Raw genomic sequence first — 254077 nt, forward strand, 5'->3', positions numbered from 1 at the left:
ATTATGAATAGCGGTAAAAAACCCAAAAGAATTTCCAATAAATTCGGACCAATTCCTTTTCTTGTTTTCCAAAGTTATCGTAAAGAAATCCCAGAGAGCTTCCCTGTAGGAGTTTTTTAGTGGAATTCTTGGAGAAATTTAAGAATGTCAGGAAATTCTTTGTCGGATGCACAGTGTTTTATTTCGTTATTTTCACGATCGAAATACAAAAACTCGAAAAGTGTTGATTTTGGATATTGGTCACAGAACTTTCAAGATATTTAGGAGCGCATCTTTCGATAAAAACAATTTGATGATTAATCCCCCTAAAAGTAAGTTGAGAAAATTATTTTTCCACCAGAATGAAATAGACACGTAGTGTCTTCCGCAAAGTTGTAGCAAATATTAATACGAGCAACTTTGCTGAACACCCCGAGTTTCTATCTCTTAAACTTAAGACGTTTTATGTGAAAACCCCTTAAAAATCTTATTTTTCATTATAACTCTTTCCAATGATTTTTCTCCTTTTCCGTCTCTTCTACAAATTTGTTAAACAAGCAAAATTACATGTTTTGCTAAACATTGTAACATTCCATCTCACATACAACAAAAGTTATCTTAAAATTATACATATTTTAAAATTATACATCTTTTAAACATATTGTTAAAGACATTTGGCATAAAAAAAATCGATCTCGACAAAGTCCCAAACATTTTTGAAGCTTGAGCTTGAGCTTGAGCTTGATTGACTGCTCGTAGTTGCTACTCCATTATGACCAGATCAGCTGTTCTTGCACAAAGAAACAAAAGATGTTTGCTTGGGACTAGCACACATCTTCAATGTGCAAGTACTGGTGATCTCATTTGTTAGGTCATACTGGCGCCTGCCACGTCGGAATGCAAGTCAATGTAGGGAAGGGGGAGGAAATGATGATGCAATCACTCGCCCACTGCAAGCCGAATATACCTCTGCACTTGCCACGAGTTCATGCGGAATTTGTTGGAATTTCTGGGTTAGGTTGGAGAGGCAGAGGTCCGTCTTGGTTAACGAGCTGCCAATGTGATAGATAGGAGAAGGTAACTGATGGAATTTCTAATTAGATGTAGGAAACGAGCTCTATAAGTTCATTTCCAATTCTAGCAGATTACTGTTAGAATACTCAAATTGAAGGTATAGGAATAGTAATGGAAACGGTATGGAAGTCCATTTCCAGTTCTAGCGATTGCTAGAGCATGAGAAATAAAGAGAAAGATACAAAGTAGGAGAATGGAACGGACCTGGGATTGAATTCACGACCTCCTGTGTATGAGGCAGAAGCAGTAGTCATATGACTACCAAGCCCGTTTCGAAACAAGAGAGACCACGCACTGAACTGATTAATTTTATTACCGGCCGCGCAATGCAGAACACAATATTTCGTCCGACCACGCGAACGATCTGCTGTCCGAAACATGAGAGACCACGCACTGAACTCCAAAGTCCCAAGCATTTTTGAAGTCCCAAAAAGTCAATTATCTTCATTTTTTTCAATGACACCCCGATCTTGACGTCTCATGCATTTCTAAGACATTTGTCATCAAACATAAAAATTCGATTTTGAAATTTTCCTGTAAATGCGTGAAGGGGCCCTCCATAGCCGTGCGGTAAGACGCGCGGCTACAAAGCAAGACCATGCTGAGGGTGGCTGGGTTCGATTCCCGGTGCCGGTCTAGGCAACTTTCGGATTGGAAATTGTCTCGACTTCCCTGGGCATAAAAGTATCATCGTGTTAGCCTCATGATATACGAATGCAAAAATGGTAACTTGGCTTAGAAACCTCGCAGTTAATAACTGTGGAAGTGCTCAATGAACACTAAGCTGCGAGGCGGCTCTGTCCCAGTGTGGGGATGTAATGCCAATAAGAAGAAGAAGAAGCGTGTAGATTAGATTTATTGTATCTGAGGACAAGAAAACTGAATTATAAGAGTCCTTTTGGATCAATTTTGTTTTCCGACCTCCAGTGAGGAGGTGAGGACGCTGGCCCATTCTTACCCCAAACCCATTGTTACCCCAGACACCGGTATCCCTTAATCCAATTTTCCCATGATATTTATTTTCGGAGTCAGGTGAGTAAATTTTAAAAAATGAAAAAAAAAACACAAAATGGAATTTGAAAAAAAAAATCACACGATCCACCACAAATCCACACAAATCCACCAAGCAGTGGAACTTCATACTAAACTGCCATCCATCACAAATATTCATACCACCAAAAAATTTTCAAAATTCTACAGATTATAAAACATATCTACTGACATAATATTTCTCATTCACTAGTGCACCAATCGCTTGAATACAAATCTTATCATTATTATCATACATTATTTCCGACTAACGGTCGAATTACAAATCGTTCTACATTTGACAGATTTTGAGATATCTAAGCTGACTGATTTTTATATAAAATATTGTCGCCCAGCAAATGAATGCAAGACTAATCTCGCTTCTGTCATGTTTTCACGGATTTGACCATCCGTACAACTTTAGAAAATACATCAGCTTTTTAAATGGTATAAGTCTCGATGCCATTATGTCGTAGCATACATCCCTAATCTCATCTTAAGCTACAAGCACTAGATCTCCCAAATAACTTTGTTGAAGACTGTATGCGTCTATGTCTAAAGATTGAAGCAATATAACAATATTTAACGCACAAATGTGCAAAATACAAAGCGCGTGTGCTCGCGCTTCAAATGTTCCGAAAGGCTAACGCAGAACCTCTAGGTTTATATCCATAAGAGAATTCTGTGTACCGCTCCCTACAACTTCCAATCATACCCAATCATCATCACTCGCGATGCGTTTGGGTGATCCATCGCTCGTGATGCAATCAACAAGGAATCCGATGAACACTTTATACGCAAACCAAGAATCCGTGCGGATACGAATAACTGGTGAGTGCCATTTGCTTCCAATTAGCAGATACTGGTAACTCAGTGATTGGCAGAAGCACGGATGAAAAGGGAAGTCCAAAATTTATGGTTTGATTCATTGCGTATTGTGTTCTCACGTGTGACGAATACATACGAACGAATGCTGTAGTATTCATAACTGAGCGGCATCTCAAGCGAAGGATGATGCTATGTAGGAATCAGTAACCCTGGTTAGGGCTAAGTGCCTGAAAAGTGGGCTAGACTTTTCCACTCGTTGTTGCCTAAAAAAAGTATTTTGACCATAACTTCTGAGCCCATAGTCCGATCCGGCCAATTGTCAATAGGAAACAATGGGACAGGATTCTGCGTCAAATGCAACTTGTTGCGAGCAAATCGGTTAGGGCTAAGTGGCTGAAAAGTGGGCTAGACTTTTCCACTCGTTGTTGCCTAGAAATAAGTATTTTGACCATTACTTCTGAGCCCATAGTCCGATCCGGCCAATTGTCAATAGGAAACAATGGGACAGGATTCTGCGTCAAATGCAACTTGTTGCGAGCAAATCGGTTAAGGCTAAGCTCCTGAAAAGTTGGCTAGACTTTTCCACTCGTTGTTGCCTAAAGAAAAAGTATTTTGACCATAACTTCTGAGCCCATAGTCCGATCCGGCCAATTGTCAATCGGAAACAATGGGACAGGATTCTGCGTCAAATGCAACTTGTTACGAGCAAATCGGTTAGGGCTAAGTGGCTGAAAAGTGGGCTAGACTTTTCCACTCGTTGTTGCCTAGAAATAAGTATTTTGACCATTACTTCTGAGCCCATAGTCCGATCCGGCCAATTGTCAATAGGAAACAATGGGACAGGATTCTGCGTCGAATGCAACTTGTTGCGAGCAAATCGGTTAGGGCTAAGTGCCTGAAAAGTTGGCTAGACTTTTCCACTCGTTGTTGCCTAAAGAAAAAGTATTTTGACCATAACTTCTGAGCCCATAGTCCGATCCGGCCAATTGTCAATAGGAAACAATGGGACAGGATTCTGCGTCAAATGCAACTTATTGCGAGCAAATCGGTTAGGGCTAAGTGCCTGAAAAGTTGGCTAGACTTTTCCACTCGTTGTTGCCTAAAAAAAAGTATTTTGACCATAACTTCTGAGCCCATAGTCCGATCCGGCCAATTGTCAATAGGAAACAATGGGACAGGATTCTGCGTCGAATGCAACTTGTTGCGAGCAAATCGGTTAGGGCTAAGTGCCTGAAAAGTTGGCTAGACTTTTCCACTCGTTGTTGCCTAAAGAAAAGTATTTTGACCATAACTTCTGAGCCCATAGTCCGATCCGGCCAATTGTCAATAGGAAACAATGGGACAGGATTCTGCGTCGAATGCAACTTGTTGCGAGCAAATCGGTTAGGGCTAAGTGCCTGAAAAGTGGGCTAGATTTTTTGCGCACATACACACACATACACACACACACATACACACACACAGACATCACCTCGATTCGTCGAGCTGAGTCGATCGGTATATAACACTATGGGTCTCCGAGCCTCCTATAAAAAGTTTGTTTTTGGAGCGAACATATAGCCTTTACGTATACTTTCTATACGAGAAAGGCAAAACGATCAAGTTGACTCTGAGTTTTAATTGTTATCAAAATGTCACTGTTCCCTCAAAAACTAAATTGTTACTGGGAACTGTTCCTCTGATTTTGTTACCGTTCCGGGAGAAAAGCTTTTGACACTGGGTTTTCAATAAATAGTCGAAAAAATGGAGTCGTTCAGTATCAAAGATAATAATTTCTAACCGTCTCCCTGTTTGATAAGATAAATAATTTCGAGAAATTAAACGTGCCGTGGAATGTTCGCTTAAAGTGGTCAAAACCTGTCAAGACGAATAGCCAAGTGTGAGAATGTCTCAGCGTCCGTTGACTCCAAGTCTATATGCATGGTTTCGTGTCATTTTTGGAAGATTCCAGTAGGTACAAGCGTCAGCATCCAAGTGAGGACGTCAGCCGGCTTTCTTTCAATAATTTGGTGACCCGATGAGAATTGACTCGCGATTGAAGTGGTCGCATAAAGAACCCTTTTTACTTTTCTAGGATAAAAGTTCCGATAATCATGGGTGTTCTTATAGTTGCGGTACTACGGTTTGCAGGGAATTAACAAATTAAACGCTGTAACCCACATCACCGATCAATTAGTCGACCTGGCATAACACGATGGAAACATGAATAACATTGGCAATTTATTTATACTGGTGAAGTATCTTTAAAATACCTTATTTTTTTCTTTCCCTTGCACCAAAAGTTGCGATAGTGTTCCAATCGTTGCGATTCCCGGGGGGGTTCGTAACTATAGGAACACGAATACCAAAATACCGCTACTATTGGAACACTGTACCAATAATTGGAGGATTGATTTCAGGAACAATGAAGGATTTTGATGAAATTACGGCACGCTTTGAATAGAATAGAGATAATGAGCCTTCGGATGCACTCTCAAGGTAAAAGAAATGAAGTATGGATTAGGTGTAATAGAGAAGTTAGTATTGGATCGTGATTAGTTTCTCCACTATTGGGTCTTCTACCCTAATTGTTGTATGAATAAAAAGATATTTAAGCTTGCTTTTTTGTGTTTGTACCATGCAAAATATCTTGATAATGGCCTTGAGCGGCTTCTGCTGGCAAGGCTACGATTTGTGTTTGGTCTGCTTAATGTTCATCTGACGCAAGTGAGAAATAAACGTGATGTATTTGATACATGAGCTGTTCAAATTCCAAAAAGATTACACATTACATACGTTGTTACGGGAAATTATGTGCGTTAGTACCAAATGTTCCCATATGAATTATATTAGATAATAAACCCTTTCGATGAATACGGCTGGAATTATGATCGGATTTTCCTTGTCAGTTGGGAAGACGGACCTTTGTTTCTGGCCGCTCCCTTTGCAGATTTGTTTTTTCTGCGTTCCGTTTCTCGATATTCAATCGAACGGGGTTCAAATTAAAAAATGTTCAGATTACAAACGGCCATTTTACCGGGGGTCCATGACTTTTCAAATCTATTTCAGCCCACCCTTTAAAATTATTAGAGCGCAGTCACTCGCACTCACTGGTGGACGCCTGCTGAGTGCAAGCGACTGTTTGCAACCCCAAGTTCGAAGCTTTTTCCCATTCAACATATAAAGCGTCTCACTCCGTATCTTTGCCACCCGAGCAGACCGACCGACAAAGACCACGACCAGCCAGTCAGTCATGCAAGCGACCATGTGTTTCGCAATTTCTCCTGGTGCTCCACATGGCCAGAGCAAGTAAATAATCCTACAATTTATGGCCATCCGTCGATGTAATGCTGCTCCGCTCAGAGCAGGGCTGTAAGTGTTCTCTCGCGTGTGCTCCCCCTCGCAAGTGAACACGAAAGCTCGTAACACTAAATGGATGAACTCTCAATTGTAGTGGCTACGTTCCTCGCGTTGGATTTCACCTAGAGACAGTAATAAAATGAAGAATCATAAGCATATTAGGAAATAGATTTTGTTTTTTACTGAATTCAATTGTGATCGTAAACTTTTCCAACGTAATTATTAGCTTCAGAAATATCTACAAAATATTTGCCTAGTTCATCAGTTTACTCCTAATAAGCTTATCTTTGCATGGTTTGGGAAAAATCTCAATTGAAATGGGTTTTTGGTATTTACACGTTCTGTAATTTTCATCATAATCGAACTAAACTGTACATTGATTTAAGTTCAGACATCAGATATAAATGGTAAAAGTTGAAAGAGGTTTTGTTTTACTTGTGTCCAGCAATCCGCGAAACTGCACTATCCAAAAATTACTATTCCCACGTGTGATTCATTGTCGATGAATAGACTTTCTCCTGCTCTCGTTCAATTTCGCCATACGCACCAGTTCACTTCTCACGCTCGCAAAATGTTCTCTCCCAACGTAGGTTCATTTTTATGTTTTCCTTCTTCTCGCTTCAACCAACAACCCGCCTAGCCACCCATCGACTGCTGACTCTCTGTCCCGTCTCCACCGCCACATTATTGGGGCAGTCCCGTCGTCCGCCGCCGCCACCACCCCCATTACCATCGTCATCACCACCGTTCCGCTAAGCCCCCCATTTCCACCCAACGACCGTTGCGTTGCCAAACGATCCATCGTGGGGCGACCGGGTTTTCTTTTGGTTTCTCTGCTTCGCACACGCTGACTCCGATTGGGGACGGACGGCCGACGACGACGACGACGAAGCGTGTTGTTGCCATCATCAGCCAGCACAGAGCCCCCCGGAGAGGTAGAGTAGAGGTAAACGCTCGCCACCAGACGATGGTGGGTTTCAGTTTAGTTTTTGTTTCGGTTCGCGCATCATGTGGAAAAGCCGCGGTCCGCGCCCCGAACTGCTAGCATAGAGAAAGGAAAGAGCAGCACCGTAGACCGAAACCCGACGAAAAGCATCGACGAGTTTTCGCGCGCGCGAGGGCGAGATTATCCTGAAAGGTATCCTGCGGTACGGCAGGAAGATCCGCGCCGCGCGGTGAGCTTTTCGGCTGTGGGAGAGTGATTTGGTGAGATTCTGTGCGAGAACAGGATATTCGGCGACCGGGAGTTGTCCACACGCATCGGAAAGGATATTGAACGAGACCAACTGCGCCGTTGAAAGGATACGGACCGGTGTTGACTCTGAGTGTAGAATTGGTGCACTTAGGGCAATGAAGAGGTGGTGGCCTATCCCCGAATAGAACAGGACATACATCCTATATGAATCAGAGTGGCAAGTTTTTCATTTATCCAGATTACCTCATCGCAGAAGAGAATTTATTGCAAGCGAAGGACAAAGCATTCAAGGATTACAGTGATTTCAGTTGTTGGAAGAAACGAAGCAAAACCCTAAACTGTGATATAGTGAAACTCAAGTAAATTCGGCTAAAAGTTCCCGAATACAGTGGGATAGTCATTCCCGAACAATCGATTTTTCTCGGCTGGAGCAAACACAAATCAAAAATTTGAAGAAACAACCGGAAACCTCATAGTACAAAAGCAGATGAATTAATTTAAATAGGTGTAACAGAAAAGCAAAAATTAACGGAATATTGTATAGAGCAAGAATTATTCTTTATGTGATTGGAAAAGTGAAATATACACTCTAAATAAATTCAGGAAAAGGAAGAAGTCCTTCTCGACGGGATGAGCAATTGTGAAAGAGTGAGAATTACCCAGTGACACAAAAATATCCAAAGAAATTTCTAAAATCAAGACAAAATAATTGACCGTGTTTGTGATCTCTTAACTATTGACATCGAAAAAGGATTCCGAAGCCATAAAAACATAAATCAGCGTGTGACGAAAAAAAAATTGCCCCCTACCGTCAGTGGAAAACTTGGTGAAATTTATCAACGAAACGTGTGTTCGTATGCGTGCGTGACCCAACAGCCAGTGGCGCTAGCTGCCGAGATCTCCGTTGGCGTTGCAATTCCCTCCAAGCTCCCCCCCAAGCCGGCTGTTGGAACCAATTTTCATAATCCTCCCCCAAAGCGAGAGAAAACCCCGCGCGCAAAGTATAACACTGCCGAGACAGGAGCGCCTTCGCAGGGAGAAACGCAGCTCCTTGTGCCGCGCGCGACGCCTTACGCCAACCGCATGACACGTGGACCCCGCGCACTTGGACACCCCAACTCGAAAAACGGACGAACCGAAAGAAAGTGTCAGTGAGATTGTGTGTGCATAGCCGGAATCCTGCCAACAGTGGAGGATTGCAGTTTCTAAAAAGGTGCGTTCATTGTTTTTTTGTGCATGCAACTGATGAACTATTGATAAATTTTTATCGTTATTTAAATATTCAACAAATACAACCCTGGTATCGATTTAAGCAACTCCCAGGAGTGACACATTCTTCCTCAAAGTGCTTTTCTACCGACGCAAAAGCTTCCAGGGCTGGGGTCTGTTTTGGTTTCCGTCTCCTTTGTCCTTGTCGGATGACGCTGTGCATGTATGGGTGATCCCGTGAAACACATTAAGGTCTTCTTGTAGCTCGGGCTACCGCGTAGTCTTGCTCCACATTTCGTTGACGACATTGCCGGAACGAACGACAAACGTCACTGAGCGGGGTATCTTCACGCCCGACTTAGCTGGAACTGTGAGAGATTTTGCCGCTGCCACTGCCACTGCCTGGGCTGGCGAGAGGAAACCGTGCCGAAGTGAAAGTGAAGCTGAGACAGGAACTGTCGACCTAGTTCTGAATCTAATTCAAAGTTATGGGCTTGAATGTTCGCCGGCAGCAGCTGCCCGTGCAGGAAGGGATGACAATATTGTAACTTGGTATTGGGTTATATGGTTTTTTATATGAATTGATTTCTGTGTGTGCTCGTTGACAAATGCATGCTCAAACAAAAACAATATATCAAATATTATACAAATAAATTTAAGAAACGGTTTCATAACCACATTATTAAAGAATAGTCTGATGAATTAAGAATAATATAACCTAAGTAAATATTTTTATTTTTTGTTGTTTGTAAAATATTTGCTTTGTTCTATTCTATTTGCAAGAGAGAATATTCTTATGAGAAATTTGTATTTGGTTACATAACTAATTATGACTTATGCTTTTCCCAATAAAATAAATATGTTATATGTATTAATAATTTTATTCTATATGTCTTTATTTATTTATTTTGTTGATTATATGGTTGATATTGAAAAAAATGAACATTTTGTAAATGGGTTTACGTGAAATAAAATAATGTCATGTATTGGGTATTTTAGAAAAAACTATATTTATGGCGTAAGGTTATTTCACTGAAGCCTCCATGTAATGTCTGATACCGGAAAGTGGTGGTAAGGATTTTGTTTAAATTTGGGATGAATTTGCTCGTTTTTAATCAGAACACGTGGTAGAAAAGAAAGATCATCATGACTTTATTTGACCCAGCAATGTTTCCGATTCCATTAAACCAGAACTTGTACGAATTCATGTTTAATAGGATCATTTGTGTCCAAATTGGTAACAAAATCTTTGCTTTGTCATTGATTGATTCGCAAAAAATATCCTTGAGGTGTTCATAACATATTTTTCATAATAGGCCATTGCGTTATTGATGAAAACATTGTTTCTTCTCAAAAATAGACAGCCCAAATTTTGCTAAGGGGTCGTTCAAAAATGATGTCACAGATTTTAGGAGGGGAGGGGGTCTAAGATTTTGTGACAGTACATATACTAGGTATACGAAAAAGGGTGGGAGGGGGGGGGGGGATCTAGAAATCCCAAAAAGTAGTGGACGTCATATTTGAATCGCCCCTAATTCACATTCGTTTTCTTCTTCTATTTACGATGAAACTGGAAAAATTTCAAAATCAAATCCAATCTCTTCGATGAAATAATTTTTCGTATATTTTGTATGGGAAATTCAAATTTTCATCATTTATATATATAACACGAAGTTGTCATTATCAATCGATAATGGAAAGATCGATATGTGCTTATTTTTGTCTGTGTACTTAACTAATAGAAAACATGTTATTACAAAACCGTAAAAAAAATGAAAATCATTCTGAAGAACTATGCATTCTAGATAAATTATGTACGCAAAAAAATGTATCAGAAAAATGATCTTTTGGCGAGACAAAGATCGCCAGGTCAGCTAGTTTTATCATATGTTTATTAAATTGTTTGACTAAGTGGCGCTCGAAAAAAAATCGAAACGGTGAATATAACGCCGGTCGATAATAATATTAAAACGACATAATCCTTTCGTAGAAAGCATGCATTAGCCGTGTATAAAGCAATGATAATTGTTATCCCTTCATTGCTTGATGGTTTGCTCAGAAAAAATCAATGATTTATGTGTTACTTTCTTCACAAATAACGCATTTATCGGGAACAAGTCAACATGGAAGTGATTGCTTACGAATTACTTACGAAAGAAGGCGTTGTTCGGGTGAGGGTGATGGTCGATGTGATTCTTTCTTTAAAGGTAGGCGTTTGTTTGAATTAGGGTAACTCTGGGTGAGATGCCGCGTCGGTATAGAAGCCGCACTTTAGAGATATGATAGAACAGACTTGATATACATATAGGCGCAAATGTATGTGAGAGTGTAGGAACAACAAAAACGTAATTACTAACTGCTCATTCATATCACCCAAAAAGTTTTTTTTGTTTTTATGAAAGAGATTTTTAACCCTTGGCTTGTTTATCTCTTGAAAAAAGTTATATGACGTTACCACACTATTATTTTTGGAGCGAATGCCGTAAAATTTCTAACGCTATTTTCAATAAAGTTTTTTCGTTTCTTACGGTTCCGCATGTTTATTTCAATATTTGGATTCTCTTTAAAGCTTGTAAGGTTGAGGCAGGTATTTTCGTTTGCGTTTTTATTCCCGTCATAGTCTCGAACTTGTATTTGCTTTTCTAGTAAAAACACCTATGTTTTCTGTTCATAAACCACTGAAAAAGACATTTTTTTTGCAATAACTCATCCGTACCAAAGCGTAACCACAGGAGAAACGTTCTGCCATAGTGCACTATAGTGGATTTCTAGCAGATGGACGTTGCTTTTATTGGTTTTAGCTCTTATGATGGGAATTAGACCATAGACGGAAATATCTGCCGTGTCCCTAGGTTATGTTTGTAAGCAGTGAACGTTTTGAGTAAAAATTACAATTATGTACAATCTGTTAGAAATCAATGTGATACGCCACACCTGCATATTATCAGCATTAAAATGAACTATTATTATTAGATAGATGGGAAAATCGAGTAAAATACGAATACCAATACAGTGGTCGTTCGCTAATTGGGGGACGACCTCACCCCAACTAGCGAATGCCGTTAATATCGATCCCGCCAAACACGGAAACAAAACGTCAACGCGTTTTTAACATCACATTCTGACGTTTAGCTGCTTTTCAATTGGGTTTCGCCCCAATTAGCGAACCCCCAACCATGCTTTTTGGACTAGAAAAAACTCAATTAGCGAACGTTCACTGTATATTGAAAAAGATTGGGAATAGAATCCTGCCCAAAAAAATCAACACGTCCTAGGATATTTATTCCTTCATTATTAACTTGCTCCGAAACATTGATATTTGCACAAAGAACAATTTCGACTTAATATACGTCGTTTTTATTGTTATTATGCGTGCTTACTACTGAAAATAATACAATAATAAGAAACAAATCTATTTGCACTCCAATCCTCCGTATTCGATTGTTATTGATGGTACATCTCATGAATTCAAAGAACATATACCCTAAATACGAAGGAAAAGTAGGCATGGATGAACATTACCATGAAGAACATGTGGCTTAGCGTTAGGCATCTTAGAATGTCAGACAAGCTCAAAAAACGTCGTGGATGTAAAACACGCAATATTTGCGATTTTTGGCGATTTGTGTAATTGATTGTGGGGGAAAAACTATGAAGTAAAAATGGTTTATATGTATTGCTAAATGGCCTTTTCAGCTAAAAAAGTAGCTTATTCAGCTTAAATAGTTTGTTGGGTGGACAATGTATTGTAACACAGTAGAAATAAGAAATTGTTCACGTGAAGAATTTGTTTGTTTTAGGATTGAAATCCAAATATAAATGATTGCTCTTCTGGAAAAATATCGTTAATCGCAAAAAAATAATAATCCCATTCCTACAACATTTTCCACTTGTCCTGAGGTGTGGCATCTCACCCGGATTTGATTTTTTTTTTTTTTTGCAATGTGGATAATACAGCCCATTTTTGTTTGTTTTGCAGATGACTTCTACACTAAGTAGTAGGATCCCTAAACTATCAAAAACAATTATGTATAAGAGTTTAAATTTAACGGAGATATTGAAGAAATATCGATTTTTAAAACGGGGTGGCATCTCAACCGGATTTACCCCACACAGTATAAACATGTTACAGCATTGTATGATGTAACAAAAAGGCTGCGCTGGATTCGACTCTTTATTCCATCACTTTTTTGAAATTACATGTCGTTGTAACTAGGGAGCTTGTATTCAATATTTCATGAAAGAAAAAGTTGGATGTAAAATTAGAGGCTTCTTTTTTTCTGATACTAACACGATGATAATTTTATGCCCAGGGAAGTCGAGACAATTTCCAATCCGAAAATTTTTTAGACCGGCACCGGGAATCGAACCCAGCCACCCTCAGCATGGTCTTGCTTTGCAGCCGCGCATCTTACAGCACGGCTAAGGAGGGCCCCGAAATTAGAGGCTGTTGAATACAAAAATAAGAGTTTAAATATTTCCATGGCGTGTAATTTTCAGAATTTTTAACTGTGTATGGTAATTGTGGATGTCAAAAGAAGAGTTTTCCCGGATAATGACAATGATGGGTGTAAGCTCGTCTTTTAAATCAGGCGTTTGACCGGAATAAGGCTAAACTAGATGTGATGATTAAAGGTCTGTAATTGCCCGGAATAAGACAATAGGCCCTCCTTAGCCTAGCGATAAGACGCGCGGCTACAAAGCATGACCATGCTGAGAGTGGCATGGTTTGATTCCTGGTGCCAGTCTAGGCAATTTTCGGTTTGGAAGTCGTCTCGATTTCTTTGGGCATAACCTCGTGTTAACCTCGTGATATACGAATGCAAAAATTGTACCTTCGGCTTCGAAACCCCACAGTTAATGACTGTGGAAGTGCTGAATGAACAGCTGCGAGGCGGTAATGTACCAGTGTGGGATGTAATACCAATAAGAAGAAGAAGAAGAAGAAGAAATAAGACAACGATGAATTTGATCAAAGACAAAGCTAGGAGTTTGACCGGTGGATTTAATCTAGGACTTCCATTCCGGGAAATCAAATCTCCCGGGATGTATACATTAGTTTCCCGAATTTCCCGGAAAATTGAAATACTGAAATATTTTGTTATCATTTTCTTATTTTTTAAATTTTATGATAATTGATTTTGGGGTATCAATTATATTTTTTGACTAACATTTACTTATCGCTCCCATATTATTGAAAATGAAGCTGAAGATTCTAAATCTTTGTTCTGCGCAATCATAATGCGTGCCGAGGAGAGGCGAAACAAAGAATAAGTTTTGTATTGTCTGTTTAGTTAGTCGAACTGTAGGTAATAAGGGCAGCGACGGCTTTGGTAGGTTAGTCTTATTATAGTCATAGATTTCAAAGAACTTCAATCCTATTCAATGCAAATCCCGAACAGACTAACATTCCGACCACTCGTTTTTATTTTGAGACGTGTTGAAATATGAGAAAATAATCGCAGTTTTCACTATTTATACTAGGCGTGGGTACTCTCTAGGTACATTAACTACTACAGTGCTTACTTCTACTCGCATTGTTACGTTTAATGTTTGATAGACTCAGTTTGGAGATCGGAGCCAATTTGAAACATATAGTTCACATGACATTGCACGTTTCACGGAAACATGTTTGACAAAGAAACTTTAACAAATCGACCCCTTGACAAAGGCCCTAAATGGACCGAAACGTCGAGAAAAGATTAAAAACAAGATTAATCCACCTAGCGTTGGTGGTACCTTTCTCGCATTTAGTTAAGACACCAACCTAATATGGGGTTTATATGGTCCGATGTACCACTTTCTTCATAACTTTGAAACGCAATGACCGATCGTTATAAAATTCAATAGTGATCAACAAGACTTTGTCCCCTGTCGAATGAAACTTGTTGCGAGAAAATCGGTTAAGGATTACCATACGAAAAGTTGTCTAATGTTTTTTATAGCTTTTGTGCACACACATACACACACACATACACACATACATACACACGGACAGACAGACATGTGCTCAGCTCGTCGATCCGAGTCGATTGGTATATAATACTATGGGTCTAAGAGGCTTCTATAAAAAGTTCGTTTTCGGAGTGAAATGATAGCCTTTCGGTACAACTTAGTTGTACGAGAAAGGCAAAACATACTTTTCATTTCCCTTCAAGACTGCGAAGCCAAAAATTTTCGAAACATGCTAGAGTCTAAAAGTAAACAGACTGTAGGTCTTCAGTAAAAGGGCATTACAACCGTCTCACTGAACTTGTCCAATTTGATGCGTTTTGGTCCTATTCAGTATTTTTTAAAGGCGAGAAACCACTGCGTCCACTAATGGATCTTTTGTGGTGAACCCCTATTTAATATGTCGCATCAAATCAGCTGGAAAATCAATAATTCTCGGGTACTTATTCAAAAGGACGTATGTGATTTTATAAACAAAAATTCAAACGTCATTTTGTCTAATCTGATGGCACTCCCACGCAAACCATCACCACAGACAGGTAGGGGGAGCCTCCGGCTACCTGTTGGTGGTGTTGGTTTGCGTGGAAGTGCCATCAGATTGGACAAATCGACGTTTGAAACTTTGTTTACAAAATCACATACGTCCTTTTGAATAAGTACCCGAGAATTAATGATAACCAAATAGGCTTTCTGACGCGTGCTCCCCCAGTCAGGTGAGAAAGCATTGATGTAATCAACTACCCTTTTGGGATTTGCTGTCCAAATATCTTCAGGTTGCATGTATGCACCATTTAAGATTTTGAACCTTTGTTTTTTGTAATGCAGCACAACTGCAAAGCAGATGCTCCGATGTTTCATGTTCCATGCCACAGAAACGACAGATATCGCTTTGGACCAGATCCATATTTTTCAAATGATGTATACTCGGACAGTGCCCAGTGTGGAGCCCCAAATGGCCGGAGCGAATCGTTATGACAGCAGCTCTCCGTGGGTGCGTGTGCACGCCACGGAGGTCTGACCAGAAGAGGCCGAGTCATGGCTTGCTGCGCACTGATCGCCACGCTGAGGTGTTGATGTATAATAACACGCTGATAGTAACTGACTCAAACCCCACATTTCCCTTCTTCTCTCATTAAAAAAGACAAAAAAAATCCTCTAGCATAGAACGCAATGATTTTTTTGAAAGTTATTTACGCAAGACGAAGATGAACATATTGCTTTTGAGAAACCGATAATTTCCTTTGAAAACTGAACTCAAAAATAAACTTATCTGTTCACCGTGGTTTTCAATCGCAGAACAACGAAATGCAAGTCATTAGGTTGTATCATTTAAATGTTATACTAAACTAGTCGACCCGGCAGACGTTGTCCTGCAAAAGTGCAAAGTAGGCGAAAATGCGCGCTCTGAACTGCCCATGCGAAATATCCATACAAATCTCTATTTTGGTTTTTCACGATTTACTCAACTTTAATCGTAATTTTTGCATAAGGAAATATCATATAAACCCGTCGGAAGCGATAACGAACATATCTGCTGAAGGAATGAAAAAAATCCATCCAGCCGTTTTCGAGTTATGCGGATACGAACACAGACCATTTCATTTTTATTATATAGATTGGTACCTACCTAGTGTTATGGTATTGATCTCACAAGAAACATTTTATATTGTAGCAATAATCTAAATATCTTATACCGTCCATTAAATCCAACTATCAGCTTCATATATAGTAATACCAGCAAGCTGACCTTCAACATATCGATGTTGAACTTGCTAACAACCGCTTAGAACATGTGTTCCCAAACTGTGGGCCGCGACTTCCAGGGAGGTCTTGGGCTGATCAATGATGGGTTGCGAAAGATGAATCTTGATTCATACTTTTGTCCCTATTATGTCCAACAAATCTATCAAAGCCATTAGCTTTGGATCTATGTAATGAGTGGAGAACAATAAATTTTGAGATTTTGTCAAATACAATGAAATCCAAACAATTCAAATCCAATTCCAATAAAAATCCAAGTCACATTCAATCCAATTCCAATCAACATCCAATCCTAATCCAATCTAAATCCAATCCAAATCCATTCCACATTCAATCCAAATCCGATCCAAATCCTATCTAAATCCGTTCCAAATCCAATCAAATGCAATTCTAATCTAAATCTAAATCAAATCCAATCCAAATCCTGTCCAAATCCAATCCAAATCCAACCAAAATCTATTCCAAATCCGTTTCAAATCTATTCCAAATCCAATCCATATCCAATTCAAATCCAACCAAAATCTAATCCAAATCCTATCTAAATCCGTTCGAATTCCAAATCATTTCCAATCCATTCAAAGTAATATAAATACAATTCATAATGATTTGTTCAATCTAACGCGAACTCATTTTTATCCAAATTCTGAAAGCCGATTTGGGAAGGTCGCAAGCAATATGCGATTCTGCTAGGTGAGTCGCATGCACAAGAAGTTTGGGAATATGATATTTATCTAAAATTTCGCAGAGATATCGTACTTAAATGATATAGCATAAGTTTATACCTAAATTTTAGAGTTATGTTAACCAGTACTATTAGCCAATAACTCCAAACTTATGACTTTGTGAATGCTGGCAACGTTTTTGAGCTTCATGAATGTTGGATATCTCATCCAATAGGTAATTCCGCTACGACTACTAAGTCAGTAAATTCCTAAATAAACTTCAAGATAATATATTAAGTCTTCCAAACAACTTTGTAGCATACGTTAGATCTCCATATCACTCAGATTTTGTTAGAACTAGCTTAACTGGTAGTCTCATGTACACAAAAGTTGCCAAGTTATATATTTCAAACTAAATTTATTTTAACCAAAATCAATGCTTCCATGACTCACCTTGGGATTTTCTAGATTGTCAACCCTTTTCTCGGCAGTCTCTGAGACACGGTCTTCCAGACACGCTTTGTGATTTTCCAAACCACAATCCATTTTCCAGCGGTATTCAAGACGCGATTTGTGATTTTCCAAACCACAATCCATTTTCCAGCGGTCTACCAGACGCGCTTTGTGATTTTCCAAACCACAATCCATTTTCCAGCGGTCTTTCAGACGCGCTTTATGATTTTCCAAATCACAATCCATTTTGCAGCGGTCTTGAACCACCTTCTTTATGATCATTCAAACCACAATCCATTTGGCAGCGTTCTACCAGACGCGCTTTGTAGCAATACAAAACCCATTGCCTTGTGTTTTTTAATCATCAAATATTTTAGCACATTAACAATTGAATACAACTCATCATTTGAAATCAACGTCAGGATCCAACAAATAACCTGGCAGGATTGCCAAAATGTGGAGCCGAAGCGAATCGTTATGACAGCAGCTCTCCGTTGGTGCGTGTGCTAAGACCTCCTTTAATACACCAGTTACTAGTATACTTCAGGGCTTGTTGCATTCTTTCGGTGACGATAGCGTCAAATTTACCTCTCACTATAATGACTTCTTCTCATTCGCGAAGCCAACTAGGGTATCTGTTCCTATATCAATAACAATAAGGCAATGGGCATATAAATCTGCTAGTAGCAATCGAGCAGTGCATCAAACCAACAGTTCAGAGGTAGGAAAATGAAAATAAAAGTGTTTTATAAATTTTATCTTTTGATAATTTGATTCTTGTGCATTAAAGCATTACTCAAACAAAATCTTGAATAATATTCCAAACATTCGAGAATGTGTTCCATCCATTATTGTGTACATACGATGTGTGAAAGTGTAAATCAATTGATTTTTCATTTGGTTTATCGACGGTTGGGATTAATATACGGGCTGTTATTAACATGGGAACAGATACCCTACCTCGAAACCTTTTCTCTCTAAGCTTCTTAGAAGATTGTCTACAACCAGGGACCACAAAAGTGGCGAAAGGACACCACCCCCCTGGGGGCATTCTTTTGTTACCCTCACTGTCATAGACGAGCTTCCTATCTCTGAGGTGATTTCCCTTTCTTGAAGCATCGTGTGAATGCAGTTTATCGCGCTTATGTCAAAGTTCCTATCTTCCATTGCACGAGCCATTGATTGGACAGCTCAAGTTAAAAGAATAGATTATTTTATCATTTACGTTTTGTGAAAACGACTCCAAGTTTACATCTAAACAGGTAACACTGAATCATCAATTTGACGCCACAATACATGATTCAAGGCCGCATATCTCCAAGTCGTTTTTCACCTGGTCTGCCCACCTCGCTCGTTGCGCCGTCGTTGCTCCATGCCGTCGCGTACCTGACGAATCGGAAGTGAACACCATCTTTGCAGTGTTGCTGTCCGGCATTCTTGCAACATGCCCTGCCCATCGTACCCTTCCGGCTTTAGCTACCTTCTGGATACTGGGTTCTGAGACCCCTCCTCCTCTTGATTGGGAGTGGTAACTAGCACACAAATGAAACTAAAATTCATGCATAACTCAAGAACTAATTAAGCGAATCAAACCAAATTTCACTCGAGAAAAAAAGAGAGAAATTTTGACGTTTGCTCTGCGATTTCATTTTCCCCTTCAGAATATTTCATCAGCTCTCTGAAGAAAAGGTTTTGAATGATCAAATGAAATCAAATTTTAAACTAAACGTCAAAACTTAATTGTGAATACAAAGAAATCTGTACTGTAATTTAAAAATAATAATAAATATAATAAAAATTACACATGAACCAATAGAATGATACAGAAAATAGAATAAAATAAAAATGTTCCACGAAAGATTTATTTGATTGACTATTTATACAACAAAGCTCTTCGATTCAAGTGTTATTAATAAGCCGTTTTTCCTTTATTGTGGATTGTTCTTTTGTTTTACAGGTTTATCTAAGAGATTAACTAATAAATTTGACGAAGCCCTGAAATACTTTTTTTTTAAGAATATGATCAAGTTCCACAATGGCTCGGGGCTTGATTTGAGATGAATGTTTCAGTAAATGATATACATGGATATGAAGCTCAGACGATTTTCGAGTCACTTCACTCATCACTTCACAAATCCCATTCATCGTTTACGAGTTTGAAGAAATGCACCACGGCTGCATTTTTCATGCTAAATCGCATAGTTTCACCCACAAGTTAGTTTTAAACGCATTTTGAAGCGAAATGATTTCTGTGACAAAAATCATTTCACTTCAAAATGCGTTTAAAATAAATTGGGGGTAATTTATACGATGAACGTCGATTCACTGTTTTTAACAAAGGATAATACAAAGGATGATTCAATTCAGCCATGGGTTTAAGAAGGTTTGGGCCATTTGGCATAAAGTCATTTGGCACAAACCAATTTGTCATAAAGACCACTCTGCATAACGAACATTTAGCATAATTTGGAACTGTGAAAAAGAAATGGCTATTCGATGTATTTTTTACATAACTGAAGTAGATCGAGGATTAATTCTGGTAAATTTAGACTGATGGAAGACATTGTTCGGAAGGACGAATCGACAGAATTACTTTCGAGGTAAAGATCACATTCATCATTGACGGAATCACGTCCACCATTGCCTTATTCCGAGCAAACACCTACTTTTAAAGAAGTAATCACTTAATCCGGACAAGAGCCTAATTTAAAAGAAGGGATCACACCCGTCATTGGCTCAATCCAGACAAAGGCTTACTTTTAAAGAAGGGATCACATGCACCATTGCCTGATTCCGTGCAAACGCCCAATTTTAAAAAAGGAATCACTTCCACCATTGCCTTTCTACGAAATGATTATGCCTTGTCGAATGTCCGTTATCCCAAATGACAATCACTTTTGACACTGTTCAGAATTATGCCAAATGTCCGTTATGTCATATAGCCTTTATGGCGTTATGCCAAATTACCCGTTTCCAGTTTAGGTACTTCATTGGGTGCGTTTGAACTCACGGTTGATTTGAATCGTCCAATATATATTTATAGAGATTTTGAGTTTTTCTTAACATTAGCGAACAGGTCTGAATTTTTTTCATAAAGGGATTTCTGTTGACCAAAATGAGGAAGAAAACCACCACTCCAAAATGTAACCAAATGTTTTTGAAATGTTATTTGCTTCACACAGTTGCAGTACGCGTTTCCATTCAAAATGTCTGTTTCTTGTTCATGTGAAATGCATTAAAAGCATTAGAACGCCAGTTTTAGAGGGTGGACGTAATTACTGGGACATGCCCCAAATAAAACATTTCAGGGCGTTGGCATAATTACATAAGCCCAAAACGCCTGCGCAAAACGAAATCAGTTCACGAAATAGTTCACCTGCAAGGGCTTTATCCCCGTTTTCCTTCATTCGAGTCGCAGTGCGCTGACCGTTCAACCAGCCCACTCCGAAACACAGCGATCCGTGTGCTGTGGTCAGCAGAAGAGTTTCACTACTCCGGCCAAGACCGAAACAAATAAAAAAAAAGCTGTGAAAACAGCGAAACAAAACAAAACCTCGTTGTGATACTTATACGCTATTATACAAACCCTCGTCCCCACAATACACCAGTTGAGGCCCAGCGCATTGCAATCGCGTTGTGTGCACGGAAGGGAATCTGCTGTTTCGGTGGAAAATTGGTCGAAAATGAACCCACAGGTAGAGACGATGGCGGCGGATGGTACAAAAGGCCCCACTCAAACTAATTGAAGTCTATTTGAAAAGTACGATCAGGGAATATGTTCAACTAATTGATTCAGAATTTACTACAACAATTAAAGAGATCACTTTATCCATGCAGATCGATACTAAAAACAAAGAATAGAATAAAAACATTTGTTGAACATTTTTTTATGATTGGTTCTGAAGTGATTTTATGATGTGATCTATTCTCCCCTACCGCTGACCACATCGCGTCCACCAATTCACGCCCCATACCGCTCGAGGCTGCTGCCTTTCCAGCGGTCCAGTCAACAGCAACCAGCGACCGAATAAAACAAATAAATAATTAATGAGTGCATCCAAATTGGGCCAACTTTTGTTGAAATCGAAATTTGAACACCGGTTTACCACAGTGTGGTGCCCCCTTGACCAAGTGGGCGGCAATTGTCCAAAAAGCAGAAAATTTTGTAACTGAATGGCGGCGGCGGCGGTGGGTTACAAACTTGGAAGGAAAACACGACAAAAGTAACAGGCGGAGATTCCTATTACCTTCAAATGGCGTAGCGTGCGGAGCCCTTACGGCTCCGGTTAACCATGTTGGTTGAGATGATCGCTGGCTGCGTTGACGAAGGAGAATTTTCAAAACTGAACCAAACGTAAAAAAAATAGTGGGATGACTCGCCACCGAGTAGTTAATAGATTTGGATTTGGACACCGCCTTGGGTCGCCGAACTGAATGGCGTGGACGTCGTCGTCGCGATAGTTTGTTATGCGATAGTGATGGTATTTCTTGTGGCTGAGATTTCCAAACGTTTAATGAATAAAATATGAAGAAAAATACCTGGCTTCGATGGGAGGTTAGATCCAACCTTGGGCGTTGCGCTTTCTGATTTTTGACTCTTGACAGACAGATTAATCCCTTTTTGAATCACCTAACTGTATCGAAGAAGATCTAGTTACGTGTATTTTTTAACTGTCATAAAACAGAATTGTTTACCATCAAAAGCAGTGTCGTAAAAAACAATGTTATGGTAGATGGCAGAGTTCAAACAAGAAGATTTATCGAAGACATTTTTTGAATAATTTATCTTAAATCAGAAAAAAAATTGTTCAAAAGGTCTATTTCGTTTGAAACTAAAACCGACTGAATAATGACCATATGTATATCTTATGAAATAAATCAACTACATTCACCCCATTTAAATGATAACAGAAGGGGTCAAACAATCTCTTATAGATGACAATTATCTGTCATAATTCGAAGATCCTAAAGTTGCCAATTCCTATATATTTTCCGTCGACTAAAATCAGATTTTTTTTAAAATAAATAATATTTATTCGTAATGCTTGCAAACTAATTTTTATTCGCCAGACGTTGGACGAATTAGATTGGTAGCTCAGGCATGCTTGCAAAAAATATAAATGTTCGCCCTTGGAAACAAGCAGAGTAATGAAGTTAATGAACACTGTTAGCTCGCATCTCTTTCTTTTAGCTTATTCGGGTAGGTAAATGTAACCATTTGAAGAGAGATGCAGCCTTCCACGAAGTGATAGAAACGGCTCGCCAACACATGAAAAATCCTAATTACTCGCTTCGCGATCCCTTCGCAGGATCCATTAGTGGCACGCACCGCTCCTCGCCGCCGCCGTCGCCGGTTCCGGTTCAGTCGGCACTGACCGGCAGACGCACACAGCCGCCGGTGCGGAGAAATGATGACAATTTTCCTCCTAAACAGCAAATTGACCGATCCTACCTGTTACCATTGTGGGCATGCAGAAAGCCCCCTCAAAACCGTGCTCAAATGGCCCATTTTAAGGTTTCACTGCAGCCTGGGGTTCGTCGCTTGCTGTCGAGGCACCCTTTTCCTTTCCCTTCGTGTTTGCGTGGTGTTAGACACAAGGAACACCACTCCGTGGTATGGTTAAGGAAATTTGCCAAAGGAAATCTTCTTCACACGATCTTCCGCGGTACAAATTGATGACCATCTTCCCCATCCCAGGCCCCCGGGGGGACAAGGCTGCACGGGAGACGCGACGCGCGACTTTCTTCTTTCTCGCCGGTTTCACTTCGGCTCAGATATTTTTTTTTTGCTTTACGCAAACCTCCGCTCGCTCAATGTTATTGCTCCGGGATAGGGGGAATGAGCCTCCACAGGTAGAAAATGAGAAAGTTTCACTTCATCATCGCCGCCAGTCTAGTAATATCGACTAACACCACGATAAGAGCAGCGCGCGCTGTGGCTTCGCTAATGCATACGGCCATGGGAGGGAGCAGCAGTGCCATCGGTGGCGGCGCTCTTTGGGGGATTCGGATCGCACTGACAGCCTGGTTCCGAGGCCTCTGCGATGATGGTCAGTAGCTGCCCATATTTTCATTTTTTTTTTCTGCTGCTGCTGCTGCTGCTGCTCAGACTGGAACGAAAAATGGGCTTTTGTTTCACTTTGTGATGAAATTGGAAGCAGTATAGTGGCAGCAGATTTGTAATGTTTATTTTATTTTCTCTCCGCACTACATAACGCTAGTTGGCGTGGTACGAGCGATGGGGCTAATGAATAAGCAGGTGAGCAAATGGGGGATTTTAAAGTTTGATGAAGTGTCCAAATGAAATGGCAATGGGATACAGAGGCCTTTCAATGGGATATTAAACAACAATCAATGAACTTGTTTTACAAACGAACGAGATTGATTTCTACCCTTAAATTTTAGAATAATGGTTTTAAAATATGTATGGTTACATATTGGGTTGCTGATGTAATTATCTGTTTTTTTCTTACTTCATTATCGAGATTTTAAGCTCAAGGTTGAATCGACTCGTGAATAATCAGCTGATATGAATACGATCTGTATGTACATTAGGTAAATATAATAATTCAATTACAATGATTAAGTGAGTGTTCAATTAATTTGAAAAAAAAAAAATACACAAATGAAGGAAAACGGTGAAGCACGTATTCATAACTAGAAACTACAATATTGTTTAATCTTAGAAGTGTATTACTGTCATGTACCGAATTTCGATTTAAACATTGAGAAAATTATATTTTTCATAAAGCCTGAATTGAGAACTTTTGTTCCGTAGTTGGAGCAAAAGTTCGCCGCGTCAGGATAAAAACTCGCTCTGTATTTTGATTGTGATTTTGATTTTGATAAACTGTGAATTGTTTCTTACTGATCCCTACAAGAAATTCTCGTCGAGATGATAATTCCGAATTTGTCATCTAGGCTTTCAGACACTCAAGCTGGAACTTCGTCTGCTGTTCAATTTAGTTTTATCAGCATTTCCTCAGTTATTAATTGGAAGCCTCGCTATGCCCGTCATTGCAAGAGTATGTATCTTGTGTGAAAAGCACAATGCAACTTTGCCCAGATAGTCGAGAATGTTTTCCACCCGAAAACATCCTAGACCGGACCGAGAATTAAACTCGCCATCTCCGGATTGGAAATCCTACGTCTTTTCTCGCAAGGCTAACAGGAGACCCACTAAACAACAACGTACTTTAAAAACAAACTTTGTAGTTCGTTTGAAATTTGCCCAAAACATTACGAAACTCCACTCGTCTCTATAAGTCGAAGGGTAGAAACAAATTTTTACACGCTTTAGCAATTTAACCAACTATTACCAACAACGAGAATATCTAGAGTATCAAGTATCAAAATCGAAAGATATTTACTGTGTCAAATCTGCGCAATATTTGCACTTACCGTCATCGGGGCTCTCACAAACAACAGTCTGGAGGTCGGATGAAAAAAACATCCAAAAAGAGTTCTTTTAGTTTGCATACCCTCAGATGCATTTAATCTAAACCTGTGCGCCGATTGAAAATTTATCGGTGGTGGCGTGATAGATTATATTTAGCCAGCGGCGGCAGCGTGGCGACGTCACACCGTTAGGAATCGACGGCGGTGACGTGAGTCGACGTGAGCTTACTTCAATCAGAAGAAATTTTCCGAGACTCTTCCGCAAATTCCTCCGTAAATTCCACCAAAAAGTTATCTGAAAGCTGCTGCAGGAATTGCTCGGAAAGTTTCTCCAGGAATTCCTCCGGAGGTTCTTCCAAGAATTTCTCCGGAAATTCATCAAGAAACTCCTTCAGGAGTTCCTCCGGAAATTTCTACAGGAGTTCCTCCGGAAGTTCCTCCAAGAGTTCCTTCGGAAGTTCTTCCACAAGTTCATCCAGGAAATCCGTCGGAAGTTCCTATACGAATTCAGCCAGAAGTTCTTCTAGAAATTCCGCCGGAAGTTGCTCCAGAAGCTCCTCCAGGAATTCCTCCGGAAGTTCCTCCAGAAATTCCTCCAGAAGCTCCTCCAGGAATTCCTCCGGAAGTTTCTCTAGGAATTCCGCCGGAAGTTCCTTCAGGAATTCCTCCGAGAGTTCCTCCAGGAATTACTCCGAATGTTCCTCCAGGAACTCCTCCGGAAGTTCCTCCAGGAGCTCCTCTCCAGGAATACATACCTTCGAAAGTTCCAGCAAGAAATCTCCCGAAAGTTCCGGCAGAAATTCTTCCGAGAGTTTCTGTTGAAATTCTCATGAAAGGTCGCAGGAATTCTCCCGAGAGTTCCTCCAGGAATTCCTTCGAAAGTTCCTCAAGCATTTCCTCTAAAGTTCCTCAAGCATTTCCTCCGGAAGCTTATCCAAGAATTCCTCCGAAAGTTCCTCCAGAAATGCATCCGGAAAATCCTCCAAGAATGCTATAGGAAGTTCCTCCGAAAGTCCCTCCAGTAATTCACCCAGAAGTTCCTCCACAAATTCTTTCGGAATTTCCTCCAGAAATGACTCCGGAAGCTCCTCCAGTAATCCCTCCAAGAATATTTCCGAGAGTTCCTCCAGAAATTACTCCTGGAGTTTCTCCTGGAATTCGTTTGGAAGTTCCTTCAGGAATTCGTGTAGGAGCTTCTCCAGGAGTTCTTTCAGGAATTTCTTCGGATGTGTCTCTAGGATTTCTTCCGGTAGTTCCTTTAAAAAAATCATGAATTCCTCCGGAAGTGTCTATATGAATGCTTCAGGATGTATGCTCAGGGAATCCACGAGGTGTCCTGTAACTTCTTAAATAATTGCTCATAGAATTTCTCCTGGATATCTCCTGGAATTCCTCTATAAAACTCTTCATAAATTACTTCACAAACTCTATAGAAATTACCATGAGGACTCTTCAGATAATGCTTCTGAATTCCGAAATTCACATGGAATTCTTCCAGAAAATTGTTCAGGAATTCTTGATGAACTTCTTGTGGAATTGAAATTGCGAAATCTAGATCTAGAAATTCCTTCCCCAACATTCCTCCGAGGGTTTTCCCGAAAAAGTCTATTGCAAATTAATTATTCTGGAAATTAGTTTTCTGGAAATTTGTTTAGAAATTCCTCCGAAAAGTTGTCCAAGAACTGCTTCACATATTCCTTCAAGAATCTCCCCGGCCCACGGAAACTGCTTCAAATTTTCTGCAAGAATTCGCCATGAAAACCTTACAGGATGTTCCCGGGAAATCGTAAGGGAAATACTCCGAAAATTCTCTTGCTTTTTCTTCTGAGACTTCTTTAGCAATTCTTTAGCAGGAATTCTCTTAAAAATACCTACGAGAAAATCCGTAAAAATTCCAAGAGCTCTTCCAGAAATATCGCCATATGTTCTCCTGGAAATTTCTCTGAAGAATTCTTCAATAAACTGCTCCAGGAAATTCCTCTTTCATGAAAAATTAACGACGTTTTTTTTTTTGGAAATATCCGAAGGAGTTCATAAAAGATTTTGATGATCAATGCATGATGTATTTCTCGAAGGAATTCGCAAATGAATTCCTGGTTTGAAACTCATAAGAACTTCTTATGAAAATTCTTGAACAAATTTCGTGTGGATTTCCCGATGGACTTACAGATGAACTTTAGAAGGAATTTCTAAAATAGTTGTTGTAGAAATTCTAGAAGTAGACGCATTAGAGCAAAGAATTTTAGAATAATGAATTTAGACGAAATTCTGAAATATTTTCAGACCGAAACATTCGGCTGAAAGCACCAAACGGCCGAACTGGTAATTTGCCCGAAAAAGCCGTTTGCTCTAGCAAGCCGTCTGCCCGAAACGATCGTCTGGCCACAGAAGACATTAGACGAAAATGCCTTTTGGCCGAAAGTATGATTTGGCATACGGCCAAATGTCAACTACTGAATGGATAATATGGTCAAAAATGTCTCATTTCCCGAATCAAATTTAATTTTACTTAAAACTGACAGTTCGAAAATTTAAAAATCACCCAGCCATAAGAATGGCTGCGTGCTACCCAGCAATTCCAATAAGACATCGATCAAGAATGATTCTGTCTTCTGATTCTGTCAAAAGTAATCCTGCTCATCCAGCAGGGTTAATCGATAATTATTGAACTGTCACTTTTAAGTTTAATTTGAGTTTTATCATCCAATTGAGACAGACCCTAAGTCGATACTGGCCTTAACAACACTTTTCGCAGAAAATTCCGTTTGGCCGAAAAGGTTGTTTTGCAGAAAGGACATTTTCGGTCCAAATGGCTCTTTCTGTCAAATGATCATTCCTATCAAACGGCATTTTCGGTCAAATGAAGTATCCGGTCCAACGATTTTTTCTGTCAAACTACGAGTTCGGTCGTGTGTCCCTTTCAGCTGTATGAGGCCAAACTACATTAACAGACAAACCATTTTCAACGTGATAGTAGTTTCGTGTATAAGCTCAATTCGGCTTAATGGGATTTGGTTAGATCATTTTTGGCTTAAATCGATTTATAAAATAGAGAGGTGACGAGATTTCGTTCCATGATCTTTTGACAATAAAGCCATTTCGCCATAAATGTCATTTGGATGAACGGGTGGACATTTTGACCATATTATTCGTTCACTAATTGACATTTGGCCATATGATACGTTGGGCCAAACAACATTTATGGCCCGTTCTGTCAAATAACCACTTCGGCGAAACGGCATTTCGGATGATGACCTATTTGGTCAAATTTTCTGTGCAAATTTTCGAAAAATATTCAACAGTAACTCAACAGGAACTTTCCGTGGATATTCCGTACATTTTTCTGTAGAAATTTGGAACAATTTCTCATGTAAAGTCCGAAGAATCTCCTGCTGAAATTCAAAAAAAAAATTCTTTTGAATTTCCAAAGAAATTTCCAAAAAAACCTCGGAACCTCGAAGTAGTTCCCGTGGAAAATTTGAAAATAATTTCCAAATGAGTATTTTGAAAAAACTTTAAGTATTTTTTGAAGCAGTTCATTAGATTTTTCAGGAGAAATTCAAAACATTCTTCCATTAATATCCCAAAAAAAAACAAACGGAAAATCTTGAAGAAACGTAACAAAAAAGTCGCCACGCCAATTCACGCCGCCTCAGACCATAATTCCGATCAACATCGTCGCTGCCGAAAATCGGACCAGCGCACACCTATATGAGGAATAACATGTGAGAAGTATTAAGTTAGACGTCTCACATATCATTTCCTACTTCTTTCAGTGAGAAAACTGACTTCACAGTGACATATGAAAAGTAATGAAAAAGTGAGAAATGAAAAATGAAAAGTAAGCATTATGAAATGAGACCTGAAAAGTGAGAAGTGATGCGTCTCACTTCTCACTATCACTTCATTCTTCTGACAGTGAGCAATGAGATATAAAAAGTGATAACATTAAACGTCTCACTTCTTATTTCTTATTTCTCAATTCTCATTTCTCACTTCTCAATTCTCACTTCCCATTTATCACTTCTCATAATAATTTCTCACTCTGAAAAGTGTGGAATGATTCATGAGAAATGAAAACTAGGATGAGAAATTAGATGAACCGTTCTTACTGTGAGAAGTAAGAGATGAGAAAGCAATGAGGAATGAGACAACTCACTTTCCACTTATCACTTACCACTTCTCACTATGAGTAGAAAGCAGTTAAATGTGAGAGGTCTTGCTTCTTATTTCTGACGTGATACTCCTCACTTCACATTATCACTTCTTGCTGTGAGAGGTGAAAAATGAGATTGAGAAGAAAGTGTGAAAAGATTCATGAGAAATGAAAAGTAGACTGAGAAATAAGATGAGTCATTCTCACTGCGAGAAGTAAGAGATGAGAAAGTAATTGAGACATCTCACTTTTCACTTCTCACTGTGAGAAGTTTTATGTAAGAAGTCCCGTTTCTCATTTCGGACGTGATACTCCTCACTTCTCATTATAACTTATATTGCTGTGAGAGATGAGAAATGAGAGTGAGAAGTATGAAGTGATTAGTAAGTAGTTAACAGTGAGAAATTAGATTTATAGAATGAAACGAAATAATAGAGAAAAGTAGAGAGATAAGAGAGATGGGAGATGTGAGAAATTCGTGGTAAGAAGTTGGATGAGAGATTTGAGAAGAAGTGAGAAGCAAAATGTGAAAAATGAAAAACGAACCATTTCAGGCCATGTGACCTAATATGACATCATATCACAACAATTTTAAAGCCAAAAGGCGACTATACCGCGGAGGACCGAAATCCGTCCACCTAATGAGATATCAATAAATTTAAGGGTGATTACCGTTATTATTTTTTAATAATTAATCTCATCCTGCTGTTATACCTGACAGAAAGCTTTTCGAAACGAAAGTGTCGCTTCTCAAAGTGCATATTTAACTATTTTCAATATTTAAGTCAATAGGTCTGCTTTATTTTGAATATTTAGTTAGAAAATATCGGATATTGATTCAGAAGGTGTTAGTTTTGTTCATTATTTATACATTGTTTTAAGTGGAATACTTGAAAAATGGGGGCACTTGTGCACCAGTAACGACTACGAAGGTTTTTTTTTTCATATGATTCATATTTTCTAGAGACATTAACATATGCTCATGTGCTTAGGTGTACAATGCCCCACGGTATTACACTGTCGGAAATCGACATTTACCGTTTCTTGCAAAATAATTTATGTTTCGTACCATTAAAATTAGTGAGGTTCTAATGTTATTATATTACAAAATTTGCACACATAATGTGAACAAGAGACCTAGCTATGTCTCAATACATGCTCTTGATATTTATTATATCTATAGCTTCTGTTGAAAACAAAATTGATCTCTTTGGAACTTCTTGGTTTTTTTTGCTTTGCAGAGATGATTGGAAATTGATTTTAATTCCTTTAATGTTATTAAGCAGAAAGATAAATACATGTTTATCATATAAGTTTTGATAATATTTAGAGTTTTGAATTAAAAGTTCAAATTGTATCGATTCAATCACTAATAAAAACAAATTGTGACATCCCTGCGTTACGCATATAAAGTGAAATAAGAGACATATCCAAAGTTCATTTTGTGTTTTTTCGCTTTCATAAAGGTATGTAAAAAGAACACGCTATGATTTATATATTTATTCTAAGTCAACTTACTTCATTTGTGAAGATTACAAAAAAATACACCAAATGTCTCGTCTGCCAAGTAACCCCAGTTTTGAATTTTTTAGTTATTCCAATTTTCCTTAGCCCCAAGCTTAGCCCCTTATTGTAAATATCGAAGTTTTCTCCATACCAAAAAATAGTATGTATTATTGTTTTTCTCGTACAACGAAACTGTAAGGGAAGGCTTTAGGATACCTGATACCTACCTGGATACCTGGTTGGCTACAGCGTCGTACACCTTTATTTATTTATCATCAGACTAGGCCGGAGTGGCCTGTGCTGCACATAAAAGACTTCTCCATTCAGCTCGGTTCAAGGCCGCACTTCGCCAACCACGCAGTCTGCGGAGAGTCCGCAAGTCGTCCTCCACCTGATCGATCCACCTTGCCCGCTGTGCACCTCGCCTTCTTGTTCCCGTCGGATCGTTGTCGAGAACCATTTTCACAGGATTACTGTCCGACATTCTGGCTACGTGCCCGGCCCACCGCAGTCTTCCGATTTTCGCGGTGTGAACGATGGATGGTTCTCCCAACAGCTGATGCAATTCGTGGTTCATTCGCCTCCTCCACGTACCGTCCGCCATCTGCACCCCACCATAGATGGTACGCAACACTTTCCTTTCTAAAACTCCCAGTGCGCGTTGGTCCTCCACGAGCATCGTCCAGGTCTCGTGTCCGTAGAGAACTACCGGTCTTATAAGCGTTTTGTAGATAGTCAGTTTGGTACGGCGGCGAACTCTATTCGATCGGAGCGTCTTGCGGAGTCCAAAGTACGTACGATTTCCAGCCACTATGCGTATCCGAATTTCTCTGCTGGTATCGTTATCGGCGGTCACCAGTGAGCCCAAGTACACGAATTCTTCAATCACCTCGATCTCGTCACCACCGATAGAAACTCGTGGTGGGTGGCTCACATTGACCTCTCTTGAGCCTCTTCCTATCATGTACTTCGTCTTCGACGTGTTGATGACTAGTCCAATCCGTTTAGATTCGCTTTTCAGTCTGATGTAGGCTTACTCCATCCTCTCAAAGTTACGTGCCATGATGTCAATGTCGTCGGCGAAACCAAATAACTGGACGGACTTCGTGAAAATCGTACCACTCGTGTCAATCCCTGCCCTTCGTATTACTCCCTCCAAAGCGATGTTGAATAGCAGACACGAAAGACCATCACCTTGCCGTAACCCTCTACGGGTTTCGAAGGGACTCGAGAATGCCCCTGAAACTCGAACTACGCACATCACCTGATCCATCGTCGCCTTGATCAACCGTATCAGTTTATCCGGAAATCCGTTTTCGTGCATTAGCTGCCATAGCTGGTCCCGATCGATTGTATCATATGCGGCTTTGAAGTCGATAAATAGATGATGTGTGGGCACGTTGTATTCGCGGCATTTCTGCAATACCTGACGTATGGCGAACACCTGGTCTGTGGTAGAGCGTTCACCCATAAATCCCGCCTGGTACTGCCCCACGAACTCTCTTGCAATTGGTGTTAGTCGACGGCATAAAATTTGGGAGAGTACCTTGTAGGCGGCGTTCAGCAATGTGATTGCGCGGTAGTTGCTACAATCCAGCTTATCGCCCTTTTGTAGATGGGACACACGACACCTTCCATCCACTCCTGCGGCAGAACCTCATCCTCCCAAACCTTGGTAATCACCCAGTGCAGCGCTTTAGCCAGTGCTTCACCACCGTGTTTAAACAGCTCTCCTGGTAGTTTGTCAGCTCCAGGGGCTTTGTTGTTTTTCAGCCGGCCGATCTCCTCCTGGATTTCCTGGAGATTCGGAGCCGGAAGTCGCATGTCCTGCGCGCGTGCTCCTAGGTTCATTACCATACCGCCACCGTTGTCTGCCATATCGCCATTCATGTGCTCTTCGTAGTGCTGCCGCCACCTTTGGATCACCTCACGCTCGTTCGTAAGAAGGTCCCGTTTATGTCCTTACACATATCGGGCTGTGGCACGTGGCCCTTACGTGAACGGTTCAACTTCTCATAGAACTTTCGTGCGTTATTAGCGCGGTACAGTTCCTCCGTCTCTTCACGGTCTCGATCTTCCTGCTGGCGCTTTTTCCTCCGGAAAATCGAGTTTTGTCTGTTCCGCGCCCGTTTGTATCGTGCCTCGTTCAGCGTCGTACACCTATGCCTGGCGTATTGTAGAGCTCCATAATCGTTGGTCTTGGGCGATGTTCCTCCAGTTTCCCCGAACGTTCAGGGTTCCCAGGTCCGATTTCACCGCGTGCAGCCAGCGTGTTAGTGGCCTTCCACGAAGTCGCCTGCCCCTATCTGGTTCTCTGCTGAATAATGTTTTCGCTATTCTTTCTTCCGACATTCGCACTAAGTGATCAGCCCATTGAAGTCGTCCGTATTTCAAGGACGGAAATCTTCGCTTTACTATCAGTTGCATCGACGCTCAGTATGCAGCTTCGTCATTGATTCGTGTTTGTTTTGATCAGACGCTCGGCAATGCAGGCACGAACATCTCGCAGCATGCTGTCAAATTTCCATACCTTTTTCACCGCCCGATCCTCAATAGCCGATTGATAATCGAGCGTAAAAAATGAATATCTACCGGGGCTGAAATGAATATTTTGAATTGCGGTTGATTTGCACCGATAAATGATGATTATTTTACTTTATATACTAAACAGATTGATATATTTTGGGAATCTGACTTCAATATGTTGAATCCATACACCGCAGTATGAAATGATAATCATATTATGAGATTTCAAATTGAATATCAATGTGCCCAGCTGAAGATTCATTTTGACACCGCACAAAACAACGCTGACACCGAGAGTCGACGCTTGCTGCTGTTCGTGCACATGCCATCCTATTCATTCGCATATTCAAATTCGGAAAGGACTAGCAACTTGATTGTGTTATGGATGTCAGCTATTTGAGTGTAGTTAAAATGACTTTTTCTGTCCCTGCCGTATTTTATACGGAAAGGCTTTAGGATTATTCCAAAAAGAACTTTCGATATTGTTATATACCGATCGACTCAGCTCGGCGAACTGAGGCGATGTCTGCATGTGTGTAATGCAATGTTTGTATGTGTATAAAATTTAGAGACACACTTTTTGGAACATAGCATTTACTTGCAACAATTCGCCTTCGACGGGGAATGCGGTTCCATTGTTTGCTATTTAAAATTGGACCGATTGAACATTGCATTTCAGAATTATTAGAAAATCATTGTTTTTTCCCAACGAAAAAAAAAATCAAACCGAAAAAAAAAATTCTCCAAAAGTAGTACCAATGCGTATTAATTAATGCTAAACCAGACCCCTAAAGTGGTTTTTTGACTTTCCAATGTGATTTTTTTAATACATTTCATGATGCAAGAGAAAGGCATCATCGCCGTTTCTCAAATTTGATATAAATTGTTTTCTCATACAATCCATCGCGAAGTTAGTCACTAGGGTTTGGGACATCGGGATTTCACTTAACCAGCCATTCACAGAAACAAGAAGTACTTTGAACCACTCTTTATTTGCGACCGTGCTCTTTTATTCACAAAGACTAACCATATGTGCAATACACAAACGATTTTTCCCTCTCGCTCGATACATATCGGCGCGAAACCTTATTTTCTTGTACTCGTCGGATCGCTATCAAACGATAGCGATGATAATTATTTTCGCTCAGTTGTTGCCCGACATTCTAGCTACGTGCCCGGACCACAGCAGTCGTCCGAATTTAGCGGTGTGGGGTTCCCCAACAGCTGATGCAATTCGTGGTTCGTTCGCGTATTTCACATACCATAATCCATCAGCAGCACACCATAGATGGTTCAAATAATTTATCTTTCCCATACTCCAAGTGCGCATTGGTGTCCTTAGAGGACTAACGATCATACGTGAGTTTTGTGGATGGATGGTACGACGGCGAACTCTATACGATCGAAGTGTCTTGCTTTTCAAATGTTTCCTGCCATGGTATGGTTTCTACTAGTGGTGAGCCCAGGTTCACGAACTCATTGACCATCTCTACTTCGTCACCACCAATTCAAGCTCGTGGTGTGTGTGGTTAACAATGTCTTTTCTTGAGCCCCTACATTCTGAAAACAAATATTACAATTCGATATAATGTCCTCATGACATATACAAGTATACCTAAAACGTAGGATTCTAGGAAACATAATCTGTATATGTTTCAAACGGGGCCGGATGGCCGAATACCGTTCGGCCGAATGCCATTTGGCCGAATGCCACTAGGCCGAAAGTTGTTTGGGCCATTTGGACCGAACAGACCATTAGGCAGAACAGACCATCAGGCCAAAAGCCATTTGGCCGAAAGGGTCGTTTGGCCGGAAGGGTCATTTGGCCGAAAGGGTCATTTGGCCGGAAGGGTCGTTTGACCGAAACGGTCGTTTGGCCGAAAGGGTTATTTGGCCGATAGTTTCGTTTGGCCAAAAGGGTTGTTTGACCGAAAGGGTCGTTTCTCCGAAAGGGTCATTTGGTCGAAAGGATCATTTGGCCGAAAGGGTTGTTTGACCGAAAGGGTCATTTGGCCGAAAGGGTCTTTTGGCCGAATAGCTCCTTTGGCCGAATAGGTCAATTGAAAAGTGAGAAATTAGGAGTGAGAAGAGAGACGTCTCAATTCTCATTTCTTATTTCTCACCTCTCACTGTAAAAAGTGAGAAACGTGAAGTTAGTAGTGAAATTCTCATTTCTCACTTCTCGCTGTAAAAAGTGAGAAGCACGAAATGAGTAGTGGGACTCTCATTACCCACTTCGCACTACTCACTTTTCACAGCCAGAAATGAGCAATGAGGAATGAAAATTGAGACGTCTCTCTTCTCACTCCATATTTCTCACTTTTCAAATGATGTATTCGGCCAAATGTCTTATTCGCCCAAATGTCCTATTCGGCCAAATGACCCTTGCGGCCAAATGACCTTTTCGGCCATATGACACTTTCGGCTAAATAACCCTTCCGACCAAACGGCCCTTTCAGCCAAACGATCCTTTTGGCCAAATGACCCTTTCGGACAAATAGTTCGGTAAGACATGATTTAAATTTAGACAAATTCACAAAACATTCATAGCAATTTGAAATTGACCTGAGGTTTGCTCAAAAATTAGAGTCATCGGCTCTCATCTATATGCATCAACGTGCTTCACTGTTCAAATGTCATTGAAATCAAATCTTGCCCCGAATGTGTAGCAGAGCCCGCGAGCACGGGATGTACCTTTTCCTTCCTCTTCGGTTTTTCTCTTCGCATGTTTCCGACTGTTCGGAATAGGTAATTCACAGCAAAAAAAAAGTGAGCGCTTATGCCGCACAGCCCTTTAAAACCGTAAGTAAACCATCTGGATCAGCAATTGTGATGTGTGGTGGAGATGTAACTCGACGAAACAATGTCAGTAGGTATGTACCACGGTGCCTCCCCGCCAGGCACAACAATCACGAAGTTTCTATTTTGTTTTCTGCTGCTGCTGCTTTTCCATCACTTTTCCTGATGGATTGCGATCGCGAGAGCGTAAAAGGGGGTAATGCAGTCGACCACGGACGGGGCGCGGCACGGCGGTCGGTGGGAAGTGACTAGATCCGGGAGTGCGCGTATGGCGAATGAAGTGCTTTGATTGGCGAGGGGCCAAATCAACTTCCTAATCAGGCCGGACTCACGCACTGATGATGGTCGGCACTGATTTTGGACGTAGGAAAATGGGCGATATTAGGCGATAATTACGATGGCGTTGTTGATGATGATGAAGGAGAGGATGATGATGGTGATTTGCATGTCTGCACAGTTCTTTACAAAACGGTTCGCCAAATGAGCGAAGGTAGCATTATAATGCAACTAATTATCGATAGATAGGGCCGTAAGATTCGGGTGAACAATTGAGCTTGAGAGGAACCAGATTACGAACATTATGGCTACTTGAATAATATCTGCAATCGGGGGTTTGAGGTCAAACCCATCGTAATTTCAAACTGATCAGATTTATTTCAGCCATTGGGTCATATGTTCGACGAATAGCCATTCATATCGTCTACAAGGCGTACACCTGACTGGATTCAGTGAATGTTAATAAGCTTTTCTTTTGGCATGGCTTCTTCTAGTGAATTATTGAGCAGAAAGTACTGAAAAGAACATTGATTTGTTTATGATTTTTGCAGAATGTGTATAATTTATCTTATTTTCGGTGTTTAATAGTTTTATCATTTTTGTTCAAGCTACCCTTCGAATATATATAGTCTTAACATCCTAAGATTGGTCAGTTATCGTATGCCAAATGATGATACTTTCCATGTTTCATGCCCGAAAGTTTGGTCTCGTCATCAAACATAATCCGCTTGATACACCCCCATCCACATAAATAAAAGAAAACAATCCCACACCGATTATTCATCAAACGTCTCACATCCATCCAGAATCGCTCTCGCGCCAGAGTCCCACGCCAATTTGCTGCGCTCATTCACGCTTGTTCCGATCGCGTGAATCCCACTGCGCAGAGCATTCCACACTTTCTCCCATCCCGTCCCGTAGTAAATCAGAACTGACTGCGGGGTCGCGATCAGGCGGACCCGCGAAGAGCAGAGCGGAGGGATGTATGAAAAGCGAAAAAATTGGAGCACAAAGTGACCGATTTTTCTGATGCCTCTCTTTTGTTCCCTTTATTTCGCTGCAAACTCGGCCCGTCTGATGGGATTTCACTTCCCCAGCCAAACTAGACTACCGACGAACGAGACCCAGATCTTCTTTCAGCAGCAGCGCCGCACCATGTTTCCTCGTTTGGCGAGCTTCGAGCTCGTATCATCTTCATTTGATTTCTTCCTCTAAGCGGAGACTCCGCGCGGGTTCACTTTTTGACATGAGGTGGTGATGATAATGGAGCAAAAGGGGAAGGCATAATGGGATTTATCCTACATGAGAGCAGTGGGGATCCAGTTGGTTGGTTAGTTAGATACTTATTTATTGACTTACTTATCTATTTTCCTTTTTGCCTATTTACCTTCTTACTTACTTACTAAATTATTTACTTACTTACTAAATAAATTACTTATTTACTTACTTACTTACTTACTTACTTACTTACTTACTTACTTACTTACTTACTTACTTACTTACTTACTTACTTACTTACTTACTTACTTACTTACTTACTTACTTGCTTACTTACTTACTTACTTACTTACTTACATACTTACTTACTTGCTTAACACTACTGACTGACTTACTTACTCTTACTTTTAGTTTGAAAACCGTACAAAACACAGACAATCACGCTCACACAGTTATCTCAATTTAGATTAGAAACTGCCATATTCAACAGCGTACACATGAATATTGTTGTTGTTTTGATTCTACCTTACGATTTAAATTGATAAATACTCCAAAATAATTATTTTGTCCGTCAAATACAGTTCACAACTGAACGACATCCATTCAGCATATCTGTTCCTCGGTGAAGCGAATTGCATATTCAACCAGCTGAGCCATCCAAAGTTCCTGAACAAACCCATACGCGGCAAATGTTAACGACCGATCGACTGAAGCTGACAAACCAAACACGTCATCACAAGCCTGCGACAATAACAATGAGCGGACTTGCGACGGGGACGTAGCATCGGAAGGTGTCGTCGATACGGTATGGGAATCGGGGATCGCGGGGATCGCACAAGAGATGAGTGGGGCACTACAGAAAGTGAGCGCAAAAAAAAGAAGTTTTTTTTATTACTGACCTACATTCAGCACGCTGCTGTGCTATACTACTTTCCGTACCTACTAGACAGGTGAGAAAACTGAGAGAACGGCGAGTTATTCAACTCGGTTGGAATACAGCGATGATAATACTGATTTTGTTGATGCCTTCCAGGACGGATAAGACTAGATTGATTTAGAAATACAAACCGAAAATAAAAGACAATGAATTACAAATTCATTTAATTTGTATTGATTGTAATTATTTCATTAAGCTTTTTTTAAAGGAACAGTAAACTGTGAAACTGGAATGTCCCATTAGAGATGTAATTCCAATGGGAAGAGATCAAGAGATCAAAAGTATTTGCACATGTCATCTTTTAGGAATGCAAATAATTATCACCTTTACACCGGGATGTTTGCAAATATCAACTGTATTTGCCCCCGTGTGTGCTCACTTTCCAGAAAGCGAAACCACTCTCACTGTTCTTCTTAGCACCTTTTATTCTTACCGATTTATCCACTTCTCATCCACTATAAAACTAGATTGCACCATCAAAAAGTGAAGTGGTGGTGCGCCAGCAGCGTTCTCCCGTTCGCAGACTAGGTCACTGTGCACACGTACGTACCTAGGTATATGCGCCTAACAGGTTGAGTGATTCAAACCCATTTGGTGTGAGCATTGGCTGCTTTTTACGAGAGAAGACTACCAATCGTTGCGTTGAGGTGGTAGGGAATATGTCCCAATACTAATAACATGTTCCCATATTTATAATAATTGCTTAAGGAGCGGTTTCAACTCGATTTGTGTCGTTTTTAATACTGTCATGCGTGCTCGCTGGTCACTTCTCACTGCACACAGCTTCTGATTTATAGGGTTAAGGCAAATATTTTTGCCTGCGTTCTAATTCCCGCCATTGGCTCGAAAACCAACTGAAGAGACATATTTTTGCTATAACTCATCCGTATCAAAACGTAGGCTTAGGATACGTAGGATATCTTTTAGAAATATATACCCAACCGGTGATTGTTAGATTCTCTAACAATTCTGTATAAGAACCTACCGAAACCTGTATAAGAACTGGGCATATGTGAAAATGCTAGATTCTTACACAAATATTATATGTCTCATAACAATTTTGCAAGCTTTTCTCACAATATTTGTTTGTGAGCTTATTTGTATATATTTTCTGTATAAAAATCTAACAATTTCGCATTTGTCCAGTTCTTGTACAGGTTTTGATAGGTTCTTATACAGAATTGTTAGAAAATCTAACAGTCGCTGGTTGGGTGTAACTTCGAAATGTCAATCCTTGCACTGCGATATGAAATGATATTCACATTTTTAGATTTCAAATTTAGTATCAATGCGCCAAGCTGCAGTTCAATTTTTACACCACATGCAACAATGCTGATAACCAGAATCGACTCTGTTCATACACTGCAGTCCTCTTCATTCCCGCAGTCAAATTGGCAAAGGACTGGTAACTTGATTGTTTATTTATTTATTTATTTCGTCAACCGATGTAGACTAGTACAAATACATATACATGTTTTTTTCTTTCGTAATGCTATAGTAGATTATGAAATACAATAAAAAACATTTAAAAAAATTTTTTTTTTGCTAATGTTATTTGTAATTATGAATTTAAATTGTTGAATTTCTTATGTTTGTTTTTTGAAAATATTGTTTAATGTTATGACGAGACATTGTTAAGTCAGTGTTGATTATAAACAGCCATCATTCGGTTAAGAGGTCCAAATTTGGCATAATTTGTTCGGCGGTGGTTAATGAAAAATAATATCCTATGTCGAAGTAGCCGAGAAGGTATGTAAATATTTAATTTCGACAAAATTCCAGTTGAATCAACACGTTGAGATACTATATCATTAACAAATGAAACCGTTGCAAACTCTCGACGCTGTTTCAATGTTTGTATGTCTATAAGCATGCAACGTGATTCATAAGATGGAAGAGGAAATGACGTCCAACCTAATTTACGAAGAGCATATAGTAGAAATTGTTTTTGTACTGATTCTATTCTTTCTTCATGGGTTGTTAAGTAAGGCGACCATACAATACTACAATATTCCAGTATGGATCGTACATATGAAATACAGGGGTTAGACAAAAAGGTTAAGATAGGTAAAATTATGTCGATATTCAAATCAGCATAACTTTGCGTAGAATAATCCGATTTTGATAAAACCAGGACCATCAGAAGCGGACACTCTTCTAGTATACTGTCCTTCTGCAAAACCTGAGATTGGTTCTTGGCCACCGGAGATGTTCCGGGTTTTCTGAGGGTATGTTCAAGATGCATTTTTCCAACTGCCTGTCATTTTATGTGACATTTACTTTCATCATGTTTTATGCTTTCTCCAAAAAATAGAACTAATATGCCGACCAAAGGTGGCTGAAAATCAAGAATCTATCTAAGCTTCGCAGAGATATGGCCATTTCGCATTTTTCAAATGATAACCGATCGGAATAATGCAAATATGAGTATCTGACTTCATGGCTTCGTGAGACGATGATTACAGAAACAATTCCAGAATGATAGTGTCCACTGCATCCCTTACATCAGGTTCCATGGGCCTTCCAGGAGGGGCCGGTTTTGGCACCATCTGGAACCATGCATATATGGGTGTCAAAATTCATGTTTTCCCAAGACGATGAATGTAGGATCTTTATTAAAGATACATTTTGAGGACTGTAAGATTCTCTGGCCAATTTGTAACAGGTTCTGGGTGTTCTGCGAAAGTTATATTTGTTCAGGGTGTATGGCCAATCCCGTACCGTTTTCACGAAAATGGCCATATCTCCACGTATACCTAACGGATTTTCGATCTGCAGCCAGCATTTGTCAGCATATTAGTTCTAGTTTCTAGGAAAAGCATAAAACATGATGGCAGTAAACGTCATATAAAATGACAAGCAAGAGAAAAAATAGATTTTTAACATACTCTCGAAAAATCCGGAACATCTCCGGTGGCCAAGGGCCAATCAGAGGTTTTGTATAAGGACAGTTCACTAGAAGAGTTTCCGCGTCCGATGGTCCCAGTTTTATCATGCCTATCTCAACCTTTTTGTCTAACCCCTGTATATAGTTTTTTGATTGTGTAGGGATCCTGAAAGTTGAAACAAAAGCCTAGCATATTATTAGCTTTGTGAATGATTGTGTTATAGTGATCAACAAGAGTTAGTTTTGAATCTAAAATCACTCCTAAATCCCTACTCTACAGTTTTGTTTCCCAGTACAATTTGTGTATTTGGTGTTGTTCTTTTTCTGCTGAATGATATTATGTTGCATTTCTTTACATTTAGTTGCATTAGGCTTTTTCGGCACCATGTATAAAACATCTGTATTTCATTCTGGAATACGATTTTTTTTATTTCCATAAATAACTTTATGTCATCGGCATAAATTAAAAGCTTTATATTTTTGAGAATGAGGAAAATGTCATTTACATACAATATAAATAAAAGAGGGCCAAGATGGGAGCCTTGTGGAACTCCTGAAGTGACTCGAATGGGATTGGATTTCTATTAAATTTAATTATTTCTTGCCGGTCTGTGAGGTAAGACTCAAGCCATCTATGGAGTCCTGGTTCAATTCTAATTTTTTGCAATTTGAAGAGTAACAATGGAATGTCAATGCGATCAAACGCCTTGCTAAAGTCAGTGTACAGAGCTTCAACGCAGTTACCATTATCCATCGCATGAAGAGTATAATCAATAAATTCTATTAAATTTGTAGCGGTTGAGCGACCTTTAAAAAATCCTTGCTGTTTATTTATAATTCTGTTTTTAAGTTGTGAAAATAATTTTTCATTAATAATATATCAAAAAAGTTTGGGAATGCAAGAGATAATGGCTATTCCACGGTAATTACGAATATCCGATTCTTATTCCCGATTTGAAGATGGGTACAAGGTGAGAGCTTTTCCATACCCTGGGAAAACTTCCGGATTCCAGTGACAATCTGAAGAGCCAAAATAAAGGTGCCGTTAGCTCTTTAGCCAGACTCTTCAAAAATACCGGTGGAATACCGTCAGGGCCAGAGCCTTTAGATGCATCTATGTTTTTAAAGCGTTTAGAATATCGTTTACCATGATCTGATTAACACCAATATCCCTAGCAAATTCTGGGACAGGCGCAAAAAAAATCAAGGTCGCGATCTTGTTCCGAAAAGGTGGTGTATATTTCTTGGAAGAAATCTCCAAAAAGATTACAGATGTCTTCTGAGTACTTACCGACGCGTTCATCTAGATACATGGATGACGGAAAATTGTCTGATTTTAATTTTGATTTTACGTAATTGAAGAAGTTCTTTGGGCACGACTTTATTTCGTTTTCTGTTTTCGTATTATACTCTTCAAATGCTACATCAATTGCTAGTTTTAATTGACCGCAGATGTCTAAATATTTTTCCAAATTTTCATTCGAATTGTCTAGTTTGTAAATTTTACGTAATTTTTGTTTGCGATTCCTTAATTTTTTTTATCTTTCTGTTATAGGGGGAAAGACGGCTTTGGCAGGTTTTGTTCTATTATTGGCAGGGGGGTTTTTTATGACTGACTAGGCTCAAATTTGGCCTAAGCATTCTTTGCATATCAAAGAATATTGTGGCCAAATTTCAAAAAATTTGGTTGACAAAAACCCCCCTGCCAATAATAGAACAAAACCTGCCAAAGCCGTATTTCCCCCTACCAAATTGGATATTTCGAATTTCCGTTCCGCCTTTTTTTCCTTATTGGAACCTCTTCGGTAATAATATTAAAAATGATGTTTTAAAAGACATCAGCGGAAGATTCAATATTCCCTTCATTCTCTAAAATTTGCTTCCAGTTTAATCTACTTAGCTTATGTCTTATGTTGTCATAGTTTGCTTTATGGTAATAATATGATTGTGTGTTGAATGTCACCTGATAGAGTGTAGTTGAATTGACATTTTCTTTTCCTGTCCAGTAGAGCTTTCGCTGGAATGCCTTTTTCCAATTCTTGGCACAAAGTCACTATGAAATCATGCTTGAACTACCGTTTTGACTCAAACCCCGAGCATGACCCGTATTCATAGCCTTCTTCGATTCGCTTATATTAAAATAGGGGAAGATTCCCCATAATGTCATAAGGAAGTCGTAACAAACTGCAATTTTTCACATTTGGGCGAAATAACGATGTAAGGATCTGCCAAGCACACGCGACTGTCACTAGGCGACTATCGCCGCGATTCTATCGCTAGGTCGCAGCACTCAAGGTTCCATTGACGTTTTCATATCAACGCGGTAGATGATCGAAGTCACCCGCGACACCAGCAGCAGTAGCGTCGCGTGTGTTTTCCCCCTTCAACATTAGCAAAACGCCCCAGCGACACTAATTTGTGATGTATCACGCGCCTCCACATGTGCCACGCATGTCTGCAACCAATATGCTTCTCCTAAACAAACATTTTGATTTAATGATAATAGCGATCGAGAGTTTGTGGGTATGTGTTTATCAATCATTTTATATATAATTTATAATTACAGAATTAAATTTTGGATGAAAAACCAAGGGAATGATATTATATTTAAAGATGCAGGGAGCGTGCCTCCCAAGCCCGAATTGCGTCAGCTTAAAAAGGTAAACAAACGGCAATGAAACTGAAAAAGCATCAATTTTAAGCAAAATACTACTCTGCTTTCTAAGAAAATGAAAGCAGACGAGATGTTAAATATTCAAATTTAACTACGATATAAGAGAAGCAAAAAGTAGAAGGTTGTATTTGAGACACGACCACCAATTGGATTCATTTTTAAAATTCTGAACATGTTTACTAACGCTAATCTAAAGTTGATGTTACCGCGATCGAATTCATTTTTGCGCTTGAACTCCTGTCATCAGGCATACTATGCGGCTTTTGTGTATCAATTATTATTAAGGTCACTCTTGACGGAATCCAAGATTAAAAGTGCTCGCGTTTTCGGGGGCACACCACTCGATACGGAAGCAACGCACAACTGCCATTTTTATTATTTCACGCATGCTGCGACGCAGCAAAGCTAAATCAACAAAAATGACAGTTGTGCGCCGCTTCTGAATCGAGTGGTGTGCCCCCGAAAACGCGAGCACTTTTAATCTTGGATTCCGTCAGGAGTGACCTTAAAGAATGAAAATGGGTGTTTTTTCACTAGACGCCATGATTTTTTTGTGATTGTGTTTTGTAATTTGGAGATAATTTATTTAATTTTCTCTTGTATATACACTGGTAGGCATAATAAAGTGCCTAATCGTCGTTTTTCATACAAAATGGTCAACTTTGAAGCTCTAGATCTCGGTTGCCCGTGAACCGATTTTGCTAAAAAAAATTACCAGAGCCCAGTTGTAACTTGAACTTTACTATACCTAAGGAAAGTCGACCTTATTGATTCACAGGGTAAAAAATTATTGCGGTAATACAAAAATGAATGTTTTGATAAAAACATATTTTTTAAATGTCTGAAGACTGACGCCAATGTCAACCACTCGATGATTTGAGATGCCATTCATGCAAATTTATTTTTGTAGCGTCTTCCTCCGACGAGTGCTGCTGCTGTTCTTGACTCACATTGGGATATTTTGCCAATCTAGCAGATATAAAATCGATTTTCAAAAAATGGCCGAATCGTATTTAAAAATGGCCGAATCGTAAAAAAAAATAGCTGAATAGTGTGTAGTTAGTTTTATTGTAATGATATTTTGAGTGCTAAGGTCTTTGAAACTTTGCGTTTTTAATGAAGATTTTTAGTTTTGCGATATGCTTTTTCATACCATGAAATCAATTATTTCGGGGTTCATTCTGTATAATTTTAATTCACATTATTACCATTGATGATGATTATGGTGTTAACATACCACAAAAGTTCAACTCAATGGACGCAGTGGTTCTACGCCCCAAAAAAAAAAATGGTGTTAACATAGTCACTCGCATATATGTAATTGATGAACAAAAGCGATTGTTCTGCTATATATAAAGCAATCAATTAAAGTTATTTATGAGCAATAAAAATTAAAAATTCACGATTTTATCTGTCTGGCATTTTTTTATTCGGCGATATTCGGTAGTATTTCAATACACAGCCATTAGATATTCATCCCTATTTTGTAATCCTGAAACAAAATCTTACGCAAATTTGCGCCATATTGTAGATCCAGTTGAAAACCGATCTGAGCTCTCGCAACAGTCGCATTTTCTCCCATTTCCGGATGTCGCAACTGCATCTCGAGTAGTGCGCGTCTTGTCGCGAGAGCTCAGTTCGGTTTTCAACTGGATCTACAATCCTGAGCAGCATACATGTTCCACAAAAGTTTCTGTTACCCATATGCAACCAAATTTATTCACATTTGAGTTGCTGCAACCAAATCGGCCTGATTGTGCTGCTAGGGAAGGTGAGGTGCTCAGAGGGCAAGGTGGATCGATCAGGTGGGAGATGACTTCAGACCCTCCGTAGACTGCGTGATTGGCGACGTATGGCCATGGACCGAGCCGAATGGAGAAGATTATTATATACCGCACAGGCCACTTCGGCCTTAGTCTGAATAAATAAATAAATAATGCTAAGGGCCGTCCAGGAAGCTTATGATTTGTAAACGGACCGAAAACAAAAATAGGATAAATGTGAAACAAAATAACCAAACGAATGACTGAGGCGTTACTCTAAATTCGGATGAACTGAAAGCAGAAGTAAACAAAAGCGTTCCTTTGAGCCACGTCATGGAGAACATCAAAACCTGTTCTAGAAGAAACAATTGAGAAGAAAGTAAAATCGAACTGTTACGTTTTAGCGACGACTGCCCAACCCACTCATTAATTTAAGGTTGTAAACATTCACTTTCTCACTTTTTTTCTTATCTACTCACTCACTGATTCTCTTACACACTCACTTATACAAGCTCTAACTCTTTCGCTTTTTCACTCAATCATATACCCAATCACTAACTTACACAAATATTCGCTCTTTATGTCCCTAACTAACTCCCATACCCATTAACATACTTACTTTATTTGCTTACTCATTAACACAATCATTCATTGTCCTACCCACTCACCGGCCTGCATACTCACTAAATCACTTACTTGCTTACTTACTCGTTTATTCACATCGTCACACGTTTACTTGCTCGCATACTGTTCAACTCGTTCATTTTCTCTATTATGCTTACTCTAATAATCATTCATTTGCTCGCTCACTAACTCAGTAGTCAACTCGTACGTTTACTATCTCACTCAATCACTCTCCTGCCCTCTTGCTATGCTCACTCAGTCACTTATGCAGTTACTTACTTACTCACTCGTTCGCGCGCTTTCCCTAAAATTTGATTTCTCATTTTTTATTGACTCGTCCGTTTGCTAGTTTATCATTACACTCTCTTGCTAAATAATACTCACCCTTCTAACTCACTTACTCAATAACAAACTCAATTATTCACTCACTTACTCACTATCGTACTTACTTGTTCACTCACTCACGCAATCACTAACTCATTTATTCACTCACTTAGTCACTCACACATTCACCCACTCACTCACTCAATTACTCACTCAAACACTCACACACTCAATCTTTATCTCATTCCATTACTTCTTTATTTATTGATTATTTCCATTCACTTGTTTATTCATACTTTCACAATCATCCATTCGCTCGTTTCTTTCAGGGTTCTTATATCAGGGTTCACTCACTTCGTCAGTAGATGGGAGAGACTAGCGCGGGGGTGAAAAATTCATTTTCAGTGCAAAACATAAACAAACTCGGTGGCTGCCCCATATAAAAATCCAAGATGGCTGAATCATGAAATTGGCATACTGCTACACCTGTCTGTATTCACCTTGGTTTCTTTACCCACTTACTCATTCACTCGTTTGTTCACTCATTCATTGACTCACTTGCTCACTCACTCAGCTGTTCACTTACTCATTTGCTCACTCACCCACTCACTCTCGCATGTGGGTAAACATACAGGCTATCATTTTAGTACTATTCTGCACACAGGCATATCTACACCAACATTTGGATAAAGCGTGGCAGCCAAAATTTATTCCTTCCGGATTCTCATCTACACACATAGCTATAAACATTATACATAGACAATAATCTGAAAAAAGGCTGTTACGCCATTTCCAAATGTTGGGCTAGATATAGTATAAAGGTAAAGTTATCTTTAAATCTATTTTTATATCACAATAACAAAAAAAAAAAAAACAAAGTAATACGGGTCGTTACAACGAATAAAGTAATTTTTTCCATGATTTTAATGTCTGTGCTTGCGATGCACGAACGGGATAGATTAGTTTACCGATTTTTAGCAGTTCTTGGTAAAGTTCAATTTTTCAATAAATTGGCGCCTTTAATCCAATAATGTTTTGAATAGTTGAATAGAATAGCAAAATTTTAAAGAGTTCGTCAATCATTGGATACCAAAATCATATTTCCTGACAACTTTTGACGGTCTCAAATTTGAATCTGCAGAATGAACTCCGTATCTTCCCGAAGGCCGCAATCCTACGTCAACAGCCAAACCGCCAATTGTTATTTGTTAGAGGAAAATTAGCTAATTAGAATATTTTAAAACATCGTCGAACGGAATCGACTGGTATAGGGAGAGATCCCCTAGCGCCGGACACCTTTTAATACCGGACACTTTTCAAAACGACGCTTGCAGAAGTCCCTCCACTATCTTATGTGGTACAAATAAAAGCCATTGAAAAGTCTTTTACCTGCATGGAATATCAGATTCTCAGGTTATAAACTTTGTACAAAATTTGAAATTGAACAATAATGCCAAAAATTTTCATGTGTCGCCTTACTTTAGAAGGATTGAATCAACAATATTGAAATCAATCGAATCATTTTTTTTTTAGGAGGCTTCAAATCTAGGCGTAAATAATGCATCATGATTATGTGGAGATGGTCTATACTGGCCATATTTTAAATAACGATCATTTATTTTTTTACCGGGTTCTCAGCAAAATATTGAACTTTTACCGAGATTCGCACAGCCGTGCCCCAGCAAACATGATTTTTGCTGAGATTTCTGTCAAAATTGCCGAAAATCAGCAAATATTTTGCCGAAAATCTTGTTAGCTGACGTCATTTTTACTGAAATATCAGTTTTTTATTTTACTGGCGCACGGCTGTGTGGATTTTTGCCGAGATGCAGAAACAAAAACTAAGTGTATGGGAATTCGGATTCAGATGTAAAAAAAATTAGGTAGAGAGTCAAATAAGCTCTACTAACACATTTCAAAATCTACAACTTAAAGAAAATAAATAAGGCTTTCAGAATGACGTTTGGTCGAATGACATTTAGTCGAATGACGTTTGGTCGAAAGTGGATTTTTGAATAAATTATCTTGGTACATTTAGTAGAATAACGTTTCGTCGAATGGATATTTGAAAGAAAGAAACTTTATTAAATAACTATTAAAAAATTCTTTCATTCTAAATTTTTATTTCGATTAAATGGCCATTTGACCAAATGTTCATTCGACGTAGTTGTCCTTTCGACCAAACGTGATTCGACCAAATGTCCTATGTCTCTAGTGAGCTTAACATTCATTTTCGAATAAATGTCCTTTCGACCAAATGTCATTCGACTAAACATCATTTGACGAGATGTCTTAGGACGAAATGGTATAGATTCAATAAAACATATTTCTATTTTAAATGATGCCTTCACTCTTCAACTGGTTATATTTGAACACGATGCAATAGTGTCCGGTACTAGGGGACACTTTTTTGAACCATGAATTTATTTCACCCAAAATGTATCATCAAAATACATTATCAATGAACGTGTACAAGTATTAAAATGTACTTAGTATGAATCATTAATGATCAAATTTTGGGTATGTGGCAGAGGCGCCAACTTCATGAAATTATTGGGGGGGGGGGGGGGGATGGAGGTATGAAATTATTTAATTCAGGAAATGAAAACATTACTGTAGTGCAGTGATCCTCAAAGTGCGGCCCGCGAGCCACATGCGGACCTCGAAGACTTTTCCTGCAGCCCGTGCAGGATTTTAGAATGTACACTACATGTGGCCCATTGATAAGAATTAGATAACACACAACCTTTTCATCATGCTCAATTTTTTGTTATACTAATCTATCTAGTTCACATCATTACGATGTTTAAGCACCATCATGATTAATTAAATTCATCACTTCATAGATGTTACGTAGGCCAACAGCAAACAACTTCGCTGGTATTGCCCCGGGCTACAAAAATAGCAAGTTCGTCCATTTTTTGTAGATTCAAACAAATAAAGTGTTGAACTTCTGGTTTAACTAATGTTGTTATATAAGTACTGCTTTGAAATCAGGAAACTTTAAATAAAAGTTAGGGTTAGGCCAAATAGAAAAAAAAATTAACTCCAAAAGTAAGATGAATATCAACATACTTTACGCTACCTTCGTGCCAGGCTTCTTTTGACTTCGAGAGCTACTTTGGATTTTTGATTTTCTAAAAAAATTAAACGGAAAAAATTCCATATTTTAAACAGAAAGTTACCATGTAAATATCAACACGACACCCGAATGGGAAATTTTGCATATTTCAAGTCCTTGATCCGATAGAATGAGGTTAAGGAATAGTTACTTTTAGTAGTTAACAACAATCCTTCAACAAAAATTCAGAATCTTAGAATCGGAAAATAGATTAAAATATGTTCTGCAAATTATGCTAAAACCATGTTGTGATAAAAGCTACGGTGATAAAACCTGTAGAATGAAATATTTTTACAAGTAAGTTTTATAAAGAAGATTCATCGTAACAAATTTTATTGAAATGTGAAATAAATATTAACCCTTTCAATTAATCAATAGTTAATTGAATGTTTTCAATAGTTTAGTTAGTAGTACCCAAAATTGATTATATTTGCAGTCTAATGGAACCATGAAGATGTGCCAAATATTGCTTTTTGTTGTTGGAACAATTCGACGAAGGATAGAAGGTGCAAAATTTTATGGTGCTCTACAGATACCATGGGCGGGAGAGGGTTAAAAATCATTCAGATTAAGCTGAACATTTTTTCATGAAATGAAAAACAAATCATGCAAATGTACTGCGGCCCGCTTCAATAGTTCAAAATTGCTATGCGGCTCTAGATAGTAAGCATGCTGGAGACCACTGCTGTAGTGGATAAGATTGGATTTAGGAGTTATGAATAAAAATATTATTGTAAAATACCATTATCAGTGATTCCTTCTAATCTACATTAGAACATATGTCAAATGTAGATTATAATGAATTGCTGATAATGGTATTTGTCAATAATAATTTTATCAAAACTCCTAAATCCAATTTTATCCTCTACATTCTTCCCCTCCTCTACTCCTAATACTCGTCCGGGTCACGACAATTGCAACACTTGGAACATCTATTCAAATGATTTAAAAAAAAAACCTTAAGCCCTGTTCACATATAAAACTTTTTTTCCCTGGCTATTTTTTAAAATAAATTGATTAAGCACCTCGTCCACATTCAATTTATTCGCCATGGTCTTGCACTTCCATTAGAGATATGTAATTTAGTCGCTGTTGTTCCATACTGGATCTCATATAGGTGTTCAACCTTTGGAGCCCGATTGCTCAGCAGTAGCAGGGATATAGGCATGGTGATAAATACCTTCACAAACTTGATAAATTTTGGCAGAAGATCTATCAAATGTGGTTGTTCCTGCAGATAGTCCATGATAGTCTGATTAGAGCAGCACACATGTTGTACAAAAGTTACTCTGACTCCCAAACAACCAAATTTCACATTTGAGTTGCTGAAACCAAATTGGTCTGGATTGTGCTGCTAGGGGAGACGCTTCCAGTGGATTTGGTACCTTCTATCAACAACTGCAGAAATATATATCGTTGCGCCATCAATTGCTCCGCGTCGCCTTAGGCATCATTGTCAGACGAAGTTGTGAAAAATTCAAGTAAACCAGAATAGCTCACCAAGACAGACGACATACATTACAGTTCATCTTATTGGGCAAAACGGTCCTTAGTGGTACCATTTGATTCAAGAGCCTGAAACAGAATCCCAGACAAAATTGATCCCTGAGAGCCCATTTCGGAAAATCCCTGACAAAATTGATCATATCCTCAACCATGGTTGATGGATCCCTTCAGGCAGGAATAGTCTTGATGGTGTCGCGTGCAACCAAATAAAATAATTGAGCAAAGGATTTTTATGGTCATGCTAATCCATTGTAAATAAAATAGTCTGGTAGCTATTTGAATTGAACTTTGCAATAATATGAGAATTTATGGATAATCTACGAAAATTAATTTTTAAAGGCAAAATATATTGGGGGGCGAACGGTACTTTGCCTCTTTAGATAATTATTGAGGGGGCAAAAAGTGTCTCGCCGCTCCCCCCCCCCTTCAAGTTGGCGCCTGTGGTATGTGGTATACAAGTGAACATAATCCGAATAATAGAAGAGTTTTTCGTTAAATGGCTTATGTGTCCGGCACTGGGGGATTTCCCCTCATAGCACTTTGGGCCTTTAAGTACACGGAGAAGACAACGGACAAACAAATATAATTCATTAATAAAACTTAACTGTGAGTCGGTAATGTTCCATCAGGATGATACAACAGCAAGAAGAAGAATAAAACATTACCAACCTCCGGTGACCTAAATCATCTGACATTAACTTGTGCCCTCGCGCTGCCATGACTACTACTCCAATACTACGACACGGCCCCCGCTCGGTGTCCAACGAAAGTCTCTACTCATTCACTTTCAACCGACTAACTATACGCTAGGAGAAGAATGAATTATGTCATCAAAAGAAAAAGTAGAATCATGAAAAAAAAATCACAGCGAGGTATAGGATACAGCTCTCAAAATATTTTTTAAAATTTCAAAATGATATTTATTTACAAATAGTTTATGGCATGAGGTTAGAAATTCGATTATCTACATTATACATATATTAATTTGAATGTTAATGACAATAAAGTTTTTTCTTAAAATCATTCTGGAGATGGCACTACTTTTAATGTTTATTGAATTTCTAGTCCCGCCTAATAAATCATTTTCCAACAAATCTCTGTTTGTAATTTTAAAAATTATTTTAAATTCCATTGGCCATACCTTGCCGTGTTAAATTTCAGTGATTCTACTTTTCCTCTGATGACAGCGTTCATCCACTTCTCCTCGCGTATTCTTCGACGTTTCTCTTCCAATTCTACAACATTGCGATTTGTCTTTCGCCGTTCGTCGCTGTCTCCTCCAATGTCCGCAAACCGCCAACCGTTGCGTTGTTGCATCCACCACCGCCTTCCTTCTATACGAATTTCATGTGTGTCAAGCCAAGTCAATCGCATTTTGCAAGTAGCAGTCTCAGCAGAAACAGCGCAGCAGCGGTATACTAACCTACCCTACCTTATGCGCTAATGTGTGTGTCGTCGTTTTACGGATTGACATGCGGCTCACACAGTTTTCGCGGCATAGCCCTGCACTGTACGAGCATGGTCTTACCTACCCAGCTACTATACTGGGCTGAGTAGATCGAGAGCGAAATTTTATTCAAATGAGGTCGACGAACCTTCAACGCAGCACTTGCTGCGACGCGGGATTTCCTCACCGTTTTCGGTCTAGGCACATGTCAGCACTGTTTAGGACTGCGGTATGAGTGAACGCTCAGTACTCACTCGCGGTGCATCCATTAAGTCAAAGTCTATGGAACAGTAGTCTAGAAGGCTTTTTGACGAACAAGACTAAGATGGACTAACGATTGATAAAAAAAACACTACTAATGTATTATGAGCGAATATTATGGACGTTATATTTGCTAGCCTTTGCATGGGAAAACTGGTCCTTTTTTATCCTTTTGTAACAAATTCGTCTGATATTGAAAGAAAGAATTGAATCATCGAGTTTGATGGATCTGCGTGCTAACTGCTGAAAAAATCACTAACATAAGAAACAAAACAAATTTATATTCTTTCTTTCTTTAGTTATTTGATAGGATGAATATGGGAACTATGAGATAGAGTAACAGTAACTATAATGGCGAGGCAGCTATTGTTATTTGATGGGGCAAACGAATAATGTTCCAATGTTAAATTTTGATACCATTAAATAAAGCCAAGTTTTTTGTGCAAAGCGTCTTGGTAATGCTAATATAATAACGATCATCAAATTGTGTATTACCAAAAGAAAAAACTAGCAGGCTGCATATTGAACCACCCTCCCCTATAGATTCGCGAAAGTATGCAACATCGACCCTCGCTTACTAAACGCTTGGTAGTAGTGCATTAAGTCCCAACCAAGTGAAACTGGGACTAGAGTCTGAAATTTTAACGATCCTCGGAAGTTGTCGACTGTCGGTCGGGCAGCCGCTCGGTTCGGTCGGGCAGCATTGGCACTCGGATGAATTAATTGGCTTCTGTCGGCCGCGCTTTGCTTTGACCCAGTTTGGAAGGGTGTCCGATGCAACCGCATTATTGCTAATTATTGACTTCTTGCGCGTCGGGCCAAAAATTACCACATCGTTCCCAGTACAGCACAGTACGGTGCGCGGTACGAGACGGGTACGCGGTCCGGAGCGGCAGATTGGTGAACACGATCAATTCAAATTTATGCAATTTCGCACCAATATGAGTGCGCCGCCCGCCTCTGCCCGATAAAATCGTATCAATCGGCATGGCGGCGGCGGCGGTACAGCAGCCAGGGCGGCAGAAGCAATATGCGCTGCGCGCGTCTGATGAAGTAATGTACGTTCACTCAAACCGTTTACTGCATTTGCTATCACTTGCATAATATAGCAAATTGCACATGGCGGTACCCTATATTGCGAACAGGTGCGCTAAGTAGAGTTCTTGCTCGCACCATGTCTCTCGCTCTCTGGTTCGGACTCACGCGAGCACAATTTGTTAGCAAAACGATAACAAAGTTCTACACACTACTGTCTGTTCGAATTAATGCCATATTGGTAAATGCAATTGCGCGAGGGAATTTTGGTGTGTGTTTAACTCCCCTAGAATCCGAATGTAGATCAATCAATTACTCAACTCGCATGAAACACGATGCTTTTTTTAATTTACTCCTATACCTATGTTATAAATTTTTGCATAAACAATTCTGCAAGGTTTTAATAAAGAAAATATAAGCTTTTAATACAAATATTTATATATAAAAATATAAAAACCAATCTATGTATGTATGTATGTTCGCTAACTACTTCTGAACCACTTGGCCGATTTCAACCAAATTTGGTACACACATTCTCTATCCTCAGAGGAAGTTAACAAAGGGGTGGGATGGTCATGTAGAAAAGGGGAGGGTGGGGTGGGAGAGGGTTTTGTTCAGAAAACGAACAATTCTGTGTAACTTTCAACTCCCAGGACCGATTTCAACCAAATTTGGTACAGACATTCTCTATCCTCAGAGGAAGTTAACAAAGGGGTGGGATGGTCATGTAGAAAAGGGGAGGGTGGTGGGAGGGTTTTGTTCAGAAAACGAACAATTCTGTGTAACTTTCAACTCCCAGGACCGATTTCAACCAAATTTTGTACACATATTCACTACGAGGAGGTAATCATATGGGAGGGATTTGGGAAAGGGGAGGGTCTGGAGGGAGGGTTTTGTTTAGAAAACGGGCAATTCAAAGTAAATCATGAACCCCTGTACCGATTTCAACCAAATTTGGTACACACATTCTACATCATAAGGAAAAAGATAACAAAGGGGATGGGATGGTCATTGGAAAAAGGGAGGGTATAGGGAGGTGTTGTCTTTGGAAAACGAGCAACTCAGTGTAACTCCCAACCCCAGGACCGATTTCAATCAAATTTTGTACACATATTCACTATGAGGAGCCGATCGTACAGGGAGGAAATTTGGATAAGGGGTAGGGGTCTGAAGGGAGGTATTGTTCAGAAAACGGGCAATTTAGTGTAACTTCTGAACCCCTGTACCGATTTCAACCAAATTTGGTACACACATTTTCTATCCCTAGGAGAAGATAACAAAGGGGGTGAAATGGCCGTTGAGAAAAGAGGAAGGGTAAAGGAAAGCGGTTGTCTTTAGAAAACGGGCAATTCAGTGTAACTCCTGACCCCAGGACCAATTCTAAGCAGATTAAATGATTAAATCATTCAACTCTATGATTAAAGATTATGATTAATGAATTATAATTTTTGAAAATGATGACTGATAATGATTAATGATTAAATTCATTTTGACAATAATTAACGATTATGAATAATAGATGAAAAAACCGTTGGATTATGATTAACGATTACCGATCGTGATTAAATGTTGACACACTATGTGTATGGTTAATGATTAACGATCGATATGATTAATGATTGATGATTATGAATGATCAAATTGCATAGTGATCCATAATCGAGTAACCTTTATTCCAAATTTTAAAAGGTATGATAATTATATGATAATGATTCAAGATTAATAAATAAAAGCAAGGTATGCAATGATCCAATGTTCCAGCATAACTTCTGTACCTTGCCCGATTTAAACCAAATTTGGAACAAAAATTCTTTTTCTTAAGAAGGCGAAGATGACAGGGATCGATTAACTCAACACTTCATCGAAATAATGGTTTTGCCCGAGAAAAACAAAGATTAAAATGTTTCCTTCTGGACGGTAAATGTGATCATTTCTTTAAAATAGACGTTTTTCCGGAATAAGGCATCGGTGTATGTTTTTCCTTCTTTAGAAATAGACGTTTGCCCGGAATAAAGCGATTTTGGGTTTGATCCCATTTTCAAAATCAGTCAATGTTTTCAAATGTAATCTACCTTCTTTTAATCAAATGATGAAATATCAATAAGAAAACACAATTATCCTTTTGACCTATTCCAATTCCGATGGTGAAAAAAACTGCGAATTAAACTGGCAACTCCGAGCAAGGCCGGGTACATAAAGCTAGTTTATATATAAAAATGAGTTAGTATTTCCTATAAGGCAATATAACTCACGAGCGGAAAAAAACGATTAAGAAGACTTCTAACTAATCGATTCATCTTAATATCAGCTGTGTTTGTATACACCCAGGTTTTTTTTTACGAGGGGCATACGTACCTCGTAAAAAACGTGTAAAAACCGCGTGAATTCCAAAATCCGTGTAAAAACCATCGAAAATTCTCCTTTTCAATGGAAAAGAATTAGAAGAACTTATAGATAATTGAAAAGTTTCTCATTGTATTTGATTGACAAAAACTTAGAAACTGAGCATTGCCGGAATGCGCTTGATGAATGAAAGCCGGAAATTGATGTTTGGCGCCATTTTGAAATTGAAAATAGCTGACTTCCAATTTACTCAAATGACTAAAAACCCATGCAATATGGGCATCGCCCCAATGAGCTCGAAAAGTGGAATCCGGGAATCAGTGTTTGGCGCCATTGGAAAATTGAACAATGCAGCATTTATTCTTATTTCCTAGAAATCGATGAATCGTAATCATTGGATGGAGACCTACTCCTGATTTCTAGCTAAAGAGGCAAAATACTTCGCACAAAAATAAAAATAATGACAATAACTTTTGGTTTCTGGAAAATTTTCTTTTTATTTTTATTTTTATCAGAAGCCTGAATATCTGATTTTTTTGGGAAGGGAGAATTTTCGGAGGAACTGCTGAAGGATCTTCCGAAGGAATTCTTTAAGGATGTCTGCAGAAGCATCCGTAGAAATTCCTGGAAGTACTTCCGCAAAAACCTCCTGTGGAGCTTCCGGAAAAAATCCTCGAGGAATTTCCGAATGAATTCTTGGAGAAAATTTCTTAAGAAACTACGGAGAATTTCCTGGAGGAACCTCCACAGGAATTCCTGGAAGAACTTCCGGAGGAATTCCTTTGAGGAATTTCCGGAGTAATTCCTTTAAGGAAGTTCCGAAGGAATTCCTTTAAGGAAGTTCCAGAGGAATTCCTTTGAGGAAATCCGGAAGAATTGCTTTGTAGAACTACTGGATGAATTCGTTTGTAGACATTTCGGACGAATTACTTTGAGGAACTTCCGGAGGAATTGCTTTGAGAATTTTCCAGTTGAATTCTTTTAAGGAACTTCCGGAGGAATTCCTTTCAGGAACATTCGAAGGAATTTGTTACAGGAACTTCCGGAAGAATTCCTACGAGGAACTTCTGGACGAATTTCTTTGAGGAACACCCGGAAGAAATTCTGGAAGAACTCCCGGAAGAATTTGTGAAGAAACTTTCTTAGGAATTTGTGGAAGAACTTCCGGAGAAATTTCTGGACGAACTCATTGAGTAATTCCTGAAAGAACTTCCAGAGGATTTCCTGAAGTAACTTCCGGAGGATTTCCTGGAAGAACTTCCGAAGGAATTCCTGGTTGAGCTTCCAGAGGAATTTCTTGAGGAACTTCCGGAGGAATTCCTGTAGGAACTTCCAGAGGAATTCCTTTGAGGAATTTCCGGAGGAGTTCCTGGAGGAACTTTCGGAGGAATTGCTGAAGGAACTTCTGGAGGAGCTCCTGGAGGAACTTCAGAGGAACTGCTGGAGGAATACGGAATACGGAAAATTCCTGGAGGAACTAGAAAAAATCCTGGAGGATCTTTCGGAAGAATTCCTGGAAGAACGTCCAGTGGAATTCCTAGAGAAACTTCCAGAGGGGTTTCTGGAGGAACTGCCGCAGGAATTCCTGGAGGAACCTCCAGAGGAATTGCTGGAGGAACTGCCGAAGGAATTCCTGGAGGAACTCCCGGAGAAATTCCTAGAGAAACTTCCGCAGGAATTCCTTTGAGGAACTTCCGGAGAAAATCCTTTGAGGAACTTTCGAAAGAATTGCTTCGAGGAACTTCCGGAGGAATTACTTTGAGGAGTAAGTTAGTTTTTTAGCTGAAGAAGACTATTTTTGGTATGATATTGTATGTTAGGTTCGTTCGAAGAACTTCCGGAAAAAATCCTTCGAGGAACTTAGGGAGGAATTCCTTCGAGGCACTTCTGGAGGAATTTCTTTGATGAACTCCCGGAGAAATTCTTGGAATGGTTTCCGGCCGATGGTACAGTAATATCCCGATTTCATCACTCCTACACCCTTGGTTAATTTCGAGGTGATTTTTTTTCGGGCAGAACCACTTTGTTAACTTCATTGCATTTTTATAGTATACCCGTGTCAATTATTCAGTGCATGTCTTTCTGCTCCATTTCTATTGAGAAAAAATGAAGTATGTAGTCGTTTTTTATTCAGATATTTCTCAAACTTAATGTGAGGCCTCTTTATATTGGCTATTTATACCCTTCGAGAAAGGGCTTATACCAACTCTCAGATGAACACCCCTCAATCCGTTTCGGCTTCAACAATAAGCGGGATAATACTGATTTTGACCATGCATCGATACTGAAGTTCAAACATATTTTTACTTCTTCATACGATTTTCGAATTCGCTTTTGTACAGAGATCTGATTTCATTGCGTTAGGCATTTCGGAATCTCACATTTACACAGAGCTCTGATCAGTCAGAGGGTTCAGCAGATCTACCAAATTCGTATCCGCTTCTTTCCAAATTAATCAGCGCTCTGGAGCTTAGAGATTCATGTCGTCGGCTTCGAAACCAGCCTAAGATTGAGTTACGTTTTTATAATTTACTCCATTGGCTCCATCCAAAAGGTGCAAAAGATGGGTCATCTAAAAGCAAATTATAGTCGTTTTTCTTCAATCAACAATGTTATTAACATCATCGAGAATTTTCCCGCAATACAGTAAATGTTGACCCTCTACATCGAGATAAGGAGAGATCGAGGAATGGAAGGTAAACTGAAATGGGAACTAGATCGAAAAAATAATGAAGACAGAATACTTAACAAAATATGATCAGAAAATCGATAGGGAGGTTTTCGAGATGTAGAAAACAAAAATGTAGGGATAGATCTACCTACATCATATCAAGAAATAGAACATCGAGATGTAGAGAGTCGACTGTATATAAAAAGGTACGTGTCGTAGAAGTTCTCTTCCTGTAAAAAATGGTTTGCTGCAGAATATGTTCGTTTTGAATTCCGAAAAGAACTAGTATTGGTGGCTGATTCTACTTCAGTGGCGATGTTTTTTTGGCGGTAGACTTAGTAATTCAAGCCCTCTAGCCTGGTCAAGGTGCTGTGGAACTCCTCCGTCGTGAGTTTTGCACTCTATATAGAGCCAATGGCATGCCACAGAAATTGCCGCCAACTTATTCGATGCTCTTAAAGAACGTATTCAAGAGAAATGATCAAAATACGCCGATTTATTTGCTTTTTTTTAATTATCTTGGCGTAAAGCAATTCATCAGAAACGATTGTAGCATTTTCGTTACTTTGATTAGGCAAGCGGACGAAATCTTGAAGCGTCTAATCATTGCTAATGCAATCATGCAATCATGGATGATGAGACTTCAGCAGAGCAAAACACTTGCGTTGCCAGTGGCAAACTACGTTGACGCCAGGGTCCTTGCAAGTAAATAATTCTCCTATTATGAATCTGAAAGGATTAAGGCATGTACTTGACCCTGATTTTTTATACTCTTGGATCCATTCATCCAACTAAATATATTAAACCAGAGAAGGCATTCTCTGCAGCTGGTTACATTGCCAACAAAATCCATTGCCTACAAAAACAAGCAATGGTTTTTACATTTGAAGTTTGCCAATAAATATTGTTTCTCACCCAAAAGTCCAAATCAAAAGTTTTTTCAGTATTTCTGACACTTTCACAAATACCGGTTTTTACCGGTATAGACTCCACGAAATATCGAATACCGGTATTTGTCGAAAATGGCCAATATCGACCACCCTAGTGATAGATCTTACTCCGTAATGCAACACGAATATTTGTCTACCCAGCATTACAGGTTTCGTTAACTGCCTGGCTATTTTTTCCCCTCGGCGCGGTCGCTTGACACCTTGGGATTCGGGATTAAGGACGTCATATTGTCAGCTTCAGTGTTGTACCTAGCCTGGCAATGTGACCGGATTTACACTGTTACGCGCTACTAATGAGTATCCATATCCCAGCGTAAAGGGTAGTTATGTTACTATTAGACTAAATCAGCGATCCCCAACATTTTTGGCGTTTTTCATAATAAATTGCATCTCAAGCAATGTTTTTCTTTACAAGCTAGCGAAAGCTAGGAAATAATTGATTTGGAACTCAACCACTTGGCGGCGCTAGTTTATATGAAACTACCAGTTCGGGTCGATATCTCGCGATCTATGGGATTTATAGAGTCGCCGTTTTCTACAAAGTTGTTCGGGGGCTTGAAACCAATATGTTGAGAAACCGTTTGCTTTAGAATTCATCCGCAAGGTGGCGCTAGTGTATATGCGAGATCAGTTTGATTCGATTTCTTTGGATCTGTGAAATTTAGAAAGTTGCCGTCTTCTGCAAAGTTGTTCGGGGGCTTGAAACCAATATGTTGAGAAAACCATTTGGTTTAGAATTCATCCGCAAGGCGGCGCTAGTGTATAGGCGAAATCAGTTTGATACGATATCTTTGGATCTGTGGCATTTAGAAAGTTGTTCGGGGGTTTGAAACCAATATGTTGAGAAACCGTTTGCTTTAGAATTCATCCGCAAGGCAGCGCTAGTGTATAGGCGAAATCAGTTTGATACGATATCTTTGGATCTGTGGCATTTAGAAAGTTGCCGTCTTCTACAAAGTTGTTCGGGGGTTTGAAACCAATATGTTGAGAAACCATTTGGTTTAGAATTCACCCGCAAGGCGGCGCTAGTGTATATACGAGATCGGTTTGGTTCGATATATTGTGATCTATGTTATTTAGAAAGTTGCCGTCATTTACAAAGTTGTTCGGGGATCACTCGCAAGGCAGCGCTTATGTGTATAAGAGATCAGTTTGGCCCGATATCTCGAGATCTGTGGCATTTAGAAAAATGCCGTCTTCAACAAAGTTGTTCGAGATTGGAAACCAATATGTTGAGAAACTGCTTAACACGTACGTCCCCAACCCCCATTTTACGACAAAACTCAAAATTCAAAACCATGCAGCTCAGCCAATTTCTAACGGATTTTCAAGCAATCTTCTGGAATCGATCACAAAATTCCTATAGTTTTAGGAACCGAGGTCAATTTTTGTGCAATGGCCATGGTTCCGGAGATATTCCGGGGAGTACTGGGGTTACCTCCCTCCCGGAAAAAATGGTCACTGGCAGAACGGCTTCGAAATCCATCGTGCGACATGTCAAACTTCATGATTTTGCAAAACAAGTACACTGGAGTACATTTCAACGACTTTCGATCGAATTGGCCACCCACCGGGTGCTTCCAGGGCCTGGTTCCCTTGGGGAAGTGGCCACTATCCGTTCAATCTTGGAACCCATCTTGCGACATATCAAACTTCATGATTTTGCAAAACAAGTACACTGGAGTACACTTCGGCGACTTTCGATCAAATTGGCCACCCTCCGGGTGCTTCCAGGGCCTGGTTCCCTTGAGGAAGTGGCCAATTTTCGTTGAATCTTGGAATCCATCTTGCGACATGTCAAACTTCATGATTTTGCAAAACAAGTACAATGGAGTAAATTTCGGCGATTTTCGATCGAATTGGCCACCCTCCGGGTACTTCTTGGGCCTGGTTCCCTTGAGGAAGTGGCCAATATCCGTTCAATCTTGGAACCCATCTTGCGGCATGTCAAACTTCATGATTTTGCAAAACAAGCACACTGGAGTACATTTCGGCGATTTTCGATCGAATTGGCCACCCTCCGGGTACTTCCAGGGCCTGGTTCCCTTGCGGAAGTGGCCAATATCCGTTCAATCTTGGAACTGATCTTGCGACATGTCAAACTTCATGATTTTGCAAAACAAGTACACTGGAGTACATTTCGGCGATTTTCGATCGAATTAGCTACCCTCCGGGTGCTTCCAGGGCCTAGTTCCCTTGGGGAAGTGGCCAATGTCAAACTTCATGATTTTGCAAAACAAGTACAATGGAGTAAATTTCGGCGATTTTCGATCGAATTGGCCACCCTCCGGGTACTTCCAGGGCCTGGTTCCCTTGGGGAAGTGGCCAATATTCGTCCAATCTTGGAACCCATCATGCGACATGTCAAACTTCGTGATTTTGCAAAGCAAGTACACTGGAGTACATTTCGGCGATTTTCGTTTGAATTGGCCACTGTTTGGGTACTTCCAGGGCCTGGTTCTTTTGGGGAAGTGGCCAATATTTGTCCAAACTTGGAACCCATCTTGCGACATGTCAAACTTCATGATTTTGCAAAACAAGTAAACTGGAATCCATTTCGGTAGTTTTCGATCGGATTGGCCACCTTCCGGGTACTTCCATGCGCTGATTGATATTTTACCGGCGGTGGCGTGATAGATCATTTGCAGCCAGTGGCGGCATCACGCCTTAGGTGATTGGCGGCGGCGTGGTTCGGCGTGAACCAGTTTCAAGCGCCAAAATTTCTTCAGAAGTATCTCCAGCAATTCTTCCAGAGTCAAGAAATCCGGCGGCGGCGTGGTTCGGCGTGAACCAGTTTCAAGCGCCAAAATTTCTTCAGAAGTATCTCCAGCAATTCTTCCAAAGTCAAGAAATCCTTTGAACATTCCTCCAGATATTTCTCCATAAGTGCCTCTGGGAAATTCTTCCAGATATTCCTCCCGGATTTCGTCTGGAAGTTCCTTTAGGAAGCTTTTCCAAGAATTCCTCCAGGAATTCCTACGGAAGTTCCTCCAGGAATTCCTACGGAAGTTCCTCCAGGAATTCCTACGGAAGTTCCTCCAGGAATTCCTACGGAAGTTCCTCCAGGAATTCCTACGGAAGTTCCTCCAGGAATTCCTACGGAAGTTCCTCCAGGAATTCCTACGGAAGATCCTCCAGGAATTCCTACGGAAGATCCTCCAGGAATTCCTACGGAAGCTCCTCCAGGAATTCCTACGGAAGTTCCTCCAGGAATTCCTACGGAAGTTCCTCCAGGAATTCCTACGGAGGTTCCTCCAGGAATTCCTACGGAGGTTCCTCCAGGAATTCCTACAGAAGTTCCTCCAGGAATTCCTACGGAAGTTCCTCCAGGAATTCCTACGGAAGTTCCTCCAGGAATTCCTACGGAAGTTCCTCCAGGAATTCCTACGGAAGTTCCTCCAGGAATTCCTACGGAAGTTCCTCCAGGAATTCCTACGGAAGTTCCTCCAGGAATTCCTACGAAGTTCCTCCAGGAATTCCTACGGAAGTTCCTCCAGGAATTCCTACGAAAGTTCCTCCAGGAATTCCTACGGAAGTTCCTCCAGGAATTCCTACGGAAGTTCCTCCAGGAATTCCTACGGAAGTTCCTCCAGGAATTCCTACGGAAGTTCCTCCAGGAATTCCTACGGAAGTTCCTCCAGGAATTCCTACGGAAGTTCCTCCAGGAATTCCTACGGAAGTTCCTCCAGGAATTCCTACGGAAGTTCCTCCAGGAATTCCTACGGAAGATCCTTCAGGAATTCCCACGGAAGTTCCTCCAGGAATTCCTACGGAAGATCCTCCAGGACTTCCTCCGGAAGTTCCTCCAGGACTTCCTCCGGAAATTTCTCCAGGAATTCCCCCGGAAGTTCCTCCAGGAATTCCTCCGGAAGTTCTTCCAGGAATTCCTCCGGAAATTCCTCCAGGAATTCTTTCCTAAGTTCCTCCGGAAGTTCCTCCAGGAATTCCTCCGGAAGTTCCTCCAGGAATTCATCCGGAAGTTTGTCCATGAGTTCCTCCGGAAGTTCCTCCAGGAATTACTCCGGAAGTTTCACCAGGAATTCCTCCGGAATTTCTTCCAGGAATTCCTCCGGAATTTCTTCCAGGAATTCCTCCGGAATTTCTTCCAGGAATTCCTCCGGAATTTCTTCCAGGAATTCCTTCGTAATTTCTTCCAGGAATTCCTCCGGAATTTCCTCCAGGAGTTTCTACGGAAGTTCCTCCAGGAATTCCTCCGGAATTTTCTCCAAGAATTCCTCCGGGATTTCCTCCTGGAATTCCTCCGGAATTTCCTCCAGGAATTCCTCCGGAATTTCCTCCAGAAATTCCTCCGGAATTTCCTCCAGGAATTCCTCCGGAAGTTCTTTCAGGAATTCCTCCGGAGTTTTCTCCAGGAATTCCTCCGGAATTTCCTCCAGGAATTCCTCCGGAAGTTCTTTCAGAAATTCCTCCAGAAGTTCTCCAAGGAACTCCTTCGGAAGTTCCTCCAGAAATTCCTCCCGAAGTTCCTCCAGGAGTTCCTCCGGAAGTTCCTCCAAGAAGTTCCAGTTATTCCTCCGGAAGTTCCTCCAGTAATTCCTCTAGAAGTTCCTCCAGTAAGTCCTCTAGAAGTTCCTACATTTATTCTTACGGAAGTTCCCCCAGTACTTCCTCCGGAAGTTTTTCTAGTAATTCCTCTGGAAGTTCCTTCAGTAACTCCTCCGGAAATTCGTACCGAAATTCTTCCGGAAGATCGTTCAGGAATTCCTGCCGAAGTTCCTCCGGGAATTCGTCCGGACGTTCCTTCAGGATTTATCCAATATGCTCCACCAGGAATTCCCCCGGAAATTCCTCCAGGAATTCAACCGGAAAATACTCCAGAAATTTCCGGAGCAATTCCTGGAGGAACTTCTGGAAGAATTCATGGAGAAACCTTCGGAGGAATTCCTGGAGAAACTACCAGAGGAATTCTCGGAGGAACCCCCGGAGGAACTCCTGGAGGAACTTCCAGATAAATTCCTAAAAGAGCTTCCGGAGGAATTCCTGAAGGAACTTCCAGACAAAATCCAAGAGGAGTTTCTGGAGTAACTTCCCAGAGGCACTTACGGAGGAATGTCCAAAGGAATTTCGTGACGATCTTTTTAAAAAAAACTAGTGGAGGAACTTCTGGAAGAATTCCTTGATGAATTTCTGAAGAAATTTTGGCGCTTGAACTGGTTTACGCCGATCCACTCCACCGCTGATCACTAACGGCGTGACGCCGCCGCCGCTGCCTGAAAATGATCTATCACGCCACCGCCGGTAAAATATCAATCAGCGCACAGGTCTACCTGGAAGTACCGGGAAGGTGGCCAATTCGATCGAAAATCACCGAAATGGACTTCAGTATACTTGTTTTGCAAAATCATGAAGATTGACATGTCGCAAGATGGGTTCCAAGATTGAACGGATATTGGCCACTTCCCCAAGGGAACCAGGCCCTGGAAGCACCCGGAGGGTGGCCAATTCGATCGAATGTCGCCGAAATGTACTCCAGTGTACTTGTTTTGCAAAATCATGAAGTTTGACATGTCGCAAGATGGGTTCCAAGATTGGACGAATATTGACCACTTTCCCAAGAATACAAGACCCTGGCAGTACCCGGAGGGTGGCCAATTCGATCGAAAATCGCCGAAATGTACTTCAGCATACTTGTTTTGCAAAATCAAGAAGTTTGACATACCGCAAGATGGGTTCCAAGATTGAACGGATATTGGCCACTTCCCCAAGGGAACCAGGCCCTGGAAGTACCCGGAGGGTGGCCAATTCGATCGAAAGTCGCCGAAATGTACTCCAGTGTTCTTGTTTTGCAAAATCATGAAGTTTGATATGTCGCAAGATGGGTTCCAATATTGGACGGATATTGGCCACTTCCCCAAGGGAACCAGGCCCTGGAAGCACCCGGAGGGTGGCCAAATCGATCGAAAGTCGCCGAAATGTACTCCAGTGTGCTTGTTTTGCAAAATCATGAAGTTTGACATGTCGCAAGATGGGTTCCAAGATTGGACGGATATTGGCCACTTCCCCAAGGGAACCAGGCCCTGGAAGCACCCGGAGGGTGGCCAAATCGATCTAAAGTCGCCGAAATGTACTCCAGTGTGCTTGTTTTGCAAAATCAAGAAGTTTGATATGTCGCAAGATGGGTTCCAAGATTGAACGGATATTGGCCACTTCCCCAAGGGAACCAGGCCCTGGAAGCACCCGGTGGGTGGCCAATTCGATCGAAAGTCGTTGAAATGTACTCCAGTGTACTTGTTTTGCAAAATCATGAAGTTTGACATGTCGCACGATGGATTTCGAAGCCGTTCTGCCAGTGACCATTTTTTCCGGGAGGGAGGTAACCCCAGTACTTCCCGGAATATCTCTGGAACCATGGCCATAGCAAAAAAATTGACCTCGGTTCCTAAAACTATAGGAATTTTGTGATCGATTCCAGAAGATTGCTTGAAAATCCGTTAGAAATTGGCTGAGCAGCGTGGTTTTGAATTTTGAGTTTTGTCGTAAAATGGGGGTTGGGGACGTACGTGTTAATTTAGAACTCATCCGCAAAGTGGCGCTGGTGTATATGAGAAACCAGTTTCATCGATATTTCGGAATCTTTAGGATTTAGAAAGTTGTCATCCTGTACTAAGTTGTTCGAGGATTGGTAACCAATATGTTTAGAAAATGTTTAGTTTAGATTTCATCCGCAATGTGACGCTAGTGCATATGTGATCACCAGTTAAGTTATATATCCCAGGATCTGTGACAGTAAGGAAGGAACTTATCTTCTTCACAGCTGTTCGGGGATTGGAAACCAATATACTGAAACACTGTTTAGTTTGGAATATATCTCAGGATCTGTAGGATTTTGTAGTTATATGGCTGCCGCTTCCGCGTCATACACAAGATGTCGTGAACCCACTAACTGATGCAATTCGAAATTCACAAAATGCATCCAATTAGAATTCCGCCAATAACTTTCCTGACACTTTGGCAACTTGTTAATCAAGGCGAACCTCTGCCCCTCGAACCTAACTCAAAAATTTCAATAAATTTCCGCGAGAGCTCGTGGCAAGCCCAGAGGTATATACGGGTATAACAAATGAGATCACAAGGTATCAAGGTATTATATTGTACATTGAATATAAGTGCTAGTCCTCAATAGGCATCTGATGCTTCTCTGTTCATAAACAGCTAATCTGGACATAATAGAGTATCAACTACGGGCCGTCATTCAAGCTCAAGCTCACGGGTGGAAAAGCGTTTTAGTTTTAATTTCATCCTCTGGGCGGCGCTAGAGTATATGTAACTTCTAGTTTCGTTAGATATCTCCGGATCTACGAGAACGTCGTCTACTTGTCAGGGCATTGGAAATTAATATGTTGAAAAACTATTTAGTTTGAATGGAATGCATCTATTTGGTGGTGTTTGATTGATTGAGTAGGTATGATACCACATGATACTACAATGAATTACTTTTAGGAATTTAAGTGGCCTTGAAAAATCTATCAATCTTGTTGAATAACTTTACTTGGTGGTGGCCGCCTGCGGTCATAGACAGTAAAGAACTGTGAATTAACTCCAAGATCCCCGTCAGATGCTGTTTAGAAAAAAATGCGCTGCTCTGGGACGAACTTTACAAAAAAAAAAAAAATTCCTTGGAGGTGAACTAGCCTTGAGCTAAAAACCTCTTTAATAAAGATAATAATAATAATAACTTTACAAAATTACCATTACCAACGTTCCGGGTTTTACGGAAGACCGTCTGGTGGCCACCTATCGTCTGGTGCCCACCTACGGCCATAGGTGAGTGAAAACTGCGACATAACTCCCAGATCATTGTCAGAAACGATATAGAAAAAATCGCGCTACTTTAGGATGAAATGTTAAGACAATAAATAAATTATTCATTATAGTTCACTTTTCACCATGCACCTGAGCCTTTTATTCAGTTATATTTACCCGAGCCTTCTATCAAATCGCTTTTGATATCTTCGCAATTGATAAAGAACTAGTTTTGTGAGGAATACATGATTGTTTGGTGCAAATTGGTCAACGGACTAAAAAGATATCTCACTTTTACTCAATGTGTTGTACTTTTACAACGGTGCGAATCCCGGAAGGTTAACGTATGCACTTGGGCACCAAAAGCCTTTATAAAGCCATATTTTTTATCCAGTTTGCCCGATCCGTTTCATTTGCGTCATTGGTAGTAGTGTCTTTCCCGGTTCTTCCTTGCACCCAACATTTTTTTTCCAAATGAAATATAAACAATGTTTTTTTACGTGGTTGGAATTTGTTAATTGAAAGGTTCCTTGATTTAATTAGTTTTGTGTAAAACAAATGCGAAATTAAGCAAAGTGGTCCAAAATACGTTCCCTGTCGATGATAAAATTTTAGTTCGTGATAAATGAAAACAAAAAATAGAGGCAGTTTATAAGCAAATGTTAAAAAAATTCAATTAACTAACGATCTGCATTTCTTCAGAGAAATTAAAATGCAAAAAAAAATGGTAAAACTTGTTAATTGAAAAATTATATTTAATGTTACGTAGCTGTATGAAAAAAATCTTAAATGAGCGCACACGACTACTTTGAATGTTTTGTAAAATAATTAATCTGCACCAGGAAAGATTTTGTGTCGGCAAAATCGAAACGAGTCAAAGTATGTAAACGGAAAAAAATACAATACTAAAGCTTGTTAGTTTCAAGAAAAGGATATAAACGGTAAATGACTTTTATTACATGAAAATCAGAAATAGAGTAAAAAATGTGATAAAAATAAAATTTACTAATCATTGATTCTAGTCCTCGAACCGAAAAGCGAACGAAATTCAGAATTGAACATTTAAAAATGACCGCTTAGCCACACATTTAAGCTCGTAGGAAACTTCATGATTTCCAACTCCAATACAAAGTTTTACACTACAGCAAATCTTTCTTTTCCTTAAGCTATCAGTACACTGTTTTTTCATAATGACAAATATTTGTCAAGTCATCCATGTCGATTTCTAATCGGTTTGGTAGATGTCCGGATCAACTTGACAAATATTTGTCATTATGACAAACAGTGGACTGAGGGCTTTAGTTTCTTCCGAACTTGATTAAGTTTCCACTTCCTGGACAGCTGGATCCAAGAATCGCTGCAGTTTCAATTATTTACGCCGAAACCTCTGCAGCCCCAACTCGCATTGCGTCAGATCTCCTGGAGGCGGGGTCCCGAATTATTCGTAATATATTTGTTCGTGTCATTGCATTGTGCAACCCAAGCATTATGATTGGAAATATGTAGTTGAAATCTAATATATAGCCTGCTGCCAATGAAACTTTTAAATTTTTGCACAAATGAATACTGAGAACAGTGAAAAAATGGCAGGGCAAACAATTTCACAGCGTCCATATTATCAGTATTAAAAATTAAGCCAGACAACATGACCTCCCCAACGAACGATTTCCAGGAATCTTTCTTCCGTTACGGGAAAGGGTCGGGATAGGGTTTAAATAGATAAAACAAACCTAGATCGTGTTGCGATCAGATGTGAAAAAAAATAATCCTCGCTATTTTTAATGGTGATGTATCCTAAAATATTTCATTTATTATTTCACTGTTAAAGATTTATTTCATGGGTAGTAACATTCTTTTCTATTTTTCTCTTCTCTCCACAGGTATGCGTTGTTCTCGGAAGTGAGGTTTGTAATGATTCAGTCGGCAATACTCACCAGTAAAACAAAACCGACCCCAGTACAACCCGGCATAACTCCGGGACCAAGTGGCAATCTAAATTTTGGGTCACTTGTCATAATTCAGAAACCTATCCAGTTCTTCTGAGGAAAAATATGCAAATCGGTTCAAAAACGCATGGATATGCCATTTTTAAGTTGATTTTTACCCCTCCTGCGAGACGTATACCTTATAAATGTTAAAGCTGGCTAGGAGGGCCTAACGCCAACCCCTAAATTTCTGTTGGCTTCCCTCCTTCCATGTCAGCATACGACTGTAGTTTCCACCTGCGGGGGGATTAGTGGGTTCTTGGTAAATGGCGTCATTGATCTTGCTTTAGAACGTATTCCGAATTTAGATTCATTATAGATGCATCTACAAATAACTTCATTAGAAGTCATTTATCATTTCTTCGATCATCTCTCCATAATGATATACCTACTTATTTTCATTATATTGTCTATTTCTTTAAATCTTGAAAAATTCATTGCACGAGTTTTCAGTTGTGATAAAAGATTAAACCTCAGCAAATTTTACCATCTATTTCTGATTTTGCATAATCACAATATTTCAATAGAAAACTGTTCTGTGACTTTGACGGATGGGCTGTCAAACTGTACAAATGGCTTCAGTATGCCTTATGCCAGATCGCTGCATTCGTTGGACAAAACCTCTGGTACGGGAAGAGGCCCCAAAACGCCCCCCCGATGCAAAACGCCTTTTGTGGTTTCCCTCATATTTACCGTCATTAAGATGTCCGTAACAAAACTAGATCTAAAATTATGTAGGATAGGCGAAGAAAGTTTCAAAATAATGCATGGGAAGGTCGGAAAAACCGAAAATTTCCACATTTTGAAGAAACATCTAACATTTTGGCGAGGCAAAACGCCCTAGTGGCAATAACCTACAAAGTACTTGCGTCTCCACGGACTATCCACACTAGAATGCTGATTCGCCGACGCGTGGTACTTTGTTCCCTAGGAGCTGCCAGCTAAAAGGCGTTTTGCCTCATGAGTTTTCCGGCAACAGAATATCACCACTTTTTTGAAATGTGAATATTATCAATTTGATTAAGATTTTTGACAATTTTTGAATGGCATCAACTAGCTATCTTGTTCAACTGTTGCATAATATAAAAATATCCATGAATAGCGTTACATATAAGACAATAAAGCATTGTTTGCTTAGCCAGGGCATATTGCCCCCCCTCCCCGGTGGTAGGTCATTTGGCATAAAGTCGTTTGGCATAACGCCGTTTGGCATAATGCCGTTTGGCATAAAGGTCGTTTGGCATAATGTCGTTTGGCATAACGGCCGTTTGGCATAATGGCCGTTTGGCATAATGGTCATTTGGCATAATAGTTGTGTAATCATCAATTTCGAAACTTAAGTATAATATGTTCAATTATTTATAATGATTGTCACTTTAACTCGAATTAAAGTTCAGATTCTATCAAATCACTGCTTGAAGGTACTTTTATTAGACTTTTTATTATCTGCCTCTTACACTTAAAATCTTTTTACCTCTGGATCAGCAGCAAGATCGTCGTTGACTAAAACAAACTACAATATTCATCTCTTTAAAGCATACTTTGTCGTTCATAAGTCTAAAAAGCATATGTTTTTTTTTTTTCAAGTACACCCGATTCTTTTTTTACACGGAGGATGCGTTCCGTGTAAAAAAAATTTCAGTTCAAAATTTGAAAATCTGTGTAAAAAAAGTTTTATGATTTCTCGACGAATCATGCAAAATGGAGCAACTTTGCAAAAATTTTGTATGGGTAATGTAAAAAAAAATCCGTGTAAAAACAGAATCGGGTGTAATGCATTTTTTTTAGGCATTAGACAAGGGAGAATATGTATGGTTCCTATACTCAAGGTATGCAATATTCAGTTCTAGGAAAGGGAAGATATAGCTCCATCTTTCAAAGGATGCATTTTCTTGACGAAGGCAAAGGGAGATTTTATTCATTTGTGCAATTAAGGCATTTGCTCGGTTTAAGGCAAAGAGGGATATGATCCCTTCTTTCAAAGGATGCATCTTTCCGACAGTTACATCAGAGAAGATATGGTTCCATTTTTCAAAGGATGCATTTGCCCGGCAGATGGCGAAATACGATATGCTTCCTTCTTTCAATTCAAGCATTTACTCGGTTAGAGGCAAGGGAAGATTATATTCTTTCATTCAGAGGATGCATTTGCTTGGCAAAAGGTAAAAGACGACATAGTTCCTTTATTCAAAGCGTTTGCTCGGTTTAAGCAAAGGAATATATGATCCCTTCATTCAGAAAATGCAGAAGTTCAGAGAGGAAACTGTGGCTCCACCCCTGTACCCCGAATGTCATTACCCCGGATGGGACAGCACCCCGAGATCCATTACTCCGAAAGTCCATTAGCCCGAATACATTTCGAATATGTAGTTTTCTACTATTACTATTTTTAACACCCACAGAAACCGCTGAATCGTAAAATGACATTCTTTGAAAAGAATTTGGTTAGAATAAAAGTATATACTACTTAAAGTTACTTAGATAAACGCAATAAAGCTTATGATTAATAAACATTTTTTACTTAAATTATCATTCTACGCCATTATTATCTGGAAAAGTTCTATTCTACGAAATGGTGTAAGTGACGAGATAACACCTACTTTCTAGTAAAATAATAACTTCTTTAAATGAACGGTAACGGTTTATGGCAAACACAGGAGGTAATGCCATCTTAAAATTAAGGCATTTGCCCAGTATAAGGCAAACATAGGAGATAATGCCTTCTTTAGATGAATGCAATTGTTCAATATAAGGCAGACAGAGGAGGTAATGCCTTTTTCAAATGAACGCATTTGCCCGGTTTAAGGCGAACGGAGATGATAATGCCTTCTTTTAATGAACGCATTTGCCCAATATAAGGCAAACAGAGGAAAATGGTTTAAGGCGAACACAAGTGATAATGCTTTCTGTAGATGAACGCATTTGCCCGATATAAGGTGAACAGAGTTGATAATGTCTTCTTTTAATGAATATGGCGAACATAGAAGATAACACCTTCTTCAAACAAATACGTTTGCCCGGTTTAAGGAAAACAGAGTTGATAATGCCTTCTTTAGATGAACACATTTGCCGGATATAAGACGAACAGAGTTGGTAATACTTTCTTTTAATAAACGCATTTGTTGGTTAAATGTGTACAAAGCCATGTTTAGATGAATGCATTTGCCCGATATAAGGAGCACAGAGATATCACCTCCTTTAAATGATTGCATTTGCAAGGTATTATGAATTTATTCCTGCCATGCCATGAGAGGAACAAGCGTATTCGAAGAACAGAAGAGATTTTCTCATTCTAGGGTCTTGTCGTCATGCCATTCTTGTCACAGTAAGGTTTATCCCCGGCAAATTTCAAAAGCAACTTTTTCTACCCCATTACTCTGTTTAAAAACATGTTCGCGAGCCGTCTCAAGCCCAGTCGACGTGGGCTGAAATTTTCTGGAAACTCTAACCTCAGCTCAAACAATCTTCAAAGGTAGCAAATGATATGTAAGTGGAGTTTTTGGACCAAGAACTAATCGTTCTATACTGTTTTTAAACAGATGAAACGAATCGCGAGTCCCACATGGTGAACCTGTTGAGTCGCCCTGCTATTGAATAAGTCGTAAAACAAGTAATAATCATGCACATGAATTATAAATAAATGTCTATTGATTATTATTTTTTCACTGAAATAAACTATAAACTTGAAATCAGTTGATCCCCTTTTCTGACCGGGGATCAAGTCTACCCACCTTCCCCTAATGTCATAGAGTCGATGGTTCCTTCTTTCAATTCAGGAATTTGCTTGGTTTAAGACACGGGAAGATATTTCCCTTATTTAAAAAGGTGCATTTGCCCGGCAGACGGCAAGAAACGATATGATTTCTTCCTTCAATTCAGGTATTTGCTCGGCTTAAAGAAAAGGAAATAATTATCCCTTCTTTTAAAGGAGGCATTTGCCCAGCAGAAGCCAAAGAGAATATGACTCCTTCCTTCAATTCAAGAATTTGATACGCTAGGTTCAATGCAAGGGGAAATATGGTCCTTTCTTAGAAACCGTTTGCTCATAAAAGGGAGAAATGGGCAAGATTTCTTGCTTGCCTTTACATGACACTTAAAACAAGCCACCAATGTCAATTTAATTTAATATTGATCTCCCGTTTTGACAGGAAGTTTCTTTATTCTTAACTTGTCACGCCGTACAATTCCGTTCCCAATTATCATGTATTACCCATATGAAGGAAACCACGTAACTGAATGGCTCAACAAATCTTACTTATCCATTACACAGCTCAAATAGAATTATGCCAAATGACCTTATGCCAAACGACCATTATGCCAAACGGCCGTTATGCCAAACGGCCGTTATGCCAAATGACTTTATGCCAAACGACATTATGCCAAACGGCATTATGCCAAATGACTTTATGCCAAACGGGGTACAATCGCAGAACATTTCGCGCATTCTAGAATGTCACTATGGGGCACACAGAAAAATTTCCCTGGAATGTACGCAAACAGTATCTTCAACACATAAAATTAATAACATATATGTTTACAGTTTTTTGTGATATTTTTTCCTCCTGTCTGGCACAATTTAGTTTATTTCGTGATCAGATTTTAATAATCAGGGATATGGCTTTCAATAATGGCGGTAATTACAGTAATCAGATTACATGGAAACGTTCAAAATCACTTCTACTTGACCTATTTCATGTATCTACTTTATTTTATGACGCCAGAATTTTATTGCACTTGACTACTGAAGAAATTTGGTCATCATAGCAAAAAATAAGTAAAAAAAACTCGGGGAGGGGTCTAGCGGGGCGTCACCTATGTCAGAAGAAAGCTCTTCTAACTATCGATTGGCACCGATTCTAAACAAATGGTTATATCTCACTTGATTCTGGTCCGATTTCAAATTTCAACATATAGTTCCAATCAGAAAGAGCCCTACTATAGTTGTGGTTACAAATATTATTCTGTTTTTAATCACTACTTATCAGAATCCCTGCCGCAAATTTACGATTCTGAACGTACCTTCGAAAAACCCGGAGGATCTCCAGTATCCGATAACCATGGTCGGAATAAAATTGAGAGAATAAATTTCTTGACTATAGATCTCGAAAGATGCTAAAAATTGATTTTCCAATTCTTCGATATTTTACATCACTCTTTCGGAAATTGGTTACCCTAGTGACGGAACAAAAAATACGAGTCCATTAATTTTCGGAAAGGTACGACTCAACCAAATATTGAAGAATTCTGAGATATCGAAATTTTTGTAATATGTTGATTTTCATTGCATATTAATATCAAATTTGGAACAATCGCAGACAAAAAGCTACACATGTCTCCTCTCGATATCAAAGATATAAGTATGAACTATGTTCAGACAAAATTTCAGCTGCCGCCATCTGCCCATTCGTAAGTCATTCGTATTTTTCCTGAACAGTGTTTTTTGACTTAATTTCAAGATATCCTCTAGTGAAACTTTCAAAAAACCTTGGTAACACCGCTTGATCAACTTTATTATCATTCTCTTTTGAGGGATAACCAGAGGTTATACACGACAAAAAAAACGAGAAGAAAACCATGTCATCGCTGTTTTCAAGGAAACAAAGTACAGCTTCATGTACAAAGGTTATAGAGCAGAGGTGTCTTTGGAGCATAAGTCCAAAATGTTAAAACAAACAACTTTGTAGGAGCAAGTTTTGCTCTATGTCGTTTCTTCCAAAATATAACACTTATCTAGTCGACTTAAAGTTCTAATCAAAAGGAAAATTTGAATTACCCACGATAGTGTAGAGAAGACACCAAAACTCTAGAACGTATACAGAGAGCACTAGAGGTTTTGTCCAACGAATACAGCAATCTGCTCCAGTGTGCGTCGTTAGTAAAACAATACACATCAAATCAAAGAAGATCCATTTCCATCCCACCACATTGCTCAAATCGCTCACGGGCGATGATGACTAAACGTGTGGTAAGTATCTCTAATCCTACGCCCGATTCACTACGCACAGTCTGCCCGAGTGTTCGACGAGCGTGAAGATCGAAAGTAGGTTTCATCACTTATTTTCATCCCTTGTTGCTCGATCCGTCCCGACCCAGCTGCCTGCAGCCTCATCAATAGGGGTGATGGCACCGTGGCACCACGATCCTCTCCCTTCATCAAACGTTGTGCTGTCCCACTGCACACCGGCTGACTGGGTGCACTAAATGTGCACCACTAATGCTACTTGGCAAACGATCCTCTGAATGGCGTCGACGACCACGACGACGTGCCCCTGTTTGCCACTGATATGATTACAGTGACGGTCCGATATTGTTTCCCGTTAAGTTATTGAAATGTGAGAAGGATATTCAGTTTATTTTAAGGCATTTTCCATTCTAGCTAAAACAGGATACGCAACTTCTCTCTGAACAATTAGATGGGCTCATGCAAAATTTGACAAAACAAAATAGGCTTACGAGCTCGAAAGAAACATAGAAATAGATTAATTAGACAATCTTTCAAAGTAACGAGTCCTAAATTGATAATTTAGGTGATTGGTTATTAGAACTTATCCCAAAATGAAAAATTAGTTGCACTATAGATCTACGACCAACACTGTATCAACGCTAGTATCATGCTACTCCCTTTGCTGCTTAACTTTGGTTGGCACCACTTTTCCCGCTCTATTTCTCCAACACATGTCGGTATTTAGTGCGCAATCTGGCACAACAGCAGCGAACGCGCGCGCGAGCTCGGTCCGCAATGGCAAATGGCAAGCACTAGTCCGGTGCGGTATTTGTGGCTGGTGGTTGCCAGCGCGGACGAGGTAGTTGCACTGTGCGCGGGGGCAATACTCTCGGAATGACAAATTGTTGACGATCGGAGCGCGGTTGGTCGGCCGACGACGACAGCAGCAACAGCAGCGGAGGGCCGGCGCATTGAGTCGGGCTATCCACCGCGCACGGCACAATGCTGACGAGGTGACGATTTTAATTGGATCGTGGGATAGAAAGTGTGACTGACTGTTCGGTGCCGGTTCAAGCCACAGGATTGGGGATAGTGAGTGATGCCCGGTTTAGTTATGCCAAGGGAGCAGTGCTGGAGCGGGGAGCAACCGTGGAGACTTCGCTTTCACTTGAGTGCGCGCGTGCTCCGGGTTTCAAAGCGATCGCGATCGCTCTCTGGGGAACTCGCACGAGTAAAACGATGATGGTTCATGGAATTGGGTGATCGTGCATGCGATTAGCTAATGTGCGCAGCGCAAGTCCGGGAGGTGTTATTAGTGGGAATGGGATCCAGCGGAATGGAATTAGGTGCGCGATTTTATGACTACTCGTATTTATACTTTATAGGGGATGCGAAAGTGCGTTTCTTTGTTTTGCTTTATTTATGAGGGAACGTTAGTTTTGGCAAAACCAAATTTGAGTTATTTATTTAGAATATCTTTGGCCAAATAATACTTTTTTTTTTTTCAAAAATATGGAAGAGTTGTTACAAATTTTAAAGAAATTCCTGAAAAACGGGCACGAAATGAATTTACGGGGAGAAATTGCTTTTTAGAAAAAAATAAACAGTATGGATAATCATTTTCCACTCACCTCGATCGCCGTGGAAAAATTGTTCGGAACGTGCACAAATTACGTAACGCTTTAGGGGAGGGGTCAGACCAAGTGTTTCAAAAAAACCTAAGTAACTTTTTTTTCATGAATTACTACTCAAATTGAGTACTACAATCAAAAGCTTCCATATTGGTCTGTTGATTGCGATAAAAAGATGTTACTAGTTGAGCGAGAAATGTATTCTTTCATACAAGATTGTTACGAGGGGGAGGGATGGGGTCTAAAATTGCTAAAATTTACGTTACGTAATTTGTGAACAACCCCTTGCTCATTTTCTTTTACATCCTAGCAATTTCGTGTCACTACCAATGCACACGGTAGAAGCTAATGTGGAACAAATAAACATACATGATGATAGCGTGGTGGTGTGGCTAGAGTGAGCGCATCCCTACGGATAATTTATTAATATTTTGGGTTCGAATCCCGACGTGACCATTCAAATTTTATAATGGTTCTGCGATAATTCTCGTGAAAAGGGAGCGAAAGGTAAAAATGATGAAACGAAAAAGGAATTTCGTCTAATAGCCACGATTTTCATTTATCTCCTAAGGCTAGCTCCTGAGAAAAAATGATGAGTAAGAGATGCTCCTCACCATATGCAACGAAAAAAGATTCTGGTTTGGTCCGAGAAAGCTTGGTTTAAACTAATCGAAACGCAAAGTCGAAACCCTGTAAATAACTCCATTCTATTCTACTAACGATTAATCAACATATTAGAAATGTGGGTCGACGGCGTTTATTGTAATATTGTTCGGCAGTGTGAATCAACATGGCGATAGTTTTGTTACGTATTTTTCTTTGAGGAATTATTAAATTTTTTCACAGTTTATTCAAAATGTCTACAGCGAAATCTAGGAAACTTCTTATTCGGTTCTTCTAAATTTCAAGTACAAGTCTTTCAGTGGTGATTCAATTTCTGGGAAAACCAGCAGTACTTCATGATCGATCAGAGCTCAATTGCAGACAGGGAATCATTTTTTCTTGGATGCCCATACGAAACAAGCGACAAAAGAGCTTTGTTTTTGTCGGAGATAATAATGACAAAGATCCGAAATTTTTTTACCGCTACAAAAATACGACAATTTTGTTATTAACTTTTCATCCCGTTATTTTGCATTATCTCTACAGCTAATTTTGGTTTTATGCTATCATAGTTTTTGCTTTTATAGAGATAATCGAGAATCTGAACATTATAACAAAATTAGCATCGTATTCTCGAAAATATCAGAGCATGCAAGGCAAATGATTCTTGTCATATTGTATTTGGGTTCTGATTAAGGCTTGTAGCGAGGTGCGTTTGTTAGCATAGCATAGCATAGCATATGTGATTGTACAAATCGTGGGCTATACAATGCTCAATTGAGCAATCTACTGTATATTGTCGCAAATTGGTGCTTGGGATTGCTACCTTTTCATACACAGTAGCAGTTGTATACCTGGCCACGTCCTTACAATCACGGAAGGAAGGGAAGGAATGTTAGTTCAACATCTACTAGTGAAGATGCAGGGAACCAATACTACCTTCAAGGATGTCTCCGGAAGGAAAAATAGTGTTAATGGGTAAGATGAATAATAGGGAGCTCTATTCAATAATATAGAGCGTTTGTCAATAACAGTATATGCTGAAAAAATATTAAAATATATTCATCAATTTACTTACGAACCGTCCAAAGGAGGACAAAGTAACCTGGATTTTACAAATGTTTCGCATTATATACAAAACAAACGTTCAACCGCACACTTATTCACCGAACATTAAAATCAGAACCAAAAACTCGGATTTTACGAATGTTCTAAATCCTACCTGAAACACGTCCGATCACGCACCAATTGTTTACTCACTCGGCCGCGCGAACTATCTGCTTACTGAGCAGAAACACGACAAAGCATGCACTAACGGCCGCGCAATGCAGAACACAATAGGGGGATTCAGTTAACGGCGTAGGTTGCTGTGTATCTGTTTATGGAAATGTTTCATAGGCGATTTGAAATATGTCCCTAGTGATTGAGTGTGAAACATTTCTATAATCAGATACGCAGCAACCTACGCCGTTAAGTGTATACCCCTAATATTTCGGCAAATCGCGCGATCGTTCTGCCGTCCGAAACAAGAGCCAACACGCAATCTGTAGCGAGGTGCGTTTGTTAGTAGAGTTTGTTACTTGTTGTTGACGACAAAGGGTATATTGTAATGCTTTGCTCGAATATTTATTCCTTGATTACAGCTAATACGTCTCTAGGAGGACAAGGAAACTTAGAATTCAGGAAAACCTGATCCTTGAGCAGCAGAAGCAGGAACGTGTTCAGCAAGAGATGACACTGGCAGTGAAAGCTGCTCTCGACAAAAAAATATCTGGACGAGAAATACGTTTTGGTTATCTCTCAGACGAAGACGATGAGCAAGTCAAGTAAATAAAGCTGTCGAAGTCGGAGATATTTGACCGAATGTTGTTTGGCCGAATAGGTCATTTGACGTATGGCCGAATGAACGGATGAACGTTAATGTGGAAAGTTATATAAATTTTTATTGACAAAAAAACACGTAGGCTACCATCATCAGCTGTAATAAGCAATCTCCATCCAACAATGCACAATGGTCCCAGAGTCGAATCTAGCAAGACAAAAATATTTGCGCCAAAACTATTAGTTTTAGATATAAAGTGTCTTTGGGAAAAAAAAATTCATATTTTTTGACGATTTTTTCCATGTAGTGAAATTAGGGTGGTACCTATACTTCAGAAGTTCATAATATCAACTTTTTAATTTTTTGGTAAAGACTTGTGCAATGTTCCAATGTTCAAAAGTCCTAAAAGTGCTCGGAACAAAGTTTATGCGAGAAATGAATGTATAAACAAAACGGCTCGTCCCGAAGGGCACAATGGTGGCCAAAACTCTCTTCCCAAGCTTGCGGTCGAGTAGATGAACTAACTTTACCACCATCTGTATTGCGGGCTTGAATCGTAGTCAATGTTCACCATCCAGGGCTGTCAATAGTCATATGACGAAAACGAAAAAAATATAGTCTTCGTCGTAGCACGACGCAATACCTATTCGGTTTCTTCGCGCCGCATGCCCACCACGAAGACAGTCGCGCAGCCAAAAGTTATGACAATTCCTGTCGTCACTTCTTCACATAATTTACTGCACGTCATTATAGACAGAATGGTTCAAACATAATGGCGTCTCAAATAAACAAATAGTAGGAATATTGGTAACATAAATGTATCAATAACATTTATTACGCCTCCATACGTTACTTCAAATTCATTATTACGAAGTTCACAGAAAAAAATTATGAGAAGTAATCAGCGCGTAAATAATAAATACGTGGAAAATTACACTATTCTGGGCTTACATGGTTCTTTTCCAACAAGTTTGCCCTAAATGTATGCAATTTACATAGCATTATGACACTTATTCGTATAAAAAGTGGCATAATGCAATACAAAATGCATACATTCAGGGGATAATATCGTTTAAATTTACGCTCTTTTTGGCATTCCCTTTATGTGCATTACTTTCGTGTAAATTTCAACAACTTTTTCTATCTGTGTTTTAATAAAAATCTTCGCATGGCAGCTGCCGCTTGAAGAATAATGTTATGAAGTCTTCGTTCTTCGATGTCGTCATGACGATTTGGTTGCACGATGAAAGCTCGTTGACAATGCGTCGAGTAGCAATGAAGACAATACAACTCGTCGCTACTGTGGCATTTCGTACTGCGACGATGACTATTGTCGGCCCTGTCACCACCACATTAAAAGTGCTACGATATTCCGCATAACCCCCAGTTGTTTTGTACAGTAAAAAAGCCCGGGTATCTACTTTCACATTCATTGATGAAGGTGCTTCGACAACATCGAATAAGAAGTCGCAGATCAGTTGAACCTTAGCGGTGAGCTACATCAACTATGCTTCAGCATAGTTGGGAGTTGGGAGCATCGATGACTCATGCGGTGACTTGATGAAAAGTCATTTCACAGCAGAGAACCTAGCAGTGTCCGAAAAGATAGCGATGCATTTTCGGTTACCATGAATGACGTAGTGACTGGTACGGTGATGACTTACAGCTCTGTTCCAAACTTCTGATGGGCTTAGAAAAACATATGAATATCGGAGGAAAGGATACGTCTGTCAAGCCACGCTCCGTGACTCCGTGAGTTAGATGACCCCAGGCGGTCGAGATAAAGAAGAAGATAAAGCCTCGGAAGCGTGGAGCATACAAGTATCAGCTGGACTCATACTATGCAACTGGCGGTGGAACTCGGAAAAAGACTTTGCAGGTTCTAGGAAAGGATGCAGCAGATTCGCCAAAGGATTACTGCGTCGACAATGAGAGCCCACGGTTGCTACTCCGTTAGCTCCGGACCAGCTGTAATTAAACAGAGAACCAATAGATGAAGTTTGGGACTAACATCATCTTCAATGTGTACGAACTGGTAACCCAAAAGTAAGCAATACCAGCGCCGGCCGTGTACGCATGCAGATCAATTGAGGAATAGGTAGGAAATTGTTGACTTGATGCTCGCTTTGATAGAAGCCGACGAGTCATCTGCACTTCCACGAGAAATCACTGGGATGTTGGATATATGTGGTAGGAAGTGTGGCAGGGTTCGTTTTGGTAAACGGTCTGCCATGTATAGCGTGTAGTTTGATTTAAAACAAAAGCAATCGAAAATGCTAAATATTTTAATTATCGGATGCGAACTAAATTTTCACTTTCTGATTTACTTACTCACCTGCTCAAAGCAGAAACAAATTTCGGTGACCGGTCGAACGTTTTGCTTTCCGCACAAATCAAAACTTAATTTCGACGACCGGCCGATCGCTCTGCTTACTGGAAAATCTGAAACACGATAAATCATGCACTGAACTGATTAAAACTTTATAACTGGCCGCGCAATGCAGAACACAATATTTCGGCCGATCGAGCGATCGTCCCACTGTCTGAAACAAGAGAAATCGCGCACTGAACTGATTAACTTTATTACCGGCCGCGCAATCTGCGTTTCTATATTCTAAATTGATTAAAAAAAACGAAAATTTATAATTTGTACATCTAAAAAATGTAGGGTTATTTCTCCTGTACTTCATCTCATAGCTTCTATGTGCATCCCATGCAATGAAAGTTAGTTTCGATTTGTATCTCATTTTTGTGATTTTTTCAACAATGAACACGCATGTTAACAAAAAGAAGCGACTAAATTGGTGCTTTATTTCATTATGTCGCGATGAGATGAATATATGTTCGGTAAGATTGAAAACGGAAAAGGCCCCCTTTATGCTGTGTCACTGAAATATCTTTCTGTTACTGCTAAATTTCAGACAGTTCGGTTATTGAAATAAAAAACTGTCGAATTTTGTAAAATAATCTCAATATATGCTATAGGTAGTGTATGGCTTTCTCAGTCTAATTTAGTCAAAACGATTAGTTTTGTTTTGCCCGACGTAGACAGTTGCACCCTTGAAAAAGGCCGAAACGTCGGGCAAAACAAAACTAATCGTTTTGACTAAATTAGACTGGGAAAGCCATACAATATAGCCTCAAATCTTCCAGTCGCAACTCTTTTGTATAAATCTTAGTATGTGTGCTTAATTCAAAAGACTTATTTGCTCAAATTTTCTACGCATATCAAAAAAATACTGAAAGAAGGAATGCGTCTTACAGACCTTTGAACTGCCAACGGGGCGGCTCAAAGGCAAAGTTCCAGTTGACATAACCATAATCCATCAACCGAACCATCCCAAGCTTGAAACTGGTTACGGTTAGGTACGACCGACCGACCGACCATGCCACAAAAAATAGGGTCATCACATTGTGGAAATAAACTGCTGAAACACCACAACAACCAAGGTACGAACAAGGTACGTTACGAAGCAGCCAGCGTCAACTGGATGGAGCTGCCCCAGACAGAGACCCGTATCTATACCGATGGAACCCACAAAAGAGATGGAAAGACCCCCTTCGGTTCGGCTGCTGCTGGTGAGGCAACGCTAATATGGGGTGTATTACGATACACCTTGGTTGGTAAGGCGACCTGCAAAGCTCGGCCAGTACCGAAAGTACCAACAACAGCAGCAACCGTATCTTCTTCGTCCGGAGAACTGGTTACCTGGCTACAACTGACTTTCAGATGAATGAAGCGAAAGTGAGTTTTTTTTCTGCTCTCCTCTTTGTGTCTTGCAAGCAATAAAACCTCCCAAACCAAGACAACCACATGTGGGGCTCGCTCACCTGGGAGCCTATGACGACGCGACGCTGACTTATAGCGAATGAACGAACGAACAATGCATGAATAGAGTGATGGAAAATCGAAAGAATGGATCGCCAAATTATAGCAACAACCACACGACGACGGCCGGCTGCTTAGCGCCTAGCGGTACTACAACGAGAGTGAAATTAGAATGAATGTGTGTTAGGAGCAGCAGCGTTCGTAAGGGGTCTATTGGGGCTGCTGCTGGTGTATCGGATGGGGATTAGTGCGGTGCACCACGCAGCAGGTTGTAACGGTGAGCAGAGCTGTGTGAGGAAAAGTGAAACTGAATCATGTGTGATTTGTGAGAGGTCAGCGCAATGAGTCATAATTAGGGAAAACATATGCCCTCTGGAAGAGAAGTTGTTATGTGCTGATTAAATGTCAGCATGGGTTATTCAATAGGCAGAGTGCTTTTTGTTAGTAGTCTTCAACTTAATTTGCATCGAAACTGTGCGAAACTGCTGAACACTAGCCTGATAAAATTTTAAAGACAAATAATTATGAATGGCGTACAGATCAGCTATGGGAAATGTCATTTCGAAATCTTGGTTCTAATTTTCTAAACACTTTTTTTCTATACAAATGATTTAAAATTGTGTTTTTCATATAAACATATTGCCTTCAAAAGATCCTATAACTTTTTATAATAGGCCATTGCTTTAAATCTGAAATTGGTGGCGTAAGAGCCGAATTAGTGTCAAATGACAATAATGTCATGACATTCCGTGACTCCGTTTTTAAATTTTGCTCTCATGCCTCACACTTTGGACATCTGATTCCACAGTGATTCCTGCCCATGATTTCCATGTTTGTCATTCTCGTATACTAAGTACATATACGTAGAAGCTATCCCTTCAAATCCGAACTTTTGATAAAAGGCTCGAAAACCAATAGTACTATACATATATCAATCAACGGCGAATTGAGGTGATGTCTGTATGTGTGTATGTATGTATGTATGTATGTGACGTGTATGTGTGTATACAAAATTGGTAACATTTTTTAGTGCCTTACATAGGGGAGACTGGGGAGACTTGATCCCCTTTTCTGATTTCCGATGTATCACAGCCAAAAATAAATAAATATACGCGATTTTCACTCAGACTCTCTAAGAAATATAGTATTTCACTTTATTGATGTATGACAGTCCTTGAATTATTATTGTTATTGATACACAATCGATTTTTTAAAGCGCTGTCAAAAATCGTCTTTTGAAATATTCGGGGGAAATTGATCCCTCTTCAAGACCTTGCTATGATAATGCCCTCAGAGATTTTAAATATTTTTCCTTCAAAATAAGCAGAATTTTCGAATTGCTATGCATATACGTTAGAGTGGCTCAAAAAACACTTTTTCAAATTTTTGGATGGGCCGCCCTCTTATTCGGTTCTATTTGATGCCCTGATGCTCTGGACAAAATTTCAGCCAAATCGGTCAACGTTTGAGCGGTGCTAAACTCGTTGGAAGTTTATATGGAAAAATGTATGCAGAAACATCCAAAAACAGTGATTTGCAGTTGGACGACACAATTTACGATCAAGAACAATGATACTCATTCAGTTCTTGTGAAATTAAATACAGAATGTTATGCTGAAAACCGCGAGAAGGTTAGAGTTTATTAAGCACAGATATTAGCATTTTACTGGAGTGTTGTAGGGGTGAATGGAGGGAGTAATACGAATGGCAGGGATTGACACGAGTGGTACGATTTTCACGAAGTCCGTCCAGTTATTTGGTTTCGCCGACGACATTGATATCATGGCACGTAACTTTGAGAGGATGGAGGAAACATACATCAGACTGAAAAGCGAAGCTAAACGGATTGGACATCAACATTAGTCATCAAAACGTCGAAGACGAAGTACATGATAGGAAGAAGTTCAAGAGAGGTCAATGTAAGCCATCCACCACGAGTTTCTATCGGTGGTGACGAAATCGAGGTGGTTGAAGAATTCGTGTACTTGGGCTCACTGGTGACCGCCGATAACGATACCAGCAGAGAAATTCGGAGGCGCATAGTGGTTGGAAATCGTACGTACTTTGGACTCCGTAAGACGCTCCGATCGAATAGAATTCGCCGCCGTACCAAACTGACTATCTACAAAACGCTTATAAGACCGGTAGTTCTCTACGGACACGAGACCTGGACGATGCTAGTGGAGGACCAGCGCGCACTGGGAGTTTTTGAAAGGAAAGTGTTGCGTACCATTTATGGTGGGGTGCAGATGGCGGACGGTACGTGGAGGAGGCGAATGAACCACGAGTTGCATCAGCTGTTGGGAGAACCATCCATAGTTCACATCACGAAAATCGGAAGACTGCGGTGGGCCGGGCACGTAGCCAGAATGTCGGACAGTAATCCGGTGAAAATGGTTCTCGACAACGATCCGATGGGAACAAGAAGGCGAGGTGCACAGCGGGCAAGGTGGATCGATCAGGTGAAGGACGATTTGCGGACCCTCCGCAGACTACGTGGTTGGCGAAGTGCAGCCATGGATCGAGCTGAATGGATAAGACTTTTATGTGCAGCACAGGCCACTCCGGCCTTAGTTTGATAATAAATAAAGGGGTGAATTTATTTCTTTTCAAAGGTAAAAGAAATGAAATTTGCTCAAACCCCACTTCAGATAAATGCTAATAACTTAGCCGGGCAAACTCTAATCTTCTCGCGGTTCTCTGCATAACATTATGTATTAAATTCTTCAAGATCTGAATGAGTATCAAAATTCTTCATCGTAAGTTGTGCCGTTCAACTGCAATTCACTGTTTATGGATGTTTCTGCATACATTTTTGCATATAAACTTCCAACGAGTTTAGCACCGCCCAAACATTGACCGATTTGGCTGAAATTTTGTCCAGAGCATCAGGGCATCAAAAAGAACCGAATAAGAGGGCGGCCCATAAAAAAAATTGAAAAAAAAAATTCCCATGCTAATTTGAGCCACCCTATTATACGTGAACGATTTTTGTTACTGCATTCAACAGCACATGCAATTTTAAAATTTGGAGAGACTTGATCCCCTTTCTATGATATCTACGCAATAAATATTTTTTCCTGCCAACCCTTCATCAAATCTGTCAAATCTACAAAAAATTAGAAGCCTGAGAACAGATTTTTATTTTTTGAATTTTTCGTATGGGTGACTAATGGGGGATCAAGTGTCCCCATATTGAGGCAATAACTTCAAACCCAAATATCCTAAAACTTTGATGGAATGTTGGCAATTTCAGCAATAGTATTTAAAAAGGCATGTTTTTAATATTTTTATCAATAATTAATTTGTTAATGTATTATTTGTTAACTATCATATCTGATACCAACAGCCACTAAAGCACTGAAACCAACTGAACCACTGCAAGCCACTGAACCACTGCAGCCAGCTTCCTTGAGAGAATGCATTGCGCATCCCTTAATGAGTACCTTTGGAAGCGGCAAAATAACTCCAGAATTAAAAGTCAAGTTTATGTTATCTCTCGGGGGTCGTTTGGCCGAAAACCATTCGACCGAAGGCCGAAAATTTGGACAAACATTCCATAAGGAAGGAATTCTTCTAGTCGATAGTTATTTTCCCGAGAATGTTATCATTGCTGAACGGGTCATATGGCCGAAAATGTCGTTTGGCCAAATTAACTTGAAGTGAAAAGTTCAAAGTGATCAATAATTATAGAGAAGTGAGAAGAAAGGAATGAGAAATAATAAATAAAAAGCAAGAGATGAGAAATAAGAAATAAGAAGTGAGATGTCTCTCTGCTTACTTCACGTTTTCACTTTTCACATTTCAAAATTTAAAGTAATAATTGTGAAGTGAGACTTGATAAATGAGATGTGAAAAGTAACAAAGCAAAAGAGAGAAGTGAGAAGCAAGAAATGAGAATTGAGACGTCTCTTTTCCAAACTTTTTACTCCTGATTTCTTACTTCTCATTATTCACAGTCAAGAGAGAAGTGAAACGCTTATTACTTTTTAATTCTCATTTCTTACTTCTTCCGACGCAATTATCTTTAAACACTTCACACTTTTCACATTACTATTTTTCGGCCAAACATCATTATTATTTTTACAGTCTTATGACATTTCCGGCCGAACGGCTCTTTCGGACAAACAACCATTTCAGCAAAACGGCCAAATAACCTTTTCGGCTAATAACCGTTTTAGCCAAACGTCCTATTTGGTCAAGATGACTTTCGGCCGAATAGCTATCGGCCACACGACTCTTCCTCGTTGCAATCGAATTATTTGTTTTAACCAGGGTTTTCAGAAATCGCTCTCAAAAGGCGAACAAAGATAAAAGAAAGGTAAAAACTGTTCCGACTCATAACAAAGCCATGATAACAAATTTATGAAACTTGTATACAAGTGCGAAAAACAGAATCGGTTAGGCAGCCCCCACATAAAAGTGATGATTCTCACTTTGTTCTCGCTCATTTTGTATTGGGGACCGCACAGCTGTGTAGAACAAGCTGAAATGCATCATCAGAACCAGTGCTCCCCTTTTAAAGCACCAGTGCTTTGGAGCCTTTTAAAAGAAATTTATCATGAGGTATAACCTCCCGAATCATTTCTTTATCATGACAGATTTGTGTCTCTTTATTAACATTGAGCAAACTGTTCGGAGGTCAACTGAATCAAGAAGTCAAATAGTTGCTCCCAGCTGGATGGACTTTGAGTGTCAAACCGTGGAATCAACATGACCGGCCGCATCGCCGCTGAAGCCACTCGACTGGCTTTCACAATATAGAAGATACCATTCTCAAAAATGTCCGTAATAAAGGAGAAATGATGAAACCATGAAACCAAACGCGAGTATATATTTATTTGTTACGTGAGTGAGAAGAACTTCAACACATAATTCTTTTCAGGACTTAAACTATTTATCCAAGAAGAGATATTGGCGTCTTCATCGATCGGCGGAAAGTGATAATTTCTGGCAAGATTATTTGTTTTTTTTTCTGCTACTCATTGGAATTAAAATCAGTTTTTTTCTTCCTAGCCACCCTTTTGTACAAAACTCGATGGAAGGGATGATGCAATAAATTTGTTTGAATGGATGGAATCACTCACAGCAATCAAGCTACCACGCCAAACGCCAATGCCACCAAAACAGATCATTTTTGCAATCAACCATGAGAAGAACCAAATTACTTTTCCCAATGCGTCTTTCCAATAACTAACTGTATCCAAATGCTTTTCGGAATCTAGGGTTGAAATTGTCCGACAGCCACTCGATGATTTTTCGCTACCCACCACCCACTGGTGCTACCCGTGCCGTTGTGCTGATGTGTCCGCTCTGCTGCATAGAATATTGTTCAACCGCTTTTTGCGGAATCCCAATCAAAATGGCTCGCGCGCGCCTGAAAGCTGCCTTCTTGTATTCAATAAATTAGGCCCGTTAGCCCCGCCCTTTGCGATCTGATATGGGTGTAAATATAATGTGCACTCATAACGATTAATGAATGATAATTATTAGATATAAGAAAGCTGCTTTCCGGCGCGCGCGAGCCATTTTGATCGGAATTCCGCAGAAAACGGACCGTTTGGAGAATGACAAATTCTAAAAATCCTATGAAATTTTCTCGCAAGATTCTGAATTTGGTTATGAGCTGTTGATTATCTAAGATGTGTAATGTTGCGAAGAATAATAACAGAAACTTGACTCAAGACGAAGTTTCTTCATATTACGAAACATTATCTCTTGTTGTGGTTCGATGGTTGTTTTAGATAGTTTCCACTGAAATGGCGTCTTCATTGATTTTATACAAAAGCCACTATTTTATACAAATGAAGGTCGCTCCAACTATCCGAAATAAACTTTCTTTAAAGTGCAAAACTCAATCGCAAATAACGAATTTGATAGCGCGTCGGAGGGAGATGATGCAGTAAATTTGACTGGATCACTAACAGCAACCAAGCTACCACGCTAATCCCGATGCCACCAATATAATTGTAACATATGCAAAACTACCCTAGATTTTAGCAAAAGAGAGCGCAATGAAAGAGAGTCTCTCATTTGGGCATACGACGTTTTCAAACATCATGCTAGGATTGTTCTGACGGGCATACACTCCAACGATTACCTACCCAGCTCGGTGGCCTAGTGTAACATGCATTGAACAATAAATCGACTCAAAAATTTAAATTAAACATAAAGCCTGTCCACGTTAAATTTCGGACACCCATCATCCAATGCGATTTTTTTAAATTTTCACAAACCATTGACAAGATCAATTTACATGACAGCTGAATCTCTCCGCTTTGCGTGATGCTTTCAGCATGTTTTCATGTTTGTCCAAATTGATAAAATGGCTACAAATCAATTGGACATTGTCTAAGTGTCCGAAATTTAACGTGGACAGGCTTTATTAAAGTAAATTTTAACATTTTGTTGGGCTTTAAAAGTTGGACGATATTAAAAGTAGGACTAAAATACATCAGGTAAGGTAAGAAGGGCTGCCATTTACGTTGAAGTCCCTCGTCAGTGGACTTAGGCCGGGTGACCAGTTATGGTAACTGAAATACGATGATCCAATGACGGTGCTGCTGTTCTCCAGAGATAAGGCAATAGCCAGTCGAACCCGAACTTAGAGTATAACATCCCTCCATCTCACTAAGAAAAGGGAAACCTTTCAGACCAAAGAATTTTTATGACCTCTTCAGAGCAAAGAGTTCCTGCAGACCTGAACAAATAATCAGTAAATATTTTATGCTAATCGCTCTATCAAAAAAACACATACCACGTAAGAACTATGAAAGCTGTAGTTTTCGAGTTCTACAAAGCAGGACATAGTCGTTTGATGGCAAACGGAACGGAGCGATGTTAAACGATGTTGGCAAAGGAGCTCCCTCAACCGGTTTTGTTTTAGATACTCAAGCTGGTTTCTAAATCCGATGCGTCATGAATACTGGATGGTATTCCGTAGATCTACCGCAGAAAGTAGAATTAAGGGCACCAGAGCGATTACACACTGAACGGAATTTTGGACTTCGTCAACATCTCACACTAAACGGAAGGGGCTCCCTTCAAAATTGTGTGAGAATCTGTTGTAGTGGGTAGATCGTTTCTGGAGTCAGAGTTGCCTTAATCTTACAGAGTTGGTGTGTTATTGTGTTGTAGGTAGCCCACTGCCTCTCCCAGTCCTGGTTGACGTGGAAGGGGCAAGTGCAAAGTCAGCCTTGATAACCGACCCCGAAGTTGACACGTAAAAATGGCCTGAACCTATGGATGCTTTGCACACTCAATTTTTATTTCTGCAGCTCGGCAAAATCCGCACAGCTATGTGCCCAGCAAAATAAAAAATATAATATTCCATCAAAATGAAGTTTGTTATCTGGGTTTTAGCAAATTATTTGCTGATTTTTAGCAAACTTTGACAGATATCTTAGCTAAAAGCATGTTTGCTGGGGCTCGGTTGTACGTAAAAGTTGATCAAATTGCTGAGATCTCAGTAAAAAAAATTAAGAATTTAGACACTGGAGAAGTCCATAATAACAAGGATCGCTTTGATTAAAAAATAAACTATATTGAATGTAATCACAACCGTCATGTAAATTTAAATTTATGTTCATTTAAATTACAATGCAATCAGCTTTATTTTTACATGATCGTATAATTTTCAATTTATTTAGAATTACAGCGCGTATCTGTGCAAGTGAGTTGATGTGGGAATGAAGAAGCAGCAGTTTCCGCCGAAAAAACGCAGCGCTGTCTGCGGGATGGTCATAGATAGTGGTGAGAGAATATTGTATACGAAAGCTAGTATGTTTCCAGGGAAGCCCTAGTCCGCCAGCTGCTTGAGCACTGACGGAGTCCATGTTTGGTTAAAAGCCTTCGCTATATCCAGGGAAAACCAGGTCGACGTGTTTTTCTTCGTCGAAGGTATTTTGAAGATTCCCGAAAAATTGCTTACGTCGTTTGCTGGTATGTGTGGCTCGTAGTTCCAAAACGGTTGAACCAGGATTAGACCTACAGGAAACAATTGGTCGCTTACTTCTTGACTCTCAAAGAAACGAAAGGCATCGAAACCAACAACCATAAGAGGAATGATTCGGCAGTCATGTGAGTGATTACGAAATCTGTAACTTGATGCAAGGGATTGATTAGAAACAAATTATGTAACCTGGGAAGGTATGAACATCAGATCATAGGCAAAAATCATCGTCATAGTTATTAAGATGACCCACGAATTTAGACTGAAATTTATGAACTGAGGAAACCTCTAAATTATCTTCGTAACAATGTCTGACTAACTGAAACGAAATAAACAGTTCCAGTGGCTATGATGTGAAATACGTTAAATTTGAATTCATGGTAGGGCAACACAGTCTATTTGATTTAGTCGCGTAAATTAGAAAGCTATTTTATCCCAATGTGTCCTTCGGGCTGAATACGCTTCATCATTCATAAGCAGCAGTGGAAATATTTTTCCTGGTCAAATATAGTTTTTGTTAAACAGGCTATCGTTGCCGATGACGTTCCTTCCCAAAGTTTCATTCCTCTCCAAACATAAATGCTTCCACTCGAACAAAGCCGCACCGTAGAAAGCTATCCGCACCAAAATTCAAAAATTAATTCCACACCTAAAGGACAACCTATTCCCACGGTTGTTTGTGGTGGCACGCGATCCCGGTATGGCCCGTTCCTCTGACGGTTGATAGAAGCCAAAATACAGAGGCGCAAATGAGTTCACTGGAACTATATGTGTATCTGCCTACTAGCTGTTGGGATATGACAAGGTTAGTTTGGCTCACTCGGTATGCATACGTCATTCCAAATAATCCACGGCCACTCAGCTCCCGTATTCCCTCGACGTTCTCCACCTACCAGGTATTGTAGGAAATAAAAAAAACAGGGCGCTGTAACCTTATTTCCAATTTCTACCACCTTGAGTGAATTGGACACAAGACCCCAAAACTAAAGCGTAATTCAACGCTTGAACTGCACCAATCATCCCACCGAGAACGGATGGCGATGGTTCACATGTACCTGCACTCCAACCTTACTTCTGCTGCATGCCACAGTTCATCAGTTGTGCAATTTTCAGAATGTTCGGAATTGGAATCCAATATTTCTCATCCTGATGTATAAAATATGCATTGCAGAAATTTCCCGAACAACCTGCCTTCCTCCCGGGTTTGTTAGGCTGATGGGGCTGGCGTTTGGATAAAAAGGGCTAGCTCGTGTCTTTTGCAATAGCAGTTGCTGCCACGCCACTTACCCAACCCCGTTCATAACCGGTCGTCTATCCCTCGAGCTACCGGCGAAACGATCAACTGCAGAATTGGGTTCTTGCTGCTGCTGCTGCCACCCACTTTTCCCACGTGCACACGAGCTCCGTTCTCGCTGTTCGGCACTCTCTGTGTAGGTACATAGAGATTCTCGCGTCTCTAGAGGCACCCCACATCATTACATAGAACATCACCGAGCCAGAACACCATCGCCGTACCGAGCTCCAGTGTGCGGTGGAAAGCCTGAAGTACATAAACAAGTTGGTAGAGCGAAGAAGGAGCGAAGCGTGGCGCGGTGGGAAAAGCCTAGCCTGCCGGTCTTTGCGAGCCGGTGCCAGCCCATTTACCAGGCTGGGAGCTGGAGCGCAAAAGGACGACCGAACGTCCTTGAGAATGTGAGACACCTCCCCGCCAGCCCGACTGTCGTTCCCCTCTTCCATCGCTTTTCGGCGGCCATGACTCAGCAACCAGCCGACATACACGTTGCGGCTTTTTTTTTGCCAGTTGGGGAAACTGGGATAGGCACTCTCTTCTGAAGGAACCGGGGGTGTCTTACAGCGTTAGAATGTTTCGAAAAGGGCAATCGGTTTCTTTCTGTCAGAAGTCCCAGAAGGGATCGGATGGATGGATTCGGAACGGGGCCGGAGAACCGGCGTTAATTTGGGGAAATTGATGATAAGGGTGGATGATGGCTCGTGGGCCCCGGTGTGGAGACTTTTCCGAGAATTCGAGAGCCTATAATGTTCGTCCCGTGCAGTTGTTGCGTTGTTACTAGGTGGAGTTTAAATTTGGCTTTGATCTTGTTTGTTTTGGAAGAATGTTTAATTTTCGTGCTGAATATATTTTTACCATACTTATTTCATGGAATTATTGTTTTCTGTTTACAGGTACACATCTTAACTGAATACCCCAATTATAAGGTAAGTAGTGAAGTGCTGTCTGGTCGGACCTGGTAGTCTGGCGTGACACTGTAAAGTAGTCGGCGATATCAAATCTTTGGATATTACGGGGTCGAGGTCTATCAACGGATTTACGCACTCGTAGACAAAATCTACGATAATGTATGCTTCCAATAGAAATTTATGACTTCGAGAAGATGACGGAAGCTTACATCAGACTAATGAGAGAAATCAAGCGTATATAATTGGATATCAACGCTCAGATGAAACACAATGAGCAAAGGCTAAGAATAAGATAATTTATGGATTCATCACGATGTTTTTTAAACACACACAAATGTCTAATAAAAACATTTTTATATACTGAATCACATAATTCGGTTTATTTATCGAATACCAGAATTTGTGTCAATAAAGTGTGTACCGTTTTAAATCTGCACACCCAAAATTTATTCTCAAAATTCGAGTTTTTATTCGGATATTATAAAATTTGTAAGGAGTTAAAAGAAACAAATAAAGTTTGTTTTGGGATCATACATTCAATCAATTCCGCCTTTGAATCCGAATGTGCGCCTTCATAATGGCCCAGTATTTTTCTATTGGGCGCAGTTCCGGAGTGTTTGGGGGGTTCAGGTCTTCCGGAACGAAATCAACATAATTCGCCTTATACCACTCTAGCACGTCCTTCGTGTAGTGGCATGATGCCGAATTCAGCCAAGAGATGTCATGAGCATTCAGGAGAGATAGAAAACGCTTTTGGAGACACTCTTCGAAAAGACCTGTCCATTTCACAAGTATAAATCGCTCGCCCATTAATTAAGTTTTTTTAGTGAACTTCGACATCTTCTGTGTCCCGGAGATTCTCGAGATCCGTTGAAATCTAGTTGAAGTTCACCTTCACTTTGCTAACTACTGGTCGTACAACTTCTCGTTGCACGTTACTCTTCACGGTGTGAGGACTTCTGAACCTTAAACGAACCTAGCCAATTTCGAGTTTTGGTAGTCTACACAAAAGTTTTGCTCGCCAGCAACTTTTTAGCCACATCTCGAACTGACGCGGTCGGTTTCCGTTAATAGGTCCCAAACACACGTTTGTGATCCTTCTCGTTGACCTGTCAGCTTTTTTCCGTGTCTTCGCTTCCGAGCAACAGTCAGACGTTCTTTGAACCGTTTTATGATCATTTTCTGAAAATTCAGATATGAATATGTACATATGTACATTATGTGCACTCAAAATAATTGTCACTTTGATTCTACTATAAAAAGTCATGTAGACTTTAAAAATCGAAACTTTTATCGGCATTACTGGAATCAAATAAACTTTACTCAAATCACAAGTACATCTTAATAAGAAATGTAGTGGAATTCATTAGAAAACATTGAAAATAATATCTATATACTCTTCTAGTGAATTCTACTCAAAATGAATGTATGAAAAATATATGAGTGGGGTTCTCAGAGCGAAATGTATGTTTATCAACTATCGCTAATGAAACATTTTGCAAAAGCATTATGAGAACGATTTGTGAAGCAAAATGTTTGAGTATGAAATAGTTTTGTACTCCTATTTTTGCCCTCGTCCGCTTCTAGTGGACGGGATACACATCACTAATAGGGATACTATAGAAAAAAATTATCAAAGTTTCACTTAAAATTTAAGTACATGGCCAAACAAAAATTCACTTAAATTTTATTTTATTTTCTAGTGAATTGAGAATAATGAGTGCCATCACTAATAAATCATTTAACTTTTACACACGAAACTACATGGAAAATATCTGCATATGTTTTCAAGTAGCTTCTAAGTGAAAATTATTTTGAGTGTGGAAGATTTTGATTTGAAAAATGTATTGGAGGTAAGGGTATGCGATAACACACTTTTTCCTAACCAAACGAAACGAAATTTAAAATGTCTATGAATTGATTTTACATTATGTACGCAAGTCTGATTTTATTGTTACAAGGATGTTATCGATCATTTAGTAATTTGTGTTCGATCATTTAGTAGTTTATCAATAACTCATTACAAAAGCTTAATTTTCAAATGTGTTGTATGGTGGACTTCTAGTGCGAAGGTTTTTCTACAACTTTGCCTAATGGTTCGTAGTTTGAATTCCACTAGTAACGTAGATATGTCTATAATTTCAGTAACTTAGACTAAATGATAACAAAATTTCAATCTTTTAGTTTAGGTTACTGCAACTAGCGCTATAACTCCGTTATTAGTTGAATTCTTATAGCAAAGCATTAGGCAGAGTTGTAGCAAAACCTTCGCACTAGAAGTCCACCATACAACACATTTGGAAATTCATCTTTTGTAATGAGTTATTGATAAACTACTAAATGATCGAACGCAAATTACTGAATGATCGATAACATCCTTGAGTAACTCCATTTTATTGTAACCTCCATGTAACACTGTCTTCTGGACTGCTTCGCCTTTCTAAACATGAAACAGATGAACAACGTAATGAACCATTGCAACCGAATGTTGGACCAAGTCTTCGTGAATTCGAATTGCTCGGTCGTTTCTGCACTAGATCCTCTCCTGGAACTAGATCCGTTTCACCCAGCCCTCGTGATGTCGCTCACTTGCAACCACCTTGTCCAACTCGAAGAGGTCGAAAGTTATAATGAATTTGACTTCCGTAGGACTAATTTTGAATCGCTGAATAACTCTATCACACTAATGGATTGGCCTTCATTATCGGCTGCACCTGACGTCGACAGCGCAGTGAATTTCTTCACTGGTACACTAAATCAGTTGTTTTACTCTCATGTTCCTAATCCTCTGCCTCGAAGGAAGCCACCATGAATTCCAAAAGAATAGAAGTCGGTTTACCTAAACTGTTTTCTTGAATTTTGAAGTAACAGATACATGCGACGGAATCTGTAAACTATTCGGTAAACATTTTTCGCGAGTTTTCGAAAACGAATCGGTGTCTGCTGATCAAATCGCTGAAGCTTTGCTTGATGTCCCTCGTGATGTTTTTAACTTTAGCAGATGCATTTTTTCTCAAGATGATGTTCTTAATGCTCTCAACAAATTGAAATCTTCGACGGCTCCTGGTCCTGACGATATACCATCAATAGTGTTGAAAAAATGCGCGATGGCACTTTGTACTCCACTCACCATCATATGTAACAGGTCAATCGTTGAATCGAAATTTCCGACAAAATGGAAGGAGTCCTATATGTTTCCTGCATTCAAAAAAGGAGACGTAACGTGACGAACTACAGAGGTATTACTTCACTCTGTGCTGGATCTAAGTTGCTTGAAATTCTCGTTAGAGAAGTCCTGTTCTGTGCATCGAAGTCATACATCTCTCCGGATCAGCATGGCTTTTTTCCTGGTCGTTCGATTGATACCAACCTTGTGCAGTTTACGTCTCACTGTCTGATAAATATCGAAGAGGGTAATCAAGTGGACACAGTTTACACTGATCTGAAAGCTGCATTTGATCGAGTTGATCATGTTATCCTGTTATCTAAATTCGATCGCCTGGGAGCTCCATCAAGCTTAACACGTTGGCTTGACTCGTATCTGACTGAACGTCGGTTATCTGTTAAAATTGGCGCAACACAATCGGAGTACTTTACTAACCGCTCAGGGGTACCTCAAGGTAGTAACCTTGGACCGTTACTATTTTCAATATTTATCAACGATGTATGCTGCTTACTTCCTGCTGGATTTCGCATTGCTTATGCAGATGATCTAAACACGTTTATTGTCGTTCGTAAAATGGAAGATTGTATTGAGCTGCAGCACATGATTGATCTGTTTCAGAATTGGTGTCTAAGAAACCGCATGACTATAAGCGCTCAAAAATGTTCAGTTATATCGTTCAACCGGAAAAAATTACCTATTGTATGGGATTACGAAATATGCGGAACACAAATTGAAGTCGTCAAAGTACAGTCGTCAAAGACCTTGGAGTACTTCTGGATAGTAATCTGTCATCCGTGATCACTACTCGAGCATTGTTGCTAAAGCAAACAGGAATCTGGGATTTATTATGCGATCAACTCGTGAATTTTCTGAACCTTTTTGCTTACGATCGCTTTACTATTCGCTCGTTCGTTCCACGCTCGAAACTGCAAGTGTGGTTTGGTGTCCATATGCTGACATCTGGATAGGGCGAATTGAAGCCATTCAAGCAAAGTTCACAAAATATGCTTTAAGATTACTACCATGGAATGACATTGCAAATATGCCCTCGTATAAAACGCGTTGCAGTCTCCTTGCTATGGAATAATTACGAGATCGACGAGCGTCCAGTAGAGCACTTTTTGTTGGGTAACTATTGTTAGCTGTGGTTGATGCTCCGTATATACTGGAAAAACTGAGCTTTAACGCTCCATCAGTTACTCTACCGAGAGATCCATTGCGAACTGATTTTCGGAGAACATACTATGGACTCAACGAACCCATCACTGTGATAATTAGAGAATTCAACAAAATGTACTGGCTTTTTGACTACAACATCTCTGCATCTGTTTTCAAGAACCGACTTAAACAGCTGCATCTTCAACCTGACTCAATCCACGTCTGAAACAGCAACAGTAAGGTGAGTTTCTGTCCATCACTTTTCAATTGTCAGAGTTTTGCTACTTGGTCTTTTTTTCTCTCTCGGTGGACTGGAAACACGCGACGAGTGACGACAATTATCGTACCTTACGGACTGGATACCTGAATACTTGACCACACTTTAATTTTAAGAAACAAAATTTTGACTATGTTTATGATTGTTTTGATTTTATGTTTGTTGCATCTATGTAAGTAAGCGAGACTTTTTTTGTATTCTATATGTTATATGTTATTGGAAAAGATATGTGGTTTTTATGTCCTCTTGAGTACTTACGTCATCAGTGACATGTTCAAAAGGACTTTTCCACATCTACGCCCTTATTAAGATCACTATCAGATGAGGTTTGAACAACAAATAAACAAATAAACAAATAAACATCTTTCATCTGCACCTCACCGTAGATGATACACAGCACATTTCGTTTAATTACGTACGCCAAGTTTATGTTGATCCTCCTGAGCGTTCTTCGGGTATCATTTCCATAGAGGACTTCCAGTCTAATGAGCGTTTTGTGGAACTCTATTCGAAGGAAATGCTTTGCGAAGACCGGTTCTCTGCTACAATACATCTCCGAATTTCTCAACTGGTACTAAGGTTTGCTTTAAAAAAATGGTCTTTTTTCGGATGCTGATAAAAAAACTAAGACAGATAGGGGAAAGACGGCTTTGGCAGATTTTGTTCTATTACTGTCAGGGGGTTTTTTGTCGACCAAATTTTATGAAATTTAGCCACAATATTCTTTGATATGCAAAGAATGTTTAGGCCAAATTTGAGCATAGTCAGTCATAAAAAAAACCCCTGCCAATAATAGAACAAAACCTGCCAAAGCCGTCATTCCCCCTATTTGCTTTTGAAAAATTTCCAATGTTCATGTTTGCCAGGTACTTTTTTACTGCTTAGTCGACCGACCTCCCGGCCAAACGTACGCAGCGATGTCGTCACTTTCTCTCGGTCTTCCTCTTCAGCATCCTTTGGAGCTTCTTGTAGCTCAGAATCGTCGACCGTCCTGAACCGGGCATTCTTCCGAGGCTCTGCTTGTTGTCTAATAGTGAAATGGTGTAGATGCCGGAACGGGCGTATCCGACGTCCACAAAGTGCCGCAGGATATCCGTTTTTGACGCGGTGGGGTGCCTTTCTCTAAACGCGCACACTTCTTAACAGAGTTGCTTTACTGTTTTTGTCATCACGGTTAGAGTTCGACTGATAGAGCTGTCAAATTTTGTCTGCTGACTCATGGGTTACTATGATTGAAACTGCATGGGTTAGTCACGTCAGTGCGGGGAAGGTAAACCCATGAAAAGTCGGCAATTTTGTCCCTTTTTTTCATCTCTACCGGTTACATAACCTCGAAAATGACACTTCCTCAAAAATAACATTTTACCGAAAATGATATTTCCTATATTACCTATATTGATATTATATTAGGGGAACAGTTCGCCACTTCATCTCATAGCTCCTATTTCCATCCCATCAAAAACAAAGCAATGGGAAGGAATTGTGTTTGTTTATTATTTTTGTGATTTTTTTCAGCATTGACACGCATGTTGACAAAAAGAAGCGACGAATTTGGTGCGATTGATGGATATATGTTTAGCGATGAGATGGATATATGTACAGTGAGATGGAGATCGAAACAGTTCCCCTATATGATGTTATGTTCAGGGAAGTGTTTTTCTAGCGGCAATTTATTTTCGAGAATAAATTGTCGTACAATCATTCTTTGGTCCATTGTACTATCGGCTATTATGCCTATCTTGCACTCAAAATAATTTTCACTTAAGAGTTACATGAAAACATATGCGGATATTTTCCATCTAGTTTCGTTTGTAGAAGTTAAATGATTTGTTAGTGATGGTACTCTTCTTCTTCTTCTTATTGGCATTACATTTCCACACTGGGACAGAGCCGCCTCGCAGCTTAGTGTTCATTAAGCACTTCCACAGTTATTAACTGCGAGGTTTCTAAGCCAAGTTACCATTTTTGCATTCGTATATCATGAGGCTAACACGATGATACTTTTATGCCCAGGGAAGTCGAGACAATTTCCAATCCGAAAATTGCCTAGACCGGCACCGGGAATTGAACCCAGCCACCCTCAGCATGGTCTTGCTTTGTAGCCGCGCGTCTTACCGCACGGCTAAGGAGGTTGATGGTACTCACTGTTCTCAATTCACTACAATATGTAATTAAATTTAAATGAATTGAAATTTCAACAAACACATAGATTTTAAGTGAATTGGAATAATAGTTTGGGCAATACCCGTGTGAGTGATAATAATTCCCGTTCACTAGAGGCGGACGGGACCAAAAATAGAGTTATGAAATCATTATTTCATACTCAAGACTTATTTTTGTAAATTGCTCTCATGATGTTTCTGCACAATTTTTCATTAGCGATTGTTGCAAAACATAGACTATGGTCTGAGTACCCCACTCAAATATTTTTCATACATTCGTGACAAGTAGTATTCACTAGAAAAGAATATAGATATAGTTTTCTACGTTTTCATTTAAATATCACTACATTTCTTTTTGGTAGGCATATGACATGTGAGGTATTATTCCATACACGAGCAGCTTGTTTCAAACCATAGAGACTTTTGCGAAGGTATGCATACTGCGTTCTTAAAATTTGAAATTGCTTTTGGAGTTGCTTCATTTAGACAGTTTCTTGAAGTTTCCCGTTCAAGTAAGCAATCCTTACGTCTGCGTGTTTTAACAATAATTTCCTCTGAACAGCAACCGTAGCAAGAATCTCGAAGGTTACCGGCTTCACCACAGCACAGTGGTTCCCCCATAGGTCATAAATACAAAAACATGACTTTATCGAAATTCAACAAGTTATCCCTAAACTGCTACTTCATGGTATACTATTTACGATGCAATCGTCATTTTTTTAGAATTTGAGCTAATATGATCTGTATAAGGCTTCGAATTTAAGATATTCCATTTAAATAAACTATACGTGAAAATGTTGGCATACCTCATGAAACTTATGTTTTACCTTTGAATTCCCTCTTGAAATATCCTCTGAGTAAATATTTACACTCGAATCTGTTATTATTCATGCTATTTCAGTTGGGACCGTCCGCAACCAAGCAAATGGTCAACGAAAACCTCTACTGTGTTTGATGAACGGATTCACAATTTTCTTCTGAATTTCATTATTATCATTCACCAATAAAATATGTTTCCCCTTCAGATCCCCTCCAGAAATATTTCCTGAATAAATATTTACACTATTCTCTATCATCTAAAGGCTATTGCAGCTGCGACCATCTGCGACCAAGCAAATGGTGAACAAATAACTATTTCTATTTCGACGGAAAAACTATTTTCTTCTAAATTTTGTTATCTTCATCCTCCAAGAAAGTATGTTTCCCCTTGAAATCCCCTCCAGAAACATCCTGTGAGTAAATATTTACACTCTAATCTGTCGTCTAAAGGCTATTTCAGCTGCGACCATCTGCGACCAAGCAAATGGTAAACAAATATCTTTTCTATGTTTCTTCGACGGAAAAACAATTTTCTTCTAAATTTTGTTATCTTCATTCTCCAAGAAAGTATGTTTCCCCTTCAAATCCCCTTCAGAAACATCCTCTAAGTAAATATTTACACTCTAATCTGTCATCTAAAGGCTATTTTAGCTGCGACCGTTTGCGACCAAGCAAATGGTAAACAAATAACTTTACTACGTTTCTTCGACGGAAACACAATTTTCTTCTAAATTTTGTTATCTTCATCCTTTACGAAAATATGTTTCCCCTTGAAATCTCCTCCAGAAACATCCTGTGAGTAAATATTTACACTCTAATCTGTCGTCTAAAGGCTATTTAAGCTGCGACCATCTGCGACCAAGCAAATGGTAAACAAATAGCTTTACTATTTTTCTTTGACGAAAACACAATTTTCTACTCAATTTTGTTATCTTCTTCATCCACTAAGAAAGTAATTTTCCCCTTCAAATCCCCTCCAGAAACATCCTCTGAGTAAATATTTACACTCATATCTTTCATCTAAAGGCTATTTCAGCTGCAACCGTCCACGAGAAAGCTAAGGGTAAACAAATAACAAAATTATGTTTGTTTAACAGATATCATATTTTCTGCTCAATTTAATCGTGTACCGCTTCAATTTCTTTTTGAATATCCTTTAAGTGTATTCATATTTCTGGCTGCTGCCTAAATGACATTTCAGTTACCACAGTCTGCGACTGAGCTTGGAAATAAATAATCGATGGTAAAAAATTACCAAAATTGATGAACACGAGTATTATGTTTTCTTTATCATGGTCAACTTTATTAGACTGAAAAGCATGTTTTTCCCCGATTTCCATTCTCAGACATCTCTGAGAAGATATTTAAATTTTTAGCTGTCATTCAAGAGCTATCTGTGTGCAGATTATTAAATAGTATATCGTGGTATAATAGTATTATATTTAACTTTAAATTAATATATTAAACCTTTTTGCCTTCTCATATACTAAGTATACGTAAAGGCTATACGTTTGTTCCAAAAACGAACTGTTATAGGATGCCCGGAGACCCATAGTATTAGATACCAAATGATATATGTCTGTGCGTGTGTATGTGTGCGTATGTATGTACGCAAAAAAACTCACTTATTTTTTAGGCACTTATACTTCTAGACCAACATTTGGAAAGGGCGTAACAGCCAATATTTATTCCTTCTGATTCTTCGTCTACATATTTAGCTATATATGTGGACAAAGAATCAGAAGGAATAAATTTTGGCTGTTACGCCTTTTTCAAATGTTGATCTAGACTTAATCGATTTGCTCGGAATAAGTTGCGTTCGACGTGGAATCATATCCTTTTGTTTTCTAATAAGAATTGGCCAGGTCGCACAATGGGTCTAAAAGTTATGGCAAAAATACTATTTTTTCATATGCACTAGAAAGGCATTTACACCGCTATGTGGATTAATCAGGTTTATTTTCGTTTACTACTTTTACAATAACAAGCATCTTCCCACCCACGCATCTTCCTCAAGAATGTAAATTGAACGTTGTTTGTTGGATTTTTGCATATAATACTGAAATCGGCTCCGTAAAGTATGATAATGACTGAGCCTACCAAATAATTAAAAAATAGGCTGTTTAATCTGAAAAATACTGAAAGTACACCATTTTACCGTATAACTTCCGTAATTTATATTTATGACCGCCCTCCTATGGAAATGGAACCACTGTGCACAGGTACAAATACCTCGTCGTAATAAGTTCCAAAATTTCTGTGTAAAACCCTGCTTTATAAAGCACAACATTGCTTTGCTCGTCCTCCTTTCTCCTGAAACTCCACTTATATTCAATTGATTTTCGACCAGTAGGAAGTTCTACTAAATCCCACGTCCGGCTCTGCTGTAGAGAGTCTACTTCAACATTCCATTCCCAAGCTTTTGATAGAAGGATCGGAGACCCATAGTGTTATATACCGATCGACGCAGCTTGACCAGCTGAGGTGATGTCTGTATGTGTGTTGTGTACAAGTTTTGAAGACACATTGAGCAGCTTAGCATTACCCGATCCATTCGCAACAAGTCGCATTAGACGGGGAATGCGGTCCCATTGTTTGCTACAGGAAATTGGCCCGATCCAACAATGAATTTCAAAATTAAAAATCGAAAAAAAAACTTCAAAATCAAAAATTAAAATATTAAGAATGGTGGCAATTTAATTAATGCAAAATGATAGAAAAACGCTATCTATTCCCCTAAAAAAATTTGGGGCTCTCCTTAGCCGTGAGGTAAGACGCGCGGCTAGCCGGCCACAAAGCAAGACCATGCTGAGGTTGGCTGGGTTCGATTCCCGGTGCCGGTCTAGGCAGTTTTCGGATTGGAAATTGTCTCGACTTCCCTGGGCATAAAAGTATCATAATGTTAGCCTCATGATATACGAATGCACAAATGGTAACCTGGCTTAGAAACCTCGCAGTTAATAACTGTGGAAGTGCTTAATGAACACTAAGCTGCGAGGCGGCTCTGTCCCAGTGTGGGGATATAATGCCAATAAGAAGAAGATTCCCCTAAATTGCTTTTTTAACCTTTCTAATGTGATTTTTTCAATACATTTTATGATGCACGAAAAAGGCATCACCACCGCTAGGTGGATTAATCTGGGATTTTGTTTGAATAGTTTTGTAGGAGTTCTTGTGCTGTACGTAGATAATACGAATAGTCCCCGCTTATTTGAATATTGACATAAAGCTGATTCCGAAGGCGAAAAGCGACATGAATATAAATTACGAGGATGGGCCGTTTGGCTGAATGCCATTTGGTCGAAGGTTACTAAACCGAAAGCTGTTTGGCCAAAAGGGTCATATCATAGATATAATTATCAAGATGTTGGAGTCAGAGTAAATTAGTACTCATTTTATGGTTCCAGTGTTCTAAACTTTGCGGTACCAGGCGGTACCCAGTAAAACTGAGCAACCTTTTGGTTGAATTTGAATTTGTGCTAATTCTTAACTGTCGTCATGGGGACTTTTGTAGTTGTTAATTGTTTATTATTTTGCGGTGTAATACGGGAAATTTTGATGATTTAAAACATTTTTCTAAAACTTTATAATCCATTTTTCTTGTTTTTAGGGTATATTTCGGCACTATATTCCAGATTGGATAAGCTTGCTAGCTTCTTTCAGGAAAGGAGATAAGAGTCATGTCACGAAATGAAAAGGGAACCCCAGTCTTGGAAGCGCTTCAGCATGAATATCCTAAGGAATTTTGGAAAGCATTTTCAGGGGACTAGTTTTCTAGAGAAGGTTTTGGGGGGTTTCCTTGGAGAATTCCGGAGAAATTGTAGGATAAATGGGATTTTTTTTGAAGAAGCACTTCTCGCCGGTTAATGACCTTGAGTTCGCTGCTTCATTCGTTACATTTAGTGATGGTAGATGTTGCCAGCGGACAGCACCAAGTTTGAAGACCTTTGAACTTGCTGCTCGGTTTACTTCTTAAGTGATGATCAATGATGCCGGCAAATAACAATTTTGAAGGGTGTTTTAGACAATTTGCCGGATTCGCGGCTCGGTCGGACGAAGATAGGATTTCTGATAGAATTCGATGCAAGAGATGCGTTCTTTGCACTGAAATAGTCTATAGTCTATGTTCATTCTGGCCACAGGGGGCACGAAACGCATACCACCGCGGTGCACCGGCGGGTTTTAAACATGCAATTGCTGAATTGGGCTGGTTCTGGAATCGGACTCGTCTCTTCCCCATTTCACCCCTCTCCACCCAAAACGAACCTGAATCCAGCAACTAATCACCCTTCCTCATCAATGACCGTCTCTCTGCCTTTACTAATAATAATTACTTTTTCTTTTGCATGGAACACGTGGTTTTAAGATTTATTCAAGATGTGTAGTTATTCTTTATTCATAAATGTTTACACATATCATTGTTTTACAAATATGTCTCACTATTGCCGTACCATTACTAAAGAAAACCATGATTTGGCCCTTATGCACCGTAGGAAGTATAGATGTAATGTATACTGCCGTTCTACGCACGGTTGTACCAAATTCAAAAAAACGACAATTGTGAAAATGGCATTTGAAATTGAACACAAATTTTCATTGCTGGCGTATAACCATAATGCAATATAAGATTATTACATCACAGAACCATTCAGACTTAATTTCATTGAAATTATTCTTAGTTTTTACTTAGAAATAGAATTTGCGTCAATGATCATGTAAATAGTTTGGCGGGACAGTTATGCCGAGAAATAGAGAACTTGTTTTATGGTTTCTACGCATATCAGTCCCGTTCAATGCATGATTTCGTGAATGACTACTGTGATTGATACAAGTTTCCACATGCTTTATCTATGGAAGTGAACCTGCCACGTGGTTGAAGTGATTATGTCGCTTAGAATAAGTATTGTTCAAATTGCCCATATTAAGCCAGTGCAACAGGCTAAGATTGCAAGATCTAAACAGAAAATGCTATTTCAATGTGTGTTGCTCCATAAAATAACAGAATCCGCCATAATGATGAATTTAATCGCCGTGAGACAATTATGCGTAGAAATTAAGCAATGGAACAAATAGACTTGATGTTGTTTTCAATGATTTTCCGAAATCTCGATTTCGAAATCTGTTAGAGTTTTCTAGAAGTATACATCAAAATAGACTGCTCTATGATGAAAAGTCAAAATCCACAAAAACTAACATGGGACAACTATGCGTAGAAGGGCAGTATATGTCTGAATTGAAATGGTTTGTATAACATTACAATATGTTCGTGTGATTGAAATTTGTTCTTGATTTAGTGCTTGAAGAGCTTCTTTCAAATGTGGCCTAAAAAGTCTTTAGCGTCCATAAGTATCAGTATCAGTCGTCCATAAACAAGATTACGGCTGTATGTCAAAGCACGGATATCGAAAGAAAATCAGGGGTGGCATTGTGCATCTCGATTCGAACGTAATTCTGTCGAGTCGAACATGTTTGACATAACGGCTTTCGATTCGATCTCGAAAACGACTCATCGTTCGAGTATTCTCGAGGAGGTACAAGAATAACGAGATGTTTTGGCATTATGGAGACTCGATAGCACACTGAAAAACGACTCAAGTCGAATGAAAATCACTCGTCACCTTTAAAGCTTTCGAATTTTGTTCGAGAGTCATTTCTTGCTAAAAGTTTTTTCATCATATTTGTTTTTATTACTCTACGGGAAGAGTATAAATGTTTCATTATTGTATCTTGAAGAAAAGAATGACATTAGCATACCTACTTTTATAATTTCCAGACAATATACAATCTCTAATTATCCCGAACGACTTCAACTCAAATCGTTTTTTTTGCCATTTTTCACGTATTTCTTGACGATTTCGATAAACCGCGTGAAAAACCTATGGTGAAAATCTGCGTAAAAAGGTATATAATCCAAAATCTACGTAAAAATAGTTGAGCTAAATAAAAAAACGCGCAAGAGATGACCCAAGTGCATTTAACTAAAACACATGGAAACATCAAAGTAATGTATTATTGAATCCTTTTTTAGCTTTAAATTATTTAGCTCAAAATTGGATCTGTGGCATAAACTCGAATAAATATAATAAATGCTAAAGCATTTGATGAGTTTGATTGCTCTACGCATGCGGTCGAGGATACTCAGACGACTAATGACGGTGGAAGACCGACACTTGATTACAATTAGAGCAATCAAACTAATCAAATGCTTTAGCCAAGCAAGCCTTTGGCACAAATCCGCCCAACTCGTTGTTGGGGGCATAGAGTGTGATCCTCTCGGTTAATAAACAATGTGCACTCGCTTGACTGTGGATATACAACAGTAAAGCACATGTGAAGATTGGACAAATCAAGCATCCGAAAGATATTCAATTTGCAAAAAAGAGCTAATTGTGGTTGAAGTTGGTACTCGGATTCTGATGGCTTTTCCGTAAACGTGACCTTCAAGTGGTCTTGTTGTGTAGGGGTTATCACACCTATCTACAAAGTAGGAGGTTGAGGGTTCGAGTCCCTACAAGACACGTGGATTCTTCTTCGCAAATTTGATATCAATTTGTCCATTTAGAAACATGTGCTGTGCATATGCACAGCCCAGACATTCAACAAAAAAATGCTTAACGTACGGCCGAGTTGCCGAATAATATGCAATTAATAATAAAACTTATAATTTGTGTCGTAACTATATCTCAATTTATAAAACATGTCGTATTGGCATAATGTTTTAATCGGTTTCAACTGCTCAATAAAAAATATAAATTTTATAGTCATTGAGCACGATTTGCTTGTTTATAAATTAACTGCCAATTCATGCCCTGAAGGATGCCTTTCCAACAGGCAACATGCTTCACGCAGATGAAATTACTCTTATTCTCTTTGTTTACTCACATTCGCAATGCGCTGAAGGCTGTCTCTCCGGGGCGGGCGGCATAATAAACACGGAGACAGCTATCTCTTATTCTCTCTGTTTACATTTCGTTTGACAGAACATACTCGATTGAGCCAGTACAGCACCATTCGAAATCTTGTACTGCAACTGAATGAAGTCGAACGAAATACATAATGCCGCAATTTTTTCGAAACGAATGCAAAAACGTACGAATCGAGTGATTCGATTCGAGATGCGCAATGTCACCCCAGCACTGCACTCAAGGCGAACGCTCAAAATGCCCCTTTGATATGTTTTTCAGAGGTTTTCATTTCAAGTGTTACTGCCTAGCATGAGCATTGTGACACGGAAGAAGTGCAGAACGTTGGTTTCCTGGTACTCGACGGGTACCGCTAGACAGGATCATCAGCTCTAGGAATTGACGCACGCTTTACCTACTGGACATCCAAGCGTACAGTATTTCTGTCGGCATCTGCCTAGTTATACTACAGGTTCCCACGCTCTTCCTATAAACGGAAGAAGGCCGATCACCCGATCCGCCGATCATCCAACTCATTCGATCCGTCTTCAGCCGCGTGGTGCTTACCGCGCGCCAGCCGTACACTACCATGCTTCTGCCAAACTTATCAAGCTCTTACCGGCCCTGAAACCATGTATGACGACACTTTGACTTCAGATAGCTTTTTCTATATTTATCCATCCTGCCCCACCGCTGATTATAGCCAATAAATCTCGCTTAACTTTTCAAAAGGACCTAAGTAACATTTTTTTCATGAATTAATTTGAGTAGTGCAATCAAAAGCTTTAATGTTTTTCTGTTGATTGCGCTATTCAAATTAATTCATGAAAAAAATGTTACTTAGGTCCTTTTGAAAAGTTAAGCGAGAAATCACAATAAGTCTAATTTTTATTTGATTTTCATAACGCTTACATCCGAGACTCTAATCACGCCCTAGAACTCGGGAGACAGGAGAAGGTTTTCGGTGCCCATTTCGGCTCAAACCCAGCTGCTAGGGGCATAGCCGAGTTCCTTTCATAGCTGAAAAAAACGTTGAATAAAAATGGAATATAACAAAATAATGCGACGGATTAATCTTATCAAGAGTCCGCAAAAATTTTCCATGTTTGTTATTGTTTGGTGAAAAAACCAAAACGAAAATGTTGCCATGACATCAGTGCTAAACCTTGTTCTAAAGGTCGTTCATAGATTACGTATTGTTTGCTAAGATGACATAACTGGGTACCGAGGATTGTTCATAGTGTGCGCAACTGGAACCACAAAATAATCGCTAGTTTCATATTGATTGTTGGTCATATAGCCGAATATGTAGGTAATTTGGCCGAATAGTTCATTTGGCCAAATAGGACATTTGGCTGAATAGGTCATTTGGCCGAGCAGGACATTTGGCCGAATAGGTCATTTGTAAAGGGAGAAATGAGGTGTGACAAATGAGAAGTCTCACTTCTCACTACTTATTTCCCACTTCCCACTGTGAAAAGTGAGTAATGCGAAGTGAGAAGTGAGACGTCTCACCACTCACTTATCACTTCTCATTTTTCACAGTGAGAAATGAGGAGTGAAAAGTGAGACGTCTCACTACTCACTTCTCATTTTTGAGAAGTATGTGATAAGACGTCTCACTTCTCCCTCCCCATTTCCCATTTCTCGTTTTAAAAAGTGAGAAGTGCAAAGTGAGTAGTGAGATGTTCCATTACTCAATTGGCGCTTCTCACTTTTTTATAGTAAAAAGTGAGAAATGAAGAGTGAGAAGTGAGACGCCTCACGAGACGTCTCACTTCTCACTCTTTATTTCGCACTTCTAACTGTAAAAAGTAAGTAGTGCGAAGTGAGACGTCCAAATACTCACTTTTCACAGTGAGAAGTGAGAATTGAGACATCTCACACATCACTTCACACTACTTACTTTTCACAGTAAGAAGTGGGAAATAAGTAGTGAGAAGTGAGATGTCTCACTTTTCACACCTTATTTCTCACTTTTCAAATAACATTTTCGGCCAAATGTCCTGCTCGATCAAATGAGATTTTCGGTCAAATGTCCTATTCAGCCAAATGATCTGTTTGGCCGAATAACCCATTCGGCCAACTGTTCTATTCGGTCAAACGACCTATTCGGCCAAGTGACCTATTCTGCCAAATGACCTGTTCGACCGAATGACCTGTTCGGCCAAATGACCTATTCGGCTAAATGTCCTATTTGGCTAAATGACCTTTTCGACAAATGACCTGTTTGGCCAAATGTCCTCTTCAGCCAAATGACCGGTTCGGCCGGATGATCCGTTCGGCCAAATGATCTATTCGGCCAAATGTCCTATTCAACCAAATGTTCTTTTCGGTCAATGCCCTAATCGGCCAAATGTCCAATATGACTATTTCGCCAAAACCTTAAATATCAACATATTAAAATTAATATAAAATAAACGTTTCAAATAAACTACATGCAAAAATTGAAATAATTTGTTTCGTTGAAATAATTCACGCTATAATATTGAACACATGATGACCATCATAAGTCACTGTGATTTTTACAAGTTAAACTCGTAAAATAATAAGCCAACCAACCTTTTTACCGATAAATTAAAGGTTTACACGCAAATTAAAATTGAATCAAGAAAGCTCTTCGTCACACTAGCCACATATCGACAGATGATTTTTTTTATGACGATTGATAGAATTCGAATCAAAACGGAAATGCCATTTTCAGGTTTAAATCGAGTCTTGTACGAGGAGACACTAAAAACTATTTTACTGTTGAGGTTGAAATACGTGTTTGTAAACGTTGAAAAGTCAGACATTAAATAATGGAATAGTACTAAGTTTGATACCGCTAAGTGATCAGGGTTATATTTGTTGATCAATGAATACCTCCCTTTTTTGATTACTTGCATTGGCATCTCTGCAATTTTAGCATCGTTTTCCAAGATCCATACCGCCGTGTTCTCAGCAAACATATTAATTTTGTGAGTTCTCGATAAAAATAACATTTCATTGCTTAAAATCTTCAAAGGCTCTCTGTCAAGTTTAAAGTCCTGCAGATTTCCTTGAAACACGGAAACAAGAAGGCGAGTGCACAGCGAGCAAGGTGCATCGATCCGAAGACTGCGTGGTTCACTACGTGCAGACATGGACCGAGCTGAATGAAGAAAACTTTTATACACTGCACAGCCTTACTTAGTCTGAGAAAATAATAAATGAATAGGTTCCCTTGAAATGTTTGTTTAAAATTGCCATTCTTTCTTCATAACTGTCACAACAACATCCTTTTTTTCGATTTTTTTTTCTATAACTCCCTTAATATTATTGATTATTGAATTAGGAAGTTGTAATAACAACTCATAGAAAGAGAAACTGAAGTAATATGAAAAGGCTTTCCTGGGAGAAGTTAGGGTGAGGTCTCCAGTAGCCTTGCGAGCAAAGGCGTAGGATTGCCAATCCGGAGATGGCGAGTTCGATTCTCGGTCTAGGATGTTTTCGGGTTGGAAACATTCTCGACTCCCTGGACATAGTGTATCCATTGTACTTGACACACAAGATACATACTCATGCAATGTCGGCCATATAGAAAAGCTTTCAATTAATAACTGCATTTTCTCAGTTATAGAATACTTAGAATATAATAGAATAACTAAAATAAAAAAGCAGGCCAAGTTCCAGTTGGAACATAGAGCCATTGGAGAAGAAAAGGAAGAAGAAGAAGAAGAAGTTAGGAATGAATTCATTGTGAATATTCTGAATGAACTTTCGAAACTTTTTGGAAATCCGCAGATTATTTTCGCATGATTTTTCAAGGGAACTCTAGAAAGTATTATATGAAAATTTGAGGATACGTTAATCACCAGGACTGAAAAAGTATCAATCGAAATGTTTGAAACAAAGTTGATCGTTGCCAACGGCTGATAATAAAGTAGTTCGTGAAATACGAACCATGTATTGCGGCATCAAACTGTCGATTCAGTGCTGAATCTGTTTGGATAAGCTGAATTAATGAAAAATAAATCGATGCGTACACACATAAAAATATGTAATAATTTTAAATGAATTTTCATGCATGCACATATTTGTGGCATGCGAAAAACGCATCATACAATCGATCTTGCTGTTCTTTTAAGTCGAAATAAATTTAAACTGTGTTTGGAATAACTGCCAATTTACACGTTGTTGAATTTTCAAAACTATTTGTTGTGTAAATAAATTGATTTATTTTTAACGCTTTTTGGAGCGAAAATGATTTTTTCGACAAATGAGCCAAAAAATACAACTGCTTCCGAGCCAAATCGCAAGCGAGTTGGCTCGTGCGTGACGGCTTCATGTTTGAGAGAGTTGTTAAAAAAAAACTCTTCTAAAAACTAACAATTCCCAAGTAGCTTCAAAATACACAAAACACTCAAAAGCCTTCATTTCGATTCTTAACAGGACATAATTTTAAATTATTTTTTTGTATCACCCAGTTGCAGGCCTCCAGACCATGCTGAGGGTGACTGAGTTTGATTCCTAGTCCAGTTTAGGAAATTCCAGGTTGGAAGTTCTCTCGATTGCCCTTGGTTCAAAAGTATCACCGTATGATAATGATAATTAGAATGCAAAATTGGATTTGGGTAACAACTGAGCGTGATCTTGGAAAATACCAAACTGCAACCCAGCAATGTTCCAGTAGGGGACGTAATGTCAATGAAAGAAAAGAAAAGAAGATAATATCCTGAGATCCATATTCTATTTACAAGACAAATTATTCCAAAAAGTATTGTATTACATTGACATAAAAATGTTGACAATTTTAACAAAAACCAGAGAACCCTAAACAACATCACTACAGTGCGGTTCCGACAGAATTGTTCAGCAAAAAATTGTGCTGTTAAATCCTGCTAATTGTTTGGTTGTTTTAGTGACATAATTCATAAATAAAGGCATCGAGAGGTCACAGCTAATAACAGTAGAAATATTTCTTGACCATTATATTGATAGTTAGCAATAAGCCAATTACCGTAATCAATAGAAATTCCTGGAAAAAGAAGAAAAAAATGGCAATGAAGAAAAAGAAGTATCCTATCATTCTCCTAAACGTCGCCATAACTCACCAGTCACGACCAGATCGATGTCAGAGTCACCCAGATAAATGTTATTAGTTCACACCGAAAACTTAATTACGTCTCGCGATCCGCCAATATTGGCTTCCAAGCCTGGCTGGTTGTTACGGCCATCAGCATGCCTAATACCCGCGCTGCCGCTGCTGCCATTAGATATTCATCTCAACTTGGAGTTCCAGCTCGCAACCACACCGACCGATCACCACCACACCGCGCGCTGCGGGCTGCTACCAACCACAAGCTACCAGCCAGCGCCGCCACGCTCGCGAGATGTTGACTTGCTTGTGAAAGAAGCAGAAGACGGTTGGCGGAGAAAAAAAAAATAGAGAGACACACAAGTATTTCCTTGACCTCATTACGGGCCCGGAGAGGACGTTGACTTGGCTGCAGTCGCAACCAGCCAATAGCGCAGCCCCCACTCCGTCGAACCGATGCCGAACTGCCTCGTCTGTGGGTAGGCCTAGGTAAGGCCCAAGTCTCCAGTAGTTGAGTACGCGATGGCGCTGTGTGTGAGTTAGTTTACTAAACCCGGGTATTAGTAATAGGGGAGACGGAGGCGACATGTCAGATATGAGTAGATCATCAATGCCAATTTTGATGAAGCCTTTGGATAGGGAAAATACAGATTTTTAAGTAGAATTGTTTTGAAGTGTAGAATGAATCAAACTTATGGAGGGGGTCTCAAGTTAGGATCTAACTTGACTCCTTTTCTCCACACTGCACTTCTACTGGAAAGAGCGCGAACTTACATAATATTGTCGCTGTCCGTTGCTGATTGAAAAATTAGTGTCACAATTTTCTAGTCTCGGGCGCGCTTCGCTCCGAAACCGAGAACCCGAATCGAAGGCATGGGTGTTTGGTCGCATTAAGCGGTGGAACATGAGGGAAGGGGAGGGTTGGCTCCCACACAAAAGTGTTCGAACCCCCTCGTTCGAGGTTTCGTAGAACTCTTCGCATAAAAAGGTGCGCAAAGTGAGATTTGCACTTTCCGTTGCACTGATGCAATGTCGACATCCACCTTATAGGTCGTCGGTTTCGTCGCACTGCACTGACGGGCAAGTGACTGAGCTTATGGCCTCTGATGCTGGTTGAGTGATACGGATGATGGTTGTGTGTGGGCATGGACGTCTAGGTTCACACTGACATACACGCGACGATGACAAATTTCCAGCTTCTTGCCGCTTTTCTAGCTAATATGTTTTGAAGTTTTGAAGAATGGGAGGGGAACGCTGCACTTTTCAGACTGCGGTGCACCTTAGTGGTGCTCTAAGTAGGTTACATTTTTTAAAGGCATTTCCAGTGTTGACGGCGGGGGTAGGTTTTCGGTCGATGCAAATCGATTGACAATTCAATCTCCTGTCTAATGTGAACACATAATAACTGTCTTAGGAGCAGGTTAGTGTATTTATGATTTAATTGCTCATGGAAAGCCACAATGCGGTGAACTGGATCAAAAAGTTGATTATAGCTTTGGAATTTGGATGTTAATTGGGGTTGATTGTGCAGGGTTATAAAATTAGTCTGTTGAAATATCTTCTCGGAAAAACTCATTCGAATGCGTTTTAGGGTATTTTACATTAACAAAATGGCAGTTTGAAATAAATATGAACATTCGACTATATAGCTCTGAAGAAATATCTTTTTCCCCAGATTGTTTCTTAGCTATATTCATGCCTTCCTTATTCTTTAGTTTTCCATCAGGACACTTGAAATAAAAAAAGAATAAGAAAGGTTGTATACAAGACATGACCGCAAGGTAGACGTTGGTCGTTTAGGCTGCGTTTTTCTGCTGTCCATTGCAGACATATTTTAATCGGATCAGCTTTCTTTTGTAGGAAATAGTGGTCCTGAAAAGAAGTGATTTATTTTCAATAACCCGCATTTTCAATCAGTAACAGCAACAGAAACATTATAATTTTTGTTTGAGAAAATTGTACTTTAGTGCTGCTGTCGCTGACCACGGCCAATCGCTGGTAACGCAATTTTAACGAATACATTTTCTGCAGCAACCACCACCGGCTGTCACTGGGACCGTTACTGATGCCATTGAATTTATTTTCTGCAGTTACAATGCGGTTGTTTTGCACTATGGAGGTCCTGAAAAGAATCGATTTACCTTCAATAATGCACAATTCCAATCACTAAAAGCAGCAAAACCAATATCAGAATCTTGCGAAAAAAATGTTCGCTGAAGATAGAAACTCGATAGTTTACCGTCAAATAACTGAAGCTACCTTAGCGAATACATTTTCTGCATCAACCTCCCGCCGACGGCCGACACTGGGACCGATACTGCCGTCATCGAATTGTTTGCCCTCGATATGTGATTATGCTTTGTGATTAGTGAAAATTGCTCTTAATTCAACTTTCTCTTGTATGGTGATCCTGTAAAGAACCGATTTATCGTCTATAATGCGCATTTTCAACCATGAACAGCAACAAAACCAAAGTCATAATTTTGAGAGGAAAATCCATTTCAGTGCTGCTAACGCCGTTGATTAGCTACTAAGAAGCTACAAATGCCATCGAAGCTAATGACTTTATCGCAGCGTCTCCCTCCGAAGTGCGCTTGTGATTCCGACGCCAAAGATTTTATAAAACTTTCTGCCGTCGCCAAACGATTGTGTTTTGTACTTTGAATATAATTCGCCTCGATACAACTTCCACTATATATAAAACTTATGGTCCTGCAAAAACCTGATTATTTCTAAAAATGCGCCTCTTCAATCACTAATGGCTATTATACTTTTTGAAATGTTGATTTTTTTCACCGAAAAAAATCAACAATCCAAGAAATATAAAAATTCACGGTGATCAAAACCCTACTAAAACTAATGGCTATTACTAGATACCCGAGCAGCACAAGTCAGACAGAAATGGTTGCAGCAACTTGTATGTGACTGAATATGATAACAAATCAGTTGCAGCAACCTATGTGGAACATGTGTGCCGCTAGGGTAGTTCACTGCTTCCAATGGCATTCTTCGAACACTTCTGTTTCAAAAAATGTCCTCCATTTTTTGAATCTTTGGAAAACTTCACGGCAGTCGTCACAACCGCCGATTGACCACTACAGACGCCACCCAAACGATTTTTTTTGGAGCGGTACCCATCAGCTACTGGTACCACCAGCAACGCTGCGACTGAAACGGCAGCCGTTGACGCTGGTACCACTGTCCGACGCCATCCGCTCTCCGTGAAATCACGAACAAAAAAGACGCGCCTGCGAAACATGGGTCTATTTATGCATACACTGAGCGAAATAAAAATAGCACCACCCTGTTTAAAAATTATTTGATAAAAGTTTGTGGATTTCTTTTTAAAAAAAAATGTAGAACAAACCATTTGTCATCTGATTGAAAGATTTTGTTTGAGAAACATTCACATTTTCAATAAGTTCATGAAAAAGGCAAAATAGGCTGCGAAATAAAAATAGCACCACTTTCATCTTCATTCAAAATATCATTGGATTGGATTTGGGTCCGGGGAACATGCTGGCCAAACAAGAGCTTCAATGTTTTTTTTTGTTTCAATTTGTTGGATTATTGCACCTTACAAACTTCATCCCTGTTCATCACCAAAAATAAATTCTATCCACTGTACTCTGCTGTTGGAGCAAACAATAGACCTCTGACCGTCCAGCCAGCCAGCCTGCGTATATCAAGGAAAGCGAAAGTGATATCGCCTCGGTTGTAAACAACCATTCGTTCCACCTAGAGCTGATCGCGATGAGAGCTTGGGTCATTATTACGGAGAACGTTTGAGAAGTTGCCCACCTGGATGCACAGTGGTGGATATGCTGCGAGAGATTGGCTGTGACTGAAAAGAGCGGGATATCACTCGTTCTGGGCCAGAGCTTCTGGCCAGCCTCGTTAAATTGCGATCGTCGTTCAGGAGATGACTTTTTGTAGTTTCAGTTATCGTCGACCCAACCATCCAACTACACTGTTGGCGCGCCGGTTTTAGGCCAAACGAATGGCCAAATGTATATTTGTCGTTAGTACATAAGAATAATTGTTAGATGTTAAGTGTAATAAATGTAGATCTGTTTGAATAAGTGTTTTTCCTAAATATAAGGTGTTTCAATGTAACCGCGAGTGTGTAATTATAAACTGAATAGAGGAAGAATTGTGCCCCCTACTACGATTCCCATTAGTTAACGTACCCAATCGAGTGTTGAGGAGCCACCACTGCTACTAAAGGAGGATATTACCCGGTACCAAAACATTTTGGTCCTTCGAACCGGATTCAGTAGTTTGGCAGTTCCAATGAAACCTTGACGCACATCTTCGACGAATCATTTGTGACCACTTCCTGAGTGCACTTGGTGCCATTTTGCGATATTTGGTTTGGATTTGAAGTTTTGCTCTGCTTAGGGCTTAGCACAGCTGTTAGTTGCTCAGGTGAGTCAACACAGTATATGCCCTGCCGAAGCATAACATTTGGATATTACACCTAATTTTTTCCTCTTGGTTTCCTGCCCAAACACTGATTAACGTTGAGCATTAATAATAACTACCGTCGCCATCGCCACATACCTTAAAGGAGTTGGATTATCGTTTGGGTACAGCCACTTGTATTTGAAGGTAATATACACTAGTATATGGCCTGCCGTGGCCAGGCTCGTTGGATACTACATTAGTTCCTCTTACTCTATGCCCCTCGGTTAACACACTTGTGAGCTGTGCTGTTGAAAGACTGACGTTATCAATCGACCCTTGGAGATTCAGTGTTCCTGCTTGGTTTACGTGGATTGGTGACGCATTTCACTGTGCTAGGTAAATATACACAGTATATGCCTGCCGAAGTTTGGAATCACGTGGATCACTACACCATTGGTCTCTCTTTCCGTTTCGTGTGCGAGTAACTCCAAACAACATGGCGCCCCGTAAGCTGACATCGTTGAAGGCTTTGGTCGTGAAGCTGGGGGAAATTCAAGCCGACCTGGACGATATTTGGAAATTCGTTCAACGCTACGATGAAGCCACCACTGCAACTGATGTCAACATGCGCTTAGAGAGGGTTGGTGAACTTTGGGAGAAGTACGGCGAGACGTTGGTGGAGATCAAATGCCACGACGACTACGACGAGGATGATGAGACCTTCAACAAGGATCGTCTTATCTACAGCGATCGATACTACCGCTCGAAGTCATCCCTCACGGACAAGGCGAAGGAGCTACAGGGTCTACCAGAGCAGGACCAGTCATCGCGTGCAAACGACTCGATGGTGCATGGGGTCCTCGACCATGTACGGCTGCCGCAAATCAAGCTGCAGTCATTCAACGGTGATATCGACGAGTGGATTAGTTTCCGTGACTTATTCACATCCTTGATCCACTGGCGGACTGATCTACCGGAGGTGGAAAAATTTCATTATTTAAAGGGGTGTCTTCAGGGGGAACCAAAGGCTCTAATCGATCCACTAAAGATAACGCAGGCTAATTATAAGATCGCGTGGGATGCGCTTACTAAGCGCTATAACAATAGTAAGCAGCTTAAGAAAAGGCAGGTTCAGTCGCTCTTTTGTCTTCCTTCGCTTTCTAAGGAGTCGGTTTCGGACTTGCACGTTCTTGTCGAAGGTTTCGAAAGAATTGTGCAAACATTAGACCAGGTTGTCGAGCCAGCGGAATATAAGCATCTCCTGCTAGTGAATCTTCTTACCAACCCGGTGACTCGCCGAGGTTGGGAGGAGTTTTCATCCACGAAGGAGCAGGATACTTTGGAGGATCTGACGGAGTTTCTGCAGCGAAGAATACGTGTTCTCGAGTCGCTTCCAACAAAGGCGGCTGAGTCCAGGGGTGCTCAACCGTTACAGCCACAATCCCAGAGGCAGAAACAGTCTACAGCGAAGGCGAGTTACAGCACGGTACAGTCGTCGTCAGGAGCACGATGCGTGGCATGTAAGGAGAACCACTACCTCCATCAATGTAGTGTGTTTCAAAAGAAGTCGGTGGCTGACAGGGATTCGCTACTAAGGACCCACTTCCTCTATAGGAATTGTTTCCGAGTGGGTCATTTGTCCAAGTTCAATTGCAAGAATTGCAAGGGTCGTCACCACACTTTGGTGTGTTTCACGTCGGAGAAGGATAGTTCTGCGAAGGTCGCAGCGGTTGCTAGGGGCAACCATCCTTCAATCCCAAAGGAGTCCTCCGGAGTTAACGAAGCTTCTGGTTCGGGTTCCTCTCAGGTGGTCAATATGGTGGCCACCGACATTTCGGTTTCTGGTGCGACTCAACAATATTCTTCGCAAGTTTTGCTGGCAACTGCGGTCGTCGTAGTGGAAGATGATCAAGGTGGAAGGTTTCCTGCTCGCGCTCTATTGGATTCGGGCTCAGAGAGCAACTTCATCACGGAGCGACTGAGTCAACGTATGAAGACCCAACGAGAAAAGGTGGATATATCGGTGCGCGGAATCGGTCAAGCAGGAACCAAGGTCAAACACAAAATACAAGCGGTGGTGCGGTCGCGAGTTTCTCCTTTCTCGCAAGCAATGAACTTCCTCGTTCTTCCCAACGTAACGGTGAATCTGCCAACTGCTACAATGCGCACGGATGGTTGGTCGATACCCCCAGGAATCAAACTGGCAGATCCCGCTTTCTTCGAGTCCAGTAGAGTCGACTTGGTACTCGGTATCGAATCATTTTTCGATTTCTTCGAAACCGGTCAAAGAATTAACCTAGGCAACCAATTGCCGACGCTGAACGAATCGGTTTTCGGATGGGTGGTGTGTGGAGGTTTATCCAATTCTCATCAGGATCTGCACATTACCTGCAACGCTTCCGCAACAGAGAAACTGGAATCTCTAGTTGCCCGGTTCTGGTCTAGCGAAGAGGTTAGTTCGGTCAAGGTACTCTCACAGGAGGAAAAACGATGTGAGGACCTATTCCAAAATACAGTCCAACGGAATCCCGATGGCAGGTACACGGTTACACTCCCAAAGGAGGAAGGCGCTAGTCAACGGTTGGGCGAATCCAAGGACATTGCGATCCGGCGTCTTCAAGGTACGGAGCGACGGCTGGCAAGGAATGCCAACCTGCACAAAAGCTACCACGATTTCATGGAGGAATACGAGTCGATGGGACACATGGAGAAGGTCGAAGGGGCGGCCTTAACAACAAAACAGCGGTGCTTTTTACCGCACCATCCCGTTTTCAAGGAGGACAGCACTACAACCAAGGTCAGGGTGGTGTTCGATGCCTCCTGCTCAACATCGTCCGGCGTATCGCTCAACGACGTGCTGCTGACAGGTCCGTTGATACAGGATGATCTCAGATCAATCATCATGCGAAGCCGTACCAAGCAAATAATGCTCGTTTCTGACGTCGAGAAGATGTTTCGGCAAGTATGGGTTAACCCGGAGGATAGGGCTTTGCAGTGTATACTGTGGCGCTCAGATCCTCAAGACAACATCAGCGTATATGAGCTCAAGACCGTTACGTACGGTACTAAACCAGCTCCATACTTAGCCACAAGAACTCTCAAACAGCTAGCGGTGGATGGAGAAATGGCATATCCCCTCGGATCACGTGCGGCGAGTGAAGACACCTATATGGATGATGTTATCACGGGAGCAGACACGGTGGAAGAAACCTGTGAGTTGCGGAAACAGCTGAGTGATATGATGGAAGAAGGCGGTTTTAGACTCAGGAAGTGGGCATCCAACAGCCCCAAGGTCTTGGAGGGACTTCCTGAAGACAGTTTAGCGATTCGAGCGGGGGACGGAATCAATTTGGACCCGGATCCGTCCATCAAAACCCTCGGGCTTATCTGGATGCCGAAGAGTGATCAGCTGAAATTCAGCTTCAACATTCCTTCGGAGCGACCAAGTCAGCAGTACAGTAAAAGGGAGGTACTCTCGATTATAGCTACGCTATTCGACCCTTTGGGGTTACTCGGAGCCGCAATCACATCTGCTAAAATTGTGATGCAGTTGCTATGGAAATATAGGGACGACGACGATCGTGCGCTGGACTGGGACCAGCCCATACCTTCGACGGTGGGTGAGACGTGGAGGAAATTAATTGGCCAGCTTCCCCTGTTGAACAAAGTCAGAATTGATCGCTATGTCATCGTCCCCGCGGCAGTCTCCATGGAACTTCATTGCTTCTCGGATGCCTCCGAGAAGGCATATGGTTGTTGCGTATACATAAAAAGTGTAGATGCAGCAGGAAGGATAAAAGTGCGCCTTCTGTCATCGAAATCACGGGTGGCGCCCTTGAAATGCCAAACTATTCCGCGTCTGGAACTGTGTGGCGCTGTTTTGTCGGCGGAACTCTTTATAACGGTTCTGGATTCATTAAAAATACCCACGCAGGTGATTTTTTGGACGGACTCTACCTGTGTCCTGCGTTGGATCAAAGCCTTACCGACAACCTGGACTACGTACGTGGCTAACCGAGTGTCAAAAATCCAGACGCTCACAAATCCAGAACAGTGGAGGCACGTTCCAGGAATAGAAAATCCGGCCGACCTTATTTCGAGAGGCCTCATGCCGCAAGAGATCATGCACAACGATTTCTGGTGGCGTGGCCCGAGATGGCTGGAGAAGCAACCCGAAAATTGGCCAGAATCTCCAGAGCTACCAAGCGGAGCTGAAGCGGAGAAGGAGAAGAGACATACAGCTGTCGCATGTATGAACTCATCTGTCGAGGAGTTCAACGAATGGTACATAGGTCGATCCTCATCGTACATCGAGCTCGTTAGACGAACTGCCTATTGGTTACGATATCTCAATCTGTTGCGTACACCACGAGATCAACGGAATCCGCCGAAGTTCCTTACAACAGCGGAGCTGAAGGGAGCAGAAGTCAACCTGGTGAGGAGAGTTCAGAAGGATTTTTTTGTGGAGGAATGGAAGGCACTGTCAAAAGGAGACTCTGTTCCGAGAAGGTCGCCACTGCGTTGGTTCAACCCGTACATATCAGAGGATCAGGTTATTAGAGTAGGAGGACGACTAGCGCATTCGAAAGAGACAGAGGATACGAAGCACCCGATGGTTTTACCAGCACGCCATCAGCTGACAAGGCTGATTCTACATTATTTCCACGAAAAACTACTGCATGCGGGACCGCAGTTATTATTGGCTACTGTTCGATTACGTTTCTGGCCGCTTGGAGGAAGAAGCGTGGTGCGAAACGTAATACACCAATGCATGAAGTGCTTTCGGGCGAAGCCATCATCAATCGAGCAGTTTATGGGAGAGCTGCCAGCGCCACGTGTTACCGTATCCCGACCGTTTTCCCAGACCGGAGTAGATTATTGTGGGCCATTTTTAGTCCGGCCAGCACCCCGCCGCCCAGTGGTAAAAATGTATGTCGCTGTGTTCATCTGTTTGTGTACCAAGGCGGTGCATCTCGAACTTGTTTCGGACCTGACTACTGACAGGTTTATCCAAGCCCTGCGCCGATTCTCGGCCAGAAGAGGGAAATGCAAAGATTTGTATTCCGACAACGGCACAAACTTCGTAGGAGCGCGGAACAAGTTGAAGGAATTGGACGAGCTACTGAGAATGAAAGAACATCGTGAGGGTGTGGCGAGATACTGCTCGGAACAAGGAACACGATGGCATTTTAATCCACCGAGTGCTCCTCACTTCGGAGGCCTATGGGAGGCCGCGGTGCGGTCTGCCAAAATTCACCTGGTTAAGGTAGTAGGAGAAAACCCGTTATCACCCGAGGATTTTACCACGTTGCTCGTACTGATAGAGGGTTGTTTAAATTCAAGACCGTTGACGCCCATGTCGGACGATCCCAACGATCTGGAGCCATTAACACCGTCACATTTTTTGATTGGTTCAAGTCTGCAAAGCTTACCGGATCCTGATTTGGAAAATGTCCAACTGAACCGACTGGATCGCTTCCAATTGATGCAGAAGCTGCTCCAAGATTTTTGGAAGAGGTGGCGGCGTGAATACCTGTGCCAGCTTCAGGGGAGAAATAAGCGATGGAAACCACCGATTAAGATCGATGTTGGTGGGTTAGTGATAATTCGGGAGGATAATCAGCCTCCAGTGAGATGGAAATTAGGCCGAATCACTGCTATTCATTCTGGTGCCGACGGTATTGTAAGGGTGGTTACGTTGAAAACGGTGTCCGGAATTCTCAAGCGTCCCGTAGAAAATTTTTTTTTTGCCATCTCCGCATTCAACAGACAACCATCAAAATTAAAGAAAATCCAGCTCAACCTTCCCATTTCCGTTCCCGTCGAAGAGGATATTATTTTATCTTTTCAGCAATTGAAGCAATTCCTGGGTGGGTGAGGATGTTGGATTATTGCACCTTACAAACTTCATCCCTGTTCATCACCAAAAATAAATTCTATCCACTGTACTCTGCTGTTGGAGCAAACAATAGACCTCTGACCGTCCAGCCAGCCAGCCTGCGTATATCAAGGAAAGCGAAAGTGATATCGCCTCGGTTGTAAACAACCATTCGTTCCACCTAGAGCTGATCGCGATGAGAGCTTGGGTCATTATTACGGAGAACGTTTGAGAAGTTGCCCACCTGGATGCACAGTGGTGGATATCACTCGTTCTGGGCCAGAACTTCTGGCCAGCCTCGTTAAATTGCGATCGTCGTTCAGGAGATGACTTTTTTGTAGTTTCAGTTATCGTCGAACCAACCATCCAACTACGCTGTTGGCGCGCCGGTTTTAGGCCAACGAATGGCCAAATGTATATTTGTCGTTAGTACATAAGAATAATTGTTAGATGTTAAGTGTAATAAATGTAGATCTGTTTGAATAAGTGTTTTTCCTAAATATAAGGTGTTTCAATGTAACCGCGAGTGTGTAATTATAAACTGAATAGAGGAAGAATTGTGCCCCCTACTACGATTCCCATTGGTTAACGTACCCAATCGAGTGTTGAGGAGCCACCACTGCTACTAAAGGAGGATATTACCCGGTACCAAAACACAATGCTTTGTTCAACTTCGAGTTGTGGATTCCAGCGTTACCATGCTGGAACACAAACTGCGAACCCATCAACTGCTCTTCGTGCTCGATCAAACTAATTACTAGCATTTCAGTGTAGTCTGCTGACTTCATTTTTTGTATAATCCTTGCCAATGAAAGTTTACCCTGGAAAAAAATGCTCCCCAAACCATTAACGCTCCACCACCGAAGTTTCTGCTCATTTTAACCTCCGGATCGTTCAGCAAATCATGTGAATAGTTTTGCCAGCGATCTTATTTTTTTTTTTTTCATTTATTTAGTTTACATCTAAACAGATAACACTGAATCAACAATTTTACGCCACAATACACGGTTCGAGGCCGCATCTCTCCATCCTCGGATACGCCCCACGCTCGCCAAGTCGTTTTGCACCTGGTCTGCCCATCTCGCTCGCTGCGCTCCACGCCGTCTCGTACCTGGTGGATCGGAAGCGAACACCATCTTTGCAGGGTTGCTGTCCGGCATTCTTGCAACATGTCCTGCCCATCGTACCCTTCCGGCTTTAGCTACCTTCTGGATACTGGGTTCGCCGTAGAGTTGGGCGAGCTCATGGTTCATTCTTCGCCGCCACACACCGTCTTCTTGCACACCACCAAAGATGGTCCTAAGCACCCGTCTCTCGAATACTCCGAGTGCTTGCAAGTCCTCCTCGAGCATTGTCCATGTTTCATGTCCGTAGAGGACAACCGGTCTTATAAGCGTCTTGTACATGACACATTTGGTGCGGTGACGAATCTTTTTCGACCGCAGTTTCTTCTGGAGCCCTTAGTAGGCCCGACTTCCACAGATGATGCGCCTTCGTATTTCACGACTAACGTTGTTGTCAGCCGTTAGCAAGGATCCGAGGTAGACGAATTCCTCGACCACCTCGAAGGTATCCCCGTCTATCGTAACACTGCTTCCCAGGCGGGCCTTGTCACGCTCGGTTCCGCCCACAAGCATGTACTTTGTCTTTGACGCATTCACCATTAGTCCAACTTTTGTTGCTTCACGTTTCAGGCAAGTGTACAGTTCTGCCACCTTTGCAAATGTTCGGCCGACAATGTCCATGTCATCCACGAAGCAAATAAATTGACTGGATCTGTTGAAAATCGTACCCCGGCTGTTACACCCGGCTCTCTTCATGACACCTTCTAGCGCAATGTTGAACAATTTAACAACAGGCACGAAAGTCCATCACCTTGTCTTAGTCACCGGCGCGATTCGAACGAACTTGTGTGTTCGCCCGAAATCTTCACACAGTTTTCCACACCATCCACCGTTGCTTTGATCAGTCTGGTAAGCTTCCCAGGGAAGCTGTTCTCGTCCATAATTTTCCATAGCTCTACGCGGTCTACACTGTCGTGTGCCGCCTTGAAATCAACGAACAGATGGTGCGTTGGGACCTGGTATTCACGGCATTTTTGAAGGATTTGCCGTACAGTAAAGATCTGGTCCGTTGTCGAGCGGCCGTCGACGAAGCCGGCTTGATAACTTCCCACGAATTCGTTCACTAATGGTGACAGACGACGGAAGATGATCTGGGATATCACTTTGTAGGCGGCATTAAGGATGGTGATCGCTCGAAAGTTTTCACACTCCAGTTTGTCGCCTGTCTTGTAGATAGGGCATATAACCCCTTCCTTCCACTCCTCCGGTAGCTGTTCGGTTTCCCAGATTCTGGCTATCAGTTTGTGCAGACAAGTGGCCAGCTTTTCCGGGCTTTTTGAGCTTCTGGTAGAACTTGCGTGTATCTTGAGAACGGCACAGCTGTTCCATCTCCTCGCACCCCGCTTCTTCCAGGCGGCGTTTCTTCTCCTGAAAAAGGCGGGTCTGCTGTCTCCGCTTCCGTCTACAACGTTCCACGTTCTGCCGGGTACCTTGCTGCAGCGCGACCGCCCGCGCTGCGTCCTTCTCCTCCATCTGTCTGCCCTCTTCGTCGAACCAATCGTTCCGTCGACTTCGACCCATATACCCGACGTTGTTCTCCGCTGCGTCGTTAATGTATTCATGTATTCCAGCAGTCCTCAAGAGGGGCCCCATCGAGCTCACCCTCTTCCGGCAACGCTGCCTCGAGATGCTGCGCGTATGCAGTGGCGACATCAGGTTACTCCAGTCGCTCTAGGTCGTACCGCGGCGGTCGTCGGTACCGAACATTGTTGATGACGGATAGTTTTGGGCGCAGTTTAACCATCACCAGATAGTGGTCAGAGTCGATATTAGCGCCACGATATGTCCTGACGTCGATAATATCGAAGAAGTGCCGTCCATCAATCAGAACGTGGTCGATTTGTGATTCTGTCTGCAGTGGTGATCTCCAGGTGTACCGATACGGGAGGCTGTGTTGGAAGTAGGTGCTGCGAATGGCCATATTCTTGGAGGCGGCGAAATCAATTAGTCGTAGGCCGTTTTCGTTCTTCAGCCGGTGAGCGCTGAACTTTCCAATAGTCGGTCTAAGCTCCTCTGTCTTGGCCAACCTGAGCGTTCAAATCTCCTATGATGATTTTGACGTCGTGGCTTGGGCAGCTGTCGTACTCACGTTCCAGCTGCGCGTAGAATGCGTCCTTATCATCATCAGTGTTTCCGGAGTGTGGGCTATGGACGTTGATTATGCTGAAGTTGAAGAACCGGCCTTTGATCCTCAACCTGCACATTCTTTCATTGATCGGCCACCACCCGATCACGCGCCTCATATCGCCCATCACTATGAAAGCTGTTCCCAGCTCGTGTGTGCTGCCGCAGCTCTGGAAGATGGTATGATTATACCTCTAAACGTTCGCACCATTGATCCCTTCTAACAAACCTCCTGCAGCGCTACGATGCCGAATCCACGGTCCTTGAGCACATCGGCGAGTATGCGTGTGCTCCCGATGAAGTTGAGAGATTTGCAGTTCCACAAACCGAGTTTCCAATTGCTAATCCCTTTTCGTCGCAGTGGTCTTCGCCGATGGTTTCGCTCCGCCAGCGATCTGGACCACCCAAATTAAACTTCTTTTTATTCGAAAAGAGCACGTTTTTCCATTCCAGAGTGCAAGAAATATACTTTTCCGCCGGCCTTCTCCGTCACTCCAAATTCTTGTTAGTTGCCAGAATTTGTTGTACTCTCCTTTGAGTTACCGGTAGGTGCATTTCCGCACGGATGAGATGCTGTTCCTTTCTGATTCATCACAATTCTATAAATCCGTCGCTTATCCTTCGCTTCCGAAGCTGTTTCCGATCGATTTCTCTGTTCGAGAGACTTTCCTCGTCTTCCCATATTTTCGACATAATATGGTGCAGAACTTCATGTTGATGTATACATCTAAAAAATAATTGAGAGATATGATTTTTTATTCTAGCTTTCTTTCTAACTCAGTAGATTCGTTTTGACCCTCTTCACAGTTAAAGAATAACACCAATCGCAAACACCAAATACGATCAAAAGCTAGTCAAAGTGCCAAACCGAACTGTTTGGGCTGTTAGAACAGCTAATGAACATCAAAGAGTCATGAGATGATGTCGAAAATAACATCCGTCCCTAACGTACCAAGACACACCATGAAGAAAAATACCTTGTCTTATTTGGAATATTAGTAATATAACACATCAACATCGAAGACTGTTTTATACATCTCGTACTTGAACTTGAGAACCCATAATGGGCAGGATTAGGAATATACACACCACAAATCGAATGGCTGATTACTCTCGCATTTGAGCACGCTGTGGGCATCCTTCGGGTCACTGGGTGGAAATGGGGCTCGGTGCAAGCACCAAACATGGCTTCACTGACTTGGTGCTTGGTCTCTTCTGGACGTACTACAATAAAGAATGCCAAGATGTGCTTTCTTGTCAGACGGATTGTATCCCTTTTCAAGAAATGCTTCACTGCATCTATTCCTAGTTGACAACTAGTAGATTTCGGAGATGAATCTCACAATTGCCGGATCGAGAAGCAAACTAATATCGTACCATCAAAAAGGTATCAATTTTTAAGGGAAGCATCTTCATCACGCAGTATACTTCGGTCGGCATTAAAAACTGCTTGAAGTAGATTTCGGTAATCGCCAGGATTTGCTTCAGTTACGGATGGCTAACGACAAGCCCATGTAGATCGCTCATCTGATACCGTTTCTGGTACGGCCTCTTGCCCTCGAGGAACCGTCGACAGGTCCTAGAAGAGGAACCGTCCTAAACCCCAGACTACTGGTCTATAGCCAACGGTAGTCAACGGGGTGGGCACGCAAGGCCTCTTTTAGTCCTCGAGTCCCAGGGTCGATGGAGGTAATGGGGAGGTTTTCGGACTTGCTAAAAATCGGAAGCTTGGAGGTTAGGTTACAAACAGTTTACTTACGGTAAGTATGGGGGTGACAATGTCAGACTACCTACAAGGCCAACTTGCTGCTCGACGGCGTGCACGAATCGCCGATGGCGATATGGGTCTCGGCTCGATGGATTAGCCGACGGGTGGCTTGGATTGACGGTTCGGTCGACTGATGGCAGGACAGCACGTGGTGGCGGATGACGATAGTCACAAAACTGGCTTGGCTTGGCTTGCTGGTCCGGCCGTCGGAGTGGCGGATGGGTGACCTTGTCCTCGATTTGTTGTCGGATGCCCAAGATGGGTCGACGGGTGGTGGAACTTGCTGGATTGCCGATGGTTCGGCCGCCGGATAACGGATTCCGTTGTACTCGGTAGTATAAAAATAAGGTATAAAAAGGAGTCGACGGATGGCGGAACTCGTGGATTTGCCGATGAATGGCTCGGCCGACGGATGGTGTGGCCGGTTGGAGGTCTGATGGGTGACGTTGTCCTTACACGACTTACGGACGGATGTCCAAAATGGGTCGACGGATGACGGAACTCTTCGAATTGCAGATGGAGGGTTTGGCCGACTGATGGCGTGGTTCGCCGGAATGGCCGACGGATGGCACGATGCGGAACTTGCGAGTTTGCCGATGAATGGTTCGGCCGACGAAAGGCGTGGCCGGTTGAAGGGCTGACGGATGACGGAATTCTCCAAATTGCCGATGGAGGGTTCGGCCGACTGATGGCGCAATTCGCCGGAATGGCCGACGGATGGCGCGATGCGTGGACTCGGTAAAACTCGCCCAATTTAGCTCAAAGCAACCGGTTTCAGAAATAGTGCAGGCTCTCCAGCCAACAAAACTTTTAACACAATAACTTTTCGGAGGGAAATCGCTAGCGAACTATCCACTTTGACTGCCGAAAACCAAGAGAGCCCCGCTTCGCATTGTTCGCTTCCCGGTACCTCATTTCGGCTATCGTCCACATTCCCGTCCGTTCCGTATGTCGTAGCGCTAGAATCCCAGTTACCACGCAAAGTTGCACCCACCAGAGCAAACAGTGTTCTGAACCGACCCTCTTCACTTTGGCAGTTAGCAAGCATTTGAAAATCGCAGTCAAAATGCTTCTCACCCATATATTTGTTTATTTGTAACGATTGATGATTACACATCTTTGCTGGTTGATGATTCAGCATTATCTAAGAAAACACTGCCAGGAACTGTAGAGAATTTTCTTTTAGAGTTCACATAGTTCCAAAAGCTGCGAGGATTTCGACGTAGATTTGTCTGGACTTGTAATACATATGACTTTCGGTTTCGATAGACATAACATGCAAGATGAAAGCTATGCTTGTTTTCAGGAGAACGGTGATGACGAAGCCTTCGTTGAAGGGCATTGCGCTTTTGTTTTAACTTTTTTAACAGTGTTGTGCTCCATGGAGGTGAACGGGCTGGTCGCCGGATCGGTACATATGATTCCATCCAATTTTCCAAAACGGCACAAAATGTTTCTGCCGTGCCATCAGAATTTTGCCCATCGAAAAACGAGTTCCAGTCAATTTTGGAGAGAAAAACTGTCAGTGCATCAAAATCGATCTTCAGAAAATCTAGCGTCAATGTAATAGCATTATCTTGTTGCGGAATGCTGTAATCAACGAGGGATGGCAGAGCGATCTCCAATGGCGGATGTTATTGTCAATCGGTAAGAGGGCGTGGAACAACTGGAGCCAACTGGAGCAAAAAGTCAAATCGAGTATGCGTCCTAGATGATTACGTTCTGTGTTCAGTTGTGAGGCCACCAGGCCAGAATTATATACCACAGGCATCTGTTAATGAACACCTGCAGCCGTTGAGTGCTCTCCACTGATACACACCATGTTTCGCTAGCGTATAACAGCACAGATTTCACGTTAGAGTTGAAAATTCGTATTTTGGTGCGTTCACTTATCTGCCTGTTTTTCCAGATATTTCTTAAACTCGCAAAGGCAGCCCTTGCTTTCTTGATCCGTGCGCCTATGTCGATCTTGGTACCGCCGTCTGACGCTATTTGGCTACCAAGATATTGGAAGCTTTCAACATTCTCGACTGGTTGCCCGGCTACTGTGAAACTGGAAGGAGTCACCGTGTTTACATCCAACGATTTGGTTTTGTTGACGTTGATGACTAAACCTGTCGAGGAGGAGCGCTCGGCAAGGTCGTTGAGCTTACTCTGTATATCAGAGCGGCATTGCGCGAGGAGTGCAACGTCATCAGCCAATTCGAAGTCGTTTAGGTGCTCCATGGTTATAGGCTGTCATAACAGCCCGCGGTTTGGTTCACGGTCAATCGCATCTACCAGAATCTCATCGATTACGATGAGGAACAGTAACGGTGATAGAATACATCCTTGCCTCACACCAGCTACGACCCGGATAGGATCGGACAGGACCCCATTGTGCAGCACTCTACACGAAAAGGCCTCGTACTGTGCTTCGATGAGGCCGATGATTTTCTCAGGAACCCCCTTGCGTCTCAGGGCGCCCCACATATTCTCGTGATTGAGACGGTCGAAAGCTTTTTCGTAGTCAATGAATACCAAGTAAAGGAACTCTTGGAACTCGTTGACCTGCTCCAGAATGATGCGGAGCGTGACAATATGGTCCACACAGGGTCTTCCGGCACGGAATCCGGCTTGCTGCCGGTCGACCCCTGGGGCTTAATTCGATTTCATGCTTTGGATGGCTGTTTGAATCTCTAGCAGTGATGGAGCTTCGGTATTGAGGCGTGTTATACGTCTGATCCTATGCAGATCATGCCAAGGTGGTGATGGCCTAGCTGGCACTTGAAAAAGTTGTTCGAAGTGCTCGAACCAGCGTTTCAGCTGGTCAGTTGGGTCGGTCAATAACTGATCATTCGCGTCTTTCACAGGCATCGTTGCATTCATCTTCGCCCCGCTTAAGCGTCGTGAGATATCGTAGAGGGGGCGAATGTCCCCGGTTGTTGCGGCTCTCTTCTTCGTCGGCCAGAGAGTCTGCCCACGCTCGCTTGTCCCGTCGACATGAGCGTTTTACTTCCTTCTCAAGAGCCGCGTATCGTTGACGGGCTAAGACTTTGGCTCCTCTGGTTTTCGATCGCTCTATCGCGGCTTTGGCTTCTCTTCGCTTCTCTATCTTTCTCCAGGTCTCATCGGTGATCCATTGTTTCCTCTGAGTGTGTAGTTCACCCAGATTTTTCTCGCTGGTGGTGATGAAGGCATTCTTGATGGCCACGCTGCCACCTTCCGGAATATCTGCAGCACGCGTCTCTAGTTCTTCAACGAAGGACCGTTTCACCGTGGCATCTTCCAGTCTGCGTGTGTTGAATCGTTGTCCAACTCTTTCCTCCTGCCGACGAATCCGCGCAATGCGCAGGCGTATTTCGCCGATGAGGAGGTGATGATCAGAGCGATATCGGCACTACGTTTATTTCGTACATCAAGAAGGCTCCGTTTCCATTTTCGGCTGATGCAGATGTGGTCGATTTGATTTTCTGTAAAGCCGTCACGGGAGACCCACGTGACCTTGTGAACCGGTCGATGAGGGAAGAGCGATCCCCCGATCACTATGTCGTTATTACCACAAAATTCTGCGAACAGCTCTCCGTTTTCGCTCATTTCTCCGAGACCATGGCGTCCCATATTACGCTCATGGTTTGAGTTGTCGGATCCGATCTTCGCATTGAAGTCGCCCAAACAGATCTTGATAGCACCCTTCGGAATTCTATCTACGACGGCATTGAGTTGACTGTAGAAGTTCTCTTTGTCATGCAGGTCGGCAGCATCGCTTGGCGCATAACATTGGATTATAGTAAGGTTTCGGATCCGTGTTTTAAATCTGACAACGATTATCCTTTCACTTATAGGTTCCCACATCATAAGCGCAGAGTGTGCCTGAGTGCTTAGTAGGAAGCCAACTCCGCGATGCAACTTGTCCCGACGGCGTTCTGTGTTCTCCAAAGTTTGGCCAACGGACTTCACTCAGTCTCAGGATCTCAAGCTTCATGCGGCGTGCCTCATTGGCAAGTTGTGCCAATTTACCCTGCTGGGCTAGGGTTAAAACGTTCCATGTTCCTATTCGTGTCCGTTGTTTCGCGCTAAGAGTCGTCGCCGTAAAATCAGTTTGTATTCTTTCATTATCGGATTCTCGAACAAATTAATGTTTCACACGGTCGCTTTGATAGGGCCTGCTTGGGGACACATGCAGCTTTTTATAGAAGTTCAACAGAGCCCTCTGTCGAACCCCACCACATCCTAGGCAGACCCCACAGGGCGCACCCTCTCACTCTAGCTGATGTCAGAAGGACAACAGTGCCCAGGCTGCACTACCAGCTAAGTACGCAACCCTTAGCTGGCGGTCAATTGTCATCGGATGACCCGTGGAAGCGTGAGTATTGGAACTTGTGAGGACCAAAGCTATGTTAGGCGCCCCTTCCCGGATGTCAACTCACCATTTCGCAGCCCATTCTCGTACAGAACTGTAATGAATTCTAAATTAGACTTATATGAACTCAGCAATTGGATGCGTGGCTGAAAAGCAAGACCATGCTAATAGTGACTGGGTTGAATTCCTGGTCCGGTCTAGGAAATTTTCGGTTTAAAAATTGACTCGACTTTTCTGGGCAAGAAAGTAGTCTCCAAAGTTTCTGATAGTAAAATTACACAAAGAGGATCTGCTTACACTGATTCTGGACGATGCACATGCTATTATTTTGGCAACTTTCATATTTGATCAACCCTTTATGTGACTTTATGTGAGAGTTCATTTCAAAAGCTTTTACATCCGCGACCCAAATCATCCACAAACTGCAAATAAGTGAGTTTTTGCTGCTACTTTGTTGAGGGGAGCATTGGAGTGCTTTTATTAGCTTTTTTATAACAAATCTCATATATTTTTGGTCTTACATTTTATTTCGCTACAATAATTTCCAGGCGACAACAATACTTCCTCCCCACCAAGAATCATTTGTTTACTTTGCTCGATAGGTAGACGGTTTGACAGTTAACAGTTTGACAGGTAGATTTAGCTTCACTTTTCGCGCAACTCTATGTATAATAGACTCTGGTAGTCTCATGATATAGAGAATACGATAATGAAATCTTTAAATCTAAAAACTGAAATCTGCCTAATGAACATTGCGCGACATGGTGGCAATGTTCCAATGGGGGATGTAATGCCAATAAAAGAAAAAGGGAGAATCTTTTTTAAAAGATGTAATAAATTCCAACATCCGCTAATTGGGAGTGCAGAAAACAAGAACATGTTTATTCAATGTCCATCTTTTTTTTCTGATTATATGAAATTCCAATCAATATCTGCCCATGTACCGCTGTCAATATATAAGCAATCCTTCAGATAACGGTCATTTTCAGATCCTTAAATTCATACAACTCAAAGTACGATGTTCAGATGTCATCTTATTTATCTAAGTAGAGCCCAAGAAGCTGTGATGCTTGCGGCACATTATTTTATGTGCATCGATGTTGATATTTTGGCAACTCTCCATGAAATCCTTGGACATCCATAAATTCCATCGAAAACGGATTTAAATTCCATCTTACTCATGCCCACACTTTCGCTTTCCAAAACCACGATGACACAAATAAATTCCCTCAACTCCACGTTGCGCCACACTTCTGCAACGACACAGCCAAGCAGCACACCGTTCTCAGAATTCCGCGCGCAGAGCTGTTACGACCTTCTGATCATATGTTCGACCGGACCCCACGCCTTCTCTCCCGTCTCCAGCTGAAAACATGACCAAGCGAAGATCACCTCGCGTGACGTGAGAACCGTCCAACGAACGGGTCTTCGCGTAGCAAAATACACATTTTCCCTTTCTCTTTCAAACTGCACGCATACATAAGCGGTCCCGTACTAACTAACCAGTTCAGCCATCGCACGGCGGCGTCCGTACATTTAGTCAGTCAGTGAGTCAAACTTGTACAGCGGCACAGGTTGCCAGAAGCGCTTCCCCGCTCGACTCCATTCGCCCACCAACAGGCGGGGGATCATGTTTTCCATTACAATCCATCATCGCCGTCGACCGTCATCGTCATCATTATCGTCATACTTCATGCCTTCTATTTCTCAACAAGCGCCTGCTCTTGCCATGCTGATGCAAAGTCCGCTCCGTGAAACTCCCCGACTTCAGCCAACCACGACGCCACACCAAGCCGAAGCCAAGGCGGAGATTACACAATCTAGTACTGCACGATAAGGCTAAGTCGCTGCGCTGGAAACACTGCACTGGCTGTGTGTGGAACTGCGAGCTTGCAATTCAATCAGTAGTTTATACGACGAAAGGAGCCGCTAGTTTGGATTCGGGTCTTGAGTGGGTTATGTAAAATAAAGAAACCAGGGGCAACGCCGGAGTCGGATCATGATGATGAGGGTGCTCCCATTTTCATCTCACCAATACCGATGCACGTGGAGATGGGGAGCTTTCTAGTGGTGGCGCTCGCTCACAGATTCGAGACGGCTGTTGATGGTGGGGCTGATGGTTATGGCATCGCACCATCCGCAATCAGTCAAGTCTATTCGGTACACTGACTGGCTGGAATATGATGGCTCACTGATATAGGTTAGTATTCGTATCCAAGTGCATATTTTTTTGAGCGAAACCCTCACATATGTTTTATGCGATGTCTCTCAATTCATCTGTGCCACACTCATAAGTTTATTACAGTGCTTTTAATGATTTCTCTTTTTCCATTTTTTGCTCGTTTCTGTTTTGAGACAGCGTTCAAAATTTTCATGTTTTCTATTTTCTTGCATTGCATTGTTCGCACATAAATACAACTACCAGTCCCGAGGATGAATGGCTCGTCGAATGGATTGTGGAACAGTAGCAGATAGTGGAAGATGTTTGAATGAAATATTAATCAATCTATTCTCTATTTTGTTAAAATCATCGTCTGAGACTTATTAGTGGATCTAAAACATTTTGAAAAAAATGGTTACCTGACCTACTGATAATTTAGAAACTAGACCTCCCAATAATATTCTGGAATTTGTCCAAAAAATAGTGATCCTTCACCGCATGTTCCGACCACGGTGTGCCGCACGTCGTCGGTTCGATGGATGGGTTTTGTAATCGTGAGTCGGCTGAAAGACTGGGTAGCTCCATCTCCATACATAGTAAATAGTGCCATACCGGGTTGGACTGCTCTGAATGGCATTGGTGTGGAGACTTGAAGGGTGGGAGCTGAGTATCAAGTCGAATTGACGGACTGTTGAGGCTATTGGCTGCTGCTGCTGCTGCTGTTGCTGCTGTTGCCGTGGCCGGGGTGGATGGAGTTGAAGGTGGTTGTGATGTTTGTGGTGCACTCTACTATCGTTCCGATTGAGTCATGTTGTTGTTACTGCCTCTGCTGCTGCCGCGATGCCGTCTGTGCTAATACCTAGCTATTGCTGCCGATGGTTGTTTTGAAGGGAGGAATTGGGAAATTGGGTTAAATTGAAGCGAAAAAAGTGGAATAATAAGCTTGCGCTAGTTGCGCGATGCGATGGAAGATGGAAACGGATGGCAGAGTTCGGGTAGATTTGTAAGTTAATTAGGTGAATGTGTAATGGAAGCGCTTAGTAAGAACTGTATCATCGTTTTTCGTCATTTGCTGGATGGATTTTACAGCTTAACTTTTACGTACAAATATTACAAGAAGACTGCAGGATCACTTCAATAACAAGCTTTTGAATGGAGAAGAATACTATATACTGATCGATTCAGCCCTAAGAACTGAGGGGTTATGTTTAAAACACTGAATTTTCATATAGCAGCAATGAGCATGTAGGGGAACGGTTCGGCACTTCATCTCATAACTCATAGCTCCCATTTCCATCTCATCAAAAACAAAGCAATGAAAAGAAATTTGATTTATTTTTCAATGTTGTGATTTTTTTCAGCAGTGAGTACGCATGTTAGCAAAAAGAAGCGACAAGATTGGTGCTGTATTTCTCTGTTTTGCGATGAGATGAATATATGCTCAGTGAGATGGAAAATGGAACAGTTCCCCTAAATGAAAAGCATGATACAATACTAAAACCTTTGTCGTTACTAGGTATGGAAGAGTTAGAGGAGTCTCAGCATCCGTAGGAAATGTAGAGGATCTTTCTCCTGTCATCGTATGCATATTTGTCCCACGTTTGCTGGGACTCCGTGGGACAGTTGTGCATATGATGGCAGCTGAATCATATGGAAATGAATTGGTAATAACATAGTATTCAAACATGCAAGATATGTAACATAAACAAGATATGTTAACATAAAATTTCCAAAAGAAATCTCGGAATAGTGATTAAGTAGTGTTTTATAACGTTCATATATTGTTCACAACAATCATCTAAGAATTCTTGTCTTTTATTAAATATTTAGGAATTTCTCGTTCCATACAATTCTACCGAAGATTGTCATACAAAATCTCAAAAAAAAAATTTTCAGAGCTCCAAGATTTGTATCGATGACTTTTCTTCGAAATAAAAAAAAATGCTGTAAAACCACAATTGCTACACCCAAAAAACAAATCCGACAATTATTGTATAAAATCTTGGCATATACAATTCTATAAGCTTTTTAAACAGATATTGTATTAAAATAATACAAGTCTGTAAGATTTCAATACAATAATTGTATTAAAATCTTCCAAAATTGTATATGCCAAATTATTATACAGTTTCTGTAAGTTTCTTATGCAGAACTGTGTTAAAATCTGCCATTCGAAAGTTGAATATACACCCAAAAAAATGTTCTACCACCTTTGCAAATGTTCGGCCGACAATGTCCATTTCATCTGCGAAACAAGTAAATTGACTTGATCTTTTGAAAATCGTACCCCGGCTGTTACACCCGGCTCTCCGGCAGGACACCTTCTAGCGCAATGTTGAAGAACAGGCACGAGAGTTCTTCACCTTGTCTCAGTCCCTGACGCGATTCGAACGAACTAGAGTGTTCGCCTGAAATCTTCGCACAGTTTCCACATAATCCACCGTAGCTTTGATCAGTATTATGATCTTCCCAGAGAAGCTGATCTCGTCCATAATTTTCCATAGCTCTACGCGGCCTGCCGCCTTGAAATCGAAAGAAACAGATGGTGCGTTGGGACCTGGCATTTTTGGAGGATTGTCGTACAGTAAAGATCTGGCCGTCAAGCGGCCGTCAACGGTGCCGGATGGATAACTTCCCACGAACGGGTTCACTATTGGTGACAGACGACGAGAGATGATCTGGGTTATCAGTTTGTAGGATTCTAGGATGGTGATCGCTCGAATATTCTCACACCCCAACTTATCGCCTTTCTTGTAGATAGGACATAAGACCCGTTCCTTCCATTCTTTCGGTTGCTGTCCAGTTTCCCAGATTCTGAAAATCATTTTGTGGCCAGCTTTTCCGGGCTCATCTTGATGAGCCCAGCTCCTAAACCATCCTTACCAGCTGCTTTATTGATAGGTTGCTTTATTGGTAGGTGATAGGTTCCAGCTAGGTTCCAGGGTCCAGCTGCGCGTAGAATGCGTCTTTATCATCATCAGAGCTTCCTGAGTGTGGACTTTGGACGTTGACAATGCTAAAGTTGAAGAACTGGCCTTTGATCCTCAACCTGCACGCACATTCTCTCATTGATCGACCATCACCTGATCCCGCGCCCATCAAAATGAAAGCTGTTCCTAGCTCGTGTGTGTTGCCGCAGCTCTGGTAGATGGTATGATTACCTCTAAACATTCGCATCATTGATCCCTTCCAACAAACCTCCTGCATGCCGAATCCATGGTAGTTGAGCACATCGGCGAGTAAGTTGAGAGATTCGCAATTCCACGAACCGCGGTGTTGAACTTAATCTAGAATTTAAAAAACACCTAAATAAAGATTAAAATAAAAAAAAATCCACGAACCGAGTTTCCAATCGCCCTCTGGCACTGAGACGATGATCAGCCGCTCCTAACAGGGGGAACAAACGCTCGATCAGATTTGAAAATATCATATTTTTTTAAAACAAATTATCCTCTTTGTATACATGGCTATGGGAAACTTTTGTAGCAAAAAAATGGCAAGAGGTTTCAAATGCATCTTAATGCCGGGAGTAGGTGTATTGGTTCTTCAGGTAGTAAGGTCGGTTCACATAAACTTGGAGCACTTGCCTATTTTGTAAGTGACAAGCGAACTATTTTTCAAAGGTATTGTAATCTGAATGATTATTGAAGAATCATAGGATTCCTAGCAATTCGTGGATAACGATGCATGGTATCAGGTCATTAGGCCGCAGCCCTTTGGTCATTGGGCCGAATGACCGAATAATCATTCGACCGGAAGGTCATTAGAACGTATTCTCATAAAGCAGAATGAGAGATGATAAGTGCGAAGTGAACAGGAAGTAGTAGAAGAAAGAAATGAGAAATAAAAAATAAGAAGTGAAAAGTCAGTTTTTTAAATTTTCCTTCTTTTTTCCTTCTTTTCTTCCTTTTTTCTTATATTCTTCTTTTTTCTTCATTTTTCCTTCATCCTTATTCCTTATTTTTTCCTTAAATATATTGTAAATAAATTATCCTTATGTTTTCCTTAAATTATTTTCTTTTTTTCTACTTTCTTAAATATTCCTTTCTCTTTCTTCCTTCTCTTTCTCCCATTTTACTTTTTCAGTTTTCCTTTTTCCTTCTTCTTTTTTCCATCTTTCTTGTTTAATCATCTTTTTTCTTTTTTCTTTTCCCTTATTTCTTCTATCTTCCTTTCCCTTCCTTTCCTCTTCTTTCATCATTCTTCATTTTTTTCTTTTCCCATTTCCTTTATCATGCTTCCGTATCCCTTTTACCATCTCCTTTCTTCCTTTTTCTTCCTTTTTCTTCCTTTTTCATTCTAACCTTTACCCTTCTAGTATCTTCCTCCTCCTTCTGCCTTGTTATTACTTTCTTCTTCTTTCTTCCTACTTTTTTCTTCAATTTTCCTTATTCCCTCTTATTTCCAGCTTTTACTTCTTTCGTTCTACTTCCTTTTTCTTCTGCCTTCTCTCTTCCACATTCTATCTTTTCCATCTACCGTCTCACTACTCACTTTCTTCTTTCTCACTTCTCACTTCTTATGTTCCATTTCTTCACTTCTCACTTTACGCTTCCCACTTCTCACTACTTACTTCTTACTTTTCAATTTTCACTATACTTTCTTAACTTCCCACATCTACCATAGCAGCACACATGTGACTTCAACTCATATGTGACCAAATTCAGTCACAATCAAGTTGCTGCAACCATTTTGTCTGTCTTTCATTTCATTTATTTAGTTAACATCTAAACAGATAACACTGAATCAACAATTTGACGCCACAATGCACGGTTCGAGGCCGCATCTCTCCATCCTCCCATACGCCCCACGCTCGCCAAGTCGTTCTGCACCTGGTCTGCCCATCTCGCTCGCTGCGCTCCACGCCGTCTCGTACCTGCCGGATCGGAAGCGAACACCATCTTTGCAGGGTTGCTGTCCGGCATTCTTGCAACATGTCCTGCCCATCGTACCCTTCCGGCTTTAGCTACCTTCTGGATACTGGGTTCGCCGTAGAGTTGGGCGAGCTCATGGTTCGTTCTTCGCCGCCACACACCGTCTTCTTGCACACCGCCAAAGATGGTCCTAAGCACCCGTCTCTCGAATACTCCAAGTGCTTGCAAGTCCTCCTCGAGCATTGTCCATGTTTCATGTCCGTAGAGGACAACCGGTCTTATGAGCGTCTTGTACATGACACATTTGGTGCGGTGGCGAATCTTTTTCGACCGCAGTTTCTTCTGGAGCCCGTAGTAGGCCCGACTTCCACAGATGATGCGCCTTCGTATTTCACGACTAACGTTGTTGTCAGCCGTTAGCAAGGATCCGAGGTAGACGAATTCCTCGACCACCTCGAAGGTATCCCCGTCTATCGTAACACTGCTTCCCAGGCGGGCCCTGTCGCGCTCGGTTCCGCCCACAAGCATGTACTTTGTCTTTGACGCATTCACCACCAGTCCAACTTTTGTTGCTTCACGTTTCAGGCGGGTGTACAGTTCTGCCACCTTTGCAAATGTTCGGCCGACAATGTCCATGTCATCCGCGAAGCAAATAAATTGACTGGATCTGTTGAAAATCGTACCCCGGCTGTTACACCCGGCTCTCCGCATGACACCTTCCAGCGCAATGTTGAACAACAGGCACGAAAGTCCATCACCTTGTCTTAGTCCCCGGCGCGATTCGAACGAACTGGAGTGTTCGCCCGAAATCTTCACACAGTTTTGCACACCATCCACCGTTGCTTTGATCAGTCTGGTAAGCTTCCAAGGAAAGCTGTTCTCGTCCATAATTTTCCATAGCTCTACGCGGTCTATACTGTCGTATGCCGCCTTGAAATCAACGAACAGATGGTGCGTTGGGACCTGGTATTCACGGCATTTTTGAAGGATTTGCCGTACAGTAAAGATCTGGTCCGTTGTCGAGCGGCCGTCAACGAAGCCGGCTTGATAACTTCCCACGAACTCGTTCACTAATGGTGACAGACGACGGAAGATGATCTGGGATATCACTTTGTAGGCGGCATTAAGGATGGTGATCGCTCGAAAGTTCTCACACTCCAGTTTGTCGCCTTTCTTGTAGATGGGGCATATAACCCCTTCCTTCCACTCCTCCGGTAGCTGTTCGGTTTCCCAGATTCTGACTATCAGTTTGTGCAGGCAAGTGGCCAGCTTTTCCGGGCCCATCTTGATGAGCTCAGCTCCGATACCATCCTTACCAGCGGCTTTGTTGGTCTTTAGCTGTTGAATGGCATCCTTAACTTCCCTCAAGGTGGGGGCTGGTTGGCTTCCATCGTCCGCTGAACTGACGTAGTCATCTCCTCCGCTGCCTTGACTTTCCCAGCCTGTACTCTCAGCGCCATTCAGATGTTCCTCGTAGTGCTGCTTCCACCTTTCGATCACCACACGTTCGTCCGTCAAGATGCTCCCATCCTTATCCCGGCACATTTCGGTTCGCGGCACGAAGCCTTTGCGGGATGCGTTGAGCTTCTGATAGAACTTGCGTGTATCTTGAGAACGGCACAGCTGTTCCATCTCCTCGCACTCCGCTTCTTCCAGGCGGCGTTTCTTCTCCTGAAAAAGGCGGGTCTGCTGTCTCCGCTTCCGTCTATAACGTTCCACGTTCTGCCGGGTACCTTGCTGCAGCGCGACCGCCCGCGCTTCGTCCTTCTCCTCCAGAATCTGTCTGCACTCTTCGTCGAACCAATCGTTCCGTCGACTCCGACCCATATACCCGACGTTGTTCTCCGCTGCGTCGTTAATGGCTGCTTTGACTGCATTCCAGCAGTCCTCAAGAGGGGTCTGTCTTATGCTTTTTGGGTAACTTTTCACTTCTCACTGCTCACCTTTCCTTTCTCACGTCCCACTTCCTACAGCTCACTTCCCACTTCTCATTGCTCACTAATCACTTCTCACTATTCACTTCTCACCTTTCACTTCTCACTTCACACATCTAACGAAAAAAAAAACATTCTATTCAATTGATTAAATTTTCCATGAACGACAAACGTTTCTAAAGAAGGGGTCATCTATGGGAAAAATGCTCAGATTTATTGTTTTTTTATATTATCCCAAGGAAAATTTCCTATTTTTGTATTGCTCTTTATTGATTTTTGTCTGGAAATTTCATAATTGTTTGTAGAAAACATGCACACTTATAATTTCTTGTTGCTAATTTTGATTTATTTATGGAAATTTTGTATATAGGGCTGTTCGGCCGATATTGAGAGTTGACGTAAAGTTAATGTCAACTTCTCTCCACGAACAGCCTAGATAGCCGTGTGGTGTCGGCAGCTGGTTATCTGACTAAGAATAACATTACGGATTGCCTGTTCCAGTGGTAAAAGTCCACCATACAGGTGACCCCTAATTCTCGGTGTAATGCGGCTTTATGCTTACCGTGCCTACGAATCTAGGATAGGATGCGACAATTGAATTATGACTGCCTTGTTGTTTCCTCAGTCGATTGTTTCGACGAGGTGGTGGCCAGTGCTTCCGAATATTTTTTGGCTAAATCCGCCAAATAATATATGTGAAAAAATAATGTTTTCTCGCTCATTTCTTCCATTATTCGTAATAAAAGATGTTACGTACTATCTGTTACATGGAACTAGATGAGTTTTACAGTGAAATTGGTAGAAAGTTGGTTAATAATGCTTTAAATCGAGTGTTTTAAATAAGCATAACCCTTGAGAATCATGCATACATCATTTGCAGTCTAGCATAAGTTCATGTCACTCAAAAAATCCAAAAACAAACTTTTGAATTTTGTCATTATTTTGAATTTAATTACCCAGCAACACAGCCAAGCTAACAACAAGCTGCCCTTTTGAAAATGTGATACCGCCGATCGAAGTAATCGATTGTCATTTTCACCCAATCAGCAACTGGTACGATTTTGACAGAAAATCGGTACGATTTTCAATCACTAATTGGCACATCCTATCCTAGCTACGAATGAATGTTTAGGGTGATCTAATAAGAATCTAACCGCAAACGGAGCCTGTGAAGTACCAGGGCCCCCTTCACAGTATTTAGCCCTCGCTACGCTAACCGGAGCTATGGCGTAGTTGACTTTTTGCTTCTCCGAGATAATCGGCTACTCTTATTCAATCTCAACGTGAGGTTGAAAAAGAGTGGGGTTATGAATATGTGTTTACTTAGTTTTCAACAGATTTCCACCTATATCGATTCGCATTATGCGTTTTTTTTTTACAATCTACTTTGTGTTTGTCACCTATATGGATTCGCATTATGCGTTTTTCAGAGTGCACTCTGTGTTTCGTCTTTGACGTACGTCCAGAACGTACGTACGAACGACGTACGTTACAGAAATTGATGAAATTTATTGTTCGACAGTTTATTGCTATGCTTGTTGCTAGGTATAAACATTTTTCAATATCGGACATCGAAAGGCAACAAGATAAGGCACAACTAACATTAAAATCAGAGCGTTAATGAATAAAGCTTCCAATGAATGATTAAATTTGTTATGATTAAATCATTCAACTCTATGATTAAAGATTATGATTAATGATTTATTCATTTTTGACAATGAATAATGATTATGATTAATGATTAAATTAATTTTTGACAATGATTAACGATTATGATTAATGAATAAAACGTTTGAAGTATGATTAATGATTACCGATCGTGATTAAATGTTGACACAATATGTGTATGATTAATGATTAACGATCGATATGATTAATGATTAATGATTATGAATAATCAAATTAAATGATTTGCATAGTGATCAATAATCAAGTAACCGTTCGACCAAATTATGTTTTTTTACCTTTGAAATTGTATGATTATGATTAAAGATTAATGAATAAAAGCGATGTATGCAATGATTAAAATTGATGATTAATGAATAAACTCAAAACAATCATGAATATGATTAGTGATTAATGATTAAATGCAAAAATCTATGATTAACGATTAGTGATTAATGATTGAATCGTATTTTTGTATGATTATGATTAATGAATAATGATTAAATAACCCATTATTCATTAATCATGATTAAATCTATGATTAATCACTAATGCTCTGATTAAAATCAGCCTATTTCAACGCGAATTACAACATTCGTTTTTAGCACAACGATAAATAATCTTTAGCTCTGTATACAACTACAACAATTGTTCACGTGGAAGTCCTAAATGTCCCAGTAGGGGATGTAATGCCAAAAAGGAGAAGTTCAAAAACATGTGTGCATCTTGTAAACTGATTTTTTTTTAATGTGAGATGTTCAAGGTTCACAAAAAGCTCCTCTTCCAGCACAACCAAAGCTTTAGCAGTGTCCTCATCGTCGGTACTTACCCAATCCAGTTCAATAAGTATTTACGCATCATGTAAACCCAATTTTCTTGAATACGAGACATTCAAGGTACTCCAAAACGTGCTCGAGTTCAGCCCACGGTATCTACCAGATCAACCAAGGCTTTTGCAACGTCTCCATATGTCGATGATACCCAATTCGGTTCAATAAGCATACCCGCACCATGTGAATCCAAATTTACTGAATACGAGATGTTTAAGGTATTTCAAAACGCTCTCGAGTAAAACGATAATACATTTATGCCCAGGGAATTTGAGAAAATTTCCAATCCGAAAATTTTCTAGACTGCGACCAAGACTGCGCATGTCTCAAGAGTCCAATTTTGTTTACGTCGAAACCCGAAATCTTTCTGGAGCTTTGTAAACAGTAGGAGAATAAACCCGTCCGTTCCGAATAATGTGGTTTTGAATAACAGTGAGTTAACTAGCACGAAAGAAGATGTGACTTCTTCGCTAAGCATTTTGCATCCGTTTTTGAACCAGATTCATCTTATGACATGGAGGCTAATTTAGCGGCTTCAAATGATGCTCTGAATGCAGTAGATTTTGATATGTTCGAAATAACGTGGATTGGATTTTGATATAATTCGGATGAAGAATTCATTTTCACCTGGGCCAGATGCCGTTCCTGCTGTCGTATTCCATCGATGTGCTAATGCACATCTGAGCCTCTAGCCTTCATTTTCAATCGATCGCTCGAACGGAGCGCATTTCCCAAGTGTTGGAAACTGTCTCACATGCTTCCTGTATTCAAAACTGGTGACCGTAAGGACGTTGAAAATGATCGAGGTATTATCAGCTTGCCTGTTGCTTCTAGAGTTTTTGAGATCATTGTTAGCAATCATGTCCTTCATGGAGGGAAATGCTTATCTAATCTTCCGGTCAATGTCATCATATAGTGCATATACTCCTGTATATATACGATTGTGATGCATCACCAGTGCTACGATGTGCACGTATTACCTGGCAATCTAACTGCATTGATTGTCTGCCTTTTCAGAATTCCCAATAAAATTCCGTTGAAATATCACAAATGATGGTAATTGTTTGTGGAAAGTGCAGTGGGTACTGGCCAAGTTCCCCCTGGCGGTGCTAAAATGATAAGCGGGAACAATGCCTAATTTCATTTAAATCTTTTAGTATCATTAGTGATTAGCACACGTTATTATTTTATGTGGGGGGCAAGCATGGAACATATTTTTCAACGCGGGTGTCAGGTCGGCTGACCCATGCTCGACCGAAATAGTAAAATTTAGCTAGAATATTTTAATTTTGTTTGATTGTTTGCTATTGAATTTTATATCAGAAATCGCGAAAATACTTGAAATAAAACTTTGTAAAATGTTTAGTATAATTATCTTTAAAAGGCATGGTTTGATTTTTGTATTCGATGAGCCTAGAAGAATCGTTTTGCTCACTGAGCAGAAAGTACAAATTTGGTAAATTTAGATTTGTTCAACGGATATTTGTTGATAGATTAAGGTTAAGAAATCGTCTGTAAATTATTTAAAGAATAAACTGTAAATAAAATTGATATTAGCATACTCTTTCGACAGCCGGCTGGCAAGAGTTTAAATAAAAACAGGTAAACAACATAGTCTGTGGGTCGAATTGCCAGCTTGAGGCAAACCTCCATGGCCTACCTTACCCTACCAAACCACCAACTCCGTAGAACTTATGAGGGCGTCGCCAAGTCGGGGGCCTCTCGTTAAGTAAGTTCTACATCAACATTTCCTTTCCTATCCCTAGTTACGGTAAAGATGGGCGTGGCCGGGAGTAGTAATCCTCATGCTTATGCCATTTTTAACTTAGATTGGAATCAAGGGTAACTCCCCACCTTAATTTCCGATAGCAATCTGGATAAGGATTCCATAAGAAACATGAGTATCACTAGTGTCCAATCTACGAAGTATACCGTAACAACGCTAACGCTAACGCTAACGCTATTGTTAGCAATCATGTCCTTCATGCTGCAAAAAACTACATTTTGACGGATCAACACGGCTTTTTCCCAGTAGGTCGGTGACCACTAATTTACTGGAGTTCACTTCCACCTGTTTGACGGCCATGGATGAAAAATCGCTAGTGGATGTGATTTACACGGACCTCAAGGCGGCGTTTGACAAAATTGACCACAAAATACTGCTTCATAATTTACGTATCGTAAACTCTCTAGTCTGGGATTTTCAAACAGACTGGTATCGTGGTTTTCCTCATATCTGTGTGGGCGGTCGATGTGTGTTAGACATACATCTCCTCGCCATTTATCAGCACTTCTGGCGTCCCACAAGGAAGCAACAAGAGCCCATTATTATTCCTTACCTTTTTCAACGACGTTGTCACTTCGCTTGGCTTTAAGTACAAGTTATTTTACGCCGATGATCTCAAGATCTATGTTATTGTTCACAGTATTGACTTCAATCGCTACTTAACTGATTTACCAACTGGTGTGCCGTGAATAAGCTAATTATCAGCATTACCAAATGTCACGTGATGACGTTCCACCGCTCCAAAAATCCGATAATGTATAAATACCTTTTCATGAATACTGTGCTGAAAAAAGTGGACTAGGTGACGGATCTTGGTGTTTTTTGGACCCCAAGCTCTCCTTCAATGCACATTATGCCACAATGATTTCTAAAGCAAACCGACAGCTAGATTCATCTCAAGAATATCCAAGGATTTCACATACCCGCACTGTTTTAAAACACTTTATTGTGCTCTCGTGCGACCAATTCTGGAAACGGCTTCTGTTGTTTGGGCGTCGAACAACGTAAAGAGGAACTTACGAACTGAGCGGATCCAGAAAAGGTTCTTAAACTACATTTGCCCCTGTCTTTTGTCGCAGTTTAACTTTAGGACTTATGCTTTGGAATGAACCTGCTGGAATGTTTAGCGCTGAACGAATACATCGTTCATGACGTGGTTGAACGGGTAGATGATATGTTCTGAACTCCAGAATTTTGGAGAACCAAAAAGCGGGCTTGTAGAAGTAATAAGTGAAATCCTATCGGCTCAATGGATCTGCTCTGCCCATGATCGCATATTTGTAACATTTGCATTTTGGTTGATTTTGCAAATCGTTTATCAATCCTCCCCATAAACTCAATCTTTTCAAGCTTAACACAGATAAGCAAGATAGTAAAGCCTATTTTACTGTTGTAGAATTAGATGCAGTTGAATGAGCTTTCTGAATGATTTACAGGCTTTTTACAGCATGAACAAAAATGTGAGTGTTAAAAATATGCGATCATGGGCAGTGCTGAAATTGTTAGCGATGTACGGATACATTGTTCAGGCCTTGGTTGATCGGTTAGATCGTATGTCTGAATTCCAGGACATTTTGGAGACCCTAAAATAGCTTACGTTTATTCAAAACTCGGTTGATTTATGTATTAGGATTAATATTAGGATATGTACTCCCGAACAGCTTGGACGGCCTAGCACGTTCAAACAAATATTGCAATGCCTTTTCAGGGCTTTTTATACTCGTTTCGGCAGGATCCAGTGAAAAACCCCAAATTTGTACGTTAAATCTACGTAGAAAAACGTCGGCCTGAAAAGGTTATGGAAAATTCTCCTTTCATAATTTCAAAATTCGGTTGAGGGTAACCATCTTTTGTTTTCATATCGTACAATTTAGCCGTAGTTGACAATAATGGTTCATGCATTTTTATTTAATTTAAACATAACTCATTTAATCAATAAGTTTTATTCATATTTTTGAGTTTTTCTTCCTTTTAAACATATATAAACATTATTGTAGACATATTTTGTGGAACTGAAAATGACCCTTTTGCTCACAACAAGTTGCATCTGAAAGGGAATTCAGCCCATTTGTTAGCTTTTTTCTTCGTTCCAAAAATAAAAAGACCTTTTTTCTTTGATGCGCTATTTGAAACCCTTACCATGCGTTTTTTTCTTCTTTTTATTACCTTCCATAATACACGAGAAAATAATCATCACTGCTAGTTGGATCAAACTAGGTTTTTAGTGCTGGATGGCTTACTTCTATCCTTTGAATGTTGGGTTCTTTTTCTATTTCTAGTTTTCAAGGGTGCCGACAACATTACAAAAAAGTTCAAAAATTGATAATTTATAAAAATGCCTAAACATTTTTTAAATCGACTGGAAATTAAACTTATTTCCTAAATAGTACCTAGTATATATCCGACTTTTTACGCGACAGTGCCATATTGCTTTGAATCACCCCTTTTGACACATGCTGCGTCCACTATAATTTTTATAAATTGATCTTAGCATATTTTAAAACATATACGAAATACAAATCTGAACGAGATGTTGATAACATTTTTTGATGGAAGCAAACATGACAGATCTTCAGACTCTAATTCATGGTTACCAAGACGTCATTCTTCAAATTCAGTTCACGGTATACGCCAAATTTGGTTCACCCCTCGCTAATTTATGACTAGCGTCAAAAGCTGGATACAAATGTCAGTCTAATTTCAACTAGTACCAATGTTATGGTCTAAAACAACCAAATCCCTTTCTTTAGATAATAAATAATTTCTCAAGCAGGATTTATTCATATCAATAAGATCCAAAAACAGCGAATTGGTGCACAAACTGCTTTGTTTCTTTTGTGTTTTTTTTTCTCAGCGGTGAGCAATGAAAAATTACACAGCTCAAGTTGAAATCGCTTCTTTTACGAATATTATTAATATGGGAATATGTTTTTAATAATGGAACAATTTTCCCATACCCATTGAAACTACAATATGCTATTTTTATTGACATAACACACAAAACATGATTTTTATTGTATACTAGTCGACCCGGCAGACGTTGTCCTGCGTAGTAGGCGAAAATGCCCATGTAGAATTTCCATACGAATCCTAATTTTAGTTTTTCAGGATTTGCACAACCTTAAGCGTAATTTTCGCATGAGGAAATATCATATAAACCCGTCGGAAACGGTAACGAACATATCTGCTGAAGAAATGAAAAAAATCCATCCAGCCGTTTTCGAGTTATGCGGATACGAACACAGACCATTTCATTTTTATATATAAGAAGAAGATTTACAAATAAAATTATTCGTAATTGTATGTTTTATAGTAAATCTATTGTATTTTTATCCGGGTTATTATCCGTTCTAAGAAATGACAATTTTTCTCGCTTTCCCTTTCATTATCGCTTTCACTTTCCTCGCTCCGTAGTTAAACCACCCGCAGTACTGCCCGTTCAGTATGGATGCCAATCAGGGCAATATAAATAGGTGAGGGGGTGCTGCCAAATCCTAGTGCTCGCATCCCGCCGCCGCCATGCCAGTCAGTGTAGCAAATACACTCTAAACAATTTGTACAGTGTCAGTTGGCTGTTATAAATAGCGCGTGTGTCCGCGATTCTATGCCTCCGCCCGAATGCAAGTGGCACAAATCACTGCGTTAGTATATTCTTGCGCACTACTTACAGCAATATAGCGCTGTGTGTGTATACACTCACAGCTAGTAGTGCGGTTTATTTTTCTCTTCTATTTGGCGGTCGGTCGTTGACCTGAGGTAGGAGGTGGATAGCGCCGCCTTATGGGTTGCACAGTGGCTACGCGCTGTGTTGCCACTTGTTTTGCTGCCTTGCACATCTCGTCATCACCGTGCCGCCGCCATTCAATAAGTGCTGACTGTCGGTTGAGTGACGAAGGCGACACTGACCAACGAAGACGATGTCGTCGACGGTGATATCCAATGTGTACGACACCGAGTGTGCTAATAGACAAACGCACTCGAAATGTCCATAGCGATGGACGACGACGACGACGACGACAGTGAAAACAGCAACTTCGGACGATTTGCTCGAGCTTGATTTCCACAGCTCCGCGTCCCGTGCGTGATGTGTACCTCAAAACAGGGTCAACCCAAACGTTACACATTAAGGAAGAGAGATCGTTGCAAAGTGCACCAAATATTGCGTACTTCTAATCACATCCATCTAGTTCTTATTTAATGTTATAGGATTACATATGCTATGAAAGGCACTAATGCAAGACATATCATTCAAGTAAGCTACCATGCGCCTCCATGCTTCTCCATGTTCTCGATTCCATGAAACGGTTTGTTGGCATAGTAATTCAAGTATCTAATCAAAGTAGGTACCTATTTTATTTCTATCCTTTCCTTGTAAATTAAAATTTAACAAAAACAACATAAATAATGTATATTTATATTGAAAAGTTTACGTCAAATACTAAAAAAAAATCAGTAATACATATTATGGTTTTGGCGATCTTCCACCTACAAATACTCTATCCACTGGCTCTTGTCTGTATATCGGTATGCCCGGATCTCCCCTACTGCGTTCGCTGCGTTACAAGAAGGGAATTGAGAAAGGCCGTATGGTTGCGTAGGGAGGCCCACGGAGCAGCACCCAAGATAGTAGTGTGGATTGCAATGCTCCTCTGGTTTGGTTCAGTCGTGCGTCGGTCGGGTGCAAGAACCAAGTGGACGAACGGCGGCGGCGCTATTCTTACTTCTAAACTTGCACATTTGCAAAATCCCAAAGAGGGTGCTCGACCGGCCGATAGCGGCTAGTACGCAATATTTCGCATTCGACCGACGACGACGATGACGATGGGTGTAGGTATATGTGTGCTTGCGTCGATCACAAAGGAAGCACCGATTTGGAGAGCTTTTAGCAGTGAGGCCTAGTTTCGCAGCGCTAGTCGTACGATGCCCGTGGAAGTAGTATACATGCGTATGGGTTATAATTTCATTCATTTATTTACCATAAACTTTGATGTGCCAACCAATGCTAACTTTTACTTTCGTTGGCGCGCAGAGTTGCTCTTATGGTGCACATTGGATGTTGGAATCAGTGTTAATTGTTTCCAAGTCTGCAAGACTGCAACTATTTCTGGGACTGGTTCTGTTTTCAGGTCATATTGACACCAAAGAACCGGATCAACAGGAAAGCATGTTAGAGCAGAAAGATAAGATTTTTGCATGTTGGAGGTTCACAATTTTCATTGAAAATCTAAAAGATGGCTCTCAACTATCTTGTAATAAGTTTGGTTTTGTTTCTTGTAAAAGATTATAAAATTCATGAGAAAAGGGGTAACATGCAATTCCAGATGAATGATCTCAGCGTCTCAAACTTCAGGCTTCACCAGTTCGCAGAAAAATGATTTATTTGACACAAAGATTTTTTTTTAGAATGGCTGAGGAGTACATACATAATTATAAAAATAAAAATAAAACAATTTTTATACACTCACTTTATTGCAAATATTGAATCGGGGCTCACTTTTTATGGTTCATATGCTCCTCCTTAGAGTGTTTCACTCATGATGTGTTGTTCAACGGACTTCAAGCATCATGAGAAATCAAAGTCAAGCTATTCGAGCAAACGCAAGCTATTAGCTGTTGTCCAGGTCCTTTAACTGAAGTCAGTCAAGATGTCTTGCGACATCCAAATTCGGGCAAATACACTTTCGTGTCCTGAAATATCTACGATTTTCAACCAACTTTCATCGGAAGGATCAAATCGTAGGGGAAGGGGGGCAATATGCCCTAGCTAAGCAAACACTGCATTATTGCCTTATTTGTAACGCTATTCCTGGGTATTTTTACATTATGCAACAGTTAAACAAGATAGCTAGTTGATGCCATTCAAAAATTTTCAAAAATCTCAATCATATTGATAATATTCACATTTCAAAAAAGTGGTGATATTCTGTTGCCGGAAAACTCATGAGGCAAAACGCCTTTTAGCTGCCAGCTCCTAGGGAACAAAGCACCACGCGTCGGCGAATCAGCATTCTGGTATGGATAGTGCGTGGAGACGCAAGTACATTGTAGGTTAGTGCCACTAAAGCGTTTTGCCTCGCCAAAATGTTAAATGTTTCTGCAAAATGTAGAAAATTTCAGTTTTTTCCGACCTTCCCATACCGTGGTGCATCGAAACCCGTACACTTAAGCACTTAATTTTATAAAAAATGCTCTAGAAAATACGAAATAAATTCAAATAGAACGTTTGTTATTGATACAAACGCCCAAGGGCCTCTACTTTTTATGTTCTCCACTGTATTGCATTGAAAACAATGAAAAATATGATAAAATGATGAATAAAATTGGGATAGGATAGGATCATAATCCGTACAGCTATTATCTAACTAAATATTTAATATAAAGCAGACCGAGTGACCAGGCTTCCACTTTAAATAATTCAGTACGCATCTTCAGAAGCGATCCCTTTGATGTTTGTTTTGCTGATCTTACTCTATTTATTGCAATTTGCAAATTAAACACAGTCACTTTCGGTACAATTTATACGGCACGCAACAAAATGGCGGCTGAAACTTTGCGTTTTCTGGGTGGCGATTTGTATTTCAATTGAAATATTTTAATTTCAAAGCATATTTTCCATTTCAACGGCCAGAAAGCTTACTGTCAACCATAAGTTTAGGATGAGATAAATGTTTTGTAAATGTGTTCCCCTAAACACCCTTTAATGTAGTGATATCTCACGAAGTGGACGGAATTCGGTGCTGTACGGATTTCGGTCCTCCACGGCACACTATTTTGAAAAAATTTTCGCCTTACCTACATAATTTTAGACCTAGTTTTGTTATGGCCATCTTAATGACGGTAAATATGAGGGAAACCACAAAAGACGTTTTGCCTCGGGGGGGGGCGTTTTGGGGCTTCTTCCCCTACTGTTTGCATCCAGTGCCAGGGACGCAAAATTCCGATAAGCTATGTGGAATGTCGCTCTGTCGAATAAATTTTCCGTGGAAATTCGAATAAATTTGCCGTGGAAATTCGAATGAATTTTCCGTGAAAATTCTAATAAATTTCCCGTGGAAATTCTAATGAATTTTCCGTGGAATTTCGTATGAATTTTCCGTGAATATTCGAATAAATTTTCCGTGGAAATTTGAATGGATTACTCGTGGAAATTCGAATGAATTTTCCGTGGAAATGCGAATGAATTTCCCGTGGAAAGTCAAATGAATTTCCCGTGGAAATACAATTGAATTTCCCGTGGAAATTCGATTAAATTTCCCGTGAAAATTCAATTAAATTTCCCGTGGAAATTCGATTGAATTACCCGTGAAAATTCCAATGAATTTCCCGTGGAAATTCGAATGAATTTCCCGTGGAAATTCGAATGAATTTTCCCCGTAAATTCGAATAAATTTCCCTTGGAAATTTGAATAAATTTCCCGTGGAAATTCGAATGAATTTCCCTTGAAAATTCGAATTAGTTACCCGTGGGAATTCGAATGAATTTCTCGTGAAAATTCGAATGAATTTCCCGTGGAAATTCGAATGAATTTCCCGTGGAAATTCGAATGAATTTCCCGTGGAAATTCGAATGAATTTCCCGTGGAAATTCGAATGTATTTCCCGTGGAAATTCGAATGAATTTCCCGTGGAAATTCGAATGAATTTCCCGTGGAAATTCGAATGAATGTCTCGTGGAAATTCGAATGAATTTCCCGTGGAAAGTCGAATGAATTTCCCGTGAAAATTCGAATGAATTTCATGTGGAAATTCGAATGAATTTCATGTGGAAATTCGAATGAATTTCCCGTGGAAATTCGAATGAATTTCCCGGGGAAATTCGAATGAATTTCCCGGGGAATTTCAAATGAATTTCCCTTGGAAATTCAAATGAATTTTCCCTGGAAATTCAAATGAATTTCACCTGGAAATTCAAATTAATTTCGCCTGGAAATTCATATGAATTTCCCGTGGAAATTCGAATGAATTTCCCGTGGAAATTCGAATGAATATCCCTTGGAAATTCGAATAAATTTCCCTTGGAAATTCGAATAAATTTCCCTTGAATATTCCAATAAATTTCCCTTGGAAATTCGAATGAATTTCCCTTGGAAATTCAAATGAATTACCCATGGAAATTCGAATGAATTTCCCGTGGAAATTCGAATGAATTTCCCGTGGAAATTCGAATGAATTTCCCGTGGAAATTCGAATGAATTTCCCGTGGAAATTCGAATGAATTTCCCGTGGAAATTCGGATGAATTTCCCGTGGAAATTCGAATGAATTTCCCGTGGAAATTCGAATGAATTTCCCGTGGAAATTCGGATGAATTTCCGTGGAAATTCGAATGAATTTCCCGTGGAAATTCGAATGAATTTCCCGTGGAAATTCGAATGAATTTCCCGTGGAAATTCGAATGAATTTCCCGTGGAAATTCGGATGAATTTCCCTTGGAAATTCTAATGAATTTCCCGTGGAAATTCTAATGAATTTCCCGTGGAAATTCTAATGAATTTCCCGTGGAAATTCGAATGAATTTTCCGAGGAAATTCAAATGAATTTCCGCAGAAATTCGAACGGATTTTACGTGGAAATTCGAATGAATTTCCCGTGGAACTTCGAATGAATTCATCTTCTTCTTCTTCTTATTGGCATTACATCCCCACACTGGGACAAAGCCGCCTCGCAGCTAAGTGTTCATTAAGCACTTCCACAGCTATTAACTGCGAGGTTTCTCAGCCAAGTTACCATTTTTGCATTCGTATATCATGGGGCTAACACGATAATACTTGTATGCCCAAGGAAGTCGAGACAATTTCCAATCCGAAAATTGCCTAGACCGGCACCGGGAATCGAACCCAGCCACCCTCGGCTAGTCTTGCTTTGAAGCCGCGCGTCTTACCGCACGGCTAAAGAGGGCCCCAATTCCCCGTGGAAATTCGAATGAATTTTTCTTGGAAATTCGAATGAATTTCCCTTGGAAATTCGAATGAATTTCCCTTGGAAACTCAAATAAATTTCCCGTGGAAATTTGAATGAATTTCCCGTGGAAATTCGAATGAATTTTCCGTAGAAATTCGAATGAATTTCCCGTGGAAGTTCGAATGAATATCCGTGGAAATTCGAATGAATTTCCGTGGAAATTCGAATTAATTACCCGTGGAAATTCGAATGAATTTTCCCTGGAAATTCGAATGAATTTTCCCTGGAAATTCGAATGAATTTTCCCTGGAAATTCGAATGAATTTCCGTGGAAATACGAATGAATTTCCGTGGAAATACGAATGAATTTCCGTGAAACTCAAATAAATTTCCCGTGGAAATTTGAATGAATTTCCGTGGAAATTCGAATGAATTTCCGTGGAAATACGAATGAATTTCCGTGGAAATTCGAATGAATTTCCGTGGAAATTCGAATGAATTTCCCGTGGAAATTCGAATGAATTTCCCGTGGAAATTCGAACGAATTTCCCGTGGAAATTCGAACGAATTTCCCGTGGAAATTCGAACGAATTTCCCGTGGAAATTCGAACGAATTTCCCGTGGAAATTCGAAGGAATTTCCCGTGGAAATTCGAAGGAATTTCCCGTGGAAATTCGAATGAATTTCCCGTGGAAATTCAAATGAATTTCCCGTGGAAATTTGAATGAATTTCCCGTGGAAATTCAAATGAATTTCCCGTGGAAATTGGAATGAATTTCCCGTGGAAATTCGATCAATTTCCCGTGGAAATTCGAATCAATTTCCCGTGGAAATTCGAATGAATTTCCCGTGGAATTCGAATGAATTTCCCGAGGAAATTCGAATGAATTTTCCGTGGAAATTCGAATAAATTTCCCGTGGAAATTCGAATAAATTTCCCGTGGAATTTCGAATCAATTTTCCGTGAAAATTCGAATGAATTTGCCGTGAAAATTCGAATGAATTTCCCGTGAATATTCGAACGAATTTATCGTGAAAATTCGAATGAATTTCCCGTGGAAATTCGAATGAATTTCCCTTGGAAATTCGAATGAATTTCCCTTGGAAATTCGAATGAATTTCCCATGGAAATTCGAATGAATTTGCCATGGAAATTCAAATGAATTGTGGAAATTTGAATGAATTTCCCGTGGAAATTTGAATGAATTTCCCGTGGAATTTCGAATGAATTTCTCGTGGAAATTCGAATGAATTTCCCGTGGAAATTCAAATGAATTTCCCATGGAAATTCAAATGAATTTCCCATGGAAATTCGAATGAATTTCCCATGGAAATTCGAATGAATTTGCCATGGAAATTCAAATGAATTGTGGAAATTTGAATGAATTTCCCGTGGAAATTTGAATGAATTTCCCGTGGAATTTCGAATGAATTTCTCGTGGAAATTCGAATGAATTTCCCGTGGAAATTCGAATGAATTTTCCGTGGAAATTCGAATGAATTTCCCGTGGAAATTCGAATGAATTTCCCGTGGAAATTTGAATGAATTTCCCGTGGAAATTTGAATGAATTTCCCGTGGAATTTCGAATGAATTTCTCGTGGAAATTCGAATGTATTTCCCGTGGAAATGCGTGGAAATTCGAATGAATTTTCCGTGGAAATTCGAATGAATTTCCCGTGGAAGTTTGAATGAATTTTCCGTGGAAATTCGAATGAATTTCCCGTGGAAATTCGAATGAATTTCCCGTGGAAATTCGAATGAATTTCCCGTGGAAATTCGAATGAATTTCCCGTGGAAATTCGAATGAATTTCCCGTGGAAATTCGAATGAATTCCCCGTGGAAATTCGAATGAATTCCCCGTGGAAATTCGAATGAATTTCCCGTGGAAATTCGAATTAATTTCCCGTGGAAATTCAAATGAATATCCAGTGGAAATTCGATGGAATTTCCCGTGGAAATTCGATGGAATTTCCCGTGGAAATTCGAATCAATTTCCCTTTGGAAATTCGAATGAATTTCCCTTGGAAGTTCGAACGAATTTGCCGTGGAAATTCGAATGAATTTCTCGTGGAAATTCGAATGAATTTCTCGTGGAAATTCGAATGAATTTCTCGTGGAAATTCGAATGAATTTCTCGTGGAAATTCGAATGAATTTCTCGTGGAAATTCGAATGAATTTCTCGTGGAAATTCGAATGAATTTCCCGTGGAAATTCGAATGAATTTCCCGTGGAAATTCGAATGAATTTCCCGTGGAAATTCGAATGAATTTTCCGTGGAAATTCGAATGAATTTCCCGTGGAAATTCGAATGAATTTCCCGTGGAAATTCGAATGAATTTCCCGTGGAAATTCGAATTAATTTCTTGTGGAAATTCGAATTAATTTCCCGTGGAAATTAGAATTAAAATTTCCCGTGGAAATTCGAATTAATTTCTTGTGGAAATTCGAATTAATTTCCCGTGGAAATTCGATGGAATTTCCCGTGGAAATTCGATGGAATTTCCCGTGGAAATTCGATGGAATTTCCCGTGGAAATTCGATGGAATTTCCCGTGGAAATTCGATGGAATTTCCCGTGGAAATTCGATGGAATTTCCCGTGGAAATTCGAATGAATTTCCGTGGATATACGAATGAATTTCCCTTGGAAATTCGAATGAATTTTCCGTGGAAATTTGAATGAATTCCCGTGGAAATTCGAATGAATTTCCCGTGGAAATTCGAATGAATTTCCCGTGGAAATTCGAATCAATTTCCTTTTGGAAATTCGAATGAATTTCCCGTGGAAATTCGAATGAATTTCCCGTGGAAATTCGAATCAATTTCCTTTTGGAAATTCGAATGAATTTCCCTTGGAAGTTCGAATGAATTTCCCGTGGAAATTCGAATGAATTTCCCGTGGAAATTCGAATGAATTTCCCGTGGAAATTCGAATGAATTGCCCATGGAAATTCGAATGAATTTCTCTTGGAAATACGAATGAATTTCCCGTGGAAATTTGTATGTATTTCCCTTGGAAATTCGAATGAATTTCCCTTGAAAATTCGAATCAATTTCCTTTGGAAATGAATTTTCCTTGGATATTCGAATGAATTTCCCTAGAAAACTCGATTGAATTTCCCTTGGAAATTCAAATTATTTTCCCTTGGAAATTCGAATGAATTTCCCTTGGAAATTCTAATGAATTTCCCTTGGAAATTTGAATGAATTTCTCTTGGAAATTCGAAAGAATTTCCCTTGGAAATTCGAAAGAAATTCCCCTGGGAAATTCGAATGAATTTCCCTTGGAAATTCAAATTATTTTCCCTTGGAAATTCGAATGAATTTCTCTTGGAAATTCTAATGAATTCCCCTTGGAAATTCAAATGAATTCCCCTTGGAAATTCGAATGAGTTTCCTGTGTTAATTCGAAAGAAAATTCGAAAGCTTCTTTTCGTGAAAATTCGAATTATTGTCCCCTGAAAATTCCAATGAATTTCTCCTAGAAATTCGTATACATTTTCCTTGGAAATTCGAATGTGCTTTCCCTAAAAACACGAACATATTCCCTCTGGAAATTTGAATGAACAATTACAAAATCACAAGAATAGTTTTTTTATTTACAAGATTAGTTCTTTATTTTGATTGGCTTGATCACCTACACTGCCGTTCTACGCATGCTTGTACCAAATTCAAAAAACGACAAATGAGAAAATTGCATTTGAAATTGAACACTAATTTTCATTTCTGGCGTATAACCATAATGCAATATAAGATTATTACATCACAGAACTATTCAGCAGACTTCATTTCGTTGAAATCATTCTTATTTTTCACTCACAAATAGAATTTGCGACAACGATCATGAAAATAGTGTGGCGGGACAGTTATGCCGAGAAATAGAGCACTTGTTTTATGGTTTCTACGCATATCAGCCCCGTTCAATGCATGATTTCGTGAATGACTACTGCGATTGACATATGTCTCCACATGCTTTATTCTTGGAAGTGAACCTTCCACGTGGTTGAAGTGATTATGACGCTTAGAATGAGTATTGTACAAATTGTCCCCATTACACCACTGCAACAGGCTAAGATTGCAAGATCTAAACAGAAAATGCTATTTAAATGTGTGTTGCTCGATGAAATAACATAATCCGCCATAATGATGAATGTAATCACCGCGAGACAATTATGCGTAGAAATTAGGCAATGGGACAAAAGGTTTTGGTGTTGTTTTCAATGATTTCCCGAACAAAGTTCGAAATCTGTTAGAGTTTTCTAAAAGTATACATCAAAATAGACTGCTCTATGGTGAAAAGTTAAAATCCACAAAAACTAACATGGGACAACTATGCGTAGAAGGGCAGTACAACGGCGAATCATATTTGCAATTCGAAGATCAGCGTCGTGACAGATTATGAGCAGTGGTGCACCGATGAAAAAATAATTTCAGCAGCGAGCTTCCAACTTCCAAAACCTGTCGCCTGCATGGCGCGTCATATTACTCCTTAAATCTTGATACGGGTAGATAAATAACTTAAATTTTAACAAATAAAATAAGAATGTGCTCAAATGTTAATTCTTTTGTTGGGATTTACTGCAATTTGACACATCGTGAAATTTAAAAATTATTAGCTTTGATATTGAACTAATATTTAGGTCATATCCAACGAAATATATGGTTTTCGCAACAGATGCCATAAATGTTATGTGTAGCCCTGACATTTGTTTCCTATACCGATCTTTTCGATTTTATTTTTCGTTTAAATTTATCATGAAATAATCGGCATAATATTGAATTCACATCAGAGGAGAGAACAAACAGATGTATTGAAAAAGATAACATACACAAAATCATAATATTCAAATACGACTCTATATGGTCAAAGATAGCATCTAATGTGAAACTGTCTCTTGTATAATTTCAGGTTCGACCTCCTACGAAAGCAACCAGAAGTGGATGATAATCACACCATCCCCGAAATGTATCTCCACAGAGCCCAAGATCTGAGGATATTAAAGCAGTGTCCCAAAAATGGAGTCGCCTAATCACAACCTCCGATGATCACCAGATTATTCGCAGGTACTGGTTTGCAATTCTTTGGAACTATCTCCATTGCTCACTTCTACTCCTTGCTAAACCCCACCAACCAACGATCATCTCCAACTAACCAAGATTTCACAACAGACTAAAGATGATGAGTTTTCCTCAGATTCCCGCAGTTAAAACCAAGAAACTAAACAACCGCTGCTGATGCTGCTAGCTCTGCCGCCAAAAGCACGGCTCAGTTCTGTCGCAACTTTGGAGCGGAGCAAACTCTGGGGTCTCCTACTCCCCAATGGCGCAACCCTTTGCGGTGCTGTTGTGGTGGCATCATCGTCGGTGACGGTGATGGCGGCCGCATCATCATCATGTTCCCATAACATAATTCTTGCTTTGCCGTGCCGCGGCCGCCTCCTCGGTGCACCACAATGAGCCCACATCCACATCGTCCCCGCACAGCAGCACGATGGATTGGATATGATGGTATTGTTATTGAAGCTTTTGTGTGAAGATCGTAAGACCTCCCGAGCAACCTCCCGCTCGTGCACACCTCGAAATCACAATCACAGGCACACACTCTCACATGGTTCACCTTATATGGGGTGGTTGCAGCAGCAAAACAGATGAAACCCCGACCAACCCGAGTTGGACGGAGGTGATGGCACATCGCCACCACGATGGGAAGTGGGAATAGGGGAAGGTGGGTGGGATGCGGTGGTGGAAGTGCAATCTGTAGGCACAAGCTCAGTGTGCTCATTTCGAAATCCATCAATCCCCAGGTGCAATCGTCTTCGTGTTTTTTTTTTTGTCTTCATAGGACTGGGTCTTTCGTTTTTATTTTGCGCCTGGACAGATTTCTTGCAGGGTGCACCGATGTTAGCGTAGCTAGGGACAATTTCTGGAAGGGGAGGTCCAATTTGATTTTTTCCCTGGTTATGTCATCTCTATCTAAATATCTCTATATGATAAGATACAGATAAGTCAGCCTAGGGCTGCAAATCTCTAACCAACATTTAACTCACTGAAGTTGATGCGTTTTTCTCAGACAAACAAATCCTGATGAGATGTTTGTCTTGAGTCTCGTATCTCGCAATAGTAGGCGAAAAATTTCACTGGAAAAAATTGAAAAACATCTTCAGGGATTTTATTTTTCATCTTCAGATTTTTATCGCATGATTTAATTTATGTGCTATGTTTAATAAATCTTTTATCAAATAGAATTCTTCAATTCTGAACAGTGGTAAGCCAGAGTGAAGGCGGCTGCACGATGCAATTTGACAGTTCAACGTTCACTCTGACTGGATCTTGTGAAGACAAAAACAACACGCTGCGTAGTATAAAACAGAATAGTTAAGGTCGGTGGATATTAACACACCTTGTAAAGACTAATTAAATTTTTAAAAAGACACATCTTCCCTAGCCACCCTCTCTAGTCACGTCAATGTGAACTGGACTGGTTGAAAGTGAAGGTAAGAAGCAGAGTCAGCAGAAAAGTTATAACATTGGTTTGGGTGTTTTATGTGCGACCCTCCATTTGTTTGTTTTTTTTTTCTACATTATCGCGGACAGGCACATAGGTACAAGCTCTGCAAAGATCACCGGCAAACGGGCATTCAAAATCGAAAACCCATGCATTTGCCCAAGGAAATAGATCGTCCCACTATTGGGTAGCATCAAGAAGAGGAGTCAAATTGTTAAACTTCACATTCGTTGGAAAAAGGATTAATAGCCTGCGTGGGGATTCACTTTGTTATAAATTTAACCATTCGGGTCAGAATCCTTGAGGTTCTGACTTGGCTCTGTTGAAAGTTTCCAACAACTAGCTACTGGTATCTAAGTGCACCATCTTTCGTAAGCCCGGTAGCTGACTGCCATGTAAGTATAACTCAACCCCATTAAAGAGCGGCACATGTGCAGTATGAAGTTGAAGCCTTATGTACTGCACCTGAGTTTCTCATTTGCGCGCGCTAACATCTACCCAGCATATGGTTCTGTTCCAATTTAAGTCGACCAGCTCAACCAAAGCAGCAGCAGCAGCAGCGCTCAATATGTTGGCCACAGGTACCGAACTACGGCAAGCGAGAGTGTTTGGCATTCAATCATCTGACTCGGCGCTGCTGCTGGCAGATTTCTCATCGACTGACTGACTGGCTTGACTGGAAGAATGCATTCATCTACGGCATTCGGCAACATGGCCGCTCGTTTAGGTCCGTAGTAGGTGCCGATGACCGACCTTCCGAGTTGTGAACTTTAGTGGGTTTGACCACACCGTAGTGTAGGTGAATGATCGTCCGGTGTTCGTGTGTATGGGGCGGCACACCTTTCCATTTTTAAATTATTGCAACTGCAGTGTTGATAGGGGTGGTGCAGTGCAAGTGACATCAACTGCGCAAGGAACTGCTTGATAAAAGTAAGAGTCATATGACTAATAGCTTGAGGTGGTACTTGACCGACTTGGAAGATCATTCAGTAGAACAAAAGGAGCCGTCGTAAGTCAGATATAGTGGAATCAATCGACTTTAGGGCTACATGTTCTTAATTCATCACATTCATTATTAGCAAACAGTTTAAACTTGTCTATAAAGTTTAACTATATCTATAAATGCCAAAACATTAACCCAACTAGCAGATGGCAGATTTTGATATAATTACTACTTTCTACTTAATTTTCCTACGCATATACTGGCCGTAAATGCATAGCAGTCCCATTTAGATAGGAAGTCATATTCATTTCAAATCTGTTTATTTTTTTTTATGAAAGACAGGGTCACCGTCTTCGACCAGAGGTCGCACAGACTGAACACTTAACATCTAGCATTAAACAACGGACAGGACATTTACACAACACCCAGTGGAGCAGTGGAGTTTTCTCCTTACCGGGGCGGGAATCGAACCCACACTCCACAGCACATGCGTCTAGTCGATTGACGTCGCTAACCGCACGGCCACGAAGCCCACGAGCCCAAGCCAAATTAATATAAAGTCCTAATCTCGTTTCCACTGAATTGAAAGCTTAAGTTAATTATTTTTTGCTAAAAGCTGATGTGTGCATACAAGATATGTTTATTCCATAATTTATTTGGTGGACACATGTAACCTTGTGCATTACGGAGCCAAATCACTGTTTTCTATTCACGGTACCTGCATCACACATCCAAGAAATGCCTGCAGTAAAGTATTAAGGTCTACATGAGTAATTAACTTCGAATACGGTATATGCTCTTTGTGATACGTAGAAAAGAATGTTTTTACATTAGGATTAGGCCATAAGATCTACACGAGCAACAAGATATCGATCGGATTGGTTTAAGCATGGTACATCCCTTTGTGATACATCGAATAGAAAGTGTTCCCAGCAAAGGTTCTTAGTCGTCCAAGAAATAAATGGAATAAGGCCTTTAGGTCTACATGCGTAACCAAAGATCAATTGGATTGTTTCAAATATGGCACATGCCCTTTATGATACATATAATAGAATGCGTTCACAACATAGGTTCTTGGTTGTTCAAGAAATACCTGTAATAAGGCCCTTAGGTCTACATGGGAAACCAAAGATCAATTGGATTGTTCCAAATGTGAGCCATGTCTTTTGAGGTGCATGGAGTAGAATGTGCTAACAGCATAGGAACATTCATGAGTAAGGCATTTAGGTCTACACACGTAACCAAAGATCAATCGGACGTTTTCATGCCCTTTCTGACATATTGAATAGAATGTGTTCACTGCCTTGGGTTTTGGTCGTCCAAGAAATTCTAAAGCTGTGAACTCTTTATATTCTATGTATCACAATTAAACATGTACCATTATATCATATTTAAAACCACCAAGTTGATCTTTGATTAATAGTGTAGAGCTGATAGCATTACTCCAGTACTTTTACTTACTCCAGGGATATTTTTAATGGCCAAGAATCTCAGACATTGACACATTCTACTCTAAACGTCCAAAAGGACATATACCATACTATGGTTCGATTGAAATTTGGTTACGCGTGTAGATCTCAAAGCATGAATCCGGGAATTTCTTGGATGACCGAGAACCTCTGCCGTTGACTCATTCTATTCTACGCATTCAATATTTAAAACAGTTCGATTAATTTTAGTTACGCGTGTAGATCTTAAGGCCTAGCTCAAAGTATTTCTTGAATGACCGAGAATCTCTTAAGTTGGCTCATTATTTTGTACACATCTAAAAGGGCATGTACCATATTTAAAACATTGCGATTAGTCTGTAGTTCTTTTTTTTTTTTTTCGGGATGAACCACTGCGTCCATTTCATTGAACTTTTGTAGTATACCCGTGTCATTTGTTTAGTGCATGTTTTTTTAGATTAAGGTACCGCTATTTATACCCTTCGAAAAATGGCTTATACCAACTCTCAAAGGCGCGCCCCTCAATCAGTTTCGGCTCAACAATAAGTGGGATAATACTGATTTTGACCATGCATCGGTACTGAAGTTCAAACATATTTTTGCTTCTTCTTATGAGTTCCGAATTCGTTTTTGTATAGAGATCTGATTTCATTGCCTTTGGCATTTCCGAATCTCACCTTTACACAGAACTCTAATCAGTCAGAGGGTTCAGCAGATCCACCAAATTCGTATCCGCTTCTTTCCTAAATAATCAGCGCTCTGGAGCTTGGAGATTCATGTCGTCGGCTTCGAAAACCAGCCTAAAGTTGAGTTACGTTTTTACAAATTACTCCATTGACTCCATCCAAAAGGAGCAAAAAATGGGTCATCTAAAAGCAAATTATAGTCGTTCCATACTCTTCCGACCATCACTCATAAGTATTAACAAGAATATTAAGAACTAGAGCACAGTGTGGTAGATCTTAATTCGTAATGCAACACGAAGAGTGTCTACTCAGCATTACAGGCTCCGTTAACTGCCTGGCTAATTGTTTCACCCCCCAGGCCATTCATTCCCTCAGCACGGGTCGCCTGACACCTTGGGATTCGGGGTTAGGGACGTCATATTGTCAGCTTCAGTGTTGTACCGAGCCTGGCGATATGACCGGATTTACACCGTTACGCACTACTTCAAAGAATCCATATCCCAGCGTAACGGGACCAATCTGTAGTTACGAGAACCTCTGACGTTGACACATTTGGCTTGTACCACATTTAAAACATTTTAATTGATCTTTCATAACGCGTGGCATTACTCCTCGGATTCCTTGGATGATCGGAAATCTATGCTGAAGAAACTCTATTTGGCCACGGTTCTGCCAAATCGAAGCAAGCGCCCTCAAAAAATTACCCATTTTTCTACCCAAGCATTCGCTTAGCAGATTTATTTGATTGAAAATCGTATTGGATTTCTCACTACCTCATAACTAGGGATATCCTAAAACAAATGTGTGGATGAATTGATATGATATGATTACGATCAAAATATTACGATCAAATATTATCCCATTATATTATCCCGATCAAAATATTATCCCATTTATCGATTCTCATATTTCTCTCTCTGCTTTTTTTACTATTCAATTCTATTTTCTCATACAAAGTATCTCGCTTGTTGCACAACTCATTTGCACTTCTTACTGGTTGCTTATTGGTTTTCACTTTCATTTATCATTCTTTCTTCTCGCTCCTCCCATGTCACTTCTCACTTCCCATATCCCAAATCCCAGTTTACAATTCTCGAATAATTATAAAATAGCTGAGTGCTTTCTAGTGGAATTTTCGATTCCTACTTCACACTTGTTGTTTCTCATTTCATTTTTATTTTCTCACTTTTTAATTCGTATTTGTTTACTTTTAATTAATAATTATTTGAAAATAAATTATTAGTGGCGCACTCCCTTATCAAACTATGACATCCTTCGTCGAGCATATCTGATTGGCGCGTTCTATCCTGCATGCAAAGTTTTTAATAAAATCTGTGTTATTCTGTGAAAAATGTAGTAAAGTTAACTTTTTAGTAACTTGGCACAATCTTTCTTATTTGTTTTTCCAGACATATGCTAAGGTTATTGAGAAAATGTTTTTATCTGGTAAATAAACCATGAACCAAAAGGAATTTTATCAAAAGATGGAAAAATACATTTTTTTAATTTTATCATAAATGTCTTGATCATTATTTTTTATTTGGTGATCTAAAAACATGTTCGGACATCAGCTACCATCGGTTTGTAACTTATTGAGGCCAGAGCCGTAGCGTGGATACCCGGCGCCCTTGGCGAAATATTTTATGGGCGCCCCTCTCTTACTAAGGAAAAAAAATGCAATATTCTACATTCAATCAACATTTTGAATCTCATCGAAAAGAAAGATTAAAAATTTGGTGGATTTAAGATGCTTCCGATAGCAAGCAGTGCTCGGTTGTATGCCTTAAACAAGTTTTGAAATTTTGTGTCATTGTTTTAGTATTTGCAAAACATGTAAGTACGGAATCTTAAAAATGTCCAGAACAGACTGGAAAATCATTTAAATTGCTGAAAGTTTTTTGTCTATGATTCCTTTCAGCTCATACTGTCCACAACGACTATTTCTTATATTCAATTTACCTTCCCCGCCAAAAATTGTATCACATTTGACTGCCTCAGTCAATTTCATTCGTTCAAGGTCAACTTTCCCAAAAAAGACATATTTTTGAACCCTCTAACTGTTTAGAAAATCAAAAACAAAATCTGAAAACGTGCTGCATGTGTGAATTGGCCAAAAGGATTTGTTTCAAAATCGAACGAATGTTGAGCTAAGCTTGAAAAACAGAACTTTTCCAATTCTTTTTCTAAATTTTCAAAATAGTTATAATTCACTCATATGAATTAGCTGAGGAAGTTGTGCCTTAATAAATTAAATAATCTATTGAGCTCCCACTCTCTGAACTCTGAATGGACCGGTGGAAGGTGCAAATCACTATTGGATCTATTCGGATCAAGAAAAATCCAACTTTTGAATGGGTATGTCGGTAGTTTGGAGGTATGGTTGTACTTCGTTAGGTCAATAAAATCCATCTATGAAGTGGTCGGATTCACCATTGGAAGCAAGAAAAGCTAATAAAACTAATAAAAACTGTTCTTTGTTTCATGCCGTAACTCTTGATAAATAATCATTTTGTGCTTCTAGAGGAATTTTGTCACTTGTCATAAGACGAGTTTGTACTATTCCATTTGAAGTGGTGGAAGTAAATGGAGTAGTACAAACTCGTTTAATGACAAGCCGTAATTGACTTTTCCTGTCGAAAATTTTTATTCGCTCGATCGATTCTTTATTTTATTTAAGGTGAACTTTCTCGTAGACCCCATAGCTTTGACGCCTCTATGTATTTTTAAAATTTAAAACAAAAAATTGGAAAAGTGCTGTTTTTTAAGTTTGGCCTAACATTTGCCCGACTTTCAACGAATGATGAATTTTTCAGGCTGGTTCAGACGCGCAGCCCTTTTTTAGGTTTTAGTTTTGAAAACGATTTTTTTTTGTCTCAGTTGATTCTTTGACTTTTTAATGTCAACTTTCCCGAAGAATTCATATTTTTTAAAGCCTCTAACTTTTGAAAAATCGAAAACAAAACCGAAATCGTGTGAACCGGCCTGGAAAATTCTCCCAATATTCTTTCAAAGTCGGGCAAATGATAGGCCAATCTTGTTTTAATTTTTAAAAATACTTAGAGGCGTCAAAAACATGGGTTCTTTGGGAAAGTTCATCTGAAATAAAATAAAGAATCGATTGAGCGAATAAAATTTATTGACGAGAAAGGTCAATTCTTGATTTCGGCGCCCCCTTAGGGCTGGCGCCCTTGGCGGGGGCCAACCTGGCCAACCACACGCTACGGCGCTGATTGAGGCATATTAACCAGGAAAATGCAAAGGCTCGTATTAGCTGACTGGCGCTTTTTAAACTTAGTTCCCCTATGTCAATACGGGACGGACTGGACTGAGATTTATGCTTTATGCACGGAATTCCAAATGTCCGTAACTGTATTTGACCTTGAAATTTGAAAAGAATCCTACCTTCTCTTTTCGTCATATTTCGTTTAAATGACGTTACTACCTGATCGCAATCTAATGATCTTTACTAATGGATCCTGTACACCTCCGGTGGTGTAAAGGGCTGACTTGAAAGATCTCCATCCTGAGCGTTGCCCAGCTATCGCTTTAACCTGTTGCTAGGTTAGATTTCGGTCGACTTCTTTTATTTCTTTATTGAGGCTTCGCCGCCATGAGCCTCTGGGTCTGCCTCTGCTGCGATGTCCAGCTGGCTTCCAGTCTAATGCTTGTTTACAGATTTCGTTTCCGCCCTTACGTAGAGTGTGGCCGACCCAGCCCCACTTCCGATCCCGAATTTCTGTTGCTATCGGCCTCTGGTGACAACGACGATGGAGTTCGTTGTTTGAGATCAAGTTGTGAGGCCACCAGGCCCGAATTATATACCGCAGGCATCTATTAATGAACACCTGCAGCCGTTGAGTGTTCTCCACTGATTCACACCATGTTTCGCTAGCGTATAACAGCACAGATTTCACGTTAGAGTTAAAAATTCGTATTCTGGTGCGTTCACTTATCTGCCTGTTTTTCCAGACATTTCTCAAACTCGCAAAGGCAGCCCTTGCTTTCTTGATCCGTGCGCCTATGTCGATCTTGGTACCGCCGTCTGACGCCATTTGGCTACCAAGATATTGGAAGCTTTCAACATTCTCTACTGGTTGCCCGGCTACTGTGAAACTGGAAGGAGTCACCGTGTTTACATCCAACGATTTGGTTTTGTTGACGTTGATGACTAAACCTGCTGAAGAGGGGCGCTGGACAAGGTCGTTGAGCCTACTCGCAACGTAATCAGCCATTCGAAGCCGTTTAGGTGCTTCATGGTTATAGGCTGCCATAACAGCCTGCGGTATGGTTCACGGTCAATCGCATCTATTAGAATCTCATCGATTACGATGAGGAACAGTAACGGTGATACAATACATCCTTGTCTCACACCAGCTACGACCCGGATAGGGTCGGACAGGACCCCATTGTGCAGCACTCTACACGAAAAGGCCTCGTACTGTGCTTCGATGAAGCCAATGATTTTCTCAGGAACCCCTTTGCGTCTCAGGGCGCCCCACATATTCTCGTGATTGAGACAGTTGAAAGCTTTTTCTTAGTCAATGAATACCAAGTAAAGGGACTCTTGGAATTCGTTGACCTGCTCCAGAATGATGCGGAGCGTGACAATATGGTCCACACAGGATCCTAAATCCGGGCTAGGATAATTTTGCATAGAACTTTGAGAACGGTACACAGCAACATAATGCCTCGCCAGTTATCGCATACAGTCAGGTCACCCTTTTTGGGCACCTTTACTAAGATACCTTGCATTCAGTCGACCGGGAAAGTAGCGGTGTCCCAGATATTACGAAATAAACGATGCAGTAGTTGATCGGATGTCATGGGGTCAGCTTTGAGCATCTCGGCTGATATGCGGTCGACCCTTGGGGCTTTATTCGATTTCATGCTTTGGATAGCTGTTTGAATCTCTAGCAGTGATGGAGCTTCGGTATAGACGCGTGTTATACGTCGGATCCTAGGCAGATCATGCCGAGATGGTGATGGCCTGGCTGGCACTTGAAAAAGTTGTTCGAAGTGCTCGAACCAGCGTTTCAGCTGGTCAGTTGGGTCGGTCAATAACTGATCATTTGCGTCTTTCACAGGCATCGTTGCATTCATCTTCGCCCCGCTTAAGCGTCGTTAGATATCGTAGAGCAGACGAATGTTCCCGGTTGCGGCGGCTCTCTCTTCGTCGTCGGCCAGAGAGTCTGCCCACGCTCGCTTGTCCCGTCGACATGAGCGTTTTACTTCCTTCTCAAGAGCCGCGTATCGTTGACGGGCTAAGACTTTGGCTCCTTTGGTTTTTGATCGCTCTATCGCGGCTTTGGCTTCTCTTCGCTTCTCTATCTACCTCCAGGTCTCATCGGTGATCCATTGTTTTCTCTGGGTGCGTAGTTCGCCCAGATTGTTCTCGCTGGTGGCGATGAAGGCATTCTTGATAGCGGTCCATTGGTCTTCAACGCTGCACCTTCCGGAATATCTGCAGCACGCGTCTCCAGTTCTTCAACGAAGGACTGTTTCACCGTGGCATCTTCCAGTCGGCGTGTGTTGAATCGTCGTCCAACTCTTTCCTCCTGCCAACGAATCCGCGCAATGCGGATTTCGCCGATGAGGAGGTGATGATCAGACGCGATATCGGCACTACGTTTATTCCGTACATCAAGAAGGCTCAGTTTCCATTTTCGGCTGATGCAGATGTGGTCGATTTGATTTTCTGTAAAGCCGTCACGGAAGACCCACGTGACTTTGTGAACCGGTCGATGAAGGAAGAGTGATCCCCTGATCACCATGTCGTTATTACCACAAAATTTTGCGAACAGCTCTCCGTTTTCGCTCATTTCTCCGAGACCATAATGCGCTCATGGTTCGAGTTGTGGGATCCGATCTTCGCATTGAAGTCGCCCAAACAGATCTTGATATCACCCTTCGGAATTCGATCTACGATGGCATTGAGTTGACTGTGGAAGTTCTCTTTGTCTTGCAGATCGGCAGCATCGGTTGGCGCATAACATTGGATTGTAGTAAGATTTCGGACCCGTGTTCTAAATCTGGCAACGATTATCATAAGCGCAGAGTGTGCCTGAGCGCTTAGTAGGAAGCCAACTCCACGATGCCAAGGAGCATTAACCTGTTCACCTCGTAAACCAGAGTATAGCAGAACTTGTTCCAACGGTATTCTGTGTTCTCCAAAGTCTCTGTGTTCTCAAAGCCAACTGATTTCACCCAGTCCCATGATCTCAAGCTTCATGTGGCGTGCCTCATTGGCAATTTGTACAAATTACCCCGCTGGACTAGGGTTAAAAGTGTCATGTTCCTACTCGTGTCCGTTGTTTCGCGCTAAGAGTCTTTGATATAAAATCAATCCGTATTCTTTCATTATCGGATTCTCGAACAAACTGATGTTTCGGGACCAATAGATTGTTGGCCCAAGGTTCCCATTCCACTGGGATAGGGCTACCATCTTAGATATAGCTTCATACTCAGCCGCTGGATGCCAGAACAGACGCTGTTGGAGCCGCACCTCCTTGGTGAACAGACGCTCGATCAGTCGGGTCAAATTTGTTTAAAGTCCCACCCAAACCAGGACTGGGCTAGTGCACTTTGAGCGGCACACGGTCGCTTTGATAGGGCCTGCTTGGGGACACATGCAGCTTTTTATAGAAGTTCAACAGAGCCCACTGTCGAACCCCACCACATCCTAGGCAGACCCCACAGGACGCACCCTCTCACTCTAGCTGATGTCAGAAGGACAACAGTGCCCAGGCTACACTACCAGCTAAGTACGCAACACTTAGCTGGCGGTCAATTGTCATCGGAAGACCCGTGGAAGCGTGAGTATTGGAACTTGTGAGGACCAGAGCTATGTTAGGCGCCCCTTCCCGGATGTCAACTCACCATTTCGTAGTTGCCAGTTTACTAATAATTTGAAATTTAAAATTATTAACAAAAGTCATCGAACAGCAATTTTCATCGCAATGTGTACTTCAAAATGTAGATTATCAACCCTATATGTTCGGGCATCGTTGCCTGTAGGGATCCTATAAGAAGAAATATGAAAATAGTTTTCCAGGCCTTTCTAATTCCCGTCACATCAAATTCTAATTCACTACTCGCAAATAAACATTTAATAAAAAAAAGCTTATCACCTGGCGAGATTAGAAAAAAAAAACACATTTCGGTGTTATTTTCTTTGAGAACAATTCAAATCAATTTGGCGATTTAGATTATTTGCGTCATGCGTACCAAGAATTTCTACTATTCCGAAACATCAAAAAAAGGGAAAATAATCATAATAGAACATAAATTGATGGCAGCACTACCCACGTACATGTTCAGTTCTTGTTTTTGTTGTTTGAGAAACTTACCCAGCAAACATCGTATATCATGGCAAATAAGTGTACAAAGTAGAGGACATATACGTACACTTTGCATGCAGTTAAATGGAGGCAGGCGCCTATATTGCATCCACTTTGTGTACTTATTCGCTATTATATGCGACTTTTTGTTGGCTGGGTAGGCATTTTACTGAATGGTAGTATAGCCGAATCTTTTTCATGCGATTTCAATACTTGGAAAGTCATGGAACTGGAACTGTAACCAAAACAAATTGGAATTGATCGACATGATAGTTATTGTGCAAAAGGTCACATATAGCTCGTACAGTTATTCAAGAATCAACCAAGATCAATTTGCCCGATACAAATATGGTACATGGTCTCTGTAATAAGACCTTTCGATCATCCATGAAATTCTTGGAACAAGGCCTTTCGATCGAAGCATAACCAACGATTAATTTGCCCAGTTTGAACATTATACATGCTCTTTGTAGTATAGAAAATAGAATATGTGACACACTGTAACGCTTTTTTCGCGGAGATTGAAATCAAAGCGGTAGCAAAAGTTAAAAGAAAATTGTGTTGCCAAAATTGAATGAAGTCTGTAGTAGTAGCGGTAATTAATAAATTGATTGCCATCGAGCCCTGAAGAAGATCTTATCTCCGGATTAAAACGTCAGCGATGAAGTAAAATTGTCAACGCTATTACACGTGGCTGAAATCCAATACGAGAATTAGATAACATGATTAAAATAGTTCCGTATGATTACGCGACCACAAACACCTTCCATACATCATATTCTATTATGTGCACCATAATGAGTACACATCACATTCATAACAGGCCTGTAGCGCATGTGTTGATTTGAATTGAAGGCCTTAACTTCAGGATTTTTTAGATAGCCACGAACATCTTCCATACACATATTGTAATTTATTTATTTATTTATTTATTTATTGTTGTATCCATCAGACATCATGGTCTTAATGTATAATACTTAATTAAATTATATATGTACCACAAAGGTTACATAACTTATTTAAAATGAAGATCTTTTATTATGCGTGTAGATGTTACGGCTTTTATTTCTGGAACTCCTTGGATAACCAAGTACATTGTCCATGTTCTATTCTTTGTTCCACAATGGACACTAGGGTGTCCCACAAAAACACGATGTTCGAAAAGTTGCCTTAAAATCAGCCCGTCTTAATAGACACGATAACTATGATCTAGTTACCTTGGAATTTTTTGCCCAAAATCTTGCTTCACCAAAACATTAATAAATCAGCCCACATATAAATTTTTTTCAATATTTTTTTATGGAAAGTTTCCTCGTAAAAAATGCTATTTTAAAGGAGGTTTGAAATGATCAAGATTTTTTTTTCCTCGTGCCAACGAATTTTATTGAAAAAATTACCTAAAAAAAATCTTTTCTTCAACAATTAAAGAGCTATGTAGGTCCCGTTAACGCATTTTTCGAGTCAAATTTGCCTGTAGAACTTTGGCTATAGTATATAAAAAATATTTTTTTTAAAAGAATGAAAAACTCACAAGAAGTGTTTGATAATAGCCAAACTATGACAATTTAGTAAAAGCTTATTTTTCAAAAAATGATCTGTCGGAGCCTCTAAACTATTTTTTAGAATTTTGGAATGTTCTACAAAAATGCTCCTGATGCGATTTCCTATCGTTTGAGCCTTGAGCACTACAAATTTTCGAACATCGTGTTTTTTGGGACACCCTAATGGACACATGACATATTCAAAACAGGCCCATATTTAACGGATTTAGCATTTAAGCCGCAATTAAAACTATTTTTTTGTTCTTCTTGAAATCGCACACCAATACCAACAGATTTATTAGACAGCAGTAATCCATCGAAAATTGGATTGGACGAATAAAAGCTATTATGGCAGACTTTTGTAAGACAAGGAGTTATTCATGGCAATCTGACTGGTTTCTTAGGAATTTTAGAGTATTCCTGGAATACCAATTGCTGTAGATTCGTATGTTTTAACGACACTACAGCCTGGCTTGAAGATTGAATTCCTGAGAGCCTGTATGGTTTTTGGGAATTGGAGAGAATTTCTGTGAGTTTGGAATCCAAAAAAAGAGGGAGAATGAAGATCGACTCTGGGTGGATTCTTGGAAAACCGTAAATTCGAATAGACTCTTGATGGTGTTCTAAAAATCCGGGTACTAGGAATTCTTAGTTAAAACTTCATCATGTGCCCAAGGGATTCTTTGGAAATTTTGTGGTCTCCAGAAACCTCCAGAACTCAAAAAAACAAATCCTCCGGGATTCCGAAGAATCCTCCGATGCTAAATCTCCATAGTCATATGACCTTGTCTGTTACGATGACGAACAGTAGCGGAATATATCCTTTCCTCACCCCAGTGACTAGTCAGATGATCGAAAACTTGTTCGTGGTCAATGAACACCAAATACTCTTGGGAATCGTTGATCTGCTCCAATATGAGCCACATATTAATTGCCAACACTGCCTGCTGTCGTCGGAAAATCGGGTCTATTTTTTTCCTATTTCCGGTGCAGATAAATTACAGAATAGTTGATGCAACAATTGCGCATATAGGGTAGGGTCAGTTTTGACCTTCTTTGCTGATATGCGATAGACCCCGGGAGCCTTCATACTTTAGATGGTTGAACCAATCTCCTGCAGTGATGGGGCCAAACCCAGATGCTGATGACGTGGAAACTTGTAGAAGTTGTTCGAAGTGCTCAGTTTCAGCTGATCAGAGCCCTCCTTGTATTCATCCTTGCTCCACTTAGGAGACGTGAGATATTGTAGAAAAGGCGAATATCGCCACTAAATTCACTGCACTTGTTCTTGTCCTGTTTACCGTAGCCTTAGCTTCTCTACGTTTACAAATATTCCACCAGGTTTTATCAGTAATCCACTCTTCTCGCTGAGTGCGCAGCTCATCCCAGTTGTTGCTGCTGATTTCAATGAAGGACCTCCTGGAAGGCCGTCTAATGCTTTTTTACGCTGCCATCTTACGAAACACCGAGTTCCAAGCTTCTCAACGAACGATCTCTTCATAAAATGGTTTTTTGGTCGGCGAAATTGAATTTCACCACCCCGGCTGAACCTGAGCACAGCGTGGTCGGATTTCATCAATCAAATGGTCAGATAGCGCTACGTTTATCAAACTGCAGCAAATCTTTGTTTTTTCTTTCAAGTTGTCAGCTAATGCAATGCTAGGATTGTAAATAAAATTTCACCTTCCCATGTTAGCCGATCAAATTGTTTTACTTAAGCTTAAAAACAACATTCCAAGCTTCCCATATAGAAACAAATTATAAGTAGAGCATAATGGTTTGAACCATTCTATGTATAGCCCATCCCACAGCACATTCACGTGCTTCTTTAGAGCTGTTTTTCAACTTTTGAAAGGTTGATGGTTCACATCATCATCAACATGCCACCACGCACGCCTAGCAACAGAAGTAGTCATCTCATGCTTCCCGAGGCTTACTTTTCTTGGATTCGGCCGCAATTCTTCGAACACGTCCTTGGCAAAGTTTTGCAATATTCCAAGAACTTTTTTGCTGCAATCTTGTTGGAATATGTGACTTCGAAGAAAAAATGAATGCCTTCCATTTGTAAACATAAAATTTTGCTTGTGACTTGTATGCGCAGTGAAAGATAGCGTTAATTGATAGAAAATTGTTTTTGAATTCAATTTTAGAAAAACAAATTCTTGTTTTCTAAATATTTATTATTAACTTGAATTTCGACATCCAAGTCCAGTTCTTCACTGAGACAAATTCTATGAGACTGGATTAAATTAAGTAATAAATCCCAATTGTAGGCAACAAAAGTTAATACACCAAATTCGTAATCCATTATCGTCATTTGTACTATCTGTAACTGACAGGAAGTTACTTACCCATCCTCCACTTGACAGCAGGAATCAACCACCCAACAACAAAAGCTCCCATCCGATCCGCACGTGGCCCTTTCCCTTACATTGCTGGATGAACACAACCCCAACAAGGAATGTTTCTTCTCCACCTTCTCTCGTACCCATTTCTCTTGCTCTCGCGCCCGAAACCATGGTCCCCATTCCCCACCACTATGTAAACCAAGCCCTAGCCTGTTTGGGTTGAGGCTACTCGCGTTCATTGTCCCGAAAAGGCGTCCTGGAGTTCGATTTTTCTTCTACTCGCACGCACGAGCGCCGGCCGGGTTCCGGGTCAATGTCCTTTTCCCGTTCCGAACGGGATGACGCACTTGCGTAAAACCTCCAGGAAAGCTCTACGATGCCCTTCTTCGTGTTGGGTACGTCGTCGCTCAACGCTGGGCTGGAGATGGTCTGTTTGGATGGTTTGGCTGGCTGGCAGTGCGTGTCCTTGTTTCTCGGTATATAAACGCCACACGCGCCGCGACACGCGTGAAGTTCAATGTCCTGATTTTGTGGGCTTTCGTTTGCTGGGCCTATGTGGAATGGCGAGTGGCATGATTTGGCTCGGGGGTGGAGGCTGCCGGTGCGGGTGTGTGTTCTCGATGGGATAGAGCGCGTGTTGTATGTATTAAGGGCCACAACGGGGTCGCATTTTCTGTGAAACCATCGTCGTTACGATTGGGCCATAAACAGTCGAAAGCATCCCAAGACGGATGGGAGGACAGAATCCGGTTCCTTGTGGCAGTACGGCACTTTGAAATGCTTGGGTGGAGAAGAATTTGCTGCGAGGAAGCTGTGATCCTGGTGCACGTGTTGGCAATAATGACGAAGGCGCTGGACGGCGGGGTGAACGTCCTCCCAAGGACACGCAGCGCTTTTTCCGGGCTTTACTTAGTAGGGCAGATTCTGGATGCGAAGGATCGATAAAATTACTTTCATGCGCGTTGGGGAGGTGTGATGACAAGTGCACCAGTAACGGGGTGACATAAGATAGCGGATAATTAGTGAATGAGCCTTATTACTTATTTTACCTCACTAGTGGTGCAGTTCACAACACACATGTATTCTATCAACTTCGAGCCACTTTTTGACACGATTTGAATGGTTAATGGTGATTAGATATCAAACGACAGATGCTTCGAATGAAGTTTCCTCCCATTTTAAATTTCTTGAACCAAGGACACTGCGACACCTGCGGGCGAAATGAATTCAAACATCTATCCATCTGCCTAATTGTCCATTTGCTTATAACTGTTAAATAATATTGATGAAACAAATTTTCTTGAAATTATTTGAAACGGAACTGTGTAGTTTCTAATTTGAATAACATCAGAATTGCAATATGTTGTAGAATAATAATACTTCAACATGTAAGGTCAGTTCACTTTGTTAATCACCTTCAAAGTTCCAGTGAAATAAGCGAAACTTTTGTTGGAACGCAGCAATCAAAATATGTTTCTCTGAGATGGAAATTAAATTCATGTGCATCATCACCCCATTCTCTCCGACGGATTCTGGATGTGGAAGCCTGGTGTGTGGAGGAGGGTACTTTGGAAACAAAATTACGATACACGGGCGAGAGTGGAACATGCCCGATGGGAAGCCGAAAGCCAACGCAAGGAATTGCTGCGTGTGCCGACTTTCGCTTTCCGTCAAACTGGTTTCTGTTTCTTCTGCACTGAGCTTTGGGATGAAGAATAGCGCTTGAACGGAGGAGGAGCCGGAGATAGTGTAGCGGATAAGGACGGGCGAATGCTGTTTGTACATAGAATCTTTTCTTGTTAGGTTTAAAGAGGCGCATGCACGCAAGCAGAAGAACGGGTGCTCAAAGTGGTGTAATGGGCCGCTCCTTATTACTTAACTCGGGATTCGCTTTCGCCTTCATTGGCACGAGGAGAGCTGAACCGAGAGTTTGCCGGTTGATGATGATGATAGAAGATATCAATAGCGAAGCATCTTTGCAGTTTGAATGAATAATGAGGGAGCTGCTGTGGAGCATATTTTGGGGCTTTTCGCTTTCACACCCCGAGGTTAGGATGCGTCTTTTTGCGCTGGCACGAGCTTTGGGGGTATGGGTAGGTAGCGGTTTTATTTGCGTCTTTGATATGAAAGCAGTGCTTTAAATCAGTGGATGGTTACGAAAACATGTAAGGAAATGTTCTCCCAGAAATGACTCGATTTTACGTCAAGTTCAAGATACTGAAGATATTCCAAGGAGGATCAAACATGCGAGTCTGAAAAAATCGAATCAAAAAGAGAAAAAAAAACATAATAAAACATTACATATTGAGTCTTGTAATGAAAATCAAATAGTGGAAGTACATCCACTTGCTAATTACGGGAAATATTTGTTTACGATATGAACCAGCCAAGGGCTGAAAATCTCGGTAATAAAGATAACAATAATATGAATATTTTTTTATTAGTTTTGGCTAGGCATTTTTCATTCGATTTTTTAGTTCTAAACAATATATGATAGAGGGAATGACGGCTTTGGCAGGTTTTGTTCTATTATTGGCAGGGGTTTTTTTATGACTGACTAGGCTGAAATTTGGCCTAAACATTCTTTGCATATCAAAGAATGATATGGAAATGCTAATATCATCTTCCAAACTTGGACGTACATGTTCATGATAGCATTAGAGGCGAAAGTATAGTATTGATAGTTCCGTTAGGATACGGCAGGCATGAAGAATGTTTTTATAGAAGTCGATTTGAAAGCGAGCGGAGGGCAATATTTGTGATGGCACATATCGCACGACCTTCCTTCTGCCAAGCTCCTTCTCCAAGCTAAATGCTGATGTCATATTAGAAATTTGGAGACAGTACTCGTCGATAGCAAATCCTTCCGCACGCGATGGCATATGAGCAAGTCAAACCACCTTCCTTTTGCCAGTGGAGATATATCAGCTTCCACACTGATATTCTTCCCTCCCCCTTCATACGGGAGCTTGGCAGAAGGAAGGTCGTGCGATATGTGCCATCACAAATATTGCCCTCCACTCGCTTTCAAATCGACTTCTATAAAAACATTCTTCATGCCTGCCGTATCCTAACGGAACTATCAATACTATACTTTCGCCTCTAATGCTATCATGAACATGTACGTCCAAGTTTGGAAGATGATATTAGCATTTCCATATCATTGTAAATCGTTTAACTTCACGTAGAAGTAACACACACGAAATCATTAATTTAATATCAAAGAATATTGTGGCCAAATTTCATAAAATTTGGTCGACAAAAACCCCCCAGCCAATAATAGAACAAAACCTGCCAAAGCCGTCTTTCCTTAGTCATGCATCTTTAAATCTGCTGATAATTATATTTTACTTTTCACAACTTAATATATTCCCAAGAACACTTATTATTTTTTGTTCTGAATGAAATACTGCGCTTACTATATTAATCTTTTGTGACCTTTGCATATCTTTATTCTTTACATTCCATTGCTATTGATAAGAAATGGGGAAGTCTTTTTTTATTCAGATATTTTTTAAACCAGCTGTGAAATCACTTTAGATTAAGGTACCGCTATTCATACCCTTCGGGAAACAGACTCTCAAAAACATGACATAATACTAATTTTGACCATACTAAGGCACATCTTGTTATGAGGTCGAAAATCATTTTTGTTCAAAGATATGATTTCAATGCCCTTGGAATATCGAAATCTCACTTTTACTCATAGCTCAGACTAGTCAAGTGTTTTAGCAGATTTACCAAAATCGTATCCGCTTTATATTCAATTGGTAACTTCAAATCTAACCTAATGATTATTAAGTTAGGTTTAAGTTACGTTACTCTGTTGACCATCCTACAATAAAATTTAAAGGAAAGAATAAGCAAATCGGCATATGCACTACATGTCCAGCCCACTGTAACCTGCCGTATTTTATCAGTCTGCCTTTGTCCGCATTTTTGTACACTCACAATTTTCAATCACACCGCCAAGTATTGAGCAGTATTTTCCGCTCAAACACTCCGAGAATTCAATAGTCTGCATCTTTTAACATCCATGCTTCATTACTGGGCGAATAAATGATGTGTACAGAATTAATTTTGTCCGTGTCTGTAGGCTGCAAGACACGGACAAAACTAGCTGGCCTCGCAAACCGTAGAAAGTTCTACTTGCAGCCACTACACGTCTTTTTACCTCGCGGCTAACAGCATCATCACGTGTAACAAGTGTTACAAGATATATGAATTCGTTTGCAACCTCAAATCGCATCCCATCCATTTCCACCTTGGGCCTTAGACTTAGTTTTGACAGAGTTTATGATCAGTCCATTCTTTCAGTCTCCCGTTTGAAAGGCACGAAAGCATCCTGCACTGGTCCACGTTCTACACCAATAATGTCAATATCATCCGCAAAACCAAGCAGCATGTAAGACATGTTGATATAGGTTCTGTTTCTTTGCACACCAGATCTTCGAACTACACCTTCCAGAGCTATGTTGAATATCAGATTAGACAGCGCATCTCCCCGCTTCAATCCATTTAACGTCACGAACGAATCAGATGTTTCACTAGATATGCTGACGCTCGATGTGGATCCATCCAGCGTCGCACGAATCAGCCTAATAAACTTCCGGAAACCCATGTTCCAGCATTATATGCCACAGTTTGTTCTGTTTCACTGAGTCGTACGCTACCTTGAAATCTACAAACATATGATGAGTCCGCATGTTGTATTCCCGGGATTTAGCAACGATTTGTCGCTTTGATATTCGCCAAAAAAGGTCCCAGCAAACGGACGCATTCTGCAAAACATAATTCGGGAGATCTTGTAGGCGGTATTGAGGAGTGTTATACTTCGATAGTTAGCACAATCGAGTCTGTGCCCTTTCTTGTAGAAAGGACATATGATGCCATCAAGCTCCAAAGCATCCCTTCTCCCTGCTGTCTAGTAAATGTTTGGATGAAGTTGTCTCGCAACAGGCGTTTGTCCCAAACAAAAACAGAATAGGACAATGACTTTGATGTAGTTTCAGATTGTTCTCATGATTCAATTTGCTAAAATATACAAACAATCGTCACAACCAGGGCTGACAATAGTCATCGTCATAACACAAAATGCCACAGTAGCGACGAGTTGCAGTGTCTTCATTGCTACTCTACACGTCGTCAATGACGCGTACGACGTTAGCTTTCATCGTATAACCAAATCGTCATGACGACATCGAAGAACGAAGCCTTCATACCGTTAAGGCTCCCCCAAACACACGCGACGCAACAGTCGCGACGCGATTCTATCGCTTGGCGACAGCGATTCTGTCGCCGTTGATATGGAAGCGTAAATAGAACATAGCCTGCAGCGACCCAACGATAGAAACGCGGCGACTAGTTGTCGTCGTCGCGGCGATGAAATCGCTTAGGTCTGGGGAGCCTTTATTCTTCCAGCGGCAGCTGCCATGCGAAGATTTTTACTAATCCTTTGTACCGTGCGAGACCGAAATCCGTACAGCACCGAAATCCGTCCACCTCATGAGATATCAATAAATTAAAGAAGGTTAAAGATAATTAATATAGGAATAATTAATCTTATCCTGTTCAGATACTTGACAGTAAGCTTTTAGGGCATAGAATTGGAAAGAAGGCTTTGAAATTAAAACAACAAAAATCAAAAACAAATCTCCACCCACCAAACGCGGAGTTTGTGCCGCCATTTTGTTTTCGGGTAGAGCATAATTGCACCAAAAGTAACTGTGTTTTAATTGCTAATTGCAAATCATTACATAAGATAAGCGGAATACAAATCGAAGGGATCGCTTCTCAAGGTGCGTATCGAACTATTTACAGTGGTAGTTTAGTCAATCAGACTATTTCAATTTAAATATTTAGTTAAGAAATAGCTGTACGGATTTTGATCCTTTGATTCGAAATCCGTCCACGGTGGACGGATTTCGAGTCAGGAGTAGTTGATTTAATTCATTATTTATCATGTTTGTCTTAGTTTTTCATCAGTAAATTTGAAACACTTCAAAAGTAGAAGCCTTCATGCGCCTGTGTCAATGACAGACGTTTTATTTACATTCAATTCCTATTTTCTAATCACTTTTTCATATACTAAGGTGCTTAAGTGTACGGATTTCGATGCCCCACGGTAATAATGAATTCGAAGTAACGTATTAAAGCGTTATGAATATTATTGATACATTTATGTTACCAATGTTCCTACTATTTGTTCATTTGAGACGCTATTATGTTTTTAACCAGTCCGTTTATAATGCAATGGCTGCGTGACTATCGTCGTGGTACGCATGCGGCGCGAAGAAAACGAATAGAAGAAACGTACAATGTTATGACGAAGACTAAATTTTTTTCGCTTTCTTCATACGACGAGAATGACTATTGTCAGCCCTGGTCACAACATATCTCCATATTTATTGCATATGAAATTAAAATATTTTTTTTATTTTTATCCTCTGTGTAAGGCAAGGACAATGCCACTAGCTTGTATAATTTATATAGAAATCTAATCAAAATCCAATCTATCTCTAACACAATTCAAACCTAATCAAAATTATTACAAATTCAATCTATATCCAATCCAAACCTATTTCAATTCTAATCGTTTTGAACTCTAAATAAAATCCATTCAAATTCATTTTTTTTAATCCAAGCAACATTCATTTCGAATTCAAGCCAAATCCAATCCAAATCAAAGTCCAATCAAAACACAATTTAAACCCATTTCAAATTCAATCCAATCAAAATGTAGTCCTAGCCCAATCTTAATCCAATTCAATTCAAATCTAACCTGAATCCAATCCAAATCCAATCAAAATCTAATCTAAATCCAATCCAAATATAATCCAAATCCCACCAAAAGTCAAATCCAATTCAAATTCCGTCCAAATCCAATTGAAATCTAATCCAAATATATTCTAAACCAAATCAAAATACATATCAAATCCAATCCTAATCCAATCTATCCCAAATCCAATTCAAATCATATCCAAATCCAACGACAAGCCGAATAAATTCTAAATCAAATGTTTAATCTAATCCAAATTCAACCTAAATCCAACCCAAATCCAATCCAAATCTAATGTCAAGCCATATCCAATCAAAATGTAAATCCTATCGAAATCTAACCCAAACTCAATTCAAATCAAGGCCAATCCAAATCTATCCAAAATACAATCGAATTGTCTCTCTATTCTAAACCAAATACAATCCAGACCAAATCCAATTCAACCTGAATCCAACTGAAATCTGATCGAAATTCAACAAAGGACCAAATCAAAACTAGTCCAAATCTAATTGTAAATCAATCGACATACAACAACCCAAATACAATCCAAATCCAGCTTAAACCCAATCCAAATCCAATACAAATTAAAATCAAATTTAAATCCAAATCGAATTCAATCCAAATCCAATCTAAGTCCTATTCAAAACTAATTGAAATCCAAATTCAAATAAAATCTAGTCCAAAAACAAGCCAAAAACCACCCATTTGGTTCAAAAACCTAACGGAATACAAACGAAATCCTGTAGATATCTAATCCTGATCCAACTCAAATCCAAATCAGTTCAAATCCAATCAAAACTCAAATTCAATCCGTCCGAATCCAATCAATTCAATTCAATCCAATTCAAATCAAATTCGAGTGCAATCTAAATCAAATTGAAATCCAATCCAATCCAAGACAAATCCAAATCTATTCCAAATCATCTATGTCTATATAATAAAAATGAGTTGAGATTTCTTTCCTGACGATTTAACTCGCGAACGGGTTGACCGATTTACAAGATTTTTCGCTAATCGATTCTTTTTGGGACCCGCAAGGTTTGTGTATACAAAAAGGTGATTAATCTAACGGGGAAATGCAAAAAAATCATTATAATACAGCTGTTGAGGACAAAACAAATCAAACGCACGGGAATTGATCTAGAGTGCGGTGTTGCGAATAAATAGTTCATTGTGAAATTTGCAACACCCGGGCACGGTATACAGAATCAAGGTAGGCTTGTAAAGAAAATGACAGTTCAAAAGTGACGTGATTGCTATCGCAGTATGAAGGAGTGCAAAAGAAGGTCAAAGAACGTAGAGCGTTGGCTTGCTTCGTCCCAAGCAGCGATACCAGTGACGTCAATTGTTTACAGTGAAAATTGATGTTTACACATGTGTCGACATTGCCTTGTTTTTGTATGCCGTGCACCCGGGCAAAGCTGGGTTTCTTTCTCTAGTATAAGATAAAAATGAGTTGAGATTTCCTTCCTGACGATTTAACTCGCAAACGGGTTGACCGATTTGCCAGATTTTTTCCCTAATCGATTCGTTTTGGGATCCGCAAGGTTTGTATCTACAAAAAGTTGGTGAATTTAACGGGGAAATGTAAAAAGTCATTTGAATACAATTTTGGGTCAGCTGTTGAGGAAAACAAATCAAACGCGCGGAAATCGATCTAGAGTGCGGCGCTGTAAATAGTTCATTGTGACATTTGAAACACCCGGGCAAAGCTGGGTCTCTTTCGCATGTATCCAAATACAATCCAATAACAAACCAAATCCATTCCAAACCACATTCAAATCCAATCCAAACGCAAAGCAAAATCAAACTTATTGGCAATCCTAATCCTAATATTATCAAAATCCTATTTAATTTCAAATTCAAACCAAGACCAAATCAAACCAATTGAATCCAATGCTATTTAATCCAATCGTAATTATATACATATCGAATTCAAATTCATCCCAATCCAAATTCAATACAAATGGAAACCAAACTCATATCCAATCCAAACCAAAACCAATTCAAATTTAATCCACATTCAATCCAAATCCAATCCAATTTTATCCAAAAACCAATCAGATTACAATCGAAATTCAATTGAATTCGCTTCATTTACAATTCGAATTCCACAAATACAATCCAAATTCTAATTCAAATCCAAACCAATTTATATCCAAGCAAAATCCAATTTAAATCCAATATGAATACATAAAAATCAAATCCAAATCGAATACTAATTCTATCCATATCCCATCCAAATCAAATCAAAGTCCATTCAAATCCAAATCCAATACAAATTCCATACATAACCAATCCTAATCCAATCCAAATCATATTCAAATTCAATATAAATCTATCCGAATCTATTCCAAGTTCAAATTAAATCCAATTCTTATCTGATCTAACCCAAATCCAATCCAAAGCTAATCTAAATCATATGCAAATACAATCCAAACCAATTCTAATACCAAACAGCATCCATTCCAAAACAAGTCCCAAACCAAACCCAAATCCAATCAAACAATTCAATTTCAAATTAAAACTAAGTCCAATCCAAACAAAAAGTTCAAACCAAATCCAAACCAAAAACAATCCAAATTTAATTCAATTCGAACTCAATTTAAAACCAATACAAATCTAATCCAAATTTTATCCAAACCAATACAAATCCATTTCAGTGCCATTCGATTCCAAACTGCATTCAATCGAAATCTTATCCTAATCCAATGCAAATCTAATCCAAACCCAAGTACAAATTTAAAATCTGTTCAAACCGAAAAATTTAAACCAGATCCATTCCTACACCAATACAAATCCAATCGAATCTGAAAACCAATCTGAATTGTATCGAACACGAATCCATTTAATTTAAGGTCACTCCTGATGGAATCCAAGTTTCAAAGTGCTCGCGTTTTCGGAGGCACACCACTCGATACGGAAGCAACGCACAACTGTCATTTTTATTTTTTCACGCAGCACGACGCAGCAAAACTAAATCAACAAAAAAGACAGTTGTGCGCCGCCTCCGTATCGAGTGATGTGCCCCCGAAAACGCGAGCACTTTGAAACTTGAATTCCGTCAGGAGTGACCTTTATTGGATAAATTCAAATCCAATTCGAATTCAATCTAAATTCAATCAAATCCAATCAACCCAAATCGAATTCATTACCAATAAAATACATTTCAGATCTAATCTTAGCCCAATTTAAATTTATTTCAAGCCTAATCCACATGCAATTCAACTCTCATTTAAATTTGGTCAAAAGTCAGTCGAAATCCAATTCAAATTCAATCGAGATCCTATTGAACTATGCTATCTATGCAAAAAGGTACCATGTTTCAACAAATTCAAATTTAGAATTTAACATCCAGTAACAAATGTATTAAATCTCTTTTTATTGACTAACCAAATTCTATTTTATCTCTAAACGAAATATTCACATCAAATACAATAAAGTTTATAAACCCGATAATCCTAAAAACAAAACCGGCTCGCATGTGCTGATCTGAATTAATCAACTCCGATCATATCACCCAAACTGCCCTCCAAATTCAGCCTTTAAAAAGAATCTATGACAAAAGGTCGAAAGGAAAAAAGGTCGAAAGGACAAAAGGTCGAAAGACAAAAGGTCAAAAGACAAAAGGTCGAAAAGACAAAACATCGAAGGGACAAAACGGCCAAATGACAAAAAAACGAAAGGGACAAAAGGTCGAGAGGGACAAAAGGTCGAAAGGGATGAAAGGTCGATCAAGAACAAGTTGATAATAAGTCTGTCTATTCCAAAGCAAATTGTAAAATGTATTCACCTTCAAGCAGAAGTAATACACTCAATCAAAGTTGAAGAATGAGTTATTGAGTAATTACTATGAAATATGAAACAAAAGTTCTGTCAGAAATAAAAAAAAAGATTGTTGATTTAAGAAATGAATAAAACTTGTATTGTACGAGATTGATCATCTCCGTTTCAGTTTCTTGTCTATTTCGACCTTTTGTCCTCCTCGATCTTCGGTTATTTTCGACCTTTTGTCTTTCGACCTTATGTTCTTCCGACCTTTTGGCCTAAGTCCCTTAAATTCAAACTTTATCTCCGAGTTCGTTTTCAAATTAGGGACGTTCCGATACCTCCGGTATATCGGAATATCGATATATTTGTTTCGATATCCCATGTTTTAGTATCGATATTTTGCTTTCAATATCGATGTATTGAACGAGAACAAAGTAACGCAAAAATAACAATATCATTTTATTTGTGAATGAAATTACTTCAAAATGGATCTGAAATGCCGTATTTTTACTCTTGAAGATGATTTATCTCGATAGCGCGGATGTTGTTAGGAGTATGCTGCCATCACAGAGGCAGATTTGAAAACTCGACAGTTTTGGCAACTCGATAATTTGCATTGGCGCGCCATTGGTCAAAATATGCCATGCTGCTGGTCCTTCAATTATATATTTAACGTGTTCTTATGGAAATGTAGATAAATTAATGGAAGTATGGAAATTAAGAAGAATTGGAAAACATTTGTCCCGTAGAAATTAAGAGCCAGTTCGCGAGAAGCGCGACCCCCATTTCCAAGGGAGGTTGATACGATGTTCTCCGATTTGGATGAAATTTTCAGGGTTTGTTCATATATGTAAGAAAAGACATTTAGTAAATTTTCAGATTATTTCATTAAAGGGTAGTGGGGTAAAACGGCCCTTCAAAAATTATTGTTCAAAAATTACCAAAACCTAAAAAATGCAATAACTTTGGCAATGAGTGACAGATTTAGTTTAAATTTTACACGCTTTCTTTCTGCTTTATACCAAGTGGTTAATATGGTTATAAAGTTGTTTACTTCAGGAGAAAATTGACTTTTTCGATAAAAAATGATCGTTTTTCCAAAGGGAATAGTTTTCACCAACAGATCTAGGATAAAAAACTAAACCCGTAAGGCAATTAAGGAACTAAAGAGCTTTCATTTCATATTTAATTCAGAAGCGCCAACTCAAGAATTTCTAAGAAAATCGCAATTTTCTGCAACACTGTTTATTCTTAAGAAAGTTCGCACAAATTTCGACCCTACTTATGTTGATGTTTTCCGATCTGATGAAAACTGTCCAAACTTTTTGTCTAAGTTGAAATTAAAAATTAGAATTTTCTATTAGGGGAGTGTAGGGTAAAATAGTCCTTTAAAAATAAATGTCAAAAAATAAATTTTTATGTGAGTTCTAGCAGAAAATACATAAGTTTAAAAAAACTGTTTCTTCTTCTTTTCAATTCATCTATATTTTTCGTCTTAATCGATTCTTAATTGATCTATATTAGATAGCAAACTATTTGCAGAACAATTTTCAACAGAAGTAAAATAGAACCAAAATAAGTGCCTTAAACATTAGCACGTCTTTCGCAAACTGAAACAAAAATGAACGAATTCGGCGAACGTGCTTGTTGATATTTTTTTGAATAAGCTACAATTAATGTGGGTACCGGTAGTGATGTTCCTTTTACATCTATGCGAGAAAAAAAACAATTATTTTTAACGACAAACGAGCAATTTCGGTAAATTGGGTACAGTAGCCTTGTAAAAATAAAATGTCAAAAATTCATAAATTTTTATATGTGAGCTCAAGCAGAATATACATCAAACTTATTGAAACTTATTTCAGTGCCCCGACTTAAGAACAATCAATCAAATTATGAGTTTCTGCACATTGCAATGTTTGTTTGCAAGCCAGTTTGTGAGAATCGCAACTCCATTTTATCGATGTTTCAGCATCTGGCTGAAACTTACAAGGTTTATTTAAGGTTATATCTACATATATGTAGATGAAACTATTTGGCAAAATATTGGGATGGGGAGAGAGGGGTAAAATAGATCTCCAAATATAAATAATGTTACGAAACAAGATAATCGTAACCACACTTCTTAGACTTGATTATTCCGACCCAACTGGCAACTAATCTAGTGATTTTGCTAGTTTGCTTCGAAATTCTTCCAAGCTTAGTTATTTTATGGTTTTTTATCTGTCAACAATTAAATCCTTCACAATCTCTCAATCTCAAAAAATAACGTGAACTAGTCAACTAGTCATGTCATTTCTATAATATTCCGGCGGAGGTATTGTAAACTTAGCGCCGTCTTAAACTCCCGTTCAAAAATATTGTTCCACCAAAATAAATGCTTTAGCTAGTTTCCATCCATTCGGAAGTGAGAACATTTGTTTTGGTACTTCAACACAGTAGTCTATTCCTCGGTGAAAACAACAATAGATAGATTTCTCAAAAAGTATTGCAAGCTGTTACAACCTAAGTATTACTTCTTAGCAAACCACACCTAGAATGGTTGGTTGGAAATATGTTCATAAAAGGTTAGTAAAGATTTCAAGGGAAAAAGGCTGATATTTAAAGCATCATCTTTACAATCAACTACACAGTCTTGTTGAGGTAGTGAAGCACTTTCAGGTAATGTAAATTAAGCCGAGAATAAAACAGTTTTGCTTGGTAATCTTTTAATTAATTGATTAAGCGATCTACAATTTTTAGATTTTATCTATGAGTGTAGAAACGTGTATCCTAAAATTAGAAGTATTTTCATGAGGGGTGTGTTTTCTAATCGTCAGACAATTGATACTCTATCCCATAGTTTCCCAAAGTGGTGGGTCGCGACACCCCCACCCCCCCGTGTAAATCTTATGGAAGAGGGTCGCGACCCCTCAACTTTGGGAAGCTGTGCTCTATCCTATTTAATAGTATACACATTACATTGTTACGCTCTCCGTGTAAAAAATCAGCTCGTTGTAGAAAAAAAAGGTTTTTCCCGTATTGTGCAAAATGAATGCAACTTTGTTAAACTTTGGAGTGTTTTTCACACAGTTGTGTAAACATAGAATCGAGGGTATTCCATTACCTATGAGATAAAATTGTCCAACCCTTGAAAATATATACACCCGATAAGAACTGTCCATTCAGTCAAACATTTTGTTTAGATTGTATCACTGTAATATTAGCTAGCAGTTTGAAGGTTAGTAATTCAAAATGTATGAATGGTACTGATAACCTGATGCAAGTAGGTACAAAAGAAAAATATAAGTATATAAGTATATAAAAATATAAGTTTGCTATCTAATATAGATCAGCGAAGGATATACGTATCTATTGAGTCGAAAAATATAGATGAATTGAAAGGAAGAAGAAACAGTTTTTTTTAAACTTATGTATTTCCTGCTAGAACTCACATAAAAAAATGATGTATTTTTTGACATTTATTTTTAAAGGACTATTTTACCCTACACTCCCCTAATGGAAAATTCTGATTTTTAATTTCAACTTAGACAAACAAGTTTGGACAGTTTTCCCCAGATCGGAAAACATCAACTTAAGTAGGGTCAAAATTTGTGCGAACTTTCTTTTGAATAAACAGTGTTGCAGAAAATTGCGATTTTCTTAGAAATTCTTGAGTTGGCGCTTCTGAATTATATATGAGATGAAAGCTCTTTAGTTCCTTAATTGCTTTACGGGTTTAGTTTTTTATCCTAGATCTGTTGGTGAAAAATATTCCCTTTGGAAAAACGACCATTTTTTATCTAAAAAGTAATTTTTCTCCTAAAGTAAACAACTTTATAACCCTATTAACCACTTGGTATAAAGAACTAATTGAGTAGAAAAAGCGTGCAAAATTTAAACAAAATCGGTCACTCATTGCCAAAGTTATTGCATTTTTTTGGTTTTGGCGATTTTTGAACAATAATTTTGAAGGGCCGTTTTACCCCACTTCCCTCAATGAAAAATCTGAAAATTTGCTAAATGTCTTCTCTTACATATATGAACAAACCCTGAAAATTTCATCCAAATCGGAGAATATCGATACAAGAGGGGGTCGCGCTTCTCGCGAACTGGCTCTTAAAGAAACTTTCGTGGAGATTCTGAAGATATAATTTTTTGTTGTCAAGAATCAGAATAATCCGAAGAGTTTTTTGTGGCAACACAGAAAAATTGTCAGCAAATTTCTCGAAATTTCTTCGAAATTTCAGTTGATTTTTTCGAAGAAGTGCATGCGGACGTAAAAAAAGTAAGGTATCATGCCGAAAACGCCGGTACTACCAGTTAAAACTACCACCACGACAAACGAAGCCGCCGATGATTGATGAACTGACACACTTTAGAAGCATGTTGGATTAAGTAATGAAAAAAGTCATTTCTAATTATTTTTGTGAAGGGTTAATACCTCAGATTAATTGATAACTACAACAATAAGATCTTTTCTCTCATTCATGAATTATCATATGATCTTTGATATATCGATATTTTAATTCCAATATATCTGTGATAACGATACTTTAACTTGATTATCATACCGAATCAAATATCGATATTTTGGAGAGTCGGAACGTTCCTACTTCAAATTGACTGTCCGAACCCTATTTAGAAAACATTGTTAAACACTATCTCCGTGCAAATTGAAAATGCAATCTCCAATAAGGCAATCCAGTCCCGTAACACGGTAGATCACTTTGACGTAGTGTGTTGCGGTGTAAGATCTACCAAACAGAGCCCTAGCTTAATCCATTTTTCTAGCTAGAGCAATAAGTTGTGGTAATTAAGGATTCATCGTATTTAGTCCCCGCTACCAACAGCAGTCTCAGAAATAAAACATAATTAATGTTACCTTGCAGACAGTTGAAAGACTCGAATTCCTCTTGTTTGAGGCTAGACTGTATGCAGCAGAAACAACTTTTCAAGCAATTAGTTAAAAAACCTCGGTACCCGGTCCTAGGCTGAACTGACTGCTGGAAAAATCGAGTTAGGGGTTTAAATACGTACTAACTCTTCATGAACTGGTGAAAATGGTAGTGAGAGGAACACACGGCCCAAGCAGCACACATGTTTTGCATAGATCACAGAGACTTATATATGACCAGATTAAGTCACAATTAAGTTGCTGCAACCAAATTCACTTGATTTGTGCTGCTCGGGGGAAGTTCTTATTACTGAACAAATTCTCTTGCTTGAAATGGTCTTGTAGACAGAGCTAAATCCCGGGTTTTCATTGTTTACTGGTGATATTCTAGAAGCAAGACAAGGATGTGGCTAGGGCTCCGATGCATGGCCAAAAACAGTATCACTGTTCTGTTTTCTCAAGAAAGGATTGATTTCCTATTGATAAGGAACGCACCTTTAATAAATGGTATTGCTCTCTGTGAAGGGTCTAAATAGCGGGACCTGGCCATGGTGCTCTTGAGGAAACAAAACAACAACTGTATCGAAACCGATACTGCATTGCTTATCAATAGTAATGAAGTAATTCGACATAACAGGTCGCAGTGGCACACCCGAACAGGAAAAAAAAAAATAAGGCAATCCATAAGACAGCTGCGATCAGCTGATGATTTTTGTTTACCTTGATTTTTTGACAGATTCTTACTGATACAACAATCCAAAGAAAATAAAAAATAAATTGGCTCTTTTTTAGTGGAATGTTTTCAGTTTCATTGTCATAGGACGAGTTTAGTACAATTCCATTTAATTTCGCAACCTCATATTACTTTTACATAAACGAATTTCGACCTCAACTGTAAGATCGTCTTCAGTGTCTCGAGTGGAGTAAAGTACGATTCCTTTATTGGAATTTTTAGTTCCTTTCTTTGCCTCTTTTTATGTCACGTAAATTTGAATAAATTTGCAGATGAAATACGAAAGAGTTTTGAGGAAATTCGAAAGAGTTTAAGAGTTTCCAACGAATTTAGAAACAATGACAAGTCCGAACAATTTCCAGTGCAGATACAAGAGGCAATTCAAAAAAAAATCTGTTAAAATGTCCAAACAATTTACCGTGGTGAAGCAAAATAATCGGGGCCCTCCTTAGCCGTGGGGTAAGACGCGCGGCTACAAAGCAAGACCATGCTGAGGGTGGCTGGGTTCGATTCCCGGTGCTGGTCTAGGCAATTTGCGGATTAGAAATCGTCTCGACTTCCCTGGGCATAAAAGTATCATCGTGTTAGCCTCATGATACACGAATGCGCAAAAATGGTAACTTGGCATTGAAACCTCACAGTTAATAACTGTGGAAGTGCCTAATGAACACTAAGCTGCGAGGCGGCTCTGTCCCAGTGTGGGGATGTAATGCCAATAAGAAGAAGAAAAAGAAAGCAAAATAATAAACCGTATCTAAAAAGACTTCTAAAAGACTAAAAAGATCTAAAAGACTTATTGCCTCTATGAAACTTTGAATGATCAGAGGGGGTCATTCCAAAGTTTCAAAGAGCCAATAAGTCTTTTAGATTTCTACAGTTTATTATTTTGCTTCACCACGGTAAATTGTTTGGACATTTTAATAGATTGTTTTTTTTTGGAGATTTCACCGAAGGACGTGATTCTACATAAAAAAATTCTCGCCTTATTTTAGAGAATTTCCCAGAGAGATTTGAAATAAAAAACTCCACAGAAAATGCACTACAATTTACAAGAGAAACATTCTTTTTTCATATCCATCGACACAATTAGGCATGGTAGAAATTGAATTTGAAATTTTGTGATTTGCATTAGTATAAAAATCCAATGAATTTTCGTAAAATCGCCGAGTATTGTACGTAGCACTTTTCGCTCGAAAACCCCGAAAGCTCGCCTGTCCGCCCGAAAACAGCGTTTCAGCGACAAAATTTTGTTATGTGGAAACAAAACATAACATAACATATAAACAAAACAACCTGATTTCTGAGTATGGTTGCTTGGGTTGTCAAAACTAACTTTCTGATTTCCCTCAGTGGGAACGATTCTCCAACAAAACTCAAAATCGACCAAAACTGCATATGTTACAGTTTATATTGGTTGAGTTATCCGTTGGAGGGCATCACATCCTCTAATCAAAACATGTTTAGTTGATTGAGTACTGCCACAATTATTAACTGCAATCTTTCTAAGGCAAGGCATCACTTTGTCAAACAAAAATTTCCTATGCCACGTTGGGATTTAAAAATGTTCCCAAAATCGGGCCCTGGTACAGCTTAATTTATTATGTTCTGGGAAGGCGCTAATTGAACATAGTGACATCTATACTCCAAATTATTACACTTTGATTTAGAATCCAGTTGAGCATTCGCAAGGACATGACCAAGAGAGGCAATAAAGTGTGATACTATCATGAAAACATCTCATGATAAATATAATCAAACTAGAACTTAGTAGATGCTGGTTTCCACTCCTGTAAGTACTGTGACGTCGTGGGCTATTTACCACACATAATCAGATAGGTACTATTGATGTTACTTACCGTAGAATAGTTCTGTTCGCGAGTTTATCTCACCTCACTTCAAATAAAAAGCATACATTATCATTTATTTGGAAGAAAACTACTTGAGAGCAAAAGAATATGATTTGAAATAAATCCAATTTGCCGTTTAATTCAAATTCATGAACTGCCATTAAGTCCGTTTAAAGAGCTCTGACGAAACTGAATAGTCGTTGAATGAATTGATGTATGGTGAGAAAGATTACTCTGGTATTCAAGCGGATTAGAACACGTCGCACCTATCAAGTTTTATTCAAACTGGGCCACATATTCTGCAAGCCCAACATAGCACCGCGTTGATAGTATTACCCATTTCAGTTTTACCGAAGCCAGATTTCCTTTAGCAGGTTTTCCCTTTTGCCATTGCATCTAAACGTTTAATAATTGCCGTCTAATTTCAGATCCAAAGTATGACGGCCCTGGCTGCGCCACCATAGACTCATTTTCCCTCCATGCATTCCGAAATGGTTTTTTACGCAACGATTCCAAAGTCCACAAGCCTGGGCCCGAGACGGATCAGGTCTCAAGATGGGAACGTGCACAAATCCAAAACCGCTTTTCCATCAAAGGTCTCGTTTGACGAAGGCTTGACGGACGACCGACTCACCCCTTATCGTGTGCCCTTCTTGTCCACTTCAACCCAAAACGAAAACCCCAGGGCGCTATCAATTGGCCCAAACCGTCAGCGCAACGTGAGCTGGCCCTATAGTGCGTGTACCTAACTGTATGCGCACCAACACACCTCAATTCTCTGGTAGGATTAAGCTTCACGGTGAATCCATGCCCGAGCCCTCGAGCCTCACGCAGCGCCAGAGCGCGCGCGGGTCAGCTCCAATTCGCTTAAGCCCGCGAGTACGCGCGCGCGCGATCTGATTTCACTTGCAGCCAGCAGTAACGCAATGCCCACATTCTTCCCCGCTTGGATCATTTGTTTTCGATGCGTGCCGGCGGCTCGGCGGCTCAACCCGCTTTGAGGCTCCCCCCAAATGGGTTTGCGCTAAATACTCGTGAGTGCGATTGTGAAACCAACATCTGACCGCGTGCGCTCTCCTCCATCGGACCGCACCGCGTCGTCGTCGCCGCCATCATCGAACCGTCGTGAATGGTAGCCATATGGTCTTCAAGTGTGGCGTTGCTCGTCGATGCAAAAATGACTTCGATCACTAAGTGCGAGGCTCACGCAGCTAGTACCAGCGATGAAAAGATCCGTATTAGTAGTCTTGCCCAGTTCGTACATATATGAGACTGTGTACACTGACTGAGCCAACAACAAGTGCAGCCCTTCGGGAGGTTTGGAAGATCGGAGACCAATGCTCGCCTCGGGTTTAATTTCTCTTACTTGCCGCGCTGAGTCAACAAGTTTCGGTGCAACTCAACTCGTACCTACCCGATATTTGCAACGCACCGTGAAATGAGGGGGGCAGGCGGGTTTCTATGGATTTCCTAATTAGGCTTATTGCGTGCAAAAGAGTGAAAATGAAGCGAGGCAACGATCGGTGAAGTTGGGTTCCAAGATTTTTCGAAGGACTTTGGATAGTGCGGTAGGATTGCTAATTGAATGGTTTCTGTTCTAGGCATAAATGTCTCACGTGTTTCGATTTTTTTAGAATTATATATTCAAATTTTCAAAATAATTATTTAATCTATGTGGTATTGAATGCGAAAGTAAAATTCTTCATGCCGTCTTTTTGATCTTTTTCAGTGGCTCATGGCAGTGAAATTATTTTTAAAAAAACATGAAGTCATTTGAAACAACGCCATTTGGCATAACGATTATTTAGCATGATTTTTAACTGCGACAAAAGAGTGTGTTATTAAGAATTACGGAAATTTGGTATATTTTTGGTTATTTCTATTTGATGTATTTTTTTACACAGACAAAGTAGATTGAGGGTATGTTCTGATAGATTTAGACTGATGGTAAAAATTTCGAACCGATACTAACGCCATTATATTTTCTTCAGTCACCATGCGAATAAGTTTATTGAAGCGTCTCGCTCCGATGCGCGCCAAGTGATTATTGTTTAAGTACATTGAAAAAGTTCGTTCGGATTAAGAAAAGGACCGATTCATTCTCAACACACATCACTAACATCACCAACCAAACTCAGAATCTGGCTAGAGAGTTTCGTTTTATTGCTATTAGTGATTGAAAATGTGCATTATTCAAAGTAATTTGATTTTTTAAGACCACTATTTGTTACTCTGAGTCAATGTTTCTTTATATTTTATAATCGCTTGACGATGGCAGACAGTTCGATCGTAACGATCCCGTCAGAAGCGGAATGTCATGCTTGTTGGAGAGAAGCGCAGCAATAAGTTCATTCGCATTGTGACTGAACAAAATTTGGATGTCACCTGAAATCGAATTTCTACAGCAATCAGCGGCCACCAATACTGACGGCATCGAATTTTCTTCAGTCAACCTATCAGTCATTCATTAAAGCGTCTTTTTCCGACACGTACTTGAAATTCTTCTATCGACGGCAACATTCTGCCGTCGCCAAGCAATTTATTATGTTTTGTACTTTGAAGAAAATTATTCTCAGATCAACCAACCATAAGTGAGAATACATTTTCGGAGGCATTCTTCATAGTGAATACATTTTCGAGAGCAAACACCTGATAACAGCCGTCGTTAAGACCCATACTGACGCGATCGATTTTTCTTCAGTCATCATGCTAATAAATTTATTGCATCGTCTCATTGTGAAACGTGCTTTAGATTATGCTACCAATGGCAAACTTTGTGCCGTCGTCAAGCGATTATGCTTTGCACTTTGAATAAGATTATTCTCGGGAACGATTTCATTTCCAATCACTGCGGTAACCTCCCGTCGATGGCCACTGCTCGGACCGGCACTGACGCTATAGTTCTATGAAGAAAGTATTTTTAGCATCAATTTTCACTTATTACTCTTCACAACTATGCGCATTTTGAATAACTGATTGGTCACGGACGTGAAGGACGCGCTGCTACTGCCGTGACCGCCACTGTAGCGACAATCTTCTGCTGCACAACAACCACTGCCGTTGTCGCTGGGACCGCTTCTGAACGCCCTGGTCCGCTCGTAATACCCTGAATGAAAATGACGCGAGCACGCGAAGCACGTTTTTTAGACACAAGAAAAACGAAGCAGTGGGCCAAACACGCTAACTTTCACCTACTCAGTGACTGAGTAAAATTGTATTGCTCTCTCTTTCTATCCCACGGAAATTTTACTCAATTTCCGTCAAAAGCAGGACAACTCAAAACTATGAGTAATCCTGGTTTTGATGGAAATTGAGTAAAATTTCCGTGGGAAGAAAAGAGATGGCAATACAATTTTACTCAGTCACTGAGTAGATGAAAGTTAGAGTGAAAGGCCCGTACCTTACATTATTCTGATGCTCGTGTTGGGGATGCATAAACGGGATTGATTAATTCTGAATTTTTTACCGGGTTTGGAAAGAAATAACATTTTCAATAGTTTAACGTTGAAAATCAATAGTATTGCTGGAGAGTTTCTGAATCGATTGATAAGAAAATCTCCAAAATCCATCGAAAGATAAAAAAGCTATTGGCGTTTGAAATCTCTCTTAATTTCGTGACGATCTCGAATTTGTAAATTACCTTTTTATACACTGTATCCGAGTCTTCCTCTTAGACGTCTTAGTTTACGTCAAAAGATCTGCGGTTTCCACCGAGAAGACGCTGTGCATTGTCCAAGAAGGCTATATGATATCGTTAAGCGGACCCTTCTCTCGGAAAGAATCGTCAATGTAGCGGTGCTCTCGGTTTTTAGCAGCTCGGCGACCGATCCTCATAGAGCTTCTATATTGCCCCTCTTTTAAAACAGTTAGCAATGGAGCGGTTAATATTGGCTGTGGATGAGTTCCAGCTTATCGCTCCGTGCCAGTGGACCATAGCCACTGGGGGAAGGGGATTGACGCCGGCCATCACGTGCAGAACCCGATTCCCTGCAACAAGTCAACTTTTGTTCGTACAGCAATCTGCTGGCATACAACACTAGCCCGATACAATACCGAGTTCCCTGTTATTTATCCTATTATTATTATTATTTATTCAGACTAAGGCCGAAGTGGCCTGTGCGGTATATAAGAGTCTTCTCCATTCGGCTCGGTCCATGGCTACACGTCGCCAACCACGCAGTCTACGGAGGGTCCGCAAGTCATCTTCCACCTGATCGATCCACCTTGCCCGCTGCGCACCTCGCCTTCTTGTGCCCGTCGGATCGTTGTCGAGAACCATTTTCACCGGGTTACTGTCCGACATTCTGGCTACGTGCCCGGCCCATCGCAGTCGTCCGATTTTCGCGGTGTGAACGATGGATGGTTCTCCCAACAGCTGATGCAATTCGTGGTTCATTCGCCTCCTCCACGTACCGTCCGCCATCTGCACCCCACCATAGATGGTACGCAGCACTTTCCAAGTGCGCGTTGGTCCTCCACGAGCATCGTCCAGGTCTCGTGTCCGTAGAGGACTACCGGTCTAATTAGCGTTTTGTAGATTGTCAGTTTGGTACGGCGGCGAACTCTATTCGATCGGAGCGTCTTGCGGAGTCCAAAGTACGTACGATTTCCAGCCACTATGCGTCTCCGAATTTCTCTGCTGGTGTCATTTTCGGCAGTCACCAGTGAGCCCAAGTACACAAATTCTTCTACCACCTCGATTTCGTCACCACCGATGCAAACTCGCGGTGGGTGGCTCACATTGTCTTCTCTTGAACCTCTTCCTATCATGTACTTCGTCTTCGACGTGTTGATGACTAGTCCGATCCGCTTAGCTTCCCTCTTCAGTCTGATGTAGGCTTCCTCCATCTTCTCAAAGTTACGTGCCATAATATCTATGTCGTCGGCGAAACCAAATAGCTGGACGGACTTATTGAAAATTGTACCACTCGTGTTAATCCCTGCTCTTCGTATTACACCTTCCAAAGCGATGTTGAATAGCAAACACGAAAGACCATCACCTTGCCGTAACCCTCTGCGGGTTTCGAAGGGACTCGAGAATGCCCCTGAAACTCGAACTACGCACATCACCCGATCCATCGTCGCTTTGATCAACCGTGTCAGTTTATCCGGAAAACCGTGTTCGTGCATTAGCTGCCATAGCTTGTCCCGATCGATTGTATCATATGCGGCTTTGAAGTCGATGAATAGATGATGTGTGGGCACGTTGTATTCGCGGCATTTCTGCAGTACTTGGCGAATGGCAAACACCTGGTCCGTGGTGGAGCGTTCGCCCATAAAACCCGCCTGGTACTGCCCCACGAACTCCCTTGCAGTTGGTGCTAGTCGACGGCATAAAATTTGGGAGAGTACCTTGTAGGCGGCGTTCAGCAATGTGATTGCGCGGTAGTTGCTACAATCCAGCTTATCGCCCTTTTTGTAGATGGACACGACACCTTCCATCCACTCCTGCGGCAAAACTTCCTCCTCCCAAATCTTGGTAATGACCCAGTGCAGCGCTCTAGCCAGTGCCTCACCACCGTGTTTAAATAGCTCTCCTGGTAGTTGGTCAACCCCAGGGGTTTTGTTGTTCTTCAGCCGGCCAATCTCCTCCTGGATTTCCTGGAGATCCGGAGCCGGTAGAATTATGTCCTGCGCGCGTTCTCCCAGGTCCATCACCATACCGCCATCTTCGTCTGCCACATCGCCATTCAGGTGTTCTTCGTAGTGCTGCCGCCACCTTTGGATCACCTCACGCTCGTTCGTAAGAAGGTTCCCGTTTATGTCCTTACACATATCGGGCTGTGGCACGTGGCCCTTACGTGAACGGTTTAACTTCTCATAGAACTTTCGTGTGTTATTAGCGCGGTACAGTTGCTCCGTTTCTTCACGGTCTCGATCTTCCTGCTGGCGCTTTTTCCTCCGGAAAATCGAGTTTTGTCTGTTCCGAGCCTGTTTATATCGTGCCTCGTTCGCCCTCGTGCGGTGTTGCAGCAATCTCGCCCATGCTGCATTCTTCTCTTCCACTAACTGCTCACATTCGCCGTCATACCAGTCGTTTCTCTGATCCGGGGGCACCGTGCCAAGTGCAGCGGTTGCGGTGCTACCAATGGCGGATCGAATATCTCTCCAGCCATCTTCAAGAGATGCTGCGCCTAGCTGCTCTTCCGTTGGAAGTGCCACTTCCAGCTGCTGCGCGTATTCTTGGGCTAGTCTACCGTCTTGTAGCCGCCCAATGTTAAGCCGCGGCGTCCGACGTTATTTGTCCTATGCGGTATTGATAAGGTTTAAACAAGGTTAATCCTCAATATGCAGCCGGCTTTGACCACTTTAAAATGAGGGATGAACGACAGTCCTTGGTCGGGATTGGGTTTGGGATCGGCTGCCCATTAGTCTTGAGACCAAGGTCGGACATGGTAAAGCCGACTGACTAGACCAACCGATGAACTGAATTCACCGCTCCCTATATACGCGTACGCGTCGAAGTGCCAGATGTCGTCCGCGTAGACAAATATATTGATGTTCTTGGGGAGACCATTTAAGGCTCGGCTGGAGAGAAAATTCTGAACAAAATCTAGGATGTTACCAATGAAACCTCAGTGCACTAGCTCCTTAAGCGATAGTGGGATCCAATTGCGGGTGAAAACCTTTGAAATATCCAAAGAAACTAGGCCGACGTATTTCTCTCGGCGTCTGCTAATCCGACGAACTGACATCATACCTCTGGCAGAAACCATATCTTCCGTCAGCCTTAAGCTTTTCACGTAGCCTACGGTTAACTAGCCTCTAGACGACCTTCAATACACAGGAAATCAGTGAGATAGCCGGCTATAAGCGGTGATTTTTAAGATCGAATACCCTATTCCCTCCGAACCTGAAGACTCCCCGTTGCATCTGGCAAGAGCGAAGAAAAGAAAGAAGCAGCATCAGGGCCGTAGAGGCTAGTGGCTAAAGGCTCGTCCGACCACTAACGAAGAACTTTGCGTTCTGGCCGAGAACTGGTCTGAGGGGTAGATAGACTAGCGTTGTCAAGGTCGATCTTGTAGAAATCGAAAAACGTTAGCGGCGTACTGTGCGGCTACGAGCGTTAAATGCTGGTGTCAAAGGACTCCCACGCGGCGGCAGCATAACACTATCGCGGAGGTGATAGAGTGCGAGGCGTTGGTAGTGAACTTAATTGGGAACTGGTTTCTTCCATAGAGATTGGAAGCAACTCCACTTTAACATGGGAAAGAGGGGCAGGCTGATGGTGGTCACATCTAAAGGTGCGTGAACCATCGTTGAGGGGAACTAGTTTTGCTTTAAGAAAATTATTTTGAGCTTTTTAGTGGAATGTCTTCACTTGTCATAAGACGAGTTTGTACAATTGTATCTTGACAGATACGTATTTCGACCTCAACAATGAGGCCGTCTTCAGTGTCTCGTACTTGACTCGACTTGTCGAAGTCGAGAAGTCGAGTCAAGTACCAGACACTGAAGACCTTACTGTTGAGGCCGATATACGTATCTGTCAAGATACAATTAAGTGGTGGAATTGGAAATGGGATTGTAGTTTTGCCTCCCTGAAAGCATCGGGGTAGGGCAACAACACGGGAGTCCAACCTTGTACCTCTCCAGGTCGGGTGGTGGGAGCTCATATCTTCCAAGAGAAGAAGAGGAGAAATTGTCGCACCAATGATGTCACTCACCATTTGTTTGATGACGGGAAGTGCTTCACAAGAGAGTTGGACATTCATAATGCTAATAGGAATGCTACCTCGGACACGGACTCCAACAACTGGTAGGTTTTCGCTAAACTAAATAACGTCAAAGGAGATCTCCCGGAGGATCCCGGAAGGAAGGAAGGAAGCGCGAGTGTTGCGTAGATCTGTACCCGTTGCAGGTAGGCTGCGCTGGTCAGAAGAGAAGAGAATGCTTTGGGAGTCGAGGTGAGTACGGGAGTGTCTTGGGTGGTCGAGCCAGGATGATCTCTAAGCTCGTTGGCAGGGTCGACAAAAGAAGCTGGATTAAATTTGTTAAAATGGTAGCAGTGGCAGGACTTATCACTCGACGCTGGATGTGTTGGAACTTTTAACCTCAGGGTACCCGGAAAGCGGCCGAAGGGACTCACCACCCTGTATAGAGAATGCGGAGTGTCCAAGAAAGCTCATTATACTAATTACTCGGTGGTTAGGGTGATCAGCATTCTGCAATGCTGTTAGTCTGTGAAGACTACTACTACTACTACTACTACTACTACTACTACTACTACTACTACTACTACTACTACTACTACTACTACTACTACTACTACTACTACTACTACTACTACTACTACTACTACTACTACTACTACTACTACTACTACTACTACTACTACTACTACTACTACTACTACTACTACTACTACTACTACTACTACTACTACTACTACTACTACTACTACTACTACTACTACTACTACTACTACTACTACTACTACTACTACTACTACTACTACTACTACTACTACTACTACTACTACTACTACTACTACTACTACTACTACTACTACTACTACTACTACTACTACTACTACTACTACTACTACGACCATTTCGGCCAAACGACCATTTCGGCCAAACGACCATTTCGGCCAAACGACCATTTCGGCCAAACGACCATTTCGGCCAAACGACCATTTCGGCCAAACGACCATTTCGGCCAAACGACCATTTCGGCCAAACGACCATTTCGGCCAAACGACCATTTCGGCCAAACGACCATTTCGGCCAAACGACCATTTCGGCCAAACGACCATTTCGGCCAAACGACCATTTCGGCCAAACGACCATTTCGGCCAAACGACCATTTCGGCCAAACGACCATTTCGGCCAAACGACCATTTCGGCCAAACGACCATTTCGGCCAAACGACCATTTCGGCCAAACGACCATTTCGGCCAAACGACCATTTCGGCCAAACGACCATTTCGGCCAAACGACCATTTCGGCCAAACGACCATTTCGGCCGTTGTTTGTCGCTTTCCGCCAAATGTCATTTTCGGTCAAACCATTTTCGATCTAATCGTGTCGAACAAACGTTTAATTCGGCCTAATGGCATTTGACTAGATGACTTTTGTCCTAACCTGTTATTCGAATAAATGGCATTTCGTCGAATGACTTTCATGACTTTCGGCCAAACGACAGGTAGGGCCATTTGGCTCATAGACATAAGGCCGAAATGTGTTTGGCCGAATATGTCATTTGGCCGAACAAACCATTAGACCAAAACCAATCTGGCCATTTGGCCGAAAATGTTATTTTGCCGGACGGATGAATATTTTTGACCATATTACCCATTCAGTAATCAACATTTGGCTGAACCAAATGAAACAAAAGCATTTTCCTATTTGGCCAAAGACGTGTTAGGGAAGAGTGCTTTTTCTGCCAATTTACCAATTCGGCCGTATGTCGCTTGGGCCATATTAAACCGTTGTACAACCGTTTTGCCCAAACAGTTCCTTCAGCCAAATACAATTCGGCTTGATGATTGGATTACGTGAAGTGTAAAAGATTTTATTTTGAAATTTTGAATATGTTCCCTTGTAGTGACCCGGGCAGCACCGACGCTTCTATCACTTCCCCGCTCCGACGAATAGAGGGCGGTGTCACCCAGCAAGCGGAGCGGGTACTGCTGCAAAAGGCTGATTGCTGGACTTGCATCATCGTTGCTGCCAATCGACCAGGCACTGAACTGCCATCGCTGTTGCCACTCTACCGGGCACTGTCGCAGGCCACGCTAATTTTCGAAGTTGGGTCAAACGGTAAACAACAACTTCCTCCATGAATATTTGGTGGCCCTGAAAAGGGCTGTTTATGTTGGCTTGACGCCTTTTGAAGTGATGTACACCGTGGTCCCGACGAATGTTATCGGCTGTATTAATGCACTGTTGGGCTGAATCCGTAGAAAACAAATAAAAGAACAAAACGAACATCTAAATATAAATTTAGTCACCGAATATTCAAGCTTCATTTTCAGGAGCAATTATCCATTTTCGCTATGGACTACGCTGATGTCAATGATTGGTCATTCAGGTTGAAATCATACGTGAACTAGCAGAGCAACGACGAGCAGTGACGTTACTCCACCTTGGTCTCCATGCAAACGTATTCTGACAAGCCGAGATCTGGTGTTCGCGACGATCGGCAGAACTACCGCAAAGAAGCGCCGAACCAGACATCACCGACGGCGAAAATGCTGCGGAAAAGGCGGCAGCAATGATGGTTGCTACGAGCGGCGGCAGCAAGGCTCAGAGCGTCTCGTCGAAGGCGATAAGCATCATAAACAGCTTCCTAAACGACATCTTCGAGCGTATCGAGCAGGCCAAGCCCGCCGTCTCGGAAGGTTCCAAAGACGACACCAAGTACGTCATCTCCTAGTGAACAAGGACGTAGCTCCACCTAAAACGGCCATTTTCAGGGCCCCAGCCACGCTCAAAGAGGAAAAGACTTTTCGTACCGCGCACGCAGGAAATTAAAATTTTGAAATGAATTTCCATTTCACTGCTACTGATGCCAACGTCAGCCAATTTATGATTTGCCGCGGAAACACGATAGAGGCCATCCATGCTAATACATCCGATTCTTTTTTTACACGGGGGATGCGTTCCGGGGGATGCGTTCCGGCCGTGTAAAAAAATTCGTGTAAAATCAGAATCGGGTGTACAATGTTATGAATCCCCGCATGGAGCGCTTGTGCTGCTACCAACAGAGAATTTCGTCCGTCACCAAGTGATTATGATTTGCATTTTGAAAAAAAAAATGGTGGTTGAACCTTCTCTCGTGTAAAATGATGATTCTGTTTCCAATGATGAGCGGGTAACAAACGGTTATACCCCGTTAGGCATAAGTACGCTAGGCATTAGGACGTTATGCATAAGTACGTTAGGCATAACGGACGTTGAGTATAATGTACGTTAGGCATAATGGACGTTAGGCATAATATGACCCAAAGAGCAGCCTATGGCATAAAGAAGGAAGATTTATGCCAAGAGTCCATTATGCCTAACGACCATTACACCTAACGTCCATTATGCCCAACGTACTTATGCCTAACGTCTTTATGCCTACCGTCGCGGACCCTCATAAACGCACTCATCGTTGTGATATTACGTGTCCGCACTTCGAGAAAACTTAATTGAACCTAATTGTCTGTGTTTGCGATTGGTTGGTTTACCGATTTTTAACAATGCCTGGCGAATTTAAATTTTTCAATAGTTTAGCACCTTGAATGCATTTTTTTTATAGTTGAGCAAAATCTTCAAGAGCTTGTTGATATTAATATTTTTCATCAAAATCTTTAAAATCGGTTGGAAGACGGCTGTGTTATTAGCCCATACTTCCTGACCAGTTTTCGTGACGGTCTCAGATTTGAATCTTCAGAATGACCCCCGTGTCCTACCCGTTGCATCACGAACAGCAGTTTGAATTATATTTACAACCTTCACCCCGTCCCTTACAGAAAATGGTGTTGCCCTACCCAAATAACATTTTAAGTTTTATAACGCTCTTGAAGATCATAATTTACTCTTCAAGAGTGTTATAAAACCAGCATAAAACCAAAATGTTACTAGGGTTTGCAACATGTACATTTCTCCATTCTGTAGTCTAACCTTTTTCATGGAATTCCCTGATAACTCTACTAGACAAATTTTACTCGCTTCAGAACTCTTTTCTCACAGTATTTACAACTTTGACCCCATAGACACTTTTTATAGTTTTTTCAGAGATCTTTCAACTATGGCAGCGGTTCTCAACCTGAGGTACATGTACCCCTGGGGGTACCTTCGCTGGCCCTAAGAGGTACCTCGGACAAAACTGCATAATGGCGGACGTATTACAATTCTAATCAGACCTTAGTGATAAAATTTTGGTAATTGTGTAATTTTTTATTTCAAAACTTTGTCTTTTACATAATATACATGGCGATCAGTAAATCAAAGCCAATTGAACCAAACCCTCCTCAATCTAGAAGTTCCGAAGACTCCGTTTCAGAGGCATGAAGTTTTTTTTTTCAGAAAAGTTCATTATTTCGTTGCAAGAGGATTAGAAGCATCCTTCTACACTTCTCGGAAGCCTTCTTCAGAGCAGCTCGAATGCCTCCTTTAAAGATGTTCAGAAGCCTTCTTGTAAAACCCGAGCCGCACATGTTAGGAAAAAATGGTTGCAGCAACTTTATAATGAATAAATCTGGACACATATAAGTTGTCGTAACCCATATGGAACTCGCGTGCTGCTAAGGAAGGTTTGGAAGCCCCCTTTCAAGAGGCCCGGAAGCCTCCTTTCAGGAGGCCCAGAATCCTCATTTTAAGAGAGTCAGAAGCCTTTCTTCAAATAGCTTCGATCGATGTTTTCAAGAGGATCGGAAGCCTCCTTTCAAGAGGCTCGGAAGCCTCCTTTCAAGAGGCTCGGAACACTTCTTTCAAGAGGCTCGGAAGCCTCCTTTCAAGAGGCTCGGAAGTCTCCTTTCAAGTGACTCGGAAGACTTCTTTCAAGAGGCTCCTATGCCTCCTTTCAAGAGGCTCGGAAGACTTCTTTCAAGAGGCTCGGATGCCTCCTTTCAAGAAGCTCGGAAGCCTACTTTTAAAAAAACAGAAAACCTTCATTCAAAAAGCTAAGGAGGCTCCTTTTAAGAGGCTCGAAAGCCTACTTCCAAGTGAATCGGAAGCCTCTCTTCAAGAGCTTCGGATGCCTCCCTTCAAGAAACTCAGAATTCTTCTTCCAAGAAGGTTCAAGGTATCTTTGAAGAGGTTCAGAAGCATTATTCAAAGATGGAAAGAAAGCCACCATTCAAGATGCTCGAAAGCCTTTCTACTAGGGGCTCAAAAGCCTCTTATCAAGAGGTGCGGAAGCATACTTTCAAGAGATTCAGAAGCTTCTTTCAAGAGGCTCAGAAGCCTCCTTTCAAGAGGATCAGAAGCCTTCTTTCAAAGAGCTCGGAAGACTCCTTTGAAGAGGCTCGGAAGCGTACTTTCAAGACCCTTGGAAGCCTCAATTCTAGAAGCTCGGAATTCTTCTTTCAAGAGGCTTGGAAGCCTCCTTTCAAGTGGCTCGAACACCGCCATTCAAGAGGCTCGAAAGCCTCTCTACAAAAGGCTCTGAAACCATCTTATCAAGAGCAGCGGAAGCCTACTTTCAAGAGATTCAAGAACTCCTTACCAAAGGCTCAAAAGCCTCCCTTCAAAATTATTATTCTTTCAAGAGGCTAGGAAGCTTCCTTTCAAGAGGGGGTACCTCAATTAATGCAAAAGTTCGAAGGGGTACCTCTTATAAAAAAGGTTGAGAACCCCTGAACTATGGTATGGATCATCTGTGTACACCGATGGACCACAGACCATACATTTTTGCTCATTCTCCTTTCCTTTGGAAATTTTGGAGAAATTTTCGTGGAAATTCGGAATCAAAATCGTGGAAGTTGGAAAGTATTTCCCGTGGAAGTTCAGAAAAATATAGCATGATAATTCGGAAGAACTCCCAAGGAATATTCTGAAGAATTTATTGTGAAATTTCATTGAAAAATCAGAAAATTCTCGTGAAAATTCAGAATTGTTTTCTTTTTACGATTTCATCATTTTATAAGCATGATTAGGATTATCGGAACGGAATCCATTCCATATAGTTATCTATCACGACAAATCAACTATGTATTCCCAAATAAAATTAAATACAACTTATTCGAATCAGCTTGTTCGGTCTAACAAAATAGCTCGTTCCTAAACTCATTTGTTACGTGAAGTGTATAACAGTTTACTATTTAAGCCCATTAAAGTATTTTAACAATGAATACCAGCGGCATAATTGTTGATTCCTATCGATACGTTGCCAAACAATCTTTCCCAACCGACAGACAACCAACAGTTTCGAATGCTTATTTAAGACATGTTTAGTGCATACATCTTATCAAAAGGGTTATTCGTTTTTGCTATAATGCCCAGCCTAATTATAATACGACACGACATCCCATCGTACAGTTCCGCGCTCCGGGGCTCCTAAATCAGCATGCCAAACACATACATCGCATTCGGCGGTTACTTTCCCCCAGAAACTGACCATTTTAGGAACCCCTCCGTCCCGAAACTTTCTCAGAGATTATCCAACAAGCACTAGATCCGTGCTAATTGGTTCCGCCATCCGTTTCGCATTTGAAAGATTCGGTTCCCTACTCGAGCATCTTCGGCAGGCACACACAAAAAACCCACTATTTCGCCCCAAAACAGACCGCGGCCGCGCTCCCCCAGCAGGGTCGTACACTACCTTACCTAGTGCCCCTACTAGCAGCACCGAAAGGTGGTATCGCAAGCCAAAGTCGGAGGAAAAAGCGAGAAAAAAAAACTCGCAATAATTAGGTCAGAGAAATCGTTTCCCAAAAACTTTCGACCCACATCTCGGCTCTCGCGATCGCCGACCGTCGTCGTCACCGCTGCTGCAGCAGTCATCAAGCGGACGGCGACGGCATGCAACAGCGGCGTCGTGTGTATCGATTCGGCGTTTTTTAGTTTGTATCAAAATTATATACGCCCGTGGCAAAGCAGAAAAATTTTATGCCAAAAATTCAGATTAATTCACGTATCGCCCTTCTCGTTACAAAGTACGTCTATTTTATTAATTTCGTTTCAATTCCAACATAAATTTCGATCATATGCCTATCAGGATTCAAATGTTTCTCAAAACATTTGACTAAAACTCAAGTTAAAAGATCCACTATTGATTAGTGTAGTAATATCTCTGTGATCAGCAATCGTACGCCCAATATCATTGTAAAAGAATATTAACTTTTTACTGGCGTAATCTGATGTAAAGTATTTTTTATGAAGCTTTTTTTATTTTATTATGAAAACTTTATCTATCTACCATCATTTTCCTGTTGGCTGTGATGCGGCAACCATTACCTTCCTCTCGCGTGCGTCTTTTTTCTTTCTTTCATCGTGCGCGTTTTGGTTAATTTTACAATCGTTAAACCGAACGACCTCCCGCTTTCGTCCGCCGGTCCATCAAGCCCAGCGTATTGGTTTCGCGAATATATATTTTTTAATCGTCGCCCGCCGCCACCGGTCGAGATTCCCACTTTTGATGCGTTCCATCCGCTGTACATTTCACCTCGCCGCAGTTCCTGCGGATTGGCCAGTGGCTATCCGTCGGTGATGAGGGGTCATTGTTGAGATTACGACGGATATGCGTTTGTTTGGTAATGCTTTCCGGAATCGATTTGAGAGATTTTTTGACTGGTGAAAATAAAATAAAACTGTTTTAGGACTTGGAGTGTTGCCTTAGAAAAACAAATCGATGGTTCCACAGAATTTGTTAAATACTTATTATTATTATTCATTTTTAAGGCAGTTGGTTTATATGCTATATGAACAACTAGATAGAAAACATAGAAAGAAGAAAAAATATCACATCCTGTAAAACTTTCGAAATTCTTGATATTGGCTACTGTGCCGTCAGGGCGCAATCGTAAGACAAGACTTCGAGAGTTATGAAGTACAAATCGTAACAAAAGAGGAACGTACTTAAACATAACTCACTTTTGTTAAGTTTAGCCTATGAATAGTTTTTTACCAACATTCGCCTAACACGGAAAGGTAAAATAACCAGTAGTGGACCCCCCAGTAGTGAAATTTTGCACTTCCCCTTTGGCAGGTTCTCCCTTAGAAATTTTGTACAAAAATGTTTATATTATGCTGTAATAATGCAAATATGAGTGTTCACTGCGAAAAAATTCTATATATAGTATATCTGTCGCCTTTATATTTTTTTTGCAATAGCTCCACCCTAAAATAATCAGCATGGACCCACACATAAATAAAAATAATTGCTCATTCGAGTCCACACCTAAAATTTATTTAGATATAGATTTTATAAGTAGTTTGCGCGGAGAATAATTTTGTGCGTGTAAGTAAAATCTATGGATCTTCGCCATTAAATATGTGTGGATCTTTAGTAGTGTAGGGTCCAAATACTATTGGTCATTTTACCCTAATCAGCACAAAGTTAAATTAAGTTGTTCAAAATGTGTTTAATATTGAGTTCTTTCAACAAATTACTATTTGTTCACCTGAAATCACCCATATTTGATGTCGTTTGTGTATCTCTCTCTAACTCTCGCGAGAATTATAACTTCAACAAAAATTAGCACGGGCACAATAATCGGTCGATATTAACTATAAATTTAAAACGATATTAAAAATTATGTGTCCAACCTTCGAGAGCTAATAGTTTCCAAATTTACATTCACTAATATACCATCATAAATAGCGTCTTCGTTCTTGTCATTATTGACTGATAGAGTTATGAATCGCGTTGAACACTATTTTCACTAGAAGAAGCACTCCATTCTTTGCTCTAAGCTCATTTTCCCCCTATATTTGAAACAGTTATTTGATGGCTTTTATTATCGGCACAGGGGTATCTCCATCTAGTTTCGAGTGCTCACAGTAACAGTTATAACAGATTCAGCCCTAGATCACAATATATATTTATTCTGGCCTTTGCTTCTATTTTGACTATCACTTTTGTCAACAATCTTCCTCGCTTTCCATTTTGTTAGTAGAAAATGCATTTTAGACATAGCAAATTCTTTGAAGAGTGGTTGAAGTTGAATTGTTAGTACCTATTAGGTTGGTAAAAAATAGATCATATATGCAGATTGTTCGCGAGAATCAGAAGCTTTTGATCTGCTTGTGCGGTCGATATGTGAATAGATTTTATTAATAACAATGCTGTACTTGAAAACATGCCTCAGAGACGTTTAAGTATTTAGGAGTATCAAATTTTCTGTCGGAATTGAGTGAAAAATGGATCATGTTTGTTTGTTGCTTGAATGACAAATGTTCAGCATTCATAGGTCACATACAGTCGTGATTTATTTAGTGGGCAGAACGATCGGCCGGTCATCACAAAATTTGTTCTGCTTTGTGCGGTTAGCAGAACGATCGACCGATCATCGAAATGTTGTTCTGCTTTGTGCGGGTGAGTGCATTAATTAGAAAGTGAAGATTCAGTTCGCGTCAGTAAGCAGAACGATCGGCCGGTCATCGAAAATGTTGTTCTGCTTTGTGCGGGTAGCAGAGAGATCGGCTGGTCATCGACAATTTTGTTCTGCTTAGTGCGGTGGGTAATTAAAATAATTAATGTTCGTTCGATAATGTTTTGAATTGATCAAACTACACGCTATACACGGCATACCGTTTACCAAAACGAACCCTGTCACAATACCTACCCCATATATCCAACATCCCAGTGATTTCTCGTGGAAGTGCAGATGACTCGTCGGCTTCTATCAAAGCGAGTATCACGTCAACAATTTCCTACCTATTCCTCAATTGACCTGCATTCGGACACGGCCGGCGCTGGTATTGCTTATTTTTGGGTCACCAGTTCTTACACATTGAAGATGACGTTAGTCCCAAACTTCATCTGTTGGTTCTCTGTGTAATTACAGCTGACCTGGCAATAACGGAGTAGCAACCGTGGGCGGTCAATCATGCTCATGCTCATGCTCATGAATAGTTTTTTACCAACATTCAAAATCGGGGTTTACGTAGCACTACATTCCGTGTAAAAAAAAGTTTCCAGTTCAAAAAATCCGTTTGATTTATTCGTATTATGATTTTTCGCAAAAATCCGCAAAATGGACCAATTTTGCAAAAAAAAATTACATTAGATTTTATAGAATTAAGTGTAATCGACTCCCGATCTAATGTAGGCTATTTTAGATGATAGAGTCTTTCTTGGCTTCTCATGATATCATCATTGAATATTCATAAATGGTGCTTGCCTCACAAACTTTGAACAACTGCTACAATACTTGATAATCACTAATCTGTGAGACGGCAATGTCTCATTTCGGCTGAAGGATGGGATGCTAGTGAATAAAGAAGACCTGAACTAATGCGGTTACGTCGCCGCATTAATTTTTTTAGAGTCTCTCCAATCCCCCTGAAGCTGGTGCCATCCACCCGTGCAGCGACGACAACGGCGAGTGCCATATTTAGTTCATCCAACGCACCAGATTGATATGCGTTGTGATCGCGCCACCATAACAGTCGCACAAGCGTGCACCTCAGAGCTGTCTCATCAGCATCAAAAGCATATATAGCCAATAACGTAACACGCAATAATCGGCCGCGATCTGTTGCACGCTGCACGCTCTGGTGACGGTACGGCTGCGGCTGGTGGGTGCGCTCTCTCGCGAGTCGCGACGCTTCTCAATGGCCGGGGGCTGGAGCTGCGCATGGTAATCAAGTTCGTTGGTTCGTTAGCTGGATCGTCATGCTGCTGTGGCGAAGTGTCGCCGCCGCCCGTTTCGTTTCGTTACGATGCTTCGACAAGTTCTCGGGATCCTATTTGGAACAAGTTACCCCTCAAAGAAAATTGACTTAGGACGGACTACTGTTGCGGTCCTTCAGGTCGATTCCTCTGGGATAGCTAATAGAGGCTTTTTATTGAGGAAAACTGGAGTAGTTGCCTGGTTTAGAAATTGTTGTCAATACAATATGTTGTTTCCTTCTCGTACTGGTTTAACATCAACTGAGACATTGCTGTCTCACAGCTTAGTGTCCCACAGAATTATTATTAACAATTGCGTGATTTTAAAACAATAAACCAAAAGCAGGCTATAAAAAGCCTACTAGCAAGGATATCATCATCTACACTGTATTGTCATGTAGAATTCCTGTTGTAGGAGGATCAGTCATACTGAAACCTATGACTACGAGCCACATCTGTGTTTTTATATTAGTTGACATGAACAGTTCCCGCAACAGTTGACAATTTATGTTCAGTAAAGATGTGACAAATAGAAATCTAAATAACTAAACGCGATGAGAGTTTAAGCAGCCTTGTCAGGTGTTCAGGTAATTCTAGAAGAATTAAAAAATTTAAAGAATGTAAATAATATTATTATTAGGAAATCGTCGTAATCAGGAATCGAAAATGCACACTCTTACCTTAGGCCCATTGTCACCCCGTTAAAAGTATTTATTACCACCAATAAAAAAGACCTATTTTAAAATTTTATGAACAGAGTTGAAGTTGAAAGAATCCTGAAAATACGAGATTAATAGTAATGTACAAATTGTGGGAAACAGAATAAAATTTGAATACCCAAAAAATCCATATCTTCCTAAATAGAACTAACAAAAAACTTGAATTATAAAACAGCTTGCTAGCAAAAAGATAAGCCTGACAATCATAAAAAATGCATGTGTCTCCAAGAAAAAAAAGAATTTCTGTTAAATCAATTTAAAACTCAACGATCAACTATTCTATTCTCCTGGATATTCTTAAAATCGGCACCAACAATTAAAAAATGCGTAACTGCTTTTGTAAACAAGAGCTTCTCACGACTCTGGTGGCACATACTGGTGGGCTTTGTGCTTATCCATGCATCCAGCACCATTTAATTAAAGATGAGGATTCGCTGCTTGCATCAGTGTTGTTGGATTGCGTGGGTGAGCTCAAATTATTCCACCAGTGACGTGTCCTTGTTTGTAAAAGTAGTTTTGTCCTTTTGAAACGCTGGTGCCGAAATAGTCAAAAGTAGGGCTTCCAATTTTTCCGGGAATCAACTTCCCGGGAAACGGGAAATAAAATCGAAATTTCCCGGGATTTCCCGGAATCCCGGGAAATAAATTTGAGCGCTTTAATCGACAGAAATTTATTCAGAATTATTATCATAAACAAATTTTGGAGCTCAGACTATTTTGCCATAGAACTGTTTGAAAGTCGATTTTGCTGCTGCGTGTACAATAAATTACAAAAGTAAGAAGCTAGCCAATTTATTTTATCTTTCCTTTATTCTTATTAGGTTGAATAAAAAAAATATGCCGCCCAGTTTATCTACATGTTGTATTCCTATCCTTCGATAGATTCTTTTAGAAGTCTGAGAAAACACAAAAACACGCAAAATCGATTTTAGCCACCTCAAAATTTAGTGCGATTTAGCTGAAAATTTTATGAAAAGCATATCTTCATCATACGAAAGCGATTTTGAGCTGACTCGTTGAATCGCAGATATTTTTCGAAAACGTAATGAAAATGAAATCTTTAAAATAAAATACCAACGATTTAACCCCATTCCTACAGAAAAATACGAAACACAGACTTGAACTACTTTCACGGCATATAATTGCTGAGATTGAAAGTAAGAGCTCACTTTCACTGGACATAGAATTGTTGAAGTTTCTGAGCAAGTTTGTCGCCCATATCCAAAAGCTTTATCTCTTTCGCACCAGAGATTTTAGAGATTTCATCTTTATTTTGCAGATTCTAGATCTTGTTCAAGCATAAGGTCTGCAGAGTCCTGATGAGATTTTTCTTGTCGCCTTCTGAAGTATCCACATAGTACTCAAAGATATGTGATATTTGAAACATGTCGCTCTGCACAAGCATCTGCGTTCTCAAAGACACTATTGCTTTGTTCCGGCTCTTTCTAAACGGTTTAGGATTGCATCGCACTTTTCAGTAGCAACTCTTCTTTTAAATGACTTCATTTATTATCATTATGTGGATATAGGGAAATCAAAAGGATTTTGGTTTATTTATTGAAAGAGAACATTTCCTCCATCAATTGAAAAAATGAAGTTTTATTAAGAGAACAAAGAGCAAATTTTAGTAAAAGTATAATTAATTAGTACCTTAGATTTAGTTAACGAGACTCAAAACCTGTAAAAACATTCGAAATTCGGGAAACTAATGTTAATATCCCGGACATCGGGAATCCCGGGAAATCCTTACCGACAATGGAAGCCCTAGTCAAAAGTAACCATCACAATTAAAAAAAATTGATATTCTTTTGCTGTTTTCCTCTACCCACGCATGGTTGCTACTCATAATTTACAATTAGCAAATTTGTACAATGAATCAACACAATATAGCTGGCTCGGATTAGATATTCAGTTTCAGAGATTCACATCTACATTCATGTAGTCAGCTAGGAAGATGGAAGGATCGTTCGTAAGTGGTTTTTGCACAGTGATGCGACCATGTTGTTTTGTTCTACACAATGATTTAAAAAAATCTCGGAAAATAAAAGTATCATGTTAAGCTTTCACAAACGAGCGTTTTATTCGGCCTAAGCGACGCGTTATTCAAATGAACGTTCCTTCAAACACTAATTATTTACTATCACCGTTCCGCGAAAAAAAAAACCCACACCATGATGTCGCATGGCTTCTGCAAACCGTGAAGCATCGTTCAACCAAAGCGAGACGTAGTACACGCACTAATCGTGCACCCTCAATGTTTTTGGTCTTGCTTTTTTTCAAACATAGCGACGCGAAACACAAATGTACGATCCTCCAAACACTAACCATTTAACTTCTCCGTCCCACACAGTAACACCATGCATGCCCGATGGCTTCTGCTAAACGTCTGCCTTTTCTTTAATTTGTGTCTATTGCAATGAGTCTCTCTGTCTATATTTCTCTTATTTATTTATCTGTCTTCCAATTCATTCTGAAAACTCAGCTGTGAATATGTACATTATGTGGATGAAAAATGTATTGGAGGTAATCACTTTCTTTCGATGGGACTCGAACCCACGACCCTCAGTAGGCTAGACAGGTGCTTTTAACCAACCAAGCTACGAACGGTCTCCGTTGGCCTTTGCAACTTCGCAACATTGTAAATTAATGTCCAAGTCGGGTAATCCAATACTCGGAAAATAGGCAATTAACTTTGTTAAGAAAATTATTTTGATCTTTTTAGTGGAATGTCTTCACTTGTCACGAGTCAAGTACGAAACACTTAAGATGACCTTACTGTTAAGGTCGAGGTACAATAAGGTGGTGGAATTAAATGGGATTGTACAAACTCGTCTTATGGCAAGTGAATTTACTTTGATTGAACCTTCCAATTTGTCTTTTTTCAATTTTTCTTTCTTTCCATTTGTCTCTCTTCCAATCAATCTTCTAATCTGACCCTCATTCGATTTGACTTGATTTCGATTTCTCGTTTCAAATTTGAATTGACCTTTCCCGTCAAAAGTTGCATCGCATGTTATTGTCGCAATCGATTCTTTGGCTTATTTAAGGTCTACTTTCCCAAAGAACCCATATTTTTAAGCCTCTAACTATTTTAAAAATCGAAAACAAAAGCCGAAAGAGTGCTGCACGTGAGAACCGGCCTGACAAATTCACCCGATGTTCGTTTGAAATCGAGCAAATATTATGCCAATCTCCAAAAACAGCCCTTTTTTGATTTTTTATTTTAAACTTTTAAAATTCTTAGATGCGTCAAAATATATGGGTTCTTTGGGTAAGTTGACCTTAAATAAAATAAAGAATCGATTGAGCGCATAAAAAATGTTTGACTGGAAAGGTCAATTGTTTGCAATTTGTCTTTCTTCCAATACTTTCTCCCTTCAAAATGTCCTTCTTCCAATCTGTTTAAAATCTATCCTTCAATTTGTCGCCAGCCTGCTTGTGTTCCATAAAAAATATGTCTTTTATTAGTCCCAGTCGATTCTTTGACCTATTTAAAATCCCATTTTTCTAAACACACATTTTCTGATCTTGGTCCAAAATCAGGCACCTGTTAGGGTCAAAATAAAATTGAAGCATTTTTCGAAATTAAAAAAAAAGGCGTAAAAAATATCGATTGATTGAAAAAACAATAATTCTTCGGAATTAAATAAATTAAAGATTCGATTGAGCGAATGAAATTTTTTTGTTCGAAAAGGTCAATTGGTCTTTCTTCCAATTTGCCTCTCCTCCAATCCACTTCTTTTTCGATTTGTCTTGCTTCAATTTTGACTCTCTGCTAAATTGTTTCTTTTCCGAAGTATTTCTTCCAAGATTTTTCTTGTCTTTCTTTCAATTTGCCTCTTCCCAATGTTTCTGCCTATCAAATTGTCACTCTTCCAAACTGCCTATCCCTAAATTTCCTTCCGCATTGTCTCTCTTCCATTTTTTATTCCTATTTGAATCATTCCCAATAAGTTTCTTATCCCATTCATCTTTCCTTCAATCCATTTTAAGTTTCTTCCAATTTATCTCTTTCCCAAAATTTTTCTCTTCCTATTATTATCTCATCCAATTTATCCCTCATCTAATTTTTCTATCTTCCAATTTCTCCAATTTCTCACATATCTCCCTTTCAAATTGTTCTGATTTATCTCTCTTCTTACTTGACTCTCTTCCAATTCATCTCTCTCCGAAATGTTTCTCTACTAATTAGGTTCTCCTCCAAATCTTCTCTATTCCAATTTTTTCTTCTTCTATGTTTCCCCCCTTTAAATTATCTATCCATCACCTTGTCTTTCTTCCAGTATGACTCTTTTCCACGTTGCCTCTATTTTGATTTGTCTTCCTTCCAAATTTTAACTTTTCCAGTTTGTCTTTATTCAAATTTGCCTTACTTTGCATTATGTTTCTCTTTCAATTGGTCTCATTTCGTATTTGTCTTTCTTCCAATTTGTTTCATTTAGTTTCCATTCCAATTTCTCTTCCAATTTGTCTCGCTTCCAATTTGTTCAATGTTTCTGCTTTTAATTGTCTATTTTCAAACTAGCCAATCGTTTCAATTGATCTTTTTGTAGATCTTTTCCAATCTATCTCTTTTTCTATTTGTCTTTTTTTCCTTCGGTTTTTCTTTCTTCCAACCTATCTACCAATTTGTATTTCTTTCAAATTGTCTCTCCCTTCAAATTTGTCTCCCTTGCAATTTATCTTTCTTTCCAAACGTTTCACTTTCATTCCACTGTCTCTCATCCAATTATCCACTGTTTAAATTTGTCTTTCTTCCGAATTATCTATCTGTTCCAAATTGTCTCTCTTCCTATTTGTTTGTCTTCCATTTCGTCTCACTTCCAATTCATCTCCCTTACAATTCTTGTCTCTTCAAATATTTCTCTCTCTCTGCCAATTTACCCATCCTTCAAATTGTCTCCTTTTGATTTTTCTAGAAAAGCGACTCTCATTCAATTAATCTCTTTTGCGAAATCTCTTGCGATCTGCCTATCCTCTTTCAATTTGTTCATTTTTCAATTTGACTCTCATGCTTTTTGCCTCTCTTTCGATTAAGTCTCGCTTCCAAATCGTATCTTTTGCAATTTCTCTCTCTTCATATTTGAATTCCTTTAATTTTTGTCTTGCTTTCATTTTTGTATGACTTTCCATTTTTCCTCTTTCAATTTGTCTCTCTTCCAATTTGTTTTACTTCCAATCTATCTCTCCCACAATTTGTCTTTCTTTCAAATCTAGTTTTAACTGTTCATCCTCAATTTGCCAATTTTTATGGCCTCCAATTTTAATTTTTCCTTTTTTTTTTAATTTTATCCCTCCTCTAATTAGTCTTCACTCCTTTATGACCTTCACTCTGTCTTTGTCTTTCTTACAAGCGAGTTTGCAATAGCCATTGAGCAAGTAAGTGCAGTGCGTGTTTCAATCGTCGGGAAAATAATAAAATATCGTGTTCGGTGGCTCATGCGCATGTAATGCGCTTTGCTCCGGTCGAAACTAGTGCGATCTTCAATTGTTTGCAGAAGCTATCGGACAAGTAAGTACAGAGTACTGCGCGTCCGTTCGGTCGTCCAAAACGTTTCCCCTCTGTTTTCATATGCCTCCGGGCGTGCATGGCTTAACATATTTCACGTGGCGAGACAGCAAATTAGTGTTTTTTCCCATCCCGTAGATTGTATCACTCACCGAAGTGAATCCAGATAAATTATCCTTTGTAACTAAAACGATATCCTATCCCAAGACAATCGTGGATATGCAGAGGTATACTCAGTCTCTAGTAGCAACGAGAGCCGGACTTACAATCCTTCCCATCCTATATGACCGTAAGGACGTGTCCGGCGCCGTTATTAACTTTAGATATTTGAGCTCCCGAAACATGTACATTGAGAATGGGTAGCTAGTCCCAAGCCCCATTTATTGTGTTCTCTATACAATTTCGCAAGTTCTAGTCAATCACGGAGTAGCAACAACGAATTGTGCGGTCATAATCCTCACCCTCCTCATCGCAATTTGTCTTTCCTACAATTTGTTTGTCTTTCATATTATCTCACTTCCCATTCTTCTCTCAATCAATTTGCCTGCCTTCTATCCTGCTTCTCCTTAAATTTTTTATCACTTCCAATTTTTCTTTTTTCCAAATTTTAGACCAACATTTGAAAATGGCGTAACAGCCAAAAGTTATTCTTTCGTCTACAAACATACAAAGGCAAATATCTATCTCAATTTCCCCATCTTTTTAAATACCATCTGATTTATCTTCGATTTTTTCGTGGGGTCAACTAAACAAACTGCTTAAAAAACCAAATCCAGTTTAGGTAATGTTCCAAATTTTCTATTTTCCTACGAACTATATTCACTCATTCGAACTATACTTCAAACTGCCTATTCTTCAATTTGTCTCCTTCTGATTTGTTTTTCTTCCAGTTAGTTTGTGTTTCAATTAGTCTCTTTTCCAATTTTTCTTTCTTACGATGTTTTTTTTTTAATTTTTCTTTCTTCAGATATGTCTCTTTTCTAATCTACCTATCATAACAATTTGTCTCCTTCATATTTTTCTCTCTTCCTATTTGTCTCCTTCCAATTTATCTCTCTTCCAATTTAACTTTATTCCAATATACCTATCTTCCGATTTGTCTTCCTTCCGATTTATATAATGTTTAGTTTGTGTTACTTTCTTTGTCCCTCTGTCTCTTCCAAATTTCCTCCCTTTAATTTCATTCCTCTTTGCCTCTCTTCAAATTCGTCTTCAGTCTAATCTGGATGGTCTTCATTTTTCCCTTTTCAAATTTGTCTTCTTCTATCTTGACTCTCTTTCAATGTGTCTCTTTTCCAATTTGTCTCCCTTTCAAATTGTTTCTCTCTCAATTTGTCTCACTTCCCATTCTTCTTTCATACAACTTGCATTCTTTCTAATCTATCGCTATTAGGATTTGTATCACTTCCAAATTTTTACTCTTTTAATTGGCACCTTGCAATTTGTCTCTTGTTTATTTTATCTTCGGTTTGCTTCCAACAATTTATTTTCGACTTGCTCGCAGCAAGTTTCATTCGATGATGAATCAAGTGACATTGCTGCCAACTGAAAGTGGGCCAGGTGGGTTGAAAAGCAATAGCCAAAATAATGGGGTTTCCTTTCGTTAATAACTAAACTGGATCAAAAGCTAAAACCGTGATTGTTGTTTCTGGCACAGGATACAAACGCCCATTTTCAAGCGTACCAATCTTAGGCGATAATTACAAATTTTCAATTCCATCGCTTTTTAGATTAACAGATTTGTTTGTTTTTCATACGACTCAGTATGAGTGTCCTCCAGTGCTTAGTCTTGTATTGACTCGAGAGCCGATCTTACTGTCGAAGTTGAAATACGTATTCGTGAAGATAAATGAATTCGTACTAACTAATCTTATGGCAAGTGTATTTGACCAATTTGTGCAAACTCCACAAATTTCTTAACAGGGTAGGACGGGGCAAGTTTGACACCCGGGGAAAGATGAGCAACCCTTGATTTTACAGCTATTATGTCTTTTTTTCTTTAGATAATCTCGCACACTGCTAAACTACAATCTAACAAAAGACTTGACACTAAAAAAATATTTTAGAAATAAAATTAATCAGATTAATACAGATAAATTAGCAAAAGTTGGTTTAAATTTGGGTTTTTTAATAAGGAATCAACATTAGGACATATTGTTGAATAAAAATCTTGACCAAGTAGATAAAATAGTAAAACTGTTTTGCACAACCCAAAATTATGATTTACTTTTGATACAAGATCGGCTGTAACTTTTATACTTAACTTTATGGCTACGCAGTCTAGATTAGAAGAAACGCAGTTATTCGTAGCCCAACGCTTCGACACGGGGATTGTGTCTTCCTCAGGGGATAATTATTTGTATCGTTTATTACCCTTTGATGAAGACACAATCGCCGTGTAGAAACGTTGAGCAACGAATAAACTCGTTTCTACTAATCAAGACTACCTAGCCGTAAAGTTGAATATTATGATATACTATGCGTTGTATCAGTTCAGTAACGTACATTATTAAAATTAATGAAATATTAAACTCATTTCTGTACTTCATATTGACGCTCTAATAAACTGCCGCATATTTGCCCTATATGAATAGGAAATCCAGCAAAGATAAGAGTGATATGCGATCATAGGCAATAAATTTCTGTTAAAAAAGTGTTTTTAGAAAGGTGCCTTTTTGCCCCATATGGGCGCTTGTCTCCCCCGCAGTAGAGTTGGACTAGTCAAAACCAGAGCTTTAGTTAAGTCACTTTTATCAAGATTACTATAAAATTCGCGTTCTAGTCTAGATGTTATATAAGATGCAACGAAAAAGAACTGTCGTATTGTAATATAGAAAGGCATAGAAAGGTCTCTGGAGTCCAAAACAAAAAGCGTTTTCATGGGCACCCCATTAAGAACGGAAGCAACACACAACTGTCATTTTCATTTTTTCAGACGCAGCAAAGCTGGGCAAATACAGATGACAGTTGTGCGTTGCTTCAAAAATGAGTGGGGTGCCCTTGAAAACTTGCTTTTTGTTTTAGATCTGGGAGACTTGTCCTTAAGGATCACCCTTAGGGTCTTCTTGAATTCTCAAAAAAAAATCATTCATTCAAAAATGATTATTCAATATTTTGAATCAGTTAAGTGTACCTACAGTACTACAGCCGTACGATCCTGTTCCATAAATTTGCCAATCCCATGCTCACCGCAATAAAACAACTCAAGATGATGACACCTGTCCCACTGGTTTTCGTCATCACACCGACCGTCAGCATAAGTAGATCAATTTAGCTCCTACCTGTCGTCGCGCATCGGCGGAATAAACCACGGCGCGTCAGACGGTGGCAGACGCTACTCGGACATTCCGACCTATATCGCGGGTCGTCTCGGGCACGTTTCACTCCTATAAAAAGCGATTGAAAATAAAAACTTTCGTTTCCCGCGCGCCTCATTTTCACTCTCTTACGACGATGACGAGGTGCCGTGGATTGGGGCCCGGGGGGAGCATATGGCAGAGGGGCGCGTCATGGCAGGTAGATCCGCGCTAGTTTCGCGCTGGCTCCCCTTTTGGTGGTGCTGCTGCTGCTGCTGATGGTGATGTTGATTGTGATGAGTCGCGGCGCAGCCAGTCAGCCAATTGTGCGTTTTCGTAACTCTCACTCTCTTGGGAAAGAGAATTACGTCTGGGCTGCTGGTTGGGGGCCTTGTCTCTGGTAGCAGAGCTAAAAGCTTCACGCACCCCGTCTTCTCCACAAATCAAACCATGCGGGTTGAACAGGGCTGGTTATGATCTATTCTAAGCAAGATATTCCTTTTTAAATTCAAGCAAGAGATTCCTTTTTAAAAATGTTTAAATAAAATAATGTGACATATTGTATAAAACAATAAAATGTTCACCTTATTTGGCGTTGCACAAAATTGCTCAAAATAATAGTTGAAATGACCAGTGAAATGTATTGCCATTATGACTGAGCATTATAAAAAAACGTTCAGAAGAACGTTTATTCATATGGAGTTTTCATGTTGGAGGTGTCTGTGTTCGATTTACTTTTAAAAATTATCAAATTCTAGCATAGTTACAGTACTTTTCATGTAGCCCTAAAACTACAGTCGATTGCTCAGTGAAATTAAGCAAATAATCATCGTTAGTTTTACAACCATGTGCCTCACTATAAAATAATTCGCTGCCAGCCATGAAAGCGGCGCGATCGCGGCTCCGCGGAGGCTTCGTAACAAGTCCCAATTTTTTAATGACTCTTTGGTGCGATCGCGCTCTGTTTATTTAATGGGAGTTGGAAATGTTACGCGCGCGCTCGGATCGGCGGCTCGGCTACACAAACAAAACCCCAGCCAGGTGAGCAGCGCGAAATTGAACCAGGTTGATCAATCTGGTTTCTTTGCGTTTTGGTTTTAACGTTTTCGAGTCCGGCCGGAAAGGGTCGTTTTTCTTTCATTGGGCTGGTAGGCCCACTTTCCTCTATAACCCTCAATAATTCGCACGGAGTTGCTCCTGGACTAACGTGGTGAGCAATTAATGCCACATCCTGTTCTACTGATCTGATGAACCTGTTATCGGGCTTAATGATCGAACCCATAACTAATGAGCTTTCTATCTCTCCTTTTAACCCATTGCAGATCTACCAACCTGAATGCCACAGCATCACCTTTTCAGTCTACCCGGGGAACCAAAAAGCTTTCAACATCATCGCGCGGAGTATAATGTCCAGTGGTGAACCGGATTCAGCTGGTTCCCATGGACTAGGACTCGCAGTTGCGTTAGGCGGGGGCTCCACGACCACCTCCTCAACAACAGGCTCGTCACTCACCATGATGGAGCCCCCCGCGAGTATAATCATGAAGGCCAAGGAAGAACCTGATTGTGATATGGAGCGGAACATAGACTCCAGCATGGATAGCAGCGCCTTGGCCACGTGTCTTTCGACGACGATCTCGGCGCTACGAGCCAGTCACAATGCCAGTCTCAATGAGGCCAACCGCGGCAACAACGTCGACGACAACCTCTCCGATCATTCGGAACCAACGACACCCAGTTCTGCCGCCGCACAACTCTTGGAGAGCCTCAAAAATAACCTCAACAACAACAACAACTCGAGTGCAATTAATAACAACAACCTGCTACATGCGAACAACAACAACAATAACAACAACAACAATGGCAACCGAAAACTATTCGAATGCGATGTGTGCAATATGAAGTTCTCTAATGGCGCGAACATGCGCCGGCACAAGATGCGCCACACCGGAGTCAAACCCTACGAATGTCGCGTCTGTCAGAAGCGATTTTTCCGCAAGGACCACCTGGCGGAACACTTCACCACGCACACCAAAACACTGCCCTACCATTGTCCGATTTGCAATCGAGGATTCCAAAGACAGATAGCCATGCGTGCCCATTTCCAAAACGAGCACGTTGGTCAGCATGATCTCGTCAAAACCTGCCCTCTCTGTAGTTACCGAGCGGGTACGATGAAGTCCCTCCGGGTACACTTCTTCAATAGGCACGGTATCGATCTGGATAACCCTGGCCCAGGAACCCCCTCGTCCCTCCTGCTAGCCCTAGATCAGCATAATCCGGCCAATCTCTTGCCGGCTCTGGCCGCCATGAACGCCGTCAACGCGTTCAGCGACTCCGGAGACTCGATGCGTTCGATAGACAACGCGACACCACCGATGCACTTCCTGACGCCGCACGTGGAGATCTCGATGGCGGACAACAACGAAGTGGCCCTCAACTGCAGTCGGGACGCCCTGAATGGTACCATCGGGGGCAACAACATCCACGAACCGAGCAGCGTGGGTTCCAACAACGGAAGCGATCGTGGCGGCAGCCACGACCGAAGCACCCCAACCCCATCGATTTCCTCCGGACTGGACATCAAGGCCATCGTGCGGCCCCCGAACGGTGGTTCGCCGTCGTCACCGCACTCGGCCGACTCCAATGCACCCTCCAGTTCCCACTTGTCCTCCATGCTTCCATCTCAAGTACAAAGCTCAAGGCATATTATTTTTGATAGCTCTATTACACCGTCAATCAGCCTGATTCCGATCAAGCAGGTAGGGTGACGTTTGCAAATGAAACGGTTCACGAGTTACCATCGGATTTGATTGATAAAATTTTTACACATTTTTTTTAGGAACCAACGACAAACGATGAGTACAATGAAACCAAACCACGAAGTATCAGCACTTCGGAAAACCCAACCTCCAACATTAGCAATTCGAGCGAGAGTGTGACACCGTCATCCAGCCTAACTTCGCTGATTAAGGTAAGCGATGGTTGAACAAAAACCGAGAAAAATCATATTTACTATCATAACTTCACTATTGTTATCGATGTTCAATTGAGTGGGGTTTGTGAAGTTTGATTGGAAAGATCGTCGATAGTTCTCACTTCGTTAGAAACGTCTCACCTCATAGGAGACGTAAAAAATAACAATTTTGTCAGCGCAACAAATACAAAAGAAACGGGCTAAAAATCATATAAAAAATACAATGAAAATTGTTGCGATTGAAAGATCATAAGACTATGATGTCATTTGTTCAATTTTCGTCATTCGTCATTCTGGGGCGATTTTATCTATTAACCTTCCTAGTGCATTGGGGTCCATTTTGACCCCAGCACATTTAAAACAACGCTATAACTTTGCGATGCAACGGGATAAAAATCTGTAAAATTCAGACTTTTACTAACTTTGGAAAATAAATAATCAACACAAAATCAACACCACAAAAAAAGTGACACATTGTGCATTGGGGTCCATTTTGACCCAATATTTCAGCATGATGCCAAAAACTCAAATTTCAGCCGATTTCCGATTTCATAGCATCAAATGAAAGCTGCGCTAGGCTGTAAGATGAATTGTAGAATTTTGGGAAGATTTAGGATTTGTGGGTTACAGAAAACTTTCACTATGGATTGCAAAAACTATGTGAATTGGACAAATTTACGGACTTGTCATAAGACGAGTCAAGTACGAGACACTGCGAAATCAAATGGTGGAATTAAATGGGATAGTATCAACTCGTCTTATGACAAGTGAAGACATTCCACTAAAAGCTCAAAATAATTTTCTTATCAAATTTACGGATTTTCCGAATCTCTCAGAGAACCGTTTTCGGAGCATTTGTGGGCCACAAAAAACATTCACATTCATTAAACACACAATTTGCCGGTATGAATGCTTACGAAAAATCACGAAGTTCTAGGATGAACTTTAAGAACTAGCCACTTTTACGGATGTTCCTGATCTCCCAGAGGACCGTTTCGGGAACATTTGGGGGTCACAGAAGTCCTCACAGAACTCCAAATTAAGGTGCCTAATTGATAAGCTCAAACAGTGTATCTCTTTGGAACTGGTTCCGCGGGAACTAGAGAAATGGGCCTTTTCTTAAAACCTACAGCTTTCCTTTGGTGCAAAGAAATCGAAAATCATTTAGATTAACCAAAACTAAACAGAAATTTGACACGATTTTTACACTAAAGATTTTTAGGATGCGTTTGTGAATTGTTGTTGAATGTTGTGTACCAAACAAAATTAAAAGTTCTACATTATTCTGCAAAATCAATCACTTTTCAAGAACCTGCTTGACAAAAGCCTATTGGCAACTACATTTTCTCCTCATTGGGGGGTTTTCTAATGGGGGTGGTACGAGCATGCTGATTTTGGGCTACCTTATGGTGACTGGTGAGACGACATCTGCGAAGGAGCGTCAAACATATATCTGATAATAACTCACAAGTTCCAATACTTACGCTTTCACGGGTCTTTTGATGACAATTGACCGCCCAAATGCTTTTTTTTTACTACGAGGAATGCATTTACGCTCGACACAGCACACGTGCTTAGTAGTTGCCAAACTACCACACGGAAGTGTACTGGAGTGTCAGACTCGACCAGTGAAGGTAAAACCGACTAAACTCCCTTGGGCTCCGCCCGTTTCCCCCAAGAAGTGCCTCCCAGCATATTCACGCTCACACAGGCACTCATCCCGTATGAGGCTTACTTGGGTGCTCTCACACCCTGACACTCTCAGACGCATCATATGTATGACTTCTGACATGCCATGTGAGGGGCCCCATACACGCTCCGACATGTTGTACAACTTTGACTCCGCCTCCAGGAAATTTGCTTTGGTCGGGGTAAAGTCGGACCATCTGTGGGCAACTGTGTTGGATAGTACAACTTGCCCACAGACGGTCCGACTTTACTTCGACCGAACCAAATTTCCTGGAGGCGGAGTCAAAGTTGTACAACATGTCGGAGTGTTTGTGGGGTCCCAAACAAACCATGTGAGGCTGGCTTGGATGCTCACTCTACTCCCCTCTGTCATGCCTCGAGGTGTCAATAGCGATAGGAACCGACAATTCTACGCTACGATCCTCCTACCTTTGCATGTGCAGTCGATACTCACACCTATAAGCTCACTCTTCTGCCATGCCTCGAGGTGGCGACTGCGGTTGCCACCTGCTGCGACACTCTTACTTCGACATGTGTAACCATCTCAGTCACTTAACCGCGCTCAGCCTGTTTTCGCTCTAACTAACCAATCACAAGTTAGTCATCCTTGTTGACTGTTGCTCGACGCACCAGAATTTCTACAAACTGCAGGAAATCTGAGTTATTGCAGTTGAAACTACGTTCCACTTCTCCCCCGCTTGGCTCATCCTCTGGGTAAGAGTATCCACGGTTGTCTAGCATAGCTCTTCTTCCTGCCTCGAAACGAGGACATACGAACAGTATGTGATCTGCAGTATCGTCAACACCTGGGCAGCCAGGGCAGACGGGGACCTCCGCGTGTTCAAACATGTGGATGTACTGCCGGAAGCAGCCATGGCCTGACAGAATTGTGTCAGATGGAAGTGCACTTCATCATGTGATGTAAGGTTTCAGCCGGTGGGTCCACCTACCTTTAGAAGAGTTATATCACTCGCGCTGCAACCTTATGCGTTCGCGGGCTTGCCGAATGACCAACCCGACTGGCATCATACTCGCTATCACACAAGCTGCATCGTGTGAAATGATGCGATAGAGACTTCACCCACATGACGATGACCACCTCCGTCTTATGTTAAGCGATCTGCAGGCCTCTAGCGCTCATCCAATCGGCCACCGTGCTTATCGCGGTCAGTTCTACCTGGAATTGACTCCCCGTAACTCCCCAAGGTAATGTCATCGGCGAAGGAGGCAACTTTAGTTTCAGAACCCCGTCGTACATTTATTTAGTTAACATCTAAACAGATAACACTGAACCAACAATTTGACGCCACAATACACGGTTCGATGCCGCATTTCTCCATCCTCGAATGCGCCCCACCAAGTCGTTTTGCACCTGGTCTGTCTACCTCACTCGCTGCGCTCCACGCCGTCTCGTACCTGCCGGATCGGAAGCAAACATCATCTTTGCAGGGTTGCTGTCCGGAAGTCTTGCAACATGCCCTGGCCATCGTACCCTTCCGGCTTTGGCTACCTTCAGGATACTAGGTTCGCGGTAGAGCTGGGCGAGCTCGTGGTTCATTCTTCGCCGCCACACACCGTCTTCTTGCACACCGCCAAAGATGATCCTAAGCACCCGTCTCTCGAATACTCCGAGTGCTTGCAAGTCCTCCTCGAGCATTGTCCATGTTTCATCTCCGTAGAGGACAACCGGTCTTATTAGCGTCTTGTACATGACACATTTGGTGCGGTGGCGAATCTTTTTTGACCGCAGTTTCTTCTGGAGCCCGTAGTAGGCCCGACTTCCACAGATGATGCGCCTTCGCATTTCACGACTAACATTGTTATCAGTCGTTAGCAAGGATCCGAGGTAGACGAATTCTCCGACCACCTCGAAGGTATCCCCGTCTATCGTAACACTGCTTCCCAGGCAAGCCCTGTCGCGCTCGGTTCCGCCCACAAGCATGTACTTTGTCTTTGACGCATTCACCACCAGTCCAACTTTTGTTGCTTTACGTTTCAGGCGGGTGTACAGTTCTGCCACCTTTGCAAATGTTCGACGGACAATGTCCATCCGCGAAACAAATAAATTGACTGGATCTGTTGAAAATCGTACCCCAGCTGTTACACCCGGCTCTCCGCATGACACCTTCTAGCGCAATGTTGAACAACAGGCACAAAAGTCCATCACCTTGTCTTAGTCCCCGGCGCGATTCGAACGAACTGGAGTGTTCGCCCGAAATCTTCACACAGTTTTGCACACCATCCACCGTTGATCAGTCTGGTAAGGTGTTCTCGTGCATAATTTTCCATAGCTCTACGCGGTCTATACTGTCATATGCCGCCTTGAAATTAACGAACAGATGGAGCGTTGGGACCTGGTTTTAACGGCATTTTTGAAGAATTTGCCGTACAGTAAAGATCTGGTCCGTTGCCGAGCGACCGTCAACGAAGCCGGCTTGATAACTTCCCACGAACTGATTCACTAATGGTGACAGATGACGGAAGATGATCTGAGATATCATTTTGTAGGCGGCATCAAGGATGGTGATCGCTCGAAAGTTCTCACACTCCAGTTTGGAGCCTTTCTTGTAAATGGGGCATATAACCCCTTCCCTTCGGTAGCTGTTCAGTTTCCCAGATTCTGACTATCAGTTTGGGCAGGCAAGTGGCTAGCTTTTCCGGGCCCATCTTGATGAGCTCAGCTCCGATACCATCCTTACCAGCTGCTTTATTGGTCTTTAGCTGTTGGATGGCATCCTTAACTTCCCTCAAGGCGGCTTCCATCGTCCGCTGAACTGACGTAGTCATCTCCTCCACTGCCTTGACTTTCACTGCCTGTGCTCTCAGCGTCATTCTAATGTTCCTCGTAGTGCTGCTTCCACCTTTCGATCACCATACGTTCGTCCGTCAAGATGCTCCCATCCTTATCCCGGCACATTTTGGCTCGCGGCACGAAGCCTTTTCGGGATGCGTTGAGCTTCTGATAGAACTTGCGTGTTTCTTGAGAACGGCACAGCTGTTCCATATCATCACACTCCGCTTCTTCCAGGCGGCGTTTCTTCTCCTGAAAAAGGCGGGTCTGCTGTCTCCGCTTCCTTCTATAACGATCCACGTTCTGCCGGGTACCTAGCTGCAGCGCGACCGCCCGCGCTGCGTCCTTCTCCTCCAGAATCTGTCTGTACTCTTCGTCGAACCAATCGTTCCATCGACTTCGTCCCATATACCCGACGTTGTTCTCCGCTGCGTCGTCAATGACTTCTTTGACTGTATTCCAGCAGTCCTCAAGAGGGGCCCCATCGAGCTCACCCTCTTCCGGCAACGCTGCCTCGAGATACTGCGCGTATGCAGTGGCGACATCAAGTTGCTTCAGTCGCTCTAGGTCGAACCGGGGCGGTCGTCGGTACCAAACATTGTAGATGACGAATAGTTTTGGGCGCCATTTCACCATCAATGCCGTCCATCAATCAGAACCTGGTCGATTTGTGATTCTGTCTGCAGTGGTGATCTCCAGGTGTACCGATACGGGAGGCTGTGTTGGAAGTAGGTGCTGCGAATGGCCATATTCTTGGAGGCGGCGATTTTGACGTCGTGGCTTGGGCAGCTGTCGTACTCACGTTCCAGCTTCGCGTAGAATGCGTCTTTATCATCATCAGTGCTTCCGGAGTGTGAGCTATGGACGATGATTATGCTGAAGTTGAAGAACCGGCCTTTGATCCTCAACCTGCACATTCTTTAATTGATCGGCCACCACTCGATCACGCGCCTTTGCATATCGCCCATCACTATGAAAGCTGTTCCCAGCTCGTGTGTGTTGCCGCAGCTCTGGTAGATGGTATGATTACCTCTGAACGTTCGCACCATTGATCCCTTCCAACAAACCTCCTGCAGCGCTACGATGCTGAATCCACGATCCTTGAGCATATCGGCGAGTATGCGTGTGCTCCCGATGAAGTTGAGAGATTTGCAATTCCACGAACCGAGTTTCCAATCGTTAGTCCTTTTTCGTCACTGTGGTCTTCGCCGATGGTTCCGGTCCGTACTCTATTGTTGATTGTTCGTTGCGTATGTTTTTTTTAAGGCTGGCTTGAAGGGCCTGACACCAAACCCCCTAAATTTCCGGAGGACCATTCCTCCTTATCCCCGGTGGACCATGGTGCATAGTTTCACTTAGAGTCCCTCGCTGGCACTCGGACGATGATCAGCCGCCCCTAACATGGAGAACAGACGCTGTTGTGAGCCGATCCTGACATGGAGAACAGACGCTCAGTAAGATTTGCACCTCCGGAGAGGAGCAAACCCCCCTTCCCTGTCAGCATACGACCATACTTCCCACCGGGGTTGGTTACCAAAGGTTGCTCGTATCCCGGCCAGCACCACGGGGAGGTAGGGATAGGAGTTGTTGGGTAAGAGGCTAAGGACCGTAAGATGGGGTCTATTTTATTCCTTCAGGTACGCGAAGTACCAATGGTACGCTTCACCAAGCATTTACCGTGCCATTTCGAAACATGTGCTGTGCATATGCACATCCAAGATATTTAACAAAAAAAACTTCGAAAATGCATGTTTTCGGATGAAATTATTAATAAATTTAGTAATTAGCTTAGGGGGCGCATATTGACCGCATCTCCCCTATAGGCCTGAGTGAAGGAAAAAATATTCAAATTAATGCTGTTCTGCTCGTACGGATCCCAGAATTCAGAATATATGTTGGGACCTGGGATGTGGTCCTTCTATCCGGAGTTATTCCCGAGTAGCACCCATGTTGTGTTTTTGTAACTCATATGCAACCGAATTAAGTTGCATATGAGTTGCTGCAACTAAATCAGTCTGAATCGTGCTGCTACGGTTCCGGCGAGTCACTGGGAAAATTTGACCACAACTTCCTTTTTTGGTGATATAAGTCCAACAAAATGTTTTTTTTTTGTTCCCCATATAGGGGAACTGTTCCGATCTCCATCTCACTGTACATATATCCATCTCATCGCTAAACAAAGAAATACGGCACCAAATTCGTCGCTTCTTTTTGTCAACATGCGTGCTCACTGCTGAAAAAAATCACAAAAATAGTAAACAAACCAAATTCCTTTCCATTGCTTTGTTTTTGATGGGATGGAAATAGGAGCTATGAGATGAAGTGGCGAACCGTTCCCCTACTTATACCATTTCGGTAGAGTTGTATACAGTCGCATCTCCACATTTTTATATTGAAGGGACCATCGAGATAGGGAGAGATCGAGGAATGGAAGGAAAATTGAGAAAATTGAGAATGACCGATTTTAATACCTCCGGAGGCTTCCTTAAGGGCCACTGAACTGACCCTGAACTGAACAGGTGTCACCTCGATTTTTGGTTCTGACATAATACCTATATACAAATCTACCGAAATGGTATGATTAGAGACGATAAAAATCAGAAGGGTTGTGTACAAGTCACGACCGCAAGGTACACGTTGGACAACGTAAGGATATTATTGTAACACAATACGTATTGTAGTTTATTATGGTGTTAACTAAAGTATTATTGCTTTGTTGGTTAAAATATGAGTATGGTTAAGTATCTGAGACACATTTTGATCAAACATGTTGTAGATTGTGGAATCTTGAGAGAAAATTTCACTGACACTGACGCCATCCAAGCGAACAAATACTTGTAGCACCTCCCAACGATGCGCGCTCGTGATTCTGCCACGGAAGACAACTTTCTGACGTCGTATTTTGAACAAATTCGTCTCGCCCAATCTTCCTTTGTATAGAATGTTGGCCATGAGAAGAACCGATTAATTTCTAATAATGCATCTTTCGAATCACTAACTGCTGTCGACGACGACCACAGGACCCACGCCATGGGCTGGAATAAAATCTGCTTCAGCAACTACGCCGGTTCTTGGATCGCTATCCGCTCTCTGTGACATTTCAAATGAAATGCCACGCGCGCGTTGGAAAGCAGTTTTCAATAAAGAAGGCCCATTAGTCCCGCCTCTTTGTAGATCGGTATGGGTACAAATATTTTGTAACCGTAACACTCACCAAAGGGGCATGGCTACAGGGTTAACTTTATTGATTACAAGAGAGCAGCTTTTCGCGCGCGAGAGCTTTTTCGTTCGAGATGCTGCGAAGAGCAGACCGTGTTCCCAACATCGGCATCGGCGGAATTCCTGCTGGAAATCGTCGTCGTCGTCGTAAGCATCAGCAGCGCTCAGATTAAATTTTCTTGTCTGAAGTACTAATGATCGGCTACCATGAAGCAGCTTTTAAGCCACAATTTGGGCCGAGATGATTTTTGATCAAAGTACAATTTAATCACTTGGAGATAGTAGAATCATAAGACTCGGCTAAAAATTCGCTTCCATAAAATTGTGATCCTTAAGAGAACTTAAGAATCATGTGTCCTGCTCGTGTACAGATGCAAAAACCACCGCCATCGATGCTAGGACCGCTACAAACGCCATCGTTCTGTGCGCTCTCCGTGACCGTGGATTATTGTACAGAAATGACACTCGAGCGCGAATCGTTGGCTTTTTTATACCTGAAAAACCCAGATTAATCCACCTGGCGGCGATGATGCCTTTCTCGTGCTTCATAAAATGTACTGAAAAATCACATAAGAAAGGTCAAAAAAGCACTTTAGGGGAATAGATCGCATATTTTCTATCATTTTGCATGTTTTTGCATTAATTACTATGCATTGCCACCATTCTAGAAAAAAAATCGATTTTGAAATTTTTTTTCCAAGGGGGGGACCCTTGGGAAAAAACAATGATTTTTCAATAATTCCGAAATGCAATGTCCGATCGGGCCAATTTTCAATAGCAAATAATGGGACCGCATTCCCCGTCGAATGCAACTTGTTGCGAGTAAATCGGGTAATGCTAAGTTCCAAAAAATGTGTCTACAAAATTTGTACACATACACACATACATACGCACATACAGACATCACCTCGATTCATCGAACTGAGTCGATCGGTATATAACACTATGGGTCTCCGGGCCTTCTATCAAAAGTTGTTTTTTGGAGTAGTCCTATAGCCTTTCGGTACAACTTTGTTGTACGAGAAAGGCAAAAATGAAACGGTAGGTCACAAGGCCCGTAACTTACATCATTCTGATGTCCGTATTGGGAATGCATGAACGAGATTGGTTGGTTCTGATCAACGTTCAAAATCTTACATGATTTCGTGACATTCACCAATTTTAGATTCTGATTTGACACCCAGTACCTTCGGGTAAGACGTTGTCCAACGTCAAAAGCGATATTTTGTCGGACTTATATCGCCAAAAAAGGAAGTTGTGGTCAAATTTACTGCATCTGACCCAGTGACCCAGTTAAGGAGTGCATTATAGACTTTTCTCCCCTATCTAAGATGGAATATTCCAGTAAGGCTTGCTAACGTTTAGCCATCTTTCTTTTGCACGCGCACATAAAGGATATGATTTTTAAAATCGAGAAACACTTCGGAAGCGTTTCCCGATGAAAGCAAGTCATATCCTTTCTGTGCGCGTGCAGGAGAAAGATGACTAAAAGTTAGCAAGCCTTATTGGAATATGGAATGTGTTAACGTTTGCTCAACAAGGTAAGTTGGCACAACTCGACAGCCAGGTACAGCACATGAATCTCGGAATCCTGGGACTGAGTGAAGTCCGTTGGCCAAATTTTGGAGAACATTTGCTGCCGTCGGGACAGGTATTGTTACATTCCGGTATTCGAGGGAAGAATTCCAACAAACATTGGAAGCTGAAAAAACTAGCTTGTTCAGCATAAATTGTTTGTTGAGACGCTCCCCCCACAGACGAGTTATTGTGCTTCCAGTTGAAAATCGAAGTGAGCTCTCGCGACGATTGAGTTTTTCCTTATTTCCTGATGTCACAACTGCCTCGCAACTAGTGTGCATCTATGCCACCGCCGTGCGCCACGATGCGCACTAGTCGCAACAAAGTTGCGACAAAAGGAAACGGGAAAAAACTCGATTGTCGCGAGAGCTCACTTCGGTTTTCAACTGGAAGTACAATAGTTTCCTGCTTAGCGCCCAAGCAGACGAAAATAGCTCAATAATATCAAATCATGATGAGATAGCATTATGAGATATGGACATGATTGATATTAGAGTTAAAAGATCAAAAGCATGGTTTCCAGAAGTCATTAGATAACGAGCAATGATGAAAGAGAGTCAAAAACTGCATGTATGCAGAGATGATAAGTGAGAGACTTTTCCCGGATTTTTTAGCAAGACTTTAACGGAAGAGTAATTTGAATTTCCCCAGAAAAATCTAATAAATTTCACTGAAGTAAAAGTCTGAACTTCGGTTTAAGACTCATGGATTTCACCAGAAAATTCCTGAGCAGGAAAATTCCCCGAAGTATTCTAAAAAATCCTTCAAAAAATGTTATATTTTTGCCATTTTCGTACAACAAAGTTGTACCGATAGGCTATAGAATTACTCCAAAAAGCAACTTTTGATAGAAGACCTGGAGACCCATAGTGTTATATACAAATTGACAAAGCTCGACGAAGTGAGATGATGTCTGTATGTGTGTGTGTACAAATTTTGTAGACACACTTTTTTTAGAATTTACCATTACTCAATTTGCTCGCAACAAGTAGCATTCGACGAGGATAGCAGTCCCATAGTTTACTAATGAAATTTTACCCGATCAAACATTGCATTTCGGATTTATTGAATTTATTTTGCCTTGTCCTTCAAATGGTTAAAAAAATTGTTTGACATCGAGACTATTATTTTCAGTTGCATTTTCATCAGAAATGAATGACGGTAATATGCACGGCAACAAAGCAAGACCATGCTGAGCGTTAAATTCCTGGACCGGTCTAGGAAATTTATGGGTTGGAAATTTTCTCCACTTCCCTGGGCATAAAAGTATCATCGTGTTAGCCTCATGATATACAAATGCAAAATGGTAACTTGGCTTATGACGGAAAATTTTCCGGAAAGGCCCCAGGATTTTTTTTCTAAATTTCGGAAGTTCTTTGGAATTTTTGAGAGGATTTTTACAAAATTTTCATTGCTTATTCTTTGATATTATCAATGAAAAATCTTCGGAATTTCCAAAGAAGTTGTTGAAAGAATTTTCATAGGATTTTTTTCACTTTCTAAGGAAATTGCTCAAAATTTCTAAGCGAAAATTAAAAAAAATCCTTGGAAACCATTCTTAAATTCCACGGAAAATTCGGTATTCATGGTAAAACACGGTATTCTCGGGAAGTAATTCTAAATTTTGTCGGAATTCACACGGAATTTTGACGTGAAAACTTTTGAAATTCAGAAGGACATTCTTGGGATTTCACAGATGATTATTGATTAATCAACAGGATATTGCATGCCATTAACAAGAAAAGTTTCGAAATTTCCATGGAGAGTTCTTTAGAGTATTAACGGGAAGTTTTAAAGGATATCAATCAATTCTACGAAATTCCCACGAAAAACTCCTCGGAATTTCAACTTGTTTTTTTTTTTCAAAATTCCAAAAAATCTTCGGTTTTCTACAATTTTGAACCGGCGTGGAGAATAATAGGTCAGACGCATGACAGATTTTAAATAGTGGCACGCCGATGCAAAAAGATCGGTGGCGGTGTCGTAATAAGAGGAATCAATTAATATGCGCCATTGAGTTTTCAAACATTGTAATCCATTACCAAACTTTCAAACCGCCTTATTTGCTTTTGTAAGCAAACAATCAAACGTGTAAGTGACGAATCTGATAGCACTTCCACGCACTCCAACACCATCAATAGGTAGCAAAATTTATCACATGCAAATGGATTTTGATGACCTTCATTAAGACGCCCTGCATTCAGTAGGCAGAAAAAGTCGCGATGCTCCAGATATTGCAGAATAGTTGATCCAACATTTGCGCATGGGGTCAGCTCAAAGTCAGTTCTGCTGAAATGTGATCGACCCCCGGAGCCTTGTTGGATTTCATGCTTCGGAAGGCTACTTCAATATCATGTACTGATGAAACTTCGGAGTTGATGCGGGTAATGCGTCGTCGAAATGTTGATTGAGCGTCGAAACTTGAACAAGTTGTTCGAGTTAATCAGTTGGGTCGATGAGTAACTGACCTCTCACGTCTTTCATCGGCATCCTCGAATTCATATCTTGTTCCATTCAGACATCGTGAGATACCATAGAGGAGGCGAATATCGTTAGTTGTTGCAGCTTTCTCCCCTTCGTCATCCAGGGAGTCCACCTACGCTCGCTTGTCCCATCTGCAGCAGCGTTCAACTTCCTTCTCTAGAGTCGAATACCGTTGACGGGACTCGTACTTGGCTGCTCTGGTTCTTGCCCGCTCTATCGCGGCCTTTGCTTTTCTACGCTCCTCAATTTTTCGCCAGGTTGCATCTGTAATTCATTCCTTTCGCTGAGTGCGCAGCTCACCCAGGCTGTTTTCGCTTGATTCAATAAAGGCATCCTTGATGGCTGTCCACTGCCATCACCTTCCGGATCTTTATCCACGATGGCATTCAGTTCACTGTAGAAGTTCTCCTTGTCCTGTAACTCGGCAACATCGGTCGGCGCAAAACATTGGATTATCGTGAGATTCTTTACCCGTGTTCTGAATCTGGCATTGAGTACCCGGGCAGAAGCAACAGAATAATTAACAGAATCACAAAACATGGCATGGACTGATATAAAAGATAAAGGAACAAGTAACAATATAAAATAATTACACCGTAATGTGCATAAACCACTTCCTTCGGTGGGGTTTGATCCCACGACCCCAGTACGCTAGACAGGTTCTTTCCGCACTAGGCTTCAAAGGACTTTCATCGCCCTCCAAAGCTTAGCCAAATTCTCAATATTTGGCGCGTGGTTCAAAACTTTTTAGAACCAACTCTTCCACACGTATTGTTTTGCGCAATTTCACATACTTTATCAGAAACTGCGCCCGATACATTTTCAATACCATTCACTAAGCAGTGCTCACCAATGTTTGTACTGCTGTTATAGCCTCGTAAACAGACTTACTTAGAACATTATCGATCTCGAAGGTTCAAATCAATATTAAACCGTTTTCCACCATTCCAGGTGTCCCCGCTCAAGTCGCTCCTCCGCGAGGATCTCAAACGGCGAATCTCAGCCCGGGCCACGAGCCGTGCCAACCGGAACGGGTTGCTTACCTCACCGAACCCGGCCAGCAGTCCGATACCGAACAGCTGCAACAACGCTACCTCCTCGCCGGCCCCGGAGTGTGGCACCTCGTCCAGCAGCTCCAGCAGCAGTAGCAGCAGCAGCAGTAGCAGTAGCAGCAGTGGCATCGGCACCAGCGTCAACGGTACCTCGAGCAGCAGCAGCTGTAGCATCAGCAACAGCGCTACGGCGGTCGCGGTGGCAACTACCTCAAACGGGACTATCACGTCCACGGGACCGGAAACCGACATGCTTCTCACCGGGGGACCCAAGTCCAAGCGGCACCTGCAGTGTCTGTTCTGCGGCATCGAGTTCCCCGACCAGACGCTGTACTTCCTCCACAAGGGCTGCCACAGCGAGAGCAACCCGTGGAAGTGCAACATCTGCGGCGAGCAGATGACCAATGTCTACGAGTTCAACTCCCATCTGCTCAGCAAGAGCCACCAATGATGTTAGGCGAGGGAAAGGGAAACATTTTGCTGGTAATGTTTCTCTTTTTCTGATCGCTTAACCCGTCAGAAACCAAACAGAAAATCCACGCAGAATCTAAGAACACACCCAAACTTCAAAGAATACACGAGTCCAACGGAGACAAAGCAAGCAAACAAACCAACAATAGGGTTTTTCTCTGTTTTTCTCATGGGTTCGGACTGAATCTCTTTTCTCCTCATCTGGAAGCGAAATCTTTTCGTGTGTACTAACTAGGTAGTCGAATCTTTTTCAGTTTCCTTAGCCAATTGCACAGTGGTGGACAGACTTAAGACAGGGATTAACACGGTGATGTAAATTTAGTCGTAACTGACTTTAAAGTGTTTGTAATCAAGAAAAAGATGATTCGCTTTATTATCCGGGATTGTATGCTTCTAACGTACTATGTTGCTTCTGAAACTTTTATTTATCAACTTTCTTTATTCTCCTATCTAAAATAACTTTCAAACTATCGAGGAGAAAAGCAAGAAATTATAAAATGCAAAAAACAGAGAGAAAAGTATATTTATTGTCCGTCCAATAGAGTTTAATTGCGCAAAACAATGGAGAAGAGAGCGTAGAAGCAAAATACACTCAACAAAAAAAAAACACACAAACACACAAATAGCCAAAGGTAGAAACGACAGTTTGAACAAAACAGCGAACGATAGCGAAGGAGTTGAGAAGGTTGCGTTAGCACGCGGAGGGTCGCGTCATCATGTCACCGGGAACAGTTTCCAAGCTTGTGCACCACATTTGGCTTTGCCTCCCTGTCGGCCATTCGGTCGTTGCCGAAGTGAGGACCGTGTGTGACAGAGAGCGCAGCCAACATTTAGTAGTAATAACCATGTGCGAATGAGATCAAAAGCCTAGGAAAAGAAAGATCGTATAGTTTTTTTAGAAAGAGGATATTTGACCAAACAGTAGGTTTACGTTTGAAAAAAAAAATGTTTAAAATATTCGAAAGAAAAATATTGAAATAGATAAATTCTAAAAGATTAATAGTAATACACACACACAGACAGACAAACCAACCACAGTAACACACAACACTGCAGCAATAGTGAATGGCCGGTAGGAAAGCAATACCAGCGGGCCAAAATGTGGACGACAACGAATAACTGGTTAACCGAAGAAGTAAAAAGTATGAAAGACATAAATATGAACGAATATAAGTTGCAATTAGGTATGAAAGTCAATTTAATAGGTTTATCATGACATTGTAGAAAAAGCTATTGGTTACTTAGTATTTGTTATCAAACGATTTTATTTTTGGAAAATTGCTTTTTTGCAAACTACAAATCTTTCTCGATTGCGTCTTAAATAAATTCGATCTCAGATCATCGATCTGGAGATGCAAGAGATCGTAATTTTTCTCTACAAATTCATTATTCAAATCGGAAGAGTCAATGTTAACCACGCTTCAATCTATAGATCTCATTATGAAGAAACACAATGCTGATATCTGCTAGTTGAACGCATTCTGTGACCGAGATTCTTCTCTTCACTTCCGTCACTGAGCTTCGAAATTATAGACCCTGTTCAAAATTACATTTTTTTTTAATTCCAAACCTAACTTCACTTCAAAGATTTTTTTTTATCTAATGGCTGGAGTCCGTTTTTCCTCACAATCAAAAACATGTTTTTTCAAAGCAAATGAGTCGATTTAGTCTTCCGAATCGTTACTTCTTCATCTGATCACTTCAGGGTTGTATTCACACGTAAAAGGGTTAATCTAAGTAACCAATCAGTTTTTTCGCTATATCATAAAAATATTTTGAAATAAAATTGTCTCGTAGACATTGGAAATGAGGACATCACCACCGCAAATCAATTTTCAACGTTTGGCCAGTATTTGTACCCCTGGAAACCGTTTCCATGACTATGACATACCGCGTGCGCGTCACTTTTCTGTTTATATATAGCTAGATTAAATACATAGTTTGTAAGTCTTTAGTTTTTCGCTTTTAATTTGCGTTTTTTTTTTGTATAAAACCCCTCGTTATAATTTCGAAGTGTTAAATTAAGTTGAGTCGAATACTGATGGTGCAACGATATAAATGGGAATTAAATATAGGTTAGAAAGGGTCGTCGACTGCAAAGTTGAACCACTTGACAACCATCCCTTAGAAAATGTTCATTAAGTTTGATAAAGTTTTGCCTTTTTTTCGTTCAGTTGTGTATAATATAGAGGTCGAAATTAATTTGCGTATGAAGTTTTTAGTTGAAACTGTTATATTTCCGTAGATTTTGTTTTGTTAGGTTGAAGTTTTCATCGGTTGTAAGAGTTTATTAGACAAAATGCGAAGTAAAGCGGAATGGAACTAATGAAACCATTACAAGGATATAGCTATATTTATACAATCTTGTTGTTGTTATTGAGAGGAATTATGGATTGACTATTGAATCTTAAATAGAATCAAGCTTATGGATAGAGGACAGTGCACAGGAGCAGAAGGGAAGTTATCTTCTTAAATCAGGTTAGGATTAATCGACAAAGCAAAAATTCTTTCACTACGTAGTTGTATGAATGGACAAAGACAGGAAAGAAATTGTACTTATTTTTTTCGGAAACCAATAGAAACCCAATAGTTCAAATAGAGGAAACAATATATCAGAAAGCACCACCACTAATGCCCACTGCATGATCCGAGTTGACTATAGAAGAAGCCTCACCAACACTTCCACATAAATGACTATTTGCTGGACCAAAAGTTGCTCATAATCACCGTTTCACTATACCAAAAACCTTAACAAAACAAATAGCCTAACTTAAGGATCCTATTTACTAAACAAAACTTTTAACTAAAGTCATTGAAACGGAACACAAACATTTGGAAGCAGTTTTAAGAAACTAGTTTTACCACACAACTATAAACAAACAAAAGTACACTGTCATTCGAAAAAAAATCGAACCCCCCTGCACAAATACTACGAAATTGATGGTCCTAAATCGCAGAGAAACAATGCAGAAACAAATGTTCAAAAAGCAAACAAAATTTTTATATTGATGTTTCTTTTACCTAAGGAGACGATTATCGAAGCAAGAATTTAGAAAATAATGCAATTTCATTCAATTTCGAAACCTCAAAAACTTATTCAAAATTCACTCTTAAAGCAAAATAATCAAAACAAATATTCAAAATTTTCATAGTAAGAATACGAATATAAAACATAACGTTTACTCTTTCTCTAAAAGCTTCTCAGCTATTATTGCATGGATCGTTCTTTGAACGAATAAAATGTCAAAAAATTCTACACTACGCAGTTTATGGACTATCAAAAAAGATACATTCGCAAAATTCACTCGGTAAAATTAAAATCTATTGGCATCTCTAATTAGAAAAGTGTGAGTATTTCTAACAAAGTTCTCTTAACGGACAAAAGTCACTGGCAGAAAGTGTAAATATTGTTATGGATCAAATTAATCTAAAATGACAGCAGCTAAATATTTTCCCATAAATTACAAAACACTTTTAGAATGACGTTACAAAGAACGGTGCCTTCCCTAAAATGGTTGAAACGGAGAGATGTCAGAGAAATGAGAGAGCGGACATAGCGAGGAAGCGTGCGAGAGAGTAAGATAGATTCAAACGAAAATCGAGTGAGGGTATCATCACCTGCTTCGCTTATCGGGTGTCTATACATATAAGATGTACACAAACACAAGCATAGAAAAAATCAGGAAACCAAAAAGAAAGCAAGCACGCAAGAGTCGGATGGAACCGGGTTCAAGACGTAAACCAAGAAAGATTGACAGGATAGAAATAGAAATAAAGAAGCAAACCAACACTAAATGCAGTTGAGAAGTTTGGCAAAAACAAACAAAGCAAGCATAAAACAGTAGTTAGACTCAAATATATTTTCAAATGAAAAAAAACGTTAAAACATAGTGCAACACACAGAAGAAGTAAATTTTTAAACAAAAAGGGAAAATAGTGAAATAAAATAGCTTACCTTAAAAAAACAAGAAAACCAACACTAAAAAGCAACAAGCCTTATAACTAGTGGAAATCGCAAGAGAAAGAGGGATGGCAAAAGAATCGAAAAAGCAGGTCAGAGACAAAGCAGACGGAAACCAAAACAAGCAACACAGTTTCAGAGCGAAGCTGAAAGATAAGATAATTACAACACAGAGTTAGATTTTTTACATTATCGTAGCATGCAAAGAGAACTTATAAAATTAAAAACAAACAGTAAGCGATTGTTAATATACAAAGAGAATAAAATAAACATATTGATCAAAACTGTAATTTTATCGACTTGCAAACTAACGTTTAAATTAAACCACAACCACAAGAAGAGAGAAATAGAGAAACAACGCAGTTGAGAGCAAGACAACAAAGAGATAACGGGAAATGTGTTAAATGAAGTAGTTTTAAGTCCGCAAACAAAACGCAAGTTAATGAACAAAACAGCAAACAAAATACACAGAGAGAAGAATTGCGATTTATTAAAACATTCCGTCTACATGTGATTTTTAGAACTATAGTTGGATTGAAACAAATCAACAACAACAAAAAACTACACTGCGACGAAATAGTAACGCAAGCACACAGTTATAATAGCAGTAAGAGTTTATTAGTAAAAATTAAAACCGTTTTTTTTTTTGTTGTGTCGGCGGTTCGTTATACATTGTATACATATAGGTTGTATTTTTTTGCGTATGCTGAAGTTATATTTTTCGCGAGAAATTATTTTTTCTTTAACCCAAAAAAGAAGATATTTTAAGTGCGTTCTAGCGATTAAGTGTTATCGAGTTAGTAGGATATGTGACTCCCAATTTGTTTTTCGATTTTTAACAGATGTGAGTTTCGTTCCGTACAGCCCTCCGTAGAAATAGCGAATTAGTAGAAACGAAGGAAATAAAAAATAACGATACAAGGGACGACAGTAAATGAAATCGATACCAAGCAAGTATGTACTTTCCCCAAGCAAGGCTCATTCGTTTGATCAAATTTGTTGACTCAAGTGGTGAGAGAAGAAGAAAAAAAAACTGCAACAAAAGCGCTCTTATTAATCTAAATTAGTTAGCAAAAGTATTAGTGGACGTTCTGATTTTTCTATATTCGTTTTTTGGATTTTCTTTTTCGGTTTATTTTTCGACAAAAATGTACGAAACTTTTTGATATTCTTCGTTTGTGTACTCATTCGGAATGCTATGAAAAAAAAACACATTACATGAACAAATTTTTCACGACCATCTTTTCGTGGTCGACTTATGATTAATCTAAATGCTAAGATAAGACAAAAAACACACACATTCAAAAACAAATCTATTTCAATTGATTCGAGAAAAATAAAACAAAATTAAAATAAGAAAAAAAAAACAGAAACAAAAAAATAAGGAAAAACAAAAAAGAACGAAAGAGCGAAAGTATGCGAATGGAACCCTGAGGAAAGATTACAAACAAAAAAATGCATACATATTACTACTATAAACGATGGTGATGGTTCAAATTATGAATTAAAACGAATTATTAAAAGAAACTCAAAATTTAAGAAAATTACAATTATATTGACTTATTAAATATTATATTAAAGATATTTTCAAAAATTCTAAATTACTGCAAACATCTTTTGATGGAAATGAAAGAAAATCCGCTGAACTCGGTGTGCATATGCAATGCATAGCATGTAAAATATTTTGATCCTTGGGTGGGTTTTGAAACAACGTCTGCAGCATGCTAGACAGGTGCTGTCCCTTCTTAGCTACAAATGATCTCCGTCGTCCTCCGCGACTTAACCTCCGCGATGGGCCCATGTTCCCTACACACACTTGGTCAAGCTCTCAATCCATGTGTTTCTAGAACCAAACTTTTGCACACATACAACAGGGGATGACATAAATAACTGGGACAGGCAAATATTGGGTATGATTAAATGTGTTATACCTATGTCAATTATCATCCGTCATTTGACCATTTGTAACCGTTCGCGAATTGTTCTCGAGGTTATTAAAAGCACGGTGGCTTAAGCGCCACTCTCAAAGAGGGACCACCGGTCGTATTCCCGACTCTTACAGACCCTTTACATCTGGGGACTCTCGAACGGTCGTTGACTCCAAAATTACTTACGCTCACAACTTACCCCCACTCTTTTTGCAAATTTCCCAACTACTTGAACTCGCTCAACCCGCTGTACTGTAAACAAAAAGCAATCTCCGAAGTTAAATCGAGAAAACTGTAGCCACGTCCAATGCAAAGGGAGTGAATTTTCCCAGCCCCGTGGAACCCATACAAATTAAACACTCAAGCAATGAAACAAAAGCTCACATTGCGCAGGATATGATCGAAACTAAAGATGCAGAGGGAGTTGCGGCTGGACGGAAGGCTTCCGATTTCGGAATCGAGAGTGGCCCGGACTAACCGTTCCCTTAAGCTAGTAAGTAGCTTCCTTTCCCTAGCGAACCGGCTTCGCATACCTTTCCGATTCACCGAGCGAGGATTATAAGAAAAAACTACTAACCGTCGGTTCGGGTTTGGTCCTGCATACGATTATTGACGACGTACGGGAACCGGGCTGCAAAATGATGGGTTGATATCAAGGAAGGAGTGCCCAACAGAGCTCTGGTCCCCACAAGATCCTTTTCTCACGCTTCCACGGGTCGTCCGATGACAAATGACCGCCAGCTAAGGGTTGTGTACTCAGCTGGTAGTGCAGCCTGGGCACTGTTGTCCTTCTGACACCAGCTAGAGTGAGAAGGTACGCCTCGAGCGTCTGTTCACCAGGAGGTGCGGCTCAAACAGTGTCTGCCTGGTACCCAGCGACTGATTAACAAAATGCTGTATCGCGTCAGCTATACCTAAGCTGGCAGCCCCATCATTGCGATGTAGATAACGCGACCCCGGTAAGGTAGCTTACTGAAGCCTCTCAAATACCACGAAAAATGGAGATAGAAGAAAAAGAGAATGTTGTTTTTGGCAACCGACCCGGCAACGAAATAAGGACTATGATTGGAAACTCGGTACCTGGAATGTCAGGACCCTAAATGAACTTGGACGAGTGAGCCTTCTGACTCGTGAACTGCAGAAGGTTGGAGCGAACGTGGAATTCACACGTATTAAGAATGTCTTGATAAAGCCTTTGGAGAGTGCCCAAAGCATGACGTGAAAATTGTTATCGGAGACCCTAACGCTCAGGTCGGTAGAGAGGACTTTTTCCGTCCCATAATTGGTACGGAGAGCCTCCACTCCGCTACCAATAACAACGGCCTACGGCTAGTAAATTTCGCTGCTGCCAGAGGGATGGCCATCAGTGGCACATATTTTGCACGAAAGAATATCCGAAAGCACACCCGGAATAGGGTGACCATATGGTATCCTAAAGGAGGACATGTCCTCCTTTTTCATTAAATCCAGATGTCCTCCTTTTGCGCTAAAATGTCCTCCTTTTTGGGAATTTTGGAAAACAGTTGCATGATTAACTATTGCTGAAGAAATTCTAGTTTAACAAACAACAATACAACAAGTCCATTATGTAAAAAACAGAAGTCCATTATGGAACAAAACATTGCACACGTTTGCGTTTCTGGTTTTAATTCTGAAATATTTTCCTTTAAGTTTTGGAATAAAAATAATGTTAATATGGAAAACAAAATGCGTGAGTTACAGTGTCAAAAATGTCATAAGCATCGGAATTGTGATAAATGGATTAGGAAAAAAAAATGCAAATGCTTCTCAAAAATTTTTACGAGTAAACACCCATCAAGCTGTCTTTTAAACGCATCGTACGCATCTTTTAAACGCCCCCTTGCCATGCTTAGAATGGAATAGAAAGACCTAAAACTAATTTTTACAGTTTCGATTTTTTTTAGTCTCAATCTAAACAGTTTAAAATTTGTTCAATTGAGAACTTTGTGGTCATACAGTTAACGGTATCATTCTAATTCACATGCCTTAATTAGTAATTCCGAATGGCAACCAAGAAAAAAAAATGCTGGACAACTAAGCATCTAAGGTCCTTATGGAACCTAATGTTCGGTCAGTTACCTATTTTTGCAATTAATTATTCAGAATTGTAAACAATGATTCTTGTTAAAATTCTGTGGAATATCGTTGAAAATGCAGGCATAATAATATTCAACATTTGTTCTCAACTTATTTTAAAATTAGTTAAGCTGAAATCTTTCCATTGAAAAGATGTTGCGGGTAGTTTATAATTAGAAAGTGCTTTATGTAGACTGTAATGCGAGTCTGAAACGTTCCAACTGAAGTTGATAAAGTGATCTGTTATGTTAATAAAACATAAGAAGATGTTGTATTTGCATTGAATTACAAAAACATCTTCCAATAGACTTTAGTGTGCAAAAATCTAACAAATATAATACCGTTTCGACTCAAATTCCGAACATGACCCATATTCCGAACACTCGCTTTTAAATGGCCATTTTGACTTTATTCGTGTAATTTTCTCCACAGGAGCTTGAATTTATTTATAATCTTGACCCTCAGTGCGGAAAACCAATGAAAGTTTTAGTTTTAGGGCGCTAAAACGCTAGTGTTCGGAATATGAGTCATGTTCGGGATTTGAGACTGACAAACGATCGATTTTTTTTATGTCCTCCTTTTTTAACCAAATGTCCTCCTTTTTCGCTCAATTCTGGTGATTTGTCCTCCTTTGGTAAAATTTCATATGGTCACCCTAACCCGGAAACACCCAAATGGCGAAACTTGCAACTAGATAGACCATGTTCTGGTGGATGGGCGCCATTTCTCGGATCTTATCGAGACATTCAGAGGTCCGAACATTGACTCTGATCACTACCTCGTTGTCAGTAAAATTCGATCACGGTTGTCAACTGTATCGAACGAAAGATCACAGCGAACGATGCGTTACAATATCCAGCGATTATTGTCGGCAGAAGAAGTATCATCTGAGTACCGCCAGAAGCTCGACGAACGGATAAGTGCATTCAACGTTAGCGACAACATCAACGATCTATGGGAGTCGATTTTTTTTCTTCTTTATTAAAGAGGCTTTCAGTCCTCGGCTGGTTCACCTCTGGAATGGGAGTGGATCCATGGAGCGGTGAGCACAACAGCACGAGAAGTGGTAGGCACTGCACAGAGGTGACCTAGGACGGGTTGGTTCGATGTAGAGTGTCAGAGAGTGACAGACGAGAAGAACGTTGCCAGAAGCCGGATGTTGGTGTCGGGTACCCGATCGAATAGAGATCGGTACAAGGAAGCAAGAGCAGCCGAAAAACGAACTCACCGCAGGAAGAAGAAACAGTATGAAGAACAAAAAAATGGGGCAGAATGACATGCGGAGGTTTTATGCGACTATGAATGGCGTGCGGAGAAGGACAGGGCCATCTCCCGTCATGTGCAACGACCAAGAAGGACTGCCAGGTGGAAGCAACACTTCGGGACTTAGTTGAATAATGGAAGTGACGGTGCATTGGTGAACAGAAAAAATATTTAAAAAAAACTACTCTGATTCTTCCGGTGACTTTATACGGCCATGAAACATGGACGTTGAAGGAGCCTGGTCGGAGGGATTTCGGAGTGTTTGAGCGTAAGGTGCTGCGGACAATGCTCGGCGGTAAACAGGAGAACGGTACCTGGCGGCGTCGCATGAATCACGAGTTGTATCAGGTGTATGAAGGGCAGGATACTATTAAGCTTATACAACACGGCAGAAACATGGTGTGTATCAGTGGAGAACACTCAACGGCTGCAGGTGTTTATCAACAGATGCCTACGGTATATAATTAGGGCCTGGTGGCCTCACAACTGGATCTCAAACAACGAGCTCCATCGTCGTTGTCACCAGAGGCCGATAGCAACAGAAATTCGGGATCGGAAGTGGGGCTGAGTCGGCCACACTCTACGTAGGGGCGGAAACGAAATCTGTAAACAAGCATTAGACTGGAACCCAGTGGGACATCGCAGCAGAGGCAGACCCAGAGGCTCATGGCGGCGAAGCCTCAACAAAGAAATAAAAGAAGTCGACCGAAATCTAACCTGGCAACAGGTTAAAGCGATAGCCGGGCAACGCTCAGGATGGAGATCTTTCAAGTCGGCCCTTTGCACCACCGGAGGTGTACAGGATCCATAAGTAAGTAGGTAAGTAAGACCTGAAAATAGCTTTTTGCACATAGTATAATAGATGTAAACTAGGTTGTGAAATTATGTCATAGGGAACATCCATAAATTACGTAACGCTTAGAGGAGAGGGAGGGGTTTGCCGAAGTGTTACAATCCATACAAAGTTTTTAAATGGTCCGTACAAAAAGAGTGAACTCGATACGACTCGATACAATCGGCAACGACCTAGGCGACGAATAAAGGATCACGATTGGAAGCTTGGAACATGGAACTGCAAGTCGCTAGGCTTCGCAGGTTGCGACAGGATAATCTACGATGAATTACATCCCCGCAACTTCGATGTCGTAGCGCTGCAGGAAATCTGCTGGACAGGACAGAAAGTGTGGAAAAGCGGGCATCGAGCGGCTACCTTCTACCAAAGCTGTGGCACCACCAATGAGCTGGGAACCGGCTTCATAGTGCTGGGAAAGATGCGCCAACGCGTGATTGGGTGGCAGCCAACCAACGCAAGGATGTGCAAGCTGAGGATAAAAGGCCGTTTCTTCAACTATAGCATCATCAACGTGCACTGCCCACACGAAGGGAGATCCGACGACGAGAAAGAAGCGTTCTATGCGCAGCTGGAGCAGACATACGATGGATGCCCACTGCGGGGCGTCAAAATCGTCATCGGTGACATGAACGCTCAGGTAGAAAGGGAGGAAATGTATAGACCGGTCATCGGACCGGATAGTCTGCATACCGTATCGAACGACAACGGCCAACGATCCGCGGCTTAACATTGGGCGGCTACAAGACGGTAGACTAGCCCAAGAATACGCGCAGCAGCTGGAAGTGGCACTCCCAACGGAAGAGCAGCTAGGCGCAGCATCTCTTGAAGATGGCTAGAGAGATATTCGATCCGCCATTGGAAGCACCGCAACCGCTGCACTAGGCACAGTGGCTCTGGATCAGAGAAACGACTGGTATGACGGCGAATGTGAGCAGTTAGTTGAGGAGAAGAATGCAGCATGGGCGAGATTGCTGCAACACCGCACGAGGGCGAACGAGGCACGATACAAACGGGCGCGGAACAGACAAAACTCGATTTTCCGGAGGAAAAAGCGCCAGCAGGAAGATCGAGACCGTGAAGAGACGGAGGAACTGTACCGCGCTAATAACGCACGAAAGTTCTATGAGAAGTTGAACCGTTCACGTAAGGGCCACGTGCCACAGCCCGATATGTGTAAGGACATAAACGGGAACCTTCTTACGAACGAGCGTGAGGTGATCCAAAGGTGGCGGCAGCACTACGAAGAGCACCTGAATGGCGATATGGCAGACAACGGTGGCGGTATGGTAATGAACCTAGGAGCACGCGCGCAGGACATGCAACTTCCGGCTCCGAATCTCCAGGAAATCCAGGAGGAGATCGGCCGGCTGAAAAACAGCAAAGCCCCTGGAGTTGACCAACTACCAGGAGAGCTGTTTAAACACGGTGGTTAAGCACTGGCTAGAGCGCTGCACTGGGTGATTACCAAGGTTTGGGAGGATGAGGTTCTGCCGCAGGAGTGGATGGAAGGTGTCGTGTGTCCCATCTACAAAAAGGGCGATAAGCTGGATTGTAGCAACTACCGCGCAATCACATTGCTGAACGCCGCCTACAAGGTACTCTCCCAAATTTTATGCCGTCGACTAACACCAATTGCAAGAGAGTTCGTGGGGCAGTCCCAGGCGGGATTTATGGGTGAACGCTCTACCACAGACCAGGTGTTCGCCATACGTCAGGTATTGCAGAAATGCCGCGAATATAACGTGCCCACACATCATCTATTTATCGACTTCAAAGCCGCATATGATACAATCGATCGGGACCAGCTATGGCAGCTAATGCACGAAAACGGATTTCCGGATAAACTGATACGGTTGATCAAGGCGACGATGGATCGGGTGATGTGCGTAGTTCGAGTTTCAGAGGCATTCTCGAGTCCCTTCGAAACCCGTAGAGAGTTACGGCAAGGTGATGGTCTTTCGTGTCTGCTATTCAACATCGCTTTGGAGGGAGTAATACGAAGGGCAAGGATTGACACGAGTGGTACGATTTTCACGAAGTCCGTCCAGTTATTTGGTTTCGCCGACGACATTGATATCATGGCACGTAACTTTGAGATAATGGAGGAAGCCTACATCAGACTGAAAAGCGAAGCTAAACGGATTGGACTAGACATCAACACGTCGAAGACGAAGTACATGATAGGAAGAGGCTCAAGAGAGGTCAATGTGAGCCACCCACCACGAGTTTTTATCGAGACCTGGACCACAGACAAACAGACGTAACAGCTTGAACATTTTTCTGGAAAATCCATCGCCCAACTCCGCCACCACCATCTTGCGAGCATGTTACACGAAAAAATGTTTCGTATGACATTGTCACCAGAAGGCGCTGGAGTGAAATGTCAAACTCAAAGGATTACGACGCAAGCGCCTCTAGTTGTGAAACGCGCAATCAATCAAATTCAAATTGATCGTTGAAGTCATGGTCGATGGTAATTTCTCTAGTGCTACGTCTGTTTGTCTGTGCCTGGACGATGCTCGTGGAGGACCAACGCGCACTGGGAGTTTTTGAAAGGAAAGTGTTGCGTACCATATATGGTGGGTTGCAGATGGCGGACGGTACGTGGAGGAGGCGAATGAACCACGAGTTGCATCAGCTGTTGGGACAACCATCCATCGTTCACACCGCGAAAATCGGAAGACTGCGGTGGGCCGGGCACGTAGCCAGAATGTCGGACAGTAATCCGGTGAAAATGGTTCTCGACAACGATCCGACGGGAACAAGAAGGCGAGGTGCACAGCGGGCAAGGTGGATCGATCAGGTGGAGGACGACTTGCGGACCCTCCGCAGACTGCGTGGTTGGCGAAGTGCAGCCATGAGCCGAGCTGAATGGAGAAGTCTTTTATGTGCAGCACAGGCCACTCCGGCCTTAGTCTGATGATAAATAAATAATACAAAAAGAGTGAAAAGGGGGGGGGGGGGTTGAAAATGGCAATTTTTTGCGTTACGTAATTAATAAATCTTCCCATATGACACTAATAATGACACTTTTGGTGTCCATACCAAGGTACAAGTTATGCAACACGAGTGTCATCTTTGTGCTGGTACAACGGCAGAACATGATACAATTATTCTTCTTCTTCTTTTTTACTGGCATTACATCCCAACACTGGGACAGAGCCGCCTCGCAGCTTAGTGTTCATTAAGCACTTCCACAGTTATTGACTGCGAGGTTTCTAAGCCAGGTTACCATTTTTGCATTCGTATATCATGAGACTAACACGATGATACTTTTATGCCCAGGGAAGTCGAGACAATTTCCAATCCGAAAACTGCCTAGATCGGCACCAGAAATCGAACCCAGCCACCCTCAGCATGGTCTTGCTTTGTAGCCGCGCGTCTTACCGCATGGCTAAGGAGGGCCCCCAACTATTACAATTATTATTAATGAATAATAATAATAAGTGTAATAATTGGGGGCTATTGTATTAGAAACAGTTCGGCAAATGCTGGGTAAAGCGCACCATTGGTAGTTCGCGTACCTGAAGGAATCAAATAGACCCCATCTTGCGGTCCTTATGTCGTTTTCGGTTATTGCTGGGTCGAACCTAGTTCTGCCCCGGATCCGCTCTAACAGCTGTCAAAACGTTCGGTTATTCGTTCAGGTTGGATCGCGATCCGACCCAACACGAATGAGGTTCGCTCTGCCGATTTATCGAGATCGAACCTAGGTTCACCAATACATGCAATACATACATTCGAACACAAACTGTCAAACAGGTGTTTATGTTTACGCTAAAGGAAAATGAAAACATGAAAGACACGGAAGGGTGCGGATGGGTATTTGACTTTTAATCGTTTTTGTTTCATTTGTTGAATTTATCAATTTTGGTGCTGTCTTCCACGTAAAAAAGGATTATTTTAATTGTGTGTTGTCTTCAAGTTTCTCTGATGGTGAAATGGATTCAGATACCGACATATGTTTTGCTGATTACTTCAGACGGTAGCTCCGTTATAAACAAAATGATGGTTAAAGATTTTGATGAAAATGTGATTGATAAATGCAGTGACGAGAAGGTAGCTGTAGCTGCTATTTATTCACTATTACGTTGTGTATTCGATGATATGCTTTATGGAACGTACACGCGGTCAAGCAGTTTGACCAACATTGACTCCACCTCTCGTTTATTCAAACATCCATCAAGTTTCACTAACAGCGACACGAACAATCAATTAATTCGACCAACAATATCACACACGAACGACCGAAGCGCCAACTTGAGCACCAACCTTCAAAAAATATATGGCGGTTTGTGCAACTTCACTACAAATGCTCAAACATGTTCGGCGAACCTTGACTCCTTCCCCGACAACTCAAACCAAAATCAAACCAAACCGTTTTAATTTTTTCCAACCGAGTTGCCAACTGTCAAATGGTTGTTCGAACAACTTCACACACGTTCAAACAAAGCAGCAACGTTTTCTTGGTGGCGGAGTCAATATTCGTCAAACTGCTTGACTGGTGTGTACGTTGCATTAGGTATATCGGAGTATCGGATTATTATTTATACCAAAATGTTCATACCATTATTTTATTCGTTATTGCAGCTCTGTGAATAATTTGTTTAAGGTTATGGATTTGAAGAATATAAACATAATGTATTAACCCTTTATAAGGCAGTGATAATTATATTGCCATCAACAGATGATACGTTTTTCTGATTATTTACAATAGTTTTATTAATTATTCACCTTGTAGAGGGTATATTTGCTACTTAGTAACACTCCAGATAATACTTGGCCAGAAAATAAATTCAAATGTAAATTTAGAAACAGTTTTATACGAATTGAGCATAATTTTAGAGTGGAAGAAGGATTTTTAGTTGTAATTCGTTAAAAAACCGACAAAGACATATTTTACCCCGTTGATATTTATTATGTTGAATCTCCTGTTATGTAGTGGAAAATTATGTAGAGAAAAATTATTTGCCTTTCTTGTATATTTGGTTGATGCAGTTTTGGCGAAATCGCGGTTTATCCCAAAGGTTCCCCTCTTGGGAGGAAAATACAAAAATGTTAGTCAACTCTTGTGCGATTTGATTCTTTGTTTTAAAATAAAAGGCCCCAAATCTCAATAAATTTTCTATTGGATTTTTTACAAAGTGTTTCCATATTTTCTTGTTCTATTACATTTGAATGGCATAATTGATAATTCAAATGTAACACAATCACTGTTATTAAGAACGATACTTATCAGGTATCAGGTATCAGAACGTCGGCTCAGGAGGCACGTTCCCCTCAATTTGGGAGATTTGTGCCATCGCCTTCACTGGCCTTTCTCATCATTTACCTGACGGAGAAGGAAGTGAAAAGGGGAAAGGAAGAGGAAGTGAAATTGGAAAGGAGAATGGAACCATTTATAGGAAAGCCAATTATGTAGACTCACACGCATTCGGCTAGGGACTAAAGAGAGGTGTCACAAAAACACAGAGGACGTAACAATGGACGAACGTCAAAGACGAAACACAGAGTGCACTGAGAAAAACGCATAATGCGAATCCGTATAGGGGACAATCACAAAGTACATTGTAAAAATCGCATAATGCGAATCCATATAGGTGGCAATTTGCTGAAAACTAAGTAAAACACATATTCATAACCCCATTCATATTGAACCTCACGTTGAGATTGAACAAGAATAGCCGAACCCGAACGTCAAGAACGAAACACAGAGTACACTGTGAAAAACACATAATGCGAAACCATATAGGTAACATACACAAAGTACATTGTAAAAAAACGCATAATGCGAATCCATATAGGTGACAATTTGTTGAAAACTAAGTAAAACACATATTCATAACCCCACTCTTATTTAACCTCATGTTGAGATTGAACAAGAGTAACCGAAGCCGAACGTCAAAGACGAGACACAGAGTACACTGTGAAAAACGCATAATGCGAATCCATATAGGTAACATACACAAAGTACATTGTAAAAAAACGCATAATGCGAATCCATATAGGTGACAATTTGTTGAAAACTAAGTAAAATACATATTCATAACCCCACTCTTATTTAATCTCACGTTGAGATTGAACAAGAGTTGCCGAAGCCTAACGTCAAGGACGAGACACAGAGTACACTGTGAAAAACGC

General features: G+C 40.6%; 2 protein-coding genes across 6 annotated transcripts; both read left to right on the plus strand.

The window, feature by feature from the left end:
* The first annotated feature begins 7142 nt into the window (after positions 1-7142).
* LOC134226298 (uncharacterized protein DDB_G0271670) lies at positions 7143-243176 on the plus strand. 5 transcript variants are annotated; one of them, XM_062706981.1, is made up of 5 exons: positions 7143-8657; positions 159879-160033; positions 222896-224335; positions 224416-224547; positions 237263-243176. In XM_062706981.1, exons 3-5 carry the CDS (start codon positions 222980-222982, stop codon positions 237812-237814), a joined length of 2040 nt encoding a protein of 679 aa, XP_062562965.1. In that variant the 5' UTR covers positions 7143-8657; positions 159879-160033; positions 222896-222979; the 3' UTR covers positions 237815-243176. The 5 variants fall into 5 exon arrangements, with proteins under 5 accessions (XP_062562965.1, XP_062562966.1, XP_062562964.1 ...); XM_062706982.1 differs by having other exon boundaries at positions 159948-160033; XM_062706980.1 differs by lacking the exon at positions 159879-160033.
* Positions 118078-123623, plus strand: LOC134222867 (uncharacterized). Its single transcript, XM_062702011.1, has 2 exons — positions 118078-123172; positions 123433-123623. The coding sequence occupies exons 1-2, from the start codon at positions 118078-118080 to the stop codon at positions 123621-123623; spliced, it is 5286 nt and encodes a 1761-aa protein (XP_062557995.1).
* Positions 243177-254077: the final 10901 nt, after the last annotated feature.

This window comes from Armigeres subalbatus, chromosome 3 (genome assembly GCF_024139115.2).
Source record: "Armigeres subalbatus isolate Guangzhou_Male chromosome 3, GZ_Asu_2, whole genome shotgun sequence".
NCBI classification, from domain to species: Eukaryota; Metazoa; Arthropoda; class Insecta; order Diptera; family Culicidae; genus Armigeres; species Armigeres subalbatus.

Coding starts and splice junctions, on each gene's coding strand:
- LOC134222867 (XM_062702011.1), top strand. CDS start 118,078: ATGGCGCCCCGTAAGCTGACATCGTTGAAGGCTTTGGTCGTGAAGCTG. Junction 123,173..123,432: donor ACCGATTAAGATCGATGTTG/GTGGGTTAGTGA, acceptor TTATCTTTTCAG/CAATTGAAGCAATTCCTGGG.
- LOC134226298 (XM_062706981.1), top strand. CDS start 222,980: ATGTCCAGTGGTGAACCGGATTCAGCTGGTTCCCATGGACTAGGACTC. Junction 224,336..224,415: donor GCCTGATTCCGATCAAGCAG/GTAGGGTGACGT, acceptor CATTTTTTTTAG/GAACCAACGACAAACGATGA. Junction 224,548..237,262: donor GCCTAACTTCGCTGATTAAG/GTAAGCGATGGT, acceptor CCACCATTCCAG/GTGTCCCCGCTCAAGTCGCT.